This window comes from Sminthopsis crassicaudata, chromosome 4 (genome assembly GCF_048593235.1).
Source record: "Sminthopsis crassicaudata isolate SCR6 chromosome 4, ASM4859323v1, whole genome shotgun sequence".
NCBI classification, from domain to species: Eukaryota; Metazoa; Chordata; class Mammalia; order Dasyuromorphia; family Dasyuridae; genus Sminthopsis; species Sminthopsis crassicaudata.
The window spans coordinates 338,178,932-338,420,008 of record NC_133620.1 but is presented as its reverse complement, the minus strand read 5'-3'; the positions used below and the strand labels follow the sequence as shown (position 1 = coordinate 338,420,008).

At 37.2% G+C, this 241,077-nt stretch overlaps 4 protein-coding genes, 1 long non-coding RNA gene and 2 other non-coding genes across 10 annotated transcripts in view; 4 read left to right on the top strand and 3 right to left on the bottom strand.

Annotated features, from left to right (window-relative positions):
• Positions 1-11,561, bottom strand: part of SCN4A (sodium voltage-gated channel alpha subunit 4) — a 60,507-nt gene extending 48,946 nt beyond the window's left edge. Inside the window, 10 exon segments of the mRNA XM_074264751.1 lie at positions 2,451-2,592; positions 3,123-3,186; positions 4,708-4,936; positions 4,938-4,990; positions 7,137-7,228; positions 7,909-8,037; positions 9,975-10,064; positions 10,254-10,372; positions 10,747-11,068; positions 11,492-11,561. Of these exon segments, the coding sequence (XP_074120852.1) occupies positions 2,451-2,592; positions 3,123-3,186; positions 4,708-4,936; positions 4,938-4,990; positions 7,137-7,228; positions 7,909-8,037; positions 9,975-10,064; positions 10,254-10,372; positions 10,747-11,019 (1,191 nt within the window). The 5' untranslated portion in view covers positions 11,020-11,068; positions 11,492-11,561.
• A 47,358-nt stretch (positions 11,562-58,919) lies between these two features.
• PRR29 (proline rich 29) lies at positions 58,920-63,144 on the top strand. Of its 4 annotated transcripts, none has more exons than XM_074260832.1 (6): positions 58,920-59,423; positions 59,916-59,988; positions 60,161-60,261; positions 61,722-61,804; positions 62,110-62,180; positions 62,496-63,144. In XM_074260832.1, exons 1-6 carry the CDS (start codon positions 59,355-59,357, stop codon positions 62,525-62,527), a joined length of 429 nt encoding a protein of 142 aa, XP_074116933.1. In that variant the 5' UTR covers positions 58,920-59,354; the 3' UTR covers positions 62,528-63,144. The 4 variants fall into 4 exon arrangements, with proteins under 4 accessions (XP_074116933.1, XP_074116932.1, XP_074116934.1 ...); XM_074260831.1 differs by having other exon boundaries at positions 58,926-59,423; positions 61,722-61,927; XM_074260833.1 differs by lacking the exon at positions 59,916-59,988 and having other exon boundaries at positions 58,929-59,423; positions 61,722-61,927.
• Positions 61,258-73,038, bottom strand: ICAM2 (intercellular adhesion molecule 2). The gene is made up of 4 exons (XM_074260830.1): positions 72,869-73,038; positions 66,165-66,434; positions 65,358-65,678; positions 61,258-64,608 (listed from the first exon to the last, which is right to left on the bottom strand). Exons 1-4 carry the CDS (start codon positions 72,930-72,932, stop codon positions 64,439-64,441), a joined length of 825 nt encoding a protein of 274 aa, XP_074116931.1. The 5' UTR covers positions 72,933-73,038; the 3' UTR covers positions 61,258-64,438.
• An 8,983-nt stretch (positions 73,039-82,021) lies between these two features.
• Positions 82,022-213,174, bottom strand: ERN1 (endoplasmic reticulum to nucleus signaling 1). Its single transcript, XM_074260829.1, has 22 exons — positions 212,882-213,174; positions 168,729-168,849; positions 140,552-140,585; positions 138,306-138,378; positions 133,891-133,963; positions 125,925-126,047; positions 123,926-124,027; positions 121,851-122,112; positions 119,743-119,821; positions 117,000-117,165; positions 110,956-111,071; positions 109,406-109,594; positions 108,954-109,227; positions 107,764-107,854; positions 104,700-104,889; positions 102,706-102,805; positions 102,017-102,216; positions 98,330-98,477; positions 97,301-97,428; positions 93,834-93,957; positions 86,051-86,118; positions 82,022-84,427 (listed from the first exon to the last, which is right to left on the bottom strand). The coding sequence occupies exons 1-22, from the start codon at positions 212,948-212,950 to the stop codon at positions 84,215-84,217; spliced, it is 2,943 nt and encodes a 980-aa protein (XP_074116930.1). The 5' UTR covers positions 212,951-213,174; the 3' UTR covers positions 82,022-84,214.
• A 21,949-nt stretch (positions 213,175-235,123) lies between these two features.
• Positions 235,124-235,765, top strand: LOC141538892 (uncharacterized). The gene is made up of 2 exons (XR_012481154.1): positions 235,124-235,463; positions 235,650-235,765. It is a non-coding gene; the product is annotated as an uncharacterized LOC141538892 (long non-coding RNA).
• LOC141542041 (small nucleolar RNA SNORD104) lies at positions 235,507-235,572 on the top strand. The gene has a single exon (XR_012482046.1). It is a non-coding gene; the product is annotated as a small nucleolar RNA SNORD104 (small nucleolar RNA).
• A 35-nt stretch (positions 235,766-235,800) lies between the features above and the next one.
• On the top strand, positions 235,801-235,938 carry LOC141542075 (small nucleolar RNA SNORA76). The gene has a single exon (XR_012482079.1). It is a non-coding gene; the product is annotated as a small nucleolar RNA SNORA76 (small nucleolar RNA).
• The last annotated feature ends 5,139 nt before the right edge of the window (positions 235,939-241,077 follow it).

The following is a 241,077-nucleotide window of genomic DNA, read 5'->3' as shown; positions in this document are numbered from 1 at the left end:
CCATAACTCTCCTGAGCACAACCTCACCCACCCAGTGGCAATAATTAGGGTAACATTGACAACAAGAAGCCTTAGCCCACCAATACCACAATGAGTTTGGGACCTTATCAATGTGGGGAATGATAGTATGCCTATCCATCCTTTTCAACTCTTCCTTTTTTAAAAAAATAATTTTTCCCCATCAACTATATTTTCCATTGTGTTCCTCTTTTTCTCTTCCCCCTCCCAGAGAGCTATGTCTATAATAAATAATTTCTTAAAAAGACAAAGAAGAAAAGAAATTCAGCCAAACAGTTCAATATATTTCAAAAACAAATCAGCACAAATACAATCACAAACTCTTAATATTATCTATGCAATGATCTGTACCTGAGAAATCCCTCCTCCCCCCAGCCTCTGTGAAATAGTGGAAGGATCCTTATCTCTTCTCTATGGTTCTTTATAATTTTTTAATATCCTCTCCTAAGTTTGCCAGTGGGGAATTACCCTGGGGTGCACACTTTCTCCTCAGGTCACCTTGACATAGCAATAATAATAATAATAATAATAGGAATAATTGAGGGAATAGCAATAAATTTTAAAGTTTGCAAAGTGATTTACAGCCATCACATTTGATCCTCACAACAATCCCAGGAAATAGTGTGTTATTATTCCTATTTTACAGATGAAGAAATGGAGGTTAAATACTTGCTTAGACGCATACTACTAGTAAGTACCTGAGACTGGATTGAAACTGAAGTTTTCCTAAGCTTCCTAAAGTGCTTCCTAAAGCACCTTATGCATTTTGAAACACCTACTCTTTTGGCTGGGTTCTGAAGTTAGCTAGTTGATGTAGGGAGGGGGTGGACTTCCTCACTCTAGGCTCAGAGCTCTACCTTTTGTCTGTATCACCTAGCTAACTATGGAACACAGCCAAAAGCATGGATGTTTAGATGATGCTTTAAAATTTAGTGCTTTAAGATACTATCTCCATGAAGTGAATGCAATAATATCTATCCCTGTTTAATAGATTAGGCTCAAGGAGATTATAGTTATCACTTCCAAATCACAGGAGTTAAAGGACACATCTTTTTTTTTTCCTTCCCTTCAGTATAGAGGATATTAAAAGATAAAATATGTTGATATGATACAATATTATGCATATATTGTATGTATTTTTGAGTGTCTAAAACTTTTTCTGTGTCATCTGCTGGTCTTTGGATATCATCTGTGATTTTCACAAAGCTCCCCCAAAATTCCTATTTAATTTCTTATGCCAACCCATGATATATCATAACTGTGATGTTGAAAGCAAGATGTGGAAGGGATAACTGTACTTGACTTGTTCCTTGCCAGTCAACCATACCTATTCCTTCCCTACGGTTTCTATCACCTCCTACAAATAGTAAAACTATTAGACTACTTAAAATTATTAAAACATATAAACTATTAAAAAATAATAAAAACTGAAAGTTTATTTAACCAGAGACTCTGAACAAGAGAGTTCCTTCAGGGACCTGCAGCACAATCCTGGAGGGAAGGCAGAGAAGGAACAGATCAGTATTGTGGAGAGACAACTTGTCTCAGAGGCAAAAAGATGTGGGGTGAAGTCCTGCCTTTGATAATCCTGGCTATGTGTATGGGGAAGCTCACTTAACCCTAAGCCTTCTTTCCTCATCTGAAAATGAGAGATTTAGATCAGAATGCACTGGTGGTCCCTTCCAGACCTAAATTTGTGATGCTGTGACTTCTCAGAACCTGGGCAGGCTCAACAGAGTAATATATACTCTTTCTCTGTTTCAAACATCCACACTCCACCACATATGCAGCCTTCAGCTTATATATGGGTATATGTACATGTATACACACACACCACACACACACACACACACGATGGTCCTTTCCTGTTTCCTCCTTCCATACACATTACTCTAAAATCTATTCAAGGCCTCCCTTCAAATACCCTGAGATGAGGGAAGGGAAAAGAATGAATGTGATGGGTATCAGGATCCAGAGACACAGGAAAGAAAGCTATGGATGTGGATCCTGGGAGAGCTAAATAGGAGAAGAGGTAGGTAGTCCTCAGAAAGAGAGTAAGGATAGGAAGAAAACATCTGGGAAATAGATTATATTTGGTTTTTCTTGGAGGTCAGAATAAGGTACAAATACAATGGAAGCTGCAATAAGGCAGATTTGCTAGATGTGAAGGGAAAAATTCTTAAAATTTAGAGCTGAGAGTGGAATGGAACTTATTATACAGAGAGAGTGATCTCTGTTGGAGATCTCCATCTCTGATGGAGATCCATCCAAGTGGAAGTTGGATGACCATTACTTGGGAATGCTGTAAATAGGCTTGATATTTAGATTTGGCTTAGACAAAATGATCTCTGAGAGTCTTGCCTACTCTAAGGTTCTAGAAAACCAGGGTCCTAAGAGAATAGTGGTTTTGAGGACCTTGGGGCAGGGCATACCAGTTGGAAGAGGTTCTCCCAGTAGTCTTGTGTCATGAGTCGGAAGAGGGCAAGAAAGGCCCAGCTGAAGGTGTCGTAGCTGGTGTATCCATAGTTGGGATTCCGGCCCGCCTTCATGCACTCATAGCCCTCAGGGCAGTGCCTGGAAGGGAAGAGAGGAGGTTAACAGGGTATGTATGGAGGCTGGATGTAGCTTCCTCCATCCTTTCTCCTCCACACAACCTTTACTAACCACTGAGGGACCTATAAACTTGGAATTTTTTAATTGGGGCATGAAGGAAGAAAGAAAATGAATTAGGATTCTTCTTGGTATCTTTGTACTTGGGCCAGTGCTTTGGGAGGAGAGGAAGACTTTGAGCTTCTGGCTGGTAAAAAGCCCCAGAGAAGGGACATGGAGATGGGAGGTTCTTGGGAAAGATGGATCTGAGATCCACTATGGAGGGAAGTTTGGGAGTACCCATTGAGAGGTCCTGCCTCTATCCCCAGGCTCTCCCATATCATCTGGATTATTTCCCCCTTTCTTTGCATGTCTTGGTTTCCATAGTCTCATCCTAAGTGCCTATTCCCAACCAGCCCTTTTTCTTTGACAGACCTTCTTCTTTCCTTTGTCTTCCCCATCCCAGCATCTCCAGTCCTGATTGTAACCTCTTCCATCCCTCTGGTATCACTCACCCTGCATCACTGCTATTTCCACAGAGCAGGGCATCATTGGCACCATCCAGGAAATAGAAGTTCCCTTTGTTGGGGATGAAAAGGCATGTCATGAATGCAAATATATTTTGGGGATATGTGTGTATACAAATATATATAAATACGTTGCCTACATAATATACTTATATTCCCTATTTCCCAACCAAGTAGGAGAAAGTCCTTTGCGCTCCTGCTGCCCCAGCCTCCCCTTCTGACAATCCCCAGTACATGACCCAGGCCACTGTCTCAGTCTAAGGGAACAGAAGCTAAGTCCAATGTGGCTGGAGAAACACAAAGCAGGTGAGACACCAAGTGTTTCTATGATGCTGGAGAGATGTACATACAGTCAGTTCTCATCTTCATAGTAATTATGTTCTATAATGTCATTTTGAACACTGAACGGGCAAGTACTGAACCATTAGTCCCGGAGAACTATAGATTTAAGTTCCTGTGAGTCTCTGGTCACATTTACTTTAGCAATTCTAGAGTGGTCTTATATACAGATTGACAAATTTCCTTATCCTTTTTCTGAAAATACCATATTGCTGATTCATTAATGCTGAATTCATGCCAACAGTACTATGACTCATGCCCGAATAAAGCTTATCTAATGCATGTGTTCCCCCATAAGCCTTTTGGAGCTTAGGGACTCAGGAAGCACTTCAGTGCTAGCTTGGGGCCATTTAAACCGTGAAATCACACACACACACACACACACACACACACACCACACACACACACACACACACACACATGCACAAAGCACAAAAAATGTAGAAAAAACATGCTGCTAAATAGACCTTGAAAAGAATCTCAGCTGGAACATTCCCATTGAGCAACTCCAATTTTTTGCTGTTCTTTATATGTGCACAAATGACCAAGAAAGCATCTTAAATATAGATTTTGAGGTTAAAAATAAATTTCATCAAATAGGCAAATCTGGAATCTGTGAATAATGATGATTGACTGCACAAGATATATATACATATATATATATATATATATATATATATATACATATACACATATACACATGTGCATATGTATCATATATACAGACATATAAATATATATTACATGTATACAGATAATATCTATAAATAATACATAGATCTTCTCTCAGCATTTTTCTATCTCTCTCTGCTGGGAAGATAGGATGCTGTTGCTGCCTGTGAGTGGGTATCTGCACAGATTCCAGATAAATAAAGAGGTTAGGGGAAAAAGATTTTTCCTGAAGTATAATTAGTAGAGAACAATCAGAGTTTTGTCTTAGGGTATATAAAATGCAGAGCACTGACCTCACTTGGAATTCTTTGGAGCATTGGCATGATTCCTTCCCTTCTTCCTCCTATCCCATGTCCTTTCTACCTCTCTCCCCTTCCCCAACTCCACTGCATTCTCAAGTCCATGCTCTGAGGTTTTTGTCCTCCTCCCTTTCTCTTCATCCCCAAGCCAGTCCCCTTCCTTATACTTAGCTGAAGGTTCCTCTTTTCTGGCCACTAGCCTTAGACATAAAAATTTATACTTACAGCTTTGGAAGGCTTGCCCTTCTCTAAGTCCTTCTCACCTTCATCATTGATGTAGGCATCCCAGTCAAAGGTAAAGTTGCTGTATAACGTGTCATTACCAAAACCTGTGTCATTGCTGAAACAAGGCTGTCCCGTTGTCATACCAAGTCTCATTGATGTCACTGATTGGGGTGGCCATCTCACACACTTTTGCCTCAGATTCCCCATGAAGAGCTGTAGCCCAACTAAGGCAAAAACACTCAGGCAAAAGACTGTGAGAATCATCACATTCTGACAGCTTCTTCACGGACTGGATCAGTGCCCCTACAATTGTCTTCAGTCCTAGACAAGAAGGTAACAGTGATGATGGACATGCATGAGAATGCATCAAGGGAGAAAGAAAGAAAGAAAGAAAGAAAGAAAGAAAGAAAGAAAGAAAGAAAGAAAGAAAGAAAAGAAAGAAAGAAAGAAAGAAGAAAGAAAGAAAGAAAGAAAGAAAGAAAAAGAAGAAAGAAAGAAAGAAAGAAGAAGAAGAAGGAAGGAAGGAAGGAAGGAAGGAAGAGAAGGAAGGAAGGAAGGAAGGAAGGAAGGAGGAAGGAAGGAAGGAAGGAAGGAAGGAAGGAAGGAAGAAAGAAAGAAAGAAAGAAAGAAAGAAAGAAAGAAAGAAAGAAAGAAAGAAGAAAAGAAAGAAAGAAAGAAAGAAGAAAGAAGGAAGGAAGGAAGGAAGGAAGGAAGGAAGGAAGGAAGGAAGGAAGGAAGGAAGGAAGGAAGGAAGGAAGGAAGGAAGGAAGGAAGAAGGAAGAAAGAAAGAAAGAAAGAAAGAAAGAAAGAAAGAAAGAGAAAGAAAGAAAGAAAGAAAGAAAGAAAGAAAGAAAGGGAAGGAAGGAAGGAAGGAAGGAAGGAAGGAAGGAAGGAAGGAAGGAAGGAAGGAAGGAAGGAAGGAAGGAAGAGGAAGGAAGGAAAGAAGGAAAAGAGGGAAGGAGGGAAGAAAGGAAGAAAAGGAAGGAGGAGAGAGGGAAGGGGAAAGAAAGGAAGAATGAAGAAAGTATGGATTTTTTAAGCAGCTTGTATATGTCAGGTACCATGCTAAGTGCAAGGAGCACTTACTTCCTCACTATAACCCTTGAGGAAGATAATATAATGATCATTATCACCATTTTAAAGTCAAGCCAAAAAAAGTTGTACATGATGATATAATATTTGAAGACAGAATTTGAACCTTGAACTCAGATCACCTGACTCCAATTCTGGCCAGAATTTTGCTTCTATATTACCTGGAATTGACCTCTAAGGTCCTTTCTGTTAATCAGTATTTTATTTGTGCTTGATTCTTAGTGATCCCACTTGCAATTTACTTGGAAAAGATGATGGAGTGGTTTACCATTTCTTTCTCCAACTCATTTTATCGATGAGGAAACCAAGGCAAATAGGGTTAAAATAACTTGCCCAAGATTACCCAATAAGTATCTGGATCTGGATTTAAACTCAGGTCTTCTGACTCCAGACTGGTGTTGTATCCACTTTGCCACCTCGCTGTTCCCTTTCTAACTTTGATATTAGAGTGTTTCTTCCTTTCTAGTTTTGATGTTAAAATGTTTTGTTTTGTTTTTTCTCTAAGAACATCTTCTCCATTCCTTTGATCAACATGGTTTCCACCTTCTTGACCTTTTCCAGGTTCCTGATTTTATATGTTCCATAGTGACAGATTCCTTTATGCTGTGTCTACTTTGTACTTGTCAACTATAGTGCTTTGGAATCATACTGCTATTGTTTCTCATATACATCTCGTGTATGTCCCAAAGTTCATTGGAATGGAACCTTACTGAGAAAGAAAAATGTCAGGACTTTCATCTCCCATCCTCATGGGCTTATGGACAAGGAAAAGGTCAGAAATTCTCCCAGGGATTTTGTGCTGTTTTAATGTAGTACGCAAACAATTCTGATGTTGTTTACTTTCTTTTCCTTTCTAATCATAGGCGACCTTTTCTACCCCCCCCTCTTTTTTATTTAAGTCCCCCATGATGAATGTTTTTATACCTTAACTTTTGTCAATTCAGGAAAGTGTTTTGGTCTTCAATGTCCTATTAAAGGACAAAGGTTTGGGGAATGGGGTCAAAAAGCAGAAGAGCAAATGTTCTAAACCAGTCTAGGCTTAGGTTTATGTCAGGAATAAGTAGCTCTTCCCCTTCAAAAATATAGGCATTTAAGTGGCACAATGGATAGAGGCTTGGACTTAAAGTCAAGAGGCCCTGAGTTCAAAATCAGTCTCAAGTCTCTTCATCTCAATTTGCCTGTTTCCATATCTGTAAAATGGGGATAATAGAAGCATCTACTTCCAAGATTTTTGTGACAATAAAATAAGGTGATATTTGTAAAGTGCTTTACAAACTTTGAAGTGCCATATAAATGCTAGCCATTATTATCTCATCTTTTTTATTATCATTATTATTTAAAAGTCCCCTCCCTTCCCCCAGGACATCCTCAATACCTGGAATGACTGTTATAGTCTTCAGGGCTCTAAGCACACGAAAGGTTCTCAGGGCTGAGATGTTGCCCATATCCACAAATTCTGTCAGGTACCTGAGGGAGGGGGGAGGGAAGAGGTTTTCATGCTAGAGCCTTAGTAAGGATCAATTGTGTGACTGGGGAGGCGGGGTATTGAGCAGATGGCACTCAGCTGTTTTATGTTGATCAAATTAAAAGGATTTCTAAGAAGGCAAAGTTGGAGTTAGGGTCCTTTTCTGGGTATTGGGAAGTGTCCAATCTGGAACCCCCATTGTGAACCCCAAGAAATGCTCCCAATAGGGCAGGAATAGAGGAGTTGAAGAGGATATTTTAAGTTTTTTCAAAGAAGGTTTTGAATTTTTGTAATGAGAAATTAGTAAAGCACTTTTAAAAGTGCTTTTCTCACAACCTTGTGAGGTGAATTAGGCAAAAATTGTTATTCCTATTCTACAAATGGGAAAACTGAGTCTCAAAGGGGTTAAGAGATTGGGCACACAGCTGGAAAATATGAGAGCTGAGACCTGAACCCAGGTCTTTTGACTCCAAGCTCAGAATCTGTATTATATCATAGTTATGGTTTGATAAAGTAAGACCATCCACTTCTTGGACTCTATCCACATGCTAAGAGGTCACTTAATCATACTATTCAGGACTCCTGATTTCCATTTTCTCACTTCCCTAAGGTAGCATCTTTCTGAAGTGAATTTCCCCACCCACTCTGGACCCCTTTCCTGTCCCTTCAGGCCTCTCCTCACGCCATCATGATGACACTGAAGTCTAGCCAGTTCCAAGGGTCCCGGAGAAATGTGAAATCATCAATGCAGAAGCCTCGAGAGAGCATCTTGATGAGAGACTCAAAAGTGTAGATTCCTGTAAAGGTGTACCTGGGAGCAAGGGTAAAACTGAGAGTGAGGGAAGACCTCTAACTAAAGTAGAATCCTAAGATGGGACTCCCCCCCCCCCCCCCAGGACTGTACTAGGATATACTTCCTTCCCTATTTGATCTGCATTCTAGGTGGTAACAGCCTCATTCTGGAGTCTTCATGCTTTCTTTCTCTGGAAGTCTAATACCACATGAGCCCAACTTTCCTCCATCCCTACCCCACACCCATTCCCACCCAAGCTTCTTGCATGTGAAATTTTTAGTTATAGCTTGGGTGAGGATATATGTGTACAGGGGATGAGAGGTGGGTTTATGGGTGTAGGTATGAGCATATGAGTAGAGGAGGGGGAAAGAAAATGGAGATAGTGGTAACAGATTGTGTCTCTGGAAAGATGAAGGTGACAGAGGTTGTGGAAGTTCAGGAATATTAAGAATGTATTCCCAGGAGAGATGAGGGTGACAACTCCAGAATGCATCTTTCTCAGGAATGAAATGGTGTGTTAAGGAGCAGGGTTGAGAGGAAATATATTGCATTCAGGGAAGAGAATAACAATAATGAAGTATGCTATCACCCCATCTTCAGGTAGAAGAACTGAGCCTATTATTTTATTGGTATGAGGATATCCATTTTTTAAAAAAATTTACTCTACCAATGATTCTTCTCTGCAATTTCTAGATTTAAAAAATTGTCTGTACAATTTTCAGATGATGAAATTAAAACTATTTGCACTCATATGAAAGAGTGTTCCAAATCACTACTGATCAGAGAAATGCAAATTAAGACAACTCTGAGTTACCACTACACACCTGTCAGATTGGCTAAGATGACAGGAACAAATAATGATGAATGTTGGAGGGGATGTGGGAAAACTGGGACACTAATACATTGTTGGTGGAGTTGTGAAAGAATCCAACCATTCTGGAGAGCAATTTGGAACTATGCCCAAAAAGTTATCAAAATGTGCATACCCTTTGACCCAGCAGTGCTCCTACTGGGCTTATATCCCAAGGAAATACTAAAGAAGGGAAAAGGACCTGTATGTGCCAAAATGTTTGTGGCAGCCCTTTTCATAGTGGCTAGAAGCTAGAAGATGAATGGATGCCCATCAATTGGAGAATGGTTGGGTAAATTATGGTATATGAATGTTATGGAATATTATTGTTCTGTAAGAAATGACCAGCAGGAGGAATACAGAGAGGCTTGGAGAGACATCAACTGATGCTGAGTGAAACGAGCAGAACTAGGGGATCATTATACACTTCAACAATGATACTGTATGAGGATGTATTCTGATGGAAGTGGATATCTTCAACATAGAGAAGAGCTAATCCAGTTCCAATTGATCAATGATGGACAGAATTAGCTACACCCAGAGAAGGAACACTGGGAAATGAGTATAAACTATGAGCATTTTTTTTGTTTGGTTTTGCTTCCCAGATTATTTTTACCTTCCGAATCCAATTCTTCCTTTGCAACAACAATAACAACAAAATTCGGTTCTGCACATATATATTGTACCAAGCACATACTATAAGATATTTAATATGTATGGGAATGCCTGCCATCTAGGGGAGGGGGTGGAGGGAAGGAGGGGAAAAATTCAGAACAGAAGGGAATACAAGGGATAATGTTGTTAAAAAAAAAATTACCTATGCATATGTACTGTCAAAAAAAAGTTATAATTATAAAATTAATAAGAGAAAAATTGTCTGTAGCACTTGGAAGTTGAGACTACCTAGAGACACAGTCAGGATGTGTCAGAGGTAGGCTTGAACTCTGATCATTTCTTTAAGGCTAGCTCTTTATCCATTGCACAATACTATTCTTATCATGTTCCTCAAGATGAGGGCATTGGTGAAATGAAGGTGCGTTCTGGAAGAAAAATGTACTTGGATCATATGTGAGAAGGGAAGAGAAACAAAGTTCGTGAGACTTACTCCACATTTTTAGACCAGGGTGGGGGGTCACTCATGGTCATGAATACACAGTTTGCCAGGATGGTGATCATGATGAACAAGCTGAACAATGTTACAAGGGGGAAGGGTTAAGGAAAGTTTGAGAGTAAACAGAGATAGAGAGGAAAGGCAACAAGTTTTCCTAGTCAACACTCTAGATTCCTTCTTGAAGTACCCCCCCTTAATAGATTGTATCTTGCCACAGCCTCCCTTCCCGGTATATCCCTCCAGCTGCCCCCAAGACCACTCTGGGAAGGATATGAATGGATGAGAATTTTGATGGCCAAACGCCTTATCCTACTGAAGGGGCTCAGCATATACAGGGCTGGGGTGGCTGAGAATCGGAAAATGGCCTTGCCCTTGTTCAACACAATGAAGGTCTGAAAGGCAGAGACCATGAGACACAGATATAGAAATAGACATTGAGAGATATGAAAATACAGTGAGAGATACCTATAGACAGAGGTTTTCAGAGACAGGGAGTAAGACAAACTCTGGGCAAGAGGGAGATGGAGACAGACTGTGAGAGACCCAAAGAAATGTAGACAAAGACAGAAAAATGGCAGAAAGGGACCACGAGAGAGGCAAAAAATAGACCTGGAGATACCAAGAGAGGGAAAGAGATGAAGAGACAAAAAGACACTGTAAAATATGTAGGGAAGCAGAAAGAATTAGAGAAATCCATTGGTCAAGACATGGAGAGCAAGACAGAGACAAAGAGATTGGAATACACTGAGAGGCACAGGAGTGAGACCTTCTTGTCACTGTAGTAGGGATCCAGATCCTCCAGGGGGATGCCAATGACCTCAGGTGGGGGGTCTCCATAGATGAGGGGCAAATTCTTCCCTGCTTCCAGGTCACTTCTTGGCTTCCTCTCAGGCTCCTCAATCTCGAGCTGCTTATTCCGAAGGAGTCTTGCCTCCTCTTCTATTGCCCGCTTCTCTATGGCCTGCAGGGACTCAGGAGTGAAGGGACGCAAGCAGTCGGGTCCAGGGGGCACAAGCAAAGGCACAGGTGGGCTTGCCATCCTCTCATCCTGTGATCAGGGGCCAGGGAGGTGGGCAGAATCAGAGTACCTGCAATACATGTCCCGTCCCCCCCAGGAACCAGGGATCAATTGGCCATTCCCAAGCTCGTGTCAGCCTTTTGCCTACTTACTGCAACCAAGGACCTTTCTAGAATTCACCCCCTCACCAATACCAAGTCTCCCCCAAGGCTCCCCCCTGCCTTAGGACAGGTAAACTCCAATAAAATCTTCTCTTTATGAGACATTAACCCATCACAGGATATCCCTGAGCAGAGACTGGAAATAAAAAAGTAATCCCTAATTTACAAGATCTATTAGGAATGTATATACATACATATATATATATATATATATATATATATATATATATATATATATATATATATATATATATAAAATACATGTGTAAGTATATGTATATATGTTTGTGTTTATGCATGTGTGTTTGAATGTGTTACCAGTAGGGACTTACAGCAAATTGTCTGATGGATTTTAATGCACCAAAGCCATAATTCTCTTCAAAGCCCTCTTGGGTGAAGCACTTGGAGAATTGTTGGAAATAAGTCTGCTGAGGAAAAAGCATCACATAATATCCTTGTTGGTTTTTCTCCATGGAGATCCCAACCTTACCTCAGCGAGGATCCAGGAATCAGGAAAGAAACAGAACCAAGGTAGGAGAGCAGATAAAGGGAGTCAAGCCAAGCTAGCATTGGGGGCTTGGGTAAGAATAAAGCACTCACTGAAGAAGCCAGAGCAAAAGGAGGGGGATTATAGGGCTACAGCTTTAGGGCCAGACTGAAACTAAAAGGTCCTCATTTTGCAGATGAAGAAAGGGAGAGAGGGGTTAAGAATGATTTGTCCTGGACTGAGTATAAGCTCTATGAAGGCTTCCTACCCTCCACTGAGGTTGGAATGGGATGGTATGCTAATTATTGTATTCAGTTCTCACTTCAGACCTTTGTATAGAGAAATACTTTACATGATGTCCTGGCTATACTTTGATTCAAGATAGATGGATTAATAATCTATTCCCTTCCCCTCCTCAAGTCATTTCCAAGGATTACCTGGCTGCTGAAATCCAGCTTTCTTCTACTAGTCCTCCCCAGATTTCTCCAGTCTCATACCCAATTTTTTGTTAGAAGAGGAAGAGGGATTGACCCTCCTATATACATACACTGAAAGAAGACATAATAGCAGTTCTGAAGAAAAGGACCTCTAGTCACAGCCAGAGTGGGGCACACACAGATACAACCTTTCACATAGGTAGAAACACACAAAAAATTAGTATTCAGTTATAGTTCAGTTGGGAAGAGGGAGAGATAGTCAAGACATGAATGCCAAAGTTTGGGTCACTCCTCAGGAATAATCAGAGTATCCTCTTTTTCAAGCTGAAAGGGACTTTAGAGGCCATCTAAGGGTTAAAGAGTTCCCAAACTAACAAAAAAGCAACTTAATCAATCAAGAAGCATCTAAAATATGTCCAGCATTGTGCTAGGCTCCGGGTACTGAGAAGGAAATGTTCAAGAGAAGGAGAATAGAGTTTTGAGGGAGTGTATGATCTAATAACCTAACTCCTGTGGTGTCTGGCACCAATTGTGTGAGCACATGTATGTGAACTATATAGACACCAATATTAACACAGAATGAGACATATATGGACATAGTCAGACATGGACACTGACAAACATTCAGAGTAGGACACTCAGAAACAGAGCAGCACAATGAGCTAGACATTGCTACAGATGGGAGCTCCCTTCCTGGTGTACATGTGCTCCTGAGGGTCTAAGGGGTTCAGAGAATATCTGGTAAACATTAATGCTGGTATGATATTATGCATGTCAAAATATGATATAACATGGCATGACATGTGACCTAATAGATTATTTGTTATTGTTCAATCATGTCTGATACTTTGTGATCTTATTTGGGGTCTTGGCAAAGATGTAGAGTGGTTTGCCATTTCTTTCTCTAGCTCATTTTACAGATGTGGAAACTGAAGCAAACAGGGCGAAGTGACTTGCCCAGAGTCATATAGCTAGGGTCTGAGGCTGGATTTGAACTCAGGAGAATGAATTTCGACTCTAGGTCCAGCACTCCATCCACTGCACTACTTGGCTGACCATATGACCTAACACAGCATAATGTCATATGTTATAATGATAACATAGCACAGTATAATATGATAAGACATAAGATGATATACTATGATATAACATATCAAAATAGCTTAGCATAATAGTTTAGTAGAATATAACAGAACAGAATATTCCAGAATTTTTGAATTGATTTCCAAACAAGTTACAAAAATTTTTGTGTACCCTTATAGAAGAGAAATTAATCACTTTATTTTATTTCTTCTGTGCATATGCATGACAAGCTCTAGAACCTTTCATATTAAATAAAGAGCACAAGAAGATTTTATTAAAAAGCCAAAGAGTACAGGCCAAAAATGTTTAGGAGCTTTTGCAAGATGCAGAGAGAAACACAAAATAATCTTAACACACACAGGCTCACAAGATAACTGGTCCTATGGAAGCATGGACACTCCCTTCCTGGTTATGATCAACAGGCTGGGAAGGACAGTCCCTGGGGTCGCTGGGCAGGGCTGGCCACAAACCCTTCCAACATCCCTGGCTCCTCTAGCTCTCTCCCGGGTTCACACGAGGAGTCATATTTCCATGGCACTATGACTCAACTCACTCTTGCAGAGGAGAGAGAAGGGGGAGAAGAGATGAGCAGGGAAGTCGAGAATCCCTCAGCCAAACAGTCACTTCTATCCTATAGTATCTCAATGCCATAGATTCCATCACTCACATTATCACAGTTCTCTTCATAGCTGCCCTCCTAATAACACCCACCCACAAAACAATTCTCCCATCATACATACCATCACTACCTTAACATATAAATCACACACATACACATATATCTTGTTCCCAAGATGGGTCTCATCATAAGCCCATCTTACCCCTAAGCTGAATTATAACCAAAGAAATAATTTAGAACAGCAAGATTGCCGCATAGAGATTCTTGTCATTGCAGTGTTATTTAAGAAACTAGAAAATTAGAAATGAGATAGCAGCTCCTAACTCATAAATCACAAGTCATCTCAATTTCTCATTCTTTTACTTTTCCAAGTATAGATGGTCTCTTAAATTCAGAGGAGCTCAATTACGATAACCAAAGCCTACTTTGACAGAAAGAGCCTCAAGAAACAGAGACAGCAAGTGATAAAAAGTCTCCTAATGTTTGTTGTAGATAGCTGGTTAGGTCTATGGTTAACTCAGTGGTTCTCAAACTTTTTTGTTTTATGATGAAGTTTAGGTGGCAAACAGTCCTGTAGAGCCCATGCTAGTGCTCCTGCCTCTGTGCCCCTGGTTCTTCTCTTTGCCTGGAGAAGGAGAGAGAAATTGTGCTGCTTCTGAAGAGACTTTAGGCATGAATAAAAGGATGTCTGGATTCTATTAATGATTGTATTAAAGACTGGTGCAAGACAGAGTAAGAGAATCTTTTGCACATAACACAACATCAAGAGAGGAAAGTCTTTAATTCATCACTCAAGAAAATAAAAATATACTATTAAAGTTTAAAAGAATAATCAAATCAGCTAGTGTATCAGAAGGAGTAGATATGAATGGTGCCATTAATAGAGTATAGCGTTTGAAGTCAGGAAAACTCATCTTCCTAAGTTCAAATATGGCTTCAGACACTTGTTGCATGACCCTAGGTAAATTATTTCACCCTGTTTACCTCAATTTCCTCATCTGTAAAATGGTAAAATATAAAATGGAGAAGGAAATAGCAAACCACTCCAGTATCTTTGCCAAGAAAACCTCAGATGAAGTCATGAAGAATAGGGCATAAATGAAAAATGACTCAACAACAATAATAAAAAATATACAAGAAGCAATTGAGATTGAAAGAGAAAACATGCATGACATCCTGCGACATAGTTTCCTAATGGATAACAAGTCAAATAATTAAGCAAGAATTGGCAATCCTTAAAAAATTATGAGACCAAATAAAAGACAAGCTTGATGAAAGTTTTTTTTTAACTACAAAAGCAAATCAAGTAAGAAACGAAAAGATTTTTTTTTTTTTTTTTTTTTTTTTGCAGAGGCAATTGGGATTAAGTGACTTGCCCAGGGTCATACAGCCAGGAAGTGTTAAGTATCTGAGGCTAGATTTGAATTCAAGTCCTCCTGACTTCAGGGCTGGTATTCTATCCACTACAACAACTAGCTGCCCCTAAAAAGATTTTTTTAAAAATCAAGAAGGAAAAGGATCAAGTTAAAAAATGATCATTGTGAAGAATATAAGAGAAAACTTCATAAATTTCATAAAAGCAGTCAACAGGTGCTGACTCAATTAAAAATGCTCACTTCACTCCAGAGTTGCCAACAATCACACTTCTTTCCCAAATCTTCATTGTTCTTGACTTCTTTGTTTCATTTGACACTGACAACTGAAAAACAACTCAACAACAAATCATACCCCTAACTATAGAAAGGTGAGGATTTATGTTCAGGTCTTTTCTTCTTTCTCTACACTCTCTTTCAGTGATCTTTCCAGCTCCTGTGGGCATGATTATCATTTCTACATAAATGATTCACAAATCTGCCTACTTATCTATCCCTACTATCTCTCCTAAAGTTGTCTTTTATTACTAATTACCTATTGGATGTTTCAAAATAGATGTCAAACATCTGCAACCAGAGAGAAGAATTATGAGACTGAATGTGGGTTGGAGTATCGTATTTTCACCTTTTATTTTTCTTTTTCTTTCTTGTTGTTTTTTTTTTTTTTAACTTTTGGTCTGATTTTTCTTTCACAGCATGACAAATATGGAAATATGTTTAAAAGAATTGTACATGAATAAACTATATCAGATTGCTTGCTGTTTTGGGGAGGGGAAAGATAAAAGAGGGAAGGGGAAAAACTTTGGAACTCAAAATCTCATAAAAATGAATGTTGAAAACTATTTTTACTTGATTATTATGCCCTTCAGTTAAGGAATGACTGAATAATTTATGGTACATAAATATAATGGAATATTATTGTTTTATAATAAATGATGAGCAGGCTAGAAAAACTTACATGAAATTATGCTGAGTGAAGTGAGCAGAACCAAGAGAAGATTGTACACAGGAACAAGAAAATTTTGTGATAATCAGTTGTGATGGACTTTTTTTTTTTTCAACAATAAGGTGATTCAAAGCTATTCCAATAGTTTTGTGAAAGTGCCATCTGCATACAGAGAGAGAATTATGGAATCTGAATGTGGATCAAAGCACAGTATTTTCACCTTTTTGCTGCTGCTGTTATTTGTTTGGTTATTTTTTCTTTCCTTTTTTTCCCCCTTTTGATCTGACTTTTCTTGCACAGCAAGGCAAATATGTTTAGAAGAATTTCATAATTGATATCAGATTGCTTGTTGTCTTTGGGCAGAGGGAAAGAAGGAGAGAAGGAGAAAATTTTGGAACACAAAAGTTTTGCAAAAGTGAATGTCAAAGATTGTCTTTGCATGTATTTGGAAAAATAAAATAAGAAGAAAACTATTTTCACACATATTCGGGGAAAAAAACTATTGAGAATAAAAAAAGAAAAAAATGGTTGTCAAACAGGCATCTCAAACTCAACTCAATATGTCCAAAATGGAACTCATCATTATTTTTTCCTTTTATGAATTTTCCTATTTCTATCAATGCTATTACTATCCTTCCAATCATCCAGGCTTACAACATCACTCATCCTTGACTCCCAGATACTCTCATTCTCCTCACATATCTAATCCATTGCTATTATCTTGTTTTTTCTATCTTCATGTTTTTCACATCCATCTTCCTTTTCTCTACTCACACAGTTCTACTCCTGGTTCAGTCCCATATCATCACTCATTTGGATTATTGTAATAGCTTTCTAACTAGTTCCCCTACTTTAAGTCTCTCCTCATTCTAATCTATCCTTCATGTAGTTGTCAAGGTGATTTTTTTTCTGAAAAATAGATCCGATCATGGTACTCCCCCTCCTCACACAACTTTGAGTGCCAATGGCTCCCTATTGCCTTCAGGATCAAATATAATCTACTCTTTTTGGCATTTAGAACTCTCCATAACCTGACCTCTTCTTACCTTTCCAGTTTTTTTTATATATTACACCTCAACACACACTTTATGGTCCAGCCTTAGTGATGTTCAACATAATCCTTTAACTCCTGTCTTGATGACTTGGCTCTGGCTGTTGCTCATGCCTGGAATACTCTGCCCCCTCACCTCCGCTTCTTAGCTTTCCTGTCTTCCTTCAAGAGTCAGCTCAAATCTCATCTTCCGCAGGAGGCTCTTCCTGACTGCTCCCGGCTACTGATGTCTTTCCCTCTCAGGTTACCTTCCATCTATTTTGAATATAGCTTAAGATTCCTTAAGTATTTACATGTTGTTTCCCCTATTAGAATGTAAGCTCCTTGAGAATAGGAACTCTTTTGGTGGGGGGGACAGAATAAGTGTTTAATAAGTACTTGTTGACTGACTGATCTGGATTCTACACTCTACCACTTTGCTTTTTTTAAAACATTTTATTTATTTATATAAAAGCCTTTTATTTTCAAAACATATAAGTGGATAATTTTTCAACATTGACCCTTGCATAGCCTTGTGTTTCAGATTTTCCCCTCCTTCACCCCACTCCTTCCCCTAGATGGCAAGCAATCCAATATATATTATTCTTGTTAAAATATATGTTAAATCTAATATGTGTAAAATATTTATACAATTTCTCTTGCTGCACAAGAAAAATCAGATCAAAAGGTAAAGAAAATAAGTAAGAAAACAATGCAAGCAAACAATATCGAGAGGAGTGAGAATGTTATATTACAATCCACATTCAATTCCCACAGTCATCTCTCTGGGTGTAGATGGCTCTCTTCAGCACGAGATCATTGGAACTGGTCTGAATCATCTCAGTATTGGAGTCATATTCATCAGAATCAATCATCATATAATATCGATGTTGCCATGTACAATGATTTCCTGGTTCTGCTCATTTCACTTTGCATCAGTTCATATAAGTCTCTCCAGGACTCTCTAAAATCATCCTCCTGATCATTTCCTATAGAACAATGATATTCCATAACATTCATATACCATAACTTATTCAACTATTCTCCAATTGATGGGCATCCATTCAATTTCCAGTTTCTTGCCACTACAAAAAGGGCTGCCACAAACATTCTTGCACATACAGGTCCCTTTCCCTTCTTTAATATCTCTTTGGGATACAAGCCCAGTAGAAACACTATTCAAGGGTGTGCACAGTATGATAACTTTTTGAGCATAGTTCCAAATTGCTCTTCAGAGTAGCTGGAAACATTCACAGTTCCACCAATAATGTATCAATGTCCCAGTATTCCCACATCCCCTCCAACATTAGTCATTATCCTTTCCTGTCATCTTAGCCAATCTTAGAGGTACCACTATACTTTCATTCTCCATCACTCTTCATCTAGATTATTCTAAAAGCCTAATAATTAATCTAGGTGCAACTAAGTGGCACATGTAAGTGGTTGGGATGGTGAATGGAGCACTGGCAATTAGAAAGACTCATCTTCATGAGTTCAAATCTGGCCTCAGATATTTGCTATCTGTGCGTCCTTGGGCAAGTCACTTAACCTCAATTGCCTCTTCACCATTGAAGAAGAAGAGGAAGAAGAAGGAGGAATCCTTAGGATTCGAGGAAGAAAACCCCAGGATTTCACATGCCTAAAACATGTCATAAACTTTAATACTACAATGATGAGAAAAAACATATGAGTTGGAGCAGCTAAGTGGTGCAGTGGGTAGAGCACCAACCCTGAAGTCAGGAGGACCTGAATTCAAATCTGGCCTCAGATACAACGCTTCCTAGCTGTGTGATCCTGGGCAAGTCATTTAGCCCCAGTTGCCTCAGCAAAACCAACCAACCAAACAAAAACATATAAGTTGCAAGAAAAATTTCAGAAATAAGTAACCAAGGAACAATAATTAGAATGGCAGAAGAATTTTTTAAGGAAAGACAAGATTAAGAAGAGAAGCAGCAATCAGAAAAATCAGAATAATATATTTACAAAAGAAGGGGAAAGATTTGATTATCCTAGCTCAGTTGATATAGTCTGTCAGTGATATAGTCTATCAGTGATTTTCATCATTTTTAGTCCTAACTCTTTGTGATCCCAATCGAGGCTTTCTTGAAAAAAAAACAAACTAGAGTGGTTCGCCATTTCTTTAGCTCATTTTACAAATGAGAAAAGTAAGGTAATTGAAGTTAGGTGACTTACCTAAGGTCATATAGCTACTAAGTGTCTGAGGCCAGATTTGAACATATAAAGATGACTCTAGGCCTGATGCTCTATTCATTGTACCACCTACCTTCCCCTTAAGGATTACTACTACTGATACTGCTGTTGCTGCTGATAACTATAACTACTATAACTACTACCACCACTACTACTTGCCTCTGTAATGAGTTCATCCTTTTTAGGCAGCAGCTAAGTGGTCCCAGTAGATATAGTGCTGGATTTGGAATAAGAAAGACTCATCTTCCTGAGTTAAAATCTGGCTTCAAAAACTTGCTAGCTCTATCACTCTAGGCAAGTCATTTTTTTTTTTTTTTTTTTTTGCCTCAGTTGCTCATCTACAAAATGAGCTGTACATGGGAAATGACAAACTACTCTATTATCTTTGCCAAGAAAACCCTAAATGGTGCCTAAAGTATTAGATATGACTGAAAACAATAATAGAAATCCCCTCTACTAGGGCAGCTAGTTGGTGCATTGGATAAAGCACCAGCCCTGGAGTCAGGAAAACCTGAGTTTAAATTTGCCCTCAGACACTTACTAGCTATGTGACCCTGGACAAGTTACTTAATCCAATTGCCTCTCTCTTCTTCCCCCCCCCCCAAATCCTCTCTGCTAACTATTCATAGAAACATTCAGGAGAGCTCATGAAATAAAGTGTTAGAAGTAGCCATCTAGTAGCTCTAGAACCTGGAAGTAGCAGTTGCACTTTATGGAATTATTCAGTCAACAAACATTTATAAATTGCCTACTTTATGTAAGGAACTGTGCTAAGTAAGAAGTAGGAATAGAAAGAAAAAACCCAACAATCCCTGCCCTCAGCAGCTTACATTTTGGAAGGCAATTGAAAATAGGGGCTATAGAAGTATGAACCATGAACTACCTACTCAGCAAAACTCAACATGTTCTATGATGACAGGAAAATGGTAGGCAGATATTTGAGAAGCTGACTTTGAAAGCTTGCATAGAGACCTAAGCACTTCAAGGGACAACAACAAAAACAAAACCTTGTGCTATGTAGGAAAAGAAGCTTCAAAGAGAATTTATAGTCCTATTTTTCAACCTTATCTTGGTTTGCTAATAAAATGTGAATTATCTCAGCGCATTTTATTGGCCAATTCACTGACAATTTCAGAATATTGTTTTGGAGAGAGTTTGAGGATAAAGTCCAAAAAAGTGAAGGAAAGATGCCAGGATACTTTTAAAATAAAATTCCTATTCCCCTATTAATGGGGAATTCCAAGTACAAGATATCTACATGGTTACTGACAAAAGATAGAGGAATTTTATTTAGTATGATTATATTACATTAGGATTCCTAATAGAAATTATAAAAATAAATCTGTTGAAATGTCTAACAACAAATCTATCAATTGTAAAAGAAATTAAAGTAATGAAAATTCTCTACTCTAAGTGTAATTTTAATGAAATAATTGCCTTTATAGATGATCTGGAGAGTCTTTAGACCTATAGTTTGAGAACCACTAGTTTAGAGCTCAAGAGTAAATCAGATTTTAAATGGGGGGGGGTATTTTTGTTACCCTCGGTTGTCTCAATGTTTTTATCTTCAGATTCAGTCACTCATCTCACAAACACATTCCTCTGAACACTATGGGACTAGTCAAGAGAGTGTGAAATGTTCAGTGCAATCATTCCCTTTACTAGGGAATCAACATAAAGCAAAGGACTATTTATTATGGAGAGTAGCTAGGTGTTACAATGGATAGAGCACTGATGTCACAAAAAACCCTGAGTTTAACTCTAGCCTTGGACGCTTACTAACTGTGTGACCCTGAGCAAGTTAATTAATAGATTTTTTTAATTTTTAAATTTTTTTATTTTTTATTTTGGCAACTGTAAAAATCATCTGGAGAAAGAAATGGCAAAATACTCTAGTATCTTTGCCCAGAAAATCCCAAGTGGAGTCATGAAGAGTTGAAAACAACCGAACAGCAACAAAACTGACTGTGGATGAGCAAGTATGTTTAACAAAGTTGACCATGAATGAACAACAATGTATAACATAGTTGATTGGATGAGCAACTATGTTTTCTTTTATGAAGGGCAACATATTATTATTTGGTTAAAAATGAAGGTAGGAATAGAGTTTGTTGTTACTTTTTCCAGAGGAGTTAGTTCATTCAGTTTCCCAAATAGCTACTTTGTACAAGGCACTGTGCTGGATGGTGAAGATCTAAAGATAGTTGTGCCATGAATTTTGATTTCAAAAAGGTTGTATTAGCATGCAAGAGAAGGACCAGCACCAAATAAATGGGACTGTCTCTGGAAAAATCCATTTCCCAATTCAGGCATGTTTAGTGGTCTATGCCTGGAATTTTCTCTCTCCTTATCTCTGTTTCTTCAATCACTTCAGGAATCTCACCTTCTGGAAAAAAAAAAAAAAAAAAGTCCAATTCCTCCTTAATACTAAGTACTTAATACTTCCTTTGAGATTAGTTCTAATTCATCATACGCGCGCACACACACACACACACACACACACACATCTTGTTTGTACATGGTATTTAAATGTTGTCTCTCCTGTTAAACTGAGTTCCCTGAGAGGAAAGATCTTTTTCTCTCTTTTTGTTTATGATAGTAGCTAATATTTATGTAGCATTTAATATGTGTCTATGCTGTGCTAAATGCTTCACAATTATTATCTCATTTAGTCTTCACAACAATTCTGGGAGGCAGTTATTATTATTCCCATTTTGAACATGAAGAAACAGAGTCAAACAGAAGTTTATACAATTAGTAAGTGTCTGAGATCAGATCTGGAGTCAAGTCCCCAAAAAAGTCTACCTACTGGGCTACCTCAATGCCCTCAAGACACGATTGTTACACCAACCCTTCAAAAATCCATGCACTAATTTTCCTCATGGGGTTTTCCTGGCAAAGATATTGAAGTAGTTTGTCATTTTCTTCTCCAGTTGGTCACCTTTTTTGTCAGAACTTTCCACTAAGACCTGACTGTCTTGGGAATCCTACATGGCATAACTCATAGTTTTATTAAGCAATGCAAGCCCCTCTATCATAACAAGCGAGTAATCCAGGAGAGTTTTTTTTTAGGCAAACAGGGACTGAATGATCTGCTCAGTTAATGTCTGCAGATTTTCCTGTCTCCAGCCTCAACCCTTTATCCTCTGTTGCCTTGGCCCATACATAGTAGATGTTTAATAAATACTTGTTGACTTGACAAACATTTATTAATTGCCTACCATGTGCAAAGGTCTGCTGAAGATACAGTAAAAGTGAAGCTGTCCCTGTGCATTAGGAGCTTACATTCTACTTGGGGAAAACAGATAAATCAATACATAATAATTTCTATAGAAATGTTGTAGAAGAAGGGCATCACTAAGGACCAGGGAAATCAAGAAGGACCTGATACAGAAGATTGAATTTGAGCTAAGTTGTAAAGGAAGCTAAGCATTCCAAGAGACTAAGGTGAGCAGAAAACTTGTTCTTGGCAAGGGAAGATCCCACAAATACTATGAGGAATCTGATCAGGGGATGATCACTCTGGCCTGGGGTGGTTGGTGTTAGGGGCTGAGAGGGTACAAGAAGGGTCAAGAAATGACAGAAGTCTTCACAAATTTGACATCTGAGTTGGGCCTTGAAAGAATGAAAGGATTAAAATAACATTATTATAATTATTCCTAATAATTGACAACATTGAATGGTATAATTAATAATTATTAACAATAAATTATATTAATTATACAATTAACAAATATCTACATTAATGATATAATTAATAATATTATAGCATTTTAAAATTTGCCAAGTATTTTACATATATCAATTAATTCTTACAATAGCCCTATTAATTAGGCTGCTATTTTACAGCTGAGGAAACTGAATCTAAGAAAGTGATTTTCCCATAGTAAGTGTCTGAAGAATTTAAAATTCAAATTTTTCCTTACTGCAAATCCATTGCTTTATCCACTAGGGAAGAATACATTTCAGGCACAGGCTCTTTGAAGATCATTTTGTGCAAGCAAACATGCCAGAACCAAAATCAGCATCAGTACTAGAAATAGAGTAGTTCATCTTGGTTGTTAGTAGGAAATAATATAAGAATTGAAAGACAGATTGTAAAAAGTCTTAAATGCTGGAGACAGTGATTCTACCCATGAGACCTAGGGATCAGCAAGGAGAGCCCTGAATGGAAGCTAGAAAATCAGGATAAGGAAGAAAAAGAAAAAAATCAAAGAAAAGAGAAAATTGGTATACTGGAAGTTGGGGAGTTGGGATGGGGCAAGCTAAAAGTATAGGGGCCTCTAGAGTTTCAGAGGTCTGGCAATAAGATGGGCTTCAGAATTTTTCCAGGACAGAGAAGGTCAAAACTGTCTGCAGAAGTCACAAAGAATAATTATGTGTTGTGCTAGCACCTCTCCCTTTGGTCAACCACTTTGAAGATTTCTGTTAGTCAAAAAAAGAAAGTAAGTGGGAGGCTGTACCTTCATTATCATCCAGCTGCTTGACTAGAAAAGCAATTCAAACACATGATTTTCCGATGATGATGTTAGGACATTAACTGTTTTTTTTTTTTTTTTTTTTGGATTTATTTTCTTTTTTTATTGGGTGGGTGAGGAAGGGGGTAAGTGGTGGTTGACAGCATTGTTTCTATGATTAAGGAATGAGTCTCAGCTGGGGAATATAGGAAAATAGTTTTAGCAAAAACATCCCTAGGGGTGTGAGAAGCTTAAGGCAAATCACATTGTTGGGAGATTCCCCTTGTCTAATATAGTTATACATGTGAAATTTAATTCAAATGAACACTATCTTTTGTAGCACTCCCCTCCCCTAAAGGGGATGCCCAGAAGGGCATCTATTTGGTGTTATATGCTGTGTCTGTATAGGAAGATGTGACTTAATTGGCTGAGAGATTTCTGAGAAAGAGCTTGAAGAGGGAGAAAGCATCATCTTTCATTGATGAATAGTATGGTTGCCAAAGGATATTGCAAGAGTGCATTATTCCCTTGATTCTTAATACCTAAAATCCTAGAGATCAAGGGTAGAACTTTCTGATGAGATTGTTTTCTTCATAACTGAGCAAAATTTTATCTCATTTTCATGTTGCAGAACAGCACTGTCCCCTATTTTCCTATCTACACAACTTTCCCAATTACTGTTGTACTACTTGTTTTGAAAGATATATTTGCCCCCACATTTGTGACTGCCTTTTGAGTAATAAACATTTGGTGGAAAGAAGTTAAATTTGTTTAAATTAAGTTGATTTGCCTTCTGTATGGGCTGAAATTACTTCCAGTTCCATTAGAGTGAACAAGCAAACTGTCTTTTATCCTGAATCCCTCAGATCCCCAAAGAATTATATTTGAAGATTGTAAATATATAATGGGTGATAGATATCATTTCAAGCCCCATTCCCTTCTTGAAATGAAGATGTGATAACCTTCCCCAACAAAGGCAGAACTCTAGTCTCTATAAGATTTAGAAAGGGGCATTCCAGATATATCTATAAATCCTTGTCATAAATCCTTAATACATACTCCAAATGAATTTAATTAACAAATTGAAAGCATAATATTAGGCTGACATGAAAATAGGTAAATGTCTTGTTGGAAGCAATGTTACCAATAGATCATTAAAAACAACAGCAACAACAACAACAAAAAAAAAAAAAGAAAGAAAAAAGAAAAAAGAAACTTACAGAGCTTTACAGTTAGCCTCCTTACCTAAAAAATCTTTCCATTTGATCATCCCTGGAGATTGCTTTGTACCTTGATATAGTTTACTGACATATTCTCCTGAATATCTAATCCCTGTGCTTCTTCTTCCTCTGGCCTTAGCTTCTGAAGCTTCCTGTTAATATATATATATATATATTTTAAATAGTGATAATTTCTCATTTTAATTTTTCAAGGTCCAAGTGTTTTTTAAAATTAACCTATCTTTCCCACTACTTCTATCACCACCACCTTTGAGCAAATTTTAAAGCAACAAACTTAAAAAACAAAGCAAATTTCTACATTATCCATATCTGAAAATATGTACCTCTTTAAGTTTACTACCTCTATCAAGAGATGAGTTTCATCTTCATTCTTTTGAATTTGTGTGTTATCATTGACTGTTGCATTGACTAGTTTTAAAGTCTTTTATCTAGGTAAAAGTTTTGAAGTCATTTACCCAGGTAAAAGGTAAAGACTTTTACTTTGGTAGAGAGGGAGAAGAATTTCTTCCTACCTACCCTCTTTCTACAACCTAGATAGGTCACATCTCCTTCTCTAACTGGATATCATCATTAGGACAAACCACTGGGTCAATTAAGCTTAAAATATCATAGTCAATAGGACAAATGTTGCAGAACTAAAGAAAAGCAATATTCCAGAACTAAAGAAAAGCAATATTCCAATTGTTCAGAAAAAGAAAAAAAAAGGAGGACATATTCTATAAACTATAAACCAGTGACTTGACTTTGACTCCAAATAAAAGTATAGAACACAGCATTAAAGAGATGGTTTAATGGGCATTTAGAAAGGGAAGAAGTCATCACTAAAAGCAAGTTGATTTTCCTCAAAAACATTTCATTCCAGACTAAGCCTACTTTGGGCTAGGTAACTGTATTGGTAGATCAAGGGAATGCTGTAGATAATTTATTCAGGTTTGAGCAAAACATATAACAAAGTCTTTCATGCCATCATAGTGAATAGAAAGATATGGACTGATTATAATGCATGATTATACAAAGGCAGTGTGGGATAGTGGAAAGTGCCATATTGACCTACATAACTCCACAGACACACCCTTCTTAAAACAGCAAGTTTCCTCCCCCTTTCTTTCAGTTCATTGACTTGCCTCCATAGTTTTCCTCCAGTTCCTTTCTAATAGGATTATAGAATGGAAGGAGCTTTGAAGGCAACTGGGTTTTAGTCTTTCATTTTACAGATGAGAAAACTGAGACCCAGAGATCTTAAATGATTTATGCAGGGATTACATAACTTGTAAGTGTTTGAAGTAGGATTTATACTCCAAGTCTTTCTGATTCTAAATACAATGCTTTATCCACAATGCTACTTAGGAAATTAACTTCATAAGTACAGGACAGGAAAACACTGACTAGAGAAAAATTCCTATGAGAAAGACTGGGGATTTTACTGTCTTTGAGCTCAAATAAGACACAATGTGGCACAAGAGTCAAAAAAGTAAACTTTGTCTGAGATTATCTACATTAAGAGAAACAGTTCACAACATGAGAGAAGTTGAAATCAAGAAAGTTCCTATTAATTGGAGAGTGGTTGAACAAATTGTGGCATATAAATGTAAAGGAATATTATTGTGCTTAAAACAACGAAGACTGATGGTTTCAGAGAAGTCTGAGAGGACATTTAATGAAGCAAAGTGAGATAAGCAGAATTAGGAGAATATATTATACCACCACCAAATAACACATTTATTAAGCACCTACTGTGTGCCACACACTCTGGTAAGCAATAGGGATACAAAAGACAGGCAATACAAAGAAAGCTCAGTCTAATGAGGGAGACAGCATATAAACAAGTATGAACAAAAAAAAGCTATCTGCTGTGATTCCATTGTTTTTTTAGTCATATCCAGCTCTTTATGACCCCATTTCTTGGAATTTTCTTGGGAAAGATACAGGAATTGTTTGCCATTTCACTATTTCCTTATCCAGCTGATTTTACAGGTGAGAACACTAAAGCAAACAGGAATAAGTGATTCATTCAAGGGCTGAGGACAGATGTGCCCTCAGGAAAATGAGTCTTTCTGGATTGAGCCTGGTGCTCTATCCCCTGCCCACTTTACTACCCTACAAACAAGCTATATAGAATAAATTAGAGGAAGGGATAGCACTAGAATTAAAGGAGATTCAAAAAAGCTTTCTATAGAAGGAGGGATTTTGGCTGGATCTTGAAGGAGACAAGGAGGAAGAGATGAGGAGGGAGAGCATTCTAGGCATGGGGGCCAGCCAATGAAAATATCCAGAGTTGGAAGATAGAGTGTCTTATTTGAGGAACAGCAAGTCACTGGATCAAATTATACATGTTTGTGGTGGGGAGGGGGAAGTAGAGATAAATAACATCAAATTATAAAAATGAATAATTTTAAGAAGTTTTAAGAAGTCTGATGAATGCAATGATCAATGATTTCAGAAGAATTATGATGACAAGCTATTTAGATTAGGGAAGAGAAGAAATCTGAAAAACTGTCATTGAAAAGAAAGCTGAGACTTACTCTGCTAGGCCAGAAGGGCTGTAAATAGGTGCAAAGTAGTGAAACCACAGAGACTCCAAAGTAAGGGAAAGATTTCTAACAAATAGAATTAGGATTGTAAGAGAGTTCAGGATTCCAACTTTCTAATTTTACAGCTGAGAAAACTGAGGTCTAGAAAGATTGTGATTTACTGAAGGTTGCACAAGTATTAAGTGGCAAAACTAGTATCACATCTTATCTCCAAATCCAATATTCTTTCTACCATATTACATCTTCACCATTAATTCAGTCCAATCCAACCATCAATCCACAATGTAATAAAAGAAAACATTTGTGTGACTCTGGGCTTATCACTTAATTCTATTTGCCTCAGTTTTCTTATCTGTAAAATGAGCTGAAGAAGGAAATGGCAAACCACTCCACTACCTTTGCCAAGAAAATTCCAAATGAGGTCACAGAGAATCAAACAGAACTGGAAAATGACTGAAAAACAACAAAAGAATTGAATAGAGAGTAACTATCTGTGAAAATAGTGTGTGTTGATCCACCTTCAGTCTCCCAGGATCTCTCTCTGGCTGTGGATGATGTTTTCCATGGACAGTTTATTGGGATTGCCCCAATTACTCTTCCCCAGAGTCTTTTTCCATGCCTCTGTCTAATTTGTAGATTGACAATCCTCCCCCAGTCACTGGAATATAGAAAAAAGAGGAGGGCAGTTTGGAAAATCCAATCACTTTCCTCCCTGACTCCTCCTTTAACAAGGAGTAGTCAAAACTGGACTGGATCAAGGGTCATAAACTGTCTTGGGCTTTGGGAGAATTGGATAATAATAACCCCCACCCTGCTCCTGTAAAGCTGACCTATCCTTTTCATTTCAGAATCCAATGGAACAGGCTGGAGAGAAGGAATAGATTAGGGTAGGATCCTAAGTATAAGACAGTCCCAGGAAATATTCCTTCCCCACAATCCCAGGAGATATTCATTTCCAACCCATATGAAGCTGGAGAACCCTTGCAGAATTGGGAGCATTCAGTAAACAAAGAGGAACACAATTTCTATGAAAAAAGGGCAGCTGCCTTAAGACAAGATATTGGTAACACAAGCTTTTAAGAAAATCCCAAAAGGCAAGCCCTGTTAGCCATAAGCACATTGATGCTACAAACATAATCAATCAGAATCTGCCCATGTAATAAAAATGCTGAAGTAACTTTTCCTTAAAGTTGAAGAAGCTTTGATCATCTGAAAGATGCTGAATTTGGAACCAGAGGACATGGGTTCAAGTCCTGTCTTCTGATCACTAAGTTACAACCTCTTTGGACCTCTTCCTTATCTGTAAAATGATTGACTCACATAGGTTTATCATCAGGGTAGAACAGATGATAGTATCTTAGATTTAAAGTTGTAAAGGACTTTAGTACAGTCAATCAAAGGACTCAAGTTCAACTCCTCCTCTGGCCTTTATTACCTGAGTAATTCTGGCAAGTAGCTTAATCTTTCACTCAATACCTCAGTTTCTTCATTTGTAAATTGGGAGGATTGGATTAGATGGTCTCTGAGGACCCCCTTCCAGTTTTTACTCTATGAGGCTATGAAACTTGCAACTGATTCTTGCAACAATTCTGAATAATAGATAGTAAGCATGGATCTACTGTGTACAAAGCTATAAGATTAGACTCTTGTAAAGAAATAAAGTCAGAATAGGTTTGTTCTTTTCCCTTTGGGGGTTTTATGTTTTAGAAGAGGGATAACAACAACATAATTATAAAACACAATGTTACATCATAACTGCATGAGAGTCAATGATAAACCAAGAGTCCAAAAGACTGAAAACAAATTTTGCCATTCCTCTCCTGCCTCAGAAGTGATTAACTTAAAATGTTGAGTAAGATATATATTTTCAGACATGGCCATTGTGGGAATTTGTTTTGTTGGACTATAATGTTTATAATAAGAATTTTTTCCTTCCTTCTTTCTTTTCTCCCTTCCTTCCTTCCTTCCTTTTTTCTTTCTCTCCCTTTTTCTTCCTTCCTTTGTTCCTTTCTTCCTTCTTTTTTCTCCTTTCTTTCCTTCCTTCTTTTCTTTTTCTCTCAATGAGGGGCAATGGAAATGATAGATTATACATCCTTATAAAAATAAATACATTTATTAAAAAATAAATTCATTATTGTACACAGTAACAACAAGATTGTGTGATGATCAACTGTGATGGACTTGGCTCTTTTCAACAATGAGATGATTTAAGGAAATTCCAATAGACTTGTGATGCAAATAGGCATCCACACTTAGAAAGAGAACTATAAAGATTGAATGTAAATCAAAGCATAGTATTTTCACCTTTTTTTTCCCCTTTCTTGTGTTTTTCCCCTTTTTGATCTGATTTTTCTTGTGTAACATGACATATATGGAAATATGTCTAGAAGAATTATACATGTTTAACCTTTATTGGATTGCTTGCTGTCTTGGAAAAGGGAGAAGAGAGGGAGAAAAACTTGGAACAAGAGATTTTGCAAAGGGGAATGTTGAAAACTATCTTTGCATGTATTTGGAAAAATAAAATGCTATTGAAATAAAAAAAGAAAAAGGATAGAAAAATAAATTCATTACAAAACAAAGTGCAATGAAATCTGAAAGAGATGGTTATTATTAATTTGGGGAAATCAGGGAAAGTTGTACTAGCCTTAAAGGATGGGCAAAAATTCAGTTGGCAAAGTTGGGGAAGGAAAACATTTCTTCAGGAGTAGAGAATATTTCCCTTCTCGTCTAAGCAAAAATATAGAAGAAGGAGAAGTATGATGGACAGGAGGAGGCAGTATTGGAGCCATCAAGTCTGGCTGGAGGTAAGAGTACTGGAGAAAAGTAATATGAGACTAAACTTGAAAATGTAGGGTGGCACCTTTGAAGGGAGGGCCTTGAATGCCAGGCCAAGGATTCTGATCTTTTCTTAGTAGGCATTTCAATGAAACATGACCCATACTTGTCAGCATTCACATCATCAAAATGTTTGCCAACAGCCTTGTAAGATGCTTCCTTGAAATAAAGATAATATGTCTTTCAACATATTATATGTTTATACTTTCAATGTTATATGAATTCAGGATCTAGCACAGTGCTTTGTATATAGCAGATACTTCCTAAATGTTTATTGGTTTGCATTGGACCTGTAAGAGGGAAGAAAGAGCTAATATTGAAAAAAATATGGAAAATATAAAAGGGAGCAAAAGTGTGCTTGTAGCCCCACAAAAATAATAACAAACAATCCTATCATCTCATAAAGAGCTGATGTAGGGGATATAGTGCTGGAATTGGAGTCTCACCTAAGCCTGTCTCCTCAATTGTAACATGAAGGAGGGCATTGGGCTAAAGAATCCCTGAGTCTTAACATTGTATGTTTCCAGAATTCCATGGACGACAAGTTTGATGATCATGAATACCTGCTCTATGCTCACTGCCTTCTCATTATTATGGCAGAGTATCCCAATATCTTATATTTCTATAAACTTTAGCATTGGAAAAGGGTCTCACATACATTGTCTAAATATATTACTAAATACTTTTCTGTTGATAATTCTAGATAGAACTGGTAGCTGGATTTGGAATCCAAACAGCCGGGAATCAAATCCCTGTCATAAGAACTGGAATCAGAGAGATCTGAGTTCTGATTCTGCCTCAGGTATTGGGGGGAGGGAGTTGTCATCTTCATCCTCATCCTTCATCCATCATAGCTTCAACATCCTCATCTACATTATGGAGATAATAACAGCATCTATCTCCCAGGATTATCATGAGAATAAACTTTAGAAAATATATCTAGGGGCAGCTAGGTGGCACAGTGGATAGAGCACCAGCCCTAAATTCAGGAGGACCCGAGTTCAAATTTGATCTCAGACACTTAACACTTCCTAACTGTGTGACCCTGGGCAAGTCACTTAACCCCAGCCTCAAGAAAAAAAAAAAGAAAAAGAAAAAGAAAATATATCTAAAGCGCTTCATAAATCTTAGTTTCAATTTTATTACTCCTTCCTTTGAGTCACAGAATTTCTAATTTGGTATTTAATTGGGGATTTTAAAATTTGTTCTTTTTCTAGCTTTTTTATTTGTATCCCCAATTCATTGATCTTCTATTTCTCTATTTTATTAATGTAACTATTTAGAGATGTAAAATTTCCCCCAAGAACTGCTGTAGCTGCGTCCCATAGGTTTTGGTATGTTGTCTTATTGTTGTCACTCTATTGGATGAAATTATGAATTGTTTCTGTGATTTGTTGTTTGGTTCCCTTATTATTTAGAATTAAATTATTTAATTTCCAATTAGTTTTTAATGTATCTTTCCACGATCCTTTATTGAACATAATTTTATTGTGTTGTGGTCTGAAAAGGAAGCATTTACTATTTCTGCCTTCCTGAATTTGATTGTGAGGTTTTTATGCCCTAATATATGGTCAATTTTTGTGTAGGTGCCATGTACTGCCAGCACTTTGTACATTTTAAGTGTATTTACATGTTGGTTATTATTATTGTGACAATACTCTTATGAAGTCGGAGCTGTTATAATATATATTTTATAGAGGAGGTGACCAGGACTTAGGGAAAATGACTTGCCCAGGTACACATAGCTAGTAAGTGTCTGAGATGGGATTTGATTCCAGGCTGTCTGGATTCCAAACCCAGAGATTATCTACTGTGCCACATCAACTCTATCTAGAATTAGCAACAGAAAAAATATTTAGCAAGTGACTCCAATCTCTAGAGATCTGAGAAATCTGTTTGCTCTCCCTTATCTACATACACATGGACAGGTTTCTGAGAGACTCAGAAGTGGTATACCAAGTGTGTGTTGCTCTCTTATCCTAGAGAATGACCAGCTACTTGCTCTGAGCAGACCTGTCTGCACTACTCTCCCCTAATTGATTCATTTCTTGACCTTGGTTCCTTTGGGCATTCCCATTCCTTCCCTGCTCTGGGTGCCAGAATGCAAATGCCCTGGGAGTAAAAATAGCAGTTGCTGAGTCGGCAGGACTGGGGCCAGAGCATGCTATAGGCTCTAGGGCCAGCTTGGGGTAGTGGGGGCTTAAAGCTTCTTGGTAGAGTCTCTGGGGAGTTCTGGTTCCAACCCACCCCAGGAGCAGGGATATCACCATTAGCTCTCTTTTAAGCCCCAACCAAAAGGGGCTCCCCCTGCCCAAAAGCCCATATTCTACAATCCTCACTGGCAGTTCTATTGCCCACTGCCTAGCAGCATAGCAAAGCTTTCTCCCTTCCCTATTACTTCTACCAGCACCCCTGCTTTTAGGACTCGTGGGTAAGCCTCTATTCTACAGATATTCTTTGTACCAACTTTATTCCAACAACTCCTTATCACTTGCTTAATCAACAGGGATTTATTAAATACCCACTATGAGGTAGGCATTGTGCTGGTGATACAGAGAAAGAAACAGTCCCTATTCTCAAAGATCCAAATCTGGTTTCAGAGACTTATTAGCTGTGTAATCTTAGATAAGTCACTTTACCTCTAGCTAGTGTTATTAAGTATCTACATAAACATATAGAGAATAGATGCAAAGTGCAAGATGGTTAAATGTAAGGTAGTTTGGGAGGGAGAGTACTGACAGTTGGGGAAATCATGAAAGATTTCATGCAGAAAGTGCTACTTGAGTTACATTTTGAAAGAAGTTGATGATACAGAGGTGATAAAGGAGTATGTTCCAGGTATGGAGCAGCAGCTAGTTGGCTCAGTGCCCAGAGTACTGGGTCTAGAGTCAGGAATACTTACATTCAAATCCAGCTTCAGACACTTAGTAACTGTGTGACTCTAGGTAAGTCACTTAATCCTGTTTGCCTCAGTTTCTTCATCTGTAAAATGAGTTGGAGAAGGAAATGGCAAACCACTCCAGTGTCTTTGCTAAGAAAACCTAAATATGGGGTCACTGAAAACAATTTAAAAAATAACAAAATTCAAAGCATGGGAGATAGCCAGTGCAAAGACGTGAAGTGCTGTGTTAGAGGGTCAGTAAAAAGACCAAGTATGATAGATTATAAAATATAAGAAGGGAATTAATGAATGTATAGTGAAGATGAGGAAGTAGATTTGGGCCACATTGTAAAATGCTTTAAAAGTCAAAAGAGTTTATATTTGACCTTAGAAATAATAGGGAGCCATTAGAGTTCATTGAGTAGGGGAGTGACATGGTTAGAATTGTACTTTAAGAAAAGCCAGATGGTACAGTGGATAGAGCACTGGACCTGGAGCCAGGAAGACCTGAATTCAAATCTGGCCTCAGACACTTACTTTCTGTGTGATCCTGGGCAAGTCCCTATTTGCCTCAATCTCCTCACATGTGAAAAATAGCTGGAGAAGAAAATGACCAAGCATTCTAATTGGTATCTTTGTCAAGAAAACCCTAAATGGGATTTCAAAGAGTCAGATATAAGTAAACAACACTGACAACATGCTTAAAGAAAATCATTTGGGCAGCTATCTAGAACAGGGCTTCATAAACCTTTTCCATTTGTAACTTCTTTTTGCTCAAGAAATTTTTATGCAACCCTAGATATATAAGTATACTTATAAAACATTTACTTATAATAAATTACAATTTTGCGATTCCCCACATACAGTTACAAGATCCTATGTGGGATTATGACTCACAGTTTAAGAAGCTGGAATCTAGAAGATGGATTGGAATAGAGACTTGAGGCAGAGAGATCACTTAGGAGACCATTGCAATTGTTTAGATGAGAGGCAATAAAGACCTGAAGTAAGGTATTGTCTGTGTAAGGGTGTAGAAGAAATAGATCATACATATTTGAGAGTTAATTGTTCGTTTTTCAGCTTTGGAAACTGACAAAGTCTACAAATCAGGGCTTGATTTATTTAATTGATTTCTAGATTTTATGAAATTGATGAGGAAATATTAATAATGCCAATTAAACCTAAAAATATGTCATGCCTACATTTCCCCTCCAGAGAGCCAGTTGTTAGATATTTACCCCAGCATACCTCTGTTACCTATGGGAGTAGAGAGAAAAGGTAAGATGTGAAGGATGCTCAGGAAGGAGGTAGAAATGAAGAAATATCAAATATTATGGAGGCTACAAACTGAGGGATACTGGAATAAAATAGAATGCCTTTGCTAGAAATAGAAAAGTTTGAAAAAAAAAAAAGGATAGAGAAGGCATAATGAGTTCTGTTTTGGACACTTTGAGTCTGACATATCTTTGGCACATCTAGCCTTCAGCATCAGCTTTCTTTGGAGGGCATCTTGGTACACAGAATGCCCATTGGCTGAATCTTATAGTGTAAATAGAAAGAACATTAGACTGAATGTCAGAAAGCCTAGGTCCAGTCCAAGCAAAGCTACCTATTAGCTATATGACCTTAAACAAGTCAATTGACTTCTGGACCTCAGTTTCCTCATTTGGAAAATGGGTGTAATAATACACTCTCTTCCTCACAAAATTATTGTGAAAATCACAATAATCAATTATCTTCTATGAATGAATAATACTATTATTGTTGTTAAAATTCTGCTCTTCAGCCTAGAATTAGGGACCCCTCCCCCAATTCTCCATCTTTTGGGGATTCCTCTACTCAAAGATTCTCAGAAAACTAGGAAAACTTGATTCTTTGTCTCCTACCCAGACATAATTTTTCAGTCTCGAAGTCTTGGTATTGGCCTTTTTTCCTACCTGGGAGTCCTTTTTCCTCCTCTCTGCTGGGTTGTGTCCTACCTTTTCTTTCCCAGCCTTATTTAAGTCAAGCTCTTCCAGGAAACTTTCCCTGATTAATCTCCCTAAGCTCACTGACTTCATTCTTTCCTCATGCATCCAGCAGTGACGTCCACAGACGTGGTTTAAGTTTAAGTTTGCTACTCTGTCTACATGATGTGACCTTATCCTGCTCCCTCATCAGAAACTCAGCTTCCTATGGGCAGAAGATGTATCTTCCTTATCAGGGCAGGAATCTTTCAAGGGTAGGAACTGTGCTTGCCTAATTAGGTAGAAACCTACACCAAAAGGAAATTGCCCTTCTGAGAGTAATAGTTCCAAAACAATGTGAATTTGAACTTGATAAGTATTGCTGGCTAATCCATTATTTCCACAATAGGTGTTAAATTTTCACAGAAGTCTATCTCAGGCTTTGGTGAAAGTGGAGTGGAGTCTTCTGGAAAAGGTGACAGAGGGAGGGAAAAAAGTGAAAGAGAAACAGAGCCATCTTTGTCTCCTTCCCCACTGAGTAAATTCAAATTCCTAAATTCGTTATTCTCCTCTTGAGACCTACTCCCTTCTAAAGTCTTTCTCTCCTCCTACCCAAAGTATCCTTGGATTCTTGGGGTAAGGTCAGAGATAGCAGATGCCTAATTTAGTCCTTTAGTCACTACAAGAAAGGGATTCAAGAAGTCTAAGTATGTATGTATTGATGGGTACTTCATTTTACATAAGAAAAACCTGAGTCCCCAGAAAGGTAATAAATCTATGACCCTTTGACTTGTCAGAAGTCATCTAAGTAGTGACTTAAGAGGCAGAGAAAGAATTTGAATCTAGGTCCTTTAATTCTAGATACCTGCCTTTTTATAAATCCAATATGGGCATCAATGTCTGGTGATCCATCCATTTAATCAGCATTGCTCATCTTTTCCATAAGGGAGAAATTTCCCAATAAGGTTTCTGGGCAAAGAAATCATGTCTTCTCAGAATTACAGGGCACCTTCAAGGTACTCCATGGTACTTCTATGGTACATGTCATCAAAGCCCACTCAAATGACCCCAGACACCATAGTGTTATAACAATAAATAATTTGATAGCTTAAATGCTTCCAGTCCATCATCTTTTAACATGAGCTTGTATCTAAAAATAAACTTAGCCAAATGGATGTGAACCCTTTTAAAATGAAAGAAACTACTTGGTTTGGCCAACTTGTAAATTATGTCCAATTGCCTTATCCACTTCATTAGATGGTCATTATCCCTTACATTTAACATTTAGACATATGGGGAGGATATTGAGAAGAGCAAATTAGTCATTTGGTCTCTTATAATTATGTCACTCAAGTCAAAGGAAAGAATTTTCTTGGAGGAGAGGACAGAGTAGAAATTAAAGGGTCTATTTGAGAATGAAGTTAGGTTTTGTGTACCTGGAATAAGAGAAATGATACATGAGGGATTTGTGGAGAGCTGAAATGTATACCTTCCATCAATTTGTCCTTCTCTCTTCTTTTCACTAAATTCTGTAGATAAACTTCTCAAAACTTTTCCCACTTCAGCTTCAACAACTCTCCCTTTCCCTCCCCTCCTCTCCTTTTCTCCCTCTTCTTTCCTCTCTGTCTCTCTGTCTTCCCTCTTTCTCCCTCTCTCTTCCTCTCTTCCTTCCTCCCTTCTCTCTCTACCATCCCCCCACTTCTTTCTCCCCTTTCCCTTTATCCTCCTTCCCTTTCCCTTCATCCCTCTTCCCTCCTTTCCTCTTTTTCTCCCTCCCTCCCCCTCTCTCTTTTATTCTCTCCCTCTTTCTCTCTCATTCTCCCCCCTTCCTTTCCTTCTTCCTTCTCCTTCTCTCCTTCTCCTCCTCCTCTCTATTGTCCTCACTTTTTCCCTCCCCAAGTCCATTCCCAATTTGGTTCTTTGAAGTGACAACCATAGAAGAACTTATCAATTTATTTTTCCTTCTAATAGGAAAGTTACCTCAAACCCTACATTCTTCAGGGAAGCCCTTACCAGCACTTCCCTCCTCCCTGTTCCACTTGGTGTCTTCTCTTTATATTACCTTTTATTTACCTTCTAAATATAGTTTGCATATACACAGAGTGTTTGAATATTGACTCCCTGATTGGATTGTAAGCTCCTTTAGGGACAACTGTTTTTATCTTTTTTTGTATTCCCAGCACTTTGCAAAGTGCCTCATAAGCACTTAATAAATTCTTGTAGGCTTGTGATAGAAGCCATCATTACCACATAACCTACCCATTTGTGTGCTATTTTTTAAACATGGCAATAGTGGTATTTGGTCACACATTGTTTGAATGCCACATAGATGATACTCATGATATAAGATCTGAGGAAATTGAGGATCTTGTGAAGCCCAAGACCACCCTGTTCCCCTCCACCCACCTGTGAATGCCTATTATCTTTCCATGATCTGATAACAAGATAGCTGAGTTAGTAAAACAAACAAACAAAAAAAAAAAAAACAAAAACAAAAACAAAAAACAACTTTAGCATATTGCTTCATTTGGCTTATATTCCTCCACTTTTAAACACCCTGTTTCCTCATCTGAGTTTGGAGTCCTTCCAATTAATTTCTGGGGACTAGTCACAATTCTGGGGCCCATGACTTAGAAAGCCATTTCCCTCTTCAGCAATTTAGCAGGAACATACTGCTTTTGTCTTCCCGTCTCATTCTGTTTCCTTCTTCAGTCCCTCCACATCTTGGCTCTCCATAAAAAAGCAGCTACATATTCCAAGTTCAGTCTGAGGATCACAGACTCACAAAATCTTTAAGTTGGGAAGACCTCAAAGACACTTAACACAATTTATACCTGAGAGTCCCTTACAACATACTCAACAAATGGTCATCCAGTATTTGTTTGAAGGGCTCCAGTGAGAAGAAATTTCCCATTCTAGTAAATTATGGTATATGAATGTTATGGAATATTATTGTTCTGAAGAAATGACCAGCAAGATGAATACAGAGAGGCTTGGAGAGACTTACATCAACTGATGCTGAGTGAAATGAGCAGAACTAGGGGATCATTATACACTTCAACAATGATACTGTATGAGGATGTATTCTGATGGAAGTGGATATCTTCAACAAAGAGAAGATCTAATCCAGTTGCAATTGATCAATGATGGACAGAATCAGCTACACCCAGAAAAGGAACACTGGGAAATGAGTGTAAACTGTGAGCAATTTTTTGTTTTTCTTCCCAGATTATTTTTACCTTCCGAATCCAATTCTTCCTTTGCAACAACAACAACAACAACAACAAAATTCGGTTCTGCACATATATAATGTACCAAGCATATACTATAAGATATTTAATATGTATGGGAATGCCTGCCATCTAGGGGAGGGAGTGGAGGGAAGGAGGGGAAAAACTCGGAACAGAAGGGAGTACAAGGAATAATGTTGTAAAAAAAAAATTACCTATGCATATGTATTGTCAAAAAAAAAAGTTATAATTATAAAATTAATTTAAAAAAAAAAGAAATTTCCCATGCTACTTTTTGTAATTGTTTGATCATTTAAACAGCTCCAATTGTTACAAACTGTTTCTTTACATAAAATTTATCTTTGAGTCTTTGTGAGATACATTTCATTTCTCATTCTGTCCTCCAGGCTCCAGGCCTATGTGACTTTGAGCAAGTCACTTAACCATGTTTGCTTCAGTTTCCTCATCTGTAAAATGAGCTAGAGAAAGAAAATGACAACTCACTCAAGTATCTTTGCCCCAAAAGAGGTCACAGAAAGTCCAACATGACTGAAAATGACTAAACAACAAACTATATCCCAATATAGTTAATTTCCTTTGTGAAAACCTAGTATTTGATGAGAAAAGGTCATATTTTGCCATATTTTTCTTCAAACATATTAAATATGTAACTCAATTTGACCAATAAATGCTCATTATGTGGAACATTTTTTTTTTTTGGTGTGAAAGTAGACAATTTATCCAATTTGCGCCACAATTTTCCCAATCACCTTCCTATTTCACACCTCCTATAAAGGTAATTTTAGATTCTGACATTATATTTCAATCCCCAAAACGTTCTCTGTCCAAATTTCTTTGGAAAATTCTCCTCCCCCACCCATTTTGTATAGTTTGAAGAGATATTCAATTATTGATTACTTTAACTGAATGCTGTTGCCTTCCCCCATCCCAACACTTCCAACTCCAATAACACACTGCTTGACATGGGAACTGGAATAGTGTTCATGATGGGGGTGGGAAGGAAGGGGAATGGATACCATCCTGCTTCTGAGGAGAATCAGAAACCATCTTTAGAAATTCCTAAGTTAACAAACATTCCTGCCTCCTTCCCTTTTCTTTGCCTGAATTGAATCTATTTTTATTTTTCTATTTAAAGTGCTATGTATACTCACAAAAATACTAATATATACCCATACAGATTTCCTGAACATATAGACTCTTAGCTTTACATACATACACATATGCCATATATACATACATACATATATATATATATATATATATATATATATATTCTTAACTATATATCCCTTACTATTTTGTGGTCAGATACAACTCTACCCCCTCTTCTAGACAAGGTAGTTCTTCACTTCTGGTACTGTGCTTTGCCATTTTCATTTCCTTTTGTCATTCTGTCCCCTTTCACTGCTGTCAAATAAGTGTCTGCTCTATTCCTATCAGGCTACTTGTCAATCCTGGCACTACAATTTATTCTATAGTGTCATTCCTCCCCTACCTCCCTAGCTTTCTCTCTTGTTACTTCTAGAATGCCCATTCTTTACCCCTTTCTTTCCCCTCATCCTGTCGCCTCTAACCTCTCCAAATTCAATTCCTCCCTCCTCCTCTAGTTGACCAGCTCTCTGATCCCTACTCCCTTGCCCATGTTTATACAGACCTCCCCCCACCTTCCCTTAACTTTCATTTTCTTACTGACCCAATACTCCTGCACCTCTCTGCCCACATTGTTCCCATTCTAGGCCAACTTCTGCCAGACCCTGACTTTCCTCCTGCCTCAGCTCTTATACTTCCTTTACATAAACAGACCAAAGCCTGTTGTCAGATACACAGAAAGAGAAAAGAGCGAATGAGTGGGTGACGGGGTAGGCAGTGTTCTGGGAAGAGGGACCCAACATGTGTCCTTCATGGGCATCTCATGAATTTCTTTTACAGGAGCAAAGAAACCAGCTACCCTCCATCTCTGCCATCCTCCCAAGCCTTCCCCCCCCTTCCCCGCCATTTTCTTGCCCTGCACACATACCTCCTCCTTCCCCACTTCACTAAGCTTCCCTTTTATCTCTCTCCCCCAGAAATTGACTGAAGCATTACAAACTAGCTGAGAAGGGTGCCCGCTTTGGACTGAGTTTTCGGTCTGTCTCCTCCCGGAGAATCAACATCATCCAGATTTCTGTCCCTGGGATCCCTCCATCAAAAGAATTAGTTGTCATCATCCATGGAGCAGAAAAGATCAGTGATCACTGATGTGAAAGGGCCCATAGTCAGGGACAGGGACAAGAGCAGTGTCAAACACATGGGCAAGGGCAGTGTGAACCAGAAGTAAAGAGATAGAGGCAGAAATAGAGACCCCCCCCCAAAAAAAGATGGGGACAGAGACATCTAGAAGTCAAATAAAGCAGGGCAAAGGAGACAGGGTTAGGAAAAGGATTCAGACAGCATGAGGGCAAGAAGCAGAAACAAAAGTGGGGGAGCAGTTTTTCAACAGCTCCCGAGGTTTGGGGATAGGGGAGTTTGGGCAGAGAAGTATGATTGTTCAAAGCAAAACGGTGGCTCCCTTTAAACCATGCTGGGGCAGGCAAACTAGCATAGGGCTCAGGATCCCTATGTGCTGGGGGAAAGGAAGGCAACAATAAGTGGGGGGCATTACTCACAGTTAAACTGGCCCGATGAGGTTCCCGAAAGTTCTCGGGTTTCCTGCCCTAAACTCTCCACGATTTCTCCCTTGTCAGGCTAAGACTGGGGCTAGGGCTGGGGCTGGGGCTGGGGCTGGGACTCCAGGGGACTTGGCTGGGGGGCCGGCCGGCCAGGGACAGCTGCTGCTGCTGATGTCAGAGGGTCATGAGTGAAACCTGAGGACTCAGCCAATCTTCAGGTAGGAAGAGTGTCCTTCGCTTGGGTTTCAGACATGGCTCCCAACTCAGCCAGGGGAGTTTTGGATCAGGGGGGCTACTCACTGATCAGGGGGCAAAAAAGACACTGGCAGACAATACTTAGAATCCCCTCCTTCTCACATACACCTAACACTCACAAACAACATATCCCTACAAGCACTGCTGCTTATCTTTATATAATCACACATACACATGAATTCACTCACATGAAATGAGTGTTCCCCATACATATTAACATAGTAACACACTAATTCCTACTCACATATCCAGATATGTGCATTTATATACATTTTTGTATCCAAAACCAAGCATTTTTATAGTTCTCTGAGGCTTACAGAGTACTTTACACATATTAACTCAATTGACCCTCATAACCCTGGTTGGTGGGTGCTATTGTCCCCATTTTAGGGAGGAAGAAACTGAGGCTAAGAGAGATTAAGTGCCTTATTTAGAGTCAAAGCTTCTGAGATAAGATTCACATTAAGGGCTTTATGACTGAAAGCCTAACACTCTTTCCACTACATCACCTAGTGGATCTTTGTAGTAATGCACAAAGAAACAACCAGTGATCTTTTCCCACAAACTTTTATGCATTGTCTAATCAACAAGTCAACAAGTATTTATTAAGTATCTACTATGTGCCCAGCAGTCTGTGTGTTTGTAGCAACGTATCCCATCCCTCTTCACACCCACTCCCTCTTTGTCTCACTATGTCAAGGCCATACTGCATGCAATATATGGGGCACCTAAATGGCATAGTAGCTAGAACAGTGGGCTTGGAATCAGAAAGACTCATCTTCCTGAGTTCAAATCTGATCTCCGACATTTATTAGTTGTATGATTCTGGGCAAGTCACTTAACCCTGTTTGCCTCAGTTCCTCATCTGTAAAATAAGTTAGAGGAGGAAATTACAAACCACTCTTTGCTAAACCCCCAAATGTGGTCACAAAGAGTGGGACTGAAAAAATATATACACTCCCCCACAACCACCCCTATAATGACATCCTGGACACTAGTTGGGGCTGGTCAGAAAAATGACAATAGGAATTAGATTTTAGATGGAGGCATTTCTAGGTGAGAGAGTGTAGAAGAAAACATTTAGGTTTTCCTGATACTTCTAAGGCAAATATGCTCCGATACTTACTCCACCACTTCAGCCCCAACTTTACCCCCAATCCAGCACCCAATGAATTTCTAGACTTTGGAGACCCCTAGTGGCCTTCAGGTGATTCTGCCCTTCTTATGTAGCTTCTTACAGACCCTGTTCCTCCACCATGGACAATCTTTAATTCTGAAAAAGGTCATAGTGCCTGCCCTCAAGAAACTTCCAATTTAGTAGAAAATAAGATACATAATAAAAATAGACATGTACATTATATATACAAATATACACATATATACATACATTATAAATTATATGTGTGTGTACACTCATATATATATACTTATGATAAATTTAAGGAAGAAAAGATCACTTCTAAATAGAGGAAATAAGAAAGAATACATGAAGAAAGTAGCACCTCCAGCCTGAAGGAAAGGAAGGATTTTAGCAGACAAAAATGACAGTAGGGGATTTGGGATGGAGTAGAACAAGGCAGGAAGGGTTGGCAGTAGAAGAATGAATGAAAAAGATATGGGAATAGAAGGGAGTTAGGATGATTGACTTCCTGGGTAAAAAAAAAAAAAAAAAAAAGAAAGAAATTGAATCCAGCAAAGCATATGGAACATTCTTCAGCAGAAGTCAACCAATTAACAAATACCAAATACTGTGCCACTTAGGGCACAAGGCTAAAAGGTATAAGGCAAAAATGAAATCATTGCTGCACTCAAGGAGTACAGTCTAACTGGTGAGACAACATGAACATATCTGAATATAAAGCTCCTTTAGAGAGCATAAAAATAACCTGGATCTTTAGAAGCTGGTGGGTTTGAAAGTTTTTGCTCATCTCCTGAGACATGATAATAATTCAGAGTTTGGGGACAGGGGCAGGACTAGGGGGAAAACTGGGAAAGAAGAAAAAAGAGAGAAGAGAGATCTATCATCGTTCAATCAACTCCATTAGACTAGGAATTGCCATGGAACTCATGTGCTTGATTCATAGGAGCATCAGGATGCTCGATTTCCACAGTGACATCTAGTGACATAATACTTACATTACATAAATACAAGCAAAATGAATACAAAGTAGGTAAAGGAGTACATAAGCAGCTGTGTGGTGGGAGCATGAATCAGGAAAGGCATCAGGCAGAAAACGATTTTGAGCAATTCCAATATACTTGGGATGGAAAACATCATCTGCATCATCTGCATACTATGGAGACTGAATATGCATCGAAGCATAGTATTTTAATTTTTTTTCTCATGATTTTTCCCCCCTTTTGGTCTGAGTTTTCTTGTACAACTTGACATATATGGAAATATGTTTAAAATAATCACATATATTTAACCTATCTCAGATTACTTGCTCTCTTGGGGAAGTGGGAGATAAAGTAAGGAGGGAGAATATTTTGGAACACAAAGTCTTACAAAAACAAATGTTGAAAACTATCTTTACATGTATTTGGAAAATAGAATACTATTTAAAAATTTTAAAAATAAAGAGAAGAAGGTGACCTTAAGCTGAATCTTGAAGGGTAAACCAAGTACTATGAGAGGCAGAGTTACCTGGATGGAGTGCATTCCAGGAATATGGAACAGTAAAGGCACATAGGTGACAAATGGAATCTTGTAGGTATGGAGGCCAATATGGCTGAATTACAGAGTACATGGAAAGGGATAATATATAAGAAGAATGGAAAAATAGGAAGGAGACAGATTGTAAAGAGAGCTAAAGGCTTGCCAGAGGATTTCATATGTTTGTTAAATGGGATCTCAATAGATAGAGTGCCAGACCTGAAGTCAGGAAAACTCATCTTCCTGAGTTCAAAATCTGACTTCAGACACATATAAGCTGTGTGACCCTGAGTAAATAAATTCATACTGTTTGCCTCGGTTTCCTCATCTTTAAAACAATTTGGAAAAGGAAATGGCAAACCACTTCAATATCTTTGCCAAGAAGACCCTCTATGGGATCATTAAGAGTCACAATGACTGAAAAATGACTGAACAACAACAAAAAATAGGGATAACAATATAATCTATTCCCCAGATTTGTTGTGAGAATGAAATGAGCTAATATTCATAAAATGGTATACAAATATTAAAGTGCTAATTATCATTATTGACAATTATATTTGATTCTTAGAGGGCACTGGAGTTTTATGAGTAGAAGAGTGACTAAATAAGACCTGAGCTTTATGAAAATCAGTTTGGTGGCTATTTGGAGACTACATTGCAGAGGGGAAAAGCTTGAGGTAGGGAGAGCAAATAACATTGGAGTAACAGAGATAAAAGATAAAGAGACTCTGAACCAGGGTAGTAGCTAAGTTAGTAAAAAGGAAGGAATGTAGATGAGAGATACACATGACAAAATCTGATTAACTGACTGGATAAAAGGGGCGAATAAGAGGGAGCAGTTGAACCCAGGTAACTGGAAGGATGATGGTGCCTTTGGCAATAAGAGGAAAGATCAATGCACATGTTCTATTCCAAAAGTCATCCCTTATACACTGGTACTCAAAAAGTACTTATAAATTGTTTGGATCATTAATTAATGATGGGAGAATTAGTAGGGGCAAGGGGAGATTTGAAAGGTAGTGTTGGCTTCCCACCTTCATTCATCCAACTCTAGGATCTCCTCTAACCTTTGTAGTGTAACGTTGCCATGGTGAGGAAGGGGATTGTTTTCTCTCGCTGGTCCCCCATCTTCATGTGGATTGGGTCACTACTTCCTAGCTCCTCCTCTTAGGCAAGACTTTTCCTACTAGTCATTTCCCTTAGATATATTCATTCAATATGGTTTGGTTTTCCTTTTAAGTCAGTATAGGCAAGGAAAAAACAAAAACAAAACACCAAAAAACAATGGGAAAAGGAAATGATTGAGGGCACCACCTATCATACCATTCTTAGCCACTAACAATACTCCAAAATTGAAGGCTTGTTCTTGCCCACAAAGAACCAAATCTACATTTTTCTACTTGCTTTGGGAAATTAAAATAAATGAATTCACAATTTTCTTTCACTTGGCTCTGGCCCCAGCCAGGAAAAATGACCTTGGTGAGCATAAATTGCAGTTAGGAAATTTTTTTCTTTCTCCCAAGTGTTTCCTCCCTCTCCCCCCACCCCCATTTCCCTTTTTCTCTCCTACATTTGAGTAATGAAACCTGTCCATAGTGTAATAATTAACCACATTTATCTTGGGAAACAAGTTTAAAAAAAAAAACTAATGGAGGAGACAAAAAGCAAATAAACTCCTAAAAATGACAATGCGGGGATAAACACACTTCTTCCAAGAAGGGGAAGTTTGAGAAAGGAGTGAGGAACCCTTGAACTAAAGAGTATAGAAAATCCCAGAAAATCTAATACCTTCTTCATGACTTGTGTACAGCTAGATCTCATAACCCCTATTTTGTAGTTCAATGGGTTTAGTGTTCTTTTCCTATAGTATTGGTGGCAGCAGTAGTAACTGAGGATTTCCTGACTCTTTCTATCCATTGTCATGGTCCTTGACATCTGATCTGCTTGCCCCTAGATTAAGATTTCCGTCTTTCCTTTTCCTTACGGTTGAAAACAACTGGTTTGTCAGACAGTCTGGTTCCATAGGTTCAAAGCAGCTTCAAAGGGGATGGAGAAGAGGAATTCAAGAGATGTTCTATACACCAGTAGGCATGAGCCCTATCTTCCTTTTTAGTTCCAGAAGCCTAGGATATGGGGTAACTCAGAGGCAGCAACATTCTTTCTTGGATCCAAACGCTAGACTAGAACCACAGAGAAAGTTTGGTTGGTAGGTCTGGAGTGGGGATGGAGGTGGGGAAAAGGAGGGGTAGGATTAGGAGATGCTAATTCCAGTTTCCTGCTCCAAAGCTGTCCCAACTCAAAGCCGTTTCAACTTGGGGGCCCATCTTAGGGCTGCTAACAGCTGTTGAAATAGATATCTCCTCAGCTCCCCCCAAGTCTCTTACATTCTTTGGTCTGGGTGGCCTTTTCCTTGACCATTGTGACTGCTGGGATTCATCTCAGGGAAGTATTATAATCCTCTTCAAAATTCAAGGTGCTGTAAGGTTTTGAATGTCTGTCTATAGAATTGAAGCTAAGTGACAAGCCAAAACTTTGAATCATTTCTTGTATTATATACTGAAACTTCCAATTTGGGAAGACTCCTTTCCAATGTAGTATTAGGTATGGTTAGGAAAATAATTTTTTTTTTGCTACCTGTTGAGTGTTAATAGTTTTCTTTGAAGATTTTAATGTAATAATTTATATACTAAACTTTTTTTCTTGTAACTTTTGGAAAAATCTTCCTTCCCCTTCACCCCCAACTCCCTAAGATAATAGTTTCTTATTTCAAGATTGTTTCCAGGACAATTAGTGAGACTAAGCATAATAGCTAGAATTTTACATTTGCTTTTAGGTTTGCTAAGTACTTTACAAATATTTCTTTTTTCCCTCATTACAATTCTGGGAAGTTAGCACTATTATGATCTCCATTTTTAGCCATTTCCCAAATTAGGGCACACAGTCGTAGTCTCCAGTTATCCAAATAAAATATATCAACCATTAATTTTATATATGTAACATATATTATATATGTATATGTATATATATCCACATAATAAAACACACATATATATGTATGCATGTAAAATATCTTTATTTAATTTCTTTGGAGCATTTGCATGCTAGTGATACAGCTAGGTCAAAAGGCTATGTACAATCTAATGACTTTCTGGGTATAGTTCCAAATCACTTTCTATTTTCAAATTGCTGGATTAATTCCCAGTCTTACAAATAAAGAATTAATTTCTGTACAACATCCCCTTCAAAAATTATTGTCCTATTATGTCATCTTTACCATTATAATAGGTGTGAGGTAGAATCTCAGAGTTGTTTTAATTTGTATTTCTCTAATCAGTGATTTGGAGCATCTTTTCATATGGTTGTTGATAACTTGGATTTCTTAATTTGAGGACTTGCTTATTCATATCCTTCAACCATTCATCTATTGAGGATAGATTTTTGTTCTTATGTATTTGCATATTTTGGATATTACACCATTATCTTTTATTTATTGCATTTACTGCAAAGATTTTTTTCCTCTAGTTTCCTGTTTCTTTTCCAAATTTAATTGCATTGTTGGTGTTTGTGGGGGAAAAAAGCATTTCAATTTTATATAATTAAAAACTGTCCATTTTATCTACTTTAATTTTCTCTATTCCTTGTTTGTTCAAGAACTTTTCCCTATCCAAAATTTGAAATTTATTTCCTTTGTTCCTCTAATGTGTTTATGGTTTGATCTTTTAAATCTGCATCATGAATCATCTGAAGCTTATGTTATATGATAGGTTATGCTGATCCAATCCTATTCTATTAGTCTATATTCTGGTTTTCCCAGAAATTTTATTTCTTTTATTTGTTTGTTTGTTTATTTATTATTTGTTAAATCAATTAGAGTTAAGTGACTTGCCCAGGGTCCCACAGGTAAGAAGTGTTAAAGTGTTTGAGAGCCGATTTGAACTCAGGTCCTCCTGATTTCAGGGCTGGTGCTCTATCCATTATGCCACTTAGCTGCCCTTTTTCCAGAATTTTTTGTCAAACAATGAATTATAATTCCAGTAATTATATTTAGTCCCTGTATTTGCGGAATTCGATAGTCCTATCTTCATTTGTTTCTGGATTTTGTGTACCTAACCTTTTTCATTGGCAATCTTTTCTAATTTTTAAACAGTACTAGTTTTGATTACTTCTTTGTAGTATATTTTGTGAACTGATTCTGTGAGTCCTCCTTCCTGCTACCATTTGTCCTTCTCCCCCATTTCCCTTGGAATTCTTGATCTTTTCTCTAGATGAATCTTGCTATTATTTTTCTGGCTTTTTAAAGTAACCCTTTAGTGTCTTCATACTGAATGAGTAAATTCATGTAGGTATTTTTTTTTTTCATTTTTATTATGTTGCTCTGACTGTACCATTAGCAGTGTATCTGTTTCTTCTATTAGTCTTGTCTTTATTCCTATTATATATATGTATTTACATATATGTGTGTATGTATGTATGTATGTACTCATACAATTTTTGAGGGTACCTTAATTGTTGGACTCCTAAATATTTTGTACATTTTGTAGTTATTTTGAATAGATTTTTTTAGCTCTGCCTACAAGATTCTATTAGTAATATAAAGGCTGATGATTTATTTGAGTTTACCTTATATCTTGTTATTTTGCAGAAGTTATTGTTTCAATCAACTTTTTAGTTAAATCTTTAGGGATCTCTAACCATTTTATTGTATTGTCTAAATATATTTTGCTTTATTTGCTTCCCATTATTTCTCAATTTCTTTTTTCTTGTCTTATTATTATAGTTATCATCCCCTAGCATTATAACTAGTATTTCTAGAACTATATCAAACAATAGTAGTAATAACAGAATTCTTACTTTACCTTGAAAATCTCTGTCACAAATAATACTGGCTCTTGATTTTATATAAATTCTATTAACCATATTTTTAAAAGATCCATTTTTAAAATGTGTTAGCAGAATTTAACATATTTTGTTAAATGCTTTTTCTATATTTATTGATTTGTTAATATTAATTCTATATTTATTGATTAATTATGCTTATGATTTTCCAAATATTAAGCCAATTTAACATTCATTCTATATATTCTAGCTGAAATAATGCATAATATTATTATGTTGCTATAGTCCCTTTGAAATATTTTATATAATATTTTTATGTCTATAAATTATTGGGAAATATTAGTTTATGGTTTTCTTTATCTCCTTTATCTCTTCCTCGATCAGATATCAAGACCATATTTGTTTCAAAGAAAGAATTTTTTTGGATTTCTTCTTTTCCTATTTTTTTTGGCAAATAGTTTACCTAACTGTAGAATTATTTTAAAAAAATGTTTGATAGAATTTGTAAATGTCCGGTCTTAGATTTTTTTCCTTCAAGAAATTCTTTGCAGATTATTAAATTTTCTTTTCTGAAACTGTATTATTTAACTTCTGTATTTCTTTTTCTTTTAATCTGTATGTTATATATATTTGAAACTATTCATCTATTTCTTTTATGCTATCATTTTGTTTGCATAAAATTGGGCAAAATGAATTATAATACTTTAAAATTTTTCTTTGTTGTGAATTCTTTTTTAAAATATTGGCAATTTGGACATTCATCTTTTTATGATGTTTTTTTTTATTTATTAAAATTTCATTCTTCCAGCCTATTTTCTGACTTCAGACTTTTGGGCATAGTTCAAAATTGCTCTTCAGAATGGTGGGACCAGTTCAGAACTCCATCAATAATGTATTAGTGTTCTGAGATACCATTACACACCTGTCAGATTGGTTAAGATGACAAGAAAAGATAATGGAAAATATTGGAGGGGATGTGGGAAAACCAGGACACTGATACATTGTTGATGGAACTGTGAACAGATCCATCCATTCTGGAGAACAATTTGGAACTATGCTCAAAAAGTTATCAAACTGTGCATACTCTTTGATTCAGTAGTGTTTCTACTGAGCTTATATCCCAAAGAGATCTTAAAGGAGGGAAAGGGACCCACATGTACAAAAATGTTTGTGGCAGCTCTTTTTGTAGTGGCTAGAAACTGGAAACTGAATGGATGCCCATCAATTGGAAAATGCCTGAATAAATTATGGTATATTAATGTTATGGAATATTATTGTTCTGTAAGAAATGACCAGCAGGATGATTTCAGAAAGTCCTGGAGAGACTTACATGAACTGATGCTAAGTGAAATGAGCAGAACCAGGAGATTATTATACACGGCAACAAGAAGACTATATGATGATCAATTCTGATGGACATGGCTCTCTTCAACAATGAGATGTTTCAAACCAGTTCCAATTGTTCAGTGACAAAGAAAGCCAAATACACCCAGAGAGAGGTCTGTGGGAACTGAGTGTGGACCACAACAGCATTTTCACTCTTTCTATTATTTCTATTATTTACTTGAATTTTTGTTTTCCTTCTCAAGTTTTTTCCCTCTAGATCCAATTTTTCTTGTGCAGCAAGATAACTGTATACATATGTATACATATATGGGATTTAACACATATTTTAACATATTTAACATGCCATTTTGGGGAGTGGATGGGGGAAGGAGGAAAAAATTCAGAACAGAAAATTTTACTAGGTCAATGTTGAAAATTTATCCCTGCATATGTTTTATAAATAAAAGGCTTTAATAAAAAAAAAAGTTTTTTAAAAAGTAAAAAAAAATGTATTAGTGTATTTCCCTGTGTACTTCTGATCTGGTACTGCTGTTACTTTCTTGAGACATTGAATGTTTTCTGAGATGCTTTAAAAATTCCCAAAATAGTTTGATTCAGGGCAGGATCTAACCTGGATTTGAATTTGAGCAAGAATTGACTATGGCAGGACTCAATAACTATCAGTCAGCTAGAAAACTCTGCTAGTTCCTAGGGACAAGAGCTATAGGTAAACCTCCTCTTGATTCCTTCTCTGATGATATCTCCTCAATCTTTAAATTGGACTAGAAGTTGGAATCTCTATTCCTGAGATCTGAGCCAGAGCTGTGTTGGCTGTAGCTTATATATGTTTTGCAAAGTTAATTTTTAGATTTTCAGTGTCAGCATTTATACTCATAAATTAGCACATTACAAATCCAGGTATGATTTATTTTTGCTGATAATCTAAGAGCGTGATGGATAAAATGTTAATAATGCAGATTGAATTTAAAATTTTATTGTTCATATACCCCACTATTCTCCTCTACTCCATAAGAGTTGATTGTTAAGCATTTACTGGCATACCCTTGAATTACTTAGGTGCTATTTGATTTTGAATAATAAGTAGTCCTAAATTGGATGAAGGACAGGAATACTACAGACCACACGTAGTGGGGACCACATCCCTAAGCCTAAGTTGTTCTTTAACCCTGAATCTGTGACCTGGAACTGTGTAATGGTTTATTGATAGAATTGCTAGTTGACAACTGTTCCTACATCTTACACTAGCTTAGAGCTCTCTATACTGGATTTGGAATCTCTTCTTATCCTGTACACAACCTCTTCCTGCACTGGAGGACTTTCTGTGTGCTTCTGGTCAGATCCAAACCCCAAGTTTCTGTAGATTTCTCTGATTGTCATTCTATGCCAATTTGGGTTAGAAAAAAATCATGATTTAAAAAAAAATTTTTTTTTCCCTGAAGCTGGGGTTAAGTGACTTGCCCAGAGTCACACAGCTAGGAAGTGTTAAGTGTCTGAGATCACATTTGAACTCAGGTCCTCCTGAATTCAAGGCTGGTGCTCTATCCACTGCGCCACCTAGCTGCCCCCAAAAAAACATTTTCTAATAATGATTCAGACTAATAAATTTTCTACATCTGTTTGGAAGAGTAAGAAGTTCACTGTACTTTCTGGTTTTCTGCCATCTTATTTCTGCTACCAGAGAATTACAAATAAGCAAGACAGGTTTGAAAGTTACATGTTCCTCTTAGATTGGCTAAGATGACAGGAAAAGATAATGATAAATATTGGAGGGGATGTGGGAAAAATGGAACACTACTATATTATTGGTAGAGGTCTGAACTGGTCCAATCATTTTGGAGAGCAATTTGAAACTATGCCCAAAAGGCTATCAAACTGTACATATCTTTTGATCTAGCAATGTCTCTTTTGGGCCTGTATCTCAAAAAGATCATTTAAAAAGGGAAAAGCACCCAAATGTGCAAAAATATTTCTAGCAACACTTTTTGTAGGGGCAAGGAACCAGAAATTGAGTGGATGCCCATCTGTTGGAGAATGGCTAAACAAGTCATGGTATATTATTCCATGGTAATGGAATATTATTGTTCTATAAGAAACGATCAGCAGGATGCTTTCAGAAAGGCCTGGAGAGATTTACATTAACTGATGCTAAATGACATTAGTAGAATCATAAAAACATTGCACACAAGAAGATTATATGATCATGTCTGATGAACATGTCTCTTCTCAAAAATGAAATGATTCAGGCCAGTTCCAATAGACTTGTGATGGAGAGAGACATCTGTGTCCCAAAAGGGGACTGTGGGAACTGAATATGGATCACAACATAATATTTTCACCTTTTTGTTGTTTGCTTACTTTGTTTTTCTTATTTTTTTCTGATTTTTCTTATGCAGCATAAATGTGGAAATGTGTATGGAAGAATTGCACATGTTTGACATATATTGGACTACTTGCTGTCTAGGGTGGGGGGGCAGAGGAAAAGGAGGGAGAAAATTTTGAAATACAAGTATTTACAAGAGTGAATACTGAAAGCTATCTTTGTATATATTTTGAAAATAAAAAGCTATTATTTTAAAAAAGGATGCTGATAATAATTATCCTGACTTTAAATACAGCATAATAAGCATTCAAAAAAATAAACAAAGTTATGTGTTGAATTTACTTTATACTTAAAGGCAATAATGGAGATCTAAGAACAGAACTTCTATTTCACATTCAATGCCCTTACATTATACAAGATTTATGGAAATACTCAATTTATTCCAAAAGTTCATTAAGAAAGATGTTTCTTTGGAAATGCCAGAATATATTTATTTCAGTGTGTACAAAATTCTATAGTTGTTTCTTCATTTCTGTAACCCACAACAGCAAGTTATAAGGGAATGTTATAACCAGTAGAACTTGATGTGGGTCAGTTCTCATAGACGAATGTCAAGCTTCAAAACCTGTGAAGCCATGGTAGCAATTACATCCAACATTCAATCACAATGTAATCCAGTAATGTTAATAAAACAGAACATTTCAGTATATTTGAACGATCATTTTACAGGAGCTGGTCTGACTTGAACACATCCACAGCCACAGCCAGATGAAAGAAAATTCTACAAATCATAGTCTGAAAAATAAAACGGTGCCAGGAGAACAGGGAGTTAATAGATCATTGCACTAATACTAAGAGAACTCTTAGGTTCAAGATCATCTTTGGAGCAGTCATCACTCAATGAGATCTTTCCCAGATTTACAATGATGTATTTTTTTTTTTTGTTTAGTAAACCAGGGTACAAAATTAATTAATTTCTCTTAAAATATTTCCTTATGATGTGGCTTTCTTCAACAATGAGATGATTCAAACCAGTTCCAATTGTCTTGTAATGAAGAGAGCCATATACACCCAGAGAGAGGACTATGGGAACTGAGTGTGGACCACAACATAGCATTTTCACTCTTTCTATTATTATTTGCTTGCATTTTTGTTTTCCTTCTCAGATTTTTTTTTCTTTTTAGATCCATTTTTTCTTGTGCAGCAAGATAACTATATAAACATGTATACATATATTGGATTTAACATATAATTTAACATATTTAAAATGTATTGGACTACCTGCCATCTAGGGAAGGGGGTGGGGAAAAAGAGGGAAAATTTGGAACAGAAGGTTTTGCAAGGGTCAATGTTGAAAAAAATTACCCATGCATATGTTTTATATATAAAAAGATAGAAGAAAAATTAAAAAATCTTTCCATATGATGATTTTCACTGAGATATAGTTCTTGCCTGATAAAACTGCATCTTGAACCATCCTCTTTAGCATTAACTATATCATTACTTACACTTATCCACATGTTGGTCTTGGAGAGTGAAAACTGTTGCTCCACTTTCATTTTTAAAGAGGACCAATAACATCACAGATTTCTTGACTTACACACAAATTGGACTTAAATGAGGCAGAGTTGCACAAAGTTGTCAGCTTCACTCTCACTTTCTGAGTCATCAAAGTCCAGTGGCAAGATATAAGTCAGGATGATTATTGAGACCCAGGATGAAGTGGATGATCATGACATTTTTGATGTCTGACCAAATTATAAGTGTTCCACACATCTGCTTCAGCTCTCTTTATGAATGGTGATATGGAGATAATGAATGGAGATAGAGACTTGCCCCTAACTCAAGCAATAGGTTTGAGGCCCAGAGAGTAAATACTCAACTGTGAATACCCTATCAGTAAATTCTCATTCCATATTTTCCTTTTACCATCTTCTTTTGGCAATGTGTTCTCCTTTAAAGTTCACCCAAAATTTTCCTTGGTTTAACCCAAATTATCCCCAGGATATTGTTCTATTTTCAAAGTTCTCATCCTTGGATTCACTGTTTTCCTCTTTTTCCAACTCTTCCCATTATGCTAGGAGATTTTATCATCCATATTCATACTCTCTCAAATTTCCCAATCTTCCAGTTCAGTCTGCTCAAATCCTGACCTACTCTACCTTAGCCATACATAGAGATAGTCATAACTTGGATCTCACCATTCCCCAAAAGCATTCTACTTCTTTTTTGTTATTTTTATTTTTTATTGGAGCTTTTATTTTTAAAACATATGCATGACCCTTGCAAAATCTTGTATTCCAAATTTCCCCTCTTTCTTCCCCCCATGCCCTCCCCTAGATGGCAAGTAATCCAATATATATTAAACATGGTAAAATATATGTAAATTGAATATAGGCATACATATTTACATACAATTATCTTGCTGCACAAGAAAAATCTGATCAAAATGGAAGAAAAATGAGAAAGAAAATAAGATTTAAGCAAACAACAACAAAAGAAGTGAAAATGCTATGTTGTGATCCATATTCAGTTTCCACAATTATCTCTCTGGGTGTAAATGGCTCTCATCATCACAAGATCATTGGAATTGGACTGAACCATCTCATTGTTGAGAAAAGCCATGTCCATCAGAATTGATCATCATATAATCTTGCTGTTGCTGTGTACAATGATTTCCTGATTCTGCTCATTTCTTTAGCATCATTTCCTGTGTCTCCAGGCCTCTCTGAAATCATCCTGCTGGTCATTTCTTACAGAACAATAACATTCCATATCATTCATATAGCATAACTTATTCAGCCATTCTCCAATTGATGGGCATCCATTCAGTTTCCAATTTCTTGCCACTACAAAAAGGGCTGCCAAAAACATTCTTGCATATACAGGTCCCTTTCCCTCCTTTAAAATATCTTTGGGATATAAGCTCAGTAGAAACACTGCTGGATCAAAGGGTATACACAGTTTTATTGCCCTTAGGCATAGTTCCAAATTGCTCTCCAGAATGGTTGGATCAGTTCACAATTCCACCAACAAGCATTCCATTTCTTTAATCAAAAATTCAGACATCCTCTACCTGACCATAGCTTCCTATCATTGCAACTCTCCCTATTTCTCTTCATCTCTCCTAAACCTATTGTTTGCTTTCATTTCTACCTCTAATTCTTATATTCTACAGTACTTTTATTGGATTATTATTACAGACTGTTCCTTATTGGTTTCTCAGCCTCAAGGATATCCTCACTCCAGGTCATCCTCTAATTTTCTGCCAAAATAGTTTTTCTTAACCACAGATCTTACTATACCATTTCTCTGTTCAATAAACTCTAGAGAGTCTCTATTGCAATTAGAATAAAATCAAAATTCCTCTGTCTAATTCTTAAAAGTTCTTCACAACCTACAGCTTATTTTTTTTCAGATTTACCTTTTTCTTCATTATTGTTCATTATTATATGTTATTCCCCTTCTCACACTCAGTCAGGCTTACTGATCTCACATACAACACTCCATTTCCAAACTCTGAGTCTTTGCATTGGCCAATCTCCTATTCCATAATTGTACTCTTTTCCTTTGCTGGACTCATAGAATCCCTTTCTTAAGCCCACCTGCCACAAGAAAGCTTTTTTGATCTTCCCAACAAGCTACCTTGCAAATATTTAACTAATTTATGGTGAAACTAGGCATGGACCCACATTTAACACCACTTACTAAGATAAGATCAAAATGGGTCCAAGATTTAGGCATAAAGAACGAGATCATAAATAAATTAGAGGAACATAGGATAGTTTACCTCTCAGACTTGTGGAAGAGGAAGGAATTTGTGGCCAAAGGAGAACTAGAGATCATTATTGATCACAAAATAGAAAATTTTGATTACATCAAATTAAAAAAGTTTTTGCACAAACAAAACTAATGCAAACAAGATTAGAAGGGAAGTAATAAATTGGGGAAACATTTTTACAGTTAAAGGTTCTGATAAAGGCCTCATCTCCAAAATATACAGAGAATTGACTTTATAAGAAATCAAGCCATTCTCCAATTGATAAATGGTCAAAAGATATGAACAGACAATTCTCAGATGATGAAATTAAAACTATTTCCACTCATATGAAAGAGTGTTCCAAATCGCTATTGATCAGAGAAATGCAAATTAAGACAACTCTGAGATACCACTACACACCTTTCAGATTGGCTAAGATGACAGGAACAAATAATGATGAATGTTGGAGGGGCTGTGGGAAAACTGGGACACTGATGCATTGCTGCTGGAGTTGTGAAAGAATCCAGCCATTCTGGAGAGCAATTTGGAGCTATGCCCCCAAAATTATCAAAATGTGCATACCCTTTGACCCAGCAGTGCTACTACTCGGTTTATATCCCAAGGAAATACTAAAGAAGGGAAAGGGACCTGTATTGACAAAATGTTTGTGGCAGCCCTTTTTGTAGTGGCTAAAAACTGGAAAATGAATGGATGTCCATCAATTGGAGAATGGTTGGGTAAATTATGGTATGTTAAGGTTATGGAATATTATTTTTCTGTAAGAAATGACCAACAGGAGGAATACAAAGAGGCTTGGAGAGATGATGCTGAGTGAAATGAGTAGAACAAGGGGATCATTATACACTTCAACAATGATACTGTATGAGGATGTATTCTGATGGAAGTGGATATCTTCAACATAGAGAAAAGCTAATCCAATTCCAATTGATCAATGATGGACAGAATCAGCTACAACCAGAAAAGGAACATTGGGAAATGAGTGTAAACTGTGAGCATTTTTTTTTTCTTCCCAGATTATTTTTACCTTCCGAATACAATTCTTCCTTTGCAACAACAACAACAAAAAAATTCAGTTCTGCACATATATATTGTACCTAGGATATACTATAAGATATTTAATATGTATGGGAATGCCTGCCATCTAGGGGAGGGGGTGGAGGGAAGGAGGGGGGAAATTCAGAATAGAAGGGAGTACAAGGGATAATGGTGTAAAAAAAAATTTCCTATGCATATGTACTGTCAAAAAAAGTTATAATTATAAAATTTAAAATAAAAAAATTAAACTCATTTGTATTTATTGGTATTTGTTTTCTTTGTATTTATTCTGTATATATGTACCTAGTTGTCTCCTTCGTTACAATTTAAACTCATTTCAAATAGGTATTGTTTCATTGTTTCTATCTACAGTGCCTGGGATATAGGAAACATTTAATAAATGCTTGTTGAAAGTTGATTAATATATGTTGGATACACACTAGGCTTGGACAATCAGCAAAATGAAGTACTTTTAGGAAATTTTAAGGTGCTTTTAGTTACTCCCAAGCTTCTCTCCGAAACAAAGGTCAATCAATAGTCTTTACAATTGACTTCTTCCAAATGATGATGTCATGAGTCATATAAAACTACAGTTAAAAGTTGAAGGTCGGTGAAATGAAGATGAACGTGCTGGATGTGAGTAGGTTGTAATGGATTACTGAGAAAGAATTGTACAAGTGAAATAGTGTAAAAGATAGTATTAAGATGTATGTCAGGAAAAAAAAAGTGGGCTAATTATGTGGTGAGAGGGAAGGCTGATCAATGGTTATTAGTATCCATGAAGATCAGAAGATCCAGAAAAAGTCCCCAGCATATTTGGAAGATTTATCGGAACATATGGAAAAGATGATGAGAATGATTGGGGTTGCGATCTGTACCACCGGAGGGAGTACTTACATCCATAATATCACAGATCCATCAACTATCAATGTTGGATGGAGGGTGGATGATGAGAGTAAAAGGAACAGATAGGAGTAAAACATGACAGTTGTTTCAATAAAATTGGCTGCCAATTAACAGAAAAATTTAAGTCCGTAGGAAGGGCTAGGAAGAATAACGAGTTTAATTCTCGCTGAGTTTGGGGAACAGGTGTGACTTTTAGGTGAAAATGTTCGTGGAAGCACAGACCTCCACGGAGGAAGTGGAATTGAAAAGAATTCATTCTTAATTCTTGCTCTTAAATCTGCTGACATGAAACTGAAGTTTGCTTTGACCAGGATGGGAGCTTCCCAGGAATAAAGGACCAAAGTGTAGACTGGGATATGAAGCTCAAGAAAGCAGGACCTCGAAAGCAAGACCGCTGGATTGCAGAAAGGGGCTCTGGGAGAGGCGGTCATTGGTCCGTAGTCCATGTGGACTTTTTCTGAGATCTTCTGCCTCTTTTTGTATCCCCAGGGGCTTTGCACATGGTCTGACACACAGTAGATGCTTCACAAATGTTTTTTAACAGACTGAAATGTCTGGATCTTCTGCAGCTACTAACGGGCTCTTCCGGAAACACGGCTCCTCCCTATGCCCCGCCCCCACCCCTCATTGGTCCCCTCCTCCTTATTCTTTTCCTTCATTAGCCAGTTTCCTTCCTTCCCTCTCTCCCTCCTCTCCTCCCTCTCCCTCCCCATTTCTCTTAGTAGTTGATCTTACTTAGTTCTCTTCTGCCCTCCCCAGGAGCTTTACCTTTTTCTTCATTACTGGAAAAATTATTGCCTCACCCTTCCCTTTCATTGATTGGTTTCCCCCCTCGACCCATCCTAATCCCTCATTGCCCCGCCTTCCATTTTCTTAGAGCTCCACCCTTTTCCTCTTTGATTGGTCCCCTCATCTCCATGAGTTTCGCCTCTCCCCTTCATCGGCCTGCCTGGGCTCCTGGCTAGCGCCACTCAACAGGACTCCCTAGTCCTTAGATCCCGCCCTTTAGGTCCCCTAGACTTTCGGTTGTATAAGACTACGTCGTCATGGCAACCGCTGCCTCTTAGAGGTCTCGCCATGGCCGGGAGAGATGGCTGGAGCTCTAATGGCGCTAGTGCTCGAGTGGCTCAACTCCTGCCCTCAGCGGTGAGAAAGGGGTCTGGGGTGGATGTGAATCACAGGTCAGGAAGGGAGCGAAAGTGGGGGAGGAGGAGGGAGCGGAGAAAAAAAAAAAAACTGGACCAGATTATGGGGAAAGAATTTGGGATGTAGAAGGAAGGGGATAGAGGCTGGATTGTGATTTCAGTGGTAGAGAGATCCTCGGGTTTCGAAGTCTTTCTGAAACTCGTAGTCTCAGAGAGCTGCCTAAGTGACTTGTCCAGGATGACATATTAGACTCCAGGGCTCTATGTCATGCTGCCTAATGGAGAGACAAGGCAGAAATATGTTCGAGAGGGTGGGGAATGTGGCTTTGATCAGGATGGAAAGAATGATCCATCTCACACACAGCCAAGGATGTTAAGTACGTAATCTTGTTCTCATACTGGGAAAGAAGGTGACGACATAGGAGTACAAGTATTACAGGTCTCATCCCCATCTTAGCCTAGCCTGGTCTGAACTTGTGTCCCAATCCTTCAGCCTTCAGTAACTATCCTGCAGTCTCTCCCACGGGTCTGGGTACCTCCTCATCAGCCAGGACACATAAAGGAAGGTGAGATTTTCAGATCTTGCTCAGCTCTCCCATTTTTCAGCAGCTCCTTCTGCTCTCCTAATCAGCTCCCTGTCTCTAGTTACTGACTTTTAATCTGCCCAAGGAAGGCTGTCAGGACCTCACTGGAACTAGAATTATTGGTCACCCCCTTCTAATTAATTTCCTTAACTAGACCTACTGTCACTGATGATGCTACAGAACATTCAAATGCACCAGCTGCTCATGAGTCGCCTGACAATGAGTGCCCTTGATTCCAAGCTCCTGACTTCCCAGGTTTGTTGACTCTGCCAGGGTATGGTGCACCCTCAAGTGTTTTTGTATCAAGGATCCTTGTGATAGAACTGTGAGGAGAGATAACTTAGAGGGTCACCCCCAACTTACACTATCAGGCCCCCAGAATACCTACTCACTCAGCAGTAGCTAGGGCAATGGTCTCCAAAGTAGATGCTAGAGTCTTCTAGGTTCTAATATTTCCCAATGACATTATGGTAGGACCTCAAGGGCTATATGATCAACTAATCAGGGGGTAGTAATATGAATAGCTAGTATTTACCTTACTTGTCTCTAACATAACTACACCTATCCTTATCTTCCAACACTTACATACTCGATCTCTCCATTAACTATTCCTAGACTACCTCTTCTAAACCAAGTATTGTATCCTCAGAACAGTTATAAGTAAACCTCACCAAGTGCAGTAACAGCTATCCCTCTCTATCTGGAGCAACTTGCCCTTCCCCATCAGATCACCTCAGAAACTATAGCAGATGGGTTCTGTTCCCCAAAACAGTGGATGGGATAGAATGAGTTTCCCAGGATGAGCAAGCCATAGATGTGTTGGGACAAGTCAAAGATTTCATTACATTTTATTTAACCACAAATTCAACTTTCTTCCACACTAATTTTATTGCTTTTGAAAACACACTGTCATTCTTCCATCACTCAGGTCAGAACCATAATGTCATCCTTGATTCCTCACTCTCCCCACACATAGCTAAGCAATTCTTATCTCCACAACATCTCTCAAATCCAGCTCCTTTTCTCCACTCACAGAGCCACCATCCTAGTTCATCAGTTCTTCATCAGGTGCTCATCACTTTTCACCTATATGATTCCAATAGCTTAGTAATAGGTCTCTATGGCTCAAGCTGCTTCTCTCCAATCCATCCTCCACACAGTCCCCATAGAGATGTTCTTACAGTAAGGATCTGACCATACCATTCCCTTATCAATAAACTCTAGTGGTTCCCTATTGACTACAGTATCAAATAATGTCTCATCTTTATTTCATTTGGGGGGGTAAATTGTATTATGTACATAATTAGTACATATCATTTATACATAATAAATATATACACATTGGGGATACATACTTCAAACATTTTTACTGAAAGAAGTGAGCAATCAAATCATTAGTCTAGGGATTCAAACCATTCCTTGACCATTCTTCCCTGAAAAAGGGAGAGAAAAGAGGGAAAGGAAGTATTCTCTACCCACAAGGTTTGTTCCTTATTTTTCTCTGTTGTTGGAGGAGGTTGCATTGATTTAGATAGAACTTCACTAGAGAACATGATTTGGGTAAAAGTAGGGTCTAAACAAAAGGTACTGGACTGGAGGCTAATGATTGGAACTTTAGGCTCTACGAGAGGAAAAGAGGAATTGGAAAGAAAAGGAAAGGAGATCTTTGCTTGCTACAAGTCTTATTGAACATTCCTTCTTCCTTCTCTCCTTAGGTCAACATGTTGAGCCTGCAGGATGAAGAAGGGGAGGAGGAAGAAGAGGAGACACTAGTGTATCACCACCATTACCTTCCTTGGTCAGCCCCAGCCCCAGTCCCCCTACTTCCCTATCCAGTGCCAAACCCACATCAGTCATGGTTCCCGGATGTCTCAGAGAGTAGGATTCTCCCTCGAGACTCACAGCTCATCCCATCTGCCAGGTTGTGTAGTACATATGATTGAAGTTTGAGGGAAAGGGAGATGGAAAAGGTTCTTTGCTAAAGACTGGGGTTTGGAAAGGTTGTTGGGGGTAGAGATTGTTAAGAACAGATTGTGAGACTTAATGTGAGAGACATCCACCACTCCCTGACCATTCTTTATCTTTTTCTCTCACTTGATCCAGGAGAGGAGTGCCCCCACCCCCACCTCCTAGTGCCACAGGGACAGTGGGTGCTGATGTACCACCTGCCTCAGGTAGGGCTCTACCCCAACTCATTTTTCAACCCTACCCATGTAGCAAGATTGGAAAGAATCAGAACTGGAGGAGCCAAGGCCTGACTTTAAGCTTTAGGGGAAGTATTTGTAGTCCATCAAACAGTCTTCAATGTGGTGTCTATTGATTTGGTAAGATGGACTGCAAGCTGAAAGGTAATTTCCATTCTATTCATATGTTCCCCCTGTCACTCTTTCTAGCTGGTTGTCCATGTAGGTCCCCTTCTTAACCCACGATCCAGCTGTAAATTTTTCTCTTTTCTTTTTCCCTTACCAAGATGGTTACTTTCTCCTTAGACTACTATGACGTGGCAGAGGGACAATTGTGACACTACCCTCGGTGGACTGGCTTCTCTGGCTACTTGATAGGAGACTCACATGTTCTACAACCTACCATCTTGGGCAACTAAAGACAAAGCAGCTTGTGGGACCGAGAGACCTACCCTCCTCTGCTTTTTCCCTAGCGCTGTGCCTCCTGTTTGTTTTTGTAATGTCCTCTGCAAGCCTTAGACTTCCTAGTTTCAAAGTCTCACCCAAAGTACTTAATGCTTTTCCATATGGAACCTCCCTACTGGAGGAGGGTCAGTGCTAAGATTCAATGTTTTAGGGAGTTAAGATGGAAATAAAGACCCTGGGAACAGGGTCCCCTCTTCTCCCCCCTCTATTTCTCTCTGCCATGTTACAGCTCCCATCTTCTCTCCACTTCTCCAACTTCATATATCTCCTGTGCAGTATTAGCTTCTATTTCTCATCCCACATACACTGGTTGGTTTGACCACTGCCTTTCCCTAGGCAGTTCTCCTTTTGCACTCTAGTAGTTAGATGTGGGAAGGATTGCTGAGATTATCTAGTCTAATCCTTGCACTTTTCAGAAGAAACTGAGGTTCAGAAGGGAGACCTGGCTTGTCCAAGGCTACACAGGAAATAAATAGATCACCTGAACTAAGATCCTCTGACTATTAATTGAATACTTTTCATTTCTCTGTCTCATATTGTCTCCAACTTTGGGAGAATATTGGGGAAAGAAGTGGGACTGACTTAGCATGGGATATGGAATAGAAGGGGTGCCTTTTTATCATATTGACTCACATTGACCAGGTCTCAAGAGCAACTTTGGAAAAAAGCAGCATGGGTCACAGAGAGCCAGGGAAGAGGCATTAAAAGATTTAGGAGTGAGAATGGTAGAAATCCTGGAATGTTACCCTCCCCGTCCTTCATCCTAATTTTCAAGGCCCATCTCAGGAAATCAGGGGGTAAGATCAAATCCCAGAGGGAATTGCTGCAGCCAGCCCTTGTGGCAGCAAGATTTCTGCTGAGAACATTTCTCTGACCCCTAATGAAGGGAGATGGAGCAAGGAATGAGATTAAGGTTAACAAAGTGGGGTCATCCACAGATACAGTGGTGCTGGCTCACCTGTCACTTCAAGGGCATCTTCATCTTGACTTTTGCTGATGCCAGACTCTTCCCTCTGCCTTCCTTTATTCCATCAGCCCCCCAAAAATCAACAAGGACAATGTGGCCTGAAGAAGGCTGGTGGTCCTGAGGGTGCACTTGTGGAGGGGGAAAATTAAGGAGGTGGGGGGGGTGCTAGGAAATTCAGGTTTGGGCAGCTAAGGAGAAGATAATTAAATCCAACAAGTGTTTCCTTGTCCTGTGCATAGATTTTGATCTCTAAAGGAAACAATTAAGCCAAGGCAAAAGCAGAAGTTTGGATTAAGGCCAACAGAATGTCTTTTCCCAAGGCTTTCTGGGAAAGGACAATTCTCTCTCTCTCTCTCTCTCTCTCTCTCTCTCTCTCTCTCTCTCTCTCTCTCTCTCTCTCTCTCTCTTTCTCTCTCTCTCTTTCACACATACACACACACACACACACACACACACACACACACACTTTCTCTCTTTGTATGTGTGTATGTGTGTCTCTGTCTCTGTCTCTGTCTTCCCATTTCTCTCACTCCCTGTGTGTGTGTCTCTTTCCATCTCTGTTTCTCCATTTCTTTTTCTCTGTCTGTTTCTCTGTCTCTGTCTGTCTGTCTCCTCTGCATCCGTCTCTATTTCTGTCTCTGTCTCTGTCTCTCTCTCACATACACACACACACACACACACACACACACACACACACACACACACTCTTTTGTTTCTCAGTACTCACTAATTTCTAATTAATGTAGAGGTTATAGATGACCTATGACAACAAAGGCATCCCCAACCCTCTGGTCCTTGTCATCATTCTGGATCATGATCATCTGATTCTGTAGTTTCTCCAGGCAGCCAGTACCCCGTATCCTCCTGTTCGGTGTTGACGCCAGTGTTGCCCATAAGCAAAACACAGGCAGACTGAGATCACAAAAACCAGCAGCAGAAGAATTGTAATGATGATAATGATGAGCATCTGATTGTCCCAGGAGGGTTCTGGAAAGGGAAAGGGGCAGTGTGAGAGCACCATCCCCTCCCAGTTCAGCTTGGACTGAGCAGAGCTGTGGGTCCTGGAGGGTGCTGATTTTCTAGGACACCAAAGATTGGCTCATAGTGGGGCTTGAATTTTGCTCAACTGGTGAATGAAGCTTTAGCACTTTGTTCTAGTTACCAGCAAGCATCTGAAAACCTGTTAGGTACAAAGTTCTATGAAAAGACACAGAGAAAACAAAGAATCTCGACTGATGTAGTTTGTAGTCTGAAAATCATTCTAGTCCTGAGCATCATATCAAAGGGTCAGGCTTGCAGGTTCTCACCAGAGGAGCCTGAAGCCTGCATGGTGAAGTTGACTTAGGCTGCATTTACTGCTCCTAGGGTGGAAGCAGCTTGGTTCTTAGCTTCCCAAAGAAAGGTGGAACAGACCTCCCTGATTGGGGATCTGTAAGACTCTCACCTCCAGCTGCTCACAGTCTTTGGTCTCTAAGCTCCTAGGACAAAGTGGGAGCTGAGCTAGAGATCATGGGACTTGTATGGGGGAGGAGGGAGTGGGAAGGATGTTGAAAAAAATGAGAAGCCTATGAGCAGGATTGAGAGAATCACAGGGGATTAACGCCCAGCATCATCAAAGAGCAGCTTCTTGGCAAAAGCTTAGAGCAGAGGTTAGAGTGCTTCTCCTAAAGCTCCAAAGAAGAAAGAAGGAAAAACAGACCCCAAACCAGTTTCCCCCAGGGCCTTGCCTGACGCACCAAATATCTCAAGCATCTTGGGCTCTGAACTGGCAGAGAATAACTGCTCGCTATGTGGCCTGAGATCCAGTTCTGCATGGCAAGAGAAGTTACTCCTACTATCTTCCCTTCTAGCAGTGACGTTGAAAGTGAGCCAGGCATCCTGCAAAGCCTTAGACACGGTCACAAAGGTCTGGCGATGTAGTTTTTCTGTGCCCTGGAGCAGAGTGAGAGTGAGGTTCTCCAGCGGGACCACATTAGGCACATGGCATGTCAAGGTGAAATTCTCACCCACAATCACCCAAGCAGGCTGCAGGCTCAATGTCACCTGCAATGGTGGCCCTTAGGGAACAAAAAAAAGTAAAAGACTTATGAGTGAAAGACCTAGACAAGGGACTGCCAGCCTCCAAGAGTCACGTGGGAGTCCCTATTAGTACCACTCTTCACCAGCTTGTATGAAATGGGTAGCTCTTGGCTTCACTTGTATGAAAGGAGTTGGACTATTGGTTCATTCAGTGGCATAAAGAAGCAAAACATTGTTCAAGGTGAAGAGTTTTATTGTTTAGTTTTACTGTCTTAGAAATGGTTTGAGCCTTGAAGTCTCAAATGGATTGCATCAATTTGGACAATTACACATTTAGACAAGCTTTAGAAATAACCAACTGAAAAGATCCAGTTTGTTCTCTATCCCATTTTCCCCACCCCTACCCAACTACCCACATTTAATATTTACTTGTTTCAGACTGCATTTGTCAACAGGGAATATGGAAAGGGAAGCCAACCCAGGTGGGCTGAGATTATGGAAGGGGCCAAATCTTGTCCACTCACGGTATACGATGATGTTGACAGACTTCTTCTTTTGGGTATTCGAGCATATGAAGTAACAAAAAATGTTGGTATTCTGGGAGATATTTGATAAATGAAACACTTTCCAGTGAGTCTCTTCTTGCTGCATGGTCGTATTTATGTTACGGGTCTCAATGCCTCCTTTAGTAGGGTACGTACAATTGGTGCTACAGTTGATCCACAGGGCCTTGCCAGCCTCAACCACAGGCCACTCTGGCCACACACTCACCTCAAATAGTTCCTCTCCTGCTACTGCAAGAATTAAAAAAAGAAATTCAACAATATATGGTTTATTTAAGACCTGGAGTCACACAGAGCTAAAATGATAAGCTCTGGTAGAATTTATAATACTTCAGATAAAATGAAAAAAATCAGGAGTAGCCTTCATGAACTCAGACAAAGCCACAATAAAAATAGACGTGATTATAGAGACAGGACATCTTAAGTACTTAAAAAAAGGTTGATGGAACTAGCGAAATAGACATCAAGACTATGGCCTTAATATATCCCCTTTAGAACTAGACAATTCTAAATAAATATGAAAAAGGAAAGAAACTATAAAGATAATACCTTTTGAAAAATTAAAAATCATTGATTCCTGACAACTACTGAATAGAATAAGATATATAGATATTACCTGTGTTACACTTTTAAGAATATTCAAGCTTCATAAGCACAGAAAAGCAGAAATATTAGATACCTTTATTGACCAGTTGCAATAAAATTATCATTAGTAAGGTCTTTGGAAAAAAAAGTCAAACCTAAATGGAAATTAATCCTAAAGAATTGGTAGATTAAACAACAAATTAAAAATAATGGATAACTTTTCAAAATGACAAGACAAAATACTAAATTTGTTGGAAAGTAGTCAAAGCAGTCCTGAAGGAAAAAATATCTTTAAGATTTCATCAATAAAAGAGAACAAATAAAAGAATGACAACTGCTATTAAGAAAAAAAACAAAAAAAAATTTAGCAAAACTCATGAAAATAGAAATTTTGAAAATTAACCATAAAATAGCAAGAACTACTGAAATGATAAAATTAGGAATTGGTTTCTTGGGGAAAAAAAAAACTTAGAAAATTGATGAGGTCTTAGTTAATTTAGGTTTTTTTTTTTTTTTAAGGGAAAAGAGAACTAATTTACTAACAAGTGAAAAAAGAATTTACAAAAGAAAAAAAATTTTTGTGTGCCAACAAAAATGTTAAATGGAAATGTATTTATACAAATGCAAAATATTCAAACTAACAGTACAAGAAATAATTTAATGTCAATATCCAAAAAAAAAACTATTGAATGATCCATAGATGAATTAAGAAAAAACCTCAAAATAAGTATATGCTATCATTAAAAAAAATGACCCAATACAAAAGATATCTTACCAACCTCTTTTTATGATACACAGTTTAGATAATCAAAGCAGGTAGAGACAATCAGAATGGGGATAGGAACTACAGACCAATGTTCCTAAATGAATATCGATGAAAAGTATTACCAGAGAGAGTCTGATATAATTTTTAAAATACTATGACTAGTTTGAATTTATACCAGAAATACAACATTAATATTAGGGAAATCATAATGAACTATATTGATAATAAAAACCATGCACTTATATTAATGAAGAAAAAAATTTGACAAAATACAATGGGCATTTCTGCTTTAAAAACTATTATGAAGTGGGGCAGCTAGTTGGTGCAGTAGATAGAGCACCACTCTAAACTCAGGAAATCTTGAGTTCAAATCTGGCCTTGGACACATGAAGAATAAAAACAAGTAGACCTTTCCTTAATACAATAAATATTTACATCTTTCATATAATTAGAAAATGTTAAAGTCCTTTCTAATAAAACCAGACATAAAATAAGGATATACCACCAATTACAATTTGATATAGTTCTAGAAATCTCTTCTATGGCACTAAAACAAGAAAAAAATCTGAAAAAATGGGCATAGGAAAACCAAAATTATTGTTTTTGGTAAAGGAGATGATGGGCTACTTAGAGTACCCTGAAGATTCAATTAAAATGTAATTGCAGGGGGCAGCTAGGTGTCGCAGTGGATAGAGCACCAGCCCCGAATTCAGGGGGATACGAGTTCAAATCTGGTTTCAGACACTTAACACTTCCTAGCTGTTTGATCCTGGGCAAGTCACTTAACCCCAGCCTCAGAAAAAATAAAAATTAAAAAAAAAATGTAATTGCAACAATAACTTCAATAAAGTAGCAATATATAAAGTACACCCATAAAAATGTCTTTTTGTATATTACCAACAAAAATCCAGCAAGAAGAGCTAGAAAGAGAAATTTCATTCAAAATAACTATAGGAAAAAACATATATATGGTACACACCAAGACACACTCAAAATTACCTAAATACAACTACAAAATCATCTTTAGAGAAATACAGATTGAAAATCTATTATTGAATATTGATAATAATTGAATATATTAATTGCTCACAGTTGGATTATGTCAACATAATTAAAGTGACTTCACCTAAATTAATTTACTTATTCAGTGCCATGTCAAATGACCAAAAGGTTACTTTAAAGACTTTTTTCCTAAATGATTTATTTCTTAGGACGAAAGATTTACTACTTGACAAAAACTGTTGGGAAAAGTGGAAAACAGTCTGGCAGAAATTAGATTCAGACTAGCATCTCAAAACATATAATCAACTCCAAATGCATTTATGATCTAAAAAGATATAAGTTGGAGGAGCAGGGAAGGATATAAAAGTTCTCAACTAATAGAAATATTAAATGATAAAATTATCAATTTTCATTAAAACTGAAAAACATTTGCATAAAATTCTGTTAGGATTAATAGTGACAATGAACTTTAAAAATCTATTGAATTTCTATGATAAAATTCAGTGATCTTCATTGTACAACAGCATCAAGAAGATTATACGATGATCAATTCTGATGGACGTGGCTCTTTTCAACAATGAGATGATTGATGATTTTGTGATGAAGAGAACCATCTATACCCAGAGAGGACTGTGGGAACTGAGTGTGGTTCACAATATAGCATTTTCACTCTTTTTGTTGTTGGTTGCTTACATTTTATTTTCTTTCTCATTTTTATTTGCTTTTTTATCTGATTTTTCTTGTGCAGCAAGATAATTATATATATATATATATATATATATATATATATACATATATATATATATACATATATATATATATACATATATATTGGACTTAACATATATTTTAACATGTTTAACATATATTGGATTATTTGCCATGGGGGGATGGGAACACAAGGCTTTGTAAAGATCAATGTTGAAAAATTATACATATATTTTGAAAATTAAAAAAAAAACTATTTAAAAAATCAGTGATATTTTAAAGGCAGGCTCTTTGGCCTCAAGAACATTGTTGAGTAAAGTTAGTTGTTCTGCTCTTAGTTCAAAAGATCACATAGTCTTGCACTCACTACTATATAGCATTATGACTCCTTTGTCCAGATTGAGAATCTATCTCTCTCTCTTCTCTCCTTTCCTCTTTTCTTGAGAGCCTCCATCTATTTATTCTGTTAAGCAGAAGCCATGTAATATCTCAATTGGATACCATCACTTTCTAGAGATAGATGAGGTAGTACAGTGAATAGAGTGCTTTGAGTTTAATACAGTACCTGGCACTTAACAAAAACTTGTTGACTTCTTGTCTACCTTGTGTTTCAAAACCATATAGGAATCTCCTTATAGGAAATAGTATCACCACCCTCTCCCCATCTAAGATGGTAGTAGATACTAGGCCTTCTCCCATCTCCAGCACATCTATTTGTATACACATTTGATCAAACTACCAATTTATTTGCCCTGATCTATATGGTGGTCTAGTAGGGAAAAGCCATAAGGATCCTACTCATGTAACTCAAAAGTCAGACTCTAGTTGTACCTAAAGTAGGCTGGTCATCCAGAATAGGGGACTGTAGAGAGAGGGCATACAGTCTAACATATATTTTTAAAAATCACTCATAAGAGAATTGTAGCAGGGATTCAACTTTGTGAACATAAGTATGAACTGCTCCCTATTTCAGCTATCAAAAAACAATTCTCTCTGGGACTTATTTTGCTAACTTCACAATGGACAAGCTAAGTGGTAAGAATGCTGGGCCTGAAATTAGGAACATTCATCCTTGAATTCAAATCTCGTCTGAGACATTGTGTGACCCTGGGCAGGTCACTCACCCTGTTCACCTCTGCTTCCTCATTTGTAAAATGAGTTGGAGAATGAAATAGCAAACCATTCCAATATCTTTGCCAAGAAAACCCCAAATGGAGTCACAAAGAATTGGGCACAACTGAACAACAAATTTTATAATAGCAAATCTTCTCTAAGTTCTTCCAGTAAAGTGAACTCTGAAACTGACAAAAACTCTAAGCTGTCCTCAATTAGACCATCCTCTTCTGAGCCATTTTTAAAATGTTCTAATCTTGTTGTTTAAATTTTTTCTTGCAACTACCCACCTTCTCATTCAATCATAAAGGAAGTTATTCCCATAGAGGTAATGTCCCCAGAGAGAGTAATGTTCCAGTTAACCAAGCCTTCTTGTTCCCACTCCTAGCCTTTTCCTTTAAATTCTTAGTTTTGGCATGGTTTAATACATTCTCCAAAGAAACCTCTGAGTCAGAGAACTTATTTCCATCTGTAAGCCTGTCAGTTTCCCTAAGCATTGCCTTTTCCAACTAAGTCATTTTTCTGCCTTCAAGACATAGTTTTTAAGAATCAAAAACTAATTCCTCTCTAACTCTACCCAATACACAAAAAATCCCCCAAACAAACCATTTATCTTCATTTTTAAAAAAAATGTCAACAGTCCAGTTTTTCCAAAGCAAACAAGAACCAAGGAATATTTGATTTTGCCACATTTTTACTTTCCCTATCAAACTCCGTAAGTATGCACACCATTAAATCTACAAGGTAAAGGGGAGCTTTCTTTTTCTCATTGAGATGGATCCCTACATATTCCAAACAGTGTTGTGGCTACAGAATCTGTAGTCTTATATTTGTCTCTCCAGTCACCCAAGATTCCCTTTCTTCCACAATCCTTCTTCAACAATTCTAACCACAAAGCCTTTGCAAAATAATCCCTATTGACTTCACCAAATATTCTGGATCAGACCTTACTCAGGCTGTTCAATAATTCAACTCAGATTTAGAATGTAGTGAGGAAATCATGGACCCAAAATAAGATAAAAATAACTTTAGTGGTACAAAGGGTAAAAAGGTTCCTAAGGATAATTTCTAAGAATAAAAAGGTATCAATTCAAATTTAAAAGGCTAGTCCCCTCAGCTTTCCTGTTCAACTCTACAAGTCATAGGGCAGGAAGGCAGGCATTCCCACTGGATAATAGGAAATTCAGTTAAACCTCCAAACTATTAGACCGTTATCTTTGCTTCACATGGAAAGGAATCCATAAAGGTTCCCTGCCCCTTTAAAGTCCAGCACAGCCTCCATAAAACAGGTGGCTGCTCTTACCACACAGTGAAGAATCTAAGATGACTTTGAGGTTACGAACCTTCATGACTGGGAAACTACTCACTTTGTGCCTCGCTATATTTTTCTTGATCTATGCTTTTAGCATGCTATCTTAATCCCTCCCAGGGCCAGGATTTCCTCACAGCTGCTGAGATCCCCAGGCCTATGAGGAGGGCAGCAGCTATTTTTCCTTACGAGGAACCTCTCCCCCATTCCCTATTGTCCTCTTTTTCTCTTCCCAAGAAGGAATAGGTTTTAGTACTATTCTGACTGTAGTACAAGGAAGAAAATTCATTCCTATTACTTGGGAGTTGTCTAGGTCAGAGAAAATCGTAAATATAAGGATAAAGAGGGCAGTTGCTTTTTGGTAGAAATCTGGCAGATTTTGAATTCCTGGGAAAGAGACCCAAGACTCAACATGGGGTTGAGTCTCATTATGGCATCTTCCAGAGCTTTCCCAGATTCTCCAGCCTCATGTTGTCTATTCATGACATGATGTCATAATGTGTGGACCACACTTAACAAAACAGCAATGGATGGAGGGATAGAAAAATATTAAATGTTTACTAGGTGCCAGACATTGTACCAAGTATTTTACAAATATCTCATTCTATCTTACACAGAATTAGAATCATTGAAAGCTGAATTTCTTGTTCCCACCAAAAAAAAAAAAAAAAAAAGTCAAAAGCCCCTCAAGGACCAGGCTAGGATGGGCCTTTACTTAAGAAGCAGGAAGTTAGGGGGCAGCTAGGTGGCACAGTGGATAGAGCACCAGCCCTGAATTCAAGAAGACTCGAGTTCAAATCTGGTCTCAGACACTTAACACTTTCTAGCTGTGTGACCCTGGGCAAGTCACTTAACCCCAGCCTCAGGGGGTGGGGGGGGAATGAAGCACGGAGTTAATGGAATTGGGGGCTAGGACATACTTTGCCCAGGGGTATTCTTCCAGCCTTCTAAAAACATTTCTATTCAGATAAATTATTTCTTTGATCTTCATTAATCCCAAGAACGTTAAAAGCTCCATAATCTAGTAAAAGACAGGCAGATATCTCCCACGAACGCCTAGAAGAGCTAAGCAAAATGTTACTACCCAAGTCTTGCTAGCCCCTCCCTCAGACAGCTGCTTTCTTTTTTTTTAATCAGTACTTACAGATGTGGCCAATAGAAATTTTCCACCATTTTCCTCACCTGAAGAGGAGAGCAGGGTGAAGAAAGCCATCAGAACCCAGGTACTGAAAAGCAACATTTTCATATGGACAGACTAGTGGAGGGATAGCTGAGAGCTTGGCAGGAATAAGAAAGAGAAACAAGTTTGGAAAGATCTTGTTTGGATGCTTGGTTAGGAGGCGTCCCTGGCAGTCAAGAATACCCAGCATGCTCTAGACACCGATGACATAATTTCCTACAATTGTCTAAGCATTTCTAGGGAATCCACACATATTACCTCACTCTTCTACCTACAAGAAACCAAAGGAAGTAGAGCAACAACTGATAAGCCTACTTTGGTAGAAAAAAATGTTATAAAGCTCACTTCCTGATCATGAAGTAGGGAGGGGATGCAAAGAAAGAAAAAAACACCCAGAAATTTAAGGAGGTTTCTCATCACTTGAAAGCTACTAGGGAATTGGAGGCTGATATATCAGTTGAACTCAGGAGTTCTTAGCTACAGTAGGGCTAGCTAAAACCAATTGGGTTCTGAGCTATGACTAGCACCAAAATAATAAACTCCTAGTATTGGGAACCACCAGGATGTCTAAGGAGTGATGGATGAACTGGCCCATCTCAAAACTTCCATGACATGATCAATAGTGGGGGAAAAAAACCCTGTAAGTGGCTCTTGCACTTCCAATGTTGGTGAGACAAGGAGAAACATAAGTGAACAAATGAATGGATGGATAGATAAATGAATTAATTAATTAAATGGAATGGAATCACCAAAAACCATTTTGGAGGAAATAAGCGCAAAGTGAGCAAAGTGAGAAGAACCAGAACTCTTTATCCAAGGTCAACAACAAGATAAAGAAAAACAGCTTGGAAAGGCTTCAGAACTCTGATAGATGAAATAACCATGTCTCCTGGGAACCTATGATGAAACATGTTACACATCTTCTAAGGAGGAAGTGATGGACACAGGGTACAGAAAGAGGCTTACATTTGGGGGCATGGCTATTGTGTGGGTATGTTTTGCTTGACTATGCCTATTTATTATAAAAGATTTTAGTCCTCTTTAGCACTGATAACATGCCCTCTTTGTAGAGAGGCTGAGGCTGGCTTGCTCTCATTTTCCTCCAAACCCTGTTTCTGACTTCCTCTGGGCTTTAAAATTTGACCCCTTTCCCCCTTCCCCCCACTACCCTCTCCACTATTTTTTAGTTTTTTGTTTTGTTTTGTTTTGGTTTGGTTTTTGGTGCATTGTCTTTTCTGATTCGAATGCAAACTCCTTGAGGGTAGAGGATGTCTTTTTGCTTGTACTGGTATTTGTATTTGTAAAAAGAGGTTAATAATTTTTCCTTATTTCTGCCTCCCTTCCTTCTTATAATGAGGGAGCTGGACAAAATGGTTTCTAAGATCTCTTCTTTCTTTTACATTCCTGAGTTTTATTATACCAAAAAATTGGGCTGAACTCTTTTTAAACATCAGGAAATGGAGGAGATAGCATGGGTATGTATATGTTGGGACATGGAGGCTATGATAATAATTGCTAACATAAATGCTTACTATATGCTAGGCATTGAGGCTGAGTGATTTACAATTTGACCTTATAGGGTCCTCATAATAATCATGGAAGTTAGGTGCTATTAGTATTCCCATTTTATAGATGGGGAAACTGAAGGTGAAAGAGGTTAAGGGATTTGCCCAGAGTCACACAACTAATAGTGTCTGAAGCTGGATTTGAACTCAGGTCCTCCTGACTCTAGACTCAATACTCTACTATGTCATCTATATGCCCCATGATAAAAGGAAAGCAGTTTGTATATCACAAAGCTTTAAATAAAGATGAATTACTGATTTTTTTCATTATTATATATATTTTTTATAAATAGGAAATCAGAAAAAGGAGTCAGTTAGGGACTGACTGGTATCCACAGAATGTTAGGAAACTTAGAGGGAGGTCCCTGCATTTGGGGAGTTGTTTTATGAAGAATTGATAGAAAGACATGAACAAAAATAGTGCTAGGTAAAGTATAAATGACTCTCATTTGCCTCAGTGGAATTACTTACATGCATGAAATCATGGATGCTTTAAAGTTTTAAAAGAAAAAAACTAGAGGAAGGACAAGAGACCTTGCACTCTTTTAATAAATAATCAGAGAAACAAACCAGAATGGATGGCTTCCTATATGGCGAGTAGAGAGCTGACATAGATAAGAATCATAAAATATGAGAGGACAGGGATATGCTATAATCTAGGACCATGAAGAGATCATGAACTGATATAACAGGCTATGGACCTTCTTAACCTAGGTCCCAAAAGCTACATCCAGATTTGTGTCACTTTGGGGATCAGCATCTGTTCAAATCCACAGCTCATTAGACCCAATCTGTTGTTCCCTTCCAGTAAAGCAAAACAAATAATTCAGAAATTCAAAGCTAAAAGCATTTAATGAAACAATAACACTTTGATCAAACATGATCAAACAAGGTCTAGGTCCTCTTAGAATCCTTAAAGAGATTTCAAGTCAATTTTTTAAAAAAGTTACTTAGTATTTTATTTTCCCTTGTTACATATAAAAACAATTTTAACAGTAATTTTAAAAAATTGAGTTCCACCATAGAGGCTGAAAGTAAATCAACACATTCTAAGTTCATTCTTCCCTTTTTTCTTCTGTTGTTTTTTTTTTCTCTTATGGGTTTTCCCTTTTGTTCTGATTTTTCTTTCTCAACATGATTCAAAGGAAATGTGTAAAAAAATTGAATGTACATGTATAACAAAAATAGTTTTTTACATATAAAACAAAAAATATATAGTTTTTTTGAAGTTTGAGTTCAAAATTCTCTCCCCTCTGTCCTACTCCCCTATTGAGGTTAAAAGAATGATATTTTTAAATGAAGAAAATAAAATACATAATCTAACAGAGGAAATCAATTGTATTGAAATAGCTATAGAAATATTTTTTAAAAACAAATTTGTGATATAATAACTAGCTGTAGATTTTATCAAGAACAGCAATTTTCCTCCACTGAAGACTGAGTTTTTCTCTTCTTTTTTTCTGGTTTTCCTATGATATTCTTTTTACTTTTTCTCAATTACATGTAAACAAAAATCTTCAATATTTATTTTAAAAAATTTTAAGTTCCAAATTCTGTCCCTCCTCTACCCTCCCTGAGATGGTAAACAATTTGATATAGGTCATCCATGTGCAATCATGTAAAACATTTCCATATTAACAGTTGTGAGACATTTCTCTTTTTATCCCCAATCCCAAATAAGGCACCTCTCAGCCTCTCTACTCCATGATCCCTCCAGCCCTTTCTAGGAAGTGACTCTTAAAGGAAAGGAGATCTGCCATTTGAGAGGGACCTGAACTATTTCTTCAAGGTGTATGGAGACTTCTGAGGAGTAGTAGACAAGGGCCTAGAACCAGTCATGTCAGGGGATGAAATAAGCACAGATCAGAGACAGACAACCTTGAGTACAGTTAAGAGTCATCTGTCTTTAAAAGATAATTCTTCCAGTATTATGGATCACAGAAATAGCTAGAATCCAGAGTCCTCCCCTTTCCTAGGATGGTGTTGATTTGGAGAGGGCCTAGTTCCTAGGAGAAGGTGCACCCTACCACGATAGTCAGAGACATGATAATGAAGATGTTATTCCAGTCTTCAGAAATGCTAGCTGTCTGAAGATGATATGGGAGGTGGAAAATCCAGAGATGTGAAAATAGGCTTAATCTCTCCCTTCCTTTACAGGGAAGTGGGTGCCATATCTCTTTCCAACATCCCCACTGGGCTTATTTTCACTGGTAACTGTATTTGTTAAACTTCACTAATTGGTCTTCCCATGTTAGTATGATGATGTGGCAGAAAAGACCCATAGCTAAAGCCTCACACCACTCACATGAGGGTCCCCCGAGAAGGCAGGATGTAATTGTCCCCAATTCAGGCTGAAATAAAGTGGCAGGCCACAGGGCTTAGATCCAATCTACTAAACTCAACCTCCCCTATACTCTAATGGGAGAACTGGTCACAATCATAACTTTTCTTTATGGAAACCGGTACACACAAGTCTCCATGGTTTAGAAGGGACAAAGGACAATCCCTACCCAGGGCCTCTAGCTTATTTAACTAGGTTTGCAAAAGTCATTCTTTTATAAACTCCTCGAATGGACTCTGCCTACAGAAAGAATTTCTAAATTGGCTTTCTTTGGCTCATGCCCTCAGCAACCATTGTCCCAATGAATCATCTTGTTGCTGTTTAAACTTCTGTAAAGTCCCAAGTTCCTTTGTAGTGAAAGCCTACCTAGCCTCCATTTCTCCTGCAGAGTAAATCATGCTCTAGACTCTAGGGGGTAGTAATAGGAGAAGCTTCTTCAATAGAAGCTCTTACCTTTGATGACTGTTTTCAATTCTCATCTTCATTCCTCCTCCCATTCTCATTCCTTTATCCCAGCAGAATTAAGCATGTTTTGTGCACAACTTAGGACAAAAAACATATTTCCCAAAAGCAGACTATCAGTTTTATTCCTTTGTATTTGTGCTAGTTGCTAAATCTCTCAGTTACCTTGTGGCCTTTGGTTATAGTCCTTAAAAACCAAGAGATCAGTCTTTAGTTGTTGAGTGCAGTGGGTTAATTTACTTTTATTTTCCTTAAATTGTAGATCTAGTTTAAGATCATTAACAAATACTACTAGACTTATATCCCAAAGAGATCTTAAAGGAGGGAAAGGGACCTACATGTACAAAAATGTTTGTGGCTGAATAGATGCCCATCAGTTGGGGAATGGCTGAATAAGTTATGGTATATTCATGTTATAGAATATTATTGCTCTGTAAGAAATGACCAGCAGGAGGAATACAGAGAGGCTTGGAGAGACTTACATGAACTGATGCTGAGTGAAATGAGCAGAACTAGAAGATCATTGTACACGGCAAGATAACTGTATAAATATATATGCATATATTGGATTTAACATATATTTTATCTAGGGGAGGAGGTGGGGAGGAGGGGAAAAGTTGGAACAGAAGGTTTTGCAAGGATCAATGTTGAAAAATTACCCATGCATATGTCTTGTAAATAAAAAGCTATAATAAAATAATTTTTTAAAAAAGATCATTAACTGGGGCAGGTAGGTGGCGCAGTGGATGGAGCACCAGCCCTGAATTCAAGAGGACCCGAGTTCAAATATGGTCTCAGACACTTAACACTTCCTAACTGTGTGGCCCTGGGCAAGTCACTTAACCCCAGCCTCAGGAAAAAAAAAAAAAAAAAAAAGATCATTAACAAAAATTTTGGGGTATTCTCATTTGCATTTTCCTTGCCTTCCTTGTTAACTTTCTCTAGTATTCACTGAGCTAGTCCTTTTGGGTCATGGGGGGGTTTCCCTTTCTGTCTCAGTGAAAGGCCTTTCCTTATGCCTCCAAAAGGCAACACAGGTTACTATGATACAGCTATCCAACACCCATTCTCTATATCTGTATCTCCCTTCCCTTATTTTAACCTTGCTATGAGTCATGATGTCATTTTGATTCAATCCTCAATACAATTAATACAGTAACATGGGAATAAGAACATGTAACAAAAGCTTTAATAATTTCTCACACATGACAAAGAATTGAACATTGAGGGGATGTCCATTAATTGGGGAAAGATTGAGTAAGTTGTTTATGATTGTGATAGAATATTATTTTGCCATTAAAAAATTATGATCAGTGGCTAAGATGTCAGGAAAAGATAATGATAAATGTTGGAGGGGATGTGGGAAAACTGGGACTATAATGTATTGTTAGTGAAGTTGTGAAATGATCTAACCATTCTGGAGAGCAATTTGGAATTATGCCCAAAAGGCTATATAAATGTTCATAGCTTTTGATACAGCAGTCTCACTACTGGGCCTGTATCCCAAAGAGATCATAAAAGAGGGAAAAGGAGCCACATGTGCAAAAATGTAACAGCTGTTTTTTTTTTTTAATAGCAAGGAACTGAAAATTTAAATGGATGCCCATCAGTTAAAAAATGGCTGAATAAATTATGGCATATGACTGTAATATAATATTATTGTTCTATAAGAAAGGATAAGCAGGCTGATTTCAAAAAAGTCTGGAAAGACTTATATGAACTGATGCTGAGTGAAGTAAGCAGAACCAAGAGAACATTGTATACAGTAACAACAAGATTATGTGATGATTGACTCCTTTCAACAATGAAGGATTCAAGGCAATTCCAGTGACTTGGGATAAAAAATGTCATCTGCATCCAGAGAGAGGACTATGGAGACTGAATGTGGTTAAAAGCATAATATTTTTACCTTTTTTGTTTGCTTGTTTTTTCTTTCTCTTGCTTTTTCCCCTTTTCATCTTTTTTTTTTTTTTGCACAATATGACAAATATGGAAATATGTTTAAGAGGACTGCACATATTTAACATATCAGATTGATTTCTATCTTGGAGAGGAAAGGGGTAAGGGAGGGAGGGAGAAAAATTTGGAACACAAAGTCTTACAAAAATAATATTGAGAATTACATGTATTTGGAAAAACAGAAAAAATGATCAGGATACTCTCAAAAAAAATCTAGAAAGACTTACATATGCAAAGTGAAACAAGCAGAACCAGAACATTGTACACAGAAACAGCAGTACTGTATGATGACCAACTATAAATAACTTAGCTATTCTCAGCAATATAATGATCTAAAACAGTACTGAAGAATTGATGATAAAAAATGCTGTTCTCCCAAGAAAGAACTGATTAAGTTTGAATGCATATTGAAGCATATTTTTTCTTTACTCTCCTTATTTTTCTTTGTGTATTGTCTTTCACAGCATGACTTACATAGAAATATCTTATTAATGATCTTATCAATCTTATTAATACAGTCATTAATAAGCTATATGAAATTACTTGTCTTCTTAATGGAGGAGGATGGGGAAAAGAAAGAGAATTTGGGACTCAAAATTTAAAAAAAAAGTTAAAATTGCTTTTACACCTAACTAAAGGAAAATAAAATATTAATAAAAAAGTGGAGAAAAAAAGATGAAACTTCCACAGAGACTGTAGATGATGGGCAAAGGAGAGATACTGGTATTGAGTAGTATAAGCCTATCAATGAATTCAGAAGACTCTAAAAATAAAATCATGATCTGATTAGGAAAGCAAACTACAAAAGGATTATAGTGCAAGCAATTTTCCTTTCATTTTTCATGGTTTTGGCAGCATTCATTTGCTTCAATGGCTTTTGAAAAGCAAGCCACACCCTGAAAAGGTATGGGAAATAAGTTCCTTGGAAGGCAAAAGTCATTTTCCTGAAATAGGGTGGGCTCTCAAGTCACAGGAAGGGTGAGGGAAAAAGAGATATGCTGGTTTCACTTTGATAGCTAATTTTACCTAGCTCCCCAATGCCACCTGCAGCCTATGCCTTGAATTTGTTATATTGCTATAGTTGGCATTTTCAGAACTATATCAAATAATAGCCTGACATATAATGGGATTACAAAAATAACCCTTCCTTTACCACAGATATAGTTACTACCTCTGTTTCCTCACTATAAACAATGCTAATAAGAATTAGTACTAATTCTTGGTTTTAGATAAATATGGTTAATTATGTTAAGAAAAAATCCATTACTTCCTATGCTTTTCAGGATTTTTAGATGGTATCAATAAGTTCACTTACTTTGGCAATACACTTTCCAAGAATGTACATTTAGATGATGAGGTTAACAAATGCATTGCCAGAGCTAGCTCAGTGTTTGGGAAATTCTGAAGGAAAGTATAGGAGAGGAGAGATACTAGGCTGATCACCAAAGTAAAGGTCTCAATTTTGTATACCTGGACAGTGTACCAGCATCACGTCAGGAAATTGAATCGCTTTCATTTGAATTGTCTTAGAAAAATTCTGAAGATCGCCTGCCAGGATAAGGTACCATACACGGAAGGTCTTTCTCAAGCATTCAAACTCTCCTCCAGACAGCACAAATCTGAGAAGCTGGCCGTGTTTGAATGCCAAACGTACATTTGCCTAAAAAACTGTTTTGTGGAAAATTGACACAAGGCAAGCGCTCACATGGAGGTCAGAGAAGATTCAAAGATGCTCTCAAAGTCTCTTTGAAGAACATTGTGAGACAAGAGAAATACTGGCACAGAACCACCCAGCATGGTGTGCCTACATCAAAGAAGGAGCTTTGCTCTATGAGCAAAGCAGAATTGCAGTAGCCCAAAAGAAATGTGAGAAGCCCAAATTTAGAGCCATCTCCACTCCAAATGTTCATATGGACTATTTGTGCCTGATCTGTGTTAGAGACTTCCAAGCTCATATTAGTCTAATCAGACACAGTTGGACAATATACTTTGACCCCAGCATTTGTCATTTTGGTTCTCTTCACACATGAAAAACAACAACCAAAAACCAAAGGATGGAAAAAAAAAAAAATGAGTGACTTGTTGAATGATTTTTGGTAACATCTTTTGATGTAATCTTATAATTTTTATTGTTTTGTTGGTTGAGCCATCCCTTGATTTATGGCATAAATCAAACCTGATTATAGTGAATAATCTTTTTAATGTGTTGTGAGTTGTTTTCACTAATATTTTATTGAATATTTTTGCCACAATATTCATTAGTGATAGTTTTCATTCTCTTCTTCTCTTTCCCAGATTTGAATATCAGGACCATATTTGTCTCATAGAAAGTATTTGATTAAATGTATTCTGTTTTTATTTTTGAAAATAATATTTAGATATAGGAACTAGGGCTGCCAGATAACACAGTGGATAGAGCATTGGGCCTGGAGTTGGGAAGACTCGCCTTCATGAGTTTAAATCTGCCTTCAGACACTTATTAGCTGTATGACCCTAAGCAAGTTATTTAACCTCATTTGACTCAGTTCCCTCATCTATAAAATGAGCTGGAAAAGGAAATGGCAAACCATTTCAAGTGTCTTTGCCAAGAAAACCTCAAATGGGGACATCAAGTATCAGAAATGAATGAAAAACAATTAAACAATGGATGTTAAAACTGAGGCCCATCAATATTATACGATTTATCCAATGTCACTCAGCTGGTAAATAGCAAAGCTGAGACTTTTGAGTAATCTTTATTATAACAGTTTGTCTCTCTTAAAAAAAATAACTCCCATGATAGAAAAGACAGTTCATAAGACACAGGTCTCCAAAGAGAAGAAACCAACTCCAAATCTAAATCTATTTTTATTTGAAGTTTGTTTGAGTACAAGTTATCATCATTGTCATCATCATCTCAGTATCATCAATATGCAGAATTATAAAAGAATTGTACTAGAGAGGTATAAAAATATGCAGTTTGCTTTAGGTAATGAATTTTTGAATCACCAAGCTTTAAAAATACACAAAAGATTTGCACAACATTGGCCTTTGACATTGATAATGGTTCTTATAAAAATATAAAGCTAAAACAGGAATTTTTACTCCAGAGAAAGTACTGTAATAAACAATGAACACACAACATTTCCTCAATTAACCGTCCATTTAGCAAATAAGACAGAGTGGCACAGAATGTAATTTTTTTAAACAAACAAACAAACAAACAAATCACATAAGACTTCAAAATTTTACCCGACCAAGTAATCTGCCTTTCTATAAAAACCAATTATGACTCATTCACTGCTCTAAAAGACACAATAGCATTTCTTCCTTTTCCAGTTTAAAAACAGCAGTGTAACAGCACAAGTTTGCCTATGGCCCTCACACTTTAACCAGTTACAGTTTCAGGGTAAAAATTAAATAAATACACATAAAATAAATAGATAATTGCAAAAGAATATCACACAAGTTCTATATCAGAACACGTTAATGCTTCTCAGGTATGAAGGGATTTTTTTCAGTCACAGCTTTGAGGACATTGAACAGGAATACTGCAGAGAAATTCGCTACAGAGCAGGCACCAAGCTTGAGCTGTCCCCAGGTTCCCTGCTATACACAGCATGAAGTTTTATTGCTTATGTCAGGAAAAAAAAAATAAACCAACAAAAAAGTTTGCCACTAATTCTAAGGCCAGGCTTAAGAAGATTTACACCAAAAATGATCAGATAGGGCTACAGTTAACATGAGAATTTTCCCTGTTCTAATTAGAGTCCCCAAGATGCACTCCCTTCCTTCTTTCTGGAAGTAGCCTCAGCATATCAGAATATAAAGGATTTTAGGGCTCATGTAGCCACATTCCCTAATTTGACACAGGAGCTCAAATGCCTTCTTGGGTTCTATTCTGGTGGGGGAAACACATCATTTCTTCTAAATAGCTTCCTTATACCTTGACTAAAATTTTTAAGATTGACACCAAGGTAGAAACCGTTCTGTACTTAGACCTAGAGACATTTTTTAAATTTATAAAACTAGTGGAGATCTCTGATTTCATCAGCTCCCCTCTTCTTAGTGATCCTACCCCCGTTCTCCAATATAGAGTCAATCAGTTCCTAACAGTGTGTTCTCAATTCTTAAACTCACTGCTTTTCAGAAGCTATCTGGCCAATATTTAAAACAGGCACTTCATAAAGAGTTGTCTAGGATATGCTCAATGGATAAAGAATTTACTTGATGCTTCCTGTCTTCAAGGACACCATAAAACCTCCATTTCAATAACACTTAAAATACTGGAGTCTCTCTCAATCCTCAAAGAATCTCAAAGTTGGAAGGAACCTTAAAGGTCATGTAATATGATCAGTACATGACTAGGAATTCCCTCTCTACCCGTTCTACTTTTAGATAGTTCAAATTGTAGGGAAATTTTTTCCTTCCAGGCAGCAGAAATCTACTTCACTCTACCTTCTACCCACTGGTCTTAGTTCTGCCCTTGTCCCTCTCCAGCTCCACTGTCTTGCAGAGAAGTCAGCCTAGTAGTACAAATTCAAACCTGGCTGGAAAAAGGAAGGCGATGCTGTTAACTCCTGTTGGATGACAGATCTTTGGATTCCTTACTACCTCAATCTCTTTTCTTCCTTCTTGGGACCTTCCAAAATCCTTATATATCAATCACAAACAGCAGATGAACAGGAACCCTGAAGTCCAAAAGAGGTTTCTCCAGCAGAAAAGATGAAGGCAGATACAACCTCTTTCAAGGTCTCATGACCCATGCCCTTTTTACACAGGAAACCCTGATGGACAAAGGGCCCCAGAAGCCTGGATCCTCTCAGTTTCCCTTTGGTCATAAGAACCGCTTCTTCCACTTCAAAGGGTTCAGCATCCCCCTGTTCTGAACAGGGCAGGCAGTCCAAGGCACTTAATATCAGAAGCACAGCTTCTCTCTCATGGCTCTCTGAGCCAAGGGGATGCCAAATGCTGGTTCACAAAGGCCATTCCTTAGTCCTCACATTGGCCCTTCTATTGGGAAAAGAGAGGACTTCCCTTTCTCAGAGGCCATCATTTGACACTGGGGGGTCCAGTTCTGTGGCCTCTTGGAAATAATAAGGCTGGAAGAGCCTCTCATGGCTACACAGTTCCATGGCTCGGTAGGTGTGGGAGAGGAGGTGGGGGAACCGTGATGTGAAATAACGGACAAAATCATCAGGGATAGAGCCCAATGTCTCCTGCACATCTTCGGGGAGTTCTCGGTAGTGGTGTTTCTGTGGAGAGAATATAGAAAAACAGAAAATTTCGTTTTGCCAATTGAGAATTCCCTTGAATTTGACCAGCCTACCTAGAATTTTCTAATTGAAGCCCAGTTTTTTGCAAGATCAGAATCTTCTCCCCACAAAACTGAAATTATTTTAGAGGTCATTAAAGTTGTAACTCTTTACCAGCTGCAAATTAGACTAGACCACTAAGTCCTTTTATGTACAAAGCACTGGAAATTTAAAAAACAAAAAAAACAAAAAACAGGTTCTATTCTCAAAAAACTTAGATTTTACTAAGAGGAAACACCAGATTAAGGCAATTTTAAAATATCTCTATAATATATAGAAATATGTGAAAATTAAAATATGAAATACTTATGTACAAGTAAATATATATATGTAAATATATATATATATATATGTGTGTGTGTGTGTGTGTGTGTGTGTGTGTGTGTGTGTGTGTACTCTATACACATACACACACAAAGTAATATCAAGGAGGTGGAATGAAATCAGAAAAGAGAATGATAGGAGGTAGAGCTTGAGCTGAGTCTTGAAGAGAAAAAGGGATTCCAAAAGGTAGAAATGAGGATGGAGTTCCCCAGGCAAAAGGAAAAGCCTAAGCAAAGTTATAGAGGTAGAAGATAAGCTCTCTCATATGAGAAACATCAGCTAGACCAATTTAACAGAAATATAGGGTACATGAAGTTAATATGGAACCAATGACAAGTATTATTTGCCCTGAAGGACATTTGGAAAGGCTCTTTTTATTATACAGAGAGGAAATGTTAATGACCTTTAAAAAAAATCTACCCCTTTTCTTAGATTCCTAGGCAGAAAAAATAAGCAATTGATCCCTCTCTCCTGGCCTTGTTTGATTTCCCCAGGCCATTTCCAGACGCTGTCTTGTATTGCACAAGCCAACTTTGGGGAAAACAGGAAGAGAAAGAATTGTGCTACAAAAGAGCTATCAGCCTCCTCATTTAAGAATGAGGCAGAGGGCCTCCACAATCAAGACTCAACAGTACTCAGTTGACTCCAAGGTTCATCAAGAAAATAACCAAGGATATGAGGATTTCTGAACTTCAGGAAAACATATACTTAACTAAGAAGTTTGTGTTTTCTCTCTCTACTAAGTTTTCACCATCATGCTTGCTCTTTATATATATACTCTGAGAAAAGATCATGAACCCTTGAAGGGGAGATTTGCAACATATGGACAACTGGCATCTAGGCTTTCCCAGGAACTGTAGCCTGAGCACCCAGAAACATTATTAAGTGCCCTGTCATCATAAGCATTTGCTCAGCCAACTTTGTGAAGGTATTTGACCTTGAATTCAAATTTACATGTTATTAAGTACATCTAAGTTAGAAAAAGCCATAAAAATTTTGGCAAAGGGATAGTTGTTGCTAAGTACACAAGCATAAGAAAAATCAACCCCATGATGCCTTAGTTATATGTTTCAATTCTACAGGAGAAAATACTAGTTTAGAGAAGGAAATAATTTCTCTCTTTGCCAAGCAAATCAAGAATTTGGCAGGCCCACTGATGTCAACATGCAATCTGGGAAAAAGAGGGACCTGTGTCTACTTTCTTCAATCTGGACATCTTTTCTCTTATAAATCCTTTACCTTATTTCTCATTGCACGAAGAAGATCTCTTACAGAGCCTCCTTTATAGGTTCTGAATTTTCGAAGATCTAGAAAGGGAAAAAGACATAATGGTGAAAAAAAAGCTTAATATATAAAAAAAAGGGATATCAAAAGCTAAGAGCTTACATAAATCTGTATTAAGGAGATATATTAAGGTAAAGCATTGTCCATTGTCATCACTCTTTATTATTTAATAAGACAAGAAAAAGAGACAATTCTCAGATGATGAAGTTGAAACTATTTCCACTCATATGAAAGAGTGTTCCAAATCACTACTGATCAGAGAAATGCAAATTAAGACAACTCTGAGATATCACTACACACCTGTCAGATTGGATAAGATGACAGGAACAAATAATGATGAATGTTGGAGGGAATGTGGGAAAACTGGGACACTGATACATTGTTGGTGGAGTTGTGAAAGAATCCAGCCATTCTGGAGAGCAATCTGGAATTATGCCCAAAAAGTTGTCAAACTGTGCATACCCTTTGACCCAGCATTGCTGTTATTGGGATTATATCCCAAAGAAATACTAAAGAGTGGAAAGGGACCTGTATGTGCCAAAATGTTTGTGGCAGCTCTTTTTGTTGTAGCTAGAAACTGGAAGTTGAATGGATGTCCATCAGTTGGAGAATGGTTGGGTAAATTGTGGTATATGAAGGTTATGGAATATTATTGCTCTGTAAGAAATGACCAGCAGGAGGAATACAGAGAGGTTTGGAGAGACTTGAATCAACTGTTGCTGAGTGAAATGAGCAGAACCAGAAGATCACTATACACTTCAACAACAATACTGTATGAGGATGTATTCTGATGGAAGTGGAAATCTTCAACATAAAGAAGATCCAACTCACTTCCAGTTGATCAATGATGGACAGAAATAACTACACCCAGAGAAGGAACACTGGGAAGTGAATGTAAATTGTTAGCACTATTGTCTATTTACCCAGGTTACTTATACCTTCGGAAGCTAATAATTAATGTGCAACGAGAAAATGGTATTTACACACATATATTGTATCTAGGTTATATTGTAACACATGTAAAATGTATGGGATTACCTGTCATGGGGGGGAGGGAGTGGAGGGAGGGAGGGGATAATTTGGAAAAATGAATTTAAAAAAAAAAAAAAAAGACAAGAAAAAGAAACTGAAGAAATAAGCCCCAAAGAAGGGGCAAAAGTGTCTCTATTTGTAGATGTCATGATAAGTTTCTTAGAGAATATCAAAGATCAAGAGGAAAATTAATAAAAATAATTAGTCACTTCAGTAGAACAGTATTATATAAAATAAACCTCCTCAAATGAACATTTCTGAATATTACCCACAAAATCCAGTAGAAGAAAATAAAAGAAGTTTCATTCAAATTAATGATAAAATGCACAAAACATCTAGGAGTCTACATACCAAGACACTCTCAGGAATCATGACTACAATGACAAAATAACCTTACAGAAATAAAGGAAGTTTATTGGAGGGATATTCAGTGCTATCCATGATTGGGCTGTACCAATATAATAAAAATGATAATACTACATAATTTATTTATGTAGAATTAGTGCTACATCTAATATTTCATATTAGACAAAATAATAAAAAAAATTCATCTACAGAAACAAAAGGTTAAAAATTTTAAGGAAATAATTTTTTTTATTATTATTACAGCTTTTTATTTACAAAACATACATGGGTAATTTTTCAAGATTGGCCCTTAAAAAACCTTCAGTTCCAACTTTTCCTTTCCTTCCTCCCACTCTCTCCCTTAGATGGCAGGTAGTCTAATACATGTTAAATATGTTAAAGTACATGTTAAATCCAATTATGTAGACATATATATACAGTTATCTTGCTGCACAAGAAAAATAGGATGTAGAAAGAAAGAAAAAACCTGAGAAGTCAAACAAAAATGCAAGCAAACAATAACAGAAAGAGTGGACTACATTCATTTTCTATAGTTCTCTCTCTGGGAGTAGCTAACTCTCTTCATTATGAACAATTGGAACTGGTTTGAATCATCTAATTGTTGAAAAGAACCACATCCATCAGAATTGATCATTGTATAATTTTGTTGTTGCCGTGTATAATGATCTCCTAGTTCTGCTCATTTCACTTAGCATGAATTCATGTAAGTCTCTCTAAGCCTCTCTGAAATCATCCTGTTGGCAATTTCTTACAGAACAATAACATTCCATAATATTTATATATCATAATTTATTCAGCCATTTTCCAACTGATGGGCATCCATTCGGTTTCCAGTTTCTCACCACTACAAAAATGGCTGCCACAAACATTTTTGCACATGTGGGTCCCTTTCCCTCCTTTAAGATCTCTTCAGGATATAAGCTCAGTAGTAACACTGCTGGGTCAAAGGGTATGTACAGTTTGATAACTTTATGAGCATAGTTTTAAATTGTTCTCCAAAATGGTTGGATGCATTCACAATTCCACCAACAATGTATCAGTGTCCCAGGTTTCCCATATCCCCTCCAAGATTCAGCATTATTGTCCTAGCCAATCTGAGAAGTATGTAATGATATCTCAGTTTTCTTAATTTGCATTTCTCTGATCAATAGTGAGCACTTTTTCATATGATTAGAAATAGTTTCAATTTCTTCATCTGAAAGTTGTCTGTTCATATCCTTTGATCATTTATTAATTGGAGAATGGCTTGACTTCTTATAAATTTGATTCAATTCTCTATATAATTTGGAAATGAGGCCTTTACCAGAGCCTTTGAATGTAAAAATGTTTTCCCAGTTTATTGCTTTCTTTCCAATCTTGTCTGCATTAGTTTTGTTTGTGCAAACACTTTTTAACTTAATATAATCAAAATTATCTATTTTGTGATCAATAATGATCTCTAGTTCTTTGGTCACAAATTCCTTCCTCCTCCACAGGTCTGAGAGGTAAACTATCCTATGTTCTCTAATTTACTTATAATCTCATTCTTTATGTCTAGATCATGAACCCATTTTGACCTTATCTTGGTGTACAGTATTAAGTGTGGGTCAATGCCTAGTTTCTGTCATATTAGTTCTCAATTTTTCCAGCAGTTTTTGTCAAATAGTGAATTCTTATCCCCAAAACTGGGGTCTATGGGTTTGTCAAACACTAGATTGCTATAGTTATTGACTATTTTGTCCTGTAAACCTAACCTATTCCACTGATCAACTAGACTATTAGCCAGTACCAAATGGTTTTGATGACTGCTGCTTTATAATATAGTTTTAGATCTGGTACAGCTAGGCCTCCTTCACTTGATTTTTTTTTTCATTAGTTCCCTTGAAATTCTTGACCTTTTGTTCTTCCAGATGAATTTTGTTGTTATTTTTTCTAGGTCAATAAAATAGTTTCTTGGGACTTTGATTGGTATAGTATTAAATAAATAGATTAGGTAGTATTGTCATCTTTATTATATTCACTCGACCTATCCAAGTACACTTAATATTTTTCCAATTATTTAGATCTGACTTTATTTATTTGTGTGGAAAGTGTTTTGTAGTTTTGCTCATATAGTTCCTGACTTTCCCTTGGAAAATAGATTCCCAAATATTTTATACAAATGACAGTTATTTTAAACGGAATCTCTTGCTGTTGGATTTTGTTAGTGATGTATAAAAATGCTGATGATTTATGTGGATTTATTTTGTATCCTGTAACTTTGCTAAAGTTGTGGATTATTTCTAATTGCTTTTTAGTTGGTTGGGGTTCTCTAAGTATACCATCATAGCATCTCCAAGGAGTAATAATTTGGTTTCCTCATTATCTATTCTACTTCCTTTAATCTCTTTTTCATCTCTTATTGCCAAAGCTAGCATTTCTAATACAATACTGACTTATCAGTAATGGTGATAGTGGGCAACCTTCCAAGTTCCTTTGCTTTTAGTATATCAGATTCCAGGCCCTTCAATCCTTTAATGTGGAAGCTGCTAGATCCTAAGTAATCCTTATTGTGGCTCCTTGGTTGCTTATAAAATTTTTTCCTTGGTCCAATAGTTCTGAAATTTAGCCACAATATTCCTTGGAGTTTTAATTTTGGAGTCTTTTTCAGGAGGTGTTTGATAAATTCTTTCAATGGTTATTTTACCTTCTGATTCTATGACATCTGGGTAGTTCTCTTTGATGATTTCCTGAAAAATAGTGTCTAGGCTCTTTTTTTCATCATGGTTTTCAGGGAGTCCAATAATCCTTAGATTATCTCTCTTAGATCTATTTTGCAGGTCTGTTGTTTTCCCAAGTAGGTATTTAACATTTTTTCTATTTTTTCATTTTTTTGGTTTTGCTTGACTGATTCTTGATGTATCATTGAGTTAATCATTTCCACTTGTTCAGTTCTGATTTTTAATGAATTATTTTCTTCATTATTTTTTTTTAACTTCTTTTTGTGTTCCTCCAATTGAGTTTTTAAAAGAGCTGTTTTGTTCTATGGAATTTTTTGTTCCATTTCACAAAATTTTTTTAAGGAATTCTTTGCCTTTTCCAATTCACAAATTCTGTTTTTCTGGGAGTTCTTTACCTTTTCCATTTCACATATCCTATTTTTCAGGGAGTTGTTTTCTTTTTTCCAATCTTTTAATGAGTTATATGCCTTTTCCAAACCCTCTTGCAGAGTTTTCCTTTTCTTTCCCCATTTTTCTTCTAGCTCTCTTTTAAGAACATTTTTAATTTCTTCTAGGAGAGCCTAGTGTGGTGGGGACCAGTTTATACTCCCTTTGGAGCTTCATCTAGAGACAATCTTCTTTTAGTCTTCTCAAAGTCTGAAATCTGTTCTTCTTTTTCACTATAGAAACTACCTACAATTAAGATCCTCTTTGCCTTTTTACTCATTTCTTTTAAAAAGTTGGGATCTGCTTTTAGGGCAAGGAAGTTCCAAGCTTCCTCTACAGACACTTGGAAGTGGCAGTGGCTGCCCTGGGATTGGACTGAGTCACTCCTGATGCAGAGTGGGCATGGGCAGGTCCCATAAGACTTCAGTGCTTTGGGGTTCACTCTTTACCTTTTGTATTTGTGTTGGATGTTTTATAACTTCTCTACTGATCTACTGGCTTGTAACCAGATCAGAGTAGACAAACCTGTGGTAGAGTCCTCCCCGTAGATTCTCCACTTGTGGAGACCACACCCTGCCCCCAGTCTGCTCAGCTAAAACTAGGCTCCATGCTCTGCCTCCCTCCCTGCACCTGGCCTTCTCCAGTACCCGCACCCAATCAAAACAGACCTTTTCTGGTGATTTTTGAAATTATCTTCTGCTGGTAATTTGCTGCACTTCCAATATTCGTGTTTTCTGCCAGTCCAGCACTATTTCAAAGGCTGAATTTGAGGAGAGCTCAGAAAGAAAGGTGTGCCCTTTCTGCCATTTGACTCTGCCCCCCAGAAATAATGTTTTTAAAAATAGCAATGAGGAAGACATACCATATGCAAATATCAGACTATATTATAGAGCAATTATCATTAAAACTACTTGGTACTGGTTAAAAAAAGAAAAGTTAATCAATAGAACAGCAACTAAGCAAGACTTAGAACCAATCAAATTTAAAGCTTAGTGCTTAGTAAACTCAAAGACTCTCTATTCAAAAAAATAGGGACACAGGAAACTGAAAAACCTGAAATCAGTTTGGAAGAAATTAGGTTTAAATCAGCATCTTATACCATATATATAACATAAACCCTAAAACTGACTTATGGCCTTAAACATTAGATCACAAAAATTTAGAAAATGGGAGTTTGAATAATTATGACAAAATGTAAAATAGATAATTATAGAAGATAAAATGGACAGTTCTGATTATGTAATATTGAATATAAGAACAAAATGAACTGTAATAATTAAAAGAAAAACAGTTAAATGAGAAAAGTCTTTATAACAAACATAAAGGTTGAAATTCCAAGGTATATTAGGAACTGATACAAATATATAAGAATAAGAATCATTCTCCAAGGGATCAAAGGATATAACAGTCAGTTTTCAAATATTCACATGAAAGAATGTTTCAAATTGCTATGCCCAAAAGATTATAAAACTATGCAGTGTCTCTACTAGGTCTATATGCCAAAGAAATCATAAAAGAGGGAAAAGGACCCACATGTGTAAAAATGTTTGTAGCAACTCTTTTTTAGTGGCAAGAAATTGGAAATTGAGTGGATGCCCATCAGTTAGGGCTATATGTTATGCTATATAAACATAATGGATAGAATACTATTCTATAAGAACTGATTAGCAGGCTGATTTTAGAAAAGCCTGGAAAGACTTACATGAACTGATTCTCAGTGAAGTAGGAAGAACCAGAAGAACATTGTACATAGCAAGATTTATGTGATGATTTGTATACATATATTGTATTTAATTTATACTCTAGCATATTTGCCATGTATCGGTCAACCTGCCATCTGGAGGGGGCAGGGAGGGGAAAAAATTGGAACAAGGGGTTTGGCCATTGTCAATGTTGTAAAATTACCCATACATATATCTGGTAAATAAAAATTATTAATTTAATTTAAAAAAAAAGATTATGTGATGATCAACTGCATTGGACTTAGCTCTTCTCAGCAACACAGTGATCCAGGACAATTCTAATAAACTTGTGATATAAAATGCTACTGCATCCAGAGAGAAGTATGGAGACTGAATGCAGATCAAAGCATACTACTTTTACCTTTTTTAAATTTGTTTTTTCTTTCTTATGAATTTTTCCTTCTGTTATGATTTTTGTTTTACAGCATGACTAATATGAAAAAATATTTTAAATGATTGTATATGAATAACCTACATCAGATTGTTTGCTATTTTGGGCAGGAAAGAGGTACTGGAGGAAGGGAAAATTGGAACTCAAAATTTTACAAAAATGAATGTTGAAAACTATCTATACATATAATTGAAAAAAAGGGAAAAAGAAAAGAAAAGGTATGAGTGTTAGAAACATATTAAAGCAATACAAACTTTAAAAAAGTTCCAGATCTCCAATGATTGGAGAAATCATGTTTTTGTCATCCAGCTAATCTTAACCAGTCTTTGTTGGATCTCCATGTAGATCAACTGGACAAACTAAGTAATAAAGCTGAGTTAATAAAGGTAGAGAGGAAAAAAGCACCTATGTCTCCTTTTTTACTGATCAGGTTTTTACAGGTGTAAACTATTCAAGTGCTGCCACCTCCTGGACACCTTTCCCAGCTACTAGTGCCACCCCCTCCAAAGTTAACAATTAGGAAGGGCAGGATAGCTAGGTGACACAGTGAACTGAGCACCAGCCCTGAAGTCAGGAGGATCTGAGTCCAAAAATGGTCTCAGACACTTAATACTTCCTGGCTGTGTGACCCTGGGCAAGTCATTAAACCCCAACTGCCTCAGCAAAAAATAATAAGGAAAGGTTTCATAGATACATAAACATTTTGAGCAACATTTTTTTGTAATTTCAAAGAACTAGAAAGAAAATGGTTATTCAACCTTTGGGCATTAGCTGGCGTTTAGTCATTTTCAGTCTGACTATTTTTATTGGTTTATTATTTATGACACCGAATAGTAATTTGTTTAGTCTTTTTCATTTGTGAAAAATTGGGATCCTCGTGATCCCAATTGGGGTTTTATTAGCAGAGATACTGGAAAGGTTTGCCATTTTCTTTCTCTAACTCATTTTAAAGATGCATAAACTAAGGCAAATGGGATTAAGTGAAAAGTCATTTAACCACAGGGATAATAATAACACCTAATAATACCTATGTCCTAGCATTGTGGCGAAGATCAAATGAGAAAATATTTGTACAGCCTTACCTGTCTGGAGTGGAACTGTTATGTTTTCCCTCCAGTCCATTTTGACCACCATTCTCCCTCCTCTTTCTAGCTGTTTCACTATAGGACCGTCTAAGGCCTCCTTCTCTATCCGGTCACTCACGTCCTGTAAAAGAATCAGAGAGATAAAACAATAAAGGGTAGGTTTTCTGATATGTGGAGACTGACGATGGACACACTGAGTCACAGAATGTCGAGAACACTCTGAGTGAGTCAGCTCTGCCCCAGAATGGCCCAGGACAACTCAGAAGAAGCACTGGAGTGATGATCAGGGTTCAAATTTGTTCTGTCAATTGCTACTTGTGTAACATTGGATAAATCAACGTTTCTTGGAAAAAAGTTTTTGAATAAAAGTTCGGACTTCTGGGGCCTTGATTTTCTCTACTGTAAAATAAGACTTAAACTTTTTTTTTTCCCCCCCCTGAGGCTGGGGTTAAGTGACTTGCCCAGGGTCACACAGCTAGGAAGTGTTTCGTGTTTGAGACCAGATTTGAAATCCTGTCCTCCTGAATTCAGGGCTGGTGCTCTAGCTGCCCCCAAGACTTAAACTTAATGATATCTAAGGTCTTTAGTCTCTGATAGGAAGCAGAATCTGTGCATTTTGTACTTAGTGCTTTCTACTGCTGGCTATATTCCTGCCAAGCTGTGACAAGAATATTCAGAGACAGGAGGCTTGATGTAAAATCTTGGCTTGACTAGTCTTGGCTTCATTATATTTAATAAAAGGGAGTTTATAATAGGAAGTGATAGGAAGGGGAATTCCAATCTAAATAATTACAGATAATTATATTAAATATTTGAGAGACTGATTTCCTTAAAACTATGTGAGGTAATTAGTTGGCACAGTTGATAGAGTCTTGAGGCCCTGAGTACAAATCTGAGCTCAGACACTTAATACTTACTAGCGGTAAGACTCTGGGCAAGTCACTTAACCTTAATTGCCTCACCAAAAAACAAACAAACAAAAGCTATCGGGTATTGCTTAAAAAATAAAAGAGGCTGATCAACAGAAGTAAATGAATGTTGTTGTATAGTATCTGATATCCCAAAGTCTCCAACTCTGGGTAAGATCTTGTTATTTGACAAAAAGCTGTTGGGAAAACCTGAAAGCAATGCGGCAGAAGTTAGATAAAGTTCAATATCTTATACCACATACCAAGACAAACTCTAAATGAATATATGCTTTTGATACAAAAGAAGAGATCATAAACAAATAAGTGGAACAAGAAAAAAAATCTGTCAGATCTATGGATAGGGTAAAAATCCATGATCAAATAATGGAAAAAAAATTACAGAAGATAAAATGAACAATTTAAATTATCTAAGATTTAAAAGTTTTTGCATACACAAAACTAATGCATTTAAAATTAGAAGGAAATAGTTGAATGAAAAAATAAAATCTTTGCATGTGGTTTTTTTTGTTGTTTGTTTGTTTTTGGATAAATGTCTCATCTACAGATTATATAAGAAACTAATTCAAGTTTTCAAAACATAAGAGCCATTTCCCAAATTTGGTCAAATGAACAGGCAGTTTTAAAAGGGAGGAATCCAAGCTATTGACAAGCAAATGAAAAACACTCAAAATCACTAATAATTAGAAAAATTCAAGTTAAAATAACTCTGTGATTTTGAATTTTTTATATGCTTGAAATTGTTAATGAATCCATTATGTACTTGAAAAGTAAAGCAAGGTATATGTTATGTATAAATAACAGAGATTCAGTTTCACATAAAACCTACTCCTACTCTATTATGTATATGAAAGTGCTTATTTTAGATTATATTTGTAAAATGCAAAATAAAGAAAAATGGAAAAGAAAGAAAAAATAAACTTTAAAAGGACATAAAAAGATAAAATAAAGATAAAATGAACTGATTTGGCTAGGAAATCTATAAGATTGAAATCCTATGATATTAAGAATTTTTTAATGTGTGTATATACCCCCAAGGAAATTCATTCACATACACATATGTATAGTATATAATTCATAATATAGGATTTATATAATAATGCAAATCCTTATATGTACATATATGCATACATATACACAATATGTTATAATTGTAATATAATTATATTATAACATATTAATATACATTGTAAAATATGTATATATATATATATGTATGTATGTGCGCATACACACACACACACACACACAAAGTGATTTCTCTCCTCCTATTCAATTAAATGAATTCACTCCTACTCAATAAACCCCAGTACCTCCAGTTCTCCTGGCAGAAACATTCATTATAGACTACACCATGATTCCCTTCTCTCACTGCAGAACTTCCAAAATTTCAGTGACCTCCTATTGTCTCTAGGAGAAAATAGAAACTCATTTCCAAAATATAACCAATTACTTCATACCACCACTCATCCTTCTTCCAAATTTCCCTTTTTCTGTTGAGAGCTTCCAGGTTCAAAAGTCTGCATCTTTCAACACTATCCTGGTCTCCTTGTCTCCTCCCCACATGTCCCATCTACCTTTACAACATCTCTCACATCCATCCCTAATCCCATTATCCTTACAACTACTGTGTTGGTTTGGACCCTCATTATCTCTTGGTCTCAACTGTTATAATCATGTAGCCTCCTAATTGGTTCCCCTGTCTAATCTATCCTCCACATAGTTACCACTTGATTTTCCTAAAACACAGGTAGAAAGACATTAGTCCCTCTCCTCAATAAACTCCAGTGCTTGTATAATAAACCATTATAATAACAATAATATTTATATAGCACTCTGAGGTTTGCAAAGCGCTTTCCATATTTTATTTTGTTTGATCCTCACAATATTCTGGTGAGATGAGTGCTATTATTATTCTCATCTTTCAGATGAGCAAACTGAGAGTCCACTGACTTGTACAGGATCATAAAACCATAAGGTGACTTACTTGATGTCTTTGTACATGGCATGTCATCTCCAGTCTAGGATGTTCATTTTCCTCACTTCTGCCCCTTGGAAGCCCATAATTTCCTTCAAGATTTAGTTGAAGTACCATTGAGGATTTCCTTCATTTCTCATGCTATTTAGTGATTCCCCTCCCACCCATAAAATTATTTTTTATTTATTCTGTCTACAACTGTATACAGGTTGCTGTTCCCATTGCAACAAGAAGCTTTTCTTGAGGGCAAGTTTCTTTGTATACTTTGTATACAGAGGATGTACCTATCACAGACCCTGACAAAGAAAGTACTTAGTGAAGGTGTATTGAATTGAATTAAACTGTCAAATTAAGAGTTGAGGACACAGAGAAAATCATTATTCTGAGTGAAAGCTTTCCACCTTGCAGTCAAAAGAGGTGTTCCAATGTTTTTAGGTGGTTCGATTTTCCTCTGGAAGATTGGAACATAATAAAAACATAGGTATAGGCACAGGTACAGGTACACACACACACACACACACACACACACACACACACACACACACCAACAACAACAATACCTGAAAAAATTGTAGCTGCTTTTCTAAGCCCCAGAAGAATGGGTGTTTCAGTACATGCTTGGCTGAGGGTCGTTTCTGGGGATCCATAGCAATCATTTTTTCTATTAGTTCATGAGCAACGATGTCTTCTACATGAAAGGGGAAAAAAACCCACAAATCAATCACTGCTCACTGGTGACCAACTTGATTCCAGTACCCATAGGTGCCACTTGCTAAGCCAGGTAAAGACCACTGACCCAAGATATGTTAGAGATCAAAAAAAAAAAAAAAAGAAAAAAGAAAAAAGAAACTCAGCCATAAGACAAAGGGTCACACAGTCACAAAGTTGGGACAATGTTCCCTATATTCTGAGCTAGACTGTGGACCATAATTCTCTTTTTCCTATAATTCTGCTAAGCAGCACCCAGCCCAGTGATTAACATATAATAAATGTTTAATAAAGACTTGATGACTTGATAAGCACTGAGATGAGACAGGGTTGTTAGAGTCTACTTAAGCTAGGAGTTCTTAAGCTGAAACTCATGGGCTTGATTTTTTTTTTAATATTCTGATAATGATATTTCAATCTACTTGCCTTCTTTTGTCATCCTATATATTTTGTTTTGTGCATGTAAAAACATTTTTTTGGAGAAGGGGACCAAGGGCTTCAGCAGATTCCCAAAGGGGCACAAGAAACAAAAATGGTTAAGAATCCTTGACTTAGACCACGCAGTGAAAGATTAGTTGTTGTCCTTCATACTTAGAGAGTTTCAAAATTACATCTTTGTGCTGGGGTCAAGATAACAGTGTGGCTGACAGTGGCTGATTAGAGCAATATGAACTTGAAGGCTCCGCCACAAGTCAGGCACAAATAGTCCAAGTGATGAGCATGTGGAGTGGAGATGGCTCTAAAAGTGCACATTTCACAACAGATGAGTCAGACGGTGACCAGAACAATTCTGAGCAGTATACCCACCCTGACTCCTTGCCGGATGGAGAGGGCACAAGGACAGTTGAATAAACCACACTCCAGCTATTCTCATAACTTACCATGCTTCTCTGGGTGCAAGCAGTCAAGGCTGTAGGCACCAAGGAGAATATTGGCTTGCCGCTGCAGGGACTTGCCAAATGGGTGGTTACCGTCAGATATCACATAGTAAAAGACACAGCCCGCAGAGAAAATGTCCACTGTATAAGTCTGAAAAAGGATAGAGAGCTTATGAATTCTTCAGGTGGGGCAGGGATCTTACCTTCTACTGAGGGGTAAAGTCCTATTCAATTCAATAAGGGCCATCCTTTCCCAAATCTCTTCATTTGCAAAATTATCCTGCTTTCCATAGTCAAATGAGGTAATGTATGTATATATTCATTACAATCACATACAGCATTTGTAACTTTCTGGTGCATTTATTATATGTTTATGAATTTTATATATATAATGTATATTATAATCATATGTATTGGCAGTTTGGTGCTCTAATCACTGAACCACCTCGCTGCCACAATGACACCGAACCAGTAAAAATTGTACTCTTGGAATCCAGATATTCAGGTAATAAATGGCAGACTGGCATCTGAACCCAGCTTCTTGGACTTCAAACTCCCCAAATCACACAAGTCGAGCAACAGAGCCAGCCCTTGAACCCAAGTCTTCTAATACCTAGTTCAGTGTTACCTTGTATTTTCTTTAGGCTGGTACCGTAGTGTACAGAACATTGGAGTTAAGAGTCAGGAAGACTTGACTGTTTGCCTGTTTAATTCAGTTTCCTCAACTATAAAATAGGGATAATAATAATATCACCTGTCTCCTAAGAATGTTGCAAAGATTAAATGAGATGATGGTTGTAAGATGCATAGTACTAGTTTTTATAAATATTAGCTACCATTATCATTATATTCAAGAAATTTGCTACCTATTTAAGATACTCTAATCCAATTAGGTAATTCAAATAATAATATACTCTTACTGCTAAAAGAATTTATATATTATAAAATTCAAGGCCAATTTATTTCACTAGAAACTCAGATGTAAGATGTCTTTATAAACATATACTTATTTGTCCTTTTGTTGCTCAGTTTTTCAATCATGTCTGACTCTTCATGACCTTATTTTAGGGTTTCTTGGCAAAAGATATTGGAATGGTTTGTCATTTCTTTTCCAGCTGATTTGTCAGATGAGGAAACAGGGTGAAGTGACTTGCCCAGGATCACAGTTAGTAAATGTCTGAGATCAAATTTGAACTCAGGAAGGAGTCTTCCTGACTCCAGCTGGGCCCAGAGTTCTATCTATTGTACAATCCTATTCGTTTTTCAGGGGATCACAAAACTATAGAATGTCAGAGCACTTAAAAATTATCCAATCCAATTTCCTCATTTTAAAAATGAGGAAACTAAAATCCACAAAAGAAAGTGATTTATTCAAGATCATGCAGTCTTGGTTGGAATTTGAATTTGGGTTTTCTGATGTCAATTTTAATGTTTTTCATTAGAGACCCCAGGCTGAACTTGATAGAATGATTGAGAAAAGGAAGAATTTTAATTTTTGTTCCCTTCTATGACAGATGATTAATCAGACCCCTACTTTATACCAATCAGTTTTAATCAGTTTGATATGATTCCATAAGGGTAGTGATTATAAGTCCTGTATCTTAGGCCCCAGAGCTGTGAATCACAGATTACATTTACTTGTTTAATCATAGGAAGCTAACTAGAGGACCTCCACCCTTGTTTTTGCCTTTATTACAGTGACTAAGCCCAGTGTGAGGGAGGTGACTCAATGACATGGAAAATATCCCAGCTATTTTTGTTGTCCTTCCATCCCTCATCACCCCTTTATTGCCCAATATGGGGAAGTGGCCATGAGCACTTGGCCAAAGCTGTGACTTTGCCAGCTTGTGATTTGTCTATCTATCATCCCATTGACCTATGTAGATATTTTCACATCTGTTTACCAGTCTAGGCCCTGAGCCTGCTCTTTGGTTCAATAGGACCTTCTGAAAGGTCATGATAAGTCAGTCAAATTCTGCTCATCTGCTCCTTTGGACCAGTGAGATTCTGTATTTTGTGTAGTCAGTTCCTCCTAGAGAATTCTGGCTAAACTGTATCTACCAACAAGACTCCATTTTTACTTTGCCTTTTCTGTATCATCTGGATATCAAGCACTATAAAACTAAGGCCCTGGGAAAAGAGGGCATCTTCAGCTGCAAGGACGATCTGTGGATCCTTTAATAAAATGTTATTGGCTTTTAGCTCTCCCTCAGTTTCTTTTATTGTAAGTTGGACACTTTTGGATCCATTTCTTTCCTCTTTTACCTTTCAACATTATGAAAAAAAACTATGTGCAAATCACCAAATCTACTTCCTCAAGTTCTAAAAATTTCTTCCCCTTTAATTCTAAAGTACAGTGAAGCAATAATAGGTGTAAATCAAATTTCTCTTAGAAGCTCCCTATTATGGAAAAAAAAACAACAGATTTTTCCAAGTTTGCCACAGGTTCCAGAGGAAGATAGTGCTCCAATCTCTTTACCCAAGCCATTGATGACATTGATCAATAGGCACAGGACCAAGCAGAGATTTCTGGGATACTCCATTACACTTAGGGATTAAAGTTCCTTCAATATTTACTCACATACTGTGACAAAAACAATGCATATATGAAGAAAATATCAGCACACTGGATCAGTTGCTTTCATGTTAACTATAAGAACCAAATATTTTAATTATATTGATATTCAAGATATACATTATTTCCTTTGATACCTTAAATGTATTCAGTGGATTAAATGTGATTCTTGTAAAGCACCCTATAAGTGTATTAAACACTACTTAAATAATTGTCATTTCTCAAAAAAAAAAAAAAAAAAAAAAAAAAAAAAAAATCCCAATTCCACCCCTCCAAAAAAAAACCCTGAAAAATTTATGTATTCCAGATTGAGATTGACTTATTAGCAGCCAATCCATCACTAGTTGTAAATTCCGTTAAGTTTCTGCCTATTTCTCCTTCTGTTCCACAATAATAGCATGGAAACACTTTATCAAATGTTTTATTAATATTTGGGTAAAGTATAATAGTAATAGTGTTAGCAGTAGTAATTATTAATTAATCAATATTTATTTAGCACCTCCTATGTGTTAGACACTATTTGAAGTACTAAGATTATTATTATTATTTAAAACAGAATAATAATTATTATAACAGCCAGAATTTCAAGTTACTAAAGTGCTTTACAAATATCCCATTCTATCCTTACAACAATCCTGCAATGTGCTGTTATCGTCCTCATTTTAAGTATAAGGAGAATGAGATAAACTGAGCTTAAGTGACTTGCTTAGGGTCACACTGCTAATAAGTATCTAAGATTGGTCTTGAACTCAGGTCTTCCTGAGTTCCCTCCCCTTGAATCTAGGTCCAGCATCTATCCACCGTACCACCCAGATGCAGAAAAAGAGTATGACTGGACTAAAGCTCAGTGGAGACAAAATTTACTATTTTTACTAAATATTTTGAAGCTTCATTGGGCACTTGGAAAGCCTCAACTTCCTCAGACAACAGCCTCATAGAATCTCAAGTTTCCTCCAAAGGCCAGCTCAAGTTCCAGCTAGAAAGCCAGGCAGAAACCTGAATTTCCAATATTTGAGAATTCTTGACTTTGTGCTTAAGGAATCTCTTCTCCTGCAGGGGTGGGTATGGTCTAATGTAGGTCTTGGGTAGTTAGAAAAAGAAGCTCTGCTACTCACTGGATTCTCCTTGCAATCTTCACTCAGCATTTCTGGAGCAATCCATCCCTCAGTGCCTGGTACTCCAGAGCGGCGGCTGAAACTGTGTCTTCCCACTGCCAGCTTCTTGCAGAGACCAAAGTCAGAGATCATAGCTTTGATCTTGCCATGTGCATTGGGCATAGAAAGGAGGATATTATGGGGTTTCAGGTCTCTGTGAACTAATGCAAAATTCTAGGTCAGCCCAACTTTTATCAATCACAACATTTGGTACCATCCCATGATAATATAGCATTGAATCCCCCTCTCCCACTTTCTTTGAGGAGTTATTTTAAAGTTGTTTAGAGGAAATGTCAAGAGAGTTCAGGGGGCTTGCTGCCCTTACTATTTCTCCATGTTAGCGCCATCTCCTTCACCAACTGTCACTTCTAGATGCCCTGGCTGTTCATATTGTATGACTCCTTTATGGGGAGTGATTCAGACTTAGGGTAAACCATTTCAAAATGAAGTTAGGAGCATAATTTATCTCCTCTTTCTGTCCCTTCTCCTAGCACCTTAAATTCTCCATGATGCTCCCCTTCTGGAGTAGATTTTCACCAGTGATGTGGCAAAGAGATCAAACTGAGTCAAACACTAGAATAACTCAGAGTGGTCTTGACAACTGTGCCCCCAACAATATGGCACTGAGTACATTAGGGAGGGAGTCTCACCAATGCTGAGGGAATGAAGGTAAGCAAGTCCTGATGTTGTCTGCTGCAACAAGGTGATGGGTTCTAAGCCAAGATGAGCAAAGTCCTTCTGTTCCACGTACTGTAGTGATAATAATGATGATGATAATAGTGATGATAATTATTATTACAATGTCTTGTTTCTATGATATCTTATGGGTTCCACTGCAGGTTTTGATAAAGGCCATTGGGATTCAAATGGAGCTACCTGACTATACCTTTAAACCTAAATCACTCTGTCTCTCACTGACTGGACCAGCCCAAGATTCACTTGCTCAGAGTTTGAGTTTTGATGGCTCAGAGTGAGCAACTGTTTCTATTCTGTTCAGAAACTCTGAGGTCTTCCCTTCCCAGACTGATTCTTTTATGAAGGCAAACTAGACCATTTTTTGCCTTGCCTTTTACTTAGCCTTTAATTACTGAATGGGCATTGGTTCGGACAAAGACCTTAGCTTAAAAAGGTCAAGGTCTCCCACTGTATCCAGGGCCATCACCAGTGATCCTGACTTGACTCTGGAGGAGAAAGTGAGATTTTGTACAACTCTATCTCACTTTAATTCAACTCACTTGCAAGTCAAAACATCACCCTCTTGATATCATTGCTCCTCTTCAAGAATTAAGGATGAACAACAATCTCAGATACAATATCCTCTTTGGTTCTCATGGCAACTTTGTGAGGTTAGGGATGACAAGATCATTCATGAGGAACTTAAAACTAGGGATGCTTATGGCCCTCTGCTAAATGACAGAACTGGGAGTCCAAATTAGGCCCTCTAACTCAGGACTTTTACTATATCATCCTCCCTTTCAAACAACATATTATATATTATCCCTGCTAAGAATAATGAAATGGCATCAGGACACAAGAGCTGGGCCATTCTCCTTCCTGCTGACCTACTCAGGTTTCATTTGCCATTATGTGTACATCTGAGCAGCCCTTAGGACAGAAAAAGAGTACTAAGCTCTTTTAAAAACAGTCAGTGCTTTCTATCCTGTTTCATAGCTCTCCCTCAAAAGGTTGGCCATCACTTTGCCATATATTCCAAGCCATGTTAAGCTCTCCATTTACAAAACCAGGAAGAAGGATCTTGCTCCAGCCTTGAGCAGTAAGATAGGAACAAGAAAAATGGCTGCTGAGGAAGGGGCCAATCAAAACAGGTGTTAACTGATGCAACACTGCAGTTCTAACAGACTTGCCTAAAGGAGAAGAGTTTTGGGAATATGTCAGGAGAATGGTTTTGTTGTTGTTTAATCTTGCTACTAAAAATTTCCATGGTAGCATTACTTATAATGAAAAAAAACTAGTTGAATAAATTATAGCACACTCATGGAATACTATAATACAATTTTATATATATATATATATATATATATATATATATATATATATATATATATATAATACAAAATACTACTTAGTAGTGGTGTGACTATGGGCAAGTTACTTAATCCTTGTTGTCTTAGTTTCCTCTTCTGTAAAATACGCTGCAGAAGGAAATGGCAAATTACTCCAGTATTTCTGTCAAGAAAACCCCAACTGGGGTCACAGAGAGTAAGAAACAACTGAAAAAGACTGAACAAACTACTGTTCATTGATGCCAATAATAAACCAATAAAAAAAAATTTTAAGTGAAAAAAAAAAATGGGGATACTTTTTTTGCTTTTCCCATGTGGTAGGTGGGAGTGAAAATACATTTTTTTATTCATTAAAAAAAAATTTAAGAGATGGAGGGGGTGCTATGAGTGTAAAATGTTGCATACACTTTCAGATGAGTTGCCCATATTGTTGATTTTACTCGATTGTTTTACTTTGTTGATGCAAGAGGCCCCTCATAGAACTAATGGTGAGTTAATCTGTATTTGCAATATAAAACAAAACCTACAACAATAAAGTTAAAAAAAAAAAAAAAAAAAAAAAAAAACCAGTATCTGGGTAAATGGCAAAGCTGAAAATGTCCCAGGGGAGCCTGAGTTACCTCTTGCAAAGTGGCTGCACACAGTTCAATGGCAATATATTGGAACTGGCGGTCCCGCTCTGTGCAGAAATAGCGAATCACATTAGGGTGCTCATCGGATTCCCGAAGCAGCTGCACCTCACGGTCTGCAAAACTGAAGCACTCTGGGAGTATCCTCTTCACTGCCACAGCTCGGTTGTCAAACATCCCCCTGAAGAGGGGAAAAAAAAAGTACAAGGTTTTTCCCCTTGGAGGAATGGTGGGACAGTTAGGTGGACAAAGTGCTGGGCCTGAGTTCAAATGTGACCTTAGAGAGTAATTACCCATGTAATCCTGTGCAAATCATTTTACTGTGTTCCCTCAGTTTCCTCATCTGTAAAATGAACTGGAAAAAGAAATGGTAAACCATTCCAGTATCTCTGTCAAGAAAATCATAAATGGAGTCACAAAGAGTAGGGCAAGACTGAATAACAAATGTGCTAGGTATTGTGCTAAGCACTGAGGATTAAAAGAAAAAAGGAATGCTAAATACTGGGGATTTAAAAAAAGAGAGAGAAAGCACTAAATACTGGGGATTTAAAAAAAGAGAGAGAAAGCACTAAATACTGGGGATTTAAAAAAAGAGAGAGTGCTAAACCCTGGGGATAAAAAGAGAGAGTGATAAACACTGGAGATTTAAAAAGAGAGAGAGTGCTAAACACTGGAAATTGAAAAATAGAGAGAGTGCTAAATATTGGGAATTTAAAAAGAGAGAGAGAAAGCACTAAACACTGGATATTTAAAAAAAAGAGAGTGCTAAATACTGGGAATTTAAAAAGAGAGAGAGAAAGCACTAAACACTGGATATTTAAAAAAAAAGAGAGAGAGTGTTAAACACTGGGGATTAAAAAGAGAAAGAGTGCTAAACATTGGGGATTGAAAAAAAGAGAGAGTGCTAAATACTGGGAATTTTAAAAAAGAGAGTGCTAAACACTGGGGATTTAAAAAAAAAAAAAAAAAAAAAAGAGACCTAGAGATAAAAGGTATTCCTTATCCTCAATAAGTTTATAATTTAATGGGAAAAATGACAAGTAAACAAATATGTACAAACAAGCTATATACAGAATAAATGTGAAATAATTAACAAAGGGATAGGGCCAGAATGAAGAAGTATTAAGAAAGGTTTCTTGTAGAAAATAGGTAATTGATGTTAGCACTACTGTCTATCTACCCAGGTTACTTACACCTTTGGAATCTAATACTTAACGTGCAACAAGAAAATTGGATTTACACACATATATTGTATCTAGGTTTTACTGTAACACATGTAAAATGTATGGGATTGCCTGTCATCTAGGGGAGGGAGTAGAGGGAGGGAGGGGATAATTTGGAAAAATGATTACAAGGGATAATGTTATAAAAAAAAATTACTCATGCATATATACTGTCAAAAAAATTTATAATTATAAAATAAAAAAAATTACCCATCTATATGTACTGTCAAAAAAAGTTATAATTATAAAATTAATTTAAAATTTAAAAAAAAAAATGGGTAATTGAGACCTTAAAGAAACAGCAGAGTCAGTATGCAAGATTGAGGATAATGAACATTCTAAGTATGGGGAACAATCAGAGAAAATGTCCAGAGCTGAACTATCGAGTGTTTGGTTTGTGAAATAGTCAGGAGGCCAATGTCACGGAATCAAAGAATACATACAGCACAAAAAGGCATAAGAAAATCAGAAAGGTAGCCAGGTTTTGAAAGGCTTTCAAAGCCAAGCGGAAAATTTTATATTTGATCCTGGAGGTAATTGAGAGCCACTGGCATTTATTGAATAGGGGAGTGAAATGGCGAGAGCTGCACTAGGGAGATCAATTTGACAATTGAGTGGAAGATGGCCTAGAATACAAAGAGATTTGAGAAGGGAGACCCAGCAGAAGTCTGTTGTTAATTCAGGCATAAAATGGCAAAAGTATGTACCAGGAGAGTGATGGTGGTAGAGGAGAAAAGAAACAACATGCAAGAGATGCTATAACGCTAAAATTCACAAACTTTTGGACATCCACTAGGAAGTCTTACACATCCAGTGTGAGACTGGAAATACAGAGAGAGGCTGGATGAATAGAGAAGAGGATCATCTACAGAGAGAGAACTGAATCCATGGGAATGGATAAGCTCACCAACTGAAATAAGATCGAGTCTCTTGGTACTCTGTCCTAGACCATGCCTGAAGTATTATGTTCATTTTGGGCTATCACAGTTTAAGAACAAAATAAGATGGTAAAATGGAGATTGTCCAGAGGAAAGCAAGTAGGAGAGTCAGAAGCTTTTGAGTCTATGTCAAATGAGAACTGGCTGAAGAAATTAGGGTGTTTAGCCTAGAGAAGATCCCAGGTGGTAACAGATGAAAATCTAAAGCACTTTTGTGTTTAATCTATACTGGATTATCTACTGACCAGGAGGAAGGGAGGGAGAAAAATTTGGAACACAAGGTTTTGCAAGGGTGAAGGCTGAAAACTATCTTTGCATATATTTTGAAAAATAAAAAGCTATTATTATTATTTTTTAAAAGCACTTTCAATCAAAACAGGGATTAGACTTATAGACTTATTCTGTTTGGTGCCAAAGGCAAAACCAGATACAACAGATGGAAATTATAAAGAGACCAATTTCAGCTTAATGTCAGGAAAATTTTTCCAGCAAATAGAGCTGTCCAAAAAATGAAATGGACTGCTTCGAGGCCCATCCTTGAAGAGACCTTCTAACAGATGCTAGATGGTCACTTGGCTTCAAGATTGACTCTTTTGCCCATCACCTGCCTTTATATTGAATATGACTCCATTTAACTCCTGCCCATGAGTCCTAGCTGTGCCTTCAATAGCCACAGAGAGCCTCTATTCCTTCTTCCCTGCGGTAGCCCTTCTCAATTTCTCTAGGCAGGGGTCTGGGATGGGGATAAATGGATAACACTGTCCTAGTCTAGTAGAGGATGTCTTTTGAGTGAGGTGAGACTAGGTGGACCACTGAGATGCCTTGAAATTCTTAGCTTCTGTGACTCTAATACTTGTTTTTGTGGACAGGTTTGGTTCTCTCCACACCACTTACCGATATACGATTGTGCCTTCAGCTCCATGTCCCAAGACATCCTTTGGGCAAAAGGAAATTTTCCCAACTACAACCATGCTGGTCTCTTCATCTGTGCCAAAATCATGACAAGAAAATACTACTTTAAACAAAACTAAAGAAAATCCCTCAGCTAAAACAATATTTATTCTTTAAAGGTCAAGTCCTTCTCTTAGAACAGTACCTGGCACGAACTACTTGTTTAACTTTTGCCTCATTGCCATACTTTAAGCTATTAGACAGTATGAAGTTATATGGGAAAAGAGGGACAAAAGCAACTGGGTTTTCTAATTTGAGAATTAATACTTGGCATTGTGTTAATACAATTCAATAAACACTTATTAATTCTTTTATTCTATGAGACCAACTGCATAATAATCATAATAATAAAAATCAACATCATTCAACATTGGATGAGATTGATTCTGTCTCTCACATCAACTGACTAGCAAAGAGCCTAGCAAAGAGACTTTAGATAAATTAATTTTCTTCTTCTGGTCCCAATTTTCTCAAGTATAAAATGGGAGGATTAGATTGATTAGAGATTTTTGATTGGAGGTCATGAACTCCCAAGGGATATATTTCAGGGGAGTGGGGAGGAGGAGGAATCTATAAACTTTAATAGTTTAAATATATATCTAAATTTAAATACACCTGATTTCCATTGCTATTCTCTATGTTTTATTTTATGCATTTAAAACCATTCATCTAAGAAGAGGGTCCACAGGCTTACTAGATAGGATTCAGTTCATGACACAATAAAGGTTAAGGACACATGAATCATGATCTCTAAGACTTCTTATGGCCCTAAATTGCTATTATTTATGCTTCTAGTACTTTTTTTTTTTTTTTCCCCCACACTATGCTCCAAGGTAACCAGTTTCTAATTTCCAGCCTACTATGATGTCCAGTCCTTGGAGAACAAGATAACAGAAGATGCTAGTGCTGACTTGTTGCCAAGAAGACTCATGGACAAAACAGTAGGAGAATGAATTTCCAATTTACAAAAAGTAAGGCTGTCCTGAACAACCATTGGAGAATGACATTTTATAGTTTATTTACATTTATGGTTTATTCTGTACTGGCAGGAACATGGGCATTCTGTTCCCTTTTTCCCCCTAGCTGGTCCTGATCACAAAAGATGTAACTGAGAAAACGAAACATGATTTTACCATCCTCATCTTGCTCAGTGGTGATGCTGCCGCTGACCTTGGAAGCTGAATTGCTGGAATGCTGAGAGTGGTTGGAGCCCTTCGGAGACATGTTGGGGCTGCTGGGAGCTGAGCTCTCTGAGTGCAAACCAGCAGAAGTATCCAGGAAATCTGAGTCCTGAGCCAGGTCACCAGGAGTTTGGAAAGGAAGCTGCTGTTGTTGTAGCAGCTGGATCCTCTCTTCCAGCTGCCTCTGAAACTGCTGGTGCTGGAGCTGCTGTTTCTGGTGCATGCTCTGGGGAGAAACAAATGCATACCCCAAGGCTTAGGAGGACAGTGTTATCCATTTATCCCCACCCCAGACTCTTGCCTAGAGAAACTGAGAAGATCTGATGTTAATAGTGGCAAACCAACTGCCAGTTAGAAAAGCAGAGCAAACAGCAAGAATTGAGCCCCAAAAGACAAGGCCTTACCAATGGGTACGTGATGACAAAGGCGACCCATCCAATAAGAAGGAAGGTACACAGGATGATTGTAGCCATGTCCTTCAAAATGGAGTCCACAGCTGCCTCTGTTTTTACTGGGGTTCGAGTAAATTCAATATCCTGATGAGTAGCAGGAGTTGGTTCTTCTGTGTCCCGGTCAACTATTTTGATAATTTTCTATGGGAGAGAGGGTTTATTCACTGCAAAAAATTCTTTCCCAGAACCAAAGCTTTGAGAGCTAACAACAACACACAGAGTTTCTGGGTTTCTCTGCAACTTGACTATTTACTATTTTCACAGATTATAGAAACTTAAAACTTACACATCACAAAATAAATGATTTCACCCCATGCTCTGCAATCTTACTCACACTTGGGGCTTTTCAATCTCTTGGGGGAAACTAAACTTTACTACCACCCTTTATTTTTAAATTACAAAAATTAGTTTTCCTAGCCGTTGATCAACTCCAATACTGGACTTCAATGTTAGCCAACACAATGCTCACCGTCACCAGGCTCTGCCCATAGCAGAGTGCCCACTTCTAACTTTAATTGGCATTTCTGCATATAAGGATGGGGCAAGACATCTTAAAATGACAAGTCTCCTGGGTAAAAATCAAATTAGCTCGGGTTCAATTCTCATCACCAATGCTTACTAGCTGTGTCCCAAAGGTATATGAGTGCCTCAGTTTCTTAATATTTAAAGAATAATACCTATAGCATTTATCTCCAATACAGTGAGGGATAAATGAGATAATTTGTGTAAAGTGCTTTCCAAGTCTTAAAGCATCACTTGAATGTAACCTATTTAACAATGTTTTTCTGAAGCTAGTTTTTCCGTGAGAATGAAGAATACCAGATTTTTTACTCTGCATTACTTCAATGGTCCAATTCTCCTTTTCAATACATCCTGTATACAGCTGTCAGGATCAGATTCCCCAAATCCTATTTTTATCACATTACTCCCTACTTCAAAAACCTTCCATAGCTTCCTATTTCCTCCTACTTCAAATCTAGTTTTTAGCAGTGGATAACCTTTCACTTATCTAAGTTTATTTCTTATTATTCCACAATAAGCAGCCTCTGCTTTAGCTAGGTGTATCTTTATACTTTTAGAAACACAATATACTCATTCCCAACTGTGTTTATTAATGTTGCTTCCCTTACTTGAAATGCTTCCTCTATCTCTTCTATGTAGTAATATCCAAGGCATCATTCAAGTCTCACCTCTTCCAGAAAGCCTTCCCTGCATGTCCCAACCTTCATCAATCATCCTCTCCTCTGATTTCCTGCAGTGCTTAAAGTCTGTGTAGCTTTGATCTGATACCATTTTCTTTGTCATGTTTTCGTGGGTCCAAGACTTGTCTCCCTCCCCAAACAACCTGGGGACTCCAAGGCCAAAGGCTACATCTCAGTTTTTTTTTTTTTTTTTTTTTTTTTTTTTTGGCCTCTGTCTATATTTCACTACACCTCAAACAGTAGTGTACACATGATAGATACACATAAAATATGTGCCAACTGAATCTTTCATTCACCAACCTCCTCAAAACTCTTCTCTGAATCAGCATGGATTACATTTTCACGATGTCTGGGCAATTTATTGGGGAATTTTTCCAAGACTGTAGTAGAAGCAGATAGTGGGATCTCATGATGTCCTGAGACAGAAAACAAAAGTATTTTATAGGCAAATAATGTATGATTATAGTTTTACTATATTATTATAATTTTGACTTTTCAGACCCCTTGAAGTTCTTGAACAACACTTCGAGAACCATTGGACCAAGGAGCAGGAATACAAAGTACAAGATCCTCCTATGTTTGTTCCTTACAAACAAATTAAGGAAGAAACAAATGAATGAATAAATAAAGCATTTGGAGAACTGGGAAGATGATGGAGTAGGTTTGAAAACTTTTGGCTCTCTAAATTTTTTACACACATATACAGACATATCCTTAGGATACATACTCTACTTTGGAATCTTTGATCTAGCTTAAAAGGTATAGAAGGTACTGCAGTTGTGATGACTGTGATGATTTCCAGTGAAAAGAAAGAAATTTGGGCATTTTTTATGGGACAAAGCAATGCCTTTTCTAACGTTTCAAAAGGCACTTGGAGAAGAGCCATATTGCATCTGTAACAATGAAGTAGTGACAGCAGCCATATAATTTAATGTTGTCCTAAAGGACTTTGGTGGCAAAGACAAAGTTCAGAATCATTGCAGAATTTATTCATTCATTGCAAGGACATTTTGCAAGTAAAACCAAAGGAAAGAAATGATTTTACCAGATATACTGAAATCAGTGTGAGAAATACGATTTCAGGCTTTGAAAATAATATCAGAAGTGGTATCAAATATAATCTGTGCAGTTTCTTTACTTTGTTCTTTTTTGAAATCATTCAATGCCACCATTTTTATACAATGAAAAAAAAGTGCTTTCCTATGCTAAAAATGAGAGTTGGGAGTGCATCAAATTCCTGCAGAAGTTGCATGGATTCACTATTTTGGAAGCATTGCAGAACAGAGAGAAGTGGATTTTCCTTTACTCACTACTGTACCTTCACATTACTTTCAGGAAACATAAAAATTAGATGTACACAAAGATGAAGTAAAGGACAAGAGTGGAATTTTTTAAAACTCAGGGATGGTAATGATGTTCCCAGACAAAGTTAAGGTTAAAATAGACTTAACCAAAAGTGAAAAATGGGGGCAGCCAGGTGGCACAGTGGGGTAGAACACCAGCCTTGAAGTTCAGAGTACCTGAGTTCAAATCTAGTCTTAGACACTTAACACTTCCTAGTTGTGTGACCCTGGGCAAGTCACTTAACCCCAATTGCCTCAGGAAAAAGAAAATGAAAAATGGAGAAACCATATTATGTGTCAGCAATATTATTCAATATTGTTTTAGAACACTTAAAATACCTAGCCAGTATAAAATACTTAATCATATATCTGCCAAAACAAACCCAGGAATTTTGTGAACATAAACATAAAACATTTTTTATACAAATGAACTCAGATCTAAATAACTAAAGTAATATTTATTGTTCATGGATAGATAAAGCCAATAAACTTTTTTAAATGACGATTTTACCTAATTAATCTATCTATTCAATGTCATCCCAATTAAATTACTAAAAAATTACTTCATTGACTTAGAAAAAATAATAAAGTTCATTTGGAAGAACAAAAGATCAGGAACTTCAAAGAAAGCAGGGGGAAAAGATGTAAAGGAAGAAGATTCAGCAATATCAGACCTTAAAGCACATTATAAGGTGACAGCATTGTTGAAGTATAAAAAGGATAATTTCAATTATTTCAAACCAAAATTTTCTTTTACAAATAAGATGTAAGTAGCCAAAAATAGAAGGGATGCAGAAAAATGGGAGAAAAAACTTTCATAGACAATATGTCAGGATGTGATTTGGTTGGAATATTGCTGTGGTGTAGGAAATGATGAACTGGTTGATTTAGAAAAACATGGAAAGACTTGAACTTATGAAGGAAGATGCTATCCACCTTAAGAGAAACAGATGATAGGAGGAAATAAATATAGCATAGTCTTTTATATAAGTGTATGCATATCTATGTATATGTATATACGTGTGTGAATGTATGTGTGTGTGTCTACACACTTACTTGGGGGGGAGGGGAAGAAGGAGGAAAAAAATTAAGTAAATAATACATAGCAGAGAACAAAAGAAAACAAGAAAAAAGCAAAGAAAAACTGGGAAGCTTTGAAAATAACATGTAATATTTAACATAGATTTTCTTGAAATGAAAATTTGTTTTATATTGAATCCTCTCTTATTGTGTACATGGCAACTTTTTTTCTTTTCTTATTTTGTGTTTAAGTTTAATTTTTTTAATAACAAAAAAAAAAGACAATAAAGAATTTTATTTAGTAGCTCAGTTAAAGACTCAACAAAATGTCTCCCTTGAATATTGTAAGATCATAAAAATTATCTTTCATCTATAATGACAAAGATGGGACAGATAGGTGGTGCAGTGAATAGAGCAATAGACTTGGAGACAGGAAAACTCAACTTCCTGAGTTCAAATCTGACTTCAGACACTTCCTAGCTAGGTGACCCTGGATAAGTCACTTAACCCTGCCTCAGTTTCCTCAGCTATAAAGTGAGCTAGAGAAGGAGATGGCAAACCACTATCTGTGTGATCCTGGGCAAATCACTTTAGGGAAATAGCAAACCATTATCTGTGATCCTGGGCAAGTCCTTTTACCCTATTTGGCTCAGTTTCCCCATCTGTAAAATGAGATGGAGAAGCAAATGGCAAACCCATTCCAATATCTTTGTCAAGAAAACTCCAAATGGGATCATGAAGAGTCGGACATAATTGTACATCAAAATTCTGGAAAGGGATCAAAGGCTTCACCAAACAGCTAAAGAGATCCACGATCCTCTTCTTGACTGATCCTTAATTATTTATAGTTGAGGTCTGAATGGCCAGTAACCAGTCTACAATTCTGCTTTTGTCCACCAGGGGTCAATATGTTACTACCTAAATAAAGCAGTAATCTTCAAAGTTGAAGGGGAAGACAGAAAATGGGAAAACAGATTTCATCTCACCTCCTTTCCCATAGTCAATCATGGGTCCTCTCTCCCAAACAAGCCTGTCTATCCTGCACTTTGATTACCCAATACTTCCCATTTATCATCCAGGTATGGTCCCAACCTCGGGCAGTTATCACCCAAACAGCCATTTGGAGATTCCTCTCCTCTCCTCCATCAACCTGTGCCAGGCACTTCCTGGGCAGGTAAGGGCAGTGACCAATGAGTAAAAGCCCCCTCCCCATTTCCATTTTAGTTGAGTCACACAAGATGAATAGGCAGATCTCCTTTCCGTACTTTTGCTCCCCAAATCCACCCCTCTTTCAAACATCTCCCCACCCTTCCAGAATTCTGGCTCCATCCCAGTTTCCTCCCTTTAACTCACCCTACATAGCTTAGCAGTTGACAGATCTTCCATTTTTAAAAACATCTCTCGTACACAGCTATAAGCATGGTTGCTTGGACTATTGCAATGCACTGTTGGTCCCCCCATGCCTAAGAAACTCTGCCCTCTCTCATCTGCCTCTTGGCTGCCAACTTTAACCCACCTTCGGCAGGAGGATTTCTCTATTTGTGTCTTTCCAGTGTCTTTCCTCTAAGAGTCCCTTCCCTTTATACTATCTTATTTGTAGTTTAGATTATTTAGATGCTGTCTCTCCTACTATAATGTATGTTCCATAAGGTAAAGGTCTGTGTTTTTACCTCTTTTTATTCCCTCTCCCCAGTTCAGTTGTTATTGTTGTTCAGCTGTGTCTCACTCTTTGTGATCCCAGAAACCGTACTACCCATGGGATTTTCTTAGCAAAAATATTCGAGTGGTTTGCCATTTTCTTCTTAAGGCTTTAAGGCAGAGATTAAAGGATTTACCCAGGGTCACACAGCTAATAAATATATGAAGCTACATCTGAACATATTTGAGTCTTCCTGACTCCAGCACTGATGCTCTACCTACTGAGCCACCTAGCTGCTTCCAGTACCTAGAACATAGTAAATTCTGAATATTAAATGCTTATTGACTTACTAATAATTAGCCCTTCTGCTTCAAGTCCCTTCCAACTTCAATCCATCCTCCATATACCTACCAAATTTTTCTTTAGTCCAAATTTAACCATGTCATAATTTCTCTTGCCTCCCTCTGAAATAAAATTCAGACCTCCCTAATATTTTGGTATCAAATAGACCCTTCTCTATTTGACACTTAAAGTTCTTTGCCATTAGAAATCCAAGTTACTTTCCCAGTTTTTATTTATATAGAGTATCCCAAAAAGTCTTAGTACAGCATTTAGCTTATTAAAACTTAAACTACTCCAGGACTTTTGGGACACCTTGTATTTTACTTCCTTTCCAGTATGTTCTATGACAAGGCCAACTTGACTTTCTACTGATGCACAAATTCATATAAAAACATAATTACATTTCCAGACATGACCAGGGATTTAATATATGATAACATTCATTAAGTTGAATAATGTAAAGAGAAAGCAGTGATTGACATTGAAAGATTTCTGAGTTGAAAAGTGAGATGATGATTTTTGTTCATTTTTTTTTTTCTCCATTGCATATAGTGAATGGCTAACCACATGAAAAATGTGTCTTGGTGAAAAACTGCTGTGTTCACTCATCTTTAGGATCAATCATTTGGTATAAACTATTTGACTATTATATTGTGACCAAATTGTATGATTATTATACTAGCTTTCTTTCAATAAAAAAATGCCTTAAAAAAACCCATTTACTTATTTGGCTAATTATATTGATCAAATTTATTGAATAATCAGTTGCTGAAAAGAAAGTATTATTTATAAATCTGTTCTATTCTTCAACACACTTTTTTCCAAAAACTGTGAAATGCATTCAAGAACAAAAAGACTTCTTTGTGCTATTGACAAATGAAATTTTAAATAATTAAAAATATTATTTCTAGGGGCAGCTAGTTGGATAGAGCACCAGCCCTGAAGTCAGAAGGACCTGAGTTCAAATCTGACTGTCAGATACTTAATACTTACTAGCTGTGTGATCCTAGACAAGTCACTAAATCCCAATTGCCTCAGGAAAAAAAAATATCTAGAGTAAAATATTCTCATTTTATATATGTTTTATAATGTATCTGATGATTAATATATAAGTTTATCTAAATATTTATAAATATGTATTTAGAGATAGATATGTCTAGATGATAGACAAATAGATGTTAGAAAGATATAAATAGAGATGAAAGTCGCAATAGAAAGGCAAAAAAGAAAAAAGAGGTGAATAGATTTAGATAGCTAGATAGTTATAGATGACAAATAAATAGATATAGATGATAGGCAATAGATAAAAAGATAAAAAGGGGAAAAAAGTTGGAAAGATAGATAGGTATAGATGCTAGAGACAGGTAGATATGTATAGAGAGAGATGTAGGTGAGAGACAATAGATAAAAAGATAAAGAAAAAAAAGCTGGAAAGATAAATGGATGGATAGATATAGAAGGACATAGAGGCAGGTAGAGAGATAGGTATAGATATAGATGATAGACAATAAATAGAGAATAGATTGAAAAACAGACAAACAGATAGATATGGATGATAGACAGTAGAGAAAAAGATAAATTTTAAAAAGAAAGATAGGTAGATGGAGATGGATGGATATAAATGATGGATAGAAGGATAGATACAGACAAGTATATAAATATAGAAATGATACACATTAGATAGAAAGATTGATAGATACAGATGAGAAACAAGATAAAAAGGTAAAAAAAAAAAAAAAAAAAACCAGGAAAGTTGGCTAGATGGGCAATAGACAGAGAGGTATGTAGATAGATATGGATAGAGATGTCTATAGATGACAAACAATAGAAAGATAGATTAAGAGAGAGAATGAAAGATAGCTAGTTAGAGATGATAGGCAAACATTCAGACAGACAGACAGATAGAAAGATAGGGAAGTGGTCCATTGCTTTTGACTGATGAAATGTGCAATATAAACAATTTTGAAAACTACTGAACTAAGGCATCACTTCTTACTTACCAATGAGAAGCCAATAATTGGTCCAATAGTTGAGTTTGTTCTTTCCTTTGATTCCAAAATCAATGTTCAGGTCTACGCTGGGGGTAATCACACATTCTTCATTACTTTTGATCGTGACACCATCTGTCTGAGGGCCTTCCAGTTGGGGAAAGGCACTTCCTCGAGGCTGTGAAGAAGGGAGAGGAACAGGAGGTGAGGTTTGGGGAACAACAGCACAGAACCCACAAAGAGCACACAAGGCATGGGAGTTAACCACTGAACCCCCAGAAGTCCCGAGGAAAATGAAAAGGTCTACGGTGGAGGGCAAAGCACTTATCCTAGGCCTTGGTCTTCTCGTCTGCATAGCATTTCCACTAACTACCTTCAAAGTCAATTACTATTATTGCCTTTTTCAACATCTGCCATGTCTGGCAGAGGATCAGAGACCTAGAACTGGAACAGACCTTAGTGGACACCTAGTCCAATGCCTCCATTTTACAAATGGAGAAACCAAGGCCCAGGGAACATAAATGATTTCTCCAAGTTCACAAAGGCAATAAGCTTCAGACATGATGCTTCTCTAACTCTACTCTCTCCTATTATGGCTTGTAAAACACCTGAGAGACCTCCTTTTTGTTTGCTCTTCACAAGCCTAGGAAGTAATGTCTGTAGGTTTTATTATTCTCATTTTATAGATGGGGAATTAAGTCTCAAAGAGATAAAGTGATTTTTGGCTTTTGATCACACAGCAAATAATGAATGTCAAAGGCGGAATTCAAACCTCGGATTTTTTTGATGTTAGGTAGTGGAAACACCGCCCCATTCAGTTTCTTATATATGACACACTACAAATTTGTTATTATAGTTGAGTTCCTTTAGTTATATCTAACTCTCTATGACCCCATTTTAGTTTTCTTGGCAGAAATGCTGAAGTGGTTTGCCATTTTCTTCTTGCAGCCCATTTTACAGAACAGGAAACTGAGGTAAATGGATTAAGTGACTTGCCCAGGGTTATGGAGTTAGTAAGTGTCTAAGACTGGATTTGAACTCAAGGAAATGAGTCTTTCTGGCTTCAGGCTCATAAACACATGTGAAAGCAAGTACTCTATCATGCACTGACATGACTTAAACACTAAGGTCAAGAGCTCCAAGACTCAGGATGAAAAAACTCTTCCTTCAGTAGGGTGGATTATTCGCACAAGAACAAGCCTGTCAAATGGGATAATATTTATGAAGTGCTTAGCTTAGTGAATGGCATGTAGTAGGTGCTTAATAAATGCTTGCTTTCCCTAGCTCCTCTTCCCCCACTCTTCATCATGCAGAGACAGGTAGGTCAGCCTAGATGTCAAACCTCTTGGGGGGAAAAAAAATCCAGAGGTGGTGTCATATACATTGTCAATTAGGAAGTATATTTAATAGAGTAGTAGACTTACAATAAGGAAGACCTGAGTTCAAATCTTGCCTCAGCAACATACTAGCTGTAAGACCCTGGGCCAGCCACTTAACTTGGCTTCAGTTTCCACATCTGTAAAGTGAGGGTGGGGAGTGGGATTTGGATTTGGAGACCTTTACAATCCCTTCTGGCTCTAATTCTATAATCCCATCCCTGCAGAAATAGTAGCAGTAGTGGTAATGGCAGACTTTAAACCATGCTCTAATATGATTTTGTATACTTTTATCTCACTTGTTTCAGGTGTGCATCCCCCAGGCAAAACGCACTGAACTTTTCCAATGTTCCACATCTTGCTAGTGAAAGTAGCAGTTCATAAGGGACAGCTGGTGTTAGAACACCAGCTCTGGAGGCAGGAGAACCTGAGTCCAAAAGAGACCTCAGATACATACTAGCTAAGGAATAATTGTTATGACAATTTGGTATCACAAACTAAATGCACTGAACTCCAGCCTAGTCGTTGATTTGGGGGTTCTGATTAGCTGAGAGTTGTCAATCACTGATTATTAATCTTCAAAGAATTATAGTCCAGTGAAACAGACAAGACAAAAGCTACGCTGGATACATTTAATCTCTCATTGGCCACACACTATCCTAGTGGGACGACGCCCAATTTCTGTCCATGATGCTCCTGCCTTTGCTCTGGACTCTTGGGCAAATCACCGTCATTCTGGGCTTTGTTTCTTCATCTAGGAAAAAAAAAAGAAAGAAAGAAAGAAAGAAAGAAAGAAAGAAAGGCGATGTTCTAAAGACAGAATTCATGCTTCTTCCTGGAGGCAGGCCAGATAATCTCTGAGATCAGTGGGTCTCTTCCCAATCTTCCTTCAAGCTTGGATATGATTCTCTTCTATTTAAAATGCACATCAGTATCCTGTATTGACCCAGAGTGCCGCTGTTAGAAAATGATCTATGTTGTGCAATACTAATGATAAAGTAAAAGAAATGGGGCTGAACATATGACATACCCTGAGTTCATATCTTAAAACGCTTCCTACTGTGTGATCTTGGGCAAGCCACTTAACGACTTGCCTCAGTTTCTTTCTCTGTAAAATAAGCTGGAAAAGGAAATGGGAAAATGTTCTGGTACCTCTGCCAAGAAAACCCCAAGTAGGGTCACGACACTGCTGAAGCTGACTGAAGAATACACCTGTAGGGTTGTTGCAAGGATCAAATGAGATAATTATGTGCATTAACCACACTACGTAAATAATTATGATGCCTTTGAGTAGCTGCTATACTTTGAGCTAGGTGAGATAGGGAGACCCAGTCTCAAAAAAAAAAGTCAGTTTTGAGTTAGATGCTGGACTCACTCACCACAATGGCGACTCCTTCATGGACCATTGATGGGGAGGCGTACAGGCTGGTGGAATATCTCCCAACATAGAGGGTGGGCCTAGAATAGAACATAGGAATACAAGGCAGATCTAAGTCACAGGCGGCAAGTGCGTGGCCTCCAGGCTCCTGGAAGCCCATGACACTTTTAAATGGGGCCTGACCCAGATTAAAATTGATAGTTCCTATCAGATTTTAATGTGTTGATGTGCTAATAAAAAAAGGCAGCTAGGTGGCGCTATGGTGCACAGAGTGTCAGGCTTTTAGTCAGGGAGACTCACCTTCCCAGGGTTCAAGGGACTCAAGACAATTCCTAGTTATGAGACACGGGACAAGTCATTTCACCCTATTTGTCTCAATTTCCTCATCTGTAAAATGAGCTGGAGAAGGAAATGGCAGACCACTCCAGTATCTTTGTCAAGAAAACCCCAAAAGGGGCCAGACATGACTGAAAGATGTCTAAATAATAATTTTAAAATAGATACGGGCAGCGAGGTGGTGCAGTGGATAGAGCCCTCGACTTGAAGTCAGGAGGATCTGTGTGGCCTAAGACACTTAACACTTCCTAGCTGTGTGACCCTGGCAAGTCAACCCCAATTGCCTTTCATTTACACACACACACACACACACACACACACACGTGCATGTACAAAAATGCATATAAACACATATATCCTTCATTTAAACATATAAACATGTTTGTCACACACATACATGCATCTGCACATACATGTGCACACACATACCCACAGACATGTATCTGTGCGTGCATATAGTTGTACATGTATTGCAAAGATATAAACATGCATGTGTATTGTAGTACATAGATATATGCATGCATGTGTATTGTGCAATATACAAACATGTTAGGGGCCACAACTTGAAACAAGGTGCTAAGTCCCTGAGAGAGACAATGCTTATGTATTATTTTCACACCTTTAAAGGAGTTCACACATTAGTTCACACATTCACACCTTTAGAGAGCATATATAAGGAGGAGCTCACAAGCCCACAAAAGGACAAGCCCACTTTTGGACTTCCAGGAGATTCACAAGTCAGAAGCCCACAAGCCCACTCTCTGGGAGGAGGAGTCAAGATTCATTCCAACTTCCACCTTTGTGCTGGCTGGAGACATTTGGAGAGAGCTCTCGGAACCAAGGAAAGAGATAGGTCCCTAAGAAAGCTAACCGGGCCCAGGAAAAGAGACAAGATTTTGAAGGACACAATAAAGGATCTGGACTTTAACTCCTGGCTGCATTTGGGATTATTGAACTGAACTGAAACTAAGGCTGCTCCCAGAAGCTCCCCAAGGAACCTGCTCCCAGAGAACGATTATATTTTAGAGAAGAGAACATTATATATACATGCATTGTATTATAAATGCATGTAGATATAGGCATACATGTGTATGTGTACATGCATATAGATATAAATATGCATGTGTGTGCAATACAGATATTCATACATATATACACACTTATGCAACTTGTGCAGTGTATGTACACATGTGCATGCATGCATATGTCTAAACATGCAGTTTTGTAAATCAATTCATGGCCCTCAGGAATCCTTTTGTATTTTGTTTCTCCTTTTTTATTTGAGTTTTGATACCAGCAATTTAAATGATTCATTTGCCAGGTAAAAAATGAAAACTTTTATTTATTGGGAAAAAAATGTATAGGAAAACTGTAATTTCCTCAACACAATCGGTTTATTTATTACATTTTCTTAATTTTTTTTGGGGGGGGGGAAGTAATCAAGGTGAAGTGCCTTGCCCAGGATCACACAGCTAGTAAGTGTCTGAGGTTGAATTTGAACTCAGATCTTCCTGACTCCAAAGCCAATGCTCTATCCACTAAGCCACCTAGCTGCCTTAAATGGTAGATATTATTATTAATAATAAACACAGTATAAACCTAATGGGATGTAAGATAATAAAACATTATAAAGTATTTTATATAGCATTTAAGTGCTAAGGTAAATGCTAGTTATCATTATCATAGTCATCATCATCATTATCTTCATCATCATCATCATTTCCCAGCAGAGGAAATCTGAACCTAATCCCCACACCTCCTACCCTAACTCACGTCAATTTGCTCTTGGTCTCGGTCTCCTTTGGGAAGGGGTATTTCCACTTGGTGATACGCCCCACCTCTCCAGACATGAAGGTCAGATAGCGCAGTGTCTCCACCCCAACGTTGGTGTGCATCACTTTCTGCAGGCCCTCCCGATGCCAGATGTAGAAGGCCACCACCGGCGAGGCGTAATTCTGAATCCACAGGACATCTCCAGATTCACTGTCCACAGTCACCACCAGCCCGTCCCCGTTGGACACAAAGTGGGACATCTCTGAAGCAGGTAGAAACACACACAAGCCGAGAGTGATCCTAGGCAAGTCTTTCAACAACTCTCAACCTCAGTTTCCTCAACTAAAAAGTAGAACTAGCAATAGCACCTACCCCACAGGTTTATAGTAAAGATCAAAGAAGATATTTACAAAACACTTAGCACTTAATCTCCTGGCAATGCCTGGAGACTTATAAATGCTTATTTCCTTCCTTCCTTTCTACTGCCTCGGTGACTTTAGGTAAGCTGCTTAATTTCTCTGATCATCAGTTTTTTTCTCTCCATAATGGAAATATTGGACTACTTAGTCAATAAGATCCCTTCTTTTCTAATCTATGAGGTACCATATTATAATGTTAAAAAAAAAAAAAATTAATCCACTCTAATGTGGACATTTTCCTATCTCTCCAGAAAATTGCTAATTGGCATGAGCTCCACCAAGTCCATAAAATTTGGAAAGCTGCCTGGTTCTCAGGGAAAAAAAAACACCAAATTAATAAAATTTGAGAAATGTCTACAAATATGGAACTGAGGAGGTTCCTTCTCAAAAGCCAATTTTTCAGGCTAAGTTCTTAATTGTTTTATTCAACAAGTAAAGGTAGATCCCAAGGAAGCAGGCAACATGGATGGGGAAGTCTGATTGATCTTTGATTTTTGCAAGCAATCTTTTAAAATTTTGCAAGCAAAATGAAAGGCATATAGGACCCATGGCAAAACATTCTGCCTGCAAATAGTCCAGAAGGGCTAGCATTTAAACAAGTAGACATCCCAGGAAGGGGGAAGGGAGGCAAGTCTTTCTTGGGCCAAAAAACAGAAACTTTAAGCTTTGTCCAAGTTATAAGCTAAGAAAACAACAGTGATTCTCATTTCTGATTCAACTTAAAAATACACTCACTACTCTGTATAATGACCCTAAATCACTACTTCCACCTTCCCCTTTTTTTCCCCATAAAATTGCCTGGCACTTTTTTTTAATCAAAGTACTTACAAAGTGGGTAGAGGGCACAAGACAATTGGGGTTAATTGACCTGCCCAGAGTCACACAGCTAGTAAGTGTCAAATGTCTTGAGTTCACATTTGAATTTAGGTCTTCCTGACTCCAGGACCTGACTTCAGGAAATTCTATTTCTGGGATATCTCTACTCCATTAGGCTTGGACTGCAGCTGTCATTCTCAGCTCTCCTTCCCCAACACCAGCCCAAACCAGAGTATAGGAAAGCTAGACTCTGAAAAGCAAGTTCCCATCTTATCTTACCTACAACCATCCCTCCCAGTCCAAGTCTCAGCCAACTACTCGCCTTGATCTCCACCCTGGAAAACTAAGCTTGCTCATAACTAAGCCTCTAAGTCACTTCCCAGTTATTTTCACATCCCAATACTGCCACTCCCACCCCAGTGCCAGAAACTGTGTAGTCTTTCCTTCCCCTCCACACCCCCTACACCCACTAGAAGGTAAGTTTCTTGAGGGCAGAGATTGTATTGTTTGCTAGTATGTACACATACAATACCTATCACATCAGTGCCTAGCACATCATAACCAATTAATAAATTAATTTTATTTCTCTCCTTCCCTCCCTCTCCCTCCTTCTCTCTCCCTTGCCCCCTTTCCCTTCTCTCTCTGCCCCTCTTCTCTCTTTCTGTATCTCTCTGTGTCTCTCTTTGTTTCTCTGTCTGTCTCTCTGTCTGCCTCTCTTTTCCTCCCTCCCTCCCCCCTTCTCGGTCTGTTTCTCTCTCTGTGTCTCTCATTCCCCCTCTCTTTCTCTCCCTTTCTCTCTCTCCTCTTTTTCTCTCTCTCATAGGACTCTTCAACCCTTACTGTACTCCATGTCTTCTTCTGGTACAGTAGCCGCATAATCAAAATAGGTAGCATTCCACCGAAGCTCTCGGTTCTTTGTATCATACATGGTGATGGTGTACTCTGGGGAAAATAAATATTCATCAGAATTGGAAGAACAATAAGCAAAATGGCTACAATACTATAAATGAAAACAGTACTAAGAGGCATAAGAATCCAATAACCAAACTTGGTTGTAAAAGACCAAATGAAACATGTCCCCATCCACAAACTTGTTGTCAGACACAACAACTATGTCATGACTATTAGCTTATTTAAGTATTCTTCCTAATTAGAAGTTCAGGGATCGGGAGAAGAGAAGGCATGGATTACCAAGTGTAAGGGCCATATTTGAAATAAAATATATAAATAAAAATTTTTAATAAAAGAGACAGTCATAAGTCTTATCCTACATTTAGAAAGCACCTCAGAAGAACTGATTCTTTTAATGTAAATATTCTTTCAATCATCAAAGATCAAAACTCCTCCCTCCATACACCTTAGTCTGTACTGAGATGTGCCCAACTTTCTGGTGATATATGAATCTATCAGAACGTAGCTAGATTAGTCCTCAAATCACAACTGAATAATCTAGTAGGTCTATACTTCCAACTTAGTAAGACCCACTAAGGTTTATACTCCACCAGCATGACCTTGGAGAACCCAGTTACTTCCATCCCACAAAGAAACACTGGAGAAGAATTCAGTTGCTAATCACCCCTAACAATGTTTTTAAAAATCCTATGTAATTTATATTTATTGACAGAAACAAATCAGCTAGTGTTATTATAATAGTTGTGATAGTTAGATCATGTTATGCCCAAGAAAAATATGATGAGCTCTAAGGTACATGTGGTGTTCATCTATCTCAATGGTTTTAGGGAATGTAAATTGAATAAAAAGTTATACATACAATCACAATTGCTCTGAGCTCCCAGGTAGGAAAATCCCTAACATTTAGACTCTTTAATTTGTATTTCTAATTATCTCCAGCCAATCCATGACCAATTTGTAGTTGAGGCAATATTCAGGTTTCCAGAAATTTTGGATTAAAAAAAAAATAGATGATAATATAGAATCATCAGTTATACAGGCATTAAAAAGAGAAGCTGGATAAAGAGAAGACCTTTTTATTGGAAGTCTGGATAGCAAAAATGTTTGTGGCAGCCCTTTCTGTAGTAGCACCTCTTTTTTAATACAAGCTCCACAGGGCCTGACCAAGACTCTCAAACTATGGTTCAACTGATTCTGAATGAGAAAGGAGGATCCTGTTCGTACTCAGTTCTAATGAACTGATTTATTCAAGGAGTATTCTTACATAACAAAATGGGGTGGGATAATCAATGCAACCCCGCCCTTACAGTCTCATTTTACAATTCTATCTATGGGCAAAGATGTATATCTGCATGACTAATCCAGCTAGGGATCATTTCTAGGAACTTGCTTATTCCTACTCCAGGGTTCCTCCAAAAATGATTACAGGCCAGGAGGGATTTAATTGAGATCAGAGTTGCTCCTGCGAGCTTAGTAAAAGCTCACTGATATACAGCTCCCTTTCTCAACTATTCAGAGTACAAGAAACTCTACTCCCAAGAGTCAAAGCACTGCCCCAGCAGGTTTAGCTAGAGAAATGTAAGGAAGGATGGAGAATGGGAATAAGAAGAATATAAATAGCTCTCCACAGAGAACAAAAGCCATGACTTAAGATAAATTTTTTTTAGGGAAAAAGAAAAGATGGGGTTGTAGATGTGATTTTTATCAGTATGAGGTAAGGATGGAAGTGCAGGGATGCAGATCATCAGCTTCCCTGGAATTTAAAGTCACTGAGAGTAGTGTAGGATGCTAAGAAGTTAATGACTTTCACATAGAGTACCTCAATCCAGATCTCTTCGACTTCAAGCCTGGCCCTCTTTCCTCAACATTCTGACTAACTCTTAAGATCAATTATTGGCAAAGCAGCATTATTTATTATTATTATTACCTGTGCGTCCAAGATACAGAAGAGAAGTGGATGGACAGAGGCTTTCTGCAAATGTTGAAGACAAAGTTTGCTGCTTCTCTCCAGTCATAAGGTCAACAACATACCAAATGTCTTGCTTCTTACCTGAAAAGACACAAAGCCTTCTTAATTTAAAAAGTGATCAGCTAGATAGCATAGTGGATAGAGCACTGGCCCTGGAGTAAGGACTCTTGGACCTCAGACACTTAACACTTACTAAGCAAATCACTTAGCTCTAATTGCCTTGTAAAGAATAAATTTTAAAAAATAAAAGTGATCAGAGATAGAGACCTGCAGTCCAAAGAAATCATCACTCTGCAAACTGGTCGTACATCCCTGGTCAGAGGACCCAAGTCTCCATGATACTTAGAAGCAATATTTTTGTGGGACACTCTTGGCTAATTCCCTATCATCACCATTCCACAATAGGAGAATTAGTCACAATAGGAGAGACTTCTGAGGGGAGCTGTCACTGTTTCCTCTTGGCCACACTCCACTGAGCCCAACATCATGCCCCAGGAACTCCTCATCCTCATACATCACTTTAGTCTTAGATCTTTACTACCCTCACCCCAGGGCCCTTTCCTCTGAATGCAGGATGGAGGATTCCTTCTAAAAACTCCATTTAAGGAGGGTACCCAGGTCAGCAATCTCTTCATTCCCAACCTGGTCATAATTCTTCCGTACCATCCCACTCTTACCTCCCTGCCTCTGCCACATACCTTCCCTTTCCTCATTCATCCCATTCCTTGTTCAGCTTCTTTTTGTACATAGTCTTCCCCCATTAGAAAGTAACCTCCTTGATGGCAGGGACTACCTCTAGTGTTTCTTTGGATTCTCAGTGCCTTATACAGTGCCAGGCATATATATACACACATCTATATATACAAATGCATACATATATAATTGGAACTGGTATTCGATTACTACACACACATCTGTGTATATAGGTGTGAATCTACATGTATGTGTATATATATGTATATACATATATATACACATACATATAAAACTGGAACTGATATCTGTGATAACTACACAAATACATACAAATATATAAACACACATGCATGCATACATGCATATATAACTGGAACTATTTGTGATGATTATCTCACATACACATGTACTTTTTCTTATATATTTGCACTCACATACAGATACACACACAAATACATACATAATTAGGACTTTTTGTATATTTACATATATATATATGTGTATATATACACACAGATTTTGTATTAGACCTCTAATTTCACTGACATAGAGAAATCATGGCAAAAAACTGAAATTTTCTCTGAAATTTGTTCTAAGAGCTGCCTAGAGTCCTGAGCAGTTAAGTGATGTCCTGAATCACATAGCCAGTACATATCTGAAGCAGGGCATGAACCATAACTCCATGCTGTTGAAGCCTAGAGCTAGATACTATGTCCGCTGAGGGGAGGGTTGATTAACTTTGTATCTCCCTCCAGGCCCAGGATAACCACTCTATACAGCAGAATGCTCAAAAAATGCTGAAATAAATGGAGTGGTTAGTGCAGCTGACTATAAGACAGCATAGAAGATGGCCCTTTTCAGATCAGTGAGACTAATTTTCTTTCAGAGCTTCAGATTACACCCTGACCTCAATCATCTAATTTACTGATGTGAACAGAATATTATTTGCCAAGGCCATTGTCACATAGATTGTGCAAGCTTTTCCCTTAGGTCTTACTCCATGGAGACTGTGCTAACATTTCCTTAAAAGATAATAGAATCCTGGACATTTAATTGTCCCAGAGGACTCAGACTTGAATCACTGATGTAATTTCCTGGTGGTCTCCACACAGAAGCCAGTGAACAACATGCTGGGAGCTTTTCCACAGACATCACTGGCTCATACATAAGTAAAGAATCACTAATCGCAGTAATAACAGACAGCATTTACATAGTGCCTTAAGGTTTTCAAAGAACTTTAAAATTAACTGCCCCATTTTATTGTCAACACATGTGGGAAGCAGGTTCTATTATTATTCCCTGTTTACAGATGAGTTCACTGAGGCAGGCAGGGATTAAGTGAGGCTCCAGGTTGGACCTGAAATCAGGGTTTTCTGATTTTTGGTTCAGCATTTTCCCCACCTAGCTGCCTCTAATAAATGATGTATCCTTGCTGAATACCTTTTCCCAGATATGGCTAAGTTAGCTTCCTTTGGTTAATTAGTAGATGGTCGATGGGTATTTCTTTTTTGCAATTATTTTTCAGTTTGTCCAATTCTTCATGACGCCATTTGGGATTTTCTTGGCAAAGACAATGAAATGATTTGCCATTCCCTGCTCCAGCTCATCTTACAAATGACGAAACTGAGGTAAACAGGGCAAAGTGACTTCTTCATGCTCATACAGCTAGTAAGTTTTTGAGGCTGGATTTGATTGGAAAATGAGTCTTCCGGATTCCAAGCCTATACTCTACTCTAAAACTGAACCTGGATCACTGGGCTAGCCTGAGTCAAGCTTCACCTACACAGCATGGTGTCTGTGATTGGATAAGCATGACATCACCATTCCTAGAAAAAATATCTTAGTTAAATAAATTAAATGAATTTATTCTGTAGAAAAGACTGATGCCCAATCCTTACACCAGAGGATTAAATATAACATATTTCTTTCCTCTCAGTAGAAAGGTGGTAGACTACAGACTTGGAATGGCCTATCTGTTTTTAACAACTGACCAATGTGTTAGCTTATTTTCCTTATGCCATAAGGGAGGGGTCCATGGGTAGAGAAGGAAAAATTTGGCAAGCTTAACAAAAGCAGCACTAAAAATTAAATTTAAAAGAGGAAATTAAAATTTTAAAGAGGAAAAACTCTTTGGATACTTGTTACATGTCTTAATCTTTCTATTTATTTGCCTGTTTCCCTCATCACAGAGCAAAGCAGAGCCTGTGTCACTTGCTTCCTGTGTAATTTAGCCAGTGTGTTGGTTATTTCATGAGGTTCCTGGAATTAGAACACCCAGATACACTGGGAGGATTTATAAGTACATGAATCATTCGACCTGTTACATAGCTGGCTTTCATAAACATTCTGTACTTTTTGTTTAGTAGTTTTAGTGCTGTCCTTCGTAAACCCATCTGGACTTTTCTTGGCAAAGATACTGGAGTAGTTTGCCATTTCCTTCTCTGGCTCATTTTACAGATGAGGCAACTGAGGTAAACAAGGTGAAGTAACTTGCTCAGGATCACACATCTTATGTAGGAGGTCAGATTTGAACTCAGGTCTTACCGACTTCCTGCTCTATCCACTGTGTCCCATCCTATTTTTATTATGTTAATAATAAGCCTGACATCTGTCACACTTCTCTTTCTTGGCATTCAAACCTGAAGAGAGACAAAAAAGGAGGAGGAGAGGGAAGATGAAAAAGAAGGAAGAGGAGGAGGAGGAAGAAGAGCAGGAGAAGGAAGAGGAGAAAAAAGAAGAGGAGAACAGAAGAGAGAGGAGAAAGGAAAAGAAGGAGAAAGGAGAAAAAAGACGAGGAAGGGAAGAGGAGAAAGGAGAGAGCAGGAGAAAGATGAGAGAAGGAAGAGGAGAAAGAAGAGAAAGGAGAGAGAAGAGAAGGAGGAGGAAGAGAAAGGAAGAGGAGAAGAAGGAGGTGAAGAAGAATAAGAAGAACAAGAACAAGAGGAAGGAAAATAACAACAATAAGGAGAATCTGCCAAATAATAGGACTTGTGGACTCTTTGATGTCATTATGAGAGATTTAAAATGTTTCTGGTTTCCTAGACCTAGACTTTTTCTGATACAAGATTTCTTCTCTAGAAATACCCTGTTTTCTGACTGGTATGCCTGGTGGTGAACTCTATTTCCAGATAGAGTTCAAATTGGGCCCAGAGTTCAAATTGAACCTCAGATACTAGCTATGTGACGTTGGGCAAGTCACTTAACCCTGTTTGCCTCGGTTTCTTTATAAGATGGAGAAGAATATGGCAGATATTTCAGTATCTCTGCCAAGAAAACCCCAAATGGTTTGATATAGAGAATCAAACACCCTGAAAAAGACTGAACAACAAAATAGCCCTCTTGTAGGGGGACAGTCCAGGTGTCCCGTACCAAAGATTGGAAAAGGTCAAGAATCTGACAAGACTTAGGAGCCAGGGAAGATAGAACCTCTCCCTTGGATCATCAGTCACCTTCTTTCACCTGTCAGATCTGAAGGTCACTGTACCCAAGGCTGGGATCTTGTGTATCAACTCCTCCTGACTTTTACATTTGCTATATCCTAGTGCCCTCAGATACTTTCTCCTCACCTCTCTCTACCCCTCAGTTCCTCTGGCTTCTTTGAAGACTCAGCTCAACAGGCTGATTTTAGAAAAGTCTGGAGAGACTTATATGAACTGATGCTGAGTGAAGTGAGCAGAACCAAGAGAACTTGTATACAGCAACAACAAGATTATGTGATGATCAACTGTGATGGAGTTGGCTCTTCTCAATAATGAGGTGATCTAAGACAATTCCAATACCCTTGGGATGGAAAATGCCATATGTATCCAGGAAGAGAATTATGGAGACTGAATGTGGATCAAAACATAGTATTTTCACCTTTTTTGTTTGTTTTTCTTTCTCATTGTTTTTTTCCCCTTTTAGTCTGATTTTTCTTATTCAACATGACAAGTACAGAAATATGTTTTTAAAAATTGCACATATTTAGGTTCTATTAGATTACTTTGCTGTATTGAGGAGGAGGGAGGGAGAACACAAAGTCTGACAAATATGAATATTGAAAACTCTTTACATGTATTTGGAACAATAAAGTAGTATTGAAAATTTTTTTCAAAAGAAATCAATTTATAGTCATATGAAAAAATGCTGTAAATCATTATTGATTAGAGAAATGCCATATGACCCTGGGCAAGTCAACTATTGGACTCCAATTGTCTCAAAAAAACACTCCAAAACAAAAGAAAAAAACCTATGATCTCAGACCCAATCACTCAGACCCTGCCTAAATCTGCTGATTCTGAGCATGTCTGAGATAGAAGGGCTAGTGACAAGGAATCATTATCTCCATTTCATCTTGACCATGGAAATCAGATAGTAATTTCATCAGAAAAATTTTCAATTAAAAAAAAAAAAGACACCTCAAATTTCACCCTCTGTAGAAGGCGTGGTTTTCCACTTCCCCATCTCCAGCTTTTAGTGCCATCCCCTCTGAGCTTACTTTCTATTTACTATTTGTAACTGATTATTTACATCTTGTTTCTCCTGTTGGAGTGTGAGTTCCTTAAAGGCAGGGAATGTTTTGTACTTTCTTTGTATCTCCCACTAAGGGCAATATCTGGCCCCTAGTAAATGTTTAATTAATGTTTATTGAACTACTGACGGTATTTATTCCTCCAGAGATGTGTCTGCATCTTTGTCTTTGGAGTAATAATGATACTGATGCATTCTTAGCTTCTCACTCATCCATCCCACCTCCAGGGTCCTGGAGCTCAACCCCTTGCCAAGTTGCATCCATGCATGATAAAAGCTTTTAGAATTATCAGTTGGGTTGCTCTTCTGTGACAAGCTCCAAGGTTCCCTCAGAGCCTTGGCAATGGACAAGGACAAAGGTCTATGCCATTGGCTGCTCCAAGGAAAGTCTCAATTATTTGTATTTCTTCAATAGATGAACCAGGCAATCATCAAACTCTCAAGTAACCAATGAATGACTTAATTTAAGGAAGCACTAACACTAGAGAAATTGAGAGGGATGTGTTCTAAGAGCCATGTGAGAGATGAATTGCTGAGACTTTAGTAGGTAATCTTGAGGGGCAGCTAAGTGGCACTGTGGATAAGGCACTGACTGACCCTAGAGTTAAGAGAGCTTGAGTTCAAATCTGCCATAGCTAGATGAATGTAGGCAAATCATTTGATCCCATTTGCCTTAACAACAGCAGCTCCAAAAGAAAAACAATCCTATGATCTCAGGCCCAGTCAGACCCTAAATAAATCTGCTGATTCTGAGTATCACTGAGATAGAAGAGCTGGTGACATAGAATCATCTCTACCTCATCTAAAGTTATGGAAATCAGATAGTAATTTCATCATAGAACTGTTTCTTTTCCATTAAGTCTGCATTTAACATCTGCAAACTCTTTTCACAAACACCTGTTCCTATTTTATTTTTGTAATCCTCTGTATTCTTGAAACACAAACAAATAGTTCTTTCTGTCGTAAGAGGCACGTACAAGTCTAGGTCATTCCCAGAGATATGGAAGCAAGGGGAAGCAATGTTACCACTGAAAGTCTTGACCACATCCTTCATCTCAGACACAGAACCAGATAATATCAAAAGCACCGTGAGTATCAAGTAAGGAATGCTTTTGGTCACTCATCAACAACAAAAAATACTAATTTTGCAAGAGTAGCAGGAACCACTTAACATTACCATCATTTCCAGCTAAATGCAGTTTTCCTATATGTGACATAGTAAAGAAGACATTGGATTTGAAGTCAGGAAGACCTGAATTCAAATCCTGCCTTAGAGACTTACTAATGTACACTTATTGGACAAATTACTTAACTACAGTTTCCTGAAGTGTAAAATGAAGATAATAGCAATCATCCCTCAGGATTGTTGTGAGGATAAAATGAGATAACATTTGAAAAATGTTTTGAAAACTTAAAGTGCTACATAAATACTATTGTTATTTTATTATTTTAAAAATTGTCATCTTGATAGCAAGATAAAAGAAGATGATCTGATGCTCTGAAAAAGCTGAATTTTCTAAGAACTGAAATTCAGGCAAGCTAAATGCTGGATGAACTGTTAAGTGTGTTGCTTGCTATCTATCTATCTAATATGCATATGCACATATATTTATATATGTATGCATATATATGTATACATGTGTGGGGGGAGGGTCGGTTTCTCCCTTCTGATAATAGGAAATACTAAGACAATCCTTTAACAAAGAGAATCTGGTTTCCTTTTCTTGGCTCAGATGATTGTACCCACTTTAATTTTCAAACAATTTCTTCCTAGAATGACATAATCTTTAAATCACTCCAGGAAGGCCAAGAGAGCAGCTAAAAGCTTTCTTTCACTGAAGAAATGGAGGGCTATTAAATACCATATATGCTGTCAGACACGATCATTATCTTCAAGTGGTTTTCTTGAATTGCATTTTCTTTTTTAACCTTAAAAGGCTTACTAGATACAAAAGGAGAGAACTAATACATATACATTATATCACATATGTATGTATGTGTATATTCATTACATAAAAATTAATTGTATAATAATTATATATGAGATTAATTTAGGAATAAACATATAGATTATGTATATCATTTAATATAATACTTATATGCCAATTTCTGAATGAATGTAAACATTTATTTAACTCTATATTTAATCACATAAATTAAATTGATTGATTTGAGTATATTGATAATACCAAGTATATATAATATACTATGTAAATATATACTCATATATTTATTTTAATTTCTAAGTAGATGTATATTCATTTACAAATTAATATATACATGTATATATTCATTCAGAAATTAATATTTAAAGCTTGTTGTTGATGGACAATATCTCCCACTTCTTTCCCTACTCCCTCCTATGTAAGGAACCTAAATTCGTCAACTAATCTTATAAATTTAGATCCAGAAAGAATCTTAGCAACCAGTTCTTTCATTTTACTGATGAGGAAACAGACTTAGGTTAAATGATTTGCCTAGGGTCACACAGTTAGCAAACATATCAGGCAGAAGTTGAATTCTGACCGTGATTTTAAGTGCAGGGTTCTATTTGCTAGTACCACCTGGCTAATTTAACAGAACCAATGGCTTCAACAGCATTGTCTCCCACAATTCAAGGCAAGAAAAATAGTTCCAAAAAAAAGGAAAATGAAACACCTTTATTTTTGATAACTAATTATCTATTTATTTAAGCTAATTTTTGATAGAAACTTCTTACCCATATAGAGAATTCCATCTGAACTTCGGCATGGGGATGCCTGCACCAATTCTGGGATGGTAAAGGGAAGTTTCTAGAAAGATGAAGACATATATAAAGAAAAACAAGTTAACTTTAAAAGCTTGAGAAATTTTCACAATCTTAATAGGCAGTCTGTTTCAGTTATGCAATTTTGCTAAAAAGAGAAAAGTTTTGTTGACTACTTCCTCAACTCAAATTTGAGATCCTGAAATGAAAAATGGTTAGCAGCTGGAGGCAAAAGGAAGTGAGATGGGGAGGGGGGGCCACCTCCATTCTCACTTCTGCTACATACATAAAGCAGTCACCAGGTGGCCTGTCCCCTGTAAGAACCAGCTTCCTTTACCTAGGCAAGGGTTCTTTTTATTTTAAAATTGTTATTTTCAGTTCCAAATTCTTTCCCCCATCTTACTGCTGTTTGCCTCCAAGTTTTTGGTTTAAAAAAAAAAAAAAAGAAAGAAACAACTAATGATGGGAATCAAGAAAAGAAGCTTGTAAAAAGTCGAAAGTTTCAAAACTATGTTTCAACATAAAACTGCTTTTTCTCCATTAAGTCCACAGCTAACATCTGCAAACTCCTTTGCAAGCACCTGTTTCTTTTTTATTTTTGGAATCCCCAGTATTCTTGAAACACAAACAAAAAAGGCTCTTTCTGTCAAGGATTGAAAAATTCCCCTTAGTTCCAGATTTCAATGGATATTTTCACCACTGAAAGAGCTTTTTCTTTTAAAGTTTTATTGATATTCTTTCCTTCCTTAAAACAAACATATTCATTTCCCACAGACTAACCTCCCCCTGCCTCACACTAAATCCTAATGGAGTAACCCATTCTGATACATGTGTTCAGACTTTTTTCAGTTATGTCTGACTTTTCATGACTCCACTTGGGATTTTCTTGGCAAAGATACTGGAGTGGTTTGTCATTTCCTTCTCCGGCTCATTTTACAGTGAAAAAACTGAGGCAACCAGGGTTAAGTGACTTGTCCAGGGTGTCACAGGTAGTAAATATCTGAGACCAGACTGCCTTACTATGATAAATAAGTATAGTCAAATGAAGCAAATCAGTCCATAAGTCAGGTGTGAAAATGCATGGCTTGATGCTCTTGCTGTAGTCTAATACTTCTATACAGACAGGCAGGATAATTTTTTTTGTTTACAGACTGGTTTTTAAATTTTATTTTGTAAAATTGTGAACTTAATCTTCAATAAACGCAAACAGTCCAAGTAAAAGAATAGGAAAGAGGTTTTTATAAGAAACTGTAAACTTCCATTAATTGTTTTTTTTTAAAAGAAATAGATATTATTTAAGAAGGTAATAAAATTTATATATCCCTTTTCTGAACTTCTTTTCCTCAGCATATTAAAAAACATTTTATTGATGATCATTTTGCCATGTCATATCACTGACCACTAATCTACCTTCCCTCCATGCCCAAGTAGTTCTTTTTTGCAGCAAATATATATAGTTATACAAGAATTTATTTTTTTTTAACTTGTTCAATTTATTTTTCTGAGATTAGATTATTTAAATTCTCTGTGGCTTATTCCATTTAACCTGAATATGTTTTTGTAATTATTATGTATTTCTTTTAAGTGTCAGTTCTGTCTCATATAATGAAGCAAAACAGTTTCTAACATTTTATTTGTTGGGATTTCATTCTTGTTGTTGGAAATTTTATTTTTTTTCTCCTTTTAAAAAAATAAAATTAAGCCAATGACAAAGACTAGTGTTTGAAAAACCTAAAGCCTTCAGCTTCTGGGATAAGAACTCAAGATTTGAAAAAACCTGGGAAACATTGGAAAATAGTGTGGCAGAAAGTAGGCTTGACCAATATCTAACCCTATACCAAGATAAGATCAAAATGGGTTCTTCATTTAGATATGAAAGGCAATACTATAAGCAAATTAGGAGAACAGGGTTTAGTCTACCTCTCAGATCTGTGGAAAAGGAAGGAATTATGGCCAAAAAACTAGAGAATATTATGAAATGCAAAATGGATAATACTGATTACATTAAATTAAAAGGATTTTGCACAAAGAAAAGCAATGAAGATAAGATTAGAAGGGAAGCAGAAAGCTTGGGGAAATTTTTTACATTCAATATTTCTGATAAAGGCTTATTCTGAAATATAGAGAGAATTTCTACCTATAGAAACACATTTTATTTACATTAGATCTTTACAACTAAAGATCTTTAAATCTTTTTTTCTGGATGCAGATTGCATTTTCTGTCCAAAGTCTACTAGGCTTGCTTAGGCTCACTGAATCACTAAGAAGAACCAAGCCTTTCATGGTTGATCATTGCATATTCTTGCAATTATTGTGTATAATGTATTCCTGATTCTGCTTGTTTCATTCAGGAACAGTTCATGTAAATCTTTCCAGGCCTTTCTATAATCATTTTTTTCATCATTTTTTATAGCACAATAATATTCAATTACCTTCATGTGCCACAGCTTGTTCAGCCATTGATGAGCATCCACTTCTTTTCCAATTCTTTACTATCACTAAAAGAGCTACTACAAACATTTTTGCACATGTGAGTCCTTTTCCCTCCTTTATGCCTTTCTTTGAGATACAGACCTAGTAATGGTGCTGCTGGGTCAAAGTCTTTAGGATATTATTTAAATTTTCATTTTGTATTGCATTTGGTTAGCAATGAATATGGTCATTATTTCAGCTTTTCTCTATTTCTTTATGCCCTAGAACATGGTTAATTTTTATGATGGTACCAATCAAATTGACAAAATATGTAGACTCTATATTTCCTACTCAGTAGTCACCAGAGGTCTATCACATCTAATTTTTCTAAAAATCTACTCAGATCTTCAACTTTTTTTTTCCCTAGGTTTCTTATAATTATGTTTTTGCTATGCATTGCTACCTGTGGTGCAATTATTTTTGCCTGCATACACATACACACAGACACACACACACAAATTGATCTCATTACATTATTTAGGATGCTTTTAAATGCAATGGAACTTCCTTATTTATCTCTCTTTAGTCATGTGTATCTTTGCCATAGACTTTTCTTACATTGTGATTGATACCCTTGCTACTTTAAATTTATCTAAGGTATAAACAATTATACTCTAGTCCCTCACTTTAACTCTATGTGAATCTTCATGTTTCATATATTTTTGAATCTTTCTTAAACCTTGGTTGGTTGTTGTCCTTTGTTCTTGAAGAGGACCAAAATGACATCACTATGTGAAAGTCAAGTGATTGACTGACTGACTGGACCAATGTGAACTCAGAATGCTCTGCCACAGGTCAGCCACTCTCTAATTTTGTGCATCTCACATTTCTTCTAAGCTTCTTCTGTTTTGCTCACCTTTTCTGATGAGGGCACGCCATGCTGGATGGTTCACTGCAATCAATTCTAAAGTTCTTAAGAGACGTTGAGGGTATTCTTGTATTGCTTTTTCTGACCACAGAGCACTTGTCCCGTCTCATTTCTCCATAAAGCAGTCTTTTTGGCAAGTGTACATTTGGCATTTGAACAATGTGACCAGCCCAACAGAGTTGTGCTCCCCGCAGCAGAGATGGAATACTTGGCAGTTTAGTGTGAAAAAGGACCTCATTGTCTAGTATCTTATCCTACCAGGTGATCTTCAGAATCTTTCTAAGATAATTGTGTATTTCCTGCTATCATATATTACTATGATATTATCTACCTTTATTCTCACCCTATTAATTTTACAAAAGATAGGAAGGTGACAAAAGTGAATTCATCATTAATAATTAAAAATTAGAATATTCTTATCCTATTCCCTTGCCCTTACTCTTTTCATGCAGTCTGGACTTAAACTGCTATGTCTTTAAGACTGCTATGTTAAAAGTCTTCTAACTTCTGTCTTTATAATCACATCTTTATAATCTGTCCACCATAATTAAAATGCTTTGCTTCCCTGGTCTATTTCTCTATTGATTTTAATGTATTTCTACAATAATTATATATGTATGTCTATGTATTATGTGTATGTATTCATACTTCATATTTCTTTCAGATAATTGTAAAGTTCATGAGACACCACCTTTCCCCAACTCTACTATGTGCAAAACACTGTACTAAGCACAGGGGACATAAAGGCAATATCCTTCATATCCTTCCCACTCTCACACCCACTGATGAACATTGCTATTCTAAGTCCTGATGAAATATTTTAATTTTCAAAAGCAATAATTTTTGCAGATAAAATTTCTGCAGACTACAAATGTGGGAAGTGAGCAAATCCACGGGGCATGTCATGAGCAAATGAAGAAAAGTGTGGCAGATCCTTGATGCCTTCATCATTTTCTGTCACTAGCATCCTGCCAACTATAAAGCCACATGGAGATATCTAGCCATCTGAAAGTCTGGAGTTTCCAGGTGTGAAATCAAGGACACTTACCGTCAGACCTTCATTGTTTTTACCGCCAAGTGTATACAAGCTCCCATCATTGGGGTCTGGAAGGAATGCAGGCCTGGGAGGAGTGGGAGCAAAAAAATAAAATCACTGACAGCTGTGTACATACATACTGATAGTCATTCAAAGGTACGGTCATATGCATGGTAGTGAATACTAAAATCAAGGAACTCACAGAAAGCTAACAACTATGTACAATCAAAATATATATATGAAAAACTGAAGATAATCAGAGGCAATATCGGAGTATGAAGAGGGAAGCAGTAAGGTAGTATAAATATGACTATATCTGTTTTAAAGAAGGAAACAATGTCTTTCCATTAGATTTATTTAAAACTGATATTGAAATCTGTCTTGACTGTGTGACTATATTTTCTTGAAACTTAATATTACTTTTATGAATTTGGATGCTAAGGCATTTAGGACATATACATTTATTATAATCTTGCTTTTGTCTATGGTTCCTTTCAGCATAATATAGTTTCCCTGTTTTTCCCTTTCCGGTTTTTGAATATTTGTTTTTGCTTTGTTTGATAGCATCATGGCCACTCCTGTGTTTTTGGATTTATTTGATGCATAAATTTTCCCCATCCTCTTGGTTTTATTTTATGCATGTCTTTTTTTAAAAATGTCTTTCTTGTGGGCAGCAGATTGTAGGGTTTTGATTTTTTTTTTTTTATCCAATCTCCTTCTCTTTTTGTTTTATTATACTATTTAATTGGTTCACATTTAGAATTATAAGAATTAGGTTTATATTTCTTTTAAGGTTATGGTTTTTCCAAAATACACAGTATTCTATTCCTTTAGAAAAAAATGATAAGGTACTTCAACATGTTTAACACGTATTGGCCAACCTGCCATCTGAGGGAGGGGGTGGGGGAAGAAGGGGAAAAATTGGAACAAAAGGTTTTGTAATTGTCAATGCTGAAAAATTATCCATACATATATCTTGTAAATAAAAAGCTATAATAAAAAAAAAAGAAAAAAATGATAAGGAAACAAGTTCATACTGGTTAAGTAACCTGGCCAGTCACACAGCTTGTTAGTTTGGGAGCTAGGATTTGAACTCAAAGACTGCTGAACCTAGCACCTCTGACAAAAAGCACAGCGCTTTCCCACCATTCAGTCAATAAATATTTATTAAATACCTATCATGTACAGGCACTGTGCTAAGTGCTGGGAATATAAAGAAGGTCCCAGTAATTGTAACAGGTGGGAGGCTGAGCTAGTTGGACCTTGTAGACCCCTGCAAACCCTAAGATTCTATGAATAAGGACAAGGAAAAAAACATTTTAAAAATTTCCAACTTGCCTTTCATATCCAACTTCCACATTATTTTTAAAAATCCAGTTATCCTAGGAACAATACATAAACTCAGCAGATCACATCAGTCTTTTTTTTCTGAGTGTTTTTCTTTTTTTTTTTTTTTTTTAAACTAATAGCAAGATCCTGAACGTGTAATGTTCAGACACTGAAACAGAAAGGAAAATGCGTGTCTGAGAAACACAAAACAGATGGAAAAGGATTGCCAAAGCAGCCATCTAGGGAATTCCCATGAGCTAATCAACAATTCTAAATAGCTTGTGGATCATATGGAAGTCATACAGACAATCCCCTTGCGGTGATTTTTTTTTCTTTCAGTTTTCAAGTTCTCTTTTTACCTGAAGTGATGATCTGCATCTAACTTGCAAAGATTTTATAGCTCATATAGGGATGAGGCAGGATGTCACACTAAATAGAGAGCTAATCTTGAATTTATTTGGGTTCAAGTCCTGACTATAATACATATCGGTTGTGTAACTCTAGGCGAATCATTATAGGCTGATTTTGAACTCAGATCTTTCTTAATTCCAAGCCCAGCCCACTAACCACTATACCACCTATTTATCTCATTCAATCTTTGACTGTTTTAGGCTTCAATGTAATAATTATAAGTTGCAGAAGAAATACCAGAAGGAATTTCCTCATCCAATAGTTTTCATTACAGAAGAAATCCCTAGTCCAGTCTTTATCTCTAACCCTATGTACTTGGAAAAGGTCATTTTCATCTCATATCACAGTGACATTCCCAATGCTGGCTGGGGAATGAGTCTTTGTTGGCCTGGGAGTTTCTCAATTCAAACTGTTTCCCTTTGTTAGTAGAAGGGGAGGAATATAAAAAGTGGGGGTAGGAGGCAACAAATTCAGACAAACCACACACAAAAAAAGCTGAAGTGAATCAGAAAACTTACTCTTCAACGTGGGTGGGAACCTGCAGGACTGGATCTGTACAAAAAAAAATAGGAAGTCATTAGGAGAGAGTGAGCGAAGTACATCAGGATTCCTCAAAGGAGAATTAAGCAGCTCATATTCCTATGCTGCTTTACATTTTATAAAATGCCTTTCTCACAGCCATCTGTGACTACATTCCCTAAATCTCATACCCCTAAGTAAAGAGGAAGAAAGAAAGATTTAAAGATGTGCCCGAGCTAAGCATCAAAGCTGGGATTCAAACTTAGTCCGGTATGCTTTCTACTAAACCACACTGCTAAACCAAACATCAATAGCTACTACTGCTTCTAGCTGAATGACCTGAAGGATCAAATAAGATCACAGATATACATATCAACAAAATGGAAGGTCAAAATTAAGAGTTAGGATGGATCCAAATGTCAGAAGCACTGTGCTAAGATCAAATAACTCATTACCAGTGAAAGTGAGATACAATTTGGGGATGGAGATATTTACAAAAAACCCAAAAGTGGCCACCAGACCCTAAAGTGGACACAATCATTAATGGATAAAGGTTATGCCTCAGTACATTTAAGCAAAAGGCAGATGATAGGCTTTCAAAAACTAAATTCTAGTGATTTGTGACACATTTTTAGGGGAAATTAGAGAAATGCATGTTAAAACAATTCTGAAGTTTGACCTCACACCCATGAGACTGGCAAAGATGATGAAAAGGAAAATGACAAATGCCTCCATTGGAGACTCCCCCAGCTTAATAAATGCTTTGCCTGGTGCTCTACACCCTGTGCCACTAATGCCCACAGCAAGTGCTTAATAAATGCTTTGGCTGGTGCTCTATCCCCTGTGTGTCACTACCTGTCCACAGCAAGCACTTAATAAATGCTTTGGCTGGTGCTCTATCCTCTGTGCCACATGTGCCCACAGCTTAATGTTTTTTCTGGCTGTGGGAAAACAGGTATATTAATGCAAAGTTAGTGGAACTAAGAAGTAATCTAGCCATTCTGGAAAACAATTTGGATTGATGCCCAGAAAGCTATTAAACTGTACATACCCTCTGACCCAGTGTATAGGAAGTAGGATACAAAGAAAGAGGAAAAGAGACTCATATGTAAAGCAGTTTTCTCTGCAGTGGCAAAAAAATTGGAAAATTGTGGGAAGGGGCACCTACCAAATAGTATATGAATGTGATAGAATATTATTGTGCTATAAAAAATGATAAAGGCGATAGTTTCCAAGAATGGAATAATACAGAGTGAAGTAAGCACAATCAGGAGAACATTTTATATAATAACAATATTGTGGGTTTTTTTTTTATTTTATAAAGACAACTTTAAAAGACTTAAGAATTCTGATTAGCACAATGATCAATCATAACTCCAGAGAACTTATGATGAGACAAGCTACCCACCTCCAAATGGAGAGATAACAGACTCAGAGCATACAATGAGACATAGATAGATAGATTGGTAGAAATAAAGATATAGATAGAAATAAAGATATAGATAGATACACACACATATATACAGACATATATATTATATATGTGGGATATGGCCAACATATTTCCCTGAACTATGCATGTTTATAATAGTAGTTTTGTTCTACTTACTTTATTAACTAGGGAGAAGTGGGAGGTGAAAGGTAGAAAAAGTAGATTTTTATTGATTAAAAAATTTTTAATTTTAAAAATTATGATTATTAGGAGAGTAGAGGCTGAACAATGGTACCCAGATGATGTAGTGGACAAAGCTCTGAGCCTGGAATCAGGAGGACCCGAGTTCAATTGCAGCCTCTGACACTTCCTAATTGTGTGACTTTGGGCAAGTTATCCTGTAAGCCTCAGTTTCCTCATCTGTAAAATGAACTGAAGAATGAAATGGCAAACCACCCTAGTGTCTTTACCAAGAAAACCTCAAATGGGGTCATTGAAGAGTCAGATATGACTAAAATAATTGACTAACAACAGGGACTGACCATATGATTTCTTTGGTATAGGGAACTTCCAGGTGAGAAAACTTCCTCTACCAATTTAGGCTGGACACCTTCTCTATAATTTAGTCTTAGAAAGTTGCTTAACATGTTTAATCCATATTGGATAACTTGCTCTTGAGGAGAAGGGAGAGAGAGAAAAATTTGGAACAAGATTTTGCAAAGGTGAATGTTGAAAACTATCTTTGCATATATTTTGAAAAATAAAAGCTATTATTATTAAAGAAAAATGTGGAGGCATATAAAGCATTGCACTTGTTTGACATATATTGGATTGCTTGCTGTCTGGGGGAAGGAAGGAGAGGGAGAAAAATTTGGAACACAAGATTTGGCAAAGGTGAATGTTGAAAACTATCTTTGCATGTGTTTTAAAAATAAAAAAGCTATCATTTAAAAAAAAATAATAGTTGCCTAGTGGTTAAATGATTTGCCCAGAGTGACACAGCCAGTATGTATCAGAGGCAGGATAGGAAGGTAAGTTTCCCTACCTTCAAGGTCATGTCTCTGTCTTAAACACTGTACGTCCTTCCTCTCTCATTTATAAATATTAAAACCCAGAAATTCTCAAATGAGAAGGCAGAAACCTGTAATTGAAGAATCAGGATATGGATTTCTCCTTACCTGAATCCTTCTGAAAACTGCTTATCAGTGCAAGGGCATTATCAAAAAAGGGCTTGGTCATCACTCCTTTGGGTAGAGTCTAGGACAGATCCATACTATTTATAATCTCTAAAGTCCTTTCTAGCTCTCACTTCTCAGCTACCAACTCCCAACCATGCTCTTCTCATTATCCTCATCCTTCAACTCCTCTCCAAAAGAAATCTGGATTCCTCCAGAAGGAAGGCCCCTCCAATGGAGGCTCCCCCCGGCTTAATAAATGCTTTGCCTGGTGCTCTACACCCTGTGCCACTAATGCCCACAGCAAGTGCTTAATAAATGCTTTGGCTGGTGCTCTACACTCTGTGCCACTAATGCCCACAGCAAGTGCTTAATAAATGCTTTGCCTGGTGCTCTACACTCTGTGCCACTAATGCCCACAGCAAGTGCTTAATAAATGCTTTGGCTGGTGCTCTACACTCTGTGCCACTAATGCCCACAGCAAGTGCTTAATAAATGCTTTGGCTGGTGCTCTACACTCTGTGCCACTAATGCCCACAGCAAGTGCTTAATAAATGCTTTGGCTGGTGCCACATGTGCCCACAGCTTAATCAGTGTTTTTTCTGGCTAACTACCTAAAAGCCTATGGCTTCATCAATGTGTGTTGGAGGGGCGGGGGCAGCCGAAAACCCATGGTGGTCGCTTTCACCCAGGATTCTTCTCCTTCAGTGAAATCTCTATCCCGTCTTCTGGTACTGACTTTGCTTTCAGAAGCCCAGCTCCCAAGGCACACAATCGTCACAACAACAGATGCCCACCACACCATCTGTACTTCCAACCAGGCCTCAGGCAGCAAAACAAACAATTCACTAAATGATGAAAGGCATGTTAAGAAAGAAAGAAAAAAAAAAAAAAAAAAAAAAACCACCAGGCAATTATTAGCTCTCAGTCTAAGTAATCTGTTTATCTTTTCCATCAATAACCTCTTGTACACTCAGCAAGACTGACTGATGCAAGAGGAAGAAAACCCAGGCATACGCAGTCACCCTACTGAAGCTGGCCAGAGGGAAACAGCAGCTTTCAAGGCAGCCCCGAAAACCACAAGATCATAAAACTAATTGGCTTCTCTTTCAAAGGACACATGGTATTCAAAAGGGCATCTAAATGCATCACCAATTAACAGACGGAGTGGACACAAAGAAATTCAGAATGTCTAGAAGCTCACCCTGAGAGACAAGGAAATTCTGGATGAATGACCACGTCTGCTCTGCCAGGAGACTTGTGCTTATAGGGAAAGCTTCCCCCTTCTCTAGATATTATATACTGAGTATCCAAGGTAGAGGCCCAAGATCTAAAACTATGTACTGCAGAAAGCCCTAATTGAGATATGACATGATAGTAATAATAACAACCACTACCACAAGAATGCATTTCCATAGCACTTTAAGATTTTCAAAATATTTCACATATATTATCTCATTTAAACCTCAAAACAGCCCTGTGCAGAGGATAGTATGATCAATTAAAGAATTAAGAGCTGGATGCACCTCAGTTTATCTAGTACAGTGGCTCATTTAGATAAAGAAGTTGAAAGTCAGAGGGGTTAAATATTTTGCCCCAAATTGCATAGAAATGAAGAGCATAATTAAAGTCAAAAGTCCTTGAATTGCACATTTTGCAGTCTTCATGATATCATTTTTGAAAACTGCTGGAACGAAGGAAGGAAGGAAGGAAGGAAGGAAAGAAGGAAGGAAGGAAGGAAGGAAGGAAGGAAGGAAGGAAGGAAGGAAGGAAGGAAGGAAGGAAGGAAGGAAGGAAGGAAGGAAGGAAATTATTGGGTACCAAACTATGTGATTAAAAAAAAAAAAAAAAAAAAAAAAACAACAAAAAAAAAAAAACTTGAGTGAGTCTTTGTGGTAAAGGAAGCTTCCTAGGGGAAGATGGTAGAATATCTAAAAGCTGAGAGCCAGAATGTAATTGTTTTGGTTTGGGAAGCCAAAAAGACCACAATTGGAACCATAGTGAAGTTGACTGATATGTCCTTTCTAGGAGGAATGGCAATAATGGTTTCATTATCATTCCAGTGCTGGAAGGTAAGGAATGGGAAGGAGGGAAAGACATACTATGTATGATGGCAAAGAAGATGAAAAGATCTTATGATACCAAAGGACAAAGATAAAGTACTGAATGGCAAGAAAATGACCACATATTCATGCAGATCCCAGGCTAGGAGTTTCTAGGGTTAAATTTCTAATAAAGGATTAAGCTCCCCAGGACAGCAGAGTGGCAAATGTCCAGGACAGAATATACTGGAGGAACTAACCATTCTAGGGATCATTGCTCCAATGTTTAAAAGTCATGATTTTCTGGCTTAAGAACTAGTCTATCCAGTCACCTAAGAATCTCTTTAACATAAGAGATGGGTGATCCAAAGAAAAGAATAGTGAATTTAGAGTCACAGGACTTGGGCTGAAATCTTGGTTCTGTGCTATGACTCAGCCCCATTTTCCTGATCCAAACCATGCTTCTTATTTATCAAGTTCTTGGAGAGGTATCATTGCATAATAGAGCACTGAACTTAGAGGCAGGAAGACAGATTCAAGACCCATTTCACACACTTATGTACTGACCCTAGGCATGTTACTTACTCTTATAGGTAACAATTTCTTAATAAACAAAAAGAGGAAGTTTGACTCTATGGCCAACCAAAAGCCCCTTTCAGTTCTAAATGAATCATCCTTCCATCATCCATGCTGTTTTCCCTATCTTAGAGCAGCACCTCTGGACTGAACCACCAGAAAAACATATCCAGTCCTCCTTAGGAGGAATTATCCACTCAGCTTTGGAGTGCAAAGTTAACTAGCCCACTATATCTAGCCCCGGACAAGACAATTCTTTATATCCCTTTGAGCTGCCTACCTTTACCATCTTGACATGTTTCCTGTCATTCCATCTCTTCACTTTCCAACTCTTGCCTTTAGACTCAGTAATAAAACAAACCATCACATGTATATGTACATATATACACAGATGAATATATATGTGATAGTTAATCATATATATATGTATATGTATTATGTGCTTATATATGTAAATGTAAGGTTTTTAAATTTTTTTATTACTTGTAACTCTAGTGCCTGGCATATGCTAGTAAGTGCTAGGTGATTGTCTGGTTAATATGACCATTGTTGTTGAAAAGAGTGTGACAACCAACTACATAATGGATCCTCTCATTGTTTCTGGGACTCCTAAGACAATCCCTTCCTGACCATTAGTCTATATTTGTGCTGTCTCCTCCCATTAGAGATATAAGCTCCCTGAAGTCGGGTCAACAGTCTAACTTGTCGTTTAAAAAAATTAATTTCATTTCATTGTAAGTAATTCTTCCAAACCTTTTTATCCCTCCCTAAGCTTCCTATGGCTTGAGATTTATCAATGATAAATTAAATTATGGGATCTGATAAGAGAACCTTGCTTCATATTTTATTGAAAAAATTGAAGCTTCTTAAAGAGACCTCCATCTTCTCTCTTACCTCATCTCACACCATGCAAAGGCATTCTGCCACTATCTTCTCCACTCATTTCACATGAAGATACATGGTCTTTCTCCTTGCTAAGGCAAACCATTTTACAAGTGATCCCATTCTATTCTATCTTCTCCGACATCCCTACTCTCTCACCAATATACACTCTCCCTGTCTACAAGTTGCTTCTCTGCAACCTACAAATACACTCATTTCTCCATCATCCTCAAAAAAACCCTCACTTGATCTAACCATCCATGCTAATTATAATCCCATATCCCTTCTGTCCTTTGTGCCTAATTTTTTGAGAAGGCCACCTACAATAGTTGCCTTCATTTCTCTTGTCATTTTCTTCTTGACTCAGACGTGGGCCTTCCGACCAAATCATTCTACCAAAACTGCTCTCTCCAAAATTATCAATGACCTCTTAATTGAATGAATTGAATCTTGACTCTTCATTCATTCAATTGTAAAATGAGGAGGTTGGACTCTAATAGATTTATCTTTAAGGCCCTTTCTAGCTTTAAATCCTATGATCTTCTAACCTCTCCATCTATAAATAAAGAGCTAGTGATGAAACAGGTCAATGAAGATGAGGAATTTTAGAGACACTTGGAAAAAATGTCTATCAACTAATTCAATTATTCACCTTAGAAATAATAGAATAATTTGACAACATGCATTGCATACAGTAGGTACCTATATATATGTGTGTGCAGGTATGTACGTATTGTATATGTGTGCTGATAAATGTGCATGTATATGCATGCATATGTGTGTCATACACTGAGTATGTATGATTGTATATGTGTGTATATATCTTTATGCTTATTTGTGTCTAATGTAAGTCATCTCTATGGAAAGGGGGAAAGAGGAGGAAAAAAAATAAATTTACATGATAACAGTTCCATATATTGCATACAACTTGCAGAAAAGCAAGTTATACATGGCAGATCTGCATTTTTGTGGGCAATCATCTTTATTTATTGTACTGTGTTATGGAAATGCTTGTTTTGTTCCCTGAATTGAAAAAAAGATAATTTAAAAATAAAACATAGGGGGCAGCTAGGTGGCGCAGTGGATAGAGCACCAGCCTTGAATTCAGGAGGACCCGAGTTCAAATCTGGTTTCAGACACTTAACACTTCCTAGCTGTGTGACCCTGGGCAAGTCACTTAACCCCAGCCTCAGGAAAAATAAATAAATAACTAAAAATAAAACATAAATGAACCGATTGCAGAATTCAGAATCAGGAGAACAATATGCACTATAACCACAAAACATAAAAGTGAACAATACTAAAAACACCACAATTCAGAAAAATGCCATAACCCTCATGATTCCAGAATACTGATGATGATGAAATATACTTCTGTCTTCGTGGCTGAGATGTGTCGATGGCAGGCATGTATGGAATGTCATATTTTCCATCAAAACTGACCTTTGGTTTGTTTTACTTACGTGTTTTTCATTGTGACAAGGGTGGGTTTTATGATGAGGGAGGATTACTCAGAAATGATAGCGATGTTTTTGGTTTTTTGTGGGGGTGAAGGGTAAGGAAACATAAATAAGATTTTTTTTTTTTAAGCATTGGCCTTGAAGAACTAGCCTTGGAATTGAAAGATGTAAGTTTAAATCCTAACTTTAATCATACCTGATCCAGAGATGGTAGCTTTACCTCTGAACCTAAATTTTCACATCTGTAAATTGGGAATAATAGCAAATGCTATTGGCCTCCAGGATTATTATGAGTACAGTACATAAAGAACTATTATAACGGGGCAGCTAGGTGATGCGGTGGATAGAGCACCAGCCCTGAATTCAGGAGGACCCGAGTTCAAATCTGGTCTCAAACACTTAACACTTCCTAGCTGTGTGACCCTGGGCAAGTCACTTAACCCCAGCCTCAAAAAAAAAAAAAAAAAAAAAAAAAAGAACTATTACAACATGAGATATTAATAATAGCATAGTTAAGTCCTTCTCCAATGCCTCATTGTGGGGGACAGGTAACCCTAAGACCTCAAAAGCTAAGTGAAAGAAACACAAGGCATAAAGACTTTCCATTAGATAGATGTGTCATCTGAGGATCAACTGAGGCAACTTCCTAGAGGGAGTTATTAGCAGGAAGGCTAGGTCATTCACAATGAAAGCCTACCAAATTATAAAAGGAATTACAATCTGCATTGATTGTGGGAGGACTCATCTTTGAATTACTTAAGTCAATTTTATTATTGTGCAAGTAAAGAATAGGTTCAAGGTTCCATTCATCCATGTTCAGCAGTTCTTTGATAAATAATAATTCATATTCCTAATAGCACTTTAAGATTTACAAAGCACTTCTCCGGCAAGATATAATAGCAATACTTTAACTGTTTTTATCCACACAATAAAAAGCAAGGCACTGCATTTTTCAAAAGTTTGAGGCACAAAAGAGAAGGGGAATAAGCATTTTTATATAACGCTAACTATGTGCCAGATAGAATTAAGTGTTTTATAAATATTGTCGCATTTGATCCTTCCAACAACCCTGAGAGGTATTAATACTAATAGCTAACATTTATAGAATGTTTATTATATGACAGGTATTGAACTAAATATTTGATCCTCACAACAATCCTAGGGGGTAGGAGCTATTATCTTCATTTTCATTCATTTAGATGAGAAAACTGAGGCAAACAGAGCTTAAATGATTTGCCCAGGATCACAAAGCTAGCCAGTTCAGGGAAGTGAAGTGGTACAGTAGATGGTAGAATCTGAAAGACCTGTATGCAAATCTGGCCTGCAATACTTACTAGCTTTGTGACCCTGGCCAAGTTACCTTAATTGCCTCAGTTTCCTCATCTGTAAAATTAGATGGAGAAGGAAATGGCAAACCACTTCAGTTTCTTTGCCAAGGAAACCCTAAAAGGGGCCATAAGGACTTGAATGTGCTTGGGAAAATGACTAAAACTAAAAAAAGGCACATTTGAACTCAGGTGTTCCCAACTCTAAGCTCCATGCTCTACCCACTATCTCAAAGGAACCTAAGGTAAAACACACTCCAGTGTGAATCCTTTTGCCTTCCATTACTATTAGCATCATCTGCCTTCTTAAAGACAGGCTTATCATAAGAGAAAGAAAGAACAATACTAACATGAAATGACCAATCTGTCCTAGAAAACGCTTGAACACACTTCCCTCTCCTTCCCAAGGAGTTGGGGGGCTATGGATATGGAATGTGCTAGGCTCAATGGAGGAAGGAAATGGGGGAGGAGAACGGGGAAAAATAGACAAAAATGACTTTCATAAAAACAAACAAATCAGTAATATTTTTAAAAAAGATTTGCATGGTTGGAAAAGGATGATTTGTGATGATTTGTCAGCTAAAAATAGGAAAAGATCTATGGCGAAACGGACTAAAATTTCAATATACCAATGCTTGAGGCTTCTCCTTTTGAATTGGCTTTGAGCAGCTTCTGTTAACATAGGAACAATGAAAATGCCTTTGATTACAGAAGCTACAAGGACAGTGTGCTCATGGGGGTGGTCAAGGAACCTTATAAAATCACTGCCAGCCACAGATGATCATGAGCATTTCCAGGACACACTGTTCCTGAAACAGTAACTCAATGAGCACTTTATTTAAAAAAAAAAAAAAACAAAAAAAAAACTGGATCCATTTTTATTGCTTTCTCTTGTTTTGTAAAAAACATAACCACATAACAGAACACCCTCAAATAGGCAATAAAGGCACTGAGGGACCAACAAATGAATAAGCTTCATCTCAACGTGCGGCAACACAGTGCATTTCACAGAAAAAACATTTAACCTAGAATCAAAATACATGGACTGGTTTTATGTTTGTTTGTTTTCAATCTCAGCTCTGTCATTTGGAGAAAAGGCTTCTCTTAGTCTTAATTTCCTCGACTGTAAAATGGGTACACTGTCTGCCTCACAAGGTTTTTGTATCAATGAGATGACAAGATGATGTAGAATGCTTTGGGAATAAAATGCTAAATTAAAGCTAAAAAAAGTCATTATAAACAGCAAGGTTATTAAATTTTAAAGCAAGTGATTTTGTAATTATTATTATAAATCAGAAGATGAGTCTTTTCAACCCCAGACTTGGTTCTCTATGCACTGAGCCACCCTGTCCTTGACTATATCCCCTAGATTTTTATGTATGTAACTATGAATATAGTACTTCTTGGCCAGAACAAAAAATAGCCTGGAAAAACAGTTTTATCTTATCTTTTCCTGAACCATGGCTCCCTGTGACTTTCTAGTAAACTTCATCTCTCCCTGTCTCTTTCTCTTCCACTTCTTACTGCCCTTATACACAGTCTTTATCCATTAAAATATAAACTCATTGAAGTCAAGGACTATCTTGAATCTCTAACCTCAGTGCTTAGCACAATGACCAGAACATATTAACTGCTTATTAGATGCTCCATCCATCTATCTACATCTATCTAATCCATCCATCTATCCATGTCTATCTATCTAATCCATCTATCATCTATCTAACTATCCTGTCATCATTAAAGTATCATTAATATTAAATATGATTACATGTATTTATTTAGGGAGGTGTATAGTATAATGGAAAGAGTGCTAAACTTAAAAACATGTATTTAACTCTCACGTGTAACACCCATTAAATATATAACACTGGGAAGTCACCCGCCCAAGACTCAGTTTCTCTCCTCTGTAAAATGGTGATAATATTTACATTCCTACTCCTCAAGATATTTGTGAAGAAGGTGCTATACATAAATCTGTTATTAATATTGTACTGTATGGTAAAGACTTATAAACAGAGTAGGAGTTTAAAAAAGAGATCAGTAAAGACAAGAAGAATCAGGAAAGATTTTGTAAACAAGGTGAAGCTTGTGCAGAGTCTACAGAGATAAGATTTACTTAGAGGAGGGAAGAAGCAGCCCTACAAGGGACTTTAAGAATAATCTCTATCATTCCCTTTCCCAATGTCCCAATCCAGATCTGCTATCCCCCTCCACACACACTGTACCCTACAGAAATCCTGTTCTATAATTAACATACTGTCACTTTAGACCTCTTCCTTTTATGCTTCTTCTAATTCCAGGTTCTAAAAATTCATCCCAAGCACTCCTTTGTACCATGTCCCCTGAAACATTGGTCTCAGAAGGGGAGCTGGTCTACCCCTTGCCCCCATCTCAACTTTCAGATCTCCCTTACTGCTATCATTCAGCAGCTTCTCATCTATTGAGGCTCACTCCCCAATCATCTCAAGAGCTGCCTTGCCATCAGAATCTAGAAACCATGCTCCGGAGGGCTTAACCCTTGCAATTCTGGAAAGCCTGCTCTGAGTCCTACTCTCCTGATTGGGGAACACCTCACCTGGCCATATCTAATCTGACTCTAGTTATGCTTCATTTCTCCCTCGGCTGTCTTCTTGTCTTGTCACTACACACATATACTCCTTTGGCCCCTTCCCCCTTAAGTTTTCCAGCTTGGGAACAATAATCAAAATACAATTGCCATAGCTACTGAAAAGGATGCATCAATCTAGTCCCTTATTATCCTTATCACTCTCCAAAATAAGCCATACTGCTTTCCTATGTATTCCGCCCCCCCCCCCCCCATTAGAATATAAATTCTTGAGTTCAGGAATTGATTTTGTTGTTGTTGTTGTTGGAGATTTTATTTTATTCTTTTGCTTTATTTTTGGATTTTTATTCCCAGTATTTGGTACTTATTTCCATTGGTCAGCATATTTTAGGTGCTTAATAAATGTTCATTCATTAATTCCAAATTTATCACCCGGTCCAGATCTTGGTGGATGTTATCTACCAACCCCCAGGTTTCTTTAACCTCTTTACCTAATGAATTTGGTGCTTGAGTTATAGTCTTGCTCTCCATCAGAGTCACTGTTGTCAGACCAGGGAACTTCAACATACATAACTATACCTTGAAGTTCCCAGAAACATCTCATATCCTCAATCTGTTCAACTTTCCAAACTACATCTCACTCACACATGATTGTTATCCTGGATCTTGTTCCATTTTCATGACTAAGAATTCTGAAAATCCTTTGCTCAAAACCTCCTATAACTTCATTTTTCCCTTTCTCTTTTTCCTCCCACATCTATTCTTTCTCCTCTGCTTGATCAGCAACTCAGATCAGAGATAGTCCCATCAAGATCAATCCTTTCACACGCACCCTTAATTTCATCCCCTTCTATCTCCTCCAAACTTCCCCTATTATCTACTTTCTCTAATCAGTTTCTTAGAAACAGATACCAAATTTTCCAACCTTAAAAAAAAAATTCATACACTAAATACCACCACACTTGTCAACACTTGTCCTAAATCTGGCCTCCTCACCTAACTAAATTCTTAAAAAACAAACAAACAAACAAAAAACCCTCTTCTGGATGACCATGAATTGAGAAATGGCTGAATAAATTGTGGCATGTAATTTTATGATGGAATATTATTGTTCTTAAAAAAAAAAGGATGAGCAGAATTCTCTCAGAAAAATCCTCCATGAGCTCAAGCAAAGTGAAATGTACTGTATACAAAGTAATGGCAATGTTGTGGGATGACCAACTGTGAATAACTTTGTTATTTTCAACAATACAATGATCCAAAACTATTCTGAAGGATTTATGAAAAAATGCTATTCATACATAGAGAAAGAACTGATTGTGTCTGAATATAAACTGAAGCATACTTTATTTATTTTTTTAAATTAATTTTTATAATTATAACATTTTCTTTGACAGTACATATGCATAGGTAATTTTTTTTTTTTACATTATCCCTTGTACTCCCTTCTGTTCCAAGTTTTTCCCCTCCTTCCCTTCACCCCCTCCCCTAGATGGCTGGCATTCCCATACATATTAAATATCTTATAGTATATCCTAGGTACAATATATATGTGCAGAACCGAATTTTGTTGTTGTTGTTGCAAAGGAAGAATTGGATTCGGAAGGTAAAATTAATCTGGGAAGAGAAACAAAACAAAACAAAACAAAACAAAACAAAACAAAACAAAACAAAACAAAACAAAAACAATGCTCACAGTTTACACTCATTTCCCAGTGTTACTTCTCTGGGTGTACCTGATTTGTCCATCTTTGATCAATTGGAATTGGATTAGCTCTTCTCTATGTTGAAGTTATCCACTTCCATCAGAATACATCCTTATACAGTATCATTGTTGAAGTGTACAGTGATCTTCTGGTTCTGCTCATTTCACTCAACATCAGTTGATGTAAGCCTCTCTAAGCCTCTCTGAAGCATACTTTTAAAAAATTTTTTTTTTCTTGTGGGTTTTTTTGAGAGGAGGTGGAAATCTTTTTTTTTTTTTTTTCACAATATGACTTATGGAGATGTTTTGCATAACATGTGTCTTCTCAATGGGGGAGGGGGAGAAAGAGAATTTGGAACTCCAAATTTTTAAAACAAATGTAAAAAATCATTTTACATGTAACTAGGGAAAATTATATATATATATATATTATATGTGCAGAGAGAGAGAGAGAGAGATTAAAGAAGCCTCCTCTACTTTATCTCCTCCCAACTCCCAATAAACTGGCTTCAGACATCATCACTCAACTAAAGATGACTCTCTTCAAAGTTACCCATGCGTGCGCGTGCTCTCTCTCTCTCTCTCTCTCTCTCTCTCTCTCTCTTTCTCTCTCTCTCTCTCTCTTTTTTTCCCATTTTTGGTAAGATGAGGTAATCAAATCAGGTGACTTGTCCAGGATCCCACAGCTAGTAAATGTCTGAGACTGAATTTGAACTCAGATCTAAACTTCAGGAACAGTGTTCTATCCACTGCACCACGTAGCTATGCCACTGCATCCCCTACCCCATGATCTCTTAATTGTTTTCCCCCTTTCTAAATTCTCTGTAACAATTCAACTACTTCTGGATACTATTCCCCTTTCTGAGTTTTTATGATTTTTTCTTTCGATTTTCCTTCCATTTGTCTTATCACTCTTTCTCATTCTCCTTTACAGGATCATCATCCAAGCCATAGTAGCTAGCTAGCCCAGCAGAATGCCAGGCATGAAATTGGGTAGATTCATCACTTACTAGCTGTGGCCAAGTCACTTCAGCCTGCTTGCTGCAATTTCCTCATCTATAAAATGAGCTGGAAAAAGAAATGTCAGGTCATTTTTAGTATCTTTGCTAAGAAAACCCCAGATGGAATCACAGAGAGTTGGACACAACTGAAAAAAATCAAACAATATCCAGGTCATGGCCACCAATTGTGCATGTACTCTAAGACTCTGTATTCTATCCCCTTTAGCTCACATGTCCTCTGGCACATGTCTCATCTACCTCCACAACTTTTCTCATGTAGACCCTTCCTCTTAGCTCACACAGCCACTGCCTTAGTTTAAGCCCTTGTTACCTTTCACATGGATTACTAAACACCTATTTCAGCTCTCCAAACCTCTACCAACCAATGCAATCCACTCTCCACACAGCTGTTAAAGTGATTTTTTTTTTTTAAATGTATCTAATCACATCCACTACTTTCTTGGTAAACTCCGGTGGCTCTCTAATGATCCCTAGCATCAGATAAACACTCTGTTTATCACTTATAGTTCTGCATAGCCCAATCCATTCCTACGCTTCCAATCTTCTTACATAATAGTCCCCTCCACAAACTCTGAGATCCAGCCATACTGGCCTTTTTATTCTTCATATCTTCTCCATCACCAGCCTTCACTTTTGCACCGGTTCTTCCTTAAACTTGGGATGCAATTCCTCCTCATCTTTCCTCAAAGAATTCCTGATTTCCTTCAAGATTCAAGACAGGTGCTACCTCCTCCCTGAAGCTATTCTGGATCTGTGCCCTCTCCATCTCCAACCCCTCCCAAACCTCTAAGGCACTTGGAAAGTTTCCTTATATTCATTATGGACATATTATTTATGTATTTACATTTAAGTGTGTTGTTGCCTCAAATAAGAAAGGTGAGTTCTGAAGGACTGGATAGCAAGTGGTTGTGGGAATTAAGGAAACCGCACAGACTCTATCTTGTGATTCAGTTCTGGAGCTAGCTTAGTTCCCTACCTATGCAATTATGGGTCTAGTCCAACTTCTGTCTTGTGAGAAGACTTTATTCAATTCTGGGAATTGTGAGAAAACCTTATTGCATTGTTTAAACTTAGTCCTGCGTGGCTTGCAGGGCAAACTAACTTAAAGATCTAGGTTATGCTGACCAGAAGCCCAGTCAGATCCAAAGACTGATGCAAAGAGTCCTCTTACAATTATGCATCTCAAACATCTCATACATCTTATCTGAAAACTAGCCTTATGTTATTCAATCAGTTATTGTTTCCTTGTCCCTTTGATCGAACACAGAAACTTGAGGGGAGTGGGACACCTCTTTTTCTGATTTCAGGGAATTGCACCTGTTCATTCACCCCTTTGCAACTTAGAAAATCCTTAATTTTCCTCCAATTAGAAATCTGGTTACTCAATTTTATATTCTGGTTAATAGTTTTCTTTAATTAAATGGTCTTATTTGATTAATTGGGAAGCCAGGTATTGCAGTGGATCCACTAAATATACTAATCACAGAGTCATAAAGACACATCTTCCTAAATTCAAATCTGGTCTTGGACACTAGCTTGGTTGCTCTGGGTAAGTCATTTTACCTTCTTTGCCTCAGTTTACTCATTTGAAAAATGAGTTGTAAAAGGAAATGGCAAATCACTCTAGCATCTTTCCCAAGAAAATCCCACAATGGGTCACAAAGAGTGGCCATAACTGAAATGACTCAACAAAAACATTTGGTTCTAATGCATAAAAATCTGTCTCTTCCTGTATTCAGAATCCAGTGCCAAAGGTGAGGGGATTGGAACTCATTTGTCACGCAATTGGCATGCAATGCTTAATAAATTCATATGCTCAGAAGCTCAAACCTTTGTTTCCTCAGTCATTTCATCTTTCACCTGCCACAGTTCCTTTAAGACAGGGATAATATTGAGCATCTCAAATATTACTTCCTAGTTTTTCCTAATCATAACTCGCATGCCCTCTTTAAAAAAAATACCTTTGCATATACTTTCGATTTTTTCATTTTTGCATATGGATTCTCCTTAGACCTCTCTACATTATCTGTCATGATGTCTGGTCCTCATACCAAGCTGTAGAGAATTTGTCATGAAAAGGTTATTCACGTCTAGAACACTGACAACAACAGTAATGCAGCTAGTATTTATAAGCACCTACTGTGTACCAGGTATTATGCTTAGTGCCTTACAAATATAATCTCATTTTATTCTCCCAACAACTTTGTGAGTTAGGTGCTGTTATTATTACCAGTTTACAGTTGAGCAAAATGAGGTTAAGTGACTTGCCAAGGGTCACAAAGTGTGTACCTTTAAGGTATTTGAGACTAAATTTAAACTCTACCTCAATCCAGTAGACCTATAAGTCATTTCACTTTTCCTCATCAGTTTCCTCATCAGTAAAAATAAAGAAGCTGGACTCCATGGCCACAGAGGTCCCTTCCAGTTCTAAATCTATGACATAAAGTTCCTCAAATTGTGGAGTTCCTCAGAACTAGGAAAGGGTGTGTCCAACTTAACTTCAAATATAACTCTGAAAAACATAAAATACCAATGTGATAAAATCAGTTATATGGAAACACTAATGTAATTAGTCTCAAAAATGAGCCAAATTATGTTGTATGACTTTTTAGTCCATTTTACCCTATACAGAAGACCCAGAAATAAGAAAATAAATGTTGAAAATGATTATCATGGAAGGGAATGGAATTCTATTACTATATTCTTTACTAGAAAGGAATCCTTGCAAACCTAATTCATCCAAGTATGTGACTTTGTTTCTCTCAGATGCAATGGGAGATCTTAGCTTTTTTAAACTAAGGATTTCAAAAGGTCTCAGTTTGACTGAGGCAACATCAGTGATTAAAGCTAGGCTAAGAATTGAGGCAAGGAATAGTCTCTTTTTAACCAGTCAAAAATAAATAAATACATAAATGAAAATTCAATATCAGAGAGGAAAACCCTCAGGATTTCTGGCCAAAACAGAAACAAATCCTATTTATATTCACTGTGAGTCAATCACTGCATTCAGGGCCATCTTTAGTTGTCCTGATCTCTATCTTATTCCTAGATCCAGATGGCTCTGAAGGGGAAAATAAGGGAGGTAACCTTGCACAGCCCTCTCTCACTTAAATCCAATTCACTTGCATATCATCGGCATTGCCTCTCTGATGTCATGGTCCTCTTGGTGAAAGGATAAACAACCTCTATGAGCAGAGCTGTCTCTCTCTTTCTCTCTTTCTTTCTTTCTTTCTTTCTTTCTTCCTTCCTTCCTTCCTTTTTTTCCCTTTCTTCCTTCCTTCATATCATATCCTTATCTGTGGGTGCTCTGCTCAAAAGAATATAATTTTTTTTTGATTGCTGAAATCTCCCAAGATATCTTGGGGTTTATCGGCTATATTTCTTTCTTAAGGTCTATGCCCTAAACCCAAATTGCTATGGCTTTCATTGATTAGCCAACAATAGATCCCAGGTCAAGTGCCTAATAAAAACCAACTAAATAAATGAAAAAGCAGACCCAAGAGCCAAACCCAGGGTCTTCTAATTTTACTGGGAACTGGGGCGGAGATAGGGAGTTGAGAAGGGGAAGAAATTTCACAGAGAGTTACTTCAAGCTCCATGGATTATCAAACAAATATAACAAGCAAAGCCACCTAGATACAAGCACTTTCTGTATATATTTCAACAATCATGTTTAGAACATTTCATGGAAGTGGGAGTTCACACTCCCCTCCAATGAAACATGTCACAATCCCTTTAATCTGTAACTTAATAATTGCACAAATTAGCAATAGAGAGGAGGAAAAGGAATGAGGGAGAGAATTTGGAATACAAATTTTTTTCTAATATTAAAAATTGTTTTTACATATAACTTCAGAAAAAATAAAATATTAAATTATTTTTTTTTTATTCAATATTGGAGAGGAAAACTTTCAGGATTTCTGTCCAAAACAGAAACAAATGCTATTTATATTCACTCTGAGTCAATCACCGCATTCAGGGCCATCTTTATTGTCCTGATCTCTATCTTATTCCTAGATCCAGATGGCTCTGAAGGGGAAAATAAGGGAGATAACCATATGTCACTATCTCTAAGCACAATATCTGACACAGAGTAGATGTTTAATAAATATTTGCTGTATTGAATTCAATTAAATCCAATTGTCACCATGGAACAAGCTGGGCCTAGATAATTTCTAATGATTCTTCCTTTTCTAAAATTCTAGGATTATAAATATCTATTATGTATTATACCCAAAGCTGTACTAAAAAAAAAAAAAAAGAAGCACCAGCTACTACTTTTGCCTTCAAAGAGAACATAATCATGTTTGGGAGTCAACAACTGCATGTGCTACTGCTTACTGGCCCTGAAACTTTGACTCACTCCTTCTTCGGCAGCCTGTTTTCTCATCCACTCCCTTATCATGATCACCTGATTTAGTAAAGACATAAAGAGATCAGATCCTAAGATCAAGCAATTCACCAGTTTCAGTCTCTAAGCATGTGTCACCTGAAATTTCCTTCCTTCCTCCCTCCTTCCCTTTATCAATTCCTTTCTCTCTCCCTTTCTTCCCTTCATCCTTCCTTCTTTCTCTCTTTCCTTCCCTCCTTTCCTCCCTCCCTTTTTCTTTTCCCTACTTCCCTCCCTTCTTTCATTTCTTCTTTTCTCTCTCCCTTTTTTCCTCTCTTGAACTTTCTTTTCTTCCCTCTTTCCTTCCTTCTTTCCTTTCTTTGTATCTCAACATAATTAGTTTTCTTTTTAATACCATGTGTTTTATTTTGTTCACTTCAAACCATTACTTTGAGTAGAAGTCCACAGGCTAGATTATGAACTAGAGGGCATGGACTGTTGTTATCTTTCTCTGCATCCTCAGCACTTAGCACTGAATAAATTTTTATTGATTAATTAGACTGCTAAAGGGATCCAGCATGCCAAAAAAAAAAAAAAAAAAAAAAAGTTCAGAATCCCTTCTATAGAGAATTTTTTCACACATTCAACAATTAGTAAATCAAGCCTCCTCTCACAATCACATGCATAAAACCTCTATTCTTCAACAGCGACAAAGAGGAAGAAGAAGCAAGTTATTTCTCCGGTGTATGAACCAGGGATTAAAAGGTAAATGTGAGACAGGGAGAACTCAGAAAATCTATTCAATGAGAAAAAAGACAAGAAACTATTTTAAGAATAATAATAAATCACATTAATTAAGCCTTTAAGATTTGCAAAACACTATAAATATTATCTCACTTGATCTCCATAATAACCCTAGGAGGTAGATGCTATTATTATCTCCATTTTACAGATGAGGAGACTCAAAGTCTTGCCTAGGATCACCCAGGTAAGTAGATATACATGATGAAATTTGAACTCAAGTCTTCCTACCTTTAAGTCTAACACGCTTAACCATTGCATCACCTTTTTCCCTCCCTCCCTTCAGCTGGACTCATGCAGCTGGAACAAGAAAGATTCTTATTCCCCATAGCATTCCTCCAAAACTATATGCCATTGGGAAGAAAACTGAATGCACGAAAGGCATTCAAGACATAGATCAGGAAATGGAATCACATTTACTATGAAAAGAGGTAGAACTGAAAACACTGACAAATTGGAATGTGTTCAAAGAAGGCAACTAGAATGTAGGGGGAAGAGGAAGATTAATTCATATGAGGAACAATTGAAGAAATTGAAGATTTTTAGTTGTTTTGCTTGGTTCCAGAAACCAGAACTAGGAGCAATAAGCAAAAACTGCTGAGAGTTAGGACTCCAATCTGCACAAGGGAAAAAAAGCATCCTGAGTTAGAATAGTCCAAAAAGGTTAGCTTAGGAAGTTGTTCAAGACTGGAGGGTCAAATATTGGAACATAAATGCATTGTTGGTAGAGTTGTGAACCGATCTAATCATTCTGGAGGAAAATTTGGAACTATGCTCAAAGGGCTATAAACTGTGCATCTTGATCTAGCAGTGTTATTACTAGGTCTGTATCACAAAGAGATCATAAAAAAAGGAAAAGGACCCACATGTGCAAAAATGTTTGTAGTAATCCTTTTTTGTAGGAGCAAGGAACTGGAAATTGAGTGGATGCTCATCAGTTGGGGAATGGATGAATAAACTAGGGTATATGAAGGTAATGGAATACTAATCTGTAAGAAATAATGAGCAGGAAGATTTCAGAAAAACCTAAAAAGACTTACATGTACTAATGCTAAGTGGAATGAGCAGAACCAGGAAAACATTGTATACAGTAACAGCAGATGATTAACTTTGATAGATTTTGCTCTTCTCAGCAATACAATGATCTAAAACAATTCTTTTTTTGAGGGGAGGAGGCATGAGGCAATTGGGGTTAAATGACTAGCCTAGGGTTACATAATTAGGTTAAATGTCTAAGGTTACATTTGAACTCAAGTTCTCCTGACTCCAGAGCTGGTGTTCCATCCACTGCATCATTTAGCCACTCCTCTAAGACAATTTTAATAAACTTTACAATTGAAAATGCTATCCATATCCAGAGAAAGAACTGTGGAGACTAAATGCAGATTGATTTTCATCTTTTCTGTTACTTTTTTCTTTTACTTTTTACTTTTCTGATTCTTCTTTCACAACATGACTAAAGTGGAAATATGTTTAATATGATTGTACATGTGGGACCTATATTAATTGCCATCTTGGGGATGGAGGGAAGGGAGGGAGGAAAAAAATGGAAATCAAAAACTAATAAAAATGAAAGTCATAAACTAATTAATAATTTTTTAAAAAATGGAATAACAAAAAAAAAAAAGTGGAAATCTTCAAAAGGAAGTTGAATGCCATTTGCTGGGGATAGTGGAGGGGAGAATCACACTTCTGATAAGGGCTGGGTGAGATGATCTCTCCAAGGGTCCTTCTAAACTGTGATTCTACAACTATAGGATTTTGAGAATTCATCCTGAGAAGATGGGTCAAAGTTCATCTCTTCTTTAGAATATCATGACTCAAATCTGCAGTTTCAATAATCTGCCTCTTATGTTGGCAAGGCTCACATAAAACCTTACATTCCCAATTCAATCCAAGAAGCATTTATAAGTTGCCCATTTTGAGGCACTATTATACAAAAAACAAAAAAAGAAGGGAAAAAACCCTAATCTCCACTGTCCAAAGACAATATATTCTATTCTAATATTTTCTACAGTATTTATTTTCTGACTCTAATCTTTTTTTTCTTACACTGTACAGCTTTTGTTTTTTTTGTATCTCCATCATTTGGTACATAATAGGTTCCTTTTAAATGCTTGTTGACTGACTGACTAGGTAACTGTATAAGATGTTCAAATAGCTCAAAACACAGAAAATCTATCTCAGATTACTCCATGTTGTATGAGTGGAGGTTTTCACACTAACAGAGGAGCAATGGACTTATCAGGGAGACCTGAAGAGAGAAAATTAATGATTAGGCCAGAAAAACAGAGTTCACTGCTAATGTCTCATTGCCTAAAATAAATCAAGTGAGGATTCATCTGAAGGCCCTTCTATTCCAAACATAAAATATTTGGCTCCTTTGCAAAAAAAAAAAAAAAAAAAAAAAGAAAACAATTCAGTTTTGAATCTACCTCCTAAATCACCAAATTTATCTACATATTAATCAAAGAACAGCAAAGATATTCCAGATTGACCATATGGGGTGGAGACACAGATGCAACAATGATCTTAAATTGTTATTTCTAGTAAAGAAAGTCTTACATCAGCCTCAACAGTAATCAAAGTCTTTTAACTTCCTAACCCAAAACAAAGCATTCAGCTACATTCATTAGACATGAGGTAGCCACTGGTCCTCAGTTATGTAAGAATAGCACTTGTAAAGCAACTAACTGGCACAAGAGAGTGCAGGACCTGGAGTCAGAAAAACCTGAATTCAAATCTGGCCTCAGAAACTTTACTAGCTGTTTGACCCTGAACAAGTCACCATACCCTTAGTTTCCTCATCTGTAAAATAAAGTGGAGAAGGAGATGACAAGCTACTTCAGTATCTCTGTCAAGAAAACCCCAAATTGAACCAGGAAGAGTTGGACATTACTAAAATGACTGAATAGCAACCCAAAAAAATATTTGCTCAGTTACATAATAACAGCCCCGCCAAATGTATATATCGCTTTAAAGTTTGCAAAATGATTTATAATCTGATCCCTTCTGCAACTCAATGAAGTAAGTGCTATTATTATCCCTACTTTACAAATGGGGAAACTGAGGCTCAGAGAGATTTATATATATATATATATATGTATATATGTATATAGCTTTCTTATGATCATATAAGTATTATATGTCAAAGGCAGAATTTGAAGCCAGGTCCTCCTGACTTCAGGTCCAGTATCCTATCCTGCATAATCAGTTATTATTTAGAAAAGACAGAGTTATATTTAAGAATTCAGCAGCCCTCTTTATAGTGGCAAGAAACAAGAAACTGAGACTGATGCTGAGTGAAATGAGCAGAACCAGGAGATCATTGTACACAGCAACAATATTATACAAAGATCAATTCTAATGGACGTGGCTCTTTTCCACAATGAGGTGATTCAGGCCAGTTCCAATGATCTTGTGATGGAGAGAGCCATCTGCACCCAGAGAGAGGACTGTGGGGAACTGAGTGCGGATCACAACATTAGTATTTTTCACTTTTGTTGTTGTTGTTTGCTTGCTTTGTTTTCTTTCTCATTTTTTTCCCTTTTTGATTTGATTTTTCTTGTGAAACATGATAATTGTAGAAATATGTATAGAAGAATTGCATGTGTTTAACATAAAAAAATTTGAGACAAAAAAAAAAAAAAAAAAAAAAAAAAAAAAAAAGAATCATCTTTAGTTTCCAAAAAACAAGTAAGCCAATACTCCATGCCGGAGGGAGCGCCTTGACACTGTTATTTAAAGTGACCTCCAAATGTGAGAAAGGAAATGCATCTGATTGATAGATAAAAAGTATGTGCTAAAGAAAATTCTCTGTGGTTTTCTTTGTATACCCAGTGCTTGGTATAGTGTCTGCTACCATAGTAAGAGCTTAATAAATGCTTATGGACTGATTAACTTGAGGGAAAAAATGTCAACTTGGAGACTTAAGAATAAAACCCATGGTATCAGTTTTATGGATCTTGGAAACCATTAAACTGACCTTATACTCTGACTACTCTTGAGTATCTGCCAGTAAGTTGAAGCAAATTTTGTTGTTTAGTTGTGTCCAACTCTCTGTGACCCTATTTGAGGTTTTCTTGACAGAGACAGTAGAATGGTTTGCCATTTCCTTCTCCACCTCATTTTACAGATGAGGAAACTGAAGCAAACAGGGCTAAATGACTTGCCCGGGATCACAAAGCTAATGTTTGAGGCCAGATTTAAATTGTCTTCTTAACTTCAAACCAAGAGCTCTATCCATTGCACCATGTACCTGCCCTGAATTGGAGCAATAGTGCTCCTTTTAGTCTTCAATCTCAGAGAACCCTGGAGCACAATCATCCACATTCATTTTCAAGACCAAAACCTTCTGAAGAGCTGTTTTGAAAAAATCAGTTTCGTTACCTTAATATGTAATTTTCATGTACTTAATCTCATTAAAATCTGAGTCTGGCTTCTCTTATTAACCCAGTGGCACTCAAAAAAGTGGAAGCATGTAAAGGAACTGGAATTATTTGGAAGGTCTGCTTATCCCCATTGGTCAGAATCAGGTGCAGCAGGTGAAAAGTGTGGAGGCACATCCAATTTCAGCTCTGTGTAACCACAAATTCTTCAGAGGTAAGTGAGAAATACTATATAATACATATTTCACATACCTAACACATTTTATTTGACATGGGTACTACCAAGCAGACATCTCAGTCCAAAATTGCTCTCTTTGAGGCATCTAGATGACACACTGGATAGGGCACTGGCCTTAGGGTCAGGGGGATTTGAGTTTAAATCCAGACTCAAATACTTACTAGCTGTATGATCCTATGCAAGTCACTAAACCATGACTACTTTGTCTAAAAAAAAAAAAAAAAAAAAAAAAAATCTCCTGCTTTTGAAAGTAAATTTTATGAGATTTACGCTTTTCATTGCTAGGAAAAACCACATCAAGTAGGTTCAAAACAGAGAGAAATGCCAATCAGCATAGCTACATCCGGGATGAAACCTAGTTAAGTGGTTATAACAAACCTACTGCTATACAATTCGCCTACTCAGCTTTTTCTCCTAAAAACAATGAGATCTGGAAGAAGTAAAACCTTCACTCACATCATTGAGCCTTAATTAGATTTCTCAAATCCTTCCTTTAAGAGGCAGGTTCTGGAATCTTGAAGAAAGAATTAATTACTATATTGAGTTGAATATACTGAACAAAAGAACAACACAGAGCTGTACTCGAGGTATGTGGGTGAAAATTAGTATATACTCCATTGGGAAGATCAGTTTCAAGCAGTTTTTTAAACTGCAGCTTCTTGTTATATGTATGGATAGAAAATACTCAGAGAAATGTCAGTGTTAAAGATATTTTCTTCCTTGAAATATTAATATCGAATTGTGGATGTTTTTTTCAAAAACTCAAAACCCATGATAATTTTTTGGTATAAAAAAGGGTTTATTCTTCTCTGAGTGGGTCTCAAGTTTCCCCCTACTTTCTGGAAGAACCAGCATATTCCATCAGCCTATTTCATAGTGTTTTTTGGTCAAATAAATTTCAAGAACACTGACACAATGGGAAAGCTGTAGAAGAAAGAAAAATAATAGGGCCACAAAGAAGTATGTTTTTTCTTAGTGTCTATTCTTCCAGGCCTAATCCAAAGTGTTCTATATATAAAGGATGAAAATAAATTGAAAAAAGTGAGAACCTTGAAAAGGAAAAGAATCTATAGAAACAGTATAGTGTAGTAGATATAAAGCTGGCTAATGAATGAAGAAGGCCTGAATTAAAAGACTCCTGAGTAGGAATTTAAGACCAAACAAGAAACTGAGACCATTTTGAAATGCAAAATGGATAATTTTGATCCATTAAATTAAAAAGGTTTTGTACAAGCAAAAGCAATGCAACCAAGATTAGAAGAAAGCAGAAAGCTATAGGAGCCAATTTTTACAGTGTTTCTAATAAAGGCTTTATTTCTAAAATATATAGAGAACTTACTCAAATTTATAAGAATACAACCAACCAAAAACATCAACTAATAAATGATCAAAGGATATGAAAAGGAAGTATTCAGATAAGAAATTAAAGCTATCTATAATCATATGGAAAAATGCCCTAAATCACTATTGATTAAAGACATGCAAATTAAAACAACTCTGAGGTACCACCTCAAACTTATTAGATTGGCTAATAAGACAGAAAAGGAAAATGATAATTGTTGGTGGGTGTAGAGAGCTGGTACTCTGAAAAGATACACTTGAATCAAGGACAGCAGGATGCCTATAGTTAAGCACCTACTCAGTGTGAGATAATGGTTCTCTATATACTTAATGTGATGGTGATGTAATGGGCAGTTGGCACATGTTCAGTTGTTTTAGTGATATAATCATACTGTGTTATTTAAGAGAGTCTCTCAGACACAGGGACAGAAGAAGAAGCACAGTGACAGACACAGAGAAGACTTGAAACTCCAGATTCCAGACTCAGGACTCCATCTTTGACCATCCTGGTGGGTCTCCTGCCTATTTCACTCCTCTACTAAGACCAAGGCTGGTCCTGAGATCCTCCAGAGAGCTAGCCCGGACACTACAAGTGGGGAGGTGAGAAAACTGGAATACTAATGCATTGTGAACTGACTCAACCATTCTATAGAGCAGTTTGAAACTATGTTCAAAAGGCTATAAAATTATACTAACCCTTTAATCCAGACATTAGCTCTTTATCCCAAAGAGATCATGAAAAAGGACCAACATGCACAAAAATATTTATAGCAACCCTTTTTATAGTGGCAATTGGGATCAATTGGGAAATGGCTGAACAAATTGTGATATATGAATTTAATGGAATACTATTGTTCTTTTTTTTTTTTTCCCTGAGGCTGGGTTAAGTGACTTGCCCAGGGTCACACAGCCAGGAAGTACTAAGTGTCTGGGCCACATTTGAACTCAAGTCCTCCTGACTTCAGGGCTGGTGGTTCTATTCACTGTGCTATCTAGCTGCCCCAGAATACTATTGTTCTAAAAGAAATGATGAGCAGGCTGATTTCAGAAAAACCTAGAAAGACTCAAATAAACTCATACTGAGAGAGAACTGAGCAGAACCAAAAGAACATTATATATAGTAACAGCAATATTATATGATAATCAACTATGACAGACTTAGCTCATATATCATCCTTCTGAGAATAAAGATTTTCAACCTCTTCCAGAGAAAGGAATTCAAAAGCTTAAGGAAATCCACTTTTAATTGAACTATTGTCAAAGTCTTGTATGTCAAGGGCAGAGCATATGTTAACATAATTCAGAACTCAGTGGTTGCTTAGACCAGTGTAGTGATTAGATCTGTGACCAGCCTTCCCCTGGGCTCTGATCCTTGAGAATATTAGTTAACTTGGATTCCTGAGAATTTCCTGTCACAAAGCAAGAGGTCAGGGGGCAGCTAGGTGGCGCAGTGGATAGAGCACCAGCCTTGAATTCAGGAGGATCCGAGTTCAAATCTTATCTCAGACACTTTAACACTTCCTAGCTGTGTGACCCTGGACAAGTCATTTAACCCCAGCCTCAGGAAAAAAAACAAAAAACAAAAAAAAAAACAAAGCAAGAGGTCAGGCAAGTTCCTCTATCATCAAACATGTGGATGGCAACTGAGCTGGTTACTGATGTGTTCAGGGTACATGCAGTAATTTTTTTTTAATCTGCAAATGTTTTTCTTCTGAGAATGCTAATAAGGACATTTTATTGATGAAAGAATAGTCTCTGTGCCCATGAAGGTAATTAGTCAGAGGCCAGGGGGGAGAGGGGAAGGAACAAAAAAAAAAAAAAACCCCAAAACTAGGTAGGATAGACCATAGCCTTAGGCCAACTCAGAATTCACACTGAACAGAGAGATCCTGAAAGTCCCTAAACCTAACCCGTCTACTTCAAGGTATGCCCCAATCTTCAGATGAACACAGAGAAGCTATTGCTACTCAAAGCTCCTAGAGTCACCTGGAGCCAACAGGCTGTGCCCAGTCTCCTACAAACCAAAGCTGCCTAGCAGTCTCAATACGTCTATGAAAAGAATCTCTGAGGGATTAAGGGGAGCAGTTATCATCACCCTGGACTTTTCATCCCTGTCCTGTCCATAGCTATACTATTCACTGAGTTGATAAGATTCTGTAACTACTAACCCAAGAATGGAGGCATGAATTTAAATCCATCCTCACACACTTACTAAGCTGTGGGATCCTGAGCAAGTTACCCTGTGTGCCTCAATTTCCTCATCCTTACAATAAGTTGGAGAAGGAAATAGCAATGCAGTCCAGTATATTTGCTAAGAAAACCCCAAATGGGGTCACAAGAATTGGACAGAACTGAAATGACTAAACAACAACAACAGTATGCCAGGTATTGTGCTGAGTTTTATATATACCTCATTTTGACTTCATAGTAACCTTGAGAGAGAGGTGCTCTTATGATCCCCAATTTTACAAATGAAGAAGCATAAGATAGGTTAAAAGACTTGCCAAAGGTCACACAGCTAGTAAGAATTTGCAAAATAATAAGATTGTATGGGACAAAAAAAAACAAAACAGCAATAAAACATATTTTAAAGAAAGAAAAGCATTTTCACAAAATCTAGCCAGACAAATCTATTACTTTAAAAAGCCACAATAGTTATACAAACATGAAGATGAGATAAATGCAAATAAAACTACATTCTGAATATACATACAATCTTTCATGCACCACATAAAGTAATTAAACCAATCTTGATCCAGGAGCTGATCTAGCTCCTCACCACCATTCCCTTTCTCTTTCATGAAACATCTTTATTGAATGGTTCACCATTGTTAACTTTTTCCCCAGTATCAAACCAAATGCTCTTATCATCCCAGGACTAGCTCTAAATTACCTTCTTTTAAAGTCCATTTGGTTGAGCCTGTCCTCTTGCTCACAGCATGCAGACTTCCATCCAAAGTTGAGACAAACAACAGAGTCTCAGGAAGGGTCACAGTGCTGGTACTTCCAAAACTCTGAAATGGCAGGGAGAAAACATTTCATAAGCTCTTTTCTTCATTTTGACACATCATAAAGTCACAGCTAAAAGACAACCAATTTAATAATAGTCAAACTCTTTCCAACAGCACTTAGCACAGTACCTGGCACACAGCTGCTTAATATATGGACTTTAAAAAAAAAAAAGGATCTTTTAAATACTCTGTGTAGATGTAAAATTGGGTTCACAAAGTAATATCACTGGAGTGAAGAAACTGAGACGATTTTCACTGGTTAATAAACTACTAGAACAAAAGAGGGAAAAGCTCTCAGTTTATATCTGTTCTTCTATTTATGCGTTACCCTAAAAAGGGATCATCTAACTATGGACAAATCATTCAAAAATTTATTGATTTAGCAAGTATTTTATAAGATACTTTGCTAAGCTATGAACCACGTAAAAACCAGGAAGGGAGTTGCAAGAGAAGAAAATAAGTATTTATTTATATCTGTTGTTGTTGCTGCTGTTTGTCTTTTATTCTTGAAGAGCCAAGACAGCAGATAGCTAAAGCTGTGCCATGCAAGTGAAGTGCTTGCCTTAGGCCCAGCCTTTGAGGGAAGGCTGTGTAAGGTTACCAGCCTCACTTTCTCCTCCAGAGCCATGTAGGTCCAATGGCAAGTTATAGATAGAGGATAATTGAATATGGCCTTGGAAGCAGTGGGAAACTTTGGATTTTTTAAGCTGAGATCATTAATGAGCCAACGCCATTAAGTGATTAAGGGTAAGGAAGAAGTAAGGCAAAGAATGGGGAAGGAAGGAAGGAAGGAAGGAAGGAAGGAAGGAAGGAAGGAAGGAAGGAAGGAAGGAAGGAAGGAAGGAAGGAAGGAAGGAAGGAAGGAAGGAAGGAAGGAAGGAAGGAAGGAAGGAAGGAAGGAAGGAAGGAAGGGAGGGAGGGAGGGAGGGAGGGAGGGAGGGAGGGAGGGAGGGAGGGAGGGAGGGAGGGAGGGAGGGAGGGAGGGAGGGAGAGAGGGAGGGAGGGAGAGAGGGAGGGAGGGAGGGAGGGAGGGAGGGAGGGAGGGAGGGAGGGAGGGAGGGAGGGAGGGAGGGAGGGAGGGAGGGAGGGAGGAAGGAAGGAAGGAAGGAAGGAAGGAAGGAAGGAAGGAAGGAAGGAAGGAAGGAAGGAAGGAAGGAAGGAAGGAAGGAAGGAAGGAAGGAAGGAAAATTGTTCAGTTGGGTCCCTAATGGGGCAACTCTTAAATCTCACAAATATTGTCATTCATCTTTTTCTCCAATAGGATCATGACATCAGGGAGGTGATGCCATGAGACTTAGCACCTACTATTTTCTAAGCCCTGTTCTTAATGCTTTCTAAATATTATTTCATTTAATCCTCACAAAAGTCCTCCAACATAGGTGCTGTTATTATTCCCATTGTACAATTGAGAAAATTGAGGCAAACAGAATTTAACTGATTCATCCAAGATTATATGGCTAGTAAGTGTCTAAAGCTGGATTGCCTCCAGGTCCACTGTTCTGTCCAGTGGTAGTCTAGCTGCCTCATAGAACTCTTCACAGAAATATGGCTTTAAATGATTGAAATCAAATACATAAGAATCCCAGAATAACCAGTTATGTTTAAACAACAATCAGTTGCTACAGTGTATCAGCACATAATAGACATACTAGGATGAAAATTTTTTATTTCAAAATAAAATTATGACAATTTTTTTTTATTTTTAGCAGCACATTTGCAAAGGATCTATGAAAAAAGATGCTATCTACTTTCAAAGAAAAAAGTGATAAATAGGAGTATGCATAGTATGTTTTTATACATACATACACACACATACACACACATGATACATGGATCAGTTGCTGGCCTTCTCTAGGGTAGGGTAAAAGAGGGAGGGTGACTGCACCTTGAGATGTAACATTTTAAAGTTAAACTTTAAAAGTACTTTTACATAAACAGGTAAAATTATGGCAAATCATAGCCAAATTATAAAAAAATTTAATTATTTTAAAGATTCTTGTGAAAATTGGAACACTTGGTGTATCTGATCCTTCTAATACCACTTTTTTTGTCTTCTCTTTCTTCTTTCTTCCCTCCTCCCTCCCTCTGTGACTTTCCCTCTCTTTGTCTGTCTCTATCTCTGTCTTTTCCCTTCTACCTTAGGGTGCACTGCCCAAAGGAATATAATTTTTTGTCTTTTTTTGATTGCTGAAACCTCAGAAGATATTTTGTACATAAGGGATTCGACTAGGATTGGGATTAGGGGACAATGCAATATAGAAAAATCCCTCCTTATTTCAATAGGCAGACCCAGGTCCTTCTTTATGGAGACTAAACTGATCCTCTCCCCATCCCCTAAACTTGATCGTTTTAAGTGATCTCTCCAGCCCGGAATATCTTATATAGTTCTTTGTTTTACAGTTAACAGTTACAATATGTCTTATCTCCTCATTAGCCTGTAAGATCTGTGTCTGATTTTATCTTTGCATCTCCCCCAGGGCTTGGCATAAGGCCAAACACAGAGAAAGCTTTAATATGCATTTAATTTTCATCTGAACCAGAGAATAAATAAACCTTCAACGTCAATCTACAAGAATTTAATTAATTAGATCCTAATAAATGCAAGTGTAATCTCATCACAAGTCAAAACCTAAAAAGGTCTATCATTTAAAAATGACATTTACATCATGCTACTGTTGGTAAAGAAACAAGAAACTCCTGCTCAGACTGAGGGATTCTGAAACCACAGGTTGATCAATTATCTATGGTTGGCTGATGAGATGAAATGAAACACTCATCCCCTTAGCCAATGTGTTTTTCTCAACTGTCAAAAAAAAAGAAAGAAAGAAAGAAAGAAAATTAGAACAAAGAAAAAAAAAATAGCTGTTTCAACAGATAAATGGAGATTTAGCAACTCAGAGCAAGCAGAGATGATGATTCAACATGATGTTTTTGGTGACATTAGAAACCACATCACAACTGGCAGCTTCTCTTATCCTTTTAATCTTTTCTAATGTTCCGGAACCTGGGAAGGTACAAGGAATTATGAGGTGAAACTAGATGGTTAGTAAGCCATTTTCTGTGCTTATCATTAAAAAAAAAAAAAAAAAAAAAAAAGATTAAATGACCATTAGGAAGGCTAGCACAATTAAGAACAGAATATAAACTCTTGGAGAAAAAAACAAAACATGAATCTGCTTAATGGATCAACATAATTGGCTTAGAGTGATGTAGATTTAATCAATGGATATGAAGTCCTAGAACCCAGGTTCACAGTTGAATCTCTACTACTACAATGTGTACTGGGACTTTTCTGGGTGCCAGTGCTCTCGTCTAGAAAATGAGGAGTTTAAAGAGAACATTGGACACAGAAACAAGATTATGTGATGATCAACTATGATTGACTTAGATCTTTTCAACAATATAATGATTCAAGGCAATTCCAACAGACTTGGGATGGAAAGCACCATCTGCATCCAGAGAGAGAATTATGGAGACTGAACATGGATCATGTATTGTCACCTTTTTTTTTGTTGTTACTATTGTTTATTTTGTTTGTATGCTTGTTTTTTTTATATATTTTTTTTTCCTTTTGATCTGGTTTTTCCTGTACAGCATGACAAATATGGAAGTATGTTTAAAAGAATTGCACATGTTTAACCTATATCAAAGGGGAAGGGGGGGGGAAGTAAGGAGAGAGAAAAATTTTGGAACACAGCAATAAACATTTATAAAGCACCTACTAAGTGAGGGGTTCTTGACATAAATGTAAATGAAAGATGTAAATAATCAGAAAGAACTTTCTGACTAAATCTTTTGGTAGCTGGAAATTTGGATTCTGATTCATACTCTTCAAAAGGTAGGGCAGGTGAAGGGTTGCCAATGCTGCCAGGTTGGGTAATCCAGGAGATATCTATAGTATCACTATGACAGATATAGGAGGCAAAGTAGGGGAAAGGTAGAGCCAGGAAATCAGGTTTAGTATCACATTTCCCCAAGAGAAAAAACATAGAGTCTTCATGGAAATAAGGACATCACCACATAAAGCATTTTCTCCTACCAAATGTATGTGGCAGAGTGGAAAAGGAGCATTTGGAGACAGGGGATCTGTGTTCACTGTATTACTACTTCTAGGTCTTAATCACTCAGTGTCCTCATCTGTAAAATGAGGGAACTGGCCAAAATGGCCTTCAAATATAATTCTAGTGTTAAATCTATGATCCTATGGATGGATACCTGCTCAAAAGCCTTAATGCAAAACCCATCTCATGGAGGTATAGATGATGGTCCCTAGAGTCAAGCTCAGAGATGAGGGAGATGTTTGATTCCATAAGACACTAGGGCTATAGGCAAATCACCTCTACAATACCAAAATGAAGAAAGTTCTATAAAATTTAAGAAATTCTGAAAAGCTACCAGGCAAGAAGATGTAGTAGAAAGAATACAACATTTAGAAGCAAGGGACTCAATTCAAGTATAAGATTGATTACTATGTGATCCCAGGGGCAATTATTTTAATCTTTGTGAACCTCAGTTTTTCTCATCTGTCAGATGGGCATATACTTGCCCTGGGATGCCATGAAGACAGATCTTTGTCATTTTAAAAGAATTACATAAAAGAGAGCCATTAATTGCCACCACCATTTTTGTACAAAAATCTCTCACATCCTGTTGACTTTGAATCCAGGACTGGTTTCTAGAGGATTCACTCTGGCTAGAGTCTAGTGCTTAATACAGTAGCACATAGTAGGTTCTTAATGTTTATTGACTGACTGACTTCTAGGAGCTTTACCACCTTATTTCAATTTCCCTTAAAATTTAGATTTCATTAAATAATTTTTGGTGTAACTGCAGACTATTTCCTTCCACCACTACCTAGCTATTACCCTCAGTAGAATTAAATTTGTTTGAGGACAGGGGAGCATTTAGTTTTATTTTTGTTTCCCTAGCACCTAGCATAGTTCCTGGTATATAGTAGGAGGAAATATATGCTTTTTGGATTATAGTTACTTAGACTGATGATTAAATGACAAGGCATGCTAAGTTTGCCTATTCTTTAATATTCTTGATCTCATCATCATCTACTGGTTTACTTTTGCTTGCTGAATTCCAGAAAAGGGAGAAGAAAAATCCACAATGCTATAATGTAAGAATGTTTCCTAAAAGTATTGTGAGGGTCATAAGGACTGAGACATGACTGAACAACAACAAAAACAAAGTGAATTAGAATCTAATAAAAAACAAGGAAATGTATAAAGCCTCAAACTAGTGACTGGTAGTTTTTTTTTAATTTAGAAAATATACTTCCCCCATATCACTAGAAAGGTCTCAAGACTGTAAAGTGCTGGATATTTCATACTTTGAGTGACACGGTTTTTATATGAGTTGGTTTTGCTTCTCTGTTATAATAGAGAGTTCTATAGCATGGAAGGGAACAGAATTATCTGAAAAATAGCTGTCATGTTTAAAAAAAAAAAAAAAGAGGCATGACTAATTTTTTTTTTTTTTTTTTTTTTTTTTTTTTTAAAGAAAGGATACTGGACTGGAAGGTAGACCAGGACAACTCCAATTATTCTACTTCCCTCTCTGAGTCTGAGTTTCTTTCTTTCTTTCTTTTTCTTTCTTTCTTTCTTTCTTTCTTTCTCTTTCTTTCTCTTTCTTTCTTTCTTTCTTTCTTTCTTTCTTTCTTTCTTTCTTTCTTTCTTTCTTTCTTTCTTTCTTTCTTTCTTTCTTTTTTAATTTCCTTGTAAAATACAGGGGGGAACTTAGACACTTTTAAGATTCCTTTTCAGCTCTAAAATAAAATCCTGATTCTGGGATTTTCTAATGCTCTTAGTAGCACAGTGTCACTGGATAGTTTGGTTAGCTGGTTGTTTTCCTTCATTCAAGAAGAAGCCCAAAACGATGTCACTATAGTGAAATGTATGGCTTACACATAATAACCTGACTAAAGCATATTCACATGATTAAAAGAAAGGAGAGTAGAGATAAATTCAGAACGAGCAAGTTGCTGTCTCATTTCTAGCCATCCTCAAATCCTTGGATAAATAAAAATGGCAAAGGTTTCCTCTAGGAGTCAAACCCATTCTTCAGCATTTTCACAGAAGCCCTGCCTTTTCCATAGAAATAAAATTCTTAATTTTAGCCCCAAATTCTGGGAAATAGCAGCTACAGTGATTGCTTGATACAAACAGATCAATCAAAAGCCAACAGAACTGGCCCAGATGTTTTGAGTTTTGGTCAGTGTTAAGTTCACCAGTGAGATCAATATTCCTTTACATTTCTTATTATCCACAAGAAACAGAGAGGAGAGTTTGGTCAACAGTACCATGTGCAACAGAAAATCAAAGGAAGAGCATTTGCCCATTAAAGAGGCTGCTAGGAGCTCTGTAAAGAGCAGCTTCATTTAAGTAATAAGGATGAAAACCAAACAGCAAGGGATTAGAGACCTGAGAAGTAAGGACAGGAAGTACAGGCAGTTTTTTCCAGGAGTTTGGTTATTGAAAGGGAGGAGAGAATAGAGGCAATAATCTAGGGGGATGGTACGAACCTCTGTGTGCTTTTTGAATTGGTTTGTTTGGGATTTTTTAGGGGAAACCTGGGAATGTTTATAGGTAGCAAGAAAGGAGAAACCAGTTAGAAAATGAAAATTAGAAATAGAGAAGAGCATTGATTACAGGGATCATGTGGTGAATAAATCAGGAGTGAATGGGATCAAGATGACATGTAGAGGAGCTGGTCTTGAAAAAGAAAAGGGTCATCTCTTCATTAGAGAATGGAACAAAAGAGGAGATAATGGTGTTGGATGGATTTTTTTTTTTTTCCCTGAGGCTGGGGTTAAGTGACTTGCCCAGGGTCACAAAGCTAGGAAGCGTTAAGTGTCTGAGATCAGATTTGAACTCCGGTCCTCCTGAATTCAGGGCTGGTGCTCTATCCACTGCGCCACCTAGCTGCCCCTGGGTGGATTTTTTAAAAATAAAAAGGGGAAGAAGAGAAATATCATAGCTAATGGTCTTATTTACTCAATAAGTCTGAGATGAGGTCCTTACCTTTTTTAAGGGAAGAGAGCTGTAAGAGATTTGAGAAGAGATTTAAAAGTGTTCTCTGTGAGAAGTGTAGTATGATAGAGAATAATTAAAAAGGAGTAAAAGAGTGGCAGTAAAGACCAGCTTTAGATTAGATTACTTAAAATCTGTACTGATCCCATGGACCAATGTTGTGTGATTTCCTATTGAGTGGTTCAGCAGCATGTGAAAAAGTACAGCTGTCTTGTGTGACCCTGGGAAAGCCACTTCTAAAATATCAATTTCTTAATTTGTAAAATGGTGAAGCAAGGGTACAAAGGGAGAGGGGACTGGGAGCTGATGTAATTTCAAGCTCAGAATTCCATGATCCTATGACCTTGCTCATTCTCCTCTGGATACACTTCAGTTTATCAAAGCTCCTTCTAAAATGTATTCCCTAACATTTGTGTATTTTTTGATCCATTTGGTTTACTGCACCGAAATGAACACAATATTCTGGATTAGATTCAATCTTCCTTGTTCATAATGTCACCATCCTGTTAAGGTAGCCTAAATCTCCATTAGTATTTGTGACTATCAGAAACATGACAGAATGAGGATCATATATATTCCAATTTTAAAAATAAAAATAAAAAAGGAGTTTTTAAAACATATTTTTCTTGTTGTTTTTTAATCCCTTAATTTGTATCACTGACTCCCAACTGGCATACCTATCCAAAGTTTTGGTCCTTTTCTCATCATGGGGATCTAGGTGGTACAGTGGATATAGTGCTAGGTCAGAAAGTCAGAAAGATCTGAATTCAAATTCAGATTCAGAAACTTAGAAGCTGGTAACCCCAAGCAAGTACCTAATCTGGTTGCCTCAATTTCCTTACTTATAAAATGGTAAGTAACAATATAAGCACCTATCTCCCGTTATTGATATGAGGCTCAAGTGAGATAAAAATTGTAAGGTGTTTAAACACACATATTAAGTACCATATAATTTTTTAAAAAATCATTTAGTTTCAGAATCAACACAACATCAAGTCAGAAAACCACCATATGTTTCCTTCTCATTAACAGAACTATTGCCTGTCTTTGCAGGAAAATCAACAAAGATATCAGCTGACTGTGAAGTTTGCTCTGGACCTAAGCCACCAGTTGCAAAGAGGAAAAGGGCAAGCTTTAACTGGTTTCCAAACTGGGGAAAGTTTGATTTGCACCTTTGTTTTTGTCTGGTAAAAGTTACAAGACTAGAAGTTCAGGCAGCTCATTTTTCATTTGTTAATGAAGTTGATAACAATTTCAAGCAGTAAAGTAAAATTTAAATAGAAACTGGATTCCTGCGGCCTCTTAGTAGACTTAGTAATTAGAAAATTACCTATACTCTATTGTATTTTAATTCATTTTGTTAAACACTTCCCAATTATAATTTTAATCAGGTTCTAGGCCTTTTGCTGGAAGCTTGTAGCCAGTGGGTTGAAAGTTTGCCACTTCTGGGAAGCAGCTATTTTCATGATATTTGGTCTCTTTACAGTCTTAAAAACTATTGAGAAGTTAAAAGAACTTTTCTTTATGTAGGTCAAATCCACTGATACTTAACTGCTAGATATTAAAAATGATAAAATAAATTTTAAATATTAATCCATTAAAAATACCAAAAAGCCCATTACAAGTTAACAACCCAAGTAACATTTTTTAAGAAAAATAACTGAGAAGAATTGCAATGTTTTACATTTTGTTGTAAATCTCTTTAATGTCTTAGTTAATATTAGACAGCTCAATTCTTCTGTCTGCTTCTGCATTCAATTCTACTTAATATTTTGTTAGGCTAACGTAGATATGTAATTGGAAAGGAGAATATTTGAATATAGCAAGTAACCTTAGTCTTACTATGAAAAAAAATCAAGTGAGAAAGAAAGAGCACTTTATCATTACCTGATCTCAAACTATATCATGAAATACAAGTCATCAAAAAATATTTGTTGTCAGTTAAAAAAAGACTAGAAAAGTTTTAAGTAATTAAACACACCAGCATAATAGTATGAGATATACCTAAGATTTCCAACTAAGAATTCACTATTTGACAAAAACTTTTAGGAAAAACTAGAAGCAAAGTGACATTAATTAAATTGATCTCAACATCTAACACCTTACATCCTAATAAACTATAAGTGGTTATATATTGTAGATATAAAGTTACATCATAAACAAATTCAAGGATCAAGAAAGGAGATAACTTTCACAGCTATAGAGAGGAAATTTTTGCACAAATAAGGATTAGAAAGGAACACAGGAGATAAAGTAGGTGATTTTGATACATAAAATTAAATAGGTTTGGTACAAACAAGACCAAAGCAAGTTCAAAAGAAAAGTAGTGAACTAAGAGAGAGGGGGAATATTTGCAGTAAATTTCTCTGGTAAAAAGGATAGGGAATTGATACAAATATAAGTAAGAGTCATACATAGTCAAAGAATATGAACAAAAATGCACGCTATCAGCAGAAGAAAACACCGAACCATTAATATTTAAAATGCAAACTTAAATGAACCACTGAATTCATATTTTATATCCATCCATCATTTTGGCAAGGATAATTAAAAAAAAAAAAAAAAAAAGGAAATTGTTGGTAGGGTTGTGAGAGAACAGGCAACTAATGTATTACTTATGGAGCTATGAGTTTATCTAAGCATTCTGAAAGGCAATTTGCATAGGGACAGCTAGATGGCACAGTGAATAGAGCACCAGCCCTGAAGTCAGAAGGACTTGAATTCAAATATGACCTCAGACACTTAATACTTCCTAGCTGTGTGACCCTGGACAAGTCACTTAACCCCAATTGCATCAGCAAAACAAAAACAAAAGCAATTTGCACCTTAAATGACTGACTCAGCACATCATTAGTGGGCATACTCTAACATTACTGTGGACAGGGAAAAAGGATCTAGATGCACAAAAATATTGGTTAAAAACTTTTTTTATTGTACACAAAATATGTTCATCAATAGGGGAATGATTAACAAATTATGGCATTGGAATGTAATAGAATATTGCTATGATATAGGAAAAATATTAAGAGCAAGCACAAATCTTAATATGTAAAGAGTTTTATATACATTATCTCATATACTCCTCATTTAAATGACAAAAAGAACCTATTCACACCTAAAAGAACACTAGGTGAACTACAAGCAAAATGAAGTGAGCAGAATTAGGAGAATCATTTATATAATGACTATAATACTATAAAGGAAAACAACTGTGAAAGACTTAAGAACTAGTCCAATGCAAAAACTTATCAGGCATACAGAAGGCAGATGAAGAATAACTTTTCATCTCCTGGTAGAGAGGTGATAAGCCTAAAGTACAAAGTGAGACATATAGATTCAGACACTGAGAATGTATGCATTTTTTTTTCCTTATTTGTTTGTTTGTTTAGGGAAGGGGGAAGAAAGATGGAAGATAGTAATACCATACCTCCAAAAGCAAGCAAGCAAGCAAGCAAACAAGCAAGCAAACAAGGAAGGAAGGAAGGAAGGAAGGAAGGAAGGAAGGAAGGAAGGAAGGAAGGAAGGAAGGAAGGAAGGAAGGAAGGAAGGAAGGAAGGAAGGAAGGAAGGAAGGAAGGAAGGAAGGAAGGAAGGAAGGAAGGAAGGAAGGAAGGAAGGAAGGAAGGAAGGAAGGAAGGAAGGAAGGAAGGAAGGAAGGAAGGAAGGAAGGAAGGAAGGAAGGAAGGAAGGAAGAAAGGAAGGAAGGAAGGAAGGAAGGAAGGAAGGAAGGAAGGAAGGAAGGAAGGAAGGAAGGAAGGAAGGAAGGAAGGAAGGAAGGAAGGAAGGAAGAAAGAAAGAAAGAAAGAAAGAAAGAAAACATCCAAATGGAATGAAAAGGAACAGGAGGTTCTGAAATAACAAAGACCAACAAAGCAATAGAAAAACTAAAACGTCAAAGCTATAGACCTTTAAAAAAAAAAAAAAAAACAAGACTAAATACAATAGAGATGCATGATTTCAATGCAGTCCTCTTTTGCTATTCTTTAAATAGGGAACATTTGTGCTTGTTGATATCCATCAAGTTCAAAATAAAAACAAAAATATATAAATGAAAATCCTTTCTCTATCTGCTGAAAGATCCTATCACAAAAAGTTTTGAGGATTAAGTAAAAAGAGCTTATAATGGCCAACTTTCCCTATTTCTGTCAAACTGGTTCTTGAGTCCCTTGGGCTAAATGTATAAATTTCTCCTCCTGTATAAATTGCTTATTGCTTATTCTGTTTGTCCTCACTATCCCTATGTCACCAATACAGTTACTAGGAAGTAATTGCCTGCATTAAAGGTTTCAAATCTGGGTAAGAGGATGGATGTTTTCTCCCTTCTGGGCTTGATTCTTGATTTACAAAATGAGATTGGAATAAATGATTTCTATCGTCCTTTCAGCTCTGAATTCTATAATGTCTATGTATTATATAATACATATGAATTATTCTATGAAACATGCAGCATTTATTGAACTATATGAAAGATAGGGTTTGATAACTTCTCTTTAAAATGGCAGAGGACTATGGGTATGGATGGGCATGAGGCTAAATAAATTTTGTCAAAAGGAGTCATTCAATTTTTGCTTAGTTGGTTTTTTGTTGTTTTTTGTTACAAGGCAATGTTCAGTGGGGGTGGGGAATGTGATACATTGATGTGTCCAGAAATAACTATGATGTTTAAAAAACAAAGTCAATTGTATCAATCCAACTCCTTTTTATAGAAAACTAGTACTAAACTTTGTAAGAGAAAACATTTTTCCTGTTTAAATTCTCAGGGTATCAGTGCCTTATTTAAACAAGTTAAGTTAAATATCTGATCCAACTAGCTCTCTACAATATGCTACAGTCTGTGAAATATTATCCCTAGTTTAAAAAAAAAAAAAAAAAAAAAGCCAAATGTTCCAGTTTACACCAAAGTATCTACAAATATAGCCAGGTTCACATTAATCACTGTACTCATTTGCAATATGTCACCAAGCCTTATTCTGTAGGTTAAACAAACACTTGAGATAAAACTTAAACTGAGACACCTGTACTGACTTTTTCTCCAGTGTTCACCTGTTTTAAGTATAATGATACAGTTATCTTCCCTATCAAGAGGGAAGAGAAAGGGACAAGCATTTATGAAATACCTATTGTATACCAGGCATTATGATATAGTGCTATGAATACTTTTAAAAATTTTTATTTATTCATTTATTGAGTTTATATTTATTTTTAATAATTTTTTAAAATAGCAACTTGAAGGTCTTGTATCTCCTGTAGCCACATCACCTTCATCCAATGTCATATCCATTCCATCTCTTCCCATCACTGTATTCCATCCTCAATTCCTTCTGTTCTGAAGTCTTTTAGGAGGATTATACCTAAACTCAACCTGGATACAGCATCAGCATCTGGGCAGGTGCCCCTAGAAATTATCTACCTGCATCATACTTACACCCTCCCATCACCTTGTGGCTGCAATCTCAGCTGGTTCTATTCCTTGTGGAACACCCTGTGCCATCCCAGTAGATGATGAGGCCCACTTTCACCTTTCCATTTTCAATAGAACAAAGTGAGCTGCATAGACTAAGCAGACAAGGATGGGTTACAATCTGCATCACAGATCTCATTTTATTTTATTTCCCCCAATACACACCATTTTTTTGACCTTCCAAGACACCATTATTCTCCCAGACATCAAGCTTCACAACCTTGGCAACATCTTCAACTCCTTACTTTCCCTCCCTCTGAATATCAAAGCCATTCCTAATCTTATTTCTATCTTTCATGATATTCTTTGCACTACCTGTTTTCATCTCTCTTCTCAGAAATTCAGATCTTCATCACCTCTTGTCTGGGATACTGTAATAGTTTCCAAACTAGTCTCTCCACTTCACATCTCTCCCCACTCCAATCAATCCCAGCTGCCAAAGCGATTTTCCTAAAGCTCTAGTCTATCCAACTTCCCAACTTAATAAACTCCACTGTGCTCTTATTGATTCTTGAGGTGAAATGTTATCCCATCTTTATCTCATTGTTTAAATTGTTTTTATTATCATCTGAAAGAATCACAGAATTACAGAATTCTAGTTGAAAAGGACTTCAGTGACCATCCCTTAAAAGACTACTCTTTGAGTGAGAGCACTCAGGCAAACTATGAATCTACTTGGGTTTGATAAAGACTCGTCCAATAGTATTTTGGCCCTTTTATTCCTGAGGCATTATCCATTAAATATGGAGACAATATGGCAAAATGGATAGAGTACTGGACTAAGAACCAAGTGAGAAACTAGGTAAATCATTTATCTTCATAGGGTCCCAGTCATCTCCCTAAGACTTCAACTTAATTCAGTAAACATGTTAAGAGCAACAACTTTGCACCAGATTCTATGCTAAGTCCTGGAATACAAAAAGGCAAAAATACAGTCCCTGCCCTCAAGGACTTAACAATCAACTTACTAAGTCACAGATGGGTTGTTTCTGTATTAGTAATTCTCATTCTAGGAGCTCCCTATACCAACAAAGTAGGGAGGCAATTAATTAAATGAAAGAAGAAGTAGGTCATTGTGAGATCTGTTTTAGCCCTGTCATCAGCGACCTAGGTTACCTTGAGTAAGAGTGTGAGCCTTGGTTTACACATCTGTAAAATGGATCGAGCTAGTAGTTACCTCAGGCCACTGGTTTCCAAACCATTTTGATTATGCTTATCAGGAAAACATTTTTTATCATTATTTATATGAATTAATTTTATATTAATAAATACATGTATTACTAAAATTCAAAATCTTATGAATTCTCCAAAGACACTAAAAATGCCAATGGACATTTATGTAAAATGGGGGCATTTTAAAAAAAAAATGTCGGACAGAAATATGAGCTACAATTTGAGATTTCAGAAAACTGTAAAGACATAGGAAAATAGATCTAAACATTTTAGAGCTGGAAGATAGTTCAAAGGTCATCCAGTCCAGTCTTTCACTTCACAAATGTAAAAACCAAGACTTAAACAGGTTAAACGACTTGTACAACGTTGCAGAAAGTGAGCATCAGAGGTAGGTAAGACCTGAACACAAGTCTTCTGATTTGAGAGCCAGTGTTACACTTTCTACTTTAATCAAAAATTTAAAGCAAAAACAATCAAGGAAAAAAAAACACACACACACAATGCATGCTCAGCTCTCTAAGGCATGACAGTAAAAGTGTTTGATGGTGAAGATGGCAGCACCAGCTGCCAATTTCTTTAATGAAAGCAGGTCAGCCTTTTGATGCTGCTGCCAAGCTGACGCACATTACCAAACAGCACAGAACAATTGTCTCTGAACTGCAAGGTCCATTTCAATGACAAACTGCAGCTTGACTGCGATTTAAAGCAGCAGGATGATGAACTACTTCTTGAAAGACCAGGCTGCTTACAACCAAGAGAGAGATGATCAATTCTGAATATTGACTGTTTTCAATGATAATAGATTTCTTCTCCAACTTTAAAAGAAAAATCTTCCAAATTTAAAAAATGAAGTATTTTTTTTAATCCACCAAAAAGAACATATGGAAATTCAGAAAAGGACACAGATAAGGAAGGAAGCTTTGTGATTGCTATAAAAATTTAATTAAATGTTTAAGAAAACAAAGTATTTAACAGAAGTGTACAGTTTCATCTATAAATCCCTTTTCTGTTCTCTGAATGTTTATTTTAAAGTTATTAACAAAAAGGCAAATGTGTATATATGCACATATATATGTGAAGTATATGATATGTACATGTATACTCACATACAGATATATATATATATATATATATTTGGGGGCAATTAGGTAGCACAATGGATAAAGTGTTGGGTCTGGAATCAGGAAGACTCATCTTCCTGAGTTTAAATCTAGCCTCCGACGTTTACAGTTATATGATACTCAGCAAGTTACTTTTCTCTGCCTCAGTTTCCTTATCTGTAAAATGATTTGAAAAAAAGAAATGACAAACTACTTGAGCATCTCTGCCAAGCAAACCCCAAATAGGGGGTTTCAACAAGAGTTGAATGTGACTGAAATGACTGAACAACAACAAAACTAGATAATTTTATATAACTGAGTTATTGCATCTTGACAAGAATGTGTTTTAATTTCCTGTTCTCTTTTGAGAGGCAAAATTTTAAAAATTTTCTTCTTCAGTTGTTACATAGCCAAGGCAGGCCTGCATATGAACCAGAAGTTTCTCAGAAAAGTATATTAAGGCAACAAAGCTTACAGGGTTAATAGAGCCTAAACTTTGACAAAGAAGACTAGAGAAAGAAGTAGGCAAAAAAAAAAAAAAAAAAAAAAAAAAAAAAAAAAGTACTGGGCAGCAAGGCTGGGTTGCCCAGTTTTATCAAGTTTAGAACAGGAAACAGAAATAGGAAAGAATGACCAATATGGAGGAGCCAAGCCTCTGGAATCTAAGAAGGGGCCCCTGTATCCCAGACACCAAAAACAGCACAATGCTTTCTGGGGGAGAGGGAGGAAGAATGAGGTTGATTACAGGCAGCAGGTTACCATTATAGAATAAGTGCTGCCCAGGTTACCAAGGACAACCAGGATGATGAACAGCTTGAATTTATGACATATGAATGCAGCCTAGAGAGGGAGTAGGGAAAGGAGAGGTTCAGAAAGAAAAACAGAAAAAGGGTGAAAGGAGAAGAAAAAACCTGTTTTCATAGGCTGAAATCTTTGAGGGGCTATCCCTAGGAATAAGGGTTAGATTTTTGTGCTGGATCTTAGTAAAATGAGGAACACTATGTAGAAATTAACAAAAGGCAAGTTCAGCTTGATACTTGGGGAAAACTTTCTAACAATCAGAGTTAATTCCCCAAGGCAGTGAAGTCCTTCTCATTGAAAGTCTTCAGCAAAAGATGGATGAATACTGGTTGAGTAAATTGTAGGGGGAATTCTTTTTCAGTTATGGTTTGAACTACACAACTACAGAGGTCCCTTCCAATTCTGAAAAAAGTCTAAAATTCCAATTCTCTGAGTCAGCACCACTTTTGGCCATACTTTTTTTTAAGGCTAAGTGACATAGTAGATGGAATGCTAGCTTTAGAGTCAGGAAGATCAGAGTTCAAATCTGTCTTCAGACATTTGTTAGCTCTGTGTCCCTGGGCAAGTCACTTAACCCACCTGACTCAGTTTCCTCATCTGTAAAAAGGGAGATAACAGTACCTTCTCTCCTAGAATTGTTGTGAGCATCAGATAAAATTTATAAAGCACTTTATGAACTTTAAAGCACTATACAAATGCTAGGTATTACTGTTAATAATAATAACTATAATATATTCTGAAAGTAAATGCAAAGGAACATACTTTTGTTACTGACATAGCTGTATGACTTCTTTAATGTAGGTGCTCCCTCCAGAAATTAAGATAGCAACCCCTTCACATCTAATTCTTTGCAGCTTGTTGGTGTCTTCCTGTAAAGGCTCCACATGGGCTCCACCTAACACCCTGAGGTCTTCCTTTAGGTCTCATGACATCATGGAAAGAACCACGGAGATAACCAAGATTACACAGGATATCCATCAGGGAGGCTATTTCCCTCTTGCTAACCCATTTTTCTGATGATAAGCCTCTCAGAAGACATCCCTAGTAACATTTCCCCTAAAACTATGCTAAAGACATTGAACCAGGTATACCAATATAAGGCAGAGTCTCTGCCCTTAGATGTCTTTGAGAAATCGCACTGGAGAGAGCACTGGACTTGGAATCAGGAATATTGGGGCTCAAATCCTATTTCAGACACACTTATTATATGACCTAGGAGGGGAAGAGGAGGAGGAAAAAATAAGCACTTATAAATATGTGCTATGCTAAATGCTTTACAAAGATGAGCAGGCCAACTTCAGAAAAGTTTGGAAAGACATGAACTTATGTTAAGTGAAGTGGGCAGAATCAAAAGAATACTGTACCCAATAACAATAATATTATATGATGATCTAAAAAAGGGAAAAGGACCCACATGTGCAAAAATGTTTGTGGCAGCCCTCTTTGTAGTGGCCAGAAACTGGAAACTGAGTGGATGCCCATCAATTGGAGAATGGCTGAATAAATTGTGGTATATAAATGCTATGGAATATTATTGTTTTGTAAGAAATGACCAACGGGATGATTTCAGAGAGGCCTGGAGAGACTTACATGAACTGATGCTGAGTGAAAAGAGCAGAACGAGGAGAACATTGTACATGGCAACAAGATTATGTGATGAACAATTGTGATGGACTTGACTTTTTGCAACAATGAGATGATTCATGTCAGTTTCAATAGACTTGTGATGAAGAGAGCCATCTACATTCAGAGAGAGGACTGTGGGGACTGAATGTGGATCACAACACAGCATTTTTACTTTTTTTTTTTTTTTTTTTTTTTTAGGCAATTGGGGTTAAGTGACTTGCCCAGGATCACACAGCCAGGAAATGTTAAGTGTCTGAGACCAGATTTGAACTCGGGTCCTCCTGACTTCAGGGCTGATGCTCTACCCACTGCGCCACCTGGCTGCCCCCATTTTTACTTTTTTGTTGTTATTGTTTGCTTGATTTTTTATCTTCTGTTTTTTTTTCCACCTTTAATCTGATTTTTCATATGGAAATATGTTTACAAGAATTGTACATGTTTAACTTATATTTGAATTGGTTGCTGTCTTGGGGGGAAGGGGAAGGGAGGTAGAAAAATTTGGAACACAAAGCTTTAGAAAGGGGAATGCTGAAAACTATCTTTACATATACTTAAAAATAAAATTCTATAATGAAAAAAAATTTAGTGTCTTAAAAAGAATAATTAATAAAAATGGAACGCAACAATACAATAAAAAGAACTCACAAGCTTAGCTGTCCCCATAGAATGAGATTCCAGGGAAATCAGTTAACCTTTCCCAGCTTCAGTTTCCTCATCAATAAAATGGGGACAATAATAGTACCTATCTCCCAAGGTTATTATGAGGATCAAATGGGATAATATATGTACATAGAAACACACACACACACACAGCACTAAAGTCAGAGAATACAAATACTGCTTTCCAGAATACTCTAACCAACTCATTTTCTCCCTCACTCTTCACAATTTGATTTTTTGTGCCACATTTTTTTCATAAAATTCTTTGTTCACAATTATGATGCAACCTATTTACACCCACTCTACGCTGCCCTTTGCATAACCTGAAATGTTGATTACAAAAAGAATTCGGTATTCCATGATTCATAGTCATATACTTTCCTCAGAAAAAATATTAATATTTAAAAAGATGATTTTCATTTCAGGGAAAAATATAAGATGATTACAGTATTACACAATTGTCCAAATGCAATCCAGCCTATCCTCTTCCTCCTGTTAAATCCATTCGAATTGTCAGAGGGTTACTTTCTAAAACTAGACAAAATAATAAAATTTACGTAGAGGTACAAATGATAAAGAACCTCAAGTTCCTCAAGGGAAATAATAAAAAATAAGTGAGAAGGAAGGGTATCTAATAGTACCAGATCTCAAAGTGTACTCTACAAACTAAAAATAATAAACACTATTAGTTCTAGTTTTTTGGGGGTTTTTTAAGTGAAAAATTTGATCAATGGAACAGATCTAAGTACCTAATGCCCAGAAGCAATTCAACATGGTAGTATCATATTTGATAAATTCAACAATACCAACTACTGGACTAAAGAGATATTACCCAATAAAAGCTGTTGGGAAAATCTAAAAGCAGCAAAGGGGGAAGTTTAGCTGTAGATTACAATTACTACAATAAGCTCCAAATGGAAATGTGACTCAAGTAGAAAAAAGATCATTCCATAATCAAAACAGAGGAGAAAGGAAGAAAAAAGGAAGGTTTCACAGGCATGGTAGGGAGAGGATTATTAATCAAATGATGAACAGAGATGATCGCAGTTGATAAAAAGGAAAATTTTGATTGACCAAAATTAAAAATTGGGCAGTTGGATGGCATAGTGGATAGAATGCCAGGTTTGGAGACAGAAGACTCATCTTCCTAAGCTTAAATATGGCTACAAATATTTACTAGTTGTGACCCTACATAAGTCACTTTACCCTGTTTACCTCGATTTCCACATTTGTAAAATGAATTGGAGAAGAAAATAACAAGCCACTCCAGCCTCTTTGCCAAGGCAATGCCAAATGGGATCATGAAGAGTACAGCACAACTGAACAACAACAAAATTGAGAAGCATTTTCCCAAATAAATTCAATAAAAATTAGAAGGAAAGTAACTAAGGAAAAAAAAGTTTCTGTTTATTGATAAATTTAGGGAATTGACATAAATATTTAAGAACAAAAATCATTTCCCAATAGGTAAATGGTCAAGGAATATTAAGTCAGTTCTCTAAAGAAGAAATGAAAACTCTTCAATAACCACATAAAAAATGCTCCAAATCAATAATAATAAAAGAAATGAAAATTAAAATAACTGAGACCCTTCCTCATGCCTCCTAGATTGATATTTTTTTTTAAAGGATAATGACAATTATTGCAGGGGCTAGAATAGGACCAGCACATTAACACACTGTTGATAGAACTGGAAATGGCCCAAACATTTGAGAAAATAATTTGGAACTCTACCAAAAAGTCATTAAACTTACATACCATTTAACTCAGCAATATCACTACTGAGCATAAACACCCCATAGACATTAAAGACAGAAGAGAAAGGACCTATATGTACAAAAATGTTTACAGCATTATATTTTATTATAAGAGAGATCTAGCTACAAATTGGGTGCCCATAAATTTGGCAATGAATGAATAAATAGTAGGTGAATCTAATGGAATATCATTGTGCTATAAGAAATAATAAGGATTAACACTGCTCAGCTAGGTAGGTTGCAGAAGATAGAATGTCAAGCCTGGAGTTCAAATTAGGCCTCAGACACTAGCTATGGGATCCTGAGCAAGTCATTTTACCCTTACTGTCTCAGTTTCCTCATCTGTAAAATGAGCTGGAGAAGAAAATGGGAAAACACTTCAATATCTTAGAAGACCTCAAATGGAATCATGCAGAATTGCACATAATTGAAAAGATTAAAAAACAACAAAAGAAGTAATAATGATGGACTTAAAAAAATTAGAAAGGCTTCATTTCACAGAGTCAAGTGAGGAGGGCCAAAAGAAATGGCAATACTATTATAAACTTTTAAAAGACTAATATTTCTGAAAAAGGCAGTGAACAGTAACAAATTCCAAAGACCACAGATGAATTTTGCTCCTCTTGTCTCCATAGAGAGGTGATAAGCATAAAATGAGACACTTTTTCAGACAAGACCAAACAATTTGTGAATTGGTTTAGCCTGCCTATACTTGTTATGGTGAGGACTTTTTTGGGGGGTGGCGAAAAATTGTGAGGAACATAACTGATAGTGATACAAAAAATAATAAAAATAATAAACAGAATATCAATGAAGCATTTTCAAAATATAGAGAAGAGAGAAGGAATGTCAGGAGATCCAAACAAGGGAATATTAGTACTACCATATTAAATATAATATATACTCTTTATATATGTATATAGTAATAGCTTTTTATTTTTCCAAATACATGTAAAGATAGTTTCAACATTCACCTTTACAAAATCTTGTGTTCCCACCTGTCAGATTGGCTAAGATGACAGGAACAAATAATGATGAATGTTGGAGGGGATGTGGGAAAACTGGGACACTAATACATTGCTGGTGGAGTTGTGAAAGAATCCAGCCATTCTGGAGAGCAATTTGGAACTATGCCCAAAAAGTTATCAAACTGTGCATACCCTTTGACCCAGCAGTACTACTACTGGGCTTATATCCCAAAGAAATACTAAAGAGCGGAAAGAGACCTGTATGTGCCAAAATGTTTGTGGCAGCTCTTTTTGTTGTAGCTAGAAACTGGAAGATGAATGGATGTCCATCAATTGGAGAATGGTTGGGTAAATTATGGTATGTGAAGGTTATGGAATATTATTGCTCTGTAAGAAATGACCAGCAGGAGGAATACAGAGAGGCTTGGAGAAACTTACATCAACTGATGCTGAGTGAAATGAGCAGAACCAGAAGATCACTGTACACTTCAACAACAACACTGTATGGGGATGTATTCTGATGGAAGTGGAAATCTTCAACATAAAGAAGAGCCAACTCACTTCCAGTTGATCAATGATGGACAGAGGTAGCTACACCCAGAGAAGAAACAATGGGAAGTGAATGTAAATTGTTAGCACTAATATCTGTCTGTCCAGGTTACATGTACCTTCGGAATCTAATGCTTATTGTGCAACAAGAAAATGGTATTTACACACATGTATTGTATCTAGGTTATATTGTAACACATGTAAAATGTATGGGATTGCCTGTCATCGGGGGGAGGGAGTAGAGAGAGGGTGGGGATAATTTGGAAAAATGAATACAAGGGATAATATTATTAAAAATATATAATTAAAAAAAAAAATCTTGTGTTCCAAATTTTTCTCCCTCTATTCCTCCCTTCTACCTCTGTTATGGGCCAGAACTTGAAACAAGGTGCTAATGCTTATGTACTTAGTTCACACCTGTAAAGGAGTTCACACATTAGAGAGAGCATATATAAGAAAAAGCCCACTAAAGGACAAGCCCACTCTTGGACTTCCAGGAGATTCACAAGTCTGAAGCCCACAAGCCCATTCTCTGGGAGGAGGAGTCAGTTTCATTACAACTTCCACCTTTGTGCTGGCTGGAGACATTGGGAGGACAAGAGGCTGAAGCTGGCAGAGACAAAAGACTAGCGGCAAGAGCTCTTGGAACCAAGGAGAAAGATAGGCCCAAGGAAGGAGACAAGACTTTGAAGAAGAAAATAAAGGATTTGGACTTTAACTCCTGGCTGCATTTGAGGTGATTAAACTGAACTGAAATGAAGGCTGCCTCCAGAAGCTCCCCAAGAAATCTGCTCCCAAAGAACAATTACAATTTAGAGAAAAGAACATTACATTTTGGCGCCTGAACGTGGGACCAAGAACCTTCATCTGTGACCCAGAAATTAGGATGAGTACAACAAGGAAACTTTGTTAAAGAACTAAAGTAGAATTTCAGCAGAAATGGGACAGATGTTTAGAAAACAGCCTTCTGTTTCTCTTTAAGGAAAATGTGTAGAGAAATTGTCAGGGTTATGAAAAGCCAAGGTTTGATTATAATTTGGGAGCAGATCACTGAACTTTTATGGAAAAGGAATTGGATCTAGAGGAGTGGAAATTAGTAGGAGAGCAACTATGTCAATTCATACTGATAATGGACCTGACTCAATTTCGAAAGACACATTTAATACATGCAATTTAATACAACTGGCTTTAGGAAATTATATAAGTTATAGAATAAGGAAAAAGAAGAAAGAACAGGAGGGGGAGGTATCAAATAAATTAGGTGAAAAGGACCACGAATCAGATAAGAATGGAGTTAAATACAATTCTGAATATGCCATTTCACAACAGGAGCATTTCCCATCTCCTCCTCCCTCAATTAACCCTACATGGATGGAGGAAGAAGGAGGAGAGGGAGAGGTAATGACACAAACAGAACCACCTGTGAAGCAGCCTATGACAAGATTAGAAAAAGCATTGGTTAAGGCAAAGAATAAAGTACAGGATGTATCTCATTTAATAAATGCATACCTTGTGATTGAAGAGCTTGGCTCTTCAGGTCAAAAAAGGAGAGAAAATACACTCCTTTTGAGCTGGAAAAAATTAAGGATTTGAAAAAGAGTTGCATACATCATCTTATGTTAAGATGTTACTAGATAATTTGTCTTATGAAATCCTAATCCCCAGTGATTGGAAATCCATAGCAAAGACATGTTTAGAACCTGGGCAAAATTTGTTGTGGCTTTCAGAGTATCATGAATTATGTAGGATTCAAGCAAGATATAATAGGCAAACAGGAGTTAATATACAAGTCACTTTTGACAAACTAAAAAAATTTTAGGCGAAGGTCAGTATTGAGAGAATTCAGAACAGATTAATTATCCTATAACAGTGTATGAGCAAATTTCTAAGGCTGCAATAAAAGCTTGGGGTTCCCTCCCTTGACAAAAAAATCAAGAGGAAGTTTTCACAAAAATAGAGCAACATCCCAATGAACCTTTTGCGGATTTTGTGGGACGTCTGCAAACAGCTGTCACAAGAACTATTGGAGAGAAACAGCTACAGAAATAATGATAAGGCAACTGGCTAAGGAAAATGCTAATGAGGTTTGCATAAGAATTATATGGGGACTACACAAAGATGCTCCTTTAATGGGCACAAATGCTTATTATACCCAGACTATGCTGAACATGGGAAGACAGGGTCCCTCTTGGCAAGGGACTTCTAGAGAAAATCATTATGTTTTCAGTGTGGAAAAATAGGACATCTAAGAGTTCAGTGTAGATATGGAGATAGAGTGAGAAGACAGGCTGAGAGAAGATCTAAAACCCCATGTCCAAAATGCTACAAAAAGGCTTCCACTGGGACTCAGAATGTAGATTGACCCAGGGAAATGAGAGGCAGGGCCCAACCCCAAGATATCATACAAAAGACAGGTGGGGCATGATGGCAGCCGAGGTTACACCCAGAGAGTCTTTAGAAGGTCAGGACTTTGATATGATCAATCAGCCAAAAAAGCAATCAGATAGCAGAAAGGGATTGCAATTGGGGGCAATACAGGCCTTTTAAACCAACAGGGCAGTGTCCAGTGCAAACAGCTCCAATGTAATTGCCAGATGATAAGGAGAGATTTAGAAAGTGGTAAATAGAAGGGACTAGATGTTAACTCCTGGGAGAGAGGGTTTGCTTGTATTTTTACAGACAGAAAAGGAATCAGATGGTTGCCAACAAGCCGTATTCACCTTGTCCATCAGAGAAAGACAGAAAAAGAGAAAAATATGGAAACAAAGGAAAAGAACAAAGAACAAAATCTGCAAGAATCATTGGATTCCCTAACACAAGATAAGACTGTTGCAGGACTTGAAAACCAGCAGGAATCACTGAATTCCTTGAGATGAAAAATTCTTGATAAAGACTGTTGCAGGACTAAAAACCATCAGGAATCATTGGATTCCTGGCACATGAACTAATGAACAATGGATTCCTTTTGGACTATTTCTAGGACTTATGGACATGCATAATTCCTCATGTTGACTCATGTTTTTTGTTACTTCACTTCTAGCCTGTGTTATCTTACTATGTGCTTATGTAATTTGTGTAATTATGTGTAATACCTCCCATACTGATGGATTTATGTATATCTGTTTCAAATGAGCCCTTTCAGAAACCCACTAATCTGATTTGATTTCCCATTTCCTTTGCTATTTTCATCTCCCTTCCTGAGAAGTCAGGGAAGATGTGACTACCTCCTTTTTATGTTGTTTTCACTTCTTTTTTGAGCAGTCAGGGAAGATGTGATCACCTTCTTTTTTGGGATTCTCCCCTTCTTGAGAAGTCAGGGAGGTCACGACCACCTATATTCTAAATCCAAAAAAAAGCGGGAGATGTTACGGGCCAGAATTTGAAACAAGGTGCTTAGTTCACACATTAGAGAGAGCATATATAAGAAAAAGCCCACTGGAAAGGGACCTATGTGTGCCAAAATGTTTGTAGCAGCTCTTTTCATAGTGGCTAGAAACTGGAAGATGAATGGATGTCCATCAATTGGAGAATGGTTGGGTAAATTATGGTATATGAAGGTTATGGAATATTATTGCTCTGTAAGAAATGATCAGCAGGATGAATACAGAGAGGTTTGGAGAGACTTGTATGAATTGATGCTGAGTGAAATGAGCAGAACCAGAAGATCACTATACACTTCAACAGCAATACTGTATGAGGATGTATTCTGATGGAAGTGGATATCTTCAACAGAGAGAAGATCCAACTCACTTCCAGTTGATCAATGATGGACAGAAACAACTACACCCAGAGAAGGAACACTGGGAAGTGAATGTAAAATATTAGCATTACTGTCTATCTACCCAGGTTACTTATACCTTCGGAATCCAATACTTAATGTACAACAAGAAAATTGTATCTAGGTTATACTGTAACACATGTAAAATGTATGGGATTGCCTGTCATCTAGGGGAGGGAATAGAGGGAGGGAGGGGAAAATTTGAAAAAATGAATACAAGGGATAATGTTATTTTTAAAAATTACTCATGCATATATACTGTCAAAAAAATTTATAATTATAAAATTAATTTTAAAAAAATAAATGAATGAATAAATGAATGAATGAATACATAAATAAATAAATAAATAAATAAATAAATAAATAAATAAATAAATAGAAAGAAAAAAGAAAAAGCCCACTAAAGGACAATCCTACTCTTGGACTTCTGGGAGATTCACAAATCAGAAGCCCACAAGCCCACTCTTGGAGGCAGAGTCAGTTTCATTCCAATTTTCACCTTTGTGCTGGCTGGAGGCTTTGGGAGAACAAAAGGCTGAAGCTGGCAGAGACAAAGGACTACTGGCAAGAGATCTCGGAACCAAGGAGAAAGATAAGCCTCTAAGAAAGCTAACCGGGCTCCAGGAAAAGATTCAAGACTTTAAAGGAGAAAGTAAAGGATTTGGATTTTAACTCCGGGCTGAATTTGAGGTGATTATTATGCTGAACTGAAACAAAGGCTGCCTCCAGAAGCTCCCCAAGAAATCTGCTCCCAGAAAACTTTATATTGTAGAGAAGAACACTACACACCTCCCCAAGAGAGCAAGCAATCCAACATAGGTTAAACATGTGCAATTCTTCTAAGCATATTTCCATATTTGCCATGCTGCACAAGAAAAATCATATCAAAAAGGGGGGAAAAAACCACTAAAAAGACAAAAAACAAACAAGCAAGCAAACAACAAAAAGTTAAAATACTCTGCTTTGATCCACATTCATTCTCCATAGTTCTCTCTTTGGATGTAGATGGCATTTTCCATCCCAAGTCTTAAAGTTGTCTTGAATCACTGCACTGCCCTAAAGAGCCAAGTCCATCACAGTTTATCATGACATAATCTTGTGATTATTGTTTATGATGTTCTGGTTCTGCTCACTTCACTCAGCATCAGTTCTTATTAAGTCTTTCCAAGTTTTCTGAAATCAGCCTGCTACTCATCATTTCTCATAGGATAATAATATTCCATTATCTTCATATATAATTTATTCAACCATTCCCCAAATTAATAGTCATCTACTCAGTTTCCAGTTCCTTGCCACTACAAAAAAGACTGCCACAAACATTTTTTCACATGTGGGTCCTTTTCTCTTTCTTATGATCTCTTTGGGATACAGATCCAATATTGTCACTATCGGGTCAAAGAATACACACAGTTTGACGACCCTTTGGGCATAGTTCCAAATTGCTCTCTAGAATGTTTGAATCAGTTTACAACTCTACCAACAGCATATGTGTTTCAGTTTTCCCACATCCCCCAACATTTATTATTATCTTTTCCTGTCATCTTAGCCAAGCTAAGAGGCGTGAAGTGGTACCTCAGAGTTGTCTTAATTTGCATTTCTCTAATCAACAGTGATTCAGAGCATTTTTTTCATATGACTAGAAATAGTTTTAATTTCTTCATCTGAAAATTGTTCATATCTTTTGACCATTTATCTATTGAGGAATAGTTTGTATATGATATATCAAGAAGCCTTTTATGATTCACAGCCCTTTCATAAACAAGCTTCTTTTTCTGTTTTTTATGTTCATATATGTTTTGTCAAGTAAATTATAGAAAAAAAAATTAATGGGGGCTTTTAGTTCACCAGTTTTGTTAGTTGAGGAACAATTTAAGGCAATGTACTTCATGAAGCATTTCATAGGTGGTGCAGTGAATAGAATGTCAGGCTGAGAGTCAGAAGATTCAGCTTCCTGAGTCTAAATCCAGATTCAATCACATGTATGATCCAGGACAAGTCACTTTAACCTGTTTGCCTCAGTTTCTTCATTTGTAAAATGGAACTGAAAAAGGAAATGGAAAAACACCCAGTTTCTTTGCCAAGAAAACCCCAAATGGTATCAGAAAGATTGAAATACAAGTGAACAACAAGATTTTATGATACTGAAGTGTTGTTATATTCAATCCTTTTTAAAATGGTTTTTTTTCACTTCTAAATTCTGGATTTAACAAATGCCAAAAAAAATAAATAAATAAGCCTTCCATATACATTATGGATCAGAAGAAGAGGACCATACATAAAATTACAAATCTCTCTTCTGCACAGCAAATTAGTCTCATTCATAATATAAACTTCCATGCCTAGTTTTCTAGCAGGTAGGTAGCGCAGTGGATAGAGCACCAGCCTTGAATTCAGGGGAACCCGAGTTCAAATCTGGTCTCAGACACTTAACACTTCCTAGCTGTGTGACCCTGGGCAAGTCACTTAACCCCAGCCTCAGGGAGAAAAAAAAAAAAAAAAAAGCAGCTGGCTTTCCTATGGACTTTGGTTTGCCCAACCACACAAGAGGTGACAATACAAAATGACATGACTGCTTTTAAAACACAAAACCACAGATCAGAAACTATACAGCAGAATGAGCCTTCATCCTCTTCACAGGAGTCACCTTTAAGTGTTTAGGGCCCCTCCTTTGAAAATGCCTCTAAAGCACTTAAATTAAAATAAAAACAAGATAGTTTGTAAGCTGGAAAGAAAGGAAAAGAAAACCTGATGGAAAGGAATCAAAGCCCAGGCTCTCACCTCGGAGCCAAAAAGATGAAATTGTTTTCATTTGAAAGGATTGTTGGAAAATCCATATGAACCACAGGATTAATGTCAAGAACATGAAATTTCTGCTCAAGAGCATGGACCTTTAGTGGAAGAGAAATCTCTCCTTACTCCAGTCCTTCCCTTCTCAGATGCAAAAATGGTTTTCATAAAGTGCAAGTTATACTTGTCATGTCACTTTCTGACTCTATATATCTCAGTGGTTCCTTATCACCTCCAGGATCAAACATAAAATCCTCTGTTAGGTATTCAAATCCTTTTAGAATCGGGCAACCGCCCTACTGCTCTATTTCATATCCCTTCTCCCCCATGGCTGTAAAGCTCTCCCTTCTCAACTCCATTTCCTATCTCCCATACCTTACTTCAGGTCTCAGCTCAAATCTTATCTTCATTGCAATAATTTTGGCAATCTTCTTAGTGTAGGGAGACTAGCCCATGAGCAGAACACCTCTGATGCTGCTCCCCAAATGGAAGAAGTTGGGGAGCTGAAGTTTTTCATTCAACTTCTTTTTTGAGCATTTTTTTCAATAGTATTTTATTTTCCAAATACATATAAAGATAGTTTTCAACATTCATTTTTGTAAGACTTTTTGTTCCAAGTTCTTCTTCCTCCCTTCCTTACCTCCTCCCTCCCCAAGACAGTAAGTAATCTGAGGGAGATTAAATATGTGCAATTCTTTAAAACATATTTCCATATTTGTCATGTTGTACAAGAAAAATCAGACCAAAAGGGAAAAGCCAGAATAAAAACAAACCACCCAAGTCCCATCTTTTACAATAAGCCTTTCCCAATCTGCCTTATACTTTCCCTCTATTGATTAGCTCCAATCTAACCCTACATACAACTAGTATATATACATATATAGTTATATATATAACATACAACTAGTATATATCCATATATATATGTACATATATAGTACATATTGCTAGGTTGACCTACAGAGTCATTTGTGCATAATAAAAGCTGAGGCCATTTAATAAAAGTCAAGCAATAGAATCCTCTCCCATGTATGTACATACATAATTATTTTCATGCTTTCTTCCCCACTGGACTGTGAGTTCCTTGGGGTTGAGGACTGAACTATCTTCTGCCTTTCTTTGTATTCCCACTGATTAGCACTGTGGCTGGCACATAGCAGGGAAATAATAAATGTTTATGGACTGACTGATAGACGGACTCTATTTTCTACAAAGTGACATTTTGCCCAAAATGGATATTTAAATGTTAATCATAACTTGTTGATGAGGCAACAGCTCTGGCAGAAGATAGGAAAAAATGAGGGGAAAAATCAACTTCTGGGAAAGGTGATCTGCTGCCAGCAAATTAATCATTCATAGCCTATGATTCACTGGCTCTGTTTCTTAAGTAAGCACCATACTTTAATTATATTGCTAGGTTACAGACCTAGAGAGTCATTTGTGCATAATAAAAGCTGAGGCCGTTTAATAAAAGTCAGGCAATAGAATCTGTAAACCCTCTCCCATATTATTCTTCTCAATTTAAAACCTTGGTTGTAACAAACAGCATGAATGTAAAATCATTTCAGATCCTAAAATCAAAAATACACATAGTTCTCCCTCCCTCCTCCCCCAAATAAATATACAATACTGAAAACATGATTCTCCACCATAGAAATAAAGACTTGAAAATATTCAGTTCCACAAAGGAGCATAGATCTAGAACTAATGAGACTTTAGAGGCCAGTGAGTCATCATGTTACAAATGAGAAAAATAAAATAGTTAGCCAACAAAGAATTAGCGTGCCAGGTAGGGTGCTAAGTGTTGGGAATGCAAAGAAAGGCAAAAGACAGTCCCTGTATATTGGGTAAACTGGAATAAGGAGAATGGGAAAAGTTTATTGTGGAAAGCAGGGTTTAAGCTGGGAAATCAGGGGAGCCAGGAACTGGGGATGAAGAGGGAGAGCATTCCAGGCATAGGGATAGGAGGAAGGGTGAGGGAAGCCAATGAAAATGACAGAAGAACCAGGAGAAATGCCCAGTTAGGAGATGGAGTGTCTTGTGAAAGAACAGAGAGGACAGTGCCATTGGATCACAGAGTTCCAGAAGTCTGGAAAAGTGACGGGTGGGGAGTGGGGGACGAGAGGAAGGGTTTATAAAAGGTTTTTAAGGCCAAGCATAGGGTTTTATATTTGATCCTGCAGGCAAGTTGATTCACTGGAGTGGATCTAGTTGGGGGGAATGACATAGTTAGACCTGCACTAAAGGAAAATCACTTTGGCAACTGCATAGGGTAAAGTAGGAAGATCAATCAGAAAGTTATTGTGGTAATCCAGGCACAGAGAAATTAAATGTCTTGCCTGTAATTACACAAGTAGTAGGCATTTGATTTATATTCCCTGGCTCACATGGGTACTGCCATTTAAGGTTGCACTTTCCATTCTGCTTCCCTTTCTTTAAGGACTGACAACTTAAAACCTCAGATAACAGCCTTTGAGTTTGTTGTTGTTTGTCCTTGGTTCTCAAAAAGGACCAGAACATCAGGGAAGTGATACTATGACATGCAAGTGAATTGGATTTAAGTGAGGGAGAGCTGTGCAAGGTCACCAGCTTCACTTTTCCTTCCAGAGCCATCGGGGTCCAGTGACAAGATAAAGAGCAAGAAGATTGGAGATGGCCCTGGATGCAATGGAAGACCTTGGTCTTTTTTTAAGCTAAGATCTTCAATAGATCTCAGTTTGACTGAAGCAACACCCACTCAGTGATTAAGGTTAGGTAGCAATTGAGACAAAGAATCTCCTCTTTCAACTAGTCCAGAAATAAATAAGTGAATCTGGGAGGGGAAGACTTTGGTTTGGGGCCAAAGCAGAAACAATTGTTATTTTCATTCAATCAGAGTCAATCAGGACTCAAACAATGACCAAATGGGATTTAGCCTAGGACTTATGGGTGGCCAATGAGAATCAGATTGGTTTTGGTTTAAGGTATGATCTTAAGAAAGAAGGCTATCCCTTAAGAAGATATCTCAAGATGTCTTGAGAGAGTTCAGAGGTGCAAAAGAGCAAAAAAAAAATGCCTTTTCTACTTTAAAGGATCATAAAAATAAATGGAATTATTAGTATGGCAGAAATTAGATATGGACCCACACTTAACACCATATACCAAGATAAGATCAAAATGGGTCCATGATTTAGGCATAAAGAATGAGATCATAAATAGATTAGAGGAACAGAGAATAGTCTACCTCTCAGACCTGTGGAGGAGGAAGGAATTTATGACCAGAGGAGAACTAGAGATCATCATCGATCAGAAAATAGAAGAGTTTGATTACATCAAACTAAAAAGTTTCTGTACAAACAATACTAATGCAAACAAGATTAGAAGGGAAGTAACAAATTGAGAAAATATTTTTAAAAGTAAAGGTTCTGACAAAGGTCTCATTTCCAAAATATATAGAGAACTGACCCTGATTTATAGGAAACCAAACCATTCTCCAATTGGTAAATGGTCAAGGGATATGAACAGACAATTCTCAGATGATGAAATTGAAACTATTTCCACTCATATGAAAGAGTGTTCCAAATCACTGCTGATCAGAGAAATGCAAATTAAGACAACTCTGAGATACCACTACACACCTGTCAGATTGGCTAAGATGACAGGAACAAATAATGATGAATGTTGGAGGGGATGTGGGAAAACTGGGACACTGATACATTATTGGTGGAGTTGTGAAAGAATCCAGCCATTTTGGAGAGCAATTTGGAACTATGCCCAAAAAGTTGTCAAACTGTGCATACCCTTTGACCCAGCATTGCTGTTATTGGGATTATATCCCAAAGAAATACTAAAGAGTGGAAAGGGACCTGTATGTGCCAAAATGTTTGTGGCAGCTCTTTTTGTTGTAGCTAGAAACTGGAAGTTGAACGGATGTCCATCAATTGGAGAATGGTTGGGTAAATTGTGGTATATGAAGGTTATGGAATATTATTGCTCTATAAGAAATGACCAGCAGGAGGAATACAGAGAGGCTTGGAGAGACTTACATCAACTGTTGCTGAGTGAAATGAGCAGAACCAGAAGATCACTATACACTTCAACAACAATACTGTATGAGGATGTATTCTGATGGAAGTGGAAATCTTCAACATAAAGAAGATCCAACTCACTTCCAGTTGATCAATGATGGACAGAAATAACTATACCCAGAGAAGGAACACTGGGAAGCGAATGTAAATTGTTAGCACTACTGTCTATCTACCCAGGTTACTTATACCTTCGGAAGCTAATAATTATGTGCATAAAGAAAAAGGTATTTACACACATATATTGTATCTAGGTTTTATTGTAACACATGTAAAATGTATGGGATTACCTGCCATCGGGGGGAGGGAGTGGAGGGAGGGAGGGGATAATTTGGAAAAATGAATTAAAAAAAAAAAAAACTATCTATGAATAGGCTTTAAAAATAAAAGAGCTTTAAAAAGAAAAAAAAAAATAAATGGAATTAGAAAGATACTTATTCCTTTTCTTTGTATGCCTAGAAGAGTATCCTCTGCCTCAATGGCTTGAATAGGAGATGCATCAAAGGGTCAATGTTGATAACTGTATAGGCAACCCACCATCTACAATCAAGTTTCTGCAGCCACAGTAAATGTCATGCCCACAAGCCTTGACATTATCACATTAATGACGCACTCTTGTTTCTGACTTCAGTAAATGCCACAAAATCTCACACTGAGATAACAGATGCAGATGATTAGAATCAGAATAAATCAAAAGCAAGGCCAAGAGATGCATTCTTTGTGTCCCCTCACATACATTTGTTAGGGAATTAATGTGATCCTAAATCCGTTTTATCATCTGAACAAAAACATCTGAAGAAGAAAAAATAATAAAAAAAAGTCTCCCTACTCTGAATTATAAACCTCTTACTTAATGGACAGCATGAGGCAATTTCCCTAGTGCCATCTCCAGCCTTTCTGATCTAAGCCCTATCCATCCTTCAAAGCCTGATTCAAATGCTTTTCCATGAAGGCCTTTTTAGAACCCAGAAACAGAAGGCATCTATCAATCAGAAATTGAGAGTTGGAAGGGACCTTAAAGACCATCAGAAATAGGTAACTTTGGCAACAGTAAAAGGTATCAAATATTCTCCCAAGATTTAATTCTTTATGTAAAAATAAAGAAGTACATCCATCTTATTAGTATACAAATTTGCTTCATTTTTAATAAATGGTAAAATTATATGTATACCAAAGAATTGTTTAAAAATAAATTTCTTTATGAGTTATTTTCAGCAAATGTTTGATTTGTATACCTATTTTATATACCTGTAAATCAGGGATAGTGTAAAAATTTCTCAGGCAAAAAGGGGTCATGAGTAGAAAAAATTTAAGAAGCTATTCTCTAAGAAACAAACCTTTTTTCCTTCCTTGTTTTCTTCCTTTCTTTCTTCCCCCTATTCCAATCTAGGCCAGTTTGCCTCTTTTTAGGAAATCCCAATGGCCCTTGCTCCCAAAGGCTGGACTTAATATGGCCACTTGAGTGATTCTGACTCTAATTCTGATCAAAACTCCCAAACTCAAGAAATCCACCAGCCTTAGTTTCCCCCCAATTTCAGGAATTATGGGCATGACTAGCTTGGTACCTCCTTTTCTAAAACTCTATGATTCTTAAAAAAGGGTGCATAACCTTTCATCCAGGGATACCACTACCAGGATAATAATAAAAAAAAAAAAAAAATTCAAAAAAAGAAGAAAAAAATTTCACATACCTGAAAACATGTACAACTATTCTTTTTGCAGTGGCAAAAACCTAGAAACTAAGAGGATACCCACCTATGGAGCAATGCTTCAACAAATTAATAGTATACTAATGTAATGGAATATTATCATGCCATAAGAAATGATAAAATGGATAGCTTCAGAGAAAACTGGGAAGATCTCCATGAAATGATGAAAAATGAAATGGGCAGAACCAAATTATTCCTATTTATATAATAACAACATTTTAAAGAAAAACAACTTGAAAGAACTAGGAACTTTGATCAATGCCATGACAAATCACTATTCCAGAAGATGAAGCACACTACTCAACTTCTGATAGAGAGATGGTAGAGACAAAATACAGGAGAGACACATTTTTAGACATGGCCACTGAAGGAATTTGCTTTGCCTAACTATGCATATCTGTTATTTTCATTTCTGTTATTATTTATGAAGAGGTGGGGAGGCATGGAGTAGAAGAGAAAACATGTTTATTGATTGAAAAAAATTTACAAAGAATATTTTTCTAAAAGGATTCTCTGAGCTCTATTTCCAACATTCCAGTTTAATTCTTTATTTCAATTGAACTGTGATCCATTCAATTATCTCATTCAATTCAGTGAATCAAATATGAAATCAAAAAAGTATGTAAAGGGGCAGCTAGGTGGCACAGTGGATAGAGCACCAGCCCTGAAGTTAGGAGGATCTGAATTCAAATCTAGTCTCAGACACTAATCTAAATCTAAATCTAATCTCAGATCACTGCCTAGCTGTATGATCCTGGGCAAGTCACTTAACCCCAATTGCCTCAGCAAAAACAAAAAACAAAAAACAGAAAAAACAAAAACAAAAACAAAAAACTATGTGTTGCATTATTTCCAAGTTATATCTTCTTCCATGGATCTTCCATAGGAAATATACCCTACATTCTAGAGGTCTTCCCCTATGTGCAGTATATATTTTTTGATAATAAGAAAACACCTCTGGTAATCTGATGAAGCTTTTGGTTCTTTCTTCTCCTCATCTCACCTAGGCTTAATCCCAATAACAGTAACAATAAAATAGAGCCCTATCAGAAGAATGTTTTAAAATGCATTTCTTTTTAATTTGCCTATGATTACAAAGGAAATCAACTATTATTTTTCAATCAAACATGATAACTCACCTTTTCTAATTGTACATTTCCTCAATGATATCCCATATCTTACTTCCTGAGCACAGGATATCATTAGAAATATGTGACAGAGTCCTTTCATCCACCAGACATATCTTGTTTGTCCTTTGGGTCACCCACTTATTTATTTTTCAGGGATTGTACTGCTCTAAGATTTGCAAACTTACAGCATCATGAAAAGATGGGTCTTCATGATGGAGAGTAGCTTGGGATCATTAAAAGCAAATGTACTCTTCTTCCTTGTCTATTCTGGATGCACTTGGAATGGCTGTCCCAGATATGTGTAGTTTAGTCAAGTTCAATTCTTTAAGACCTATTTGGGGTTTTCTTGGCAAAGATAGTGGAATGATTTGTCATTTCCTTCTCCAGCTCATTTACAGATAAAGAACCTGAGTAAATAGGGTTAAGTGATGTGTTCAGGTTGAAAGAGCTACTAAATGAATGAGGCTGAATCTTCCTAATTATAAGCCTATCCACTGTGCCATTTAACTGTCTCTCTCAATGTACTAAGTACACTGGTCAGTTAATTCCATGTCATAATCAGGGCAATGGACATTGTTAATCCTTTTAGGTTTTTTCTTCCTGTCTGGAATAGTAAACTATTCTCCTGAACAGTCCTGAATTCCTTTAAGTGGGTTCTATTATATTCGTGAGTTTTGGTGAAATCAGCATATCGTCAATTTCAAACAAAATCATACGGAGGACTTCTTCTTTAGTAGTTCTTAATCTAGGGGACATGAACTTATCTATTATAACTTTTATCTCTATATGTTGGGGAGTTTTTTTGGGCAACCATATGTATTTTAGTTGATGCATTTTAAAACTTTCTTCCAAGAAGTCTCTAGCCTTTTCTGCACCAATGCTCTTTAAACTTTTTCCACTCTTTTTGCCTGAGAAATTTTTACATGACCTCAGCTATATAGGTATATAAATCAAATATTTACTGATAATAAAATCTGGGGACCCCCACATTCAGTTATAAGACCCCATTTGGGATTGTGACCCATATTGTAAGAAGTTGGACACTAGATCAAAGGGATCCATGACACATAAAAGATCTATAAGGAATTCTTTTAACTATTTGGACTTAGAACAAGTACACATCTCCTTGACTTAGGCCTCCCTTGACATTAATCATCATGGAGATGTGGAATAGGGTTGAGAAATTCACATAGCACACATATCAATGTCTCCATATATGCAGGCACCTGATAAACGCCCTTCCTTTTGAATTGTGAAGATTATTTATGAAGGCTTAGGCATTCAGTTCTGGCTGAATTTTTCAAGGAATCTTATATAATTTTAATATATATGCAAAAGAACTTTTTTTAAATTAGGGAATAACCTATAGTGGCTTTGCCAAGTTTACCTGTTTTTCTTTCTTTTGTAATAAATAAACACAAACCACAACAGGTTCTTATTTTCTCTTCATTGTTTAGTCAGTTGGGAAACCAAAAAAAGAAAAGTATCTTCAAGGTAAAAAAAAAAAAAAAGTCTTCAAAGTCAATCTCTCTAATAATGGCTTTCCCAATATAGTTGAGTGACTTTCTGAAAAATAATGTTCAAAAAGAAACACACACCTGTTATGAGTAGGCCACAAGTTTCAATTAGAAGAATATATGTCACTTCTTTGTATATTTATTCCCCCAATCAACCAACAAGTATTTGGTAAGCTCCTCCTGTGTAGTATAGTAGGATAGAGTCAAAACAAATATAAATTTTTAAAATTAATAGTCCCCTTAAAGTCCACACTGTTGTTTTTTCACTTTGTTTATACACTATGCTGTAGCTTTTAGCCTTAGAGGTTCTTAGTCTAAGGGACACTTACCCAGAGTCACAGAGTCTGTGCCTGTCTGAATCAAAATCAGAAGCCGGTTCAACTGTCTATCAGCTATCAGAGTTTCTTACCCCCAGTCTATTTTTTTTAATTGATAATTACATTTCAATATACTTGGTTTCCTTTGTAACACTAAATATTTATGACATTACTCTGAGAAGAACTCCATAGGCTTTCACCAGAATGCCTGATGAATTCATGACATCAAAAAGGTTAACAACCTTTACCCTACACCCATTTCCTTTCATGTTCTGTTTCTGAGAATAAGTGATCAAATAACTATCCATCTTTTTAAGTACTAGTTATTTTTTCTTTTTTCTCTTTTTTAAAGCCAAAATTGTTTATATAAATATATAATGATTGATTCTGTTTTAATGTAACGCTATTGCTTTTTGCTTTTTTCTCTTTTCTAGAGCCAAAATTGTGTATCATTAGCTTCATTTCACTGAAAAACTATTTTTTCTTCTTTTCTTGTTTATTACAAATACATATTGATGAACTTTGTTTTATTGAAATATGAGTTATTTTTCTAAATTCACCACCAAATTCATCATTATTGTCCCATTTCCAAAATCTTGTTTACCCAAGAGCATAAGCCATATTGTGTTTGCTCATAGAGTATTGCTTCAAAGTTCATTCTGAAGAATTCATGTACCACACATGTCAATGCCCCCATCTGGGCAGGCACCTACCAGGTACCTTGCCTTTTGAACTGTAGAGATCACTTAACAGAGCCTACACATCTGTGCTAAAGGCACATATCTGGCATAGAATATCCAAAACTTGAACAATGTTATTTAAAATAATTTTAAAATCCAAATTCTTCCGACCAGAAGGTAAACATTTACTCTAATTACCCAGCAAAGTGTAGCTTAGAACATATATTTAGAATGGTTCCATAACCCAGAGGTTGGAGCACCAAACCAGGAATTGATAAGTACTCACTGGAGACATTTGTAATAATTAGGTGAATAGAATACATGAGCTGGAATAGGGAAGACCTGAAATCAAATACAGCTTCAGTCACTTCCTAAGTATGTGACTTCTGTCTGCTTCAATTTCTTCTGGAATATAGAGATAAGAATAGTACTTACCTAATATGATAAATGATATGAATATGATTGTGAAAATTAAATTAGATAATATTTGAAAAGTGCTTTGTATATCTATTGACTTCCCTATATCCAGAGCCCAGTGACTGAACAATCAGATGCAAATAGCTTTCAAACAACTATAGGAATGTTTTTAAAAGGAAAAAACAAACCAATAAGATACTTAAAGTTCTAAAATGGTTTTACTGGTGCCTCCTTGATGTCTTACAAGGATCACCAACCCCTACGTTGAACTACTTGAAGTCTTAACTTCTAAAAGGTACCCAAATCCCATAATAACAAGAGACCTCCAGCAAAAGAACATAGATTTAGGCCTAATATACGTCTGGAACCTGTTAGTATACTAATATACTTCTGGAACCTAGAAACCATTTCCCTGTGAAAATGCTTATCTACATATTTGTGTAGATAGATCCAAAATTTTGGGAGGGGTTTTTGATAGTTTTTTTTTTTTCTTCCTATTTCTTTTTCTTTCTTTTATTAAAGCTTTTTATTTTCAAAAAATATGCATGAATAATTTTTCAACACTGATCCATGTAAAACCTTGTGTTCTAAATTCTACCCCCCCATTCCTCCCAGCTTCTTCCCTTAATGGCAAGTAATCCGATATATGTTAAACATGTAAAATGTTTGCTTTTTAAAAAAAGAATGATGATAATGTGGGCATTTCCAGAAATGAGAATGAATGAGCTTAGAAGCTTGCTAATCCTCCTATTCTAACTAAAGACAAAGTTGTCAACTTCTCTAGGGGCCATTTGTTCAGGAGATCTAAGAAGCTCAAGAAAAAAAGGAGTTACCAGCTAAAGCAATGGCAAGTTGGCCTGTTTCTAGTCTAAGACAAGGCTGTCTTTTGGAGGGTCCTCATTGCACAGTGCTTTGGACATGATACAAATGGAGATGCTTAGACAGCTGGGAGGTGCAGTAAATAGAGTAGAGGAGGACCTGAGTTCAAATGAGACCTCAGACATTTATGAGCTGTGTGATCCAGATTGCAGTAAAAAAAACAAAACAAAACAAAACAAAAACCAAAAAACAGATGCTTATAACAGCTGTCGATTAGGCTCCAGATCATTCCTCCTCCTTTTTGAAGTTCAATATCTAGTTTATCAAATCAAATGTCTTTTTATTCCTCCTATCTTCAATCCTTCACTTCATACCAGGAACTTCACTATAACCTCCCATGACATCCCCTTCATGCCACCTTAGCTATACACTAGAAGGGCCAGTCATTCAATAACCATTTATTAAATAATTACTATATGATAGGCATGATGCTAAGCACTGAAAATGCAAAGAAAGGCAAAAACACAGATTCTGCCTTCAAGGAGCTCACACTATCCTCCAACTCACCGTTTCAAACATACTCCACCTCCATGATCAGGAATGCAGAAATTTTTTAAATTTAATCCTTTCTTGCTGTTATTGATTTGTTTCAATCATGTCAAACTCATGATAATCCCCATTTGGGGTTTTCTTGGCAAAGATCTGAGAGTGATTTGTCATTTTCTATCCAACTCATTTTATAGATGAGGAAACTGAGGCAAGCCGGGTCAAGCGACACATCTAAATAGTGTCTGAGCCTGGATTTCTTTCTTTTTTTTTTTTTTTTAAAGTGTCTCTCTCTTTGTGTCTCTCTCTGTGTGTCTCTCCATGTGTCTCTCTGTGTGTCTCTGTCTCTCTCTTTCTCTCTGTCTCTCTTTCTCTATCTCTCTCCCCCTCTCTATTATATGATAAATTATCCCCATTTCTTTATCATTATTAGAATACCTAAGAGTTGGCAGAAGGTTGTGGGGTTGGCACTGGAGTTTAAAGGCTTGGGCTCAAAGCCAGCCTCTAATGCCTATTTCTTGTATGGTCCTGGACAAGTCACTTAAACTCTTAGTGTGCTAGGAATCTCTAAATCACAAAAACATTTCCAAAATTACATTAGCAAATTTGAGCCTGGATTTCAACTCACGAAGATGAGTTTTCCTGATTCCAAGCCCAGTGCTCTATCCACTGAGCCACATTTTCCTAGGTCTCACTTCTAAACTTGTTTTGTTTTCTTCCCTGTCTTCCTACTCCATAATGTTCTCCTAGGCCATTACTCTCTTTCCATTCTTGATATCTATAGTCAAACAATTCCATGTTACACTATCCTGTATTCTAGAAACCTTCCCCCCCATCTTGTCCTATCACTACTCATGCCTTGCCAACTCTCTCCCTGACCCCCAGATTATTCCCCTTTAACTCATATACTACTAAACAGTGAAGAAAATCATGTAATCAAGCTCATTGGGTACATTTCACATTGATATTATCTAATTTCACCAGGGTTCTCACTGACACAAAGCAGTCTTTTCACTCCTTCCTAAATTAATTCCCTAATCTGACAAAGGCTGTTCTAGACCTTCTCTTCTCAAGCCTCCCACATTTCTCTCTCCACTCTCCCAGCAAAAGCCCCTATTCCATGCTTTACATTTATTTTGAATTCCTTCTCCCCAAATGGATATCTCAAAACTCTTTGACAACATCCCACATTTTCTCCTTTCTCTGTTACTGAAGAAAAGATGGCCCTTCTCCTGGACAAGGCCAATCTCTCTACTTAGGATCACTGATTTAAAGTTGAATTTTAAGATATAGTGAAATTTGAAGTAGATTGGTCCACTTCCTTGATTTGATAGATGAGGAATTTAGACAGAGGGGTTAGGTAACCTGCCTGTGGCTACAGATCCAGAATTAGAACCTGGATTATTAACTCCAAATCAATGATCTTTTCTCATTACACCAAGTTATATTCCTATCTATCCCATATTCCCTACTATCTCCATGAGCAGCTTGCCTCTATGATCATCCCTTCAGTCCCTCCCCTGCTGACTACACTGACGTTTCCTCCATCCTTAAAAATCCCTCCTTGATCTTATCATATCTTTCGGATATATGCCTATATTTCTCTTTCTGGAGGGCCATCTCCAGTCGTCTTGATTTATATTTTGCCACTGGACTCAGATGGTTCTGGAGGTGAAAGTGAGGCAGGTGACCTTGCACAGCCCTCGCTCACTTCTATCCAATTCACTTGCATGTCATAGAATCACCTCCCTGATGGAATGGTCCTTTAGGAGAAGGAAGAACAAACAACAACCTACATCAAACACCTAGCAGAAAAAAAAAACACCCAACAAACTATCTGTATTTCCTCTTCTCAACTACATTATTCAACTGAAAATATCCTTCCTCAAACTATTAATGATCTCGAATGATAAATTCAGTGGCTTTTCCTCAATCCGTATAAATCCATGTTTTATTGACCTCTCTGAAGCATTTGGCAGTGAAGACCACCCTCCTCCTGGGTCTCCTGGGTATGATCTGCTCTCTCCGTTGTCATGACAATGCTCTCTAATTTCTCTCCTACTAGCCTAATGGCTCCTTCTCTATTTTGCTAGATCATTTTCTACATCACACACTCCAAAATCTTATCTTTTTCTATGATCAATTATAATATGACACTCAGATCTATATGTGCAATCCTATACTCTCCCTGTTTCTGTCTTTCTCTCTTTCTGTCTGTTTCTGTATTTATCTCTCTACCCTGAGCTCCAATCCCAACATCAATTGCAACTAGATATCTTAAATTAAGGCAGCTTAAACAAAACATATAATGCAAAACCCTTTATCTTTCATCTCAATGAGTCCAGCTACATGTCAAGTAAAGAGAATAGGGGGTCTGGAGTCAGGAAGACCTAAATTCAAATTCAACCTCAGGTGGTGGGTACGCCTTGGGCAAGACATTTAGCCTTTTATTGCCTAAGTTTCTTCAACTGTAAAATGGGGATAATAACAGTACAGATCTCTCAGGGTTGTAGTAAGAATCAAAGGAAAGCTCTCCTTTCCTTTCCTCTTCCCATTTCCTACTTTTGTAGAAAGTAACACTAGTATTCCATTCAACAGGTTTCCAAACTAGGAATAACCTATTAAAAATTCTTCATTCTGTTGGTGGCAGCCCTCTTTGTAGTGGCCAGAAACTGGAAACTAAGTGGATGCCCATCAATTGGAGAATGGCTGAACAAATTGTAGCATATGAATGTTATGGAATATTATTGTTCTGTAAGAAATGACCAACAGGATGAATACAGAAAGGCTTGGAGAGACTTACATGAACTGATGCTGAGTGAAATGAGCAGGACCAGGAGATCATTATATACCTCAACAACAATACTATATGATGATCACTTCTTATGGGTGTGGCCATTTTCAACAATGAGATGAACCAAATCAGTTCCAATAGAGCAGTAATGAACTGAACCAGCTACACCCAGCGAAAGAACTCTGGGAGATGACTATGAACCACTACACAGAATTCCCAATCCCTCTAATTTTGTCCGCCTGCATTTTAGATTTCCTTCACAGGCTAATTGTACGCTATTTTAAAGTCCTATTCTTTTTGTACAGCAAAATAACATGTATACATATATTGTATTTAATTTATACTTTAACATATTTAACATGTATTGGTCAACCTGCCATCTGGGGGGAAGAGGTGAGGGGAAGGAGGGGAAGAGGGGAGGGGAAGGAGGGGAAAAGTTGGAACAAAAAAAAGGTTTGGCAATTGTCAATGCTGTAAAATTATCCATGCATATATCTGGTAAATAAAAACTATAATTAAAGATATTAAAAAAAATTTCTTCATTCTTCCTCAACCCATATATCCAAACAGCTGGCAAGTCTTATGGATTGTCCCTCCACAATTTCTCACCCATTCCCCTTCTCTCCAGGCACAAAGGCCACCACTCCTCCTTAAAATCCTTATCACTTCTCACCTGGAACCTCCACAATGGTTTCCGTATCTGCAGTCTCTACCCTCTCACATTCAACCAAACTGCCCTTCCTGTTCTTCCCACATGACACATCTAACTCCTAGGTTTATAAAGGCCGTCCCTCCTTATCTATGCCCATTAGTGCCAGGTCTGGAGTCAGGAAGACTCATTTTCCTCACTTTCCTTAGACACTAAATAGCTCTGTGACCCTGAACAAGTCACTTAACTCTGTATGACTCAGTTTCCTCATCTATAAAATGAGTTGGAAAAGGAAATGGCAAGACACTCCTACTAGAGTAACTTCTTTGCCAAGAAAACCCCCAAAAGGGGTCACAAAAGCTGTGTGATCTGTGAAATGTCTAAGGCTAGATTTGAACTAGTCTTTCTGACTCCAGATCCAGCACTATCCACTGAAACACTGGCTGCCTCCAATAGGTGTCATATAGTTTTTGACTTAATGATTCCAATTAGTAATTTCACACACACACCCCCAAAACTATCTCTTATGCGATACTTTTCTTATAGAACGTAAGTTCCTTGAGGTCAGGGGATGAATCATTTCTGTCTTTGTATACATAGTATCTGTCACTTAGGATCAAAGATGTTACGCTGGAATGGGCTTCAGAAGCCATCTGCTCCAATCTACTTTTCTTGCAGATTGAGGAACTGAGATCTTGGAAAGCTAAGTCACTTACTTAAGATTCTACACAGCTATTATATGTCAAAGGTAGGATTTAAATCCAGGTGCTCATACTCCAGAGCCAGAACTTTTCTACTCTATCTCACAGCCCCAGAAAGCATCTAGTAGGTACCTAATAAACAGCTTGTTGACTGATAGCCAGCTCGGACAAAAGACGTGTAGAATAGGACTCGTTACCTGGGGAGTGGAGTCAGTCACCTGTTTAAACAAATCAACCAGCCCATTTGGTCTCCCACCACTATATTCCCCCACACACAGCCCGAAAAAAATAAAGGGCAAAATGATCCTAGGGCTAACTAAGTAAGCAGCTCGTGGGAACACCCCAGTATCAGTCAAGCTTCCTACAAGGAGTAAGGTTCCTCTGGGAGCTCCCTTTCTACAAAACAGAGGGGAACTTTTTCCAGACGATTTCCAAATAGCCAACGGCCCAGCAAAGTGGTGTTCCCGGCTCCACAACTTCCTCCTTCTCCCTCCTAGAAGCCTCAGTCAGATCGGGCGTTTCCCAGAAGCAGAGGACCCCGAAAAGGAGTGGGCGGCGAACACCTGGGCTTGGACTCTGGCCTCGGTAGAAGGGGGGGGGGGGCAAACCAAAAGGGCAGTGACCTGACCAAAAGGTTCCCCAAAGCTGTCCCAAGTCACTCCTTCCTCGTGCCTTCCTGGCAGTCCCCTGCACAGCCTCCGCTCTCGGATCTCCAGAGCGCACAGCCCCTGCTTTCAGCTCTCCAAGACGCGCAGCCCCAGCTCTCTACTCCCCAAGGTTGGCCACCTCCGGCTCTCAGTTGTCCGAGGCGCACGGTCCCCAGTTCTACGTTCCTCGGGGCGCATAGCTCCTATTCTCCGCTCTCCAGAGCGCACGGACCCCTCTTTTAACTATCCCGGGCAAGTTCCCAGCCTGGGCCCTAGTCCGGATTCGATCGTGGAGTGGGGTGGAAGGGACCCCCCTGTCAATCACCCGATCGTTCGTAAGTTCACTCACCCCGGGACCCGGCAGGGGCAAGAGCAGCAGCGCCAGCAGCTGCAGGAGCCGGCGCAGCGGGACCGGCATGGATGCGGGCTCGCTTCTAGCTCCGAAGGGCAGTGCAGGCGAGGGTTTCGGAGCCGCTGGAACGACGGCGGCACGGCAGCTTCTCCGGTTCAGAGGACACGGGGCTGGCTCACCGGCGGCGACTCCTCCATTCTCGGCCCAATGTGCGTTGTGTCCGGGGCGCTTCTTCCTGTCTGGGCGGAGCTGAGCAGCTACCACGGGCTCCTGCTCCTCCTCCCACTCCCTTTCCCTCCCTCCTGCTTATTCCTGGTGCTGAGCGTTAAAGCCCCGGGCCCTGGGGTGAACTGGACGGTCCCCGATGCCGTGTCGCCGCACTCTCAGGCCCCAGTTACAGTTTTGGGAAAAGGTCGGAGCTAAGACCCTCCTTTCCCCATTGCCACGTAGACAGAGCCAGATCTTGGCTTGAGCGGCCCCTTGGGGCCGCGGAGTTCAAGGGCGATTCTTACTTCCCCCAAGACCGCACACCCGGGGGGCCCCAAGGGTAGAATCCATTCTCCACCAGACCTAACCCAGGACTGATCCAAGAGACTTGAGTTCTAATGCTGACCCTATCACTAATTAGCTTTGTGTCAGAAACTTCTTCAAGCTGGAGTTTTCTGAGAAGAAAAATGAGGGAATTTGGATAGGAAGATTTCTCCAATCCGTTTTAGTTCTTATATTCTAGAATTGCTTCTCTTCTCCCGTCTTCCTTTCTTTTTCTTTCCCTTTTTCTTTTCTCTCCTTTCCCTCTAATTTCTTTTTTCCTCTCTTCTTTCCTCAATATCCCATTGGTCTAAATCTCAAGATTCCATTGTTGCCCTTCTACTAATTCTGTAATATTCCACCCAATCCACGCCCCCATCAACCAGCATCACATTTTGCCTCCACTCAATACTTCCTCCCTGAGTCTGACTTCAATATGACTTAGTTTAAGCGGTGGATGGTACCCACAGTTCTGCACAGCAGTCTTTCCTATTTCCTGGGCTTGCTTCTGCACATAAACTGATGAAGGGTATAAAGAGAGATTTAAACTAGAACTGGAACTGCCCTTCTTCCCATCCCCATATCCTCAGTAACTCGGCCCTGAAACTAGGATCAGAGGATTAGAGGTATGAAAGATGGAAGGAACCTCAGGGCCCATTTTAGTCCAACTTCAGAGGAAAGAACTGGAGAGGAGGAAGATAAAATAGGAGATTAAGGATCTTAATCTGGGGTCCTAGTCCTGTGCTAGCCATCAAGTGTCTTTGGTTGGATTTTAACCTGGAGCTTTCTGACTCAGAGCCTGGAACTCCTTCCACTATGCCTCAGTACCTGATCACTTGAATAAATGAAATGAATGAATGACCAAGTCACATTTAATGCCTATTTGTGTTCCAAGAAATGTGCTAGATAACAACAATGCAAATACAAAAGACAATTCCTATCTTTAAGGGGCTTATATTTATAACAAAGCAATTTATACAGGGAATCAATGGCCAGGGAAGCCAGTTTGGTTGTGGGGAGCAATAGAATATTATATAGAGACACTCATGCCTTTTTTGTCAGACTTTAAAGCAATAGTAGAATCGAATTAATTACTATTCCTAGAGCAAAGGTATTATAGGAGGGGGGAGGAGAAGAGAGAAAGAAGGAATGCACTTATGATAGCAGAACTAATATCAAAAGGTCAGGGATAGATTGATGAGAAGCATAGTCTGGAGCAGGCTAAATATAGTGCATTAGGGGAGTTTGTATTCACTTGTCAATTAGAATGGCTCAGAACCTAGTAGAGGATAAAGCTGGATGGTTTAACTAAGGGTAGGGAGAAAGGATAAGGAAACAGAATTGGATTGTTGAGATCAACAGCAAGGCAGACTATAAGATGTCATTTCTTGGCAATCACTAAATGGTTGCTCTAATTTTACATCTATAGACTTTCTTTCTACATCTATAGACACTTTCCTTTTGAAATCAATTACATCATAATAGAATAGCTAGTACACACACATCTTTAAGGTTTTACAAAGAACTTTACAAATTTGTGTTAATTCATCCTCACAACAACCTAAAGAGGTAGGTACTATTATTATTCCCATTTTACAGATAAGGAAACTGAGGCAGACAAAGGTTAAGTGACTTGCCTAGAGTTACACAAATAATAAATATCTGAGACCAAATTAGAATGCTGATTTTCCTGAATTCAGGTCAGCACTCTATCTACTCTATCAACCTAACTGCCCACATCTACATTAGGTAGCTAACTGTATCAAGTTGCAATGTAGTCCATGAAATATTTTAAACCAGAAGAAGGCTTCCAATACCAATTCTCTTCTATGGAGGACTTATAGACAAGAATCAAAAAGGATAGCGGTCAAGGATGGCTTGTGTGCCATACATACACAAAATGAGTTCATACACAAAATCTGTTAGCAAAAGAGGTTTCCCCATTGGAAGACATCTTTTTCTTTTAAGGTTCTTTGGAGTCCCTGTTTTCCAAATCAATCATTTTTCTAGATCCCCTCCTCAGACTAACCAATTCAATTCCACAAACATGAATCACTAACAGGGGCCCTATTTTCATGAATTGTAGACAGAGTCAAACTTTTAATCAGCAACTGAACTGTGACCTTGAGCTTATCACCTAATTTCCTTAGCTATATAATGAGGGGGGGTTGAGTGATCTCAAAGGTCTCTTCTATCTTTAAATTCCATGGTCATTCAGTAGAGATTATAAACAGGCAAGAAATAATAATACAAACTAATCATATATATCGTGTAACATTTGTACAGGTGGTAATTCTAAAGATGTCACACTACAGTCTGAAACTGGGGCATTGTAGATTTTCCCTTACAGGATTTATTGAAGGACTGGTTGTCACCAAATTATTACAGACAACATAATAAAATAACAATTTGTAGCTCTAGGAAGGAATTCTACATTTGTAGTCAGGGGATTAGGATTCAAATCCTGACTCTCCTATTCATTGTACTAATCACTTCTCTTTGGCTCACAGTTCCCTCATCTGTAAAATGATAAGATTGCACTAAGATGATTTCTGACATCCTTTCCAGGATATCTAACTCTAAATCTATGGTCCTTCCATCTTCTTTGTAAGCCTTTGTAAGATGGGAGGTGAGGGGCCAGAGATACATTGTAAACAATAGGTGTGCTGACAGAAAGAATGTTAAAATTCTTAGTCTTTACTCTTTACATCCAATGGCACTGCAACAATGATTAAAAAATGAGAATGTAAATACTAAAGGAAAAAGAAAGGCACACTAATGCATAGTAGAGCTATGGATTGATTCAACCATTCTGAAAGACAATTTAGTATTGTGTTAAGAAAGTGCATATCCTTTGACCTAGAAATAACATTAAGTATATACCTTCAGAGGTTAGAGGCAGAAAGAAAGTTCACACGTACACAAAAATATTTCTAGTAGTACTTGTGGTAGTAAAGAAAGTAGGTGTCCATCAATTGAGGACCATATAAACAAATTATGGTAAGTGAATTAATGGAATATCACTGAGGTGTAAGAAATTATGAAGATGAAGAATTCAGAAAAACATGAGAAGTCTTAATATGCACTAATGTAGAATAAACAGAATTAGGAAAAAATATACAAATGATGACAATAATGAAAGGAAAAAACAAAAAATAAATACAAAAATCCAACAATTAAATGATGTATAAGGACTAAGCTGTCCTTAGAATGAAGAGATGAAAAAATGTATCTCCTTCCCATTTCAGAATAATAGAAGTTCCAGGGAGTAGAACATTGCACACATTGGTTGACATAATGTGTCATTTAGTTTAACTGAACTTTATTTTTTTTCTTTTCCTTATTTATTCTCTGTTTCAGAGGATGTTTTTTCCAAGAGGGAAAAACAGAGAGTTTATATATATATAACTTCACTTTTTTCTGGTTATACATGTTTTTGAATACACATTTCTTTATAAAGAATGCTGAGAAAGAAACATCAGAACAAAAGAGGAAAAAATACAGGAAAAGAAAAAAAAAAAACCCAAAAAAGAAGTAAATATAGCATATGTTGATTTACATTCAATCTCCATAGTTCTCTTTCTGGATGCAGATGGCATCTTCTATCCAAAGTTTATTGAGATTGCCTTGATCACTGAATGACTTAAGAAGAACCAAGTCATTCTAGTTGATCATTGCACATTTTTGTTGTATACAATGTATTTCTGGTTCTGCTTGTCTCACTCAGCATCAGTTCATATAAATATTTTTAGAGCTTTCTAATATCAACTTGATCATCATCTTTCATAGAACAATAATATTTCATTATCTTCATATACCACAACTTACTCAGCCATTCTCCAACTGATCTACTCATTTTCCATCTACTCTTCATCTATTCTTTGCCACCACAAAAAGAGCTGCTACAAACATTTTTGCACATGTGGGTCCTTTTTCCTCTTTTATCATTTCCTTTGGATTCCAGTATTGGTACTGCTAAGTCAGAGGATGTGCACAATTTTATAGCCCTTTGGGCATAGCTCCAAATTGCTCTCCAGAATGGTTGGAACAATTCACAATTACACCAACAATGTATTAGTGTCCCAGTTTTCACACATCCACTCCAACATTTATTATTGTCTTTTCCTGTCATTTTAGCCAATCTGAGAGATGTGAGGTGGTATTTCAGAGTCGTTTTAATATTCATTTCTCTAATAAAGAGTGATTTAGAGCATTTTTTTCATATAATTATAGATGGCTTTAATTTTGTCCTCTGAAAAGTGTCTGATCATATACTTTGATCACTTATCAATTGGGGAATGACTTGTATTCTTATAAATTTGACACAGTTCTTTATATTTTGAAACCTTTATTAGGAACATTGGCTATAAAATCCCCCCTCAGTTTTAAACTTCTCTTTTAATCTTGTTTCTGTTGGTTTTGTTTGTGCAAAAAAAAAAAAAATTAATCAAAATTGTCCATTTTTCATTTCTTAATATTCTCTAGTTCTTTTTTTGTCATAAGTTGGGAGGAATATATTTGAAAATAGAGTGGTTTATTATTTCCTTCTTCAGCTTGAGGCAAGCAAGATTATGTGACTTCCCCTATGTTCTGAGGACAGATTTGAAGTCAGGAATATGTTTCCATGTCTGGTGCTTTATCTACTGTGTCACTTAACTGCTATTTGGAAATGAAAATCATATAAAAATAAAAGATTATTAATTCTAATTTTTAAATTCTTAAGGAAAAAATGAATTATTTGCAAATCAATTTAAAAAAATAAAAACTGGTATTTATACCCACTATTTATTCATATGGTTCCATGAGATTCCCAGATTATTATAGCAATAAGGAGATAGAATTGGAAAAGACAACCAAAAAATGTGGAGACTTGATCTGATATCCAATTTAATTTAGGTGTGTCTATAAAGGACAGAGGTATCCAAATTAAATTATAATCTATATAGAGCTTCTGATTACTACCCTTCCTGCCTCCAGGGTTGCTGATAAACCCAAAACACCAATTAAGAGTAAAATAAATCTAAGCAAACATGAGGTCTGTGGTTAAATTCATTTTAATAATAGTTTGCAAGCAAATACATATGTAAATGGAGACCATGGCACAGTGTAGCACTGCTTTTTAGATGATTTTAAGTGAATAGGCCCCATGTGCTGACAGGGAATGCCATCATTCCTGAGCAATCCAGTCATATATATCTAGAGAAGCCTGAAGCAAACAAGCTGTGAGTTAATTTTTTAATTATTACTTTGCCCAGCTTGCACGCTGAGAACAAGACCCCATGAGGTCAGTATATAGTACTCAAATACCAAATATATTTGAATGAAATAGACCTGTTAAGATATCCTTCTCTCCCTCTTTCCCACTGTTACACCACATTTCTAGCTTGCTTTGAGTTTTTGTTATTGTTTTTTCCTCCTTCTTAAGAAGTTGTTTGAAAAAACTTTCTCGAACAAGGGGGATTAACTATGAACCACTACATAGAATTCCCAATCCCTCTATTTTTATCTGCCTGCATTTTTTATTTCCTTCACAGGCTAATTGTATATTATTTCAAAGTCTGATTCTTTTTGTACAGCAAAATAACTGGACATGTATACATATATTGTATTTAACTTATACTTTAACATATTTAACATGTACTGGTCAACCTGCCATCTTGGGGAAGAGGTGGGGGAAAGGAGGGGAAAAGTTGGAACAAAAGATTTTGCAATTATCAATGCTGAAAAATTATAATTATCCATGCATATATCTTGTAAATAAAAAGCTATAATTGAAAGAAAGAGAGAGAAAGAAAGAAAGAAAGAAAGAAAGAAAGAAAGAAAGAAAGAAAGAAAGAAAGAAAGAAAGAAAGAAAGAAAGAAAGAAAGAAAGAAAGAAAGAAAGAAAGAAAGAAAGAAAGAAAGAAAGAAAGAAAGGAAGAAAGGAAGAAAGGAAGGAAGGAAGAAGGAAGGAAGGAAGAAAGGAAGGAAGGAAGGAAGGAAGGAAGGAAGGAAGGAAGGAAGGAAGGAAGGAAGGAAGGAAGGAAGGAAGGAAGGAAGGAAGGAAGGAAGGAAGGAAGGAAGGAAAGAAAGAAAGAAAGAAAGAAAGAAAGAAAGAAAGAAAGAAAGAAAGAAAGAAAGAAAGAAAGAAAGAAAGAAAGAAAGAAAGAAAGAAAGAAAGAAAGAAAGAAAGAAAGAAAGAAAGAAAGAAAGAAAGAAAGAAAGAAAGAAAGAAAGAATCTCCTTAGGAACTCTAGTAGCTCTTTTCAGATTAAAATGTCACTGTGACCTGACCATAAATACCAGAGATGAAGCACAAAAAGGAGTGTAGCCTCAGTTAAATCATAAATCATAAATATTCTGGAAAGAAATGCTGCATGATAGAGTGTCCAGATGGGCAGAATTTCCACACCAGTCAATGGTAAAATGGGACAGGACAATAAGAGAGTTTAACCACTCATATTTCCATGCCCTCTCCTCCATCCCTGGACTACTGATTGATTGATTCATTGAGTCCTCAGCTACTTTCTTGGCCATTTCTTATGCAAATAATTTAGTCAAAGCTTGATCTCCTTTCCAAGTCTATTCAAAATTTTATCAATAATTAAGTATGAAATGATCCACTAAAAAAATGAGAAACTGCTACCTGAATGGGATAAGATACACCTTTTCATCAGAATTTCTCATCTATCCGACAAAACTATTTTTACACATGAGCTTCACTTTCCTAGGTAAACTGATGGCTTTTGCAGGTAATGGTTTTGTTATTCTTCAGTTCTTTCAGTTGTTTTACTCTTTGTGACCCCATTTGTGGTTTTCTTGACAGACATATTGGAAAACAAATTGGAATGGTTGGCCATTTCCTTTTCTATCCCATTTCATAGATGAAGAAATTCCCCCCCCCCCCCCCGCCCCCCGCAGGCTGGGGTTAAGTGACTTGCCCAGGATCACACAGCTAGGAAATGTTAAATGTCTGAGAGCAAATTTGAATTCGGGTCCTCCTGAATTCAAGGCTGGTGCTCTATCCACTGGGCCACCTAGCTGCCCCACATAGATGAAGAAATTGAGGTAAACAGGGTTAAGTGACTTATCCAGAGTCACACAGCTGATAACTGTGGGAATGGTAAAGGAATGCAGTCAAATGAAAGACACTTACCCAATAAGTATAATCACATTAATCACATAAAATAAATCACATTAGAAGGGGTTGGACCAACTCTTTGACAATGTCATGAAAGATTTGTGCACTTCATGCCTTGAAATTCCTGAAAGGGAATCATTACAATAAAGATATATATATGGGTACATCGAAAAAGTGCTATTTGTGTTATTTATGACTCTGATTCCAAGTTTACTGTTTGATATTTGACTTAAAGAAGATGTGCTGTTGTTTGCCCTTTGTTTTCAAAGAAAATCAATGACATCATGGGGGAGGTGTTTTGTTTTGCAAATGAATGGGATTTAATGGAGGCAGAGTTGCACAAAGCAGTCAGCCTCACTCTCTCTTCTAGAGCAATAAAAGTCCTGTGGCAAGACAAAAGTCAGGATGACTTGGTATCTTCTATGGTCAAACACAGAGCCTACCTTAGCCACCTTCATCCTTCATGTTCATTGACAGTTTGAGGCCTTTCAATAATCCTCAATCTGGTTTAGCTTGTCTGCTGAGGCATTAGCAATCAAGACAGACTACTGTAAGTAATGCTTGACTCAAGTCAATATGGTAGTTCAGATTTGAATTAGAAAGAAACAAGATGGGGCAGCTAGGCACAGTGGATAGAGCACCAGCCTTGAATTCAGGAAGACCTGAGTTCAAATTTGGTCTCAGACACTTAACACTTCCTAGCTGTGTGACCCTGGGCAAGTCACTTAACTCCAGCCTCAAAAAAAAAAAAAAAAAAAAAAAAAGATGCTTATAAATTATCTAACCCCTAACAAAAAAGGCTTACCAGAGCATGGAAAGGATACTTAGCAAGGATATAGCACTGGTTCAGTTGGAATTAGTTCCTCTTATTTCCACATATAAATGCATCTGATCAATAACATACAATGTTGTTTTCTGTATTTCATATTCAAAGAGGACCAATGACATCACATATTGGGGTCAAGGTACAGTATATTCCATATTGATCAGATCAGTATGAACTTGGAAGACTCTACTACAGGTCAGACACAAATAATCCACATGAGCACTGGGAATGGAGATATGTCTAGATTTACTCATCTCATGTCTCTTTTGAGTTATTACAATTCCACTTTGCTCATACAGCATAGAACTTTCTTTGATGTGGGCACCCTATGTTGATTGATCCTGTGCCTGAGACATGAGAATCCTATGTCTCACAAGTGATTCCAAAATTCTTCAGGGACACGCTGAGAATGTCCTTTAAAAAATGTATTTATTTTTTTCTGAAACTTAAGAAATAAAACAAGCATTTTCATAGCATAGTAAAATTTTTAAAAGATGATTACATGTGAAATTGCAAATCTAATATGAATAATTGCTATTCCTTTTAAATATGTAATAAAGTTATCAAGTAACTTTTTTTTCTTCCTTCCCCATCCTAGAGATGGCTATCATTAGACAGACACACACACATGCATATGCACACACATTTATATAGTAAGTATGTAAACTCGTTCTATACATATTTCTTTTTATTAATTCTTTCTCTAGAAATAGATCATTTCATAGATCATTTGTAGCTAATGTGGGTATTTGTAAAAGATAAAAGAAAAGGAAAAGATAAAAAAAAAAGTGCTTTGCCATTCCTTCTTCAGCTCATTTGACATTTGAAGAAATTGAGACAACCAGGGTGAAGTGACTTGCTCAGGGTTACAAAGCTAGTATCTAAGGGCAGAATCAAACTCTAAAAGATGAGTCTTCTTGCTCCCAGGCCCACTGCTCTATTTACTATGCCTAAAGGACTGAGACCCAAATCTTAATAATCTTAACCATGTGGGAGATGCAAAATCTTCACAGTTCACATTAGTTCTCCTAATGTAAAATCATGTCACTGAGCAGGAGCACACATTATGGTAATCGCAGAGATGATAACACTTAGGACACAGTCACTATGGTCCAGCATCATCTGTAGAAAGGTAGCTAAGTTATCATGACCCTCTTTGCATGCATGTAGCTTGTTGTTCTGCCAATTTCACTACCCAGGCTTTCTTGGTACTGTCATCTTGGAAGTAAGCGTTCCTCAGTTCACCAGCCAGAGCATCCCCTTCCCTTTGAAACCCCAGATTAGGTAATACAAGATTTCTGCCTCTTTAGAAGCCTCTGCTAATAGTCTGCCCCCTTCTTTTGCTGGGATTAGAACTCTCTTATATCTTCATTTAAGAACTCAGGATGGTCTAAACCCACATTTACCATAACTTATGCAAAGCCATTTTCACTTCCTCTGTGTCATTAGAAAACAGAGCCACACAACAATGTCATACCTTGGTTCTCTTTGCCTTTTCTAGGAAGGAGGTGTCTGAATCATCTTAGTGGAGAAAGGAGTTCTGCTAGTTAAGGAGGCTATGAATTGTTTTTCAAGGGTTTATGGAGTACTTTTAGGAGGACATAAATATTGTCACTTCAAGCCAGAGAAGGAACAGAATGGCTGGAGAAATTCAACCAGAACTATGTCCAAAATCAGTCTATCTTTATCATGTCTCTTGGAGGCTGGATCTGAGAAGCTGCTGGACCAGAGAGCCTTTCCCTTATCCTTCCCTGATTCATTGTACATATGGCCTCTGGGAGGTGATACACTCAACCTTGGTTGTCAGGGGAATAATGACAAAGCTATTTTTTAGCAGGCGGTCAAATCCCTTTCCTGAAGATAAAGGAAAGAAGCCATTTTCCCAGTTGGGAGCAAGTCAAGGACTAAATGTTATTTAAATTGTCATGAGGAGCCTTATCAGGCAGAAGTAGTCATCTCATATTTAGATAGGAGGATCATATGGTTTCATGTCAATACTACATGACACTGCAGCGCCTGTGTCCAGATTGGCAACAGACACTTCCCAAATCCTTCCAGGTTTCAGTCTGGTTGTTTCTTTCAACAGAGGGCATAAGATGCTCTGATATTTGCTAACATACCTTACAAACATCTAAGTGTGGTGGGAGGCATCCCCCTAAAGTCCTCCCCCAAAGAAAAGTCTATATAATTATCCAATCCTGTTCTCTCTAGGCTTCAGACCACTCAGTCACAAACATGGTCACTACCAGGTAGGAGAGTAGATAAAGATTTTATTTCTCAAGGCTCTCTCACAGACCACCAAAGTGGCTTACAGCTCACCCCATTGGGAAGACTTGCCATGACTGTTATTCTTGAGGTACTCCAAACTCCACTAAAATCCAATTGTTTACCTTTCGGGAAGCAGGCAGAAATGTTATTGAACCAGGCAAAAGAGGGATCAAATCCTTATAGGCAGAGTTCATGGAACTAGCAGAAAAGGGGTCACAACTTCCATTTGCCTCCGTTTTCTCAATTGCAAAATGCTCATACTAATGTCATCTTCCTCACAGAATTATTTTGAGAATCACATGATCTAATATTTGTTAAAAGCACTTAGCACTATGCCTGGAACATACTAGGTACTCTATAAATACTTTTTTTTTTTTTTTTTTTTTTCCCCCATTCTTCTGGAGCCAGGTAAGTAGCTCAGTAGAGAGCACTGTGCTTCACATAAGGAAGACCTGAATTCAAATTTGACCTCATATGCTTTTCAGTAATGTGACCCTAGACAAATCATTTAATTTCTGTTGGCTTTAATCCACTGGAGAAGGAAATGGCAAACCACTCCGGTGTTTTTACCAATAAAATCCCCTTAGACAATATGGCTCACTAGGTCACAAAGAGTCGGACAAAACTGAACAACAATAATAACCCTTCCCCTAATGTCTGAATTTAGAGAACACAGTCCTACCCAGGTCTCTGCACACTACATTCCAAGCCTTTTGATAAAATTTCAAGAGGTGAGTGACAGGGGTAAATACAATTATTCATATCTAAAACCCCCAAATAGTGCCTTTGTTACAAAAAAACTAGGCATGAGCCTTAAGTCAAACAATAAAGAATGTGCTTAGGACAGAATAGCAGAGTAAATAAGAGACAATAGACTCATTTTCAAACCTTCCCTTGACTCCATATATAAAGAAATAGTGCTGAGTGGAGAAGAGAGTTCTATCTAATTGTGGTTGTGGTAACTTTCATGCTGCCATCTCCCAGAAACCATATGTAAAGTTCTCGGTAAAGCTCAAAGCACTAAATAATAATGATTATTGTTCTACTGCCTCTCCTACTCTTACTCCTATTCCTACCACCACTACTACCACTGTTATTAACATGGTACCTGGCCAATGATGCTCCATGTTGCTTCTTCAGCTACTCTTTTACTCTGCTTCCATAGCCATCATCCATTGAAATTCCAGTCTTCCTATAACAAATGGTACTTTTCTTTGTCTCTGAAGCTTTCCTCTGATCATTCTCTACCAAGCTACTGCTATCATCTGCAATACAGGGTATTTGCTGTTATAACTTTTAAAAAAAATTTAATAATAGCTTTTTGTTTCCAAAATACATACAACGATAGTTTTCAACATTTGTTGTTGTAAAACCTTATGTTTAAATTTTTTTCTCCCTCCCTTCTTCCCCGCCTCCCAGACAGCAAGTAATCCAATATAGGTTAAACATGTGCAATTCTAAACATATTTCCACATTTATTAAAATGCACAAGAAAAATCATACCAAAAAGAAAAAAAATGAGAAAGAAAAAAAAGCAGTTGCTATAACTTCTTGAGAAGGTAGTATTCCTTGACTTTCTAAGTCAAAAAACCATTTTTTTTCTTTTTAATCATACATATAAAGGCAGCTTTCAGAATCTTTTAGATCAATGGAAAGTCCTCCAGACTTAACTCCCGATTGTGCTAGGGTCTCTTTTCATGCCCCTGACAGCTAGTATCAGAGGCAAACTAATGACTTTTAAGTTTTCATCTACCCCAAGGAGGTCTCAGATGCTTTGGAAGAGAGGAAGAGCATGCAACTTTTGCCCTTATTCCATCCAATAAGACATACATTGGGTTCCCACATAATTTACAGTTCTACAACATTAGATTGTAATTCATGTTTCACTCCTGATATACTGTAAGCTTTCTGAGGATAGGGATTATATCTTAACAATTTTCAGATCTCATATAGTCTCTAACATGATATTTTTCACATTCATGATAAATGGTTCTTTGCCATTATCATTCTTACTCCTCTCATAAGTAATCATATCAATAGAGGCAAATTCAAAATACCAATCAAGAGTAAGATTTGGTTATGATAAAATGGAGAATTAACATTAGTTATAAACTAATATAAATGGAAATATTTTGCATTATGGTTTTGAAATATTTCCTGCTAATGAAGAGCAGCTAGGTGATACTATGGATAGAGTGTGGGACTTAATATCTCCTGATATTGAGTTCAAATCTGGCCTCAGGCACTTTACTAGGTGGGTAAGTCATTTAACCCAATTTATCTTAGTTTCTCCCCTGTAAAATGAAATGGACAAGAATTTTTGCCAAGAAAACCCCACATGAGATCAAGAAGAATAAGATACAACTGAAAATAACTTAACAACAGTCTACCAATAAAGAAGAGGGCCTTGTCTGAGATCCTGAGGTCAGAAATGATGTCTTATTTACTTTATAATTTTTCCCCTGATCATTACACAAAATAGATGTTTGAAAAAGGTTTGTTGAATGAATGAATAACTATTCCAAATGTTTAAAAGAAAAAGATATATTTTAGGAAGCATTTTAAATAATATTTACTAAAAGCAGAATATTTTATCACTAGTAGAATGGAGGCTTCCCTCTTTCTGACAATATGAAATCTATTTCAAGTTCAGCAAATTTATGTAGTTTGGGAAGAAGAGAGAAAGATGCTGATCAAATTCTTTAATTGCATGAAATTCATTTTATCTTAGCAAATCTCACCCTCTAGTGGGAGCTATCATGACACTTGCTTTGAAGAACAAAAGAAAACAACCTTTGAATTTACAGCTAACCTTAGAAATCTAATTAATTAAGAGGCTAAAAGAGACTTAGAAGTCAAGACTAATCTTTGATTAGTTTCTTGGGAGAGATTTTCATGGAAGTGTAATTAGAGATTGGTATTCTTGAAGAAGAAGACTTCAAATTGGAAAGGAAAGTGATAAATGAGTTCTTCTTTGAGAAGAAGCACTAAGAAATACATATGGATGGAGCTTCACCACAATAAAATGGATTACACTTTTTTCAGTAATGTTACCACTGGTCCTTCCAGTTCACTGACAATCAGGGCAGGAGGGGTATTAGAAAAAAGCAGGAATCGAATTTTTAATAACAAATTTGATTCTTCACACTGAATCCTATGTAATTAATTATGAAGACCAATCTTATTCTGAAAACAAAATGAGAAAATGTACCTTTTCTTTCAGTGGAGAAGTGAGGAATAAAAAGGATAGCATACACTGCCAAAAGTGGTCATTGAGTCATACTTGAGTCAGGTGGGTTTTTCTTTTTCTTTTTTACAGTGGGAAGGGAGAAGGGAAAGGAATGGTTAGTTGTCCTTCATACTCTGTGACCAAAATAACATCCTATGTTTGAATTAAGGCATACTATGTCCAATTGTGGCTGATCAGATCAATAGGAGCTCAGGAGACTGTTCCACAAATTGAGCACAAATGGACCATATGACCTCTTGGAGTGGAGATGGCTCAAAATTTGCATTTCATGTGTGTTTTTAGTTACTACCATTCTGCTTTGTTCAAAGAGCACGTAGCTTTCTTTGATGTGCCTTACTGGGTGGTCCTGTACCAATGGCTCCCATGTCTCACAATCTATCTCAAAGTGAGACCTTGAGAGTGCTCTTGTACTGCTTCTTCTGACCCCTAGGTGATCACCTATTTGCTATATGTGAGTGCTCTAAAATAGTCTTTTAGGCAAATGTACATTTGGCATTCAAACAATTTGACCAGTCCATGAAGGTACGCTTTGCAGTAGAGTTCAAATGCTTGGTAATTTAGTTTGAGAGAGCTTGAGAAAGGTACTTAATCCTACCAGATGATCTTCGGAGTCGTTCTAAGACAATTCAAATGAAAGAGATTCAATTTCAGTGCTGGTGGACCATCCGGATTTCACAGGCATATAGCAGTAGTGTCACCACAACAGCATTGTAAACCTATAGTATGGAATGCAGCAGCATAATACCTTTTTTTTCCCCCATACTTTCCTTCAGAACCTTCCAAATAGTGAGTGTCCCCAGCTCTGGCAATGTGTGCGTCAATCTCATCATATTGCCAAAATAAGTGAGCTTACCCACAGCATTCAAAATTTCACCATTGGCTGTAACTGATGGTACCCCATATAAATGGTTTTCTGCTGGCAGGTGGAGAACCTCCATCTTCTGGGTGCTAATTGTTAGGCCAAAATTTGCACAAACATCAGAGAATCCATCCACACTTTGTTGCCTCAGAAGCTGCCCTGAGTGTGCAATCATCTGGGAACAGAAAGTCCAGCACCAACTCTCCCCTTCTCTCCATTTTTACAATGGGAAGGGGAAAAGAAAGGAATAAGCATTTATAAATAGTACCTACTATGTGCCAGACATCTTTACAAATAATTATCTTCTTTGATCTCACCACCATCCTGAGAGACAGGTGTTATTTTTGTCCCCCATTTACTGTTGGGAAAAAGGAGGCAAAAGACAAACAGAGGTTATGTGTGTGACTCACTCAGGATCACACAGTAAGTGTCTGAGTCCAGAATGTTAACTCACAACTTCCTGATTCCAGGCCCAGCTCTTTCTCCAGTGTGTCAACTCCTACATCAGGGGTGTAGGAGGAGAGAGAGAGAGACAGAGAGAGACAGAGAGAGACAGAGACAGAGACAGAAAAAGAGAGAGAGAGAGAGAGAGACAGACAGAGAGACAGAGACAGAGACAGAGAGACAGAGACAGAGAAGCTGGGAAATTACCATTACATAAAAACAAAAGACATTAATACAACATAGTATGCTTTTTTTTTTTTTTTTTTCCTGAAGCAACTGGGGTTAAGTGACTTGACCAGGATCACATAGCTAAGAAGTATTAAGTATCTGAGATCATTTTTGAACTCAGGTCCTCCTGACTTCAGGGCTAATGCTCTATCTACTTCGCCATCTAGCTGCCTCTAGTATGCTTTTTTTTTTTTTTTTTTTTAAACCATAATTATTTTCTAGCGTTCAAGGGAAATAAAACTATAAAAACACTTAAAAAATTTTATCAGTAGTATATGAATTGACATTTCTGTTCTAAAATGATTGATTTTAAAATTCAGTAGAATTCTATTTATTATATACTCTAATGCTCCTTGTATTTTTAATAATGGATTTTTCTCATTATAATATAGGGAGACTATACTGTAGTAGTTTGCCTTATTTCATGAAAGCAACATTAAAATGTGCTACTACCATAAGCTAATTTGATTTTTGGAAGTATAGCAAAAGAATATATTCTCATGAAACTGGAGAGTTAGGTCTTCATGCTTTAAGGCCTAGCACTCTCTATCCACTGCTAGGTGTCCTAAATGGCATAGAATAAATTCTCACTGCCTGAATTGAAATTTGCCCTTAGACACTTATCAGCTGTATATCCCTGAGAAATCACTTAATCCTGTTGGCCTCAGTTTCTTCATCTGTAAAATGAGCAGGAAAAAGGAATGGCAAATCACTCCAGCATCTTTGCCAAGAAAACCCCAAATGGGATTGTGAAGAGTTGAATATGATTGAAACAACTGAACAACAAGTATATCATATACTCTGCTAAGTATCAGAGACCTAAAGAAAGGCAGAAATAGTCCCTGTACTCAAGAAGTATATATTCTAAAGAAAGGAGAACATGTAAAAAATAAGGTAATATAAAACATATATGGGGTAGATGAAAGATAATCTCAGAGGGAAAGGCATGAGAAACTAGAAGGGCACTATGAAAGGTTTCCTAAAGAAAAGAGGACTTGGTGGCTGCTTAAAGGAAACTAAGAGGTGAAAGTGAAGGGGAAGAGCATTCAGGTGCAGATATTAGGCTGCACAAAGGTATGGATACAGACAGGAGAGTGTCCTGTTTGAGGACCTATGAATAGGTCACCGTAATTGGATTATAGAATGTCTGGAGGAGAATAAAGTGTGAGAAGACTGTAGGTAAGATGAAACCAGATTAAGAAGAACTTTTAAGTACATAACAGGGAAGTTTATATTTCATTCTGAAGGTAATAGAGATTTGCTGGAGCTCATTAAGCAGAGAGTTGATATGGTTGATATGGTTGATAGGTGATGCAGTAGGTAGAGCACTGGGTCTGCATTCAGGAAGATTCATCTTTTGAATTCAAATATAGCTATGTGACACTGGGAATGTCACTTAACCCTGTTTGCCTCAGTTTCCTCATCTGTAAAATGACTCGGAGAAAGAAATGGCAAACCACTCCAGTATTTATGCCAAAAAAACAAACAAACAAACAAACAAAAAACCCAAGTGGAGTCATGAAGAATCAGAAAACAACTGAACAAAAAAATCAATTTTTTAGTTCATTTTATTCATGCAAAATTTATATCTGTTGCATTTTATCTTACAAGATAAAGCTCTCAAAAAACTCAAGAACAAAAGCAGATATATTAAACAAATTCTTCATGACCACAATTCATTAAATGTTAAAAGGGCACTTAAAGAAAAGATTCAAACAGGTGTATATTAAATGTCAAACTAAAAAATAAATAACAATAGATAATTTATCAAAGAAAAAGTCAGTAATGAAATAATGTACCTAAACTTTTTATATGCAGCCAAAGCAGGTTTTTGGGGAAAATTTATATCTCTAAACATTTTGCCCAACAATGTAGGGGGAAACTTCCTGTTAATATGGCTATATAAATAGAGGCAGGCTACTATATCCACTCCCACAAAAACTTCAAATTCATAACAGACTGAATAGTGATCAAGAAGTTGAATGACAGAAGAGCCTGGAAAGACTTACATGAACTGATGCTGAGTGAAGTGAGCAAGAACCAAAAGAACATTGCATATGATAACAACAAGATTATATGATGAGCAACTGTGATGAGCTTGGCTCTTCTCAACAATTTGGTGATTCAAATCTATTCCAATAGACTTGGGATGGAAAATACCAACCGCATCCAAAAATAGAACTATGGAGATTGAATATGGATGAAAACACAGTATTTTCACCTTTTGTTTGTTTATTGTTTTTCTCTTGTTTTTCCCTTTTGGTGTGAGTTTTCTTGTATAACCTGACAAATATGAAAATATATTTAAAACAATTGCACATATTTAACCTATATCAAATTTCTTCCTGTCTTGGGGAGAAGAGGGTAAGAGAGAGAAGAAAAAAAAAATCTGAACACCAAGTCTTACAAAAATGAATGTTGAAAACTATCTTTACATGTATTTGGAAAATAAATAAATTTTAAAGAAAATCAGTTGAATGAAAACCTTCAGCTCTCCAACTTCCTCCATTTGGGGAGCAGTGTCACAGGTATTCTACTTATGGGACAATCCTCCTACACTACAAACATTCCCAAAATTATTGCAAATCCAGTGGGAGGAAAATATTGGAGCAGGAAAAGCTGTAAGCAAAATAAACTTCTTGATGCTGAAGGGGAGATTAGATAGGAAAAAGAAAAGAATGAGCCTTTAAGGGGATGCCTATCAGTTGAGGAATGATTGAACAACATGTGATATATGAATGTAATGGAATATTATTTCTCTCTAAGAAATGACAAAAGATAATTTCAGGGGATTCTGGGTAACATTAACTGATGATACATAGTGAAGTGAGCAGAACTAGGAGAAAATTTTTACAAGGAGAAGGGGAGAGGGGAAGAAAATCTCTAAGCTTATGTTTCTATCCATTGTACCACCTAGCTTCCTCTATATCTATTGTTAAACAATAACAAAAATCCAACTTTGAAAGACTTAAGAATTCTGATCAATGTAGGTCTAGAGGAGCTATAACAAAACATATTATCTGTCATCTGACAGAGATATGGTTAATTCAAGGTAGAGAGATAAACATTTTTTGAAAGGGTCAATGTAAGAATTTGTTTTGCTTGACTGTGTTTATTTATTCAAGGATTTTTTCTTTCTTTTTGATTTTCTTGTGGAGGAGGCAGTAGAGTAGATGTTAACAATCTTGATGAAAATCAAAATTGGGCCATTTAAACATTTTTTTAAGGTCCTGGAAGAGAATAGAAAGCACAGATAAAAAGGATAGTTTTTGAAGGTAATGTGTAGAGTTTTCTATTTAGATTTATAGATCATCACATATATATTTTATATATGATACACACATATACATATGTGTATATATTATATATACATATATAGATATATATACACACATATAAACAAACAAGAGGAAGAAGACATTCATAATTTCACATACAATTCTTTTGTGTCTATTTTGGGGTTTTTGTTTTGCTTTTGAGAGGATTAAGTTCAAAATAAAAAAGAATGAAAAGAGAGGAAAAAAAAACAGGTTAATGATTTGAATACAATTAAAAAACAAATAAACAAAAAAAGCAGCACTGGGGAGCCTCCTGGCTTTGCTCTCATACTTCTTTCCTGCTCCTCTTCCCCCTCAGGATTGAGCAACACATAGGTTTGGCCTGGTTTGTCTTACTTTCTCTGCCTTTTTAGTCTTTCTCTCCCTCTTTTTTATGAGAAAAATTTCCATGTAGGGATGTCCTTAGAATTGATTCAACCAACAAAACCATCTGGAATATTTTGCTAATAAAATGATTTTTAATCTGCAGTTCCTTGACTAAGGAGTCCATGGATAGATTTCATGTAGATAGATAGATAGATCAAATTTTAACATAATTGGTTTTCCTGGTAATCATATATTTTTATTTTATGCATTTAAAAATAATATTCTGAGAAAAAAATCCCTAAGTTTCACTGGCCTGACAACGGGGTCAGAAAAGAGGAAAGATGAGAAATAAAATGTCCTTTGTGATGGACAGCAAATAAGCCAGTTTGGACAGACCATAGAATCTATTGGAATGTGTGTGTGTGTGTGTGTGTGTGTGTGTGTGTGTGTGTGTGTGTACATATATGTCAGTGTGTATTTGAACAAATAATTCACACATATATTATAGAAAGGAAATTTAGCATTAAAATGTGAGTCTTTAAAAAGTCAAACAGAGGAGTTCATATTTGATCCCAGAGGTCCCTGAGTTTTGTTGAGCAGGGGAATAACATTTTTAAACAAGTACTTTAGAAAATCATCCTGGTAATTATGTAGAGTTTGGATTGGAGAAAAGAAAAACTTGAGACAGGAAGATATATTAGGAAGCTCTTGAAATGATCTAGGTAATGAGTGATGAGGGGCTGAGCTAATGTGATTATGGGGTAAGCAGAGATAAGAGGACAGATATGATAAATGTGGATATAGAATCCATTCTTGGCAACTGATTAGATGTTTGGGAGGTGGAGAGCAAAGAATATAGGTTAACTCTAATGTTGGGAAGCTGGGTGATTAAAAGGATAATGGTGTACTTAACAAAACTAAGGAAGGATGTTAGGAACAGCTTTTTTTTTTTTTTTTGAAATAGTATTTTTTTTCCCCCAAATACATGCAAAGATAGTTTTCAACATGTACCATTGAAAAACATAGTATTTTAAAATTTCCTCCCTCTCTTCCCCACTTACTTGTCCCCAAGAAGCAAGTAATTAGATTTAGGTTAAACAAGTGCAATTCTTCTAAACATATTTTCATATTCATCATGCTATGCAAAAAAAAAAAAAATCAGATCAAAAAGGAAAGAAAATATGAGAAAGGAAAAAAAAACCCAACAAAACAAAAAATGGTTAAAAAATACTATGTTTTGATCCTCATTCAGTCTCCCTAGTTCTTTCTCTATGTGGATAGCATCTTCCATCACAAGTCTATTGGAATTGCCTTGAATCACCTCATTGTTGAAAAGAGCCAAACCCATCACAGTGGATCACATAATCTTGTTGCTGTGTATAGTTTTCCTGGATTCTATTCACTTCACTCAGCATCAGTTGATTTAAGTCTCTCCAGGCCTCTCTGTATTCCTCCTGCTGGTCATTTCTTACAGAGCAATAATATTCCATAACCTTCATATACCATAATTTACCCAACCGTTCTCCAATTGATGGACATCCATTCATCTTCCAGTTTCTGGCCACCACAAAAAGGGCTGCCCCAAACATTGTTGCACATGTGAACTATTTAGAAAAAGCTTTTGAAACAAAGACAATGAGACATGTAGATTTTGAGATGCTTAACATCCAGTTAGAAATATCTAATACAGCTAGTTCGTGATTTAGGACCGAAACTCAGAAGACAGAATAGAATTGGTTACACAGGTATGGGAATCAGCTGCATAGAGATGAAAAACGAACCCATGGAAGCTGATGAGATCACCATCAGATGGGAGAATATTGATAGAGAAGACGGCTCAGGACAGAGCTTGGAGGTACAAACCTACAACTAATGTACATAATATGGATAGAGATGTGGGAAAGGAGGCTGAGGAGCAATTGGAAGGTTATGGAAAATTCAGAGAAGATTGTATTGGGAAGTAGAGGGCATTCAACAGTGTGAAAGGCTGTAGAGGCAAAGGGTGCAAATAGAGAAGAGTAACAAAGTCAGAGCCAAGGTCTCTCTGAAACCTCTCATGCTCCCCCTACCATTTTCTGGAACTTCCGTATTTCTTGCATAGCAGTTGTGTATATGGGCAGTGCTTGTGCAAGTGTCTAGTCTCTAATCTAATCTAATCTTGTCTCTAATCAGCTTCAGACCTGGGTAAAGGAGATGGCTACCTCAGCAATTCTAGCCCCAGAGATCGCTCGCTGGAATCAAGACACTTACTAGCTGTGTGATCTCAGGCAAGACTCAACTTCTTAGCCTTAGTTTACTCCTTTGTAAAATGGGCGAAATAATGGTACCCACCTTACTTAAAAATAGAATAACTCATGGGAAGCACTTTGCAAAATTTAACCGTTATAGAAATGCTATTATTGTTACTATTACTACGCTGAGCGTTCTGCTCAAAGCATCATGCAGCTGTCTTCGTCTGCTCCAGTGTTATTAATATTAGCGGCTGCTGCAGGCAAAGACAGCTGGGAGGTGCACTGCATAGCGCGCTCAACCTGAAATTAGGAAGACCTGAGCCCAAATCTATTGTGTCGCTTGTTAATTGCAGCCCTGGGAAACTTATTTACTCTCAGACTCCATTTCCTTATTTGTAAAAAGGGAATAATAACGGCACCTACTTCCCAGAATAGCTGAGAAGCCAGAATGAATTGTCTGTAAAGAAATTTGTAAATATCAGAATGGGCTACATAAATGTTGGCTGTTTAAAACAACAACAAAACAGAAGAAAGAAGAAAAGCAACAAGAATTGTGATGGGTGAAGGCAAGGAGAGAGTGGTACGTTCTCCCCACGGGGCGTAGTCGCCGCGAAGGCTCAGAAAAACTGGCGGGAAGTGCGCTGGAGCAAGTCACCACTGGAGCCAATCGTTAAATCTTCGGTGTGAGCATTTACTTACAGCTCGGAAACTGGCAAATGCTAATCTGGGCTTGAACCATAGTTTTGTTGATTGGCTAGATTTAAGAAATGTTTAATGCAAATGATACTTAAAAGTGTGCCGAGCATGCGTATATTTCTCTCTCCGAAAGGCTGTAGTTAAACATTTACTAGCATGTCCAAGGAGCGCAGTTTGGCTGATCGCGCAAAGGTGGAGTAAAACTGGATTTATTTAAAAGAGGGCGCCAAATCTTGCGGAAAGCAGGAACCCCTCTCGCCCTCTCCTAGTCGCTTTCTCGTCTCTATGGTTGATGTAGAACAGCCCTATGGACTGGACGTCTTTACAGGATTGGCCAATGCAAAGACAACTCTAGAATGACATGGTTAACGTCTGATCAATTATTGGTTGCTTTCGGTAGAGCCCACCCCTTCTGCTCTCGCCTCCGGTTTTAACCCTCGGCCCACGAGAGCGTTCACTCCTTTCGACTCCGCGCAGGTCTCGGGGTAAGTGGCGTCTGTAACGGAGAGGGGGTGGGGGAAGCTGGCGGCCGTGATGACAACAATGAAAGCGTGTTAGACTACTGACTACCGTGAAGTGAATTGGAGTCTGAGCCAAGGCCCCGCCGAGCGGTGTGGGTCGGGGTTCTACCATTTCCAGGATCCTTAATCCCTTTACTCTTGTCCCCGCAGGTCCCGCCTGTGTGCAGCCATGGAGACGGAACCGTTCTGCGCACGCGCGCCTCCACGTCCTCCCTCAGCCCTTTCCCTTGTGTAAAAGCTCCCAATAAAAAATTCCCAAAGTCTCAGCTTCGTGTCGCGCGTTGTCTCTTTGACGTCGGTCGCACTTGCCTTTGAACCCGCGGAACGCCTGTGCTGTGGTATCCCGGGCCAAGCAGCAGTGCCAGAGCATCCCAGCTTGTTTATAACTGGTTCCGCTTAGTCCAAATTTGAGCGGTTCTTTTAAGGACAAGCGACACGCGGCGCACCACCACTTAGAGAGGATTGCTGAGGGCGGGCGTGTAGAACTGCTGAACACGTGGCTCTTCCCCCAATGCAATCGGCCAGCTTCTCTCCTCTCTGGCAGGTGGTGGTGAGTACCTTAGAGGCAGTGAATACATCGTATTCTGCCGGAGCTTCGTTTTTGCAGAACATTTAACGTATAGGATTACTGGCAATAACATGCCTTTTTAAAAGCATTTGCTAGGTTATGTGGGCAGAGGTAGCCACCGCGTGGAATGAGAAAAGTATTCAATGATTGTGACACCGAAGTTTTGGAGAAAATCTAGAAAGTGTTTATTGAATTGAAATTGGGGTTGGGAGGGTGGAGTTTTAAATAGGGAAAGGGAAGGGAAACAAGACAATAGCAATGTAATTTTTTTTCTGCTTGGAGAAGCAGAAATGGGCAATTTAAATGATAACATTTTTAACTTAGAGTTTCCCCTCATGAAAGCATTGGGAGTAGTGTTAAGAGAAGGGTAGTTCTTGATCGTTGGAAAAACACAGATTTGAGGCATGTAGGGTGAAGAGTCCATGATTTTTTAACTGGGACCAGAGTTTCCACATTACAAATATACCTTAAGTATAACCTTTTCTAAAATTTCCAATTCTGGCATAGAGGCACTCTTAAGGTTGGTTATTTAAAGTGTTTCACAATCCAGTTTCAGTGTACCTTTCTGCATTTTATATCACTGTTAGGAATTTTGCCTTCCTGCACATTTCTTGAAATTTTGTTGTGGGCAGTACTAATCTCCCATTCCTGGGATGTATCTTCACTGCTGCTTTTGGAACCATTTTCAAGGCTTAGCTGATTTTTAGCCTCTCCTGGACTGGCCATGTTTTCCTTGACTGTTTCACCACTATCCCCTTCCTTCCCTTTTCTCTTTACTCTAACTTTTCTTGTTTACATGTAAATTTCCCACCTGGCTGAGTTGAATTTAAAGGAGATAAGATAAATCTTGTAAAGTGTGATTATAATTTAAGACTGGGAATAACAGTCCTTCCCCCTAAACTTTTTTTTCCTGAGGCAATTAGGACTTGCTCAGGGTCACATGGTTAGGAAGTGTTAAGCATCAGAGGTCAAATTTGAAACTCCTGTCCTCTTGAGTTCAGGGCTGGTGTTCTATATTTTTTTTTCCTGAGGCTGGGGTTAAGTGACTTGCCTAGGGTCACACAGCTAGTAAGTGTTAAGTGTCTGAAACCAGATTTGAACTCCAGGTGCTCCTGAATATTGACTGCGCCACCTAGCTGCCCCGTGCTCTATATTTTCAACATTCATCCTTGCAAAACCCTGTATTCCTAATTTTCTTTCCATCCCCTCTCCTAGACAGTAATCCAGTATATGTTAAACATGTGCAATTCTTGTATACATATTTCCACATGTTGCTGGAAGGAAAATTGGATCAAAAAGGAAAAAACAAACAATAAAAAAGTTAAATTCTATGTTGTTTCATAGAAACTTTCAGTTCCACAGGTCTGATTGGATCCATTCACAACTCCACCAGCAATGTAGCAGTGTCCCAGTTACCTCATATCCCTTTCAACATCTTTTCCTGCCATCTTAACCTATCTGAGAAATGTGTAGTGATACTTCTGATTTATATTAATTTGCATTTCTCTAGTGTGATTTAGAGCACTTTTTCATGTGGAGTAGAAATTGCTTTTAATTTCCTCATCTGAAAATTGTTCCTGACCTTTGACCATTTATCAATTGGAAAATGGCCAATATCGTAGTGCTTCTAGTGCTCGGCATGTAGTAGGTGTTTTAGAGCAAGCACATTGAGGAAAACTGGAGTAGGGGGAAAAAAAGCATTTGAAGTGCCTCAGGTAAAAAGCCATAGATTGGAGCAAGAGATCTTACCCTCTTGTAGATTAGTTTCTGTCCCTTTTAACCATCCTGTTCTTAGTGTCAGAAGCTCCCAGGTACTTAGCTATATTCACTTGACATTGATTTCCAGATGTATATTTGCAGACTTGGTCTGAATTCCTGAGCTCTAGTCCCACATCAAGTAAGAATGGCTCACAGAACATTAGAATGGTCAGAACACACACTAGCATGTGTTAGCTCAAATTCATCATGTTCAAAACAACTTACAGATCCTCCCACCTCTTTTTAAACCTCCCTGTTACTTCCAAATCACAGGTCTGTCCCAATCTCAGATCTGTTTTTGACTCCTGGCATTTAACTCACATCTAACCTGTGGCCAAATAACATTTATTTCCTTATCTGTCATTATTAGTCACCTCAACGGTTGCAATAGTGTTACCTAACTTTATTTTTTTTTTTGTCCCTTATCTTAAGATCTTTTTTGCCAAAGTGACTTTCCTCAAGTGCAAGACCAACCATATCATTCTCTTGCTCAATCAATTCAAGTATTTTCCTATTTCCTCGAGAAGATATAAATGTAAATATAAACTGACTTACAAGTCAGTGTCACCCATTTGTGTGGGTATGTTCTTTTCCAATAAGAATGTACTGCCTGCTTTGTGGGGATGTAAAAGAAAGGCAAAAAAGACCCTGCTCTCCAGGAATTCAGGGACATGCAAATATCTATGTATAAGTAAAATAATAAATTGGAGAAAATCTCGGGGATTGCATACTGAAGGGCACATACCCACCCTGGGCTTACTCCTGAGTAGTGAATTGTGAAGAGCTGGGTTCAAATCCCATTTACCTCCTCTCCCTCAAGTCTTCACTTTTGATTCTGACCACCATTTAACCATTGTTCTTTCATCTGTAAAATCCGTCTGAAAGGGAAGATGGGATTTGATAATCTGCTGGGTTCTTTACAGCTCTAAATCTTGTGACTCCAAATGTGCTTTATTTTGGCTATCCCTCATCCTTGTAAAGATCTCTGGGAATCCCCTGGGTTCAAGACTCAGCTTAATTATCACTTAGCAGCTTTTCTCAATCCCTTTAGCTGCTGGTGTTTTATCTATCTTTATGACTGACTCCCATCAGAATGTGACCTCCTTGAGGGTAGGGACTTTTTTGTTTTAGACACTTGTACTTTAAAGGGAGCTGCTTTTTAAGGAAAAAAAAATTTGTCAGTTATGTCCAATTCTTTATGACCCCATTTGAGGTTTTCCTGACAAATTAAGATTAAGAAACTACGCAGTCGAGGTTAAGTGACTTGCCTGGAGTCAGACAGCTAGTATCAGAAGCCAGATTTGAACTAAGGATGAGTCTTCTAGATTGCAAGCCAATGCTCTATCCACTGGACCACCTAGCTGCCCTAATTTAAATAAAGTTAATATATTAAATATACTGGATAAATAAGTTTTTAAAAAATGTTTCATTGACACTCTTTGGCATTGCAGTCACTATCCCTCTCTCCCTATTCACCCTTCCCAAAAGAAAAAACTCAAAAACTTCTCTTATAAATAACTAGTCATTGAAGCAAACCAAAACCACACTGAGCTTATCTGAGAGTGCCAGTCATGTTCTACACTTCTAGTTTCTTCTCTGCCAATAGGTAAGATACAGCTCTAATCATGGTTGTTGTGTTGATCAGTTAAGTTTTTCAGTTTTTTTTTCATAAGAGTTTAGTCTTCATACTACATACATAGGTTCATACTATATGTCCATTCCCTTTGCCATTCTAGCAACATAATTACATTCGTATGCCATGATTTGTTCACCCATTCTCTAATTTATAAGCATCTACTCATTTCCAGTTATTTGCTAACACACAAAAAAGTGCTAACTAGAAGTTTTGTCCATAGGAGTCCTTTCCCCCTTCATTTGGTGTTAGAGCTACCTGCTAGTGGCTGCTGGGATATTAGATAATTCTGACCAGCAGAATAGATCCCTTCATGTGAGAAGATGGCAATGATACAAGGAGACTTAGAGGCAGTTGCATTCTCTGACCTCTTTCCTCTTCCCTCTTGTCTCCAATTTATTTCATTCCCAATCCACAAGCAACCTCTGTGTCAGTAAAGGCTGATTTGCAATTCCTTCAAGTGTTATGATTCACAGCTGTGGGGGATCTGACTGCCCCTTAATGGGACAGTTTCCTTTAACCCTTTACAGGTTTTCTGGGTTTCACATTTAGGCATGGTCCTTAACAATTTGGTGTTTGGATATTTGCCTAGAAGTAGTATCTCTGTCAAAGGAACAATTTAGGGATCTTTGGAGCATAGTTGCAATCTTCTGCCTTTTTTCTCCCCCTATTATTGATCGAATGCCATAGGTTATTGGTAGCTTGCCTTTCTTCCTTTAAAAACTAATTGCATTCTCATATCCTTTGACTAAATCTGTTTAATTAATAATTCCCCTATCTACAGTTGTGAGAAATATCCTATTTCTGAGGAGTTAAGGGAATTAGGAACTCCTTTGAGCAAGGTTTCCTAACCAGGGATTATGAACTTTTAAACAATGTTTTGGTAACTTAACAATTTCTTTTGTACACCTATTTTATGTATTTAAAAACATTCTCTGAGGAGTCCATAGGCTCCTCCAGACTGCCAGATGGATTCTTGACACACTAAAAAGGTCAAGAACCTCTGAGCTAGAGGTTCTAAGGGTCAAGAGTTGAGTGCAGATATCAGGAAATGAGTTCTGATCCTATGTCATCAAGTGCTGTATTCGAAGTTTCCAACAGGATGCCACCCCTTCGGAGATTCTGTCTCCATAATCTTACTTTTCTGGCCTACTCACATGTCTACCATCTTTTTTTTCCCTTAGGTTACTGAAATAGTTCCATAATTGATCTTCTTGCCCCAAATCTTTTCTCAACCTTTTACAACTTCCAATGTGATGTTCAGTTTCTAGGATGAAATGGAAAAGTCCTCTATTTGTCATTTAAATTCCACCATCTGACTATTATTTCCCTTAATACACTTTATATTGGAGTCTAACTGGCTTATTTCCTGCAATTCATTCACAATATTCCATCTGCATTCTTTTGTACAATAGATCCTGAACTCAATTCCTTTGTCAGTCTTTAAATGTCCCCCCTCCTTCAAAGCTCAGGTCAAGCACCACTCCCCACAAAAAGCTAATACCCAACCTGTAGCTGTTATTGCCTCCCTTCAGAAATTACCTTGTATTTAATTTGCATAAATTTTACATTTACTTATGAGTACGTTTCCCTTGATAGGATGCAAGCTCTTTAATAAG

What these genes read in the sequence shown, in the direction of transcription:
- PRR29 (XM_074260831.1), top strand. Translation starts at nt 59,355, where the DNA reads ATGGCCGGGAGAGATGGCTGGAGCTCTAATGGCGCTAGTGCTCGAGTG. An exon ending in GCCAGGACACATAAAGGAAG is followed by an intron (nt 59,989 to 60,160) that starts GTGAGATTTTCA and finishes TTCCTTAACTAG; the next exon opens with ACCTACTGTCACTGATGATG. An exon ending in CCAAGCTCCTGACTTCCCAG is followed by an intron (nt 60,262 to 61,721) that starts GTTTGTTGACTC and finishes TTCTCTCCTTAG; the next exon opens with GTCAACATGTTGAGCCTGCA.
- ICAM2 (XM_074260830.1), bottom strand. Translation starts at nt 72,932, where the DNA reads ATGAAAATGTTGCTTTTCAGTACCTGGGTTCTGATGGCTTTCTTCACC. An exon ending in CACCCTGCTCTCCTCTTCAG is followed by an intron (nt 66,435 to 72,868) that starts GTGAGGAAAATG and finishes TAATTCTTGCAG; the next exon opens with TAGCAGGAGAGGAACTATTT. An exon ending in CAAGATGCTTGAGATATTTG is followed by an intron (nt 64,609 to 65,357) that starts GTGCGTCAGGCA and finishes TTCCCTTTCCAG; the next exon opens with AACCCTCCTGGGACAATCAG.
- ERN1 (XM_074260829.1), bottom strand. Translation starts at nt 212,950, where the DNA reads ATGCCGGTCCCGCTGCGCCGGCTCCTGCAGCTGCTGGCGCTGCTGCTC. An exon ending in GTTCCCACCCACGTTGAAGA is followed by an intron (nt 138,379 to 140,551) that starts GTAAGTTTTCTG and finishes CACTCCTCCCAG; the next exon opens with GCCTGCATTCCTTCCAGACC. An exon ending in TCTGTATCTTGGACGCACAG is followed by an intron (nt 124,028 to 125,924) that starts GTAATAATAATA and finishes TATTTTCCCCAG; the next exon opens with AGTACACCATCACCATGTAT.